This window comes from Aquarana catesbeiana, linkage group LG03 (assembly GCF_042186555.1).
Source record: "Aquarana catesbeiana isolate 2022-GZ linkage group LG03, ASM4218655v1, whole genome shotgun sequence".
Taxonomy (NCBI): Eukaryota; Metazoa; Chordata; class Amphibia; order Anura; family Ranidae; genus Aquarana; species Aquarana catesbeiana.
Genome location: NC_133326.1, coordinates 705,873,653 through 706,162,010, shown reverse-complemented (window position 1 = coordinate 706,162,010; position 288,358 = coordinate 705,873,653). Strand labels below are relative to the sequence as shown.

Here is a 288,358-nt window from a genome sequence, read left to right as displayed (position 1 = left end):
GGCTGTGACTATGGTCACAGAGAAGCGGCATTGATGGGCACAGTGAGGCTGCGATTATGGGCACAGAGAGGCTGCAATTATGGGCACAGAGAGGCTGCTATTATGGGCACAGAGAGGCTGTGATTATGGTCACAGAGAAGCGGCATTGATGGGCACAGTGAGGCTGCGATTATGGGCACAGAGAGGCTGCGATTATGGGCACAGAGAGGCTGCGATTATGGGCACAGAGAGGCTGCTATTATGGGCACAGAGAGGCTGTGATTATGGGCACAGAGAGGCTGTGATTATGGTCACAGAGAAGCGGCATTGATGGGCACAGAGAGGCTGCGATTATGGGCACAGAGAGGCTGCGATTATGGGCACAGAGAGGCTGCGATTATGGGCACAGAGAGGCTGCGATTATGGGCACAGAGAGGCTGCGATTATGGGCACAGAGAGGCTGTGATTATGGTCACAGAGAAGCGGCATTGATGGGCACAGTGAGGCTGCGATTATGGGCACAGAGAGGCTGCGATTATGGGCACAGAGAGGCTGCGATTATGGGCACAGAGAGGCTGTGATTATGGGCACAGAGACACTGCAATTATGGTCACATGGAGGCTGCGATTATGGTCACAGTGAGGTGGCATTGATGGGCACAGTGAGGCTGTGATTATGGGCACAGAGAGGCTGCGATTATGGGCACAGAGAGGCTGCGATTATGGGCACAGAGAGGCTGCGATTATGGGCACAGAGAGGCTGCTATTATGGGCACAGAGAGGCTGTGATTATGCTCACAGAGAAGCGACATTGATGGGCACAGTGAGGCTGCGATTATGGGCACAGAGAGGCTGCGATTATGGGCACAGAGAGGCTGCGATTATGGGCACAGAGAGGCTGTGATTATGGGCACAGAGACACTGCAATTATGGTCACATGGAGGCTGCGATTATGGTCACAGTGAGGTTGCATTGATGGGCACAGTGAGGCTGTGATTATGGGCACAGAGAGGCTGTGATTATGGGCACTGAGAGGCTGCGATTATGGGTACAAAGAGGCTGAAATTATGGTCATAGAGAGGCTGTGATTATGGTCACAGTGAGGCTGCATTGATGGGCACAGAGAGGTGGCATTGATGGGCACAGTGAGGCTGCGATTATGGGCACAGAGAGGCTGCGATTATGGGCACAGAGAGACTGCAATTATAGGCACAGATAGGCTGAAATTATGGTCACAGAGAGGCTGCGATTATGGTCACAGTGAGGCGGCATTGATGGGCACAGTGAGGCAGCATTGATGGGCACAGTGAGGCAGCATTGATGGGCACAGAGAGACTGCGATTATGGGCACAGAGAGGCTGTGACTATGGTCACAGAGAAGCGGCATTGATGGGCACAGTGAGGCTGCGATTATGGGCACAGAGAGGCTGCAATTATGGGCACAGAGAGGCTGCTATTATGGGCACAGAGAGGCTGTGATTATGGTCACAGAGAAGTGGCATTGATGGGCACAGTGAGGCTGCGATTATAGGCACAGAGAGGCTGCGATTATGGGCACAGAGAGGCTGCGATTATGGGCACAGAGAGGCTGCTATTATGGGCACAGAGAGGCTGTGATTATGGTCACAGAGAAGCGGCATTGATGGGCACAGAGAGGCTGCGATTATGGGCACAGAGAGGCTGCGATTATGGGCACAGAGATGCTGTGACTATGGTCACAGAGAAGCGGCATTGATGGGCACAGTGAGGCTGCGATTATGGGCACAGAGAGGCTGTGATTATGGTCACAGAGAAGCGGCATTGATGGGCACAGTGAGGCTGCAATTATGGGCACAGAGAGGCTGCGATTATGGGCACAGAGAGGCTGCGATTATGGGCACAGAGAGGCTGTGATTATGGTCACAGAGAAGCGGCATTGATGGGCACAGTGAGGCTGCGATTATGGGCACAGAGAGGCTGCGATTATGGGCACAGAGAGGCTGCGATTATGGGCACAGAGAGGCTGTGATTATGGGCACAGAGACACTGCAATTATGGTCACATGGAGGCTGCGATTATGGTCACAGTGAGGTGGCATTGATGGGCATAGTGAGGCTGTGATTATGGGCACAGAGAGGCTGTGATTATGGGCACCGAGAGGCTGCGATTATGGGTACAGAGAGGCTGCGATTATGGGCACAGAGAGGCTGCGATTATGGGCACCGTGAGGCTGTGATTATGGGCACAGAGAGGCTGCAATTATGGGCACAGAGAGGCTGCAATTATGGTCACAGAGAGGCAGCGATTATGGTCACAGTGAGGCTGCATTGATGGGCACAGAGAGGTGGCATTGATGGGCACAGTGAGGCTGCGATTATGGGCACAGAGAGGCTGCGATTATGGGCACAGAGAGGATGCGATTATGGGCACAGAGAGGCTGCAATTATAGGCTCAGAGTGGCTGCAATTATAGTCACAGAGAGGCTGCGATTATGTTCACAGTGAGGCGGCACTGATGGGCACAGTGAGGCAGCATTGATGGGCACAGTGAGGCAGCATTGATGGGCACAGAGAGACTGCAATTATGGGCACAGAGAGGCTGTGACTATGGTCACAGAGAAGCGGCATTGATGGGCACAGTGAGGCTGTGATTATGAGCACAAAGAGGCTGCGATTATGGGCACAGACAGGCTGCTATTATGGGCACAGAGAGGCTGCTATTATGGGCACAGAGAGGCTGTGATTATGGTCACAGAGAAGCGGCATTGATAGGCACAGTGAGGCTGCGATTATGGGCACAGAGAGGTTGTGATTATGGGCACAGAGAGGCTGCAATTATGGGCACAGAGAGGCTGTGATTATGGGCACAGAGACACTGCAATTATGGTTACATGGAGGCTGCGATTATGGTCACAGTGAGGTGGCATTGATGGGCACAGTGAGGCTGTGATTATGGGCACAGAGAGGCTGTGATTATGGGTACAGAGAGGCTGAAATTATGGTCATAGAGAGGCTGTGATGATGGTAACAGTGAAGCGGCATTGATGGGCACAGTGAGGCTGCGATTATGGGCACAGTGAGGCTGCGATTATGGGCACCGAGAGGCTGTGATTATGGGCACTAGGAGGCTGCAATTATGGGCACAGAGAGGCTGCAATTATGGTCACAGAGAGGCAGTGATTATGGTCACAGTGAGGCTGCATTGATGGGCACAGAGAGGTGGCATTGATGGGCACAGTGAGGCTGTGATTATGGGCACAGAGAGGCTGTGATTATGGGCACCGAGAGGCTGCGATTATGGGTACAGAGATGCTGCGATTATGGGTACAGAGAGGCTGCGATTATGGGCACAGAGAGGCTGCGATTATGGGCACAGAGACACTGCAATTATGGTCACATGGAGGCTGCGATTATGGTCACAGTGAGGTGGCATTGATGGGCACAGTGAGGCTGTGATTATGGGCACCGAGAGGCTGTGATTATGGGTACAGAGAGGCTGAAATTATGGTCATAGAGAGGCTGTGATTATGGTAACAGTGAGGTGGCATTGATGGGCACAGTGAGGTGGCATTGATGGGCACAGTGAGGCTGCAATTATGGGCACAGAGAGGCTGCGATTATGGGCACCGAGAGGCTGTGATTATGGGCACCGAGAGGCTGCAATTATGGGCACAGAGAGGCTGCAATTATGGTCACAGAGAGGCAGTGATTATGGTCACAGTGAGGCTGCATTGATGGGCACAGAGAGGTGGCATTGATGGGCACAGAGAGGCTGTGATTATGGGCACAGAGACACTGTGATTATGGGCACCGAGAGGCTGCGATTATGGGTACAGAGATGCTGCGATTATGGGTATAGAAAGGCTGTGATTATGGTCACAGTTAGGTGGCATTGATGGGCACAGTGAGGTGGCATTGATGGGCACAGTGAGGCTGCGATTATGGGCACAGAGAGGCTGTGATTATGGGCACCGAGAGGCTGCGATTATGGGCACAGAGAGGCTGTAATTATGAGCACAGAGAGGCTGCTATTATGGGCACAGAGAGGCTGTGATTATGCTCACAGAGAAGCGGCATTGATGGGCACAGAGAGGCTGCGATTATGGGCACAGAGAGGATGCGATTATGGGCACAGAGAGGCTGCAATTATAGGCACAGAGAGGCTGCAATTATGGTCACAGTGAGGCTGCGATTATGGTCACAGTGAGGCGGCATTGATGGGCTCAATGAGGCAGCATTGATGGGCACAGTGAGGCAGCATTGATGGGTACAGAGAGACTGCAATTATGGGCACAGAGAGGCTGTGACTATGGTCACAGAGAAGCGGCATTGATGGGCACAGTGAGGCTGTGATTATGAGCACAGAGAGGCTGCGATTATGGGCACAGACAGGCTACTATTATGGGCACAGAGAGGCTGCTATTATGGGCACAGAGAGGCTGTGATTATGGTCACAGAGAAGCGGCATTGATAGGCACAGTGAGGCTGCAATTATGGGCACAGAGAGGTTGCGATTATGGGCACAGAGAGGCTGCAATTATGGGCACAGAGAGGCTGTGATTTTGGGCACAGAGACACTGCAATTATGGTCACATGGAGGCTGCGATTATGGTCACAGTGAGGTGGCATTGATGGGCACAGTGAGGCTGTGATTATGGGCACCGAGAGGCTGTGATTATGGGTACAGAGAGGCTGAAATTATGGTCATAGAGAGGCTGTGATTATGGTAACAGTGAAGCGGCATTGATGGGCACAGTGAGGTGGCATTGATGGGCACAGTGAGGCTGCGATTATGGGCACCGGGAGGCTGCGATTATGGGCACCGGGAGGCTGCAATTATGGGCACAGAGAGGCTGCAATTATGGTCACAGAGAGGCAGTGATTATGGTCACAGTGAGGCTGCATTGATGGGCACAGAGAGGTGGCATTGATGGGCACAGTGAGGCTGTGATTATGGGCACAGAGAGGCTGTGATTATGGGCACCGAGAGGCTGCGATTATGGGTACAGAGATGCTGCGATTATGGGTACAGAGAGGCTGAAATTATGGTCATAGAAAGGCTGTGATTATGGTCACAGTTAGGTGGCATTGATGGGCACAGTGAGGTGGTATTGATGGGCACAGTGAGGCTGCGATTATGGGCACAGAGAGGCTGTGATTATGGGCACCGAGAGGCTGCGATTATGGGCACAGAGAGGCTGTAATTATGAGCACAGAGAGGCTGCGATTATGGTCACAGTGAGGCGGCATTGATGGGCACAGTGAGGCAGCATTGATGGGCACAGTGAGGCAGCATTGATGGGCACAGAGAGACTGCAATTATGGACACAGAGAGGCTGTGACTATGGTCAAAGAGAAGCGGCATTGATGGGCACAGTGAGGCTGCGATTATGAGCACAGAGAGGCTGCGATTATGGGCACAGAGAGGCTGCTATTTTGGGCACAGAGAGGCTGCTATTATGGGCACAGAGAGGCTGTGATTATGGTCACAGAGAAGCGGCATTGATAGGCACAGTGAGGCTGCGTTTATGGGCACAGAGAGGATGCGATTATTTGCACAGAGAGGCTGCGATTTTGGGCACAGAGAGGCTGCGATTATGGGCACAGAGACACTGCAATTATGGTCACATGGAGGCTGCGATTATGGTCACAGTGAGGTGGCATTGATGGGCACAGTGAGGCTGTGATTATGGGCACTGAGAGGCTGCGATTATGGGTACAAAGAGGCTGAAATTATGGTCATAGAGAGACTGTGATTATGGTAACAGTGAAGCGGCATTGATGGGCACAGTGAGGTGGCATTGATGGGCACAGTGAGGCTGCAATTATGGGCACAGAGAGGCTGCGATTATGGGCACCGAGAGGCTGTGATTATGGGCACTGGGAGGCTGCAATTATGGGCACAGAGAGGCTGCAATTATGGTCACAGAGAGGCAGTGATTATGGTCACAGTGAGGCTGCATTGATGGGCACAGAGAGGTGGCATTGATGGGCACAGTGAGGCTGTGATTATGGGCACAGAGAGGCTGTGATTATGGGCACCGAGAGGCTGCGATTATGGGTACAGAGATGCTGCGATTATGGGTACAGAGAGGCTGAAATTATGGTCATAGAAAGGCTGTGATTATGGTCACAGTTAGGTGGCATTGATGGGCACAGTGAGGTGGCATTGATGGGCACAGTGAGGCTGCGATTATGGGCACAGAGAGGCTGTGATTATGGGCACCGAGAGGCTGCGATTATGGGCACAGAGAGGCTGTAATTATGAGCACAGGGAGGCTGCTATTATGGGCACAGAGAGGTTGTGATTATGCTCACAGAGAAGCGGCATTGATGGGCACAGAGAGGATGCGATTATGGGCACAGAGAGGCTGCGATTATGGGCACAGAGAGGCTGCAATTATAGGCACAGAGAGGCTGCAATTATGGTCACAGAGAGGCTGCGATTATGGTCACAGAGAGGCGGCATTGATGGGCACAGTGAGGCAGCATTGATGGGCACAGAGAGACTGCAATTATGGGCACAGAGAGGCTGTGACTATGGTCAGAGAGAATCGACATTGATGGGCACAGTGAGGCTGTGATTATGGGCACAGAGAGGCTGCGATTATGGGCACAGAGAGGCTGCTATTATTGGCACAGAGAGGCTGCTATTATTGGCACAGAGAGGCTGCTTTTATTGGCACAGAGAGGCTGTGATTATGGTCACAGAGAAGCGGGATTGATAGGCACAGTGAGGCTGTGATTATGGGCACAGAGAGGCTGCGATTATGGGCACAGAGAGGCTGCTATTATTGGCACAGAGAGGCTGCTATTATGGGCACAGAGAGGCTGTGATTATGGTCACAGAGAAGCGGCATTGATAGGCACAGTGAGGCTGCGATTATGGGCACAGGGAGGCGGCGATTATGGGCACAGAGAGACTGTGATTATGGGCACAGAGACACTGCAATTATGGTCACATGGAGGCTGCAATTATGGTCACAGTGAGGAGGCATTGATGGGCACAGTGAGGCTGTGATTATGTGCACAGAGAGGCTGTGATTATGGGCACCGAGAGGCTGCGATTATGGGTACGGAGAAGCTGAAATTATGGTCATAGAGAGGCTGTGATTATGGTAACAGTGAAGCCTCATTGATGGGCACAGTGAGGTGGCATTGATGGGCACAGTGAGGCTGCGATTATGGGCACAGTGAGGCTGCGATTATGGGCACAGAGAGGCTGCGATTATGGGCACTGAGAGGCTGCAATTATGGGCACAGAGAGGCTGCTATTATGGTCACAGAGAGGCAGTGATTATGGTCACAGTGAGGCTGCATTGATGGGCACGGAGAGGTGGCATTGATGGGAACAGTGAGGCTGCGATTATGGGCACAGAGAGGCTGCGATTATGGGCACAGAGACACTGCAATTATGGTCACATGGAGGCTGCGATTATGGTCACAGTGAGTTGGCATTGATGGGCACAGTGAGGGTGTAATTATGGGCACAGAGAGGCTGCGATTATGGGCACCAAGAGGCTGTGATTATGGGCACAGAGAGGCTGCAATTATGGGCACAGAGAGGCTGCAATTATGGTCACAGAGAGGCAGTGATTATGGTCCCAGTGGGGCTGCATTGATGGGCACAGAGAGGTGGCATTGATCTGCACAGTGAGGCTGTGATTATGGGCACAGAGAGGCTGCGATTATGGGCACAGAGAGGCTGCAATTATAGGCACAGAGAGGCTGCAATTGTGGTCACAGAGAGGCTGCGATTATAGTCACAGTGAGGCGGCATTGATGGGCACAGTGAGGCAGCATTGATGGGCACAGTGAGGCAGCATTGATGGGCACAGAGAGACTGTGATTATGGGCACAGGGAGGCTGCGATTATGGGCACAGAGAGGCTTTGATTATGGGCAAAGAGACACTGCAATTATGGTCATAAGGAGGCTGTGATTATGGTCACAGTGAGGTGGCATTGATGTGCACCGAGAGGCTGTGATTATGGGCACCGAGAGGCTGCGATTATGGGTACAGAGAGGCTGCGATTATGGGCACAGAGAGGCTGAAATTATGGTCATAGAAAGGCTGTGATTATGGTCACAGTGAGGTGGCATTGATGTGCACAGTGAGGTGGCATTGATGGGCACAATGAGGCTGCGATTATGGGCACCGAGAGGCTGCGATTATGGGCACAGATTCTGTAATCATGAGCACAGAGACTGCTATTATGGGCACAGAGAGGCTGTGATTATGCTCACAGAGAAGCGGCATTGATGGGCACAGTGAGGCTGCGATTATGGGCACAGAGAGGCTGCGATTATGGGCACAGAGAGGCTGCGATTATGGGCACAGAGAGGCTGCGATTATGGGCACAGAGACACTGCAATTATGGTCACATGGAGGCTGCGATTATGGTCACAGTGAGGTGGCATTGATGGGCACAGTGAGGCTGTGATTATGGGCACAGAGAGGCTGTGATTTTGGGCACCGAGAGGCTGCGATTATGAGCATAGAAAGGCTGCAATTATGGGCACAGAGAGGCTGCAATTATGGGCACAGAGAGGCAGTGATTATGGTCATAGTGAGGCTGCATTGATGGGCACAGTGAGGCTGCGATTATGGGCACAGAGAGGCTGCAATTATGGGAGCCGAGAGGCTGCGATTATGGGCACAGAGAGGCTGCAATTATAGGCACAGAGAGGCTGCAATTATGGTCACAGAGAGGCTGCGATTATGGTCACAGTGAGACAGCATTGATGGGCACAATGAGGCAGTATTGATGGGCACAGTGAGGCGGCATTGATGGGCACAGTGAGGCTGCGATTATGGGCACAAAGAGGCTGCAATTATGGGCACAGAGAGGCTGCGATTATGGGCACAGAGAGGCTGCGATTATGGGCACAGGGACACTGCAATTATGGTCACATGGAGGCTGCGATTATGGTCACAGTGAGGTGGCATTGATGGATACAGTGAAGCTGTGTTTATGGGCACGGAGAGGCTGTGATTATGGGCACAGAGAGGCTGTGATTATGGGCACAGAGAGGCTGTGATTATGGGCACCGAGAGGCTGTGATTATGGGCACCGAGAGGCTGTGATTATGGGCACCGAGAGGCTGCGATTATGGGTACAGGGAGGCTGCGATTATGGGCACAGAGAGGCTGAAATTATGGTCATAGAAAGGCTGTGATTATGGTCACAGTGAGGTGTCATTGATGGGCACAGTAAGGCGGCATTGATGGGCACAATGAGGCTGCGATTATGGGCACAAAGAGGCTGCAATTATGGGCACAGAGAGGCTGCGATTATGGGCACAGGGACACTGCAATTATGGTCACAGAGAGGCTGCGATTATGGTCACAGTGAGGCGGCATTGATGGGCACAGTGAGGCAGCATTGATGGGCACAGAGAGACTGCAATTATGGGCACAGAGAGGCTGTGACTATGGTCACAGAGAATCGGAATTGATGGGCACAGTGAGGCTGTGATTATGGGCACAGAGAGGCTACAATTATGGGCACAGAGAGGCTGCTATTATTGGCACAGAGAGGCTGCTATTATGGGCACAGAGAGGCTGTGATTATGGTCACAGAGAAGCGGCATTGATAGGCACAGTGAGGCTGTGATTATGGGCACAGGGAGGCTGTGATTATGGGCACAGAGAGACTGTGATTATGGGCACAGAGACACTGTGATTATGGGCACAGAGACACTGCAATTATGGTCACATGGAGGCTGCGATTATGGTCACAGTGAGGTGGCATTGATGGGCACAGTGAGGCTGTGATTATGGTCACAGAGAGGCTGTGATTATGGGCACCGAGAGGCTGCGATTATGGGTATGGAGAGGCTGAAATTATGGTCATAGAGAGGCTGTGATTATGGTAACAGTGAAGCAGCATTGATGGGCACAGTGAGGTGGTATTGATGGGCACAGTGAGGCTGCGATTATGGGCACAGAGAGGCTGTGATTATGGGCACAGAGAGGCTGCAATTATGGGCACAGAGAGGCTGCAATTATGGGCACAGAGAGGCAGTGATTATGGTCACAGTGAGGCTGCATTGATAGGCACAGTGAGGCTGCGATTATGGGCACAGAGAGGCTGAAATTATGGGCGCCGAGAGGCTGCGATTATGGGCAAAGAGAGGCTGCAATTATAGGCACAGAGAGGCTGCAATTATGGTCACAGAGAGGCTGCGATTATGGTCACAGTGAGACAGCATTGATGGGCACAATGAGGCAGCATTGATGGGCACAGTGAGGCGGCATTGATGGGCACAGTGAGGCTGCGATTATGGGCACAAAGAGGCTGCAATTATGGGCACATAGAGGCTGCGATTATGGGCACAGAGAGGCTGCGATTATGGGCACAGGGACACTGCAATTATGGTCACATGGAGGCTGCGATTATGGTCACAGTGAGGTGGCATTGATGGGTACAGTGAAGCTGTGATTATGGACACAGAGAGGCTGTGATTATGGGCACCGAGAGGCTGCAATTATGGGTACAGAGATGCTGTGATTATGGGTACAGAGAGGCTGAAATTATGGTTATAGAAAGATTGTGATTATGGTCACAGTGAGGCTGCATTGATGGGCACAGAAAGGTGGCATTGATGGGCACAGTGAGGCTGCGATTATGGGCACAGAGAGGCTGCGATTATGGGCACAGAGAGGCTGTGATTATTGGCATTGAGAGGCTGTGATTATGGGCACCGAGAGGCTGCGATTATGGGCACCGAGAGGCTGCGATTATGGGCACAGAGAGGCTGAAATTATGGTCATAGAAAGGCTGTGATTATGGTCACAGTGAGGTGGCATTGATGGGCACAGTGAGGTGGCATTGATGGGCACAGTGAGGCTGCGATTATGGGCACAGAGAGGCTGTAATCATGAGCACGGAGACTGCTATTATGGGCACAGAGAGGCTGTGATTATGCTCACAGAGAAGCGGCACTGATGGGCACAGTTAGGCTGCGATTATTGGCACAGAGAGGCTGTGATTATGGGCACAGAGAGGCTGCGATTATGGGCACAGAGAGGCTGTGATTATGGGCACAGATACACTGCAATTATGGTCACATGAAGGCTGCGATTATCGTCTCAGTGAGGTGGCATTGATGGGCACAGTGAGGCTGTGATTATTGGCACAGAGAGGCTGTGATTATGGGCACCGAAAGGCTGCGATTATGGGTACAAAGAGGCTGAAATTATGGTCATAGAGAGGCTGTGATTATGGTAACAGTGAAGCGTCATTGATGGGCACAGTGATTTGGCATTGATGGGCACAGTGAGGCTGCAATTATGGGCACAGAGAGGCTGCGATTATCGGCACCAAGAGGCTGTGATTATGGGCACAGAGAGGCTGCAATTATGGGCACAGAGAGGCTGCAATTATGGGCACAGAGAGGCAGTGATCATGGTCCCAGTGAGGCTGCATTGATGGGCACAGAGAGGTGGCATTGATGGGCACAGTGAGGCTATGATTATGGGCACAGAGAGGCTGCGATTATGGGCACAGAGAGGCTGCAATTATAGGCACAGAGAGGCTGAAATTATGGTCACAGAGAGGCTCCGATTATAGTCACAGTGAGGCGGCATTAATGGGCACAGTGAGGCAGCATTGATGGGCACAGTGAGGCAGCATTGATGGGCACAGAGAGACTGCGATTATGGGCACAGAGAGGCTGTGACTATGGTCACAGAGAAGCGGCATTGATGGGCACAGTGAGGCTGTGATTATGGGCACAGAGAGGCTGCGATTATGGGCACAGAGAGGCTGCTATTATGGGCACAGAGAGGCTGCTATTATGGGCACAGAGAGGCTGTGATTATGGTCACAGAGAAGCGGCATTGATGGGCACAGTGAGGCTGCGATTATGGGTACAGAGAGGCTGCGATTATGGGCACAGAGAGGCTGCGATTATGGGCACCGAGAGGCTGTGATTATGGGCACAGAGAGGCTGCAATTATGGGCATAGAGAGGCTGCAATTATGGTCACAGGGAGTCAGTGATTATGGTCACAGTGAGGCTGCATTGATGGGCACAGAGAGGTGGCATTGATGGGCACAGTGAGGCTGCGATTATAGGCACAGAGAGGCTGCGATTATGGGCACAGAGAGGCTGTGATTATGGGCACAGAGAGGCTGCGATTATGGGCACAGAGACACTGCAATTATGGTCACATGGAGGCTGCGATTATGGTCACAGTGAGGTGGCATTGATGGGCACAGTGAGGCTGTGATTATGGGCACAGAGAGGCTGCGATTATGGGCACAGAGAGGCTGCGATTATGGGCACCGAGAGGCTGTGATTATGGGCACAGAGAGGCTGCAATTATGGTCACAGAGAGTCAGTGATTATGGTCACAGTGAGGCAGCATTGATGGGCACAGAGAGGTGGCATTGATGGGCACAGTGAGGCTGCGATTATTGGCACATAGAGGCTGCGATTATGGGCACAGAGAGGCTGCAATTATAGGCACAGAGAGGCTGCAATTATAGGCACAGTGAGGCGGCATTGATGGGCACAATGAGGCAGTATTGATGGGCACAGTGAGGCGGCATTGATGGGCACAGTGAGGCTGCGATTATGGGCACAAAGAGGCTGCAATTATGGGCACAGAGAGGCTGTGATTATGGGCACAGAGAGGCTGCGATTATGGGCACAGAGACACTGCAATTATGGTCACATGGAGGCTGCGATTATGGTCACAGTGAGGTGGCATTGCTGGGCACAGTGAGGCTGTGATTATGGGCACAGAGAGGCTGTGATTATGGGCACCGAGAGGCTGCGATTATGGGTACAGAGAGGCTGAAAGAGAGGCTGTGTTTATGGTAACAGTGAAGCGGCACTGATGGGCACAGTGAGGTGGCATTGATGGGCACAGTGAGGCTGCGATTATGGGCACAGAGAGGCTGCGATTATGGGCACAGAGAGGCTGTGATTATGGGCACAGAGAGGCTGCAATTATGGGCACAGAGAGGCTGCAATTTTGGTCACAGAGAGGCAGTGATTATGGTCACAGTGAGGCTGCATTGATGGGCACAGAGAGGTGGCATTAATGGGCACAGTGAGGCTGCGATTATGGGCACAGAGAGGCTGTGATTATGGGCACAGAGTGGCTGCGATTATGGGCACAGAGAGGCTGTGATTTTGGGCACAGAGACACTGCAATTATGGTCACATGGAGGCTGCAATTATGGTCACAGTGAGGTCACATTGATGGGCACAGTGAGGCTGTGATTATGGGCACAGAGAGGCTTTGATTATGGGCACCGAGAGGCTGCGATTATGGGTACAGAGAGGCTGAAAGAGAGGCTGTGATTATGGTAACAGTGAAGCGGCATTGATGGGCACAGTGAGGTTGCATTGATGGGCACAGTGAGGCTGCGATTATGGGCACAGAGAGGCTGCGATTATGGGCACAGAGAGGCTGTGATTATGGGCACAGAGAGGCTGCAATTATGGGCACAGAGAGGCTGCAATTTTGGTCACAGAGAGGCAGTGATTATGGTCACAGTGAGGCTGCATTGATGGGCACAGAGAGGTGGCATTGATGGGCACAGTGAGGATGATTATGGGCACAGAGAGGCTGCGATTATGGGCACAGAGAGGCTACAATTATAGGCACAGAGAGGCTGCAATTATGGTCACAGTGAGGAGGCATTGATGGGCACAGTGAGGCAGCATTGATGGGCACAGAGAGACTGCGATTATGGGCACAGAGAGGCTGTGACTATGGTCACAGAGAAGCAACATTGATTTACACAGTGAAGCTGTGATTATGGGCACAGAGAGGCTGCGATTATGGGCACAGAGAGGCTGCTATTATGGGCACAGAGAGGCTGTGATTATGGTCACAGAGAAGCGGCATTGATGGGCACAGTGAGGCTGCGATTATGGGCACAGAAAGGCTGCGATTATGGGCACAGAGAGGCTGCGATTATGGGCTCAGAGAGGCTGTGATTATGGGCACAGAGACACTGCAATTATGGTCACATGGAGGCTGCGATTATGGTCACAGTGAGGTGGCATTGATGGGCACAGTGAGGCTGTGATTATGGGCCCAGAGAGGCTGTGATTATGGGCACAGAGAGGCTACAATTATAGGCACAGAGAGGCTGCAATTATGGTCACAGTGAGGAGGCATTGATGGGCACAGTGAGGCAGCATTGATGGGCATAGAGAGACTGTGATTATGGGCACAGAGAGGCTGTGACTATGGTCACAGAGAAGCGACATTGATGGACACAGTGAGGCTGTGATTATGGGCACAGAGAGGCTGCGATTATGGGCACAGAGAGGCTGCTATTATGGGCACAGAGAGGCTGTGATTATGGTCACAGAGAAGCGGCATTGATGGGCACAGTGAGGCTGCGATTATGGGCACAGAAAGGCTGCGATTATGGGCACAGAGAGGCTGCAATTATGGGCACAGAGAGGCTGCGATTATGGGCTCAGAGAGGCTGTGATTATGGGCACAGAGACACTGCAATTATGGTCACATGGAGGCTGGGATTATGGTCACAGTGAGGTGGCATTGATGGGCACAGTGAGGCTGTGATTATGGGCCCAGAGAGACTGTGATTATGGGCACCGAGAGGCTGCGATTATGGGTACAGTGAGGCTGCGATTATGGGCACAGAGAGGCTGCGATTATGGGAACCGAGAGGCTGCGATTATGGGCACAGAGAGGCTGCAATTATGGGCACAGAGAGGCTGCAATTATGGTCACAGAGAGGCAGTGATTATGGTCACAGTGAGGCTGCGATTATGGTCACAGTGAGGTGGCATTGATGGGCACAGTGAGGCTGTGATTATGGTCACAGAGAGGCAATGACTATGGTCACAGTGATGCTGCATTGATGGGCACAGAGAGGTGGCATTGATGGGCACAGTGAGGCTGCGATTATGGGCACAGAGAGGCTGCTATTATGGGCACAGAGAGGCTGCAATTATAGGCACAGAGAGTCTGCAATTATGGTCAGAGAGGCTGCAATTATGGTCACAGTGAGGCGGCATTGATGGGCACAGCGAGACAGCATTGATGGGCACAATGAGGCGGCATTGATGGGCACAGTGAGGCGGCATTGATGGGCACAGTGAGGCTGCGATTATGGGCACAGAGAGGCTGTGATTATGGGCACAGAGTAGCTGTGATTATGGGCACAGAGACACTACAATTATGGTCACATGGAGGCTGCGATTATGGTCACAGTGAGGTGGCATTGATGGGCCCAGTGAGGCTGTGATTATGGGCACAGAGAGGCTGTGATTATGGGCACCGAGAGGCTGCGATTCTGGGTACAGAGAGGCTGCGATTATGGGTACAGAGAGGCTGAAATTATGGTCATAGAAAGGCTGTGATTATGGTCACAGTGAGGTTTCATTGATGGGCACAGTGAGGTGACATTGATGGGCACAGTGAGGCTGCGATTATGGGCACAGAGAGACTGCGATTGTGGGCACCGAGAGGCTGCAATTATGGGCACAGAGAGGCTGTAATTATGAGCACAGAGAGGCTGCTATTATGGGCACAGAGAGGCTGTGATTATGCTCACAGAGAAGCGGCATTGATGGGCACAGTGAGGCTGCGATTATGGGCACAGAGAGGCTGCGATTATGGGCACAGAGAGGCTGTGATTATGGGCACAGAGACACTGCAATTATGGTCACATGGAGGCTGCGATTATGGTCACAGTGAGGTCGCATTGATGGGCACAGTGAGGCTGTGATTATGGGCACAGAGAGGCTGTGATTATGGGCACCGAGAGGCTGCGATTATGGGTACAGAGAGGCTGAAATTATGGTCATAGAGAGGCTGTGATTATGGTAACAGTGAAGCGGCATTGATGGGCACAGTGAGGTGGCATTGATGGGCACAGTGAGGCTGCGATTATGGGCACAGAGAGGCTGTGATTATGGGCACAGAGAGGCTGCAATTATGGGCACAGAGAGGCTGCAATTATGGTAACAGAGAGGCAGTGATTATGGTCACAGTGAGGCTGCATTGGTGGGCACAGAGAGGTGGCATTGATGGGCACAGTGAGGCTGCGATTATGGGCACAGAGAGGCTGCGATTATGGGCACAGAGAGACTGCAATTATAGGCACAGAGAGGCTGCAATTATGGTCACAGAGAGGCTGCGATTATGGTCACAGTGACGTGGCATTGATGGGCACAGTGAGGCAGCATTGATGGGCACAGTGAGGCAGCATTGATGGGCACAGAGAGACTGCGATTATCGGCACAGAGAGGCTGTGACTATGGTCACAGAGAAGTGGCATTGATGGGCACAGTGAGGCTGTGATTATGGGCACAGAGAGGCTGCGATTATGGGCACAGAGAGGCTGCTATTATGGGCACAGAGAGGCTGTGATTATGGTCACAGAGAAGCGGCATTGATGGGCACAGTGAGGCTGCGATTATGGGCACAGAGAGGCTGCGATTATGGGCACAGAGACACTGCAATTATGGTCACATGGAGGCTGCGATTATGGTCACAGTGAGGTGGCATTGATGGGCACAGTGAGGCTGTGATTATGGGCCCAGAGAACCTGCGATTATGGGCACCGAGAGGCTGCCATTATGGGTACAGAGAGGCTGCGATTATGGGCACAGAGAGGCTGCGATTATGGGAACCAAGAGGCTGTGATTATGGGCACAGAGAGGCTGCAATTAAGGGCACAGAGAGGTTGCAATTATGGTCACAGAGAGGCAGTGATTATGGTCACAGTGAGGCTGCGATTATGGTCACAGTTAGGTGGCATTGATGGGCACAGTGAGGCTGTGATTATGGTCACAGAGAGGCAGTGACTATGGTCACAGTGAGGCTGCATTGATGGGCACAGAGAGGTGGCATTGATGGGCACAGTGAGGCTGCGATTATGGGCACAGAGAGGCTGCTATTATGGGCACAGAGAGGCTGCAATTATAGGCACAGAGAGGCTGCAATTATGGTCACAGAGAGGCTGCAATTATGGTCACAGTGAGGCGGCATTGATGGGCACAGTGAGACAGCATTGATGGGCACAATGAGGCAGCATTGATGGGCACAGTGAGGCGGCATTGATGGGCACAGTGAGGCTGCGATTATGGGCACAAAAAGGCTGCAATTATGGGCACAGAGAGGCTGTGATTATGGGCACAGAGAGGCTGCGATTATGGGCACAGAGACACTGCAATTATGGTCACATGGAGGCTGCGATTATGGTCACAGTGAGGTGGCATTGATGGGCACAGTTAGGCTGTGATTATGGGCACAGAGAGGCTGTGATTATGGGCACTGAGAGGCTGCGATTATGGGTTCAGAGAGGCTGCGATTATGGGCACCGAGAGGCTGCGATTATGGGCACCGAGAGGCTGCGATTATGAGCACAGAGAGGCTGCAATTATGGGCACAGAGAGTCTGCAAATATGGTCACAGAGAGGCAGTGATTATGGTCACAGTGAGGCTGCATTGATGGGCACAGAGAGGCTGCAATTATGGGCACAGAGAGGCTGCGATTATGGGCACAGAGAGGCTGCAATTATGGTCACAGAGAGGCTGCGATTATGGTCACAGTGAGGCAGCACTGATGGGCACAGTGAGGCAGCATTGATGGGCACAGTGAGGCAGCATTGATGGGCACAGAGAGACTGCGATTATGGGCACAGAGAGGCTGTGACTATGGTCACAGAGAAGCGGCATTGATGGGCACAGTGAGGCTGTGATTATGGGCACAGAGAGGCTGCGATTATGGGCACAGAGAGGCTGCTATTATGGGCACAGAGAGGCTGTGATTATGGTCACAGAGAAGCGGCATTGATGGGCACAGTGAGGCTGCGATTATGGGCACAGAGAGGCTGCAATTATGGGCACAGAGAGGCTGCGATTATGGGCACAGAGAGGCTGCGATTATGGGCTCAGAAAGGCTGTGATTATGGGCACAGAGACACTGCAATTATGGTCACATGGAGGCTGCGATTATGGTCACAGTGAGGTGACATTGATGGGCACAGTGAGGCTGTGATTATGGGCACAGAGAGGCTGTGATTATGGGCACCGAGAGGCTGCGATTATGGGTACAGAGAGGCTGAAATTATGGTCATAGAGAGGCTGTGATTATAGTAACAGTGAAGCGGCATTGATGGGCACAGTGAGGTGGCATTGATTTGCTCAGTGAGGCTGTGATTATGGGCACAGAGAGGCTGCGATTATGGGCACCGAGAGGCTGTGATTATGGGAACCGAGAGGCTGCAATTATGGGCACAGAGAGGCTGCAATTATGGTCACAGAGAGGCAGTGATTATGGTCACAGTGAGGCTGCATTGATGGGCACAGAGAGGTGGCATTGATGGGCACAGTGAGGCTGCGATTATGGGCACAGAGAGGCTGCGATTATGGGCACAGAGAGGCTGCAATTATAGGCACAGAGAGGCTGCAATTATGGTCACAGAGAGGCTGCGATTATGGTCACAGTGAGGCGGCATTGATGGGCACAGTGAGGCAGCATTGATGGCCACAGTGAGGCAGCCTTGATGGGCACAGAGAGACTGCGATTATGGGCACAGAGAGGCTGCTATTATGGGCACAGAGAGGCTGCTATTATGGGCACAGAGAGGCTGTGATTATGGTCACAGAGAGGCGGCATTGATTGGCACAGTAAGGCTGCGATTATGGGCACAGAGAGGCTGCGATTATGGGCACAGAGAGGCTGCGATTATGGGCACAGAGAGGCTGTGATTATGGGCACAGAGACACTGCAATTATGGTCACATGGAGGCTGCGATTATGGTCACAGTGAGGTGGCATTGATGGGCACAGAGAGGCTGTGATTATGGGCACCGAGAGGCTGCGATTATGGGTACAGAGAACCTGAAATTATGGTCATAGAGAGGCTGTGATTATGGTCACAGTGAGGCGGCATTAATGGGCACAGTGAGGTGGCATTGATGGGCACAATGAGGCTGCGATTATGGGCACAGAGAGGCTGCGATTATGGGCACCGAGAGGCTGTGATTATGGACACAGAGAGGCTGCAATTATGGGCACAGAGAGGCTGCAATTATGGTCACAGTGAGGCTCCATTGATGGGCACAGAGAGGCTGCGATTATGGTCACAGTGAGGCGGCATTGATGGGCACAGAGAGGTTGCATTGATGGGCACAGTGAGGCTGCGATTATGGGCACAGAGAGGCTGCAATTATAGGCACAGAGAGGCTGCGATTATGGTCACAGAGAGGCTGTGATTATGGTCACAGTGAGGCGGTATTGATGGGCACAGTGAGGCAGCATTGATGGGCACAGTGAGGCAGCATTGATGGGCACAGTTAGGCAGCATTGATGGGCACAGAGAGACTGCAATTATGGGCACAGAAAGGCTGTGATTATGGTCACAGAAAAGCGGCATTGAAGGGCACAGTGAGGCTGTGATTATGGTCACAGAGAGGCTGCGATAATGGGCACAGTAAGGCGGCATTGATGAGCACAGCGGTAGGCTGCATTTGATGGGCACAGTGAGATTGCATTGATCTCTTGTATCATGTCTGCAGTGTCTGACCATCTTTAGTATGATGTCTTCAGTCTCTAATAGGGATGAGCTGCCAGTTCGAGTCGAACTCAAGTTCGACTCGAACATCGGCTGTCCGCTAGTTCTCCGAACAGCGAACAATTTGGGGTGTTCGCGGCAAATTCGAAAGCTGCGGAACACAATTTAAAAATCTATGGGAGAAATCAAAAGTGCTAATTTTAAAGGCTCATATGCATGGTATTGTCATAAAAAGTGTTTGGGGACCTGGGTCCTGCCCCAGGGGACATGAATCAATGCAAAAAAAGTTTTAAAAACTGCATTTTTTTCGGGAGCAGTCAATACCCGCCTATAGTAAAATGACGTCCTCTACTTTGTGGGGTGATATCTGAATGATGCCTGCAGCTAGATGCATCATTCAGATATCATTTTTTTCAGCCGTCGATTCTGTGCACGATAAGAATGATCATAGTGGCAGTGCTGCCGCTTGATCATTCTTATAGGCGACGGGAGGGGACATCCCCCCTCCCGCTGCCATCCGGTGCTTCTCCGGGCTCTCCCGTGCCATCGGGGGCCCGGGGAATGAATCGGCTGGCGCTGGATGTTGACGATAGAGATGACTGGTAAACAGATGGTCACCAGTCATCTCTATGACCGTGGTAGGCCCAGGCGCGTCGTTATGAAGTCACGCCCGGGTACCCGGAAATAACCGAAGCTGCGATCGCGGCTGTCAGCATGAGATCGGTGAATTTTTTTTTCGATCTCTTGCTTTCCAGCCTAGAGGAGAGATGTGTGGTCTTATTGACCCCACATCTCTCCATAAAGAGGACCTGCCACATAGATTCCTATTACAAGGGATGTTTGCATTCCTTGTAATAGGAATAAAAGTAATCAAAAAAAATGTTAAAAAAAGTGTAAAAAAAAAAAAAAAAATTAAAACACCCCTGTCCCTGGTAGCTCGCGCTCAGAAGCGAACGCACACCTAAGTCCCACCCACATATGTAAACGCCGCTCAAACCACACATGTGAGGTATCGTCGCGTGCGTTCGGGCATGTGCAACAATTTTAGCACTAGACCTCCTCTGTAACTCTAAACTGGTAATCTGTAAAAAATGTTAAAGCGTCGCCTATGGAGATTTTTAAGTAATGAAGTTTGGCGCCATTCCATGATTGTGCGCAATTTTAAAGCGTGACATGTTAGGTATCTATTTACTCGGTGTAACATCGTCTTTCACATTATACAAAAAAATTGGGTTGACTTTACTGTTTTGTTATTTTTTAATTCATGAAACCGTTTTTTTTCCAAAAAGAAGGCGTTTTAAAAATTATTGTGCAAATACTGTGTGAGATAAAAAGTTGCAATGACCGCCATTTTATTCCCTAGGTTGTCTGCTAAAAAAAACATATATAATGTTTGGGGGTTCTGAGTAATTTTCTAGCAAAAAAAATGATGATTTTTACATGAAGTAGAGAAGTGCCAGAATATGCCTGGTATTGAAGCGGTTAATAATGCTTAAAGTGAAACAATAAAAGGGTAATATTCCTTTAAATTTCATACCTGGGGGGTGTCTATAGTATGCCTGTAAAGGGACACATGTTTCCCGTGTTTAGAACAGTCTGACAGCAAAATGACATTTCAAAGGAAAAAAGTCATTTAAAACTACTCGTGGCTATTAATGAATTGCCGGTCCGACAATACACATAAAAGTTCATTGATAAAAACAGCATGGGTTCCCCTACCATTTCACAAAAAAAGTGTCAAAAATGTTAAAAATGACAAGAGACAGTTTTTGACAATTCCTTTATTTAAATGCTTCTTCTTTCTTCTTATCTTCTATCTTCTATCTTCATTTGGTTTCTTCCTCCATCTTCTTCTTCTTCTGGTTCTTCCTCCTGTTCTCGTCTGGCATCTTCCTCTGCGGCGTCTTCTTCCCTTCCTCTTCTCGGGCCGATCCGCATCCACCATGATGGGAGGCTCCCGCTGTCTCTTGCCATTTTTAACATTTTTGACACTTTTTTGTGAAATGGTAGGGGTACAGGTAGGGTAGTTGTACCCCCTTACCATTTCACACAGAGGGGGGCCGGGATCTGGGGGTCCCCTTGTTAAAGGGGGCTTCCAGATTCCGATAAGCCCCCTGCCCGCAGACCCCCACAACCACCGGGCAAAGGTTGTGGGGATGAAGCCCTTGTCCCCATCAACATGGGGACAAGGTGTTTTGGGGGGCTACCCCAAAGCACCCTCCCAATGTTGAGGGCATGTGGCCTGGTACAGTTCAGGAGGGGGGGCGCTCTCTCGTCCCCCCCTCTTTTCCTGCGGCCTGCCCTGAAGGGTCTGGTATAGATTTTGAGGAGGACCCCCGCGCCATTTTTTTTTTTTTAATTTTGGCCGGGTTTCCTTTTAGTATCCATACCAGTCCTGAAAAGCCTGGTATGGAATTTAGGGGGACCCCCCACGTCATTTTTTTTTTTAAATTTTGGTTCGGGGTTCCCCTGTGGGGAATTCCCATGCCATTTTTATCAATGAACTTTTATGTGTATTGTCGGACCGGCAGTTCATTAATAACCGCAAGTAGTTTTAAATGACTTTTTTTTCCTTTGAAATGTCCTTTTGCTGTCAGACTGTTCTAAACACGGGAAACATGCGCCCCTTTACAGGCATACTATAGACACCCCCCAGGTATGAAATTTAAAGGAATATTACACTTTTATTGTTTCACTTTAAGCATTATTAAAATCACTGCTCCCGAAAAAACGGCAGTTTTTAAAACTTTTTTTTGCATTGATCCATGTCCCCTGGGGCAGGACCCAGGTCCCCAACCACTTTTTATGACAATAACTTGCATATAAGCCTTTAAAATTAGCACTTTTGATTATTCATGTTTGTGTCCCATAGACTTTAACAGTGTTCGCGTGTTCGAACAAATTGTTTGCCTTTTCGCATGTTCTGGTATGAACCAAACAGGGGAGTGTTCAGCTCATACCTAGTCTCTAACCATTGCCTGCATCATGTCCTCAGTCTCTAACCATCTCTTGTCTTATATTATGTCTGCAGTCTCTGAGGGGAGTTGACTTAATTAGCAATGGTATTGGTAATATGCAGCAGGAAGGGGGGTTAATGCACTGTCACTGATCCATTAATATAGATCCCATCGTCTGTAAGCGCTGTAGCTTTTCACAGCGGGGGGACGCAGTTTTTCATCTTTGCCCTGGGCACCGAATGACCTTGTCCCGAAACTGGGTGGAGGATATTATAATATTATTGTTTATTGTTATATTGTGATGTAATGTTTCGGGGGATGATGTTGTTAGGAATTCCCACACTTTTGGGTGAACGGTATAAAGAGGTTGGGAGATTCCTTTAAGGCAATGCTTCACACGGGTATATGTGAAAAGATCCGTAGAAGGTAGTTTAAATTCACACTGTATGAGGGGGAAGGGTTTTGGTTGGGATCCCTGGAGTAGGTTTTGAATGGAATTGATGCCCTTTTGAGCCCATTGGGTCAGGGACAAATCTGGTGATAAATGGTGGAGAGTTTGAATTGGGATTGGGATCATCGGGACTTTGGGGGTGGTGGTACCATTTTGGATCAACTTTTTCAATGCGGCCGAAGCTTTTATGGCAGGGGATAGTGCAGACGGAATGTTAGAGCCTAAGAGGATGCTCATCAGCCACCATTGTAAATTTGGGTGTAAGATTAATGCACTTTCTATTTTACTCCACTCCTTTTTAGGATGTGGATGGAACCATTCGGTTAGTTGGTCCAGCACAGATGCTAAGTAATAGTCTTCAAAGTCTATCGTCCCTGATCCTCCCACTGATTTGTGTATAATGAGCTTTGAGTGTGCGCATCTGGGTTTAGTGTCTTTCCATATACATTTGTTGAATAGAGTTTGGAGAGATTTGAAGAATGATCTGGGTAAGGGGATTGGGAGTGTTCTGAATAGGTAAAGTATTTGAGGCAAGTAAATCATTTTAAATGCTACGAGCCTCCCTGACCATCATAGTTATTGTTTCGATATGGATTGGGTGTCTATGTGCAGTCTGGTAAGGAGAGGTTTAACGTTAACTGAGAAGAGGCTTTTTACAGATCTCGTTAAGTGAACTCAGAGGTGCGAAATGCTTTTGTTAGGCCAAGCAAAAAGGTATTTGTGACAGACCTAGCCGGGAGAGAGACTTTTGGAGGGGACTGTATGCTAGCCTCTTGCTGATCGATCGTGGGCCCTGGCATTTGGGGGAAGGGTGTCCTTTGTGAGCTGTATGCCTGGGGACCCTTGAGGTGGTATTACTGCGGATTCAGGTCCTAGTCCCCCAGGACACACAGACTCTGGGGACCCTGGATTTGCCATATTGGAATAGTGACTGATTCATACCGTTGGGACTCCTGTTAAATGCTAATGTCATCAATTCCAGCTACCTGTCTGTTGTCTGCTAAAATGTGTATTGTAAATAAGTCTCTAGTATGGGATCTAAGAGTCATTAGATCCCCATTGTTGTTTGTGTTTAATTAACTCTGCTATTGTGATAATGTTGATTGGGGATTCTAAGCTACAAGACGGCCAGTCTGGCCTAAAGGTCATGTCTGAGTCATCTAGGCTGTCTAAAGGGATTAGTTAATTAGCCCATGTTAATTAGGTTAATTAGGTTACAGGTGTGTTGTTAAAGTAACATGAGCAGGAGGTATGCACCTCCACTGTTAGTGTATAAAAGAGCCTGTATTTTTGAATAAAGGAGATTCCTGGTTGAACCTACATACAGCCTGCCTGGTGTTTGTTCTGAGCTATCACAACTGGGTTAGAACGGCACATAGCTGTAGTTCTAATCCCGGAGCATTGGATGACCGAACAATCAGATGTTGCGATCTGCAATCTGATTCTATAGCTGCAGAGGAGTGTCGGGAGAGTGGAACCAAGCGAGCAAGGGGCTTGTTACAGTATTGTACCTGCAATAGGTTTTTTTTGTTGTGGCATCTAACTTAAGATCTAGAATATGTGATTTGGTTGTGTTTAGTTTGTAGTAAGAGACCTTACTGAACCAATTGAGCATTTTTTGAACCTCTGCCAGGGAAAAAGCCAGGTTAGTAAGAATCAATATCACATGCCTATTATCAGTCCTGTGATTAAAGGGTTTGATTGAACATGTTCCGCCAGGGGTTCCATAAGGGGTTCCATAAGTAGGTTGAATATTATTGGGGATAGTGGGCACCCCTGGCAAATGTCGTTTGTTATGGAGAATGGTTGAGATAACATGTCTGCTGAATATACTTGTGCTGATGGAGTGGTGTATAGTGCCATGATGGCCCTAAATATATGGCCTTTGAAGCCAAATTTTTGAAGTACCCTCTGTAAATAAGACCAGTGAACTCTGTCTAAAGCCTTCTCTGCATCCAGAGATAACAGCAGAGAAGGTGTTCTGCTGACTTCAGCATGGTGCATCCGTATAGTGGTGTCTGGTGCTTGTCTCCCTTTAGTGAATCCTGACGGGTCTATGTGGATAAGATGTGGCATTATGTCTATTAAGCATCTGGCTATAGTTTTGGCATAAATGTTTAGATCGAGATTCAGTAGAGAAATTCTGCGGCTCCTTCCCTGGTTTCGGAAGTGTAATAATAAAGATATGTACACACAATAGGATTTCCGACAACAAAACCGTGGATTTTTTTCCGAAGGATGTTGGCTCAAACTTGTCTTGCATACACACGGTCACACAAATGTTGTCAGAAATTCCAAACGTCAAGAACGTGCTGACGTACAACGTGTACGACAAGCCGAGAAAAATGAAGATCAATGGCCAGTTCGGCTCTTCTGCTTGATTCCGAACATGCGTTGAATTTTGTGCATCGGAATTGTGTACACACGCTCGGAATTTCCGACAACAAGTCTTGTTGTCAAAAAATTTGAGAACCTGCTCTCAAACATTTGTTGGCGTAAATTCCGACAACAAATGGAGCATACACACAGTCGGACTTTCCGACAACAAGCTCACATCCAACATTTGTTGTCGGAAAATTCTATCGCCCATAAGGGCATTCAACGACTCAGTTGGGGTATATTTACTAAATCTGGTGCACTGAGAATCTGGTGCAACTGTGCATGATAGCCAATCAGCTTCTAACCTCAGCTTGTTCAATTAAGCTTTGGCAATAAACCCCAGAAGCTGATTGGTTTCTGTGCAAAAGTGAGCCTGATTTTGCACTCTCCAGCTTTAGTAAATAAACCCCAGTTGTGTACTGAGAGGAGAGGCACCATTGTTGAAGAGTTGTGTTAGGTGTGGAGTTAATTGGCTGCAGAATTGCCTATAGTACTCTCCAATCAGTCCATCGTGCCTGGTGCTTTCCCTGTGGGTAGTGTGACGGACCTAGCCAGGACAGAGGCTTTTGGAGGGGACTGAATGCAAGCCTCTTGCCCACCGATTATGGGCCCTGGCATTTGGAGGGACGGTGCTCTCTGTGAGCTGTATGCCTGGGGACCCTGGAGGTGGTATTACTTTGGATTCAGGTCCATGTCCCCCAAAGACACACAGACTCTGGAAACATATTAGAATAGTGACTGATTCATACTGTTGGGACTCATACTGTTAGATGCTAATGTCATCAATTCCAGCTACCTGTCTGTTATCTGCTATAATGTGTTTATAGTAAATAAGTCTAGTGTGGGCTCTAAGAGTCTTTTCACCCATTGTTGTTTGTGTTAATTAATTCTGCTACTGTGTGAAGCTCGGCGACCACAAGTCTGGCCAAAAAGTCATATCTCGGTCACCTAGGCTGGATAAAGGATTAAATAATTAGCTCATGTTAATTAGGTTAGGTTTTAGTCACCCTGCTGTATATATTTGTGTAAGATCTCAAATAAAAGATTATTCCTGATGTACTCCAAGACTGGTGTTGTCTAGTTCTTGGGGCTTCCTATTGCCAGATTCATTGGACTTGTGTTCCAGGACTTAGGAAGCAGTATACTGACAGAAGCACTCAAGCGGAGTGTGGGACGTTCTGGCACAAGTGAGGTTATTGTTGAGAGGTTTTTCAGTTCCGTAAAGGGTTCATTCAAGAAAGACAGTTGTGCATCTGTCAATGTGGGGAGTTTAATTTGTTGCAGAAATGTGTTGATGTCTTTGCTTGAAGGTTGGAATGTGGAGGGGTCCTTTCGAATGTTGTAGAGGTCGCTATAGTAATCACGGAATGTGTTTGCTATGTCTTGTGGGTTAGTGAGGTTCTCTCTAGTGTGGGGATAGAATAAATGTGTTATTTTAGTTTTGATTCTTCTCCCTTTGATGCATTTTGCTAGCTTTTTTCCTGCCTTGTTTGAGGTAGAGTATGAGGTGGCTTTTATTTTACGTTGGATATGCTCGAAGGAGTGTAAGAGCAGTGATCTCAGTTCCTGTCTCATTAACATTAACTGTGCTAGTTGTGTTGGTTGTGGATCTGCCTTGTGTTTGCTCTCTATGTTAGCAATTTGTGAAGTAAGGGTATCAATATGCTGCGTCCTTTTCTTGTTACAGAAGGAATTCAATTTAATTAGCATACCACGAATAAAAGCTTTGTGCACGTTCCACACCACATTGGGGTCATCCACTGAGCCACTATTGTGGTCAAAGAATTTGTTTAAGTGGTCTATAATTTCATTTACAATTACATAATTGTTTGCACGCCAGAGGAATGTATTCCGTTGATGCTTAGTGTCATTTATACAGATTGTGATCTGAGTGTGATCTGACCAGGTCGTGGTGTGGATTACAGATGCGCAGATTTTTTGTATAAGCCACTTATCTGTAAGGAACATATCTATTCTCGAATAAGACTTGTGATTTGGGGAGAAGTAAGTATAGTCCTTTTCAGAACCATGGTAACATCTCCAGACATCAAAAAAGTCCTGTGCTGCGAGGTATTGCTTCAGGGGGGACGATCTTTTGCTGCTGATGTGGAATCCAAATGTATGTCAGATAATTAATTAAAGTCTCCACATATGAGTAGATGGCTCTTTCGAGCTGATTGGGCTTTGCGTATGACTTTCCTGAGGAATCACACCTGGTGGGCGTTGGGAGCATAGACATTAAACAGTTTGTATTTGGTTTTGTTAACTGTACACACAAGAATTACATAGTGACCATTGTGGTCTAATATTTCTTGTAGTAGGTGGAAGTCTACAGTGTTTCTTATTGATATTATAACACCTCTTTTTCTTGATGTGTATGAGGCATTGTAGACGTGAGGGTATTGGCTGTTGGAGCATAGTGGTACCGATGCGGGTAGGAAGTGCGTCTCTTGGACACAGATGATGTCACTTTTTAGATCTTTGGCCGTTTTCCATAATCAGTGTCTCTTGGCTGGATGGTTTAATCCATTAATGTTAATTGAGAAAATGTTAATTGGCATGGCTTCAGAATGTGGGTGGGAGGGGGGGTGTTAAACACTTACAGTCAGTTGAGATACAATGCGTACAATGAGGTAGGTTGACTGAGCCTGAAGTTGTGCGTCCGTTGAAAGCTGTATGCCGTGGCACTGCGGGCTTGGATCTAGAGCTGCGAGAAAAAGCAATAAGTCAGTTTATTTATGACAACAGGTATAACTGGTGGAACTTTTTGGTTAGGTGATTGTATCATTCAGGAAAGGTTAGAGGTGGCGTGTGGGAAATATGCTGTGTTGAGCTAAGATGAATTTCGGGTACAAACAGTTAAGCTCACAGTTCCTCTCAGTAACTAACAAAAAGAGGGGGGTGAGAGGCTAACCTAGGTTATTAAGACAGTGCCACATCCAATATGAAGGATAAATATGAAAAAAGGTTCCCCTAGGCAGACTTTAAAGGCACTTAGTATCTGTCTTAGGTAGGAATATACAACAGTGTAATAATAAACAAATTTTATTTAGAAACAACATTAAAAACAACATAACGAAACATTGATATAGCTAGGTAGTTCATTTATATCACCATACAAAATGAATACATGAGAAAATGAAAAAAAGGGAACTCTTCTCACACCCAACGCGTTTCAGGATATAGTATAGTTCTTCTTCAGGGCTGTAGAGAAAGAAAAGAGAGGGGTTTATCTTAGATATAATTAAGATATATGGTTAATGAATTTACCATAGCATCTAAAAGCATAATGCTGCATGTTTAAGATGTAATCATAGCACTTACATAGTCTAGGATGGTGAAGTAGTTGTTACAGTGTTTCGTTAAATCACATTAAAAGCTTAGAATCATCATCGTACCGGGTATTGATACTGGTGAAATTGCTGTCTAGCAACAACGTGGGCATCAGAGAGGTCTGTGAGTATAGACCAAATAGTATTGTCCTCAGGTGAAGGAGGTTCCCCCCACATTCTGCGGCAAGATGGCGGTCAGAGCCATATACTGAGGCAAATGGAGTCCCTGGATGTAGGAAAAGTATACCAAAAATATAAATCCAGAACCTTGCTGGACATATAATCTAAACATTTAAATGAATGAATAAAATGTGTATATACCTGTAAATGTTGGTAAGATGGTAAAAATGGTGTTGGATCAAAAAGAGGAGGGGCAAGTTTGGTAACTGAAAATAAAACATACACATAATACTGCCATGAGAAGTCTATTTAGTTGAGGTTCAAAGCATGATTGTAACATGCTTAGAGGTATATTCAGGTATAAAGGTAACCAACAAAGTATTAGAGTATTGTTGGATGAATTATATTGTATAATTGCAAGAAACAGGAGAAAAATAATTAAACATTACAGCCAGCTGATAAAAATCGGTAAGTGTTGTGTTGGAAACTTTTTTGGATAAGTATCAAATTTTGTGTGTGTAGGTTATCTGATCAGTCTATGGTGTAGTGGAGAATGTAATAAAGAGTAACATTTAGTTTTAACTAGTTTACACTTTTTAAAAGTTTTTTTCTTTAAGCAAGAGTATAAGCAAAGGACTAGTCAATGGTTACATAGATTAGTATAATAGTTTAAATTCACATACAGGAAGGGGTATATTGAAATAAGATTACCTTAACCACTTGAGGTCCGGGCCACAGCCGAATGATGGCCACAGTGCAGACCTCAATTTCAGCGTGAGGAGAAAAAAAGCCGATCACCGGCTTATGTTAAAGGGACATCGGTCCCAAAGATGAAGGAGGCACATATGCCTCATCTGAGCCTGCCAATGCCATCTGTCATTGCCACCTGCCAGTGCCCAGCAGTGCCACCTATGAATGCCCACAAGTGCCACCTATCAATGCCCACAAGTGCCACCTATTAATGCCCATCAGTGGTGCCAATCAGTGCCACCTAGCAGTGCTGCCATAAGTGTAAGCAATCTGGGTCCATTATTGTCACCCATCAGTGCCCATGTCTGCCACCCATCAATGCCCATCACTGCTACCTATCGGTGAACATCAGTGCCGCCTCATAAGCGTACATAAATGAAGGAGAAAAATTACCTGTTTGCAAAATTTTATAACAAAATATAAAATATATATATATATATATATATATATATATATATATATATATATATATATATATATATATATATATATATATATATATATATATATATATATATATATATATATATATATATATATATATATATATTATTTTTTTTTTTTAATTCAGTCTTTTTAAATGTTTTTAATAAAAAATAAAAACCACAGAGGTGATCAAATATCACTAAAAGAAAGCTCTATTTGTGGGGAAAAATTGATAAAAATTTCATTTGAGTACAGTTGTGAATGACCGCGCAATTGTCATTCAAATTGTGATAGCGCTGAAAGCTGAAAATTGGTCTGGACAGGAGGGGGGTTTAAGTGCCCAGTAAGCCAGTGGTTAAACAAGAGAAGTTGAAAAGACCTGCCACATGTCCCAGCATCAAGCTGTCCAGTGCCTGATCTGGGAGTGAGCTGGTCTGATTTTAAAAGCAGGAAACTCCAGTCAGCTAGTGCAATAGATTGCACTCAGCTGAAGCTGGAGTTGGTTGCCAGGGAGACCTTGGACTGCCCCCTGGGCCGAGTGTGCGTGGCGCATCCCCTGCCATGCATGCGCGAACATCAGCATGTAGGAGAGGCTTAATGCACACCCAGCCCACCGACACTGGATGCCTCGCTGGCGGACTGCGCATGTCCACCGGAGTGGCAAGATGGAGGCTGTGGGCGGTGTTGTTAGACGTCCAAGCAGCCTCCATGGACGCCGCCCAGATTGTAACTCTGGGCGGCTTTTTGTGCCAGGTAATCACTACGGGTGGTCACAGCACCAGAAGGCTAAAGGGGAAGGCAAATTTCTCAGAAGGGAAACAATATTAAAATGTGGATGGAGCAAAGGGTAATCCACCATATTATATGGTGAATATATTATCTGATGCCCAACTAAATATTGGCGTGAGAACAGAAAAGTTAGTTTACAATAAGCAGCAATATAATTACAAAAAACATAAGATAACATATTATATAAATAACAGTTTCAATCAAAAAGGAATAATATACAGCATAGCAGACATGCATCAATAGTAAAAAAAAGGTACCAAAGCAGGGAGATAAGCAGGCATAAAAAGACAGTTAGTTTGCAGCTTCTCTATTTAGATTAGTGGCTATGTATATGTATCTATAGTACAATATATTTATCATCGACTAGCATTTGATAATAGGGATGTGTATCCATGTGTGCACGAACCTAGTCATGCAAACACGGACACACAGACCAGCCCATAGGCAGGTGTTGAGAATACCGAAGAGAGAGTATAGGTCTTTTGAGGGGGATATACAAAGCAAAGAGTACGAGAAAGCTGGCAATAAAATGCAGTGTCATTAAACATGTTTCTAGATATACTGAGAAAATATGACAGTACCCTGTATGCTGGATGGAAAACTGGAGAGAGTAACAACAATGGTACAGCATAATTTGACAGAAAAAGATTGAGTAAATGAGTAGAAAGAAAGCATCCTTAAGGTGTAACGGGAGGGATGAGAGTTTATTTTTCCATTCCACCAGAACTAAATCCCTCAAGGAATGGTTTGAAGCACATAGCTTTGTTTAGGCCTGGGGGCAGAGTGGCTTTCAATAAATAGATCCATCTCAATTCCCTTTGAAGGAGGGTCTTGTTCCAGTCCCCCCCCAGGATTGGGATGTACTCGGTCGAGAATAAGGAATTTAACTTTGGGAAAAATCCCGCCATGTACTAGAGATACGTGGCATCCCAGGGGTAAATCAGGGTCACAAGTTTGCATACTAAGAATATGTCTGTACGCTTTCCTCCAAAATTTCAATTGAGTCTTTCCGATGTAAAAACAATTGCAGCTGCATTGTAACATGTATACCACCCCTGGGGTTCTGCAATTAGCAAAATGTCTAGGGTAGAATGTTTTGCCATATATATAAGTGCCTTTATATTTGCAGTGTGTTTTAGTTGTTTCACTCCTAAATTCGCTATTGACGATTTTGTCACTGATCGAGGTAGCTCTCCTGAACGTAAAGAGAGGTCTTTCTGGGACAAATTGACCCAAAGATGGATCTAACATGTGCCAGTACCTCTCAATGATCTTTTTGACTTGATATTGTTGTTGATTGAATTTAGTAATGATACGTAATTCATTTGTATCATTGCGTTTGGTGGCCAGGAATAAAGTATTTCTAGGTTTCATCAAAACTTGTTTGAAAGACCTTTTCAGGTAGGTGTGTGAGTAGCCTCTTTCGAGGAGTCTATAAAGCAGATTTCCTGCTTCTTCTATAAAGTGGTTCTCGTCTTTGCAATTGCGTTTAATTCTTAGGTATTGGGAATAGGGAATAGAGTTGATTAGGGGTTGCGGATGGAAGCTTGTAGCGTGAAGTATTGTATTTCCTGCGGTACGTTTTCTATATAGTTTGCTACAAAGGTTTCCCTGTTTACCCTTATAGATTTCTATGTCCAAGAATGTTATCTGGTTCCTATTGAAAGACATGGTAAAGTTTAAATTGAAATCATTTTTATTCATTCTTAGAAGGCACTGCTCGAGTGTGTGGCAGGGGCCATCCCAGATGACAAGAATGTCATCTATATAGCGATACCACCCCATGATGTGGTCGGTGTACATGGTCAGATTATCATCAGCCAAAAACATCTTCTCCCACTCCCCCATGTACAGATTGACATACGATGGGGCACAACATGTCCCCATCGCAACCCCCTGCACCTGGAGGTAGTGGGAGCCATTAAAGGTAAACACATTATGTGTAAGGACGAACTCGAGCAGTGCTAGAATGAATTAGTTGTAGACATGGTCGGTAGCAGTATTTTGTTGTAGGATATGTTTATTGGCTGCTAGGCCTCTCTCGTGTGGAATTGAACGGTACAACGTTTCCACGTCTATTATTACTAGTAGAGCTTGATCCGAGACATTACATTAAGTTCATCTGCTTTTAAAATCAGACCAGCTCACTCCCAGATCAGGCACTGGACAGCTTGATGCTGGGACGTGTGGCAGGTCTTTTCAACTTCTCTTGTTTAAGGTAATCTTATTTCAATATACCCCTTACTGTATGTGAATTTACACTATAATACTAATCTATGTAACCATTGACTAGTCCTTTGCTTATACTCTTGCTTAAAGAAAAAAACTTTTTAAAAAGTGTAAACTAGTCAAAACTAAATGTTACTCTTTATTACATTCTCCACTACACCATAGACTGATCAGATAACCTACACACACAAAATTTGATACTTATCCAAAAAAGTTTCCAACGCAACACTTACCGATTTTTATTAGCTGGTGGTAATGTTTAATTATTTTTCTCCTGTTTCTTGCAATTATACAATATAATTCATCCAACAATACTCTAATACTTTGTTGGTTACCTTTATACCTGAATATACCTCTAAGCATGTTACAATCATGCTTTGAACCTCAACTAAATAGACTTCTCATGGCAGTATTATGTATATGTTTTATTTTCAGTTACCAAACTTACCCCTCCTCTTTTTGATCCAACACCATTTTTACCATCTTACCAACAGTTACAGGTATATACACATTTTATTAATTATTTAAATGTTCAGATTATATGTTCAACAAGGTTCTGGATTTATATTTTTGGTATACTTTTCCTACGTCCAGGGACTCCATTTGCCTCAGTATATCACTCTGACCGCCATCTTGCCATGGAACGCAGGGGGAACCTCCTCCACCTGAGGACAATACTATTTGGTCTATACTCACAGACCTCTCTGATGCCCATGTGATGCCCATCCCGCAGAATGTGGGGGGAACCTCCTTCACCTGAGGACAATACTATTTGGTCTATACTCACAGACCTCTCTGATGCCCATGTTGTCGCTAGACAGCAATTTCACCAGTATCAATACCCGGTGCTATGTTGATTCTAAGCTTTTAATGTGATTTAACAAAACACTGTAACAACTACTTCACCATCCTAGACTATGTAAGTGCTATGATTACACTATCTTAAACATGTAGCATTATGCTTTTAGATGCTATGGTAAATTCATTAAACATATATCTTAATTATATCTTAGATAAACCCCTCTCTTCTCTTTCTCTGCACCCCTGAAGAAGGACTATACTATATCCCGAAACGCGTTGGGTGTGAGAAGAGTCTTTTTTCATTTTCTCATGTATTCGTTTTGTATGGTGATATAAATGAACTACCTAGATATGTCAATGTTTCGTTATATTATTTTTAATATTGTTTCTAAATAAAATTTGTTTATTATTACACTGTTGTATATTCCGATATATTCCTACCTAAGACAAATACTAAGTGCCTTTAAAGTCCGCCTAGGGGAACCTTTTTTCATATTTATCCTCAGTAACTAACAGTATGCAGTGGAGGAGAGATTTTGATCTGTGATGTTGGCCCATCTGGGTTAAGTGCCAAGCCATAGTTATGTGTTTTTTTCCCCTGGTTGCGGCATGATTGTGATGAGCTACGTTGTTGTAGAGGTCGATCAGCATCCATGGGAGGCTCTAGGATGATATCCCAAATGTGTAGTAGACGCATGCCTTTCTGGAGTTTGCTGATGACATGTGTGGTGCCATTCCTGGTAATGAGGAGCATCGCAGGGTAGCGCCACTTGTAAAGGATTTTGTGATTGTGGAGGCCTTTGGTGATAGGGTTCAGATGTCTTCTGAGTTGGAGCATGTATTTGGAGAGGTCTGGGAAGAATTGTACTCCTTCATATGGTTGGGGCAGCGGTATTTTGGTTCTGGCTCCTGTCAGTAACTTTTCTTTGATGTGAAAGAAATGCACCAAATGCACCCGCATGAGCACATCGGGGGGTACAGACGCTGCCAAGTGGGGAGGTATTTCTATTCTGTGTATCCTGTCAACAATGATATCTCTAGGAGAGGCATCAGGTAGGATGGTGTGCATGAGTTCTTTGGCCTATCTGGCTAGATCTGCCGGCAGGATAGATTCGGGGACCCCTCTCATCTTGACGATCTTCCAGGTCCACCAGCTTGGCCCGGCCCCAGTTTTGTTCCTCCTCATAGATATCAATGATGTAATTCACCATTGTGGTGCATCCAGAGACTATGTAGCGCTGGGATTTTTGTCATCTAATGTCATGCAATGTTAATGTTGTTAGATTGGTATTTGGCTCCCTCTAGTGGTATACAATGTGAATAAGACTTGTTTATTTATTTATTTATAGCCTAAGCAGGAAGTGACTTGATTTTTTTATTAAAAAGGGCTCAATAACCCACAGTGCTCACTCACCTGCCCATGAACACTAAGTGACTGAACTGCATGCTGGGTAGGTAATAAAAGGCCCAGCGTGGCAATCTTTGCTCTCTTTGGCCTAGGATGCATGACCTGCCTGCAGGGACCTGTGGGTGCATGCCTGGAGGAGCCGCGGCCTGCATCACGTGGAACGGAACAGCCACCACTGGAGAGACACTCACTACAGAGTGCTGGAGCGATGGGGTAATCTAACCAGAGGATCCAGGACATTTGACGGATCCATCCGAAGGTTCCCGGTCACCGTGTGGAGCGGCACGGTGTGATGGCGTGACCGGAACGAGACTGAGATCGCTGGAGCAGAGATATCCAACTGTCCAGGCCTGGTGTAGTGAGAGGGCTGTTGCCCAGAATTTATATAAAGCACTTAACACACTATAGACTAGTTTCACAGTACTGCTGAGATCTGCAGTCCCACGGAACAGTTTCTTCCAATTAGACTGTGCTCATTCAGGCCTCAAAGCCTGTACTTCACTAGAAACTAACTGACGGTCGAGGTGCATTCTCACATAAGGAAACTAAAAGTGCATCTCATAACTGGAGTTGCTGTTATTCACTATTTTACGTTACATTACCATCCGCAAACCCTATGGAATACAAATACTGCAGTATAATGGCTAGCTGAAGAAAGAAGACAAGAGACTATACCACTCACTGTAAGGCCTTGTGTTTCTGCTGCGCGCAAAGGACTGCATTACACTGCAGGGGGAGCTATTGAGTAATTATACTGTGTTGTATTGTTCTAATAGCATTGCATAGTGTGCTGCGGGTTTACTGTGCCTGCACGGCCATGCTGAGAGTGGGAAGGTGCTCAGTGTAAAGGCATTACCACCCTGAGCATTAGTCCCACTTGGAGACGTGTCTGCGTGCACCATTTATTCATACTATCATACTGAATAAGTGTTAGAGTGAACATTTGATAATGCCTTTATTGCAACTGTTTGTTTTGTATAAGTGAATTTGAGAGGTGTCTCTCCATTTAACTAAGTCTCTTTTCAGTAAACTAATCATATTATTCAATTACAATTGTGTGTGTGACCCTTTACTGAAAGCAACGGATACCCAGGTAATAATAGAGGAACAATATATGTATACAAGCTGTAAGCTCCCTACTTTACATTGTAGCAAAATTTAATTTCTTCAGTGTTGTCGCATGAAAAGATATAATAAAATATTTACAAAATTGTAAGGGGTGTACTCACTTTTGTGAGATACTGTATCTGCGGAGAATTTATTAAACAGTGAGGAGAGGTCTGTCATCAGCAATGTTTGCAAAGTCATTAACATATCTTTCAGGAAGGTGTCCATCACTGGCTGACCTGTGGTAGGGAAACATGCCATGGATGTATGCAGGGCCTGATTGGATTCCAGAGTATTGAAAGCCTGGGCCTCGATTAGAGCCTGAGGCGGCCGTGGAAGCATTGCATCCATCTGCATCCGGGATTTATTAGCAGGGCTGCTTGTGAGGGAATCTGTACCCAAGTCTTGCGTGGGGGTGGCAGGTAAGTCTGAGGAGCCTATGCCATCCTTGATCTCGTCAGGGAGATCCGTGTAGGCCTTGTGCGGTTCCCGCCGGGCTGTCACCATCTTGGACATAACTGACTTTGTCAAAGAAAGTTGTCAGCTTTTTCGGCTTGTATTCACCCATCCATTTTCGGGACATAATCAGCGGAGGTGTCCTGCTTCCCTGGGGTGAGTATGGCATTGGATTTTGGTGGCTGGTGGGCCTGAGTCGCTCCGGTTCTCTCCTTTACTGATAATCTGTGGCTCTAAGTGTCCATCTTTAGCACTGGCTAGCCACGCCCCCTCCCCATGGTGAGCTTTTTGAAGTTGTCTTTTTTTCTCACATTTTTTTTTTTTACACTTTGTTTGCTGTTACCATAAAGATCATAGTAACAGCAAAGTTTTCAACTGTTATAAATGGGTGAACCATTTATGACAGCTGTGATCACTAGTGATCTGTTATTGTCTACAGCTTATCACATGGTACAGGGTGATATGATTGGCCCAGGTACCATGTGATAGCTGTGGACCAATCACAACATAGGAAACACAGCTGCTGTTATGAATCAATTCATTCATAACAGCTTTGTTGACATTGTGATCACATGATCCCTGACCCCGAGTACCGGGATACGCAATCCACCAGACATAGTGGTGGTGGGGGGGGCGCTGAGCATGCTCCTTAATCCGGAGAAGGCCCCTGACGTACATGTACATTACGGTGCCTGTACATGCCACCCAGCCGACGTAATTATTTACTATTGTCATTTTCTTTTTGCAACTTAGTATTTTATATACCACTTACCGTATATACTCGAGTATAAGTCGTTCGAGTATAAGTCGAGGCCCTAATTTAACACAAAAAAAATGGGAAAAACGTATTGACCCGAGTATAAGATGAGGGTGAGAAATGCAGCAGCTACTGCAAGTGGAAAAAGAGGGTCAACAATGCCCATCTGCAGCTGTATACCTCCCTGTGTCCTGTGCATATATCATGTGTCCTGTGCATATGTGTCATGTGTCCTGTGTCCTGTGTGTCATGTGTATATGTACCTGTGTCATGTACCTGTGTATATGTGCATGTGTATATGTACCTGTGTCCTGTGTATGTGTATATGTACCTGTGTGCATGTGTCTGTGTGTGTGCATCCTACCTGTGTCCTGTGCACCCTCCGTGCGTCGCTCTGTACTGATCAGCGTGTAGTATTCGGCGGCCATTCACTGTTCAAAAGCCGCGCCTCCTCCTCATCCAAAAAACTCCATTTCTCAGCAGTCAGCGGTCAGCCTATCACGGACATTCTCTCATCCTCATACCATGGACAAGGATGAGAGAATGTCTGTGATAGGCTGTACACTGACTGCCTATCACAGACGAGGAGGCGCGGCATTTGAACAGTGAGAGCCGCTGCCGAGTCTATGCAGCACACGCTGGCTGCCGACCTGCCTGCATGACACGCTGATCATGTAGGCAGACGGCAGTGACTCATGTATAAGTCAAAGGGGGCACTTTCAGCCCCAAAAAAAGGGGCTGAAAAATTCGACTTATACACAAGTATATACGGTAATCATTAGAATAATGGATGGAGGGAATGATAAAAGTCACCACATCAAATTAACTAACCAATTCAGCCCCGGGAAGGATTTGCCCCCTTAATGACCAGGCCACTTTTTGCGATACAGCACTGCGTCGCTAATAATAATTGCGACGTTGCACCCAAACAAAATTTATGTCCTTTTTTTTTCCACAAATAGAGATTTCTTTTGGTGGTATTTTGGTGGTATTTGGTCATCGCTGCGGTTTTTATTCTTTGCGCTCTAAACAAAGACCAACAATTTTGAAAAAAAAACATTTTTTTTTACTTTTTTGCTATAATACATATCCCCAAAAAAATATAATAAAAGAAATGTATTCATCAGTTTAGGCCAAAATATTGTCTTCTACATATTTTTGGTAAAAAAAAAAATTGCAATAGGTGTATGTTGATTAGTTTGCGCAAAAGTTATAACGTCTACAAAATAGGGGATAGATTTATGGCATTTTTATTTTTAATTTTTTTTACTAGTAATGGTGGTGATCTGCGATTTTTTGTGGGACTGCAACTTTGTGGCAGACAGATCGGACAATTTGGATGCTTTCTTGGGACCATTAACATTTATACAACGATCAGTGCTATATATAGCAAATGATAGGCATTCTGTCAGATGAGAGGCTGTGAAGCCCTGAAGAAGCGTATCAGATCACAAAACATGTAAGGAAGACCCTTTGACCATGGTCTTGCATTTTTTATTTGATGTGGGGTGGGAACCTTTCCCCCATTGCTTGTACAAATTGTAATGCTTTGTAATAAAGATGTGATTTTTTTTTATATTACATATGTTGTTTGTTGAAACTGATATGCTGAGCGGTCATCCTTGAACACCCATATTCTTTATACTTTTTACTTTAGGACTTATAGAGGGACAACAGAACCCAACAGAAGTAACTTAAACCAGCCCATTTTAGGAGAAGGTGGAAGGTGTGTAGCTGCTCTTAATATTTTTCTTGTAATCTTATGCTATATTATTATTGTATTAATTTTGAATTTTCACACAAAAATTGGAAGGACTTTCTATTGTCTCACCAATATAAGTTTACAGAATATCATAAGAATAATTCATATTCTTCAACAAGAAAACATATATCTTTTATAATAAATTACATTTATATTATACAAAAAAATACAAAATAAGGATGATGGTTTAAAACAGTGAAAAATAATCACAAAAAAAAATTACACTTGTTTGTATACAGATTTAAGGTGTCTTCAACATATTTAGCAAGTGTTACTCGGAATTGGTGGTTTCAACATGTTTCACACTTAATACTTAACACTAGGGATGAGCTTCGAGTTCGAGTTGAACTCATGTTCAACACGCAAGTTCGCCGAACAGCGAACAATTTGGGGTGTTCTCGGCAAATTCGAATGCCGCGAACACCTTTTAAAAGTCTATGGGAGAAATCAAAAGTGCTAATTTTAAAGGCTTATATTCATGGTGTTGTCATAAAAAGTGTTTGGGGACCTGGGTCCTGCCCCAGGGGACATGGATCAATGCAAAAAAAAGTTTTAAAAAGGGCCATTTTTTTGGGAGCAGTGATTTTAATAATGCTTAAAGTGAAACAATAAAAGTGTAATATCCCTTTAAATTTCATACCTGGTGGGTGTCTATAGTATGCCTGTAAAGGGGTGCATGTTTCCCGTGTTTAGAACAGTCTGACAGCAAAATGACATTTCAAAGGAAAAAAAGTTATTTAACCACTTCAGCCCCGGAAGGATTTACCCCCTTCCTGACCAGAGCACTTTTTACAATTTGGCACTGCGTCGCTTTAACTGCTAATTGCGCGGTCATGCAATGCTGTACCCAAACGAAATTTGCGTCCTTTTCTTCCCACAAATAGAGCTTTCTTTTGATGGTATTTGATCACCTCTGCCGTTTTTATTTTTTGCGCTATACATGGAAAAAGACCGAAAATTTTGAAAAAAAATGATATTTTCTACTTTTTGTTCTAAAAAAAATCCAATAAACTCAATTTTAGTCATACATTTAGGCCAAAATGTATTCGGCCACATGTCTTTGGTAAAAAAAAGTCAATAAGTGTATATTTATTGGTTTGCGCAAAAGTTATAGCGCCTACAAACTAGGGTACATTTTCTGGAATTTACACAGCCTTTAATTTATGACTGCCTATGTCATTTCTTGAGGTGCTAAAATGGCAGGGCAGTACAAAACCCCCACAAATGACCCCATTTTGGAAAGTAGACACCCCAAGGAAATTGCTGAGAGGCATGTTGAGCCCATTGAATATTCATTTTTTTTGTCCCAAGTGATTGAATAATGACAAAAAAAAAAAATTACAAAAAATTGTCACTAAATGATATATTGCTCACACAGGCCATGGGCATATGTGGAATTGCACCCCAAAATACATTTAGCTGCTTCTCCTGAGTACGGGGATACCACATGTGTGGGACTTTTTGGGAGCCTAACCGCGTACGGGGCCCCGAAAACCAATCACTGCCTTCAGGATTTCTAAGGGCGTACATTTTTGATTTTACTCCTCACTACCTATCACAGTTTTGAAGGCCATAAAATGCCCAGATGGCATAAAACCCCCACAAATGACCCCATTTTGGAAAGTAGACACCCCAAGCTATTTGCTTTGAGGCATGTTGAGTCCATGGAATGTTTTATATTTTGACAGAAGTTGCGGGAAAGTGACAAATTTTTTTTTTTTGCACAAAGTTGTCACTAAATGATATATTGCTCACACAGGCCATGGACATATGTGGAATTGCACCCCAAAATACATTTAGCTACTTCTCCTGAGTATGGGGATACCACATGTGTGGGACTTTTTGGGAGCCTAGCCGCGTACGGGGCCCCGAAAACCAATCACCGCCTTCAGGATTTCTAAGGGTGTAAATTTTTGATTTCACTCTTCACTGCCTATCACAGTTTCGGAGGCCATGGAATGCCCAGGTGGCACAAACCCCCCCCCAAATGACCCCATTTTGGAAAGTAGACACCCCAAGCTATTTGCTGAGAGGCATGGTGAGTATTTTGCAGCTCTCATTTGTTTTCGAAAATAAAGAAAGACAAGAAAAAAATTTTTTTTTTCTTTTTTCAATTTTCAATACTTTGTGACAAAAAGTGAGGTCTGCAAAACACTCACTATACCGCTCAGCAAATAGCTTGGGGTGTCTACTTTCCAAAATGGGGTAATTTGGGGGGGTTTTGTGCCACCTGGGCATTCCATGGCCTCCGAAACTGTGATAGGCAGTGAAGAGTGAAATCAAAAATTCACGCCCTTAGAAAGCCCGAAGGCGGTGCTTGGTTTTCGGGGTCCCGTGCGCGGCTAGGCTCCCAAAAAGTCCCACACATGTGGTATCCCCGTACTCAGGAGAAGCAACAGAATTTATTTTGGGGTGTAATTTCACATATTCCCATGGCATGTTTGAGCAATATATCATTTAGTGACAACTTTGTGCAAAAAAAAAAAAATTGTCTCTTTCCCGCAACTTGTGTCACAATATAAAATATTCCATGGACTCGACATGCCTCTCAGCAAATAGCTTGGGGTGTCTACTTTCTAAAATGGGGTCATTTGGGGGGGTTTTGAACTGTCCTGGCATTTTATGCACAACATTTAGAAGCTTATGTCACACATCACCCACTCTTCTAACCACTTGAAGACAAAGCCCTTTCTGACACTTTTTGATTACATGAAAACATTTTTTTTTTTTGCAAGAAAATTACTTTGAACCCCCAAACATTATATATATATTTTTAAACCAAATGCCCTACAGATTAAAATGGTGGGTGTTTCATTTTTTTTTTTCACACAGTATTTGCGCAGCGATTTTTCAAACGCATTTTTTGGGGAAAAAACACACTTTTTTAAATTTTAATGCACTAAAACACACTATATTGCCCAAATGTTTGATGAAATTAAAAAGATGATCTTAGGCCGAGTACATGGATACCAAACATGACATGCTTTAAAATTGGGCACAAACGTGCAGTGGCGACAAACTAAATACATTTTTTTTTTTTTTTATTAAATCTTTATTTTGGGAGTGCAGATTATACATAGAGTTCAACAATACAGTATAACAGTTATCTGTTTCTGTAAATATTTTTCACACATAGCAAAGAAAAGAAAATCAAATATGTATTAGTTTAACAGCAGGTATGGCGACATGACATTGTAGCTAACTATGTGACTCTCAAGGGGTCACTCCAGTCTATCCCTGTTGTCTGAGTAGTGCTCTGCCATCTTTTGGTGAATTAAGTCTATGCATTGCGTTATACAATTTATGGTGTTCAATCCTACGGGCATAGGGGTGGCACCAATGTGGGATACTGCAATCCGGGGTTTTTTTTGTTTTTATTTGTTTTGTTTTTCCCCTACCCCCTTCTCCCCCCACTGCTGGGGAAAGGAGGCGAGGAACACTATTAGTGTCAAGAAAGGGAAAAAGGAATAGAAAAGGGGGGAAACAGAAGTGGAAAAGTAAGAAGGAGGGAGGGGTAGGCATAGGGTTCTGGCGAGGCCGGCGGCCCACAGTCCCGAAGCTTCCGGGAACAAATTTCTATATGTACGAGTTATAGTCATCTGAGAAGCGGAACATATTCCAATGTGTCCAACGGGTGCCATGTTCCTCCTCCTTATTCCTGAGAGCAGCTGTGAGGCTCTCCATCTGCTGAATATCACAGACCCTGTTAAACCATTGTGTCACTGTTGGAGCGGACTGCTGCTTCCACATGCTGGGAATACACGCCCTAGCCGCATTCAGGAGGTGTTTCAGCAAAGATTTGCGGTACCGTTTACTAGACATTGGAGTCAGGTTCAGGAGTACTGCCGCTGGATTGTTCTGGAGAGCCACATCGGTGAGTTTGTGGATGATTTCCAGTACCTGCCTCCAGAAAGGAGTCAAGACCGGACATTCCCAGAAGATGTGGATTAACGTGCCATTTTGTGTGCTACATCTCCAGCACAGAGGACTGTGCCCCGGGAAAATGGATGCCAACACCGAGGGAGTCCTATACCATCGTGTCAGAATTTTGAAGGTAATTTCTTGGTATTTGCTACATAGAGAGGATTTATGTGCGAAGAAGAGGATTCGGGTCTTTTGGTCTTCTGTAAACGTGGTGTTCAAATCTCTCTCCCACTTTCCCAAGTATGGGGGATCCTGTTGGGACAGATGGGTTAGTAAGATGTTGTAAGATTGAGAAAGAGATTTCCGAATTGGTTCTTCACCCATGCACAGCTCCTCAAAAGGTGTGGGTTGTCTCCAAAAACCCTGAGCTTCTGGAAGAGATCTGAGAAAGTGTGACAATTGTAAGATCTTCCATCTGCCCAATATGGAGGCGCTAAAACTAGGGTATATGGTAGAAGGGTCGTTCCAACCCGAAGGCCCACAAAAGGAGGAGGCTCTAACTATACTCCGATTCAAGTGGAGCCGAAAGGACCGATCGGAAAGGCCTGGGTGGAAATCCGGGTGTCCAATTATGGGTGTCATTGGGGAAGGAAAATTAGGTTTCTCCACCATTCTGGAGTATCTGCGGAGTTCCTCCAAAGTGGCATCCCGCAGTGGGTGTGTCGGTAAAAATCTGGAAGAGCGAGTTCCACTCCAGGGTAGACCCTCAATGGGAAACGGGATCGTCTCCTGTTCTAATCCAATCCACAGTTTGTGTGATGAGTGTCTGCACCAGTCTACAATTCTGTTCATGTGTACTGCTGTGTAGTATAGAGCTGGGTCAGGTAGGCCCACGCCTCCTCTCAGTTTTGGTCTTTGTAGTAGGGATCTCTTGATCCTCGGTGGTTTGCCCCGCCAGACATATCTGACAAATAACGAGTGTAACTTGCGGAAGAAGTCCCGCGGTATCCCAACAGGCAGTGCCTGGAGGAGGTAAAGCAGTCTCGGCATGATGTTCATTTTTAAAACATTGCACCTGCCGAGCCAGGAGACCGCCAAGTCCCTCCATCTGTCTAGGTCTGAGGAAAACACGCTCAAAAGTGGTTGAAAGTTGTGTTGGTAAATGAGGTGTAGATCAGAAGGGATCTTTGTGCCTAGGTATTTGATGGCCTGGGGGGACCACCGGAAGGGGAAATTGCTACTAATGGAAGCCCGGGATCTAGGGGTAAGAGTGATGTTCAGCGCCTCTGACTTTTGGAAGTTAATTTTGAAATCCGATAACTCCCCGTATTTACGTATGGCCGATAGTAAGTTTGGTAGGGACGTATGAGGATCCGAGATGTAAAATAATAGGTCGTCCGCGTATGCGGCAATTTTATGGTGATAAGTGCTTGTCTCGAGTCCTTTGATATTTGGGTTAAGCCTTATATGTTGTAATAAGGGCTCTAGTGAAATTATGAAAAGGAGCAGGGAAAGTGGGCATCCCTGTCTCGTACCATTGCTTATCTTGAATGGGCTAGAGGTACTCCCATTTACCCTAACTGTCGCTGTGGGAGAGGAATATATGGCAGAGATCCAGGACAACATAGGAACCGGCATGCCAAGGCGTCGCAGGGTGGCCAAGAGGAAAGTCCAATTTACCCTGTCAAACGCCTTTTCGGCGTCTGTAGATAACAACATGAATGGTATGTTGAGTTGTTTAGCCCTAGCCACTACGTTTATCGTTCTGATAGTATTATCTCGAGCCTCTCTGTTACGGATAAAACCTGCTTGGTCCAGAGGGATTATGCGTTGGAGAACTGGGCCTATTCGCCCAGCCAGGATTTTTGTGAATAGCTTCAGATCACAGTTAAGAAGGGAGATAGGCCTGTAACTCGCGCACATCAGTGGGTCTTTTTCAGGCTTAGGGATGACAGATATACTGGCTTGTAGAATATTTGTAGGTATGGCATGGTTATCCTGTATAGCATTGAAAGCGGTGACGAAGTGAGCTGCCAGTTGAGTTTGGAAGGTTTTATAATAAGTGATGGTGAAACCATCGGGGCCGGGTGCTTTCCCCGTCGGGGTGTTGGTTAAGGCCTTTGTGAACTCATCTGGGGTAATAGGCTGTGAGAGCAAATCTACCTCCTCCTCATTGAGGGAAGGCAGCTTTGCAGCAGCAAGATATGCCTCAATAGAGTCTAAACTATTTGGGTTCCAGAGGGAGAGGAGTGTAGATTGTACAGGGCTTCATAGAACACCCTGAAGGACTCAGCCATTTCTGCGGAGTCGTAAATTTTGGCTCCTGTGGAAGAAGATAAGGCAGTAATGTAAGAAAGATTGCGCTGTGTCCGTATGGCGTTTGCTAGTGTTCTACTGCACTTATCTCCAAACTCGTAGAAGGTTCTACGTATCCTCAAAAGGTTATTCTTAGCATGAAACAGGGAGTGCTCTCTGATTTGCTCTCGGAGCTTGGTTACTTCTGCCTCTATGGCCCTATCTGGATGGTGTTTGTGACGCTTTTCGCAATCGTGTAATTTTACAAGTAGTTCAGATAGTGTTTTTTCTCTGGCTATTTTGAGTCTGTGGCCATGTTTAATAAGTATTCCTCTTATGTAACATTTATGTGCTGACCATATAGTTAGCGGGTTTGGGACCGATTGTTTGTTGCTCTCGAAAAAGAGATTCAGTTCTCGCAAAATATCTGCTCTCACCTCCGGGTCTTGGATAAGGGATTCGTTTAGACGCCAGGTGGCTCCCTTGGGAGCCGGCCATTTCAAATTTAAGGTCAAAGAGATCGGAGCGTGGTCAGAGAGCGCTATATGTCCGATCTGAGCCCCCGTGACAAGTGGGATCGTGGCGTGGGAGACCAGAAAAAGGTCAATTCTGGAATATGAGTTGTGGACAGCTGAGAAGAAGGTGTAATCTTTCTCTTGCGGATGAAGAATCCGCCATATGTCGACTAAACGATGAGAATGCAGTAGGTCTTTGATTCGGTTCCGGTATCTCAAAGACAGGGCCGAGGATCCCGATGATGTATCCCTACGAGGATCAATGGTAAGATTAAGGTCTCCCCCTATTACTAATGTTCCCTCTGTGAAGGAAGCCAGGGCGTCCAAGCATGATTCAAGTACCTGCAGTTGGTCCACGTTTGGCAAGTACAGGTTTGCGAATGTGAATGTCTGTGACTGAATGGTACCTTTGACAAAGAGGTATCTACCTTCAGGATCAGCATGGAGGTCTCTCAGCTGCCAGGACAATGTCCTAGCCAGAAGGATACTTGTCCCTTTAGATTTTGAGGAGGGTGAAGCACTGTGGTACACTATTGGGAAATGTTTACTGTGGAGTTTAGGGATACAATCCGCCCGAAAGTGGGTCTCTTGTAAGAACACGATCTGGGGTCTTTGCCTCCAGAGATCCGAAAGGCAACTAGAACGCTTCTCTGGAGCATTTAGGCCCTTTACATTCCAGGATATCAACTTCAGAGACATGTCTGCTAGAACAGGGTCGGGTGGCCAGACCTCGCCAGAAACCAACACCGTTAGCGATGCGGGGGAGAGGAAGGGGAGGGGGAAAACGGTATAGAATACAAGAGTTACAGTGAGAGGGTGGGGAGGAACAAAGATTGGGGCAAGAAGAGATAAAGAGAAGAAAGGGAGGACAAATAGGAAAAAGTAGGAGCAATCTAAATCTCCAATCGGAGAGTTACTGCCTAATTGGGCAGCTAGGGCCTAGTGGGGGAAGAGGTAGGGCACTTCAGAGGTCGGGGCTCCCGGAACGCGAGCCCCCCCCCAGTCCATTTCTCATTAGGAGCCGTCCTGTCAGGGACTGCATTGGTTCTTTTAGGCTTCTTTGCAAAGAGATAGCCCCTTAGTAACACATAACATAAAACCTTGTGACGTTAAATTCAACATAACACGTCTTAACATTATGACCATCAAAACTAAGACAGTAAGTAAAACCGTAATTGAAAGAACTGTGTCAAATTCTGGTCTCTTGTTGTTAGCTCTGTTTACTAGATGGATCGCTAAACCCACCGGGTCTAGGCCAAATAAGAGCGATCCACAACCCTCTACTCTAGTCTCCATATCTGGGAGAGATAATTCCGTCTGGAACATTCTCAGTTTCCTGGGATAGGGTAGTTGGCAAAAAGGAGGGGTGGGTATGGGAAGGGGCGAGGAGAGGGAAGAGGAGGGTAAATGTAGGGGATGGTGGGGAGAGTGGAGGGATGGGGAAGGGGGGGGAAGGTGGGGGACCATTGGTAGGATAATAACATCTCCTAGCAGGTATTCATCTTTGGTTGATGTAAGAATTTCCCATCTTGATACTAAGTAGTCTCTCTGTATCTCATCTTAGAGGTTAAATTCACTTTAGTGATATGCATCAAAATTGTTAAGCATTGCGAATTACTTGTACTCCTTTCTGTGTTTTGTATTGTGGTACAGAAGCACATTTATATTTTGACAATGTTCTGTATCTTGGTAAAATGCAATACAGACATCCTTAGTGATTTCCAGAATGGCACAATCAACAACCACAAAATATTTAAGGACATTACTGTGATATTTTGTAAAATGTTAATTCAACACTGCTATTACCACTTGCATTAAAGCAAATTAAGCAATAAGATTGCTAGCGGTCCCAGAGGAGATAATTTCACAAACTTTCATTGTACAAGTTCGCGAACCTTTTGACAAAATCAATTATGCCAGTCAGGAAACACCAACTCTCTAAGGGCATACAATAAACATCTACCAGGTGCCAATACATTTATCTGAGGGGATGTTTATCCTCAGAAAAAAAAAAAAAAAAAAAAAAAAAAAAGGGGGGGGGGGTAAAGAGGGCCTTAACAAGTTTTGTAATTGTGTTCACTTGAAATTTATTGGCCCGGAGTTTGAGATTTTTGCTCAATGCTCAGCTCCAGGATATTGCGCCATTGGACAACAAACCTGAGGCTTTCGCCTTTATAGTTAGGTCAGCAGTGCTGGTCACTATATCTCAAAACTCGTAGGCCAAATTTCAGTAAAAGGAGATAGGCTCTCTCAAAAGGACCCAGAGGAAATAGGCAACGAGGGCTGTCTCACAGAATGTTAATTTGCATGCAGTAATGTTCCAACTACTGTTAAGCTACTTTCAATAGAGTCTGTTATCTCTAACGTATGGTAATAAAGGCAAACATGTCGGTGACTGTGGGACTCGCTTACTTGTCCGTGTACTTTCCTTCTGTTCCTGGATGGAAAAAAAAAAAAAAAAAGGAAGGGGAGAAAATGTGTTTCTCTCTCCTCACCCCCTCTCCCAACCAGGGTACAGGAAGCTTCACTTGCCTCCATGGAGCCAGTAGGTCAGAAAGGTGCGAGGAGGTCAATCCGGATGAACAAACAAAGGGGGACCACAAGAGAAAAGTAGGTAGCCAAGCTCAGGCTAAACAATGTTGTTTTTAAGCAGATGTAAAAATGAAAAAAAATATAGCCGCGGGGCAATCGTTGACAATGTCGTTACTCCGGTGAGAGGGGACAACAAATATTTGAACAGTCCCTGCGCCCAAGAGACTTTCTGCTGTAAGGGGCTCATGGTTCGTTGTCTTGAGGGGCCTGTGGCCTTCTGCGTTGATTTTGGCGATTGCGCCTGGACCTTTGGGGTCTGCCATTAGGGTACACCGATGGGTTGTTATTGCCAGCCGGCAATGCGAATGCTAGCCAATTGGGAAGCGACATTATCGGCAGACCAAGAGAGTTGAGGAAGGTAGGTACTTCTGAGGGGTGTTGAAGGGTGTATGTACGCCCACCTTTCCTTGCAATCAAGTGGAAGGGGTGGCCCCATTTGTAGGTGATTCCTTGTTCGCCGAATTTCTCCAGCAAAGGTTTCATGCAGCGGCGCATCTGTAGCGTCCTTCGGGACACATCCGGCAGAAGATTGATCTGTGCTCCATCAAAGTCAACTTGTCCTCTGCGCCAGGCCCTCTGAAGGATGTCCTCTTTAACAGAATAGTTGTGCAGGCAGCAAAGAACATCTCTGGGTCTGCCATCTGTTGAACCTCTAGGGCCGAGGGTTCTGTGTACTCTGTCGATGATGATGGGGGTCTCTGTCGGGCGGTCCAGACAATCGTTGAATATGGCAGTAACTGTCGTCTTGAGATCCGCCTGGTGGGTAGCCTCTGGTAAGCCACGGATCCTAATGTTTCGCCTGCGGTTACGATTTTCCAAATCGTCCATTAGTAGGTGCAGCTGCGCTATTTGGTCAGTTACTTCTTCATGTGTGCCCTGCAATGCTTGGACATCATTGCGAAGGGTAGAAGTGTCTGTTTCTAATGTAGAGACTCTTGCGGCCACTTCTGTTATTTCCTGCTTAATGCCTGCAATTTCCCCACGAAGTGCTGTCTCCATTCTGGTTGCCACAGAATCTAGATCTTCTCTGGTGGGTAGTTTTTGCAAGAGTTCCCATATTGCTCTATCACTACTAAGCAGAGCTGTGTGCTCTTGTGAGGGCATGGCTAGAGAACTAGATTCTCTCGTTACCTGCAGCTGCTGTGATACATGTACAGATGCACTGAGGAATGGGGGCTGGTGCTGGGATGACTGCATGTGCTGTGAAGCCCATGGTATGGAGCTGCTATTCTCACCTCCTGGACTGCCCAGGGGTGTAAGGGACAGAGAGCGGGGGAAGCAGGGGGAGAGATCGCTAGTGGGAGAAAACGGTAGCATATCATTACCGTGATCTTGTTTCTCCTCTCTTGCTGCAGGCGATCCGGACTCTGTCTGTGTGGCCGAGCTCGGCGCCATCTTGGCTGGATCAGGTGTGGACGCCGTTTGCTGTTTCGGCTTCAGGAACCGATCCATCAGTGCTCCGGAACCCACAGAGCGGTAGGGTCTCTCCTCTGGCAGGGAAGTTAGGGACTGAGAAGCTGTAATGCTGGGTATGGCTGTGCTGGTGGCCTGTGAAGGAGCCGAGGCCCGGGAGCCCTGGGAAAGTCCGTCTTCACTCTTCCATGCCGAGACCACGCCCCCTAAATACATTTTTAAAAGCCTTTACAGGTTACCACTTTAGATTTACAGAGGCGGTCTACTGCTAAAATTACTGCCCTCGATCTGACCTTCGCGGTGATACCTCACATGCATGGTGCAATTGCTGATTACATTTGACGCCAGACCAACGCTTGCGTTCGCCTTAGCGCGAGAGCAGGGGGGACAGGGGGTGCTTTTTTTTTTTTTTTTTTTTTTCTTTATTATTTTTTTGCTTTTTTATCTTATTTTTAAACTGTTCCTTTCATTTTTTTTTTTTAAATCATTTTTATTGTTATCTCAGGGAATGTAAATATCCCCTATCATAGCAATAGGTAGTGACAGGTACTCTTTTTTGAAAAAAATTGGGGTCTATTAGACCCTAGATCTCTCCTCTGCCCTCAAAGCATCTGACCACACCAAGGTCGGTGTAATAAAATGCTTTCCCAATTTCCCAATGGCGCTGTTTACATCCGGCGAAATCTAAGTCATAAAATGCTCGTAGCTTCCGGTTTCTTAGGCCATAGAGATGTTTGGAGCCACTCTGGTCTCTGATCAGCTCTATGGTCAGCTGGCTGAATCACCGGCTGCATTCTCAGGTTCCCTGTTGAGACAGGAGAGCCAGAGAAAAACACGGAAGACGGTGGGGGGGGCATTCCCTCCTACTGCTTGTAAAAGCAGTCTAGAGGCTAATTAGCCGCTAGGATTGCTTTTACATGAAAGCCGACCGCTGGCTGAAAAGAATGATACCAAGATGATACCTAAACCTGCAGGCATCATTCTGGTATAACCATTCAAAGTCGTGAATGGTGTACCTGAAGACAAAAAAATGGTTAACAATAAAGCACAGTAAACGGTAAAGTATAAAAAATTGCATACCTGAAAAGCAAACATGATAAAACATAATAACAATAAAACATTGCAGAATAGAATACAGTAAAAAAGAGCAGAACAATAAAGAGAGAATAGAGAGAGAGAGAACAATAAAACGACAACTATTTTTTTTATTTTATAGTTTTGTATGTGTTTTTTTTTTTTTTTACACTTTTTTTGTAACTGTAACTTTTATAACTTTAACCGATTCCAGGTTCGGGTCTCTCAAAATGCGATGGCATCTTGGGAGACCCTGTGGAAGTGTGTCCTAGTAGGTGCAATGCTGTACCCTACACTAATACTCAACTAGTGAATGGTAGCGTTCAAAACATTCACCAATGCAAAGACCAGGATTGTCAGGACAGGAGGGACAATAATAGCGGGTGTCACGCCTATATCCGCGCTTGCTGCAGACATGACATCTTTTTTGGGGGGGTTCGTTGGGTAGGGGTACTCGGGAGGACATAAAGAAAATGCCTCTCATGCAGCCGACTGCATTTGGTTGGGGATGTGAATGGGGGAAGTACGGGCGCTGCAGAAGCGGTGGGTTCCCAATTAGGATTGGCGAATGCAGCAGGAAGGGCATTATGGGCACGACGGGCCTGTTTGTCTTTTTGGTGGCAGCGGGACACTACTTGTGCTTGCCACCTCACCAGCTTGAACTGCACTTATGGGTCTCGCCACGTCACCAAGTGTTACTGCAGTGCTGGTTTGACTATGACCGGGGTGTACTAGGGCGCTGGTGCTTGCCAGTTCACCAAAACGCTACAAAAAAAACTGTTAGCGATCGCAGGGATCAGGCCTGACTCTGCGAACGCTGCAGTTATGCGTTTAGTGTTTTGTAAGTGACAGTGATCGATCGATACTGCACTTGGGTGGGCTGGGCTGGGCCGGGCGGAGGGGCAAAATGCAGGTGCTAGCAGGTATCTGAGCTGATCCCACTAACACTGCGTTTTTGGGAACCCTAAACTGCTGGGGACGCTAGTACAGATCTGATCGGATCAGATATTGATCCGTTCAGATACTATACCACTAAGGGAGGTGTACGGTGCGTGCGTGGGTGTTAGCGGTACTGGCGCTAACCTGACGCTGCCTGGGGCAGGTGCTTGCCAGTTCACCAAAACTCTACCAAAAAATCTGTTAGCGATCGCAGGGATCAGGCCTGATTCTGCGAACGCTGCAGTTATGCGTTTAGTGTTCTGTGTCAGTGATCGATCGATACTGCACTTGGGTGGGCTGGGTCGGGCGGAGGGGCAAAACGCAGGTGCTAGCCGGTATCTGGGCTGATCCCGCTAACACTGCGTTTTTGGGAACCCTAAACTGCTGGTGACACTAGTATAGATCTGATCGGATCAGATATTGATGCGTTCAGATACTATACCACTAAGGGAGGCATATGCTGCGTGAGTGGGTGTTAGCGGTACTGGCGCTAATCTGACGCTGCCTGGGGCGACGCATATCACCGCCGGGCGATCAGGGGGCTAAACCTTTATTCGGTAATAAACGGCGGGTGCCCTGACACTATAAAAAATAAACAAACTAACCAGCGTCAACCGTAACGGTTATACGGTGATCAGTGGTGAAAGGGTTAACTAGGGGGCAATCAAGGGGTTAAAACCTTTATTAGGTAGTATATGTGGGTCCCTGTCGCTATAAAACGCTGACGGCGAACCTAAATATTTACCTCACTAACTAGCGTCACCAGCGACACTAATACAGCGATCAGAAAAATGATTGCTTAGTGACACTGGTAACAGGGGGTAATCAAGGGGTTAAAACTTTATTAGGGGGGGTTAGGGGTGTATCCTAGACCTACAGGGGGCTAACACTCACTGCCCTACCACTTCTAACTGTCACAAACTGACACCATGCAGTAATCAGAAAAAAAAAAAATACTACTTGATGTCAGTGTAAGAGGGAGGGGGGAGGGGTGATTGGGGGGATCTGAGGGCGATCGGGGGGGGGGTCGGGGGTGTAATGTGTGCCTGGCATGTTCTAATGTGTGCCTGGCATGTTCTACTGTGTGTGTGTGTATGTGTTGTGCACTCACATGTCTTCTCTCCTCGGCGCCGGAACGGAAACTGCCGAGCCGAGAAGAGATGACATCACATCCTCTGCCTGTGTGTACTATACACAGGCAGGGGATGTTTCTCATTGGCTGGGAGCGATCGCGAGGGGGGCCACGATCGGATGGCCTCCCCCTCGCCTCTCAACGCTCCCAGACAAATGCCGACTGCTGCTGGCACCGGGGGGGGGTCCGATCGGACCCCCCGCCCGCGGGAAGGCAATCACGTATAGGTACGTGATTTTTGCCTGCCTGTGCCATTCTGCTCACGTATATATGCGTGAGGCGGTCGGCAAGTGGTTAAACTACTCGTGAATTGTCGGTCCGACACTACACATAAAAGTTCATTGATAAAAACGGCATGGGAATTCCCCACAGGGGAACCCCGAACCAAAATTTAAAAAAAAATGACGTGGGGCTCCCCCTAAATTCCATACCAGGCCTTTCAGGTCTGGTATGGATATTAAGGGGAACCCTGGCCAAAAAAAATGGCGTGGGGTCCCCTCCAAAATCTATACCAGACCCTTCAGGTCTGGTATGGATTTTAAGGGGAACCCCGCAACAAATTAAAAAAAAAACGGCGTGGGGTCCCCCCAGAAATCCATACCAGACCCCTATCCGAGCAGACCCCTATCCGAGCATGCAACCTGGCAGGCCACAGGAAAAGAGAGGGGGACGAGAGTGCGCCCCCCTCCTGAACCGTACCAGGCCACATGCCCTCAACATTGGGAGGGTGCTTTGGGGTAGCCCCCCAAATCACCTTGTCCCCATGTTGATGAGGACAAGGGCCTCATCCCCACAACCCTGGCCGGTTATTGTGGGGGTCTGTGGGTGGGGGGCTTATGGGAATCTGGAAGCCCCCTTTAACAAGGGGACCCCCAGATCCCGGCCCTCCCTCCTGTGTGAAATGGTAAGGGTACCCCCTACCATTTCACTAAAAAAGTGTCAAAAATTCTAAAAATGACAAGAGACAGTTTTTGACAATTGCTTTATTTAAATGCTTCTTCTTTCTTCTTTCTTCTTTCTTCTATCTTCTTTCTTCTATCTTCCTTCGGTTTCTTCCTCCATCTTCTTCTTCTTCTGGTTCTTCTGGTCCTTCTGATTCTTCCTCCAGTGTTCTCAATTGGCATCCTTCTCCGCGGCATCGGCGTCTTCTTCCCTACTTCTCCGGGCCGCTCCGCATCCATGATGGCATGGAGGAAGGCTCCCGCTGTGTGACGCTTCTCTCTTCATCTTCTTCTCTTCATCTTCTTCTCTTCATCTTCTTTTTGGGCTGCTCTGCATCCAGGATGGCATGGAGGGAGGCTCCTGTTGTGTGACGCTTCTCCTCTTCTGACGGTTCTTAAATAATGGGGGGCGGGGCCACCCGGTGGCCTCGCCCCCCCAATGCACGGGGACTTGATGGGACTTCCCTGTGGCATTCCCCATGATGCCACAGGGAAGTCCCTTCAAGTCACCATGCGACAGAGGGGGGCGAGGTCACCGGGTGACCCCGCCCCCCATTATTTAAGAACCGTCAGAAGAGGAGAAGCATCACACAGTGGGAGCCTCCCTCCATGCCATCATGGATGCAGAGCGGCCCAAAAAGAAGATGACGAGAAGAAGATGAAGAGAAGAAAATGAAGAGAGAAGCGTCACACAGCGGGAGCCTCCCTCCATGCCATCATGGATGCGGAGCGGCCCGGAGAAGAAGGGAAGAAGACGCCGATGCCGCAGAGAAGGATGCCGGACGAGAACACCGGAGGAAGAACCAGAAGGACCAGAAGAACCAGCAGAAGAAGAAGATGGAGGAAGAAACTGAAGGAAGATAGAAGAAAGAAGAAAGAAGAAGCATTTAAATAAAGGAATTGTCAAAAACTGTCTTTTGTCATTTTTAACATTTTTGACCGTTTTTTTTGTGAAATGGTAGGGGTACTTTTGTACCCCCTTACCATTTCACACAGGGGGGAGGGCCGGGATCTAGGGGTCCCCTTGTTAAAGGGGGCTTCCAGATTCCGATAAGGCCTCTGCCCGCAGACCCCCACAACCACCGACCAGGGTTGGGGAAGAGGCACTTGTCCTCATCAACATGGGGACAAGGTGTTTTGGGGGGCTACCCCAAAGCACCCTCCCAATTTTGAGGGCATGTGGCCTGGTACGGTTCAGGAGGGGGGGCGCTCTCTCATTCCCCCCTCTTTTCCTGCGGCCTGCCAGGTTGCATGCTCAGATAAGGGTCTGGTATGGATTGTTAGGGGGACCCCACGCCATTTTTTTTAAAAATTTGGCACGGGGTTCCCCTTAAAATCCATACCAGACCTTAAGGGTCTGGTATAGATTTTGAGGGGGACCCCACGCCATTTTTTTTTAAATTTTGGCTGGGGTTTCCCTTAATATCCATACCAGACCTGAAGGGCCTGGTATGGAATTTAGGAGGACCCCCCACGTAATTTTTTTTTAAATTTTGGTTTGGGGATCCCCTGTGGGGAATTCCCATGCCATTTTTATCAATGAGTCTTTATATGTATTGTCGGACCGGCAATTCATTAATAGCCGCAAGTAGTTTAAATTACTTTTTTTCCTTTGAAATGTCGTTTTGCTGTCAGACTGTTCTAAACACGGGAAACATGCTCCCCTTTACAGGCATACTATAGACACCCCCCAGGTATGAAATTTAAAGGGATATTACACTTTTATTGTTTCACTTTAAGCATTATTAAAATCACTGCTCCTGAAAAAACGGCCGTTTTTAAAACTTTTTTTTGCATTGATCCTTGTCCCCTGGGGCAGGACCCAGGTCCCCAAACACTTTTGATGACAATAACTTGCATATATGCCTTTAAAATTAGCACTTTTGATTATTCATGTTCGTGTCCCATAGACTTTAACGGTGTTCGCATTTTCGAACAAATTTTTTGCTGTTCGCAAGTTCTGGTGCGAACCGCACAGGGGGGTGTTCGGCTCATCCCTACTCAACACCTACAATCACTAAAGACTATAAATATCAAAAAGTAAAGAATCCAAATTTCTGACTGAGCTCTAATTAAGACCAACAAGTGCAAAATTGAATCATATATAAGTCACAATGTGCAAAATAAATAAACATCAGAAATCATGTATAAGGTATGCAAATGATCAAATTCATCCAAACACTATAAAAAATATAAAAGTTCAAGTATTTAATAAATATATACTGTTACTCTATCTATCTATCTATCTATCTATCTATCTATCTATCTATCTATCTATCTATCTATCTATCTATCTATCTATCTATCTATCTATCTATCTATCTATCTATCTATCTATCTATCTTCATATAAAGCTCTCAAAAATATTCAATGTGAAAAACGTATACTGTATGTCCTAATCCTAAAGTGTTGTAGTGCAATGTACAATACATATATACATGGGATTATGGGACTTAAAATGAGGTCAGTATGGTTAGCCAAGAAACATATCATGATTATTTAAAAAGTAGATTTATTGCAATTAGTTGCACATTTAAAACACAACAGCAACGAGTGCGGGCCGATAGAATATACACCTTGTGAAAAGAAAACAATCCACATACATGGTAAATAGTATATAAACAATATACAAACATCAGAGAAATGTACAAGCATCGGTAGGAACTGACGCGTTTTGCTAGACCACGCTCGCTCTTCAGGGGTAGATGCTTTCCTATATCTGCAATACAAGTAGTAGACTAAATAAATGTATGTTGCACAAGATTGGCAGGGAGGTGAGTGATCATAGGGGTCCGGGTATAGTACCCCATATTCACCAATAGGCTGGGCCAGGTCATCAGTTACTGATTCCAAAGGAGGTGGCAGTGACAGAATCCCACGTATATATATGTATTGAATTGGGGATGGAGGTGATGTTGGGGTGACACCAGACCTTTTTATTATGTCTATAGTGCAATGTACAATGTTCACAGATCACACCTCGTGTCCGTCACCTTAAAGCACGCTGGCTACTCACTCACACAAATAGTTAAAATCTATAAGGACAAAAAGAATTGGAAACACTTATGTGCTAACCCGGTACTGACTGATAATTAGAGCTAAAGCTGCCAACACTAGACAGGGCCATCTTTAATATAGATTGTACCCTGGGCAAAAATTTTCTTGCCCCCCCCATGCAGTTTCGCTCTCCACCTGCTCTGAGGCATACAATAAATAGCAGCTAGACTCAAAATCCATTTACTGAATCAGATCAGGCAGCAATGATTGCGATTGGTACAGGATGATGGTTGGCTTAATGACCACAGTTGTAGGCAGGACTTTTAAGCATCTCCCCAGTGGGTAGCATTCAGTATAGGTGATGGTGGATATGACCTCAGGGGTATCATAATATACATTTGAATATTGCATCTATTTACATTTGAGTGCTGCTGGTCCGTCGCTATTTACATATGAATGCCACCGATATTTACATATCAATGTCGGTATTTACATGTAAACACAGGGTCTGCAGGTGAGACATCTGTACACAACAATAGGGCAGAGCTGGGTAGCATTAGTAACAGAACTTCACACTGAGATATAAGAACACAGGACTAAAACCTCAATGGACAAGGGCATTTAAACAGGGAAAGTTGGCAAGTATGAGGCAGCTGCTTTGGGTCCTACAACAATGACAGAGCCCAGGGCAGCTGCCCCTTTTGCCCTGCCTTAAAGACGGCCATGATACTAGATGTGTCCCCACATATACAAATTGGTAATTGACATAAAGTGTGGTGCTACATCCAATAATTATGAGATATCATAAAATGAATATATGTTTTGTTTAGTTAGGATTAGATGCTTTATATTAGTATAGATGTTATTCATTTTATGATATCTCACAATTATTGGATGTAGTGCCACACTTTATATCAATTACCAAAATATATGGACAAAAATCCCACTATCTACAGCATCAAAAAAATAATAATTTATTTCCCAGTACTCCAGCAAGTTCCTTTTAATTAATCAGTCCCAATTCATTTTCCAGTATACACTAGGTAAAAATATCCTCCAGCATCTCAGTAGTTAATCCCATATGCTCTTCAGTTCATGATCATAGATAAGAAACAAAGAAAAGCTCCAAGAGTGTAAAATAGCTTCAGTTTATCTCCCCATTATAAATACAAAGCACACTTCCATTCTGCTGGTGTCAGCCCGACAATAAGGAAATATGGCATGTGAATATTTAAAACTGCCGGCTCCGGCCGCAACAGCAAGCTACCTAAAGTTATCCATAATCAACGCTTGAAAAGCCATTACAGGCTATCAGTTTATAGTTTAACATGAGCTCTGGTGCTAGAATTATTGTTCTCACTCTGATGTCCATGGCATGTATGGTGCATTCATCATTTACATATGCAAGCTGCAAGAGGACAGGCTGCGTGAGATGACTTCACTCTAATGCCCTGTACACACGGTCGGATTTTCCGACGGAAAATGTGCAATCGGAGCTTGTTGTCAGAAATTCCGACCGTGTGTGGGCTCCATCGAACATTTTCCATCGGAATTTCCGACACACAAAGTTTGAGAGCAGGCTATAAAATTTTCTGACAACAAAATCCGATCGTGTCAATTCCGACCGTGTGTGGCCAATTCCGACGCACAAAGTGCCATGCATGCTCAGAATAAATTCCAAGACGGAACAGCTCGGCCTGGTAAAATTAGCGTTCGGAATGAATATAGCACTTTCGTCAGGCTGCAATCTTTTAAATGGTTTAATGCAGTGCACTCTCTTCTTCTTTATAATGCTAGAAGAATGAAATAGTTTTGCTGCTGATATTCACACAGACTTCTCACAAACTTCTTTCTTTATTATTTATCATGATTTCATCAACATATTTTGATTTGTCACATCTGACCAAAAAGATATAATTTTTTTTTTTGGTTTGTATTTTTGTCAAGCCTGATCTGTTTTTTTTTTGTTTTTTTTTACTCCAGAATATTTTTGTGTGTGTTTTGTGTGTCAAGTTACCCCAACACCATTATTATCTTGTATTATTTAATCTCAAGAAGGTTGCTTGGTGTTGGCGTCTCTTGTTAATTTCACATTGTATTTTATAAATATACCTGCCTCCTCACAAACAAACTGTCCTTTTTGAAGGAAAACATACATAGGCAAGTATAATAAAGGATTTTTTGTTTTATTAAGGGCTCGGAACCAAACAAAGAGGGAGGCAACGCTGGATAAACATCAGAAATTGGCGAAGCATTTGACCCCCAAGGCACACATCAATTATTTTACAGCAAAATTGGTGGCCTGAGGAGTCCATATCTAAGGGAGTACAGTCTGGTCCAGAAGTCCAAGATATCCTGAACAGCTGCAGATGACATGTATGTTCCCAGGCTGTGGTGATACAAGAGCCTGCATCTTTTGCCAGACCAGACTGAACCCAGGCCATCACTCTCTGGTCTTCCTTACACGCTTCCTGCCCGGCTGTGGCTCTGGTGTTGGAGGTGTGGCAGGAGGAGGAGGAGGACCTGGAGGAGGAGGAGGAAGATCTGGAGGAGGAGGAGGATCATGGGTGAGCTCACAAATGTGGCTTTGGCATGTTGGCCCCTCAACCCCTTATTTAGAGCTTCTAAAATTACAAACTCGCATAAGAGGCGTTGGCCCTCTTTCCTTTGCATCATTTTGCATGCAGTTAGCTCACCAAAATCCTCTTCCACACTGTGGGGTGTTCTGAGGGCCTCAGTAGCCTTCCAAAATAAGCCAATTGCAGCCTCCTCCAGGTTACTCCTCTTCCTGACACTTTGTCTTTGGAGGCGGAGGGGAGGGACCTGGGTATCGGGCAGCCTGCTTGGCCCGGCCACCTCCTGGCTGAGACTTTCCTGTGTATGAAAAAGGGACATGGTTTTAGTTTTTGGTACCTAAATCACAATCATAAATTAGTACTCCAAACTAACATCTATTTAACATCATTGATTGGACAACCAGAAATATTTAGAAGAATGCTATACCTGACTCAAGCTGGGCTCCTCCACATGTTGCTGCCTGGAAGGCCCAGGTTGGGCGTCAGAAGCCTCAGCTGAGGGGGAAGGAAGCGTGGAAGGAAGACTGGAGAGTGATGGCCTGGGTTCAGTCTGACCTGCCAGAAAATGCAGCCTGTCATAGTACCACAGCCTGGGGGGATAAATGTCATCTGCTGCTCCTGATCTTTGGGAATCCTGGATCTTCTTGTGCTCCCTTAGATAAGTGCTCCTCATGGCACCAATTAGGGCCTTCAAATAGGTGATGTCTGCCCTGGGGATCACCGGCTTCACAAATTGCAGCAAATTATCCAGCACTGCCTTCCTCTTTGTTTGGTTCTTATAATCAGGGTGGTTCACCTGCCACAGACAGGGCAGCTCCCTGAACATATCTATGAAGATTGGCATAAAGTCCTGATCATTGACTAGATCCATTTTCACTGCAAGACACAACACCAGACAAACCCTAATGTCAGCCTAAAGTCTTCTAAACTTGTCCAAATACAGGCCTCAATCTAGAAGCAGTACAGGCCCAATTTAAAATCTTACCTTCGTTATCACGATCGGCGCCTCCAACACTCTTTCCTCCGCTCACAGATCGTACATACTACGCATGCGTGTTGCGCTTTATATACACTGCACATGCATGAAACTCTACCTGCCCCTGATGTTCTTTCTAGTCTATTCCCCGCCCCTTTTCGTTCGGCGCAGTGGGGGAAGAGCACATGGTGGAGACACAGCAGGTGCGTGCTAATTACAGCAATGAGGAGGAGGAGGAGGAAATCCCGGAGCCAAAAACATCCCGATCCCAGAGGAGACGATTTAAGGCCTCAAATATGTCCTTTGGGGAGATGTTGGAGATGGTGGATATCCTGAAGTGGGCCGACTATGACGGCAAGTATTGACCTTACCCCAACCCCAATGTCAGAAAGACCAAGTGTCAGAAAGGCCAAGATCATGGTGAAAGTAGTCAAGAGTCTGCAGAAGAATTTTGGGGTACGATGATCGAAAGATCAACTCAGAAAGCGGTGGTCAGACCTCAAATTAAGGGAGCGCGAGCAGTACAGAAGCATCAGGAGAGTGCTGCAAAAAAGTAAGTAGTTGTCCTGTGTTCCTATTCTTTATTTTTCAAACGTTCGTGCTGCTCCATATGTTTTTCTTAACTGTTGTACATTTTAAAATGGTTACTTTCATGTTCATGGGCACAATATTCTTTCGTATGAAACATTGTTCATTCGGCATAGAAAACACAATGTTTTGGACATATGCATTTGAATACATTTTTGCTAGCCTACTTCTCGTCAAATAATTTTGTGTCTAGATGGGTTTGTAACTAGAATGAAATGCAAACTAGATTCTGTGTAAGGAGAGGACACTCAGCAGCTGTTTACACATCTGGACACTGGAGAACTAGTGGGGGACACCAGAACACCCTTTTTATTAGGGGGTCCCACACAGGTGCTCCAGTGTATACTATAGGGTTGACTCCATCTGTGAAGCTTGTACAAAACAGGTAAGTATTCAAGCTTGACAAAGGAAAACAATATTTCTTCATCTTGCAACTCTGCCAAACCAGACAATTGTACCCCACTTCCAACCAATGTTTCATGTTCCTATTTCTGTCATAAAATATCTGTGTGTTAAGTATACCTATTTTTTTTTTTACATAGGAGAGAAAAGACTCGGAGGACACCACTCATCCAAGGAGACAACAGACGCCCCACCTAATGAGGAAGTGGAAATCCACCAAAGTCAACAGGAGGAAGAGGAAGGAGACGTGGTGGAAATTGTCACCACAACAGGTGAGTGTCTGCGACCACAGGCTCAGGTAAGAGATGGATGCCGGCATATTTATAATACATGGTGGGGTTTTTTTTATATATTTTTAGGTGATCGTGATGTTGTGGATGAAGGACATTTCACCAATGAGAGTGCACAGATCCTGATCGGGAAGATCATGGGGTGTAATAGGGACTTGGAAAACATCCAGAAAAACATCAATGATGTTAAAAACAAAATGAAGAACATCATTGATGTTTAAGACCCCTTTCACACTGGGGCAGTTTGCAGGCGGTATTGCACTAAAAATACCACCTGCAAACCGCCCCTAAACAGCCTCCGCTGTTTGTTCAGTGTGAAAGCCCGAGGGCTTTCACACTGAAGTGGTGCGCAGGCAGGACAGTGAAAAAAGTCCTGCAAACCGCTTTTTTGGAGCGGTGAAGGAGCAGTGTATTCACCGCTCCTTCACCGCTTCTGCCCATTGAAATCAATGGGACAGCACGGCTATACCGCGGCAATACCGCGGCTATAGCCGCGCTGTACGAGGGATTTTAACCCTTTTTTGGCCGCCAGCGGGGGTTAAAACTGCACCGCTAGCGGCCGAATACCACTGCAAGAACGACGGTACAGCAGCGCTAAAAATAGCGCTGTTGTACCGCCGACGCCCCCACCGCCCCAGTGTGAAAGGGGCCTTATGGAGAGTTTAAAACCTCTTGAAATCCCTAATGTAGTTTGCATTTTTTCCACAAAAAATTGTTGCACCTTTTTTTACATAGTTTAGAAAAGCCAAATTTTGAAGATGCACACAGTGTGTCACATGTGCTATCTGCCATCACAGGAGATCAATGGATGCGTTTTGTGGGTGCAACCCCTTCCTCAATAATAAAGCAGCTGAGAGGAAGGGGTTGCACCCACAAAACACGTCCCTTGATCCCCTCTGATGGCAGCTAGCACATGTTGACATTCGGCAATTTGTGTGCATCTTCAAAATTTGGCTTTTCCAGGGGTGACCTCACCCCATCTGAACGCAATATCAAACACAGTTTATAAATATTCATGTCTGATAATGTCTTCAATTTATAACAAAGTTGAACTTTATAAGTTCCAGATTTGTGTATTTCTTGTTGGTTTTAAACATACCTGTTTTACCTTAAATGGACATTTCTACTTTTATTAATGTGACCCAAAAATTGTTATACAACAAACATGTTGGTTTGTTTTAAAAACCTTTTATAAATGCACATGTGATTGTGCTGGTATTAAAAAGATTGATAATCAAGAATGTGTGGATTATTGTTTCCATGCTCGAAACCTTTTTTTATGGTTAAATTGTGGTTTTCGGTGACAATGGGGGTTATTTCCTAAGGGCAAATCCACTTTGCACTACAAGTGCAGTTTCAGTGCAGTCTCAAGAGCACTTTTAGGGAAAAGTGTCTTTGCCTTTAGTAAATAACACCCAACAATGCTTTCTAATGTTATCCAATCATGCCATTTTCAGGACTACCCACATTTCAGTCAGGGTCAGCTAAAAGAAACACAAGCAGTAATAAATGTCAGCAAATATTTTAGTAGGTAACTAATTTTTTTATTTAAAAAAAGGCTCAGACATTGTCTGGCATATTGATGGCCCCCTTACCCGCAAAGTATTCAAGGTATCTTAGACGGACCTCGCGGGCACTCAGGGGGGCCAAGCCAGGACGGCCAGCCTCAAGCACCGTCAGGTTTGGTTCATTTCCATGAATTCCGGCCTCAGGCCCCACTGAGGCAGCATAGTTGGCAGAATTTTGCCTTAAAAAGTTGTGGAGAACACAGCACGCCAGGATGATATGATTCAGTTTATACTCCGTCAGGTGTATGGGTGTAAGAAATAGGCAGAACCGGCTGGCCATGGTAATTAAAAACCCTCTGGTCTGGGGTGAGGGTCCTCATTGGGAATGGCCGCATAAGATGGTCCCCCAGTGCAAATGCTTCATCCGCAACAAAGACGAATGGGAGTCCTTCCACATTGTCTTCTGGAGGTGGCAAGTCCAAGCTGCCATTCTGGAGACGCCTGTAGAACTCTGTCTGGGCGATGACTCCACCATCTAACATCCGGCCATTCTTCCCCACGTCCACATACAGGAACACATAGGTAGCCGACATCACCGCCAACATCACAATACTATTGAACCCCTTATAGTTGTAATAGTATGACCCCGAGTTGGGTGGTGGGACGATGTGGACATGTTTCCCATCAATTGCCCCTCTGCAGTTAGGAAAGTCCCACCGCTGGGCAAAGTGGGAGGTCACAGTCTGCCATTCCTGTAGGTTGGAAGGAAACTGTGGAGTCAAACAAGAAGAATAAATTAATCATTTTGCACATAAACATGGAAAGCAGATTAGACACAAACATTCTTGGCCAACATCAGTATAACATTTAGTTTAGGGAGTATTTAAAGACAAAGGTATAAGGTCCACCTATCAGATCCCCCCCCCCCCTCATGGGCCATTTCTAAAATTTTATGGGGGGGATATGTTTTGGTATCAGGTAACCCTCTCCACTTCATTGAGAGATGAATGCCTAAATAATGTGTATTACTTTGGCCAGCACCTCCTTACTTACACTATTGGCAGCCCACTGGACAGGCAAGGAGTGTCATAATACAAAGAGATAAATACACACTGTACACATTTAGGCACATTTTGACATTCTGCTATTACCCATCAAGATAATAATAGGATACAAAACTTTAAACAGTACCATTTGAAAGTATTCAGGCAGGCCCTTGCACTACATGCTTTGGGGAATTCATCCATAAATCTGACCACTAAAGAGGTGGGTATAGTGTGTATGGGTTTGGCAAAGTCAGCAGATAGATGATTGGTATCAGCTGAGTTAGCAGTTGGGGGGAGGGAGGGTTCCAAATGATTTTGGGACACACAAAAAAAGCCTCTGGCACTCTGCCTGAATTTAAAGCAAAAATCATAATTTAGCAAATTTTAGGGGGTATTTAGGGTAAAGCAGTACTATGGAGCTGACAAAATACATTGTTAAGTGACTACACAAGGTGAATATAGGTCCAGGAGAGCATGCTGGGGAGGTAAGTGAAGGCAAAAATGTATGAAGGGCCAAAAAAAATTACCTAAAAAAACAGCATGCATGAGGACAAAGGGGACATTCACAGTATATTACAATCATGGTAATTAGGGAATGAGGAAAGAAATACAATACATTATCAAACATTAAATACAATAAACTTTGATATTAAAGGATACAAATCTTACCTTAATATACTCCTTCTGCAGGACATGAATGATGGCAGAACAGGTCTCCAGGATAATGATCCCCAGAGCCTGGGGGGAGATGCCTGTCAAGAACTTAAGGTCCTGCAGGCTTCTCCCCATCGCCAAGTACCACAGGTTGGCAACAAGCCTCTGCTCTGGAGTGATGGCTTGCCTCATGCAGGTATCCTGCCTGCTGATATAAAGGGTCAGCAAAGCCAACAAACGGTGAAATACGGGGTCCGTCATCCGGAGAAAGTTCCTGAAATCATCAGGATTATTCTCACGGATCTCACGGAGCAAAAGGCACGTGACAGAATTGGTCACACTGGCGCAACCAATTCTTGGTCCATGAACTCCTCCCCACCCTGTTCATGGACTGGGCTTGTGTCAAGGTAAGGATAGAACACCTTTGGGATGAATTAGAGTGGAGGCCTTCTCATCCAACATCAGTGCCTGACCTCACAAATGTGCTTCTGGAAGAATGGTCAAACATTTCCATACCCACACTCCTAAACCTTGTGGACAGCCTTCCCTGAAGAGTTGAAGCTTTTATAGCTGCAAAGGGTGGGCCAACTCAATATTGAACCCTACGGACTAAGATTGGGATGCCATTAAAGTTCATGTGCGTGTAAAGGACGGTGTCCCAATACTTTTGAAAATACAGTGTATATAACAAGATTCAGCTTATTGAGGCCGGGTTCACATGTGTGTGGCCACAGGTTCGTACCTGGGGTCTGGTGCTTGTCTATTTACCGGTTCAGGTGTCAATTAAGTCAGAATTTTTGCCTGAATTCGCACTTGAATCATACCCAAACACGCACAGGACCCTTTTTCAATTGTGGGCCACGGCTGCCCCAGACATGTGGGAGGAGGCTCCATAGAGAGCCGGTCACATTCGCATGTCATGCGAATTGGATGCTGGGAAACCCGCATACAATATGTATATGTGTGAACCCAGCCTTAGACTTCAATGGGGTTTGGCATCATATTTAGATTTTGTGTCATCGAACCCCCTGCTAACAAAATTAAGCCTTCTCTCATCCCTACACAGATACATGGCCTTAATGGAGTTGTACAAGCAGAAGGTGCATTCTATGCACTAAGATAATAAAACCTTCTGTGTGTAGAAGCCTCTCCAGCACCCTCTAATTACTTACCTGAGCCCCATCTCTGTCTAGCAATGTCTATGAATGTCTAACCCAGGGATATGCAATTAGTGGACCTCCAGCTGTTGCAGAACTACAAGTCCCATGATGCATAGCAAGATTTTGACAGCCACAAGCATGACACCCAGAGGCATGATGGGACTTGTAGTTTTGCAACAGCTGGAGGTCCGCTAATTGCATAACCCTGGTCTAAGCTGTCCGGGACACTCCTCCTGATTGGCTGAGACACAGCAGCGGCGCCAAAGGCTCCCACGGCTGTTGATCAAAGTCAGTCAATCAATCAGGGGAGAGCGGGGGCAGGGCCCGGCCAGGGTTCTGTGTCTGAATGGACACACAGAGCTGTGACTCGGCTCCAGTGCCCCCATAGGAAGTTGCTGACTGTGGGGGCACTCGATAGGAGGGAGGGTTCAGGAGCAGCAAAGAGGGACCGGAGAAGAGGAGGATCCAGGCTGCTCTGTGCAAAACCAACTGCACAGAGGAGGTAAGTATAACATGTTTGTTATTTTTTTTTTTAAAACAAAACTTTACAATCACTTTAATATGCCAATGCTGCTAAGGATAACCTGTATATTTGGTTGTAGTTAATTTCAGCATAGTGTGCAGGTTACATTTAGCTGTTAATATTTAATTACAAGGAATTGCATTTTTTGATTTATTTAGAGACCTGACAGGGCCTCTTTAAATATTGTTGACTTATTTTAACCACTTGCCGAATGGCTCATGCCGATATATGTTGGCAAAGTGGCACAACAGCGCAAAACGACATACCCGTGCATCACTCCGTCATCAGCGGCTAGCGGGTCACGCAGATTCAATGTCTGCCGGTGGCCCACAATCATGACACAGAGAGGCAGAACAGGGAGATGCCTATGTAAACAAGGTATTTCCCTGTTCTGCCTAGCAACATGACATGCATATACTGCTCCCAGTGATCGGGAGCAGTGATCTCTGTCATGTTCTAGTGAGCCCATCCCCCCTAAAGTTAGAACATGCTAAGGGAACACATTTAACCCCTTGATCGCCCCCCCCCCCCAGTGTTAACCCCTTCCTTGCCAGTGTCATTTACATAGTAATCAGTGTAGAAGAATATGTAGAAGAATATATATTGGACTAAACTGAGGAAGAAATTAGTTTTTTTTATATATTTTTTGGGGATATTTATTATAGCAAAAAGTAAAAAATATTGTTTTTTTCAAAACTGTTGCTCTTTTTTTTGTTTATAGAGCAAAAAATAAAAACTGCAGAGGTGATCAAATACCACCAAAAAAAGCTCTATTTGTGGGAGAAAAAGGACGTCAATTTTGTTTGGGTACAACGTCGCACGACCGCGCAATTGTCAGTTAAATCGATGCAGTGCCACATCACAAAAAGGGGCTTGGTCAGGAAGGGGGTAAATCCTCCTGGGGCTGAAGTGGTTAAGAAGATATTTTTTTTAAAGATATTTATTAAGTACTTTGATTCCCTGAGATGTCACCATTTTATCCATCAGCTTATTACAGATGGCACTTGGAGCAATTCCAGCTGTAAATTTCTGAAGAACATGTTTTGACATTATTACAAAATAATAATATCTGTGAAATCTGTTCATCAGAATTTAACCACATCCTTCTACATATAAAAAATCTTCCATCTTCAGTTTCATCAGTTGATGCTTCTTTCATTGCTCGGTGCTCAGCCTGCAGGATGGAAGTCCGTCTACTTTTACCTCTCCTCCTTCTACATGGGGTCACCTTGTTCTGTGCAATGAATGGAGACAATATGACGGAGGGTGAGTACCCAACAGTCACATATCTATTCTTACTTCCATAAGTTGGGTCATATGGCAGGTCAACAGAATTTACTAACAGCTATGCAAAATAAAAAGCCATCTAGAAAATATTCTCCAGACAGATAGGCTAACACATTACACAGGTGCTGGTTGCCATTGGGCTACCAGGTCATGCATATGACCAAATCTACTTGTATGTGGCCAGACTGAGTATATGAGAAGACAGGAGAAGGTGGGTAGAAGATCAGATCTTCCTTAGAAGACTCCAAACTAAAAGTTCAATTAAAATCCACAGCCAATCAGATTTTTTTTTACTTGTGTAGTGTTAGTATCAATCGAACTTGACTCAGAATTTCGTGACTAATTTGTTCAGCTTAGGATAATATCATCTGGCCTGATTCTTTAGCATGGTAGCACATTATAATGGCAGAGGAGCTTCAGGGTGGAATTGGCTCTTTAATTAGATGGCTCTCAGGCATTACATTTATACCCAATAATGACATACAAACATGGTACACAGTTCTTATTATGCTAAATAATCAGTGATCTAAATTTATTGGAGCTATCCTTGCTTCTCTCTATATGGTATGAAACCTATATTAGACAAGAACCACTCCTTCTGATCTGGGAACTTCTTTTTCCACTGATATCAGTGGAACTATAACTCAACATATAGGATGAATATAAGAAGCTTGACCTTTGATTATCAAAACAGATAGGGAGAGGGACTTTCAGACATACAGGTAACTATAGCTAAGAGATAAGGTAAAATGGAGTTTACAGTTTACAAGATAATAAGTGTAGAAGAGTAGAGATTAATTACAAAATTAAAACTCAAAGTTTTTAAAAAATGACAAGCAGCGGTAATCTGTAACACACAACACTAAAATTTGATTGGTCACTCTTGGACAAAAATTTATCAAAATTGGCTAATATTTATCAAGATGTAGAATTCGGCTGGCTCCCCAAATGCCCCCATTCATGTCAATGTAAATGATCTTCAAACTCTCAAAAAACAACATCCCTATATCAAATGTATGTCAAAGAAAAAATTCCTAAAACATTAGCAGCGCTAGTGCAAAAATAGCAGGCATTTAAAATAGCAATAGATTTGCTTAAGAGTCCGTTTAAAAAGGTACGAAATGGTGATCCACTCAGTGAAAGTCCATTAAGAAAAAAAGGTGAGTGTAACATAGACCATCATGGAGGAAAGTATTAACAACGATCCCAATATGGTACGATCTCCTTCACCACACCACTTGTGTCACAGATCATTTTTAAATCAATAAGTGTTGTACTGGATTATGCTATGTGGAATTCTTTTATCTATTGCTTGTGATGAGCAAAATACAGATGTAAAGTGTCCAGTGAACATCGATTATCTGTCAGATTGATAAGCGTGCAAACCAGCATGATCTGGTAAGTGGATTACCTACAGGGCTGTGACACAAGTGGTGTGGTGAAGGAGATCGTACCATATTGGGATCGTTGTTAATGCTTTCCTCCACGATGGTCTATGTTACACTCACCTTTTTTTCTTAATGGACTTTCACTGAGTGGATCACCATTTCGTACCTTTTTTTGGGGAGCCAGCCGAATTCTACATGTTGATAAATATTAGCCAATTTTGATAAATTTTTGTCCAAGAGTAACCAATAGGGATGAGCTTCGAGTTCGAGTCGAACTCATGTTCGACTCGAACATTGGCTGTTCGCAAGTTCACCGAACAGCGAACAATTTGGGGTGTTCGCGGCAAATTCGAATGCCGCGGAACACCCTTTAAAAGTCTATGGGAGAAATCAAAAGTGCTAATTTTAAAGGCTAATATGCAAGTTATTGTCATAAAAAGTGTTTGGGGACCTGGGTCCTGCCCCAGGGGACATGGATCAATGCAAAAAAAAGTTTTAAAAACGGCCGTTTTTTCAGGAGCAGTGATTTTAATAATACTTAGTCAATCAATAAAAGTGTAATATCCCTTTAAATTTCGTACCTGGGGGGTGTCTATAGTGTGCCTGTAAAGGGGCGCATGTTTCCTGTGTTTAGAACAGTCTGACAGCAAAATGACATTTTGAAGGAAAAAACTCATTTAAAACTACCCGCGGCTATTGCATTGCCGACAATACACATAGAAGTTCATTGATAAAAACGGCATGGGAATTCCCCAAAGGGGAACCCCGAACCAAAATTTAAAAAAAAAAATGACGTGGGGGTCCCCCTAAATTCCATACCAGGCCCTTCAGGTCTGGTATGGATATTAAGGGGAACCCCGGCCAAAATTAAAAAAAAAAAAATGACGTGTGGTTCCCCCTAAATTTCATACCAGACCCTTCAGGTCTGGTATGGATTTTAAGGGGAACCCCGCGCCAAAAAAAAAAAAAAAAACGGCGTGGGGTCCCCCCAAAAATCCATACCAGACCCTTATCCGAGCACGCAACCTGGCAGGCCGCAGGAAAAGAGGGGGGGACAAGAGTGCGGCCCCCCCTCCCTCCTGAACCGTACCAGGCCACATGCCCTCAACATTGGGAGGGTGCTTTGGGGTAGCCCCCCAAAACACCTTGTCCCCATGTTGATGAGGACAAGGGCCTCATCCCCACAACCCTGGCCGGTGGTTGTGGGGGTCTGCGGGCGGGGGGCTTATCGGAATCTGGAAGCCCCCTTTAACAAGGTGACCCCCAGATCCCGGCCCCCCCCCTGTGTGAAATGGTAAGGGGGTACATAAGTACCCCTACCATTTCACGAAAAAAGTGTCAAAAATGTTAAAAATGACAAGAGACAGTTTTTGACAATTCCTTTATTTAAATGCTTCTTCTTTCTTCTATCTTGCTTCATCTTCTGGTTCTTCTGGCTCTTCTGGTTCTTCTGGTTCTTCCTCCGGCGTTCTCGTCCAGCATCTCCTCCGCGGCGTCTTCTGTCTTCTTCTCCTCGGGCCGCTCCGCACCCATGGCATGGGGGGGAGGCTCCCGCTCTTCTCTTCTTCTCTTCTTCTCTTCTTCTCTTCTTCTCTTCTTCTCTTCTTCTCTTCTTCTCTTCTTCTCTTCTTCTCTTCTTCTCTTCTTCTCTTCTTCTCTTCTTCTTCATTTTCTTCTCCGGGCCGCTCCGCAATCCATGCTGACATGGAGGGAGGCTCCCGCTGTGTGACGGCGCTCCTCGTCTGACAGTTCTTAAATAACGGGGGGGGCGGGGCCACCCGGTGACCCCGCCCCCCTCTGACGCACGGTGACTTGACGGGACTTCCCTGTGACGTCACGGGGAATGCCACAGGGAAGTCCCGTCAAGTCACCGTGCGTCAGAGGGGGGCGGGGTCACCGGGTGGCCCCGCCCCCCGTTATTTAAGAACTGTCAGACGAGGAGCGCCGTCACACAGCGGGAGCCTCCCTCCATGTCAGCATGGATTGCGGAGCGGCCCGGAGAAGAAAATGAAGAAGAAGAGAAGAAGAGAAGAAAAGAAGAAAAGAAGAAAAGAAGAAGAGAAGAAGAGAAGAGCGGGAGCCTCCCCCCCATGCCATGGGTGCGGAGCGGCCCGAGGAGAAGAAGGCAGAAGACGCCGCGGAGGAGATGCTGGACGAGAACGCCGGAGGAAGAACCAGAAGAACCAGAAGAGCCAGAAGAACCAGAAGATGAAGCAAGATAGAAGAAAGAAGAAGCATTTAAATAAAGGAATTGTCAAAAACTGTCTCTTGTCATTTTTAACATTTTTGACACTTTTTTCGTGAAATGGTAGGGGTACTTATGTACCCCCTTACCATTTCACACAGGGGGGGGGCCGGGATCTGGGGGTCACCTTGTTAAAGGGGGCTTCCAGATTCCGATAAGCCCCCCGCCCGCAGACCCCCACAACCACCGGCCAGGGTTGTGGGGATGAGGCCCTTGTCCTCATCAACATGGGGACAAGGTGTTTTGGGGGGCTACCCCAAAGCACCCTCCCAATGTTGAGGGCATGTGGCCTGGTACGGTTCAGGAGGGAGGGGGGGCCGCACTCTTGTCCCCCCCTCTTTTCCTGCGGCCTGCCAGGTTGCGTGCTCGGATAAGGGTCTGGTATGGATTTTTGGGGGGACCCCACGCCGTTTTTTTTTTTTTTTTTTGGCGCGGGGTTCCCCTTAAAATCCATACCAGACCTGAAGGGTCTGGTATGGAATTTAGGGGGAACCCCACGTCATTTTTTTTTTTAAATTTTGGCCGGGGTTCCCCTTAATATCCATACCAGACCTGAAGGGCCTGGTATGGAATTTAGGGGGACCCCCACGTCATTTTTTTTTTTTAATTTTGGTTCGGGGTTCCCCTTTGGGGAATTCCCATGCCGTTTTTATCAATGAACTTCTATGTGTATTGTCGGCAATGCAATAGCCGCGGGTAGTTTTAAATGAGTTTTTTCCTTCAAAATGTCATTTTGCTGTCAGACTGTTCTAAACACAGGAAACATGCGCCCCTTTACAGGCACACTATAGACACCCCCCAGGTACGAAATTTAAAGGGATATTACACTTTTATTGTTTGACTTTAAGCATTATTAAAATCACTGCTCCTGAAAAAACGGCCGTTTTTAAAACTTTTTTTTGCATTGATCCATGTCCCCTGGGGCAGGACCCAGGTCCCCAAACACTTTTTATGACAATAACTTGCATATAAGCCTTGAAAATTAGCACTTTTGATTATTCATGTTCGTGTCCCATAGACTTTAACGGTGTTCGCATGTTCGAACGAACTTTTTTCCTGTTCGCATGTTCTGGTGCGAACCGAACAGGGGGGTGTTCGGCTCATCCCTAGTAACCAATCAAATTTTAGTACAAAAGTATATAATAGTATACAAAGTAGTATATAGTATATACAAAAGTGCCACATCCCAATATGATTGGAAGACTAAATACAGAAATTGATGATAGACTTTGTTGACACCACAATAGCAACGTTGATAAAATTAATGATCTTTATTACATATTGTAAAAATTAACAATGCTAAAAACATTTTTCATTCACAATAAAGCAATTATTGCCTACTTGGCACATAGCACACCACCTAATACACCAACAATAATAGACTATATATTCATCAAGAAACCATTTGACTAGACATATTTGATATTTTTACATCAGACTTGGTGTTGGATGGTTGGAGATGTGCTGTAGCTCAGCTCTACATATTACACGTGAGAACGCTTCTTCAGGAGCTTAGGCATATATTTATCATTTTAATCATAGTGGAAATTTGCTGATTAAAAGCTATGTACAAAGACACAAATGTCCAGGGTGCAGTGGAGATTGTGAGGATGTATTGCCAAAAAATAATCTACATATGGCAACGATTACACAGCATACCCAGCTCAATATTTTCATGTGTTGTATAGTATGACAAACACAGATTAAAGATAGGTAAATCTAGCTTGGGTGCTGCATGGTGGCCGTGGTTATAAGGAGTTTCTCAAACCATCCAATATGTTCCTTTCACCATGGAGTAGTTACATGTGGTCTCTGCATTGAGAGGGGCATCTGCTTCACAGCTCCGCTACTCCTGGACTACCAGTTTATCAACGCTGTTATTGAGGTGCCTACAAAGTCTATCATCAATACCTCTACCATAGTGTCACAGTTCTGAAGCTTTGCATGCTGGTACATGTATTTCCATGGCTATAGATTGAAAAATTCTGTTATTACCTGTTATCCCACAAGGCTTGTGTTCAAGGCCGATACTCATCTGTTGTCAATTCAATTAGCTACATGCCCAGCTCAGCCCAGCCAGACCATTTCCCTTTCTATTTAAGCCAGAACCATTCCCTCAGCAACAGCCAATGTTCCTAAAACCAGATCCTCCAATGTTTCCTACTGCCCCTAGTGCCTAGTGACCCCAGGATTCTGAGTTTCCTGGTGTTTCCGACCTTCTGAGAGATTCAGAGTGACCCCACGAGTCATAGCAATCCTGTAGTTGTTCCTACTGACATTGCAAGTGTCATACAGAGCCTTCCAGTATTATCTCTGTGCCCCCAGTGTTCTCAGTGTCATACAGAACCTTCAAGTGTTAGCTCTGTACCCCCAGTGTTCTCAGTATCATATAGAGCCTTCAAGTGTTATCTCTGTACCCCCAATGTTCTCAGTATCATACAGAGCCTTCAAGTGTTATATTTGTACCCCCAGTGTTCTCAGTGTCATCCAGAGCCTTCAAGTGTTATCTCTGTGCCCCCCAGTGTTCTCAGTGTCATCCAGAGCCTTCAATTGTTATCTCTGTACCCCAAGTGTTCTTAGTGTCATCCAGAGCTTTCAATTGTTATCTCTGTGCCCCCAGTGTTCTCAATGTCATACAGAACCTTCAAGTGTTATCTCTGTACCCCCAGTGTTCTCAGTGTCATACAGAACCTTCAAGTGTTAGCTCTGTACCCCCAGTGTTCTCAGTGACATACAGAGCCTTCCAGTGTTATCTCTGTGCCCCCAGTATCCTTAGTATCATACAGAGCCTTCAAGTGTTATCTCTGTGCCCCCAGTGTTCTCAGTGTCATCCAGAGCCATCAAGTGTTATCTCTGTACCCCCAGTGTTCTCAGTATCATCCAGAGCCTTCCAGTGTTATCTCTGTACCCCCAGTGTTCTCAGTGTCATCCAGATCCTTCCAGTGTTATCTCTGTGCCCCCAGTGTTCTCAGTGTCATACAGAGCCTTCCAGTGTTATCTCTGTACCCCCATTGTTTTTTAGTGTCACCCAGAGCCTTCCAGTATTATCTCTGTATCCCCAGTGTTTTCAGTGTCATACAGAGCCTTCAAATGTTATATTTGTACCCCCAGAGTTATCAGTCTCATCCAGAGCCTTCCAGTGTTATTTCTGTACCCCCAGTGTTCTCAGTGTCATACAGAGCCTTCCAATGTGATCGCTGTACCTGTCACCAGATTGTCACTTGCCATGTCATCTGCCACATATTTCGGATTGTAACTTGCCACGTCACCTTCCACACGTTGCGGATTGTCACTTGCCTGCTACAATTGTCACTTGCTGTGTCACTTCCTGCTAAGGTGGTCTCTTTCTGTGTCTCTCTAAGGTCTCTTTGCTGTGTCTCAGAGTCAGGCAGCAGGTTACCAGTCAGGCAGCAGAGGGATGCAGGGCGGGTGGCAGGTGGTGAGAGATAATGTAATCTCTCTGCTCCCCCACCCGCCGGCTCCCTGATTGGCCAGCCACCCGCTCACCCACCGAGCCTCCCAGCTGCTCGCCCGCTCTCTCACTCGCCTGCTGAGCCTCCCGCCCGCTAACCAACTGAGTTGCCCTGCAGTCTGGCCCACCCGCGGAGCCGCCCGCTCTCTCAGCCACCCGCCCACTCACTCACCCATAACTAATTTCTCAGGGGGAGCAATTGCCCCCTGGTCTATGGTATGATGTGTCTTTGCATGAAATACCTGGGGATCCTACCAGTCCTTCTGCTTTCCTATTTCAAACTGACCACACCAGGAAATGGAAGCACATCCATCCCAGCATGGTCAGTTTTCTTTTTTGCATTCTACTTGAGAGCACAGCCTGTCTGTACTCCAAAGGTCAGACTTTTGCTGACACGTCTTCTGCTCAGCTCTTTACTGGGAAGATCAGTGTGCTGCTGTTTCTCTACCTCTTGCTGATATGCCCCCCCTGTACAGCTCTTCACTGATAAGGTCAGCACTGCTGTTTCTCTGCTTTCCCCTGTACAACTTCTCACTGGGAAGATGAGTGTACTGCTGTTTCCCCGCCTCTTGCTGACATGCGCCCCTGCTCAGCCTTTCACTCTGAAGATAAGTGGACTGCTGTTTTTCTGCCTCCTGCTTGCATGTCCTCTTGCATAGATCTTCACTGAAAAGATCAATGTACTGCTGTTTCTCTGCCTTTTGCTGATACCCCCGTGCACTTCTTCACCGGGAAGATCAGTGTGGGGCTGTTTCTCTGCCCTCTGCTGACATGTCCTGCTGAACAGCTATTTATTGGGAAGATCAGTGTACTGCTGTTACTCTGCCTCCCGCTGGCACACCCACCCGCACAGCTTCTTACAGTGTATTTCTGTCTGGATTTTACATGGGACTGTGTCTGTGCTTTGTTTATTCGGTTGCCACACTCCCCCCCCATCATCACAAGGAGTCTGAACCCCCACCTCTCTAAACCCCTTATGCAGCTGAGAACAGAGGTCATGTGATCACTTAAAAAATAAAAACATATATATAGAATGTGTGTGTGCATATACTGTATGTATACACCGATCAGCCATAACATTATGACCACTGACAGGTAAAGGGGATATCTTGTTACAATGGCATCTAAAAATTGGTGTGAAATATTAGGCAGCAAGTGAACATGTTGTCAATGAAGTTGATGTGGTGAAAGCAGAAAATAATGGGCATCGCAGTTTGTTGTGTATGGGGCTGTGAAGCCCATGGTGACTCATGTCCACAGCCAAAAGCTTCTTCAATGGTCACATGAACATCAGAACTGTACAACGGAGCAATGAAAGAAGGTGGTGGCCTGGTCTGATGAATCACGTTTTCTTTTCCATCATGTGGATGGCCAGGTGGGTGTGTGCGTCACTTACCTGGGGAAGAAATGGCAAAAGGATGCGGTATAAAAGGGCAAGTTGGCAGAGGCGGTGTAATGCTTTGGGCAATGTTCTGCTGGGAAACCTTGGGTCATGCCATTCATGTGAATGTTATTTTGGAGTCCACGCCTCAATGGGCCAGGGCTGTTTTATCAAAAGGGGGCCATACTCAATAGTAAGTGGGTGGTCATAATGTTATGACTGAATGGTGTATATTGCACAGGAATTTGTCCTGGATGGCAGGTACATCTCCCCAATATTTGAGTTGTGGTGCCTTTAATGGGGAGAGTTTTGGAGACACTGCTGATCCCGAAGGGGGTTAAGCCTCAGCTGGGGAAGTTTCAAATTACGAATTTCTGAATTTTTGAATTCTGAATTTCTGAATTTTGAATGTTCGAATTTCCGAATTTCAAATTTTTGGATTTCCGAACTTTAAAATTTCCAAATTTTCGGAATTTGTAAATTCGGAAATTCAAAAATTCGAAAATCCAAAAATCTGAAAAAAAAGAAAGAAAATCAGTAAAAATTAGAAATAATAACTAATAATAACTAACTATTAAATTATAGGTATTGGAATTTCCTTTCAAATTTGGCTGTCTGTGAACGTAACGAATACAAATTCATCTGAATGAATTACGAATGCCGCATCTAAACAAATGGAATGGAACAAATTAATAATAAATAATAGTAATAAAAAGGTTTTATTATTATTTATTATTATTAGATCGTTACGTTCCATTAGTTTAGATACGGCATTTGTTATTTCAGATAATTCATAACTTTGGATAAATTCAAACTCATTTCATTCACAGACAGCCAAATTTGAAAGGAAATTCCAATACCTATAATTTAATATTTATTATTAGTTAGTTATTATTTCAGATTTTTGGGTTTTCGAATTTTCAGATTTTCATTCTAATGCCACGTACACACAATCTGAATCTTGGTCGGAAAAAGCTCTGATGGTTTCTCCGATGGAATTCCGACGGGATTCCGCTCAAGCTGTCTTGCATACACACGGTCACACAAAAGTTCTCTGAACTTTCGACCGCCAAGAACGCGGTGACGTACAACACTGCGACGAGCCGAGAAAATGAAGTCCAATGCTTCCGAGCATGCGTTGAATTGTTTCCGAGCATGCCTTTGGAATTTTGTGCGTCGGAATTTGTACAGACGATCGGACTTTCCAATCGGAACTTTTTCAGACTGAAAAATTGAGAACATGCTCCCAATCTTTTGCTGGCCGAAATTCCTCTAGCAAAAGTCAGATGGAGCATACACATGATCGCATTTTCCGACCAAAAGCTCTCATCGGACTTTTGCTGGCGGAATTTCCAATCATGTGTACGGGGCATTATTTTTGGATTTTCAAATTTCCAAATTTTTGAATTTTTAAAATTTCTGAATTTCCTAATTTTGAATGTTTGAATTTTTGCATTTTCAAATTTCCGAATTTCCGAATTTCCCAAATGTCGAATTTCTGAAATCAAATTTTCACATTTTTGAATTTCCTAAATTTTCCAATTTCCAAAATTTCCAATTTCTGAATTTCCAAAATTTTGAATTTATGAAATTTTCTAATTTCTGACATTTCGAATATCTGAAATTTCGAATTTTCAGTATTCCGAAATTTCGAATTTTCAAATTTCCGAATTTCCGAATTTCCCAAATGTCGAATTTATGAAATCAAATTTTCACACTTTTGAATTTCCTAAATTTTCCAATTTCCAAAATTTCCAATTTCTGAATTTCCAAAATTTTAAATTTATGAAATTTTCTAATTTCTGACATTTCGAATATCTGAAATTTCGAATTTTCAGTATTCTGAAATTTAGAATGTTCGAATTCCGAATTTCTGAAATTCTGAATTTCCGAATTTCCGAATTTCCAATTTCAGAAATTTCCAATTTCCAAAATTTTGAATTTATGAAATTTAGAATATCTGAAATCTAGAATTTTCCAAATTCAGAAACTTCAAATTTCGGAATTTCTGAAATTCAGAATTTCCGAATTTCCGAAATTTAGAATTTTCGGAAATTCGAAGAATTCAGAAATTTGAAAGTTCAGAAATTCGAAATTCGGAAATTCCGAAGTTCGGAAATTGAAAAATTAGGAAATTCTGAAATTTTGGAATTAACGAATTTGTCAAAATTTGTTAAAAATTAATTCAGAATTAAATGAATTGCACATGTCTAGTTCATTTCATCTTCCTGTTAGTGTGAAACTACCTGGTCATACAATATACGGGGCAGGCAGCTCACACTGACAGTCTGCAGGAGACCTGTATTCCATCAGTGATCTGCTGATCACTGGTGCAATGCTTTCCAGGTTCCTAAAAAAAAAAATTGTAAATGCACATTTTTACCTGCAAAAAAAAAATGTGCATTTATTTTTTTAATCAACTTATCCTTTGTACCTAAAATTTCTGTTCTACTGCACCACAATCACATTCAATATATAGCAATTATAGGTTTAAAATAGGCAGTGAGGAGACATTTTGTCCCCTCACCACCTGTCAAACACGCTTGGATCCCTTTTCAGAGGAGAAGTGCCTGCTGCACTTGTGAATAAGATGATTTGGTGGCGGTACCCTTAGGGCTCGTTTACACGTCAGATTGGGTGATCGCGAAACCCTGGTTTTCCCACCCCAAATCTCTACTTCCCCTTTAGCTGCAGAGGCAGCAGCCAAAGATGTGTACATCAGGGACGTGCGGTGATGTAAGTGGCTGGTGAGTAGGGATGAGCCCAATGTTCGAGTCGAACATAAGTTCGATCCGAACATCGGGTGTTCGCCTGTTCGCCGAATAGTGAACAATTTGGGGTGTTTGCGGCAAATTCAAAAGCCGCGGAACATCCTTTAAAAGTCTATAGGAGAAATCAAAGTGCTAATTTTAAAGGCTTATATGCAAGTTATTGAAATTAAAAATGTTTGGGGACCTGGGTCCTGCCCCAGGGGACATGCATCAATGCAAAAAAAGGTTTAAAAACATCAGTTTTTTTGGGAGCAGTGATTTTAATAATGCTTAAAGTGAAACAATAAAAGTGAAATATTCCTTTAACCAGTTGCTGACCGCCACACGACGATGTACGTCAGCAGAATGGCACGGGCAGGCAAAAGGACTTACAGGTACGTCCTTGCCTGCCCGCGGGTGGGGGGTCCAATCGGACCCTCCCCGGTGCCTGCGGCAGTCGGAAAATCCTCCCCAGCGATCGGAGGTGAGGGGGAGGCCATCTATTCGTGGCCCCCCCCTCGTGATTGCTCCTGGCCAATAGGATCATTTCCCTGCCTCTGTATTGTACACAGAGGCAAAGGAAATGATGTCATCTCTCCTCGGCTCGGTATTTTCCGTTCCGGCGCCGAGGAGAGAAGACTGGAATGTGAGTGCACAACACACACACACACAGTAGAACATGCCAGGCATACATTACACCCCCGACCCCCCCGATTACCCCCCGATCACCCCTCCCCCCTGTCACACTGACACTAAGCGTTTTTTTTTTTTTTTGATTACTGCATGGTGTCAGTTTGTGACAGTTAGTGTGGTAGGGCAGTTAGTGGTAGCCCCCTTTAGGTCTAGGATACCCCCCTAACCCCCCCCAATAAAGTTTTAACCCCTTGATCACCCCCCGTCGCCAGTGTCACTAAGCGATTATTTTTCTGATCGCTGTATTAGTGTCGCTGGTGATGCTAGTTAGGGAGGTAAATATTTAGGTAATACACCCACGCTAACACCCACGCATGCACCGTACACCTCCCTTAGTGATGTAGTATCTGAATGGATCAATATCTGATCCGATCAGATCTATACTAGCGTCCCCAGCAGTTTAGGGTTCCCAAAAACGCAGTGTTAGCAGGATCAGCCCAGATACCTGATAGCACCTGCGTTTTGCCCCTCCGCCCGGCCCAGCCCAGCCCACCCAAGTGCAGTATCAATCGATCACTGTCACTTACAAAACACTAAACACATAACTGCAGCATTCGCAGAGTCAGGCCTGATCCCTGCGATCGCTAACAGTTTTTTTGGTAGCATTTTGGTGAACTGGCAAGCACCAGCGGCCTAGTACACCCCGGTTGTAGTCAAACCAGCACTGCAGTAACACTTGGTGAAGTGGTGAGTCCCATAAGTGCAGTTCAAGCTGGTGAGGTGGCAAGCACAAGTAGTGTCCTGCTGCCACCAAGAAGACAAACACAGGCCCGTCGTGCCCATAGTGCCCTTCCTGCAGCATTCGCCAATCCTAATTGGGAACCCACCACTTCTGCAGTGCCCGTACTTCCCCCATTCACATCCCCAACCAAATGCAGTCGGCTGCATGAGAGGCATTTTCTTTATGTCCTCCCGAGTACCCCTACCCAGCGAACCCCCCCAAAAAAGATGTTGTGTCTGCAGCAAGAGCGGATATAGGCGTGACATCCGCTATTATTGTCCCTCCTGTCCTGACAATCCTGGTCTTTGCGTTGGTGAATGTTTTGAACGCTACCATGCACTAGTTGAGTATTAGCGTAGGGTACAGCATTGCACAGACTAGGCACACTTTCACAGGGTCTCCCAAGATGCCATTGCATTTTGAGAGACCTGAACCTGGAACTGGTTACAGTTATAAAAGTTAGTTACAAAAAAAAGTGTAAAAAATATATATATATATATATATATATATATATAAAATTAAAAAAAATAGTTGTCTTTTTATTGTTCTCTCTCTCTCTATTCTCTCTCTATTGTTCTGCTCTTTTTTACTGTATTCTATTCTGCAATGTTTTATTGTTATTATGTTTTATCATGTTTGTTTTTCAGGTCTGCAATTTTTTATACTTTACCGTTTACTGTGTTTTATTGTTAACCATTTTTATGTCTTCAGGTACGCCATTTACGACTTTGAGTGGTTATACCAGAATAATGCCTGCAGGTTTAGGTATCATCTTGGTATCATTCTTTTCAGCCAGTGGTCGGCTTTCATGTAAAAGCAATCCTAGTGGCTAATTAGCCTCTAGACTGCTTTTACAAGCAGTGGGAGGAAATGCCCCCCCCACCGTCTTCCGTGTTTTTCTATGGCTCTTCTGTCTCAACAGGGAACCTGAGAATGCAGCCGGTGATTCAGCCAGCTGACCATAGAGCTGATCAGAGACCAGAGTGGCTCCAAACATCTCTATGGCCTAAGAAACCGGAAGCTACGAGCATTTCATGACTTAGATTTTGCCGGATGTAAACAGCGTCATTGGGAAATTGGGAAAGCATTTTATCACACCAATCTTGGTGTGGTTAGATGCTTTGAGGACAGAGGAGAGATCTAAGGTCTAATAGACCCCAATTTTTTTAAAAAGAGTACCTGTCACTACCTATTGCTATCATAGGGGATATTTACATTCCCTGAGATAACAATAAAAATGATAAAAAAAAATGAAAGGAACAGTTTAAAAATAAGATAAAAAAGCAAAAAAAAATAAATAAAAAAAAAAAAAAAGCACCCCTGTCCCCCCCTGCTCTCGCGCTAAGGCGAACGCAAGCGTTGGTTTGGCATCAAATGTAAACAGCAATTGCACCATGCATGTGAGGTATCACCACGAAGGTCAGATTGAGGGCAGTAATTTTAGCAGTAGACCTCCTCTGTAAATCTAAAGTGGTAACCTGTAAAGGCTTTAAAGGCTTTTAAAAATGTATTTATTTTGTTGCCACTGCACGTTTGTGCGCAATTTTAAAGCATGTCATGTTTGGTATCCATGTACTCGGCCTAAGATCATCTTTTTTATTTCATCAAACATTTGGGCAATATAGTGTGTTTTAGTGCATTAAAATAGTGTGTTTTTTCCCCAAAAAATGCGTTTGAAAAATCGCTGCGCAAATACTGTGTGAAAAAAAAAAACGAAACACCCACCATTTTAATCTGTAGGACATTTGCTTTAAAAAAATATATAATGTTTGGGGGTTCAAAGTAATTTTCTTGCAAAAAAAAATAATTTTTTCATGTAAACAAAAAGTGTCAGAAAGGGCTTTGTCTTCAAGTGGTTAGAAGAGTTGGTGATGTGTGACATAAGCTTCTAAATGTTGTGCATAAAATGCCAGGACAGTTCAAAACCCCCCCAAATGACCCCATTTTGGAAAGTAGACACCCCAAGCTATTTGCTGAGAGGCATGTCGAGTCCATGGAATATTTTATAATGTGACACAAGTTGCGGGAAAGAGACACATTTTTTTTTTTTGCACAAAGTTGTCACTAAATGATATATTGCTCAAACATGCCATGGGAATATGTGAAATTACACCCCAAAATACATTCTGTTGCTTCTCCTGAGTACAGGGATACCACATGTGTGAGATGTTTTGGGAGCCTAGCCGCGTACGGGACCCCGAAAACCAAGCACCGCCTTCAGGCTTTCTAAGGCCGTACATTTTTGATTTCACTCTTCACTGCCTATCACAGTTTCGGAGGCAATGGAATGCCCAGGTGGCACAACCCCCCCCCTCAAATTACCTGATTTTGGAAAGTAGACACCCCAAGCTATTTGTTGAGAGGTATAGTGAGTATTTTGCAAACCTCACTTTTTGTCAAAATTGAAAATTTTTCAAAAACAAATGAGAGCTGCAAAATACTCACCATGCCTCTCAGCAAATAGCTTGGGGTGTCTACTTTCCAAAATGGGGTCATTTGGGGGGGGGTTTGTGCCACCTGGGCATTCCATGGCCTCCGAAACTGTGATAGGCAGTGAAGAGTGAAATCAAAAATTTACACCCTTAGAAATCCTGAAGGCAGAGATTGGTTTTCGGGGCCCCATACGCGGCTAGGCTCCCAAAAAGTCCCACACATGTGGTATCCCCATACTCAGGAGAAGCAGAAAAATGTATTTTGGGATGCAAGTCCACATATGCCCATGGCCTGTGTGAGCAATATATCATTTAGTGACAACTTTGTGCCAAAAAAAAAAAAGTGTCAATTTCCCGCAACTTGTCTCAAAATATAAAATATTCCATGGACACAACATGCCTCTCAGCAAATAGCTTGGGGTGTCTACTTTCCAAAATGGGGTCATTTGGGGGGGGGTTGTGCCATCTGGGCATTTTATGGCCTTCAAACTGTGATAGGTAGTGAGGAGTGAAATAAAAAATTTACGCCCTTAGAAATCCTGAAGGCGGTGATTGGTTTTCGGGGCCCCGTACGCGACTAGGCTCCCAAAAAGTCCCACACATGTGGTATCCTCGTACTCAGGAGAAGCAGTTGAATGTATTTTGGGGTGCAATTCCACATATGCCCATGGCCTGTGTGAGCAATATATCATTTAGTGACAACTTTTTGTAATTTTTTTTTTTTTTTTTTGTCATTATTCAATCACTTGGGACAAAAAAAATTAATATTCAATGAGCTCAACATGCCTCTCAGCAATTTCATTGGGGTGTCTACTTTCCAAAATGGGGTCATTTGGGGGGGGGGGGGGTTGTACTGCCCTGCCATTTTAGCACCTCAAGAAATGACATAGACAGTCATAAACTAAAAGCTGTGTAAATTCCAGAAAATGTACCCTAGCTTGTAGACGCTATAACTTTTGCGCAAACCAATAAATATACACTTATTGACATTTTTTTTTACCAAAGACATGTGGCCGAATACATTTTGGCCTAAATGTATGACTAAAATTGAGATTATTGGATTTTTTTTATAACAAAAAGTAGAACATATCAGTTTTTTTCAAAATTTTCGGTCTTTTTCCGTTTATAGCGCAAAAAATAAAAATGGCAGAGGTGATCAAATACCATAAAAAGAAAGCTCTATTTGTGGGAAGAAAAGGACGCAAATTTCGTTTGGGTACAGCATTGCATGACCGTGCAATTAGCAGTTAAAGCGACGCAGTGCCAAATTGTAAAAAGTGCTCTGGTTAGGAAGGGGGTAAATCCTTCCGGGGCTGAAGTGGTTAAATTTCGTACCTGGGGGGTGTCTATAGTATGCCTGTAAAGTGGCGCATGTTTCCCATGTTTAGAACAGTCCGAGAGTAAAATAACATTTCTAAATGAAAAAAAGTAATTTAAAAGTACTCACGGCTATAATGAATTGTTGGTCCTGGCAATACACATAAAAGTCATTGAAAAAAATGGCAAGGGATCCCCCATTGGGTCTGGTATGAATATTAAGGGGAACCCCAAACCAAAAATTTTGAAAAAAATATTGCGTGGGGGTCCCCCCAAAAATCCATACCAGATCCTTATCTGAGCACGCAACCTGGCAGGCCGCATGAAAAGAGATGGGGACGAGAGAGCACCCCTCTCCTGATCCGTACCAGACCACATGCCCTCAACATGGGGAGCGTGCTTTGAGGTAGCCACCCAAAGCACCGTGTCCCCATTTTGATGGGGACAAGGTCCTCATCCCCACGACCCTTGACCGGTGGTTGTGGGGGGTCTGTGGCGGGGGGCTTATTGGAATCTGGAAGCCCCCTTTAACAAGGGGACCCCCAGATCCAGGCCCCCCCCTATGTGAAATGGTAACGGGGTACAAATGTACCCCTACCATTTCATAAAAAAAGTGAGAAAATGGTAATAATGACAAGACATGGCTTGGGGACAAGTCCTTTATTAAAAAATAAAAATGTCCCACAAAGTCCATTCATCTTCTTTTTCTCTCGCTCTGATGGACCAAAAAAAAGCCGCACGCCCCACCGATCTGCCTCCATGGGAGGCACCCGCCGTAATGACCATCCTCTCAGGTGACAGTTCTTTTATAACTGAGGGCGGGGCCACACGGTGATGTCCCCGGGTGACCCCGCCCCCCTCTGCCGCATGGGGACATCCCTATGGCTTTCCCGTAGCATCAGAGGGGGACGGGACCACCTCTGAATTCTAGCACTAGACCTCCTCTGTAACTCTAAACATTTAACCTGTAAAAAAAAAAGTTAAAGTGTCACCTATAGAGATTTTTTAGTAATGAAGTTTGTCACCATTCCACAAGTGTGCGCAATTTTAAAGCGTGACATGTTCGGTATCTAATTACTCGGTGAAACATCATCTTTCACATTATACAAAAAAAATCAGGCTAGCTTTAGAGTTTTTTTTATATTCATAAAATTTTTTTCCCCCAAAAAAATTGCTGCGCAAATACCGTGTAACATAAAAAGGCTACCATTTTATTCCCTAGGGTGTCTGCTAAAACAATATATATAATACTTAGGGGTTCTGAGTAATTTTCGAGCAAAAAAAATTATGATTATTACATGTAGGAGAGAAGTGTCAGAATTGGCCTGGGTGGCAAGGGATTAATTACCATAAGTTATATACAAATAATTATTATATATTATTTTTAAGGTAATTTACTATATTTTCAAAATCTGTACTCAAGCAGTTGGCTTAATGGACAAAAGTTATCCAACCAGTAATTTCACAGTAAATAGATAAATAATAAATTATTATTGTAACGAGCCCCTTGCTCGCTCGATTCCACTCTGCCGACACTCCTCTGCGGCTATAGAATCAGATTGCAGATCGCAACATCTGATTGTTCGGTCATCTGATGCTCCGGGATTAGAACTACAGCTATGTGCCGTTCTAATCCAGTTGTGATAGCTCAGAACAAACACCAGGCAGGCTGTAAGTTCAACCAGGAATCTCTCTTTATTGACTGGAATACAGTCTCTTTTTCACAAAAAACACTTGCCGACTGCCTCACGACGATATACGTCGGCAGAATGGCACGGGCAGGCAGAATCACATACCCGTACATGATCTGCCTCCCGCGGGCGGGGGGTCCTATCGGACTCCCCAGGTGCCCGAGGCGGTCGGCTTTTGTCCAGCGGCGATCAGAGGTGAGGGGGAGGCCATCCATTCCTGGCCCTGTACAACACACACACAGTAGAACATGCCAGGCACACAAAACACCCCGATCTCCCCCCGATCACCCCCCAATTACCTCCCCCCTGTCACACTGACACCAAGCAGTTTTTTTTTTTTCTGATTACTGCATGGTGTCAGTTTGTGACAGTTAGTGTGGTAGGGCAGTTATTGTTAGCCCCCTTTAGGTCTAGGGTACCCCACTAACCCCCCCTAAATAAAGTTTTAACCCCTTGATCACCCCCTGTCGCCAGTGTCGCTAAGCGATCATTTTTCTGATCGCTGTATTAGTGTCGCTGGTGATGCTAGTTAGGGAGGTAAATATTAAGGCTCGCCGTCAGCGTTTTATAGCAACAGGGACCCCCATATACTATCTAATAAATGTTTTAACCCCTTGATTGCCCCCTAGTTAACCCTTTCACCACTGATCACCGTATAACTGTTACGGGTGACGCTGGTTAGTTTGTTTATTTTTTATAGTGTCAGGGCACCAGTACCGCTAACACCCACGCACGCAGCATACGCCTCCCTTAGTGGTATAGTATCTGAACGGATCAATATCTGATCCGATCAGATCTATACTAGCGTCCCCAGCAGTTTAGGGTTCCCAAAAACGCAGTGTTAGCGGGATCAGCCCAGATACCTGCTAGCACCTGCATTTTGCCCCTCCGCCCGGCCCAGCCCAGCCCAGCCCAGCCCACCTGAGTGCAGTATCGATCGATCACTTTCACTTACAAAACATTAAACGCATAACTGCAGCGTTCGCAGAGTCAGGCTTGATCCCTGCAATCGCTAACAGTTTTTTTGGTAGCATTTTGGTGAACTGGTAAGCACCTGCCCCAAGCAGCATCAGGTTAGCGCCAGTACCGCTAACACCCACGCACGCAGCGTACACCTCCCTTAGTGGTATAGTATCTGAACGGATCAATATCTGATCTGATCAGATCTATACTAGCGTCCCCAGCAGTTTAGGGTTCCCAAAAACGCAGTGTTAGCGGGATCAGCCCAGATACCCGCTAGCACCTGCGTTTTGCCCCTCCGCCCGACCCAGCCCAGCCCACCCAAGTGCAGTATCGATCGATCACTGACACTTACAAAACACTAAACACATAACTGCAGCATTCGCAGAGTCAGGCGTGATCCCTGCGATCGCTAACAGTTTTCTTGGTAGCGTTTTGGTGAACTGGCAAACACCAGCGGCCTAGTACACCCCGGTCATAGTCAAACCAGCTCTGCAGTAACACTTGGTGAAGTGGCGAGTCCCATAAGTGCAGTTCAAGCTGGTGAGGTGGCAAACACAAGTAGTGTCCCGCTGCCACCAAGAAGAAGACAAACAGGCCCGTCTTGCCCATAATGCCCTTCCTGCTGCATTCGCCAATCCTAATTGGGAACCACCACTTCTGCAGCGCCCGTAATTCCCCCATTCACATCCCCAACCAAATGCAGTCAGCTGCATGAGAGGCATTTTCTTTATGTCCTCCCCCAAAAAAAGATGTCGTGTCTGCAGCAAGCGCGGATATAGGCGTGACACCCGCTCTTATTGTCCCTCCTGTCCTGACAATCTGGTCTTTGCATTGGTGAATGTTTTGAATGCTACCATGCACTAGTTGAGTATTAGTGTAGGATACAGCATTGCACAGACTAGGCACACTTTCACAGGGTCTCCCAAGATGCCATCGCATTTTGAGAGACCCGAACCTGGAACCGGTTACAGTTATAAAAGTTAGTTACAAAAAAAAGTGTAAGAAAAAAAATATATATATATAAGATTTAAAAAAATAGTTGTCGTTTCATTGTTCTCTCTCTCTCTCTATTCTCTCTCTCTATTGTTCTGCTCTTTTTTACTGTATTCTATTCTGCAATGTTTTATTGTTATTATGTTTTACCATGTTTGCTTTTCAGGTATGCAATTTTTTATACTTTACCGTTTACTGTGTTTTATTGTTAACCATTTTTTTGTCTTCAGGTACGCCATTCACGACTTTGAGTGGTTATACCAGAATGATGCCTGCAGGTTTAGGTATCATCTTGGTATCATTCTTTTCAGCCAGCGGTCGGCTTTCATGTAAAAGCAATCCTAGTGGCTAATTAGCCTCTAGACTGCTTTTACAAGCAGTGGGAGGGAATCCCCCCCACCGTCTTCCGTGTTTTTCTCTGGCTCTCCTGTCTCAACAGGGAACCTGAGAATGCAGCCGGTGATTCAGCCAGCTGACCATAGAGTTGATCAGAGACCAGAGTGGCTCCAAACATCTCTATGGCCTAAGAAACCGGAAGCTACGAGCATTTCATGACTTAGATTTCGCCAGATGTAAACAGCGCCATTGGGAAATTAGGAAAGCATTTTATCACACAGATCTTGGTGTCGTCAGATGCTTTGAGGGCAGAGGAGAGATCTAGGGTCTAATAGAACCCAATTTTTTCAAAAAAAGAGTACCTGTCACTACCTATTGCTATCATAAAGGGATATTTACATTCCCTGAGATAACAATAAAAATGATTTAAAACAAATGAAAGGAACAATTTAAAAATAAGATAAAAAAGCAAAAAAAAATTAAAAAAAAAAAAAAGCACCCCTGTCGCCCCCTGCTCTTGCGCTAAGGCGAACGCAAGCGTCGGTCTGGCGTCAAATGTAAACAGCAATTGCACCATGCATGTGAGGTATCACCGCAAAGGTCAGATCGAGGGCAGTAATTTTAGCAGTAGACCTTCTCTGTAAATCTAAAGTGGTAACCTGTAAAGGCTTTTAAAGGCTTTTAAAAATGTATTTATTTTGTTGCCACTGCACGTTTGTGCGCAATTGTAAAGTATGTCATGTTTGGTATCCATGTACTCGGCCTAAGATCATCTTTTTTATTTCATCAAACATTTGGGCAATATAGTGTGTTTTAGTGCATTACAATTTAAAAAAGTGTGTTTTTTCCCCAAAAAATGCGTTTGAAAAATCGCTGCGCAAATACTGTGTGAAAAAAAAACGAAACACCCACCATTTTAATCTGTAGGACATTTGCTTTAAAAAAATATATAATGTTTGGGGGTTCAAAGTAATTTTCTTGCAAAAAAAAATAATTTTTTCATGTAAACAAAAAGTGTCAGAAAGGGCTTTGTCTTCAAGTGGTTAGAAGAGTGGGTGATGTGTGACATAAGCTTCTAAATGTTGTGCATAAAATGCCAGGACAGTTCAAAACCCCCCCAAATGACCCCATTTTGGAAAGTAGACACCCCAAGCTATTTGCTGAGAGGCATGTTGAGTCCATGGAATATTTTATATTGTGACACAAGTTGCGGGAAAGAGACAATTTTTTTTTTTATTGCACAAAGTTGTCCCTAAATGATATATTGCTCAAACATGTCATGGGAATATGTGAAATTACACCCCAACATACATTGTTGCTTCTCCTGAGTACAGGGATACCACATGTGTGAGACTTTTTGGGAGCCTAGCCGCGTACGGGACCCCGAAAACCAAGCACTGCCTTCAGGCTTTCTAAGGGCGTAAGTTTTTGATTTCACTTTTCACTGCCTATCACAGTTTCGGAGGCCATGGAATGCCCAGGTGGCACAAAACCCCCCAAATGGGGGGCGTGGTTTGCCTTTTAGAGAAGATGGCTGCTTGATCCCTAAGCTCCCGCTCACCACTGCCTTTTCATTAGCTTATACAGGGGAAAACCGACATTTCTCGACCACCCACTATGGGAACTTCTTCCCGCGGAAGCTCGCAGTCACGATCCCGCTCCCCGAGAGAATTTACCGGCCGCACGAACCATACTATACCGGAGATATTCCGCTCCCAGAGACCTAATATGGCGGCTCCCCTTCCCGCCTCACCTCCCCCTCAGGAACTGCCAGGGATTGTCCTCACCCCATCCGAACCCCGCACATCGCAAATGGAGACCGACGGCACATCTCTCCGTCAACCGAGCTTACGGGATCTCCAAGCTGTGGCAGCTGACATTAAAGACACCCTGTTCTTGGCCATCACAGACTTGCGCCATGAGCTACAAGCCATCTCAGGGAGAATGCAGCGTGTCGAGGATGATGTGGCACTACAAGGCTTAGCAATGCAAACCATTCACTATAAAGTGGACTCCCACACCATGCAACTTAGAGATCTTCAACGCCATGTTGAAGATCTCGACAACAGGGGCCGCAGACACAATCTCAGGGTGAGAGGCCTACCCAAATCCATGGACCAAGACCAACTCCTCCAAGTTGTCACAGGCCTCTTCAACCAACTCCTCGACAGGCCTCGGCACACTCCACTGGCTATGGAACGTATCCACAGAGCGCTCCGTCCCAGAGGCAGAGACACAGACCCCCCGAGGGATATTATCTGACTATGCAACCAAAGAAGAACTCCTCAAGAAAACACGCGAAAAATCGCACTTGGAATACGATGGCTGCCGCATCCATATTTACCAAGACCTGTTAGCAATTACACTGAGACACCGCAAAGATCTCCGACCGCTCCTGGAAGTTCTGCGGAACAATGGAATCAGCTATCGCTGGAAGTTCCTGTTCGGCCTATCCGCTTCTCACCAAGGCCGCTCTGCACTACTGAGAGTCCCAGAAGACCTCGAAGTATTCTGCCGTACCCTGGATATACCATACGTGGCGGTCCCAAACTGGTATGCGGAGTTCAACATCTCACCCCGTACCCGACACCCACCAGAAGAGGAACCGATGGATGCACACAACACCAGCTTTCGTAGACGCAGATCGCCGTCACCCATCAGACCCAATTCTTCAATGGGGCCCCGACATCCGCCTCCCAGCCCCATGACAGCGCCCCTGCCTCGCAGAGCTCGCCGAGACCGCTGATCTCCTTCCATGCACCTGAATACGCTGTCCTCACGAGTCGCTCTTGCTGACAGCTCCTACTCCACCTCTCCCACCTTCTCCTCTCCACCTGTATCGGGAAATCTATCTCCCACCTCTCCCACACTCATCAACATCCTACGGAAGAAACAACGCTCCACCCGGACGCCTTGCAACATCACCCAAGACCCGGTCCTCATGTTCGCAATTTTCTTTCCCGCTTGCACATTGACTCTGCTACCTTCCCCTGCAACAAAACTCGGATACCTTAACTGTTCATTCCTGACGATCCTTCAATTAACGGACTACCAAAATGAAACAACCACGGAATCTATGATGTAGTCACCATTCCCCACTGCAGAACATTCTGTCCCCAGGGGCCGCTCCATCTGCTTCCTATACAGACATTTGTATGTACGGAAGCTCTATACTGACACCGGGACCCGCACTATATACGTCGGACTTAATACCTGCAGACCCTTTGTATCCTGAGAAAAGTCCGAAGGGTAAATTGTTAAAAGTTATAATTTACTGTTATAAGTTAATGATTTAAGCGGTTACTGCCTCCTGTATCCGGAAGACACTAGTACAATGCACCACACACTGACAACACTTGAGAAAACGATCTCTTTAACAACCCTGTTACCAGTTTAATCTCCCTCAAACTGACTAGCTACACGAACAGTGTTCTGAAATTTAGCTCTTTGCTACCATCTGCTGGCTTTTGACCCACCTTACTCACATTCCTACACACTATATGCTCTCATTTAATTTAATACAATACAACGAACACGGTTAACACTACATATACCACGCACCACCGACACTTGTCATTACACTGACTACATTAGGTTACTACACTTATTACTACACTCATTACAATCCGTTAATCACTTACGAATCTACACAGGCATAAAATTGGAGGATTAAATCCTCCTTGTTGTGCTGTCTATACCTGGGTTGACTACACATACCTACACTCCCACCCCACTCAGGTTAAGATCAATTTATTTTCTAACAAATGACCATTCTATACAAGCATAGATGTATTACTATAGATGATTGTTACCACATATGATATGCTACCCTGATTACTCAGCCTTAGGCTCGTTTATTGTATGGACCGGTTGTTTAGCTATAACTATTAATATCCTTGCGTAGAAACGATTGTTACTGTTATCCTTCTTTATGCCTTTCCCCCCCTCGTTGATATGACCTTACCTGTAACCATCCCCCAAACAACTGCTCCCTCCCACACGGTCTAAGGCATAAATAACTACTGATATTATTACTCAACTAAACATCTCATCATCACAAATTACTGGCCACCCTACCAATTATGTGACCTCATTCCACCATGTATCCCAACATGAGTATTACATACCTGTCCCCCTTTTTCCACCAAATATATAAAATAAGGCTGCTGGTGAGCCAGACCTCACTGACAGATTCTCCCACCTACTGTATACATCTCTCGATTGATAGACCAACCCCCACACAGTGGTTCAGCAAATATCCCAATTATACTAACCTACACACACCACTGACCTCATCCGGCTAGTAAATTACTGTGATCCTAGTCACCGAATTAGGTGATTGAGATCACATTCATCGCCGGCTTTGATAACCCTGCCTTTCCCTTGTCCCCCGATCTACCTCGCCTATACGCATACACCCTTCAGCCCACCCCACCACCTCCACTACCGCAACACCTACTCTCCTTTCAAACACATTCAAACACCTATACAATGACAAATTCATCCAGCACCACACACAGCTCCATGCTCAAAATAATCTCACTCAATGTAAAAGGCCTTAACACGCCAGAGAAACGCTCTAAACTACTCCTTACCATGTACCGCAATAAGGCTGATATTATCTTCCTTCAAGAAACCCACTTTCGATCCAATGCCACGCCAAAACTACAAAACCACCGGTATCCCACGGTGTATCACGCTACCAACCCATTGCAAAAATCAAAAGGAGTCTCAATACTCATTGCTAAATTCTGCCCCATTCAAATCACCGACTCGCTAATGGATGTGGAAGGCAGATACCTATTTTTAAAAGGATCTCTTCTCAATAGGAAATTCACATTGGCTAATATATATGCCCCCAATAGCCGTCAGGTACCTTTCTTTAGAACTATCACGAATACACTCATGACCTTCCAAGAAGGAACCCTCATCTTGGGAGGAGACTTCAAAGTTCCACTTAACCCCATCCAAGACACATCCACCGGCTCAACCTCACTCCCGTATTCGGCCCTTAAGAAAATTAAATCGTTACTCAAACAGCTACTGCTCCATGACTCCTGGCGCACCCTAAACCCAAACGTTAAAAACTTCACCTTTTATTCCGCTCCCCACGAAAGATATTCAAGGATTGATTACATTTTTCTGACACAACAAGATCTATCTCTAATCCACCAAACCTCCATTTACCCCATGCTTATCTCAGATCATCACCCCACCTCTTTAACACTTAAAATCCCAAATACGACACCCCGTTCGCAAACATGGAAATTAGATCCATCATTACTGAATGACCCTTCCATCGCGGCAGAAGTCGAATCCAATCTCAAACATTTCTTCCAAGAGAATGTTTCAGCAGATATGTCCCCACTTACCATCTGGGAAGCACATAAATGTGTAATCAGAGGAGTCCTACTCGCGGCAGCTGCTAAACGCAATCGCGCACGCAGAAAACAATACTCAGACCTCATCAACAAAATCCATAGGCTAGAAGGCGCTCATAAACAAACCCAAGCCCTCTCCACTATGACAGAACTGATTCAAACTAGAAAAGACCTACTAGATATATTAGACACCCAAATTCGACGCAAATATATCCTTTCCAAAAGAACGTTTTGTGAATACGGCAACAAAGCCAGTAAAATGCTTGCTCGGGCTTTACAAGTGACAAGAGCTCACACAACGATTCATTCCATCACTGACCCATCGGGATGCAAATTTACCAAAACTCCAGACATCGCACGACAGTTTGTCCAATATTATAGTAAACTATATAACCTTCACACATCTAATTCCTCCACAGATAAAAACAAAAGAACAGAAATGATAGTCGATTTTTTGCAACAATATGGCCCTACCCCTATCTCTGATTCAATGGCCCAAGATCTGGCCTCCCCCCTAACCAGAGAAGAAATAGACCTAGCTCTGAAACAACTAAAATCAGGTAAAAGCCCCGACCCCGATGGCTTGACAGTCGGCTACTATAAAACTTACGCAGAAATACTCACCCCCTTCTTCTTAAACGCCTTTAACTCCTTCGCAACCCCCACGACACCACCTCGAGACCTTCTAACTGCCCATATAGCTGTAATTCCAAAACCAGACAAAGACCCATCCCTAGTTACCAATTACAGGCCCATCTCGCTTCTTAATGTTGACTTGAAATGGTATGCGAAGACTTTAGCGAACCGTCTCCTACCACTATTGCCCCAACTTATAGATCTGGACCAAGTTGGCTTTGTTCCGGGAAGAGAGGCGAGAGATAACACTCTGAAAGCTCTTAATATACACCATTGGCTTACATCCAACCACTCTAGCGGATTTATGCTTTCTCTCGACGCGGAGAAGGCGTTTGACAGAGTGGCATGGGACTATATGTTAGAAACTCTACGGATGATAGGTCTTCCCCCAACAATGCTGAATTTCATATCAGCCCTTTACTCTAACCCTACTGCCAAAGTCCACATAAACGGCCACCTGTCGGACGCCTTGTCGAATGGAACCTGTCAGGGATGCCCGCTCTCCCCTTTAATTTTTATTTTATCCCTGGAACCCTTCCTGCGACGCTTAAGAGCCAATCAAGACATTAAGGGAATTACTATCAAACAACTCACATATAAAATAGCTGCCTTCGCGGACGACATACTCCTCTTTCTCACAGACCCGCTCACGATGATACCCAACCTCCTTAAAGACCTTCAAAATTTTGATACCCTTTCTAACCTCCAAATAAATTACTCGAAATCGACAGCCCTTAATATCTCCCTCGCCCCTGAAATTTGTCAACAATGCCAACTCAACTATCCATTTTGGTGGAATAATAGAGCAATCCCATATCTAGGTATTTTCTTACCGACCTCCTTAAAAGACTTATACACCCTAAACCACGCTGCAATTTTACAGAAAATACAATTAGACTTAAAAAAAATGGTCCACAGGACTTTTTTCTTGGTTCGGCAGAGCCGCGATCATCAAAATGAATATCCTGCCCAGAATCTTGTATATTTTGCAAACTATTCCCATTAAACTCCCAAAAACATTCTTCTTAACTTATCAAAAAGCCTGTACAACATTCATATGGGCTAAACTACGCCCGAGACTGAGCTTCCTGAGATTGACCACCCCTAAACTCTTAGGTGGCATAGGTCTTCCTGATATACGCAAATACCAACAGGCGTGCCATCTTACAAGAATTGCGGATTGGAACATACACTCCAAACATAAAGACTGGATCCACATAGAACAATCATTCTCAGAACTCCCATTATCTCATCTCCCCTCATCTCCCCTGGATCACTAAACCTAATATCCCCCCTGAATCCAAACATCACCCACTAATCAACCCAACATTGGCCTCCTTCCACACAACGTATAATCTCCCATTACGGCTGAACCCAGATTTTTTGCCAGGAATGCATCCCACCTTTTTAGCTGACCATTGGCCCCACCCTACTGTATGAGCAGAGCACTTTTTCGAAGGAAATAATTTCTTATCCCAACCCGCGCTGGCGTCAAACATGAACATAGAATCCTTTCCATTCTGGACATATGTCCAACTGAGACACTTTTTTCAGCAAACCTAAACCCAAACCAGACTGGTCCAGACAGACCACCACATTTGAAAACCTATGCTCCAGTGGGGAACCCCAAAAACACCTGATATCCCAAACATATGCACTCCTATTCACCGCCCGCACACCAACGAAACATTGGACCACCAGACAATGGGAACTCGATCTCTCGGTAAACCTCACTGACGTAGAATGGGAGAAAATATATACCCTGACCCACAAAGGATCAATCAATGTGCAAGTACAGGAAAACGCCTTTAAAGTACTGTCAAGATGGTACAGAACACCACTGACGTTGCATCATATTGACCCGTCAATTACCCAAACCTGTTGGAGATGTAAAACTGAGATTGGATCGTTCTTACATGTCTGGTAGTCATGTACAAAAATTCAACCCTTCTGAAAAGAAGTACACAAACTAATCAGCCAAATAACTACATACACATTAGACTTCAACCTTGCATTATTCCTACTCCATCATTCCACATCACCATTGTTGACCTACTTCCGATCTCTGGCCATGCACATGGTGAACGCTGCCAAGATGTGTATCCCCCTCAAATGGCGCTCAACTGACCAGCCTTCTATAGCAGAATGGTTTACACGCATACAAAAAACAATGGTCATGGAGGACCTCATACATCAGGCCAAAGAAACACAGTCTAAGTTCACCAAAACATGGACATGCTGGATACACTTTACTACCACCGATGAATACAAAAAATACCTCAAATGAAAGCAGTATGGATGCTGTGACGATAACTATGATATTGTATACTTACTTCACTCTTGATACACACTGTTCCTTTCCTTTCCCTCTCCACTAATGATGAAGCCTAAAGCCCCCCAAACCCAAGATGATACTCACAAAATGTATACCTTTTACTGAGAGAACTCACAACAGCCCACACACTAATACTCTCCCGAATTATCCCCTACAACCCCTTCTACCAACACCTACCCACATTTATAACCACCGGAACCAAGCTTAAAACAAGCTCTACCAGATGAAACTCATGATTAGATGACTCTCACCCCTACCCACCCTATATCTACCATTATCCATGATAGAATGTAAAGCTGGATTATTATGACTCAGTAACAAAATCACTAATGTATTAATTCTTTACTGCATAACAGAATATTTACCCTTACTATATTATCTACTATTACAGTTTATATATAACAACTTAAATTTTTTCTCACATCACTAGCGGCTGCGTCCGCAAATGCATACTTTAATGTATTTAAAGTGCCCTTATGCTTTGTTCTCCCTTTTCCTTCCTTGTTACCTTTGTTTAAAAACCAATAAAAAATATTTAACAAAACCCCCCAAATGACCCCATTTTGGAAAGTAGACACCCCAAGCTATTTGCTGAGAGGTATAGTGAGTATTTTGCAGACTTCACTTTTTGTCACAAAGTTTTGAAAATTGAAAAAAGAAAAAAAAATGTTTTTTCTTGTCTTTCTTCATTTTCTAAAACAAATGAGAGCTGCAAAATACTCACCATGCCTCTCAGCAAATAGCTTGGGGTGTCTACTTTCCAAAATGGGGTCATTTGGGGGGGTTTTGTGCCACCTGGGCATTCCATGGCCTCCGAAACTGTGATAGGCAGTGAAGAGTGAAATCAAAAATTTACACCCTTAGAAATCCTGAAGGCAGAGATTGGTTTACGGGGCCCCATACGCGGCTAGGCTCCCAAAAAGTCCCACAAATGTGGTATCCCCATACTCAGGAGAAGCAGCTAAATGTATTTTGGGGTGCAATTCCACATATGCCCATGGCCTGTGTGAGCAATATATCATTTAGTGACAACTTTGTGCAAAAAAAAAAAAAAAAAATTGTCACTTTCCCGCAAATTGTGTCAAAATATAAAATATTCCATGGACTCAACATGCCTCTCAGCAAATAGCTTGGGGTGTCTACTTTCCAAAATGGGGTCATTTGGGGGGTTTTGTGCCATCTGGGCATTTTATGGCCTTCAAAACTGTGATAGGTAGTGAGGAGTGAAATCAAAAATTTACGCCCTTAGAATTCCTGAAGGCGGTGATTGGTTTTCGGGGCCCCGTACGCGGCTAGGCCCCCAAAAAGTCCCACAGATGTGGTATCCCCATACTCAGGAGAAGCAGCTGAATGTATTTTGGGGTGCAATTCCACATATGCCCATGGCCTGTGTGAGCAATATATCATTTAGTGACAACTTTATGTAATTTTTTTTTGTCATTATTCAATCACTTGGGACAAAAAAAATGAATATTCAATGGGCTCAACATGCCTCTCAGCAATTTCCTTGGGGTGTCTACTTTCCAAAATGGGGTCATTTGGGGGGTTTTGTACTGCCCTGCCATTTTAGCACTTCAAGAAATGACATAGGCAGTCATAAACCAAAAACTGTGTAAATTCCAGAAAATGTACCCTAGTTTGTAGACGCTATAACTTTTGCGCATACCAATAAATATACGCTTACTGACATTTTTTTTACCAAAGACATGTGGCCGAATACATTTTGGCCTAAATGTATGACTAAAATTGAGTTTATTGGATTTTTTTATAACAAAAAGTAGAAAATATCATTTTTTTTCAAAATTTTCGGTCTTTTTCCGTTTATAGCACAAAAAATAAAAACCGCAGAGGTGATCAAATACCATCAAAAGAAAGCAAAAGAAATTTGTGGGAAGAAAAGGATGCAAATTTTGTTTGGGTACAGCATTGCATGACCGCGCAATTAGCAGTTAAAGCGACGCAGTGCCAAATTGTAAAACGTGCTCTGGTCAGGAAGGGGGTAAATCCTTCCGGGGCTGAAGTGGATAAACCTGCTTCTGAATTCCTCTTCCATGGTGGCTGGTATCTGTACCTCTCCTCCCCTGCTATCTGGACCTTGAATCCAGGTGATGGTTTGGATGTGCTCACGGCAAGGAAGCACGATCCCACCATTCCCTCCACGGCTCTCAAGTAAGTCTTTCAGCGTGGCTCTCCTGCAGGCTGGTTTGGAGTGTCCCAGTAACTGGAGAGCAAATCCCACGGCTGCCAACCAATGTAACGAGCCCCTTGCTCTCTCGATTCCACTCTCCCGACACTCCTCTGCGGCTATAGAATCAGATTGCAGATCGCAACATCTGATTGTTCGGTCATCCAATGCTCCGAGATTAGAACTACAGCTATGTGCAGTTCTAAACCAGTTGTGATAGCTCAGAACAAACACCAGGCAGGCTGTATGTAAATTCAACCAGGAATCTCTCTTTATTCACAGGAATACAGTCTCTTTTATACAATAAAAGAGGAGGTGCAGACCTCCTGCTCATATTACTCTAACAATACAGCTGTATCCTAATTAACCTAATTAACATGAGCTAATTAACTAATCCCTTTAGACAGCCTAGATGACTCATGACATGATCTTTAGGCCAGACTGGCCATCTTGTAGCTCAGAAAACCCAATCAACATTATCACAATAGCAGAGTTAATTAACACAAACAACAATGGGGATCTAATGACTCTTAGATCCCATAGTAGAGACTTATTTATCAGGGTATGTTGATATATTGTTATAGTAATTAATTTGTATTAAATTGGATAGAGTATGTATATGTTGTTCTGACAATGGTATGGTGCTGTGTGATAGGAAAAAGGGATAGAGTGAGGTAGTGTATGAAGGGAAGGAAGGGCCAAATAAGACAGTAGTGAGAGTGATCTAGTGAAAGGGTTGCTAGCGCACAACCCATAATTATGGTATGACAACATGAGCCTGGTATATGTAAATGCTATAAAGCATCAGTTGACTAGAATGGGATGCCTGGCTTCAAATATATAATGAGCCGGAGACTCAATAAACAGAAGCACAGATGCAGAGTTTAAGTATATTTTAAAGATGGTAACCTGAAAGGCAATGTAGGAATCAACCATGGTTTTATGGAGTACTTACATGGAGCCATTCGTGTGGAATGACTGTAGGTTCAGGGATGTATGGGATTCTATCTTGATCCACATGCAGCCTAAAGTTATTTATAGGGCTTCCTGGACTCCACTAATAGGCTGCAGGTGCTGACCACTCCCTGCACCTCCAGCCGAGGACACCCTCAGAGGGTGAGGGAGGCCAACACCTGCGGCAAATTCCCAATGATGTCAATGCATCAAAAGGGGATTTCAAAAAAGCCTAACATATTACAAAGTGTCAAACGGATTCCAATTGTATATTATCAGTATATGTTTCCTTTATGGAGATCTTATTAAGTTTACAGCATTAAATGCCAAACCGATTCCATATGTTTATTGGGTATTAAGATGTTCATATATTATTGTAGTAATTAATATATGTCGATTTGATAGAGAATGTATATGTTCTGACAATAATATGGTGTTGTGTGGAAGGAAAGGAGTGATGTAATGGGTATGAGTTGAGTGGATGTGTTGTGTAAAGCTGGAAGGGGAAGAAAGATGGAGTAAGTGCAAAGAGAAATTTACAATGAGACAAGAACATGTGAAGTCATGAGTAATGGTGTGAGAAGTGAAGGAGTGCTGGAATCTGCAAAATATGAGAAAAAAGGCGTATGACATGCTGATATATGTAGAATAGAATAAGAAATAAATAGCAAAACATGTGAAAGAAAATGCAGGTGCTAATGGGGAAGTTGTATGTGGGGAGGAAAGGACAAAAAAAAAGACAGTCGAAGTATGCTGGGGTAAAGATGATCAACTAGTGAAAGGGGTGCAAACGCACAACCCATGTGTATGGTCTGACAACAAAAACCTAAGTGTATATATGAATGCTATAAAACATCAGTTGACTGAAATTAGGGTGCCTAGCTTCAACTATATAATGAGCCGAGGCAAAAATGCAATGTTGAGGTATATTTTAACAATGGTAACCTGAAAGGGCAAATTGGGAATCGACCACAATTAAAAGAAGTACTTACATAGAGCCATTCATATGGAATGACCATATGTTCAGGGATGCATGGGATCCTGTCTTGATCAACATGCAGCCTAGGGTTATTTCTAGGGCTTCCTGAAATCCACTAATAGGCCGCAGGTGCCGACCACTCCCCCCCCACCTCCAAAATGTAGCATCCTGGCCGCTGGAAAAGCGGCCACAGCGTGACTGCCTCAGCGTGCCGGAAGGCAAAAACCCCCGACCGCTGTCGCCACTTCCACTGTAATTACATGACATCATGGCGCGGCGCACACACACGGGATACCCGCGCATGCACGTCCCGCATGTCGGAAAGTGATCCAGGGACGCCGCCGGCAAAGTGTTGCTCCCCCCAGCGGCCTAAAAAAGCTTTCCTCGGCCGCCTGAAGGAACACAGTCGGGGGACGCAGAGCCTCTGCATCCCACCACACTGCCAGGAAGCCACAAGGGGCCGGGCCCCCACCCAAAGAGACGCAAAAAGGGGCAATGGACCATCGGAATCTACAGTGGATATAATAAACAAGTTAGAATGCATAAAGTACAATGGTAATAAATGAGAAACAGCAACATGCAAAATTGACCAAAGTTAAACAATGTTGAATGGGACCCACCAGGGGTGCCCCCTCTCGCCCCTCTTGTTTGCCCTGATGTTGGAGCCCTTGTTAAATAGAATTTGACAGAACACCGATATCAGGGGTATATGTTTGAGAGAACAAGAGTATAAAGTCTCTGCGTATGCAGATGACTTACTTTTCTCGCTTACTAGTCCACAAACATCATTACCAAACCTTATGAAGGAAATGGAACGATATGGAGCTCCGTCGAATTTTAAAATATTCTATAGCAAATCAGAGGCGATGGGGGTGTCACTGTCGGACCCCATGCAAATTAGCTTAGAGAACAACTTCAAGTTCAGGTGGACAACAACCGCACTAAAATATTTAGGAACACAGATCTCCCCTAAAGTTAACAGACATTTATACCCTGAATTTCCCACCATTACTCAGGGAAGTTAGAATTTTATTAGATAGATGGAAAAAAACCACACACTCTTGGTTCGGGAGATGTAATATTCTAAAAATGAACATAGTACAAAAATTCTTGTATCTTTTCCAGGCTTTAGCTATTTTTACCCAAATGGTCTTCTTTAGTCAAATTTGAGCCGAGTTCACAAAATTTATCTGGGCAAGTAGACGCCCAAGGATTAATAGAAGTCTGCTGACGCTGTCTAAAGAGGCAGGAGGAATAGCGGCACCAGACTTATATAAATATTATCAGGCCACCCTGCTCAGTAGAATAATTGACTGGTGTAGACATGGGATTATAAATTGTGGACCACCATTGAACAACAAATAAGCCCAATTCCATTAAATAGAGCCATATGGTGCTATGCAGCCTTACCCACCATTTTAAAAACACATCCAACGATAGGCCCTACACTCCGTATAGGTTCTAGGATAATTCAGAACCCTAAATTTTCCATTCCAAAGTCACCTCTGTTTCCCATTTTGGGAAATCCAGATTTCTCGCCCGGCCTAGAGCCAGGAGTTTTTGGGAAAAAGAGAGAAAGGATGCTTTCAAGCCCAGGGCCGTCTTTTCCATTGGGCACGCTGGACAGTTGCCCGGTGGCCCCACTTGCCCGGGGGGCCCCACCTGCCCGGCGACCCCAGCCAAGCATCTAATGTGTCACCCTCGCTCCAATTTTCTGTGACCCCGCGCTCCGCCCGCCATGTCCAGTCTCAGGCCTGCCCCTGGCGCCCTGTGGGTGAAAGGGGTCATGTGCAGCAGGTGGGGCTGGCCTGTCCTCAATCGCGGGAAAGCGGGGCTGGCCTTCACTGTGAGCTGTGGCCTCTGTCTTCTTCTCCTCCTCTCCGGGTCACCGATCATGCCTCCGCCAGGGCAGGCAGTCTGGCAGTGTGACGGGCGGCGGCGCAGAGGCAGAGCAGATCGTAAAAATAAAAAAAGGTAAGAGACTCACTCGTGAGTTTTGTTGCTGGCCTGGGGGGGAAGTAGATATGGTCTGGGGAGAGGAAGCAGCCATAAAGTCAGTGTATAGTGTAATGTGTTGTGTATAGTGTATTGTGTGTGTGGTGTATAGTGTGTGTGGTGTATAGTGTATTGTGTGTAGTGTATTGGTCTGTGGGTAGAGTATTGTGTAGCGGTCAGTATGTAGTGTATTGTGTAGTGGTCTGTAGGTAGTGTAGTTTGTGTAGTAGTGGTCAGTATAGAAATCAGGTAGGGTGGTGTGGTGTGTGGAGGTCAGTGTTTAGTGCAGTGGTCTGTATAGGAATCAGGTAGGTTAGTGTGGTGTGTAGTGTAGTGTAGTGTCAGTGGATATAGTGTAGTGTAGACAGGGCCCCAGATACTGTATTGCCCGGAGGCCTATAATGCTCTTAAGATAGCCCTGTTCAAGCCTCGCATTTTTCGATATCTAATAAATGGCCAACAATAGAAATCTTAATGCAAAAGGGAGGACAATATGAAATACCTTTCTGGCAGGCACGACAGATAAGACACTTTCTGGAAACACTGGGACCGACGGAAAGTTATGGACGACCATGCACAAAATTTGAGATATATTGCGAGGAGAAGGAGCCCCTCCCCCATACTATATCTGAGTTGCATACTTTGTTGACAGCACCTCCAGAGGATTTTATAATGACAAGTCTGGGTAAGTGGGAGAAAGATTTGGATCAAACTTTCACACCACAACAACGTCAGAAAATAATACATATGACACTAGAATCGTCCAGGTGTACTAAGATACAGGAGCCGAATTATAAACTTTTAACACGCTGGTATTATACTCACTCGTCAATACTGAACAAACTCTTCCTAGACACCTCAGATGGTTGCTGGAGAGGCTGCCAAGAACGAGGTACTATATCTCATATTTTTTGGTCGTGTCCAGTAATTAGACAGTTCTGGCAAGAAGTACAGAGAATTGCTCAATTATTTACTGAATATCATATCCCTGAGGACCTGGCTTTTTTCCTATTACAATGTTCACAAATCCCAATTGAGAAATATAAGAATTCGGTGGTAAGCCACTTGGTGAATGCAGCAAAAAAATCTGCATTCCAGTGTGTTGGAAGGAGCCAAGAGCACCCCAAATTTCTATGTGGCTTAATAAAGTTAAAAGAATTGGAATAATGGAAAATCTGATACCTTTGTCCCCGCAAAGAATGGAACATACTTCCCAAATATGGGCTCCCTGGGAGATATTCTTACAAATGGAGGAGGGGAAAAGGTTGATTGGTGAGGAGCAAGGGGAGCAGGACATGTAGGAAGGCTAACTTGAGGGATATAGTTAAATGATCCTGAACCCCTTTCAAACTGGGAGGCCATTAGGGGGGGAGGGTTCCTTTTTTTTTTTTTTCTCTCTGTTGCTCTTTTCTGAGGCCCTTTTAGGGCTCCGGGCCACAGAATAGGGAGAGATAAAGGGGAATTTGTCTTTGTCCTGTATGTATAAAAATATAAAAATAACAGGAAAGCAGACCCTAGATTAGGATATTATGCTTTGGTTTGACATTTGTTTGTAAAATGAAGAATCAAGGAAGTGGTACACCATTGTAAATTTATTTCTGTATTCCTGCAAAAAAATAAAGAATTAAAAAAAAAAAAAGGAATCTGCAAAATATGAGATGAAAAGAGGCGTATGACATGCTGATACATGTAGAATAGAATAAGAAATAAATAGCAAAACATGTGAAAGAAAACGCAGGTGCTAATGGGGAAGTTGTATGTGGGGAGGAAAGGACAAACAAAAAAAAAAAAGACAGTCGAAGTATGCTGAGGTAAAGATGATCAACTAGTGAAAGGGGTACAAATGCACAACCCATGTGTATGGTTTGACAACAAAAACCTAAGTGTATATATGAATGCTATAAAACATCAGTTGACTGAAATTAGGGTGCCTAGCTTCAACTATATAATGAGCCGAAGCAAAAATGCAATGTTGAGGTATATTTTAACAATGGTAACTTGAAAGGGCAAATTGGAAATCGACCATAATTAAAAGAAGTACTTACATAGAGCCATTTATATGGAATGACCATAGGTTCAGGGATGCATGGGATCCTGTCTTGATCAACATGCAGCCTAGGGTTATTTGTAGGGCTTCCTGAAATCCACTAATAGGCCGCAGGTGCCGACCCCACCCCCCACCTCCAAGATGTAGCATTCTGGCCGCTGGAAAAGCGGCCACAGCATGACTGCCTCGGCGTCCCAGGAAGGCAAAAAGCCCTGCCCGGCATTGCCACTTCTGCTGTAATTACGTGACATTGCGGCGCGGCGCACACACACGGGATACCCACGCATGCACGTCCCACATGTCCGAAAGTGATCCAGGGATGCCGCCGGCAAAGTGTTGCTCCCTCCAACGGCTAAAAAAAGCTTTCCTTGGCCACCTGTAGGAACATAGTCGGGGAACGCAGAGCCTCTGCATCCCCCCACCCTGCTGGGAAGCCACAAGGGGCCGGGCCCCCCGCCTAAAGAGAAACGAAAAAGGGCAATGGACCATTGGAATCTACAGTGGATATAATAAACAAGTTAGAGTACAATGGCAATAAATGAGAAACAACAACATGCAAAATGGACCAAAGTTAAACAATGTTTCAATCTTTTCATTTTTATTCTCTATGGTCATATCTTGTGCATTACTAGAGACCTAACTAATTTTACCTAGCTCTCATGTGTCAGGGGGGAAGGGTCTTTAACCACCCAAAAGAAATGTAGCAAATGGAAAGACACATACAGGAGAGACAGCTGCACACCCCAAAACAATTTGTGTATCATGGGAAGGTTCCCCCAGGGGGCTTTGAAACAGCAATATAGGCAATTCAGAAAGGATTTATATTAAATATTTTATTGGAAACATGTAAGATCAATAACATGTTGCCATATCAAGCAGTATAAACTGGTCAAGGGATAAAACAAACATTTCACATTTACAGAAAGCAAACACAGAATTACAGCATCACATGATCATTAATCTGTTGTGATGGTGCACCGACGCGTTTTTTGGTTTGCTATAAAGAGATATATTTAGTATCTCAAAAGAAGGAAATATTCCAACATGTATTCATTTTCATATATGCAAGGTATAGTTACCACTGAAAGGTGAAAATAGATCTCTTAATGGCTCCATGTAAGTACTCCATACAAACATGGTTGATTCCTACTTTGCCTTTTCAGGTTACCATCTTTAAAATATACTTTAACACTGCATCTTTGCTTCTGTTTATTGAGTCTCTGGCTCATTATATATTTGAAGCCAGGCATCCCATTCTAGTCAACTGATGCTTTGTAGCATTTACATATACCAGGCTCATGTTGTCAGACCATATTCATGGGTTGTGCGCTTGCAACCCTTTCACTAGATCACTCTCACCACTGTCGTATTTGGCCCTTCCTTCCCTTCATACACTACCTCACTCTATACCTTTTTCCTATCACACAACACCATACTATTGTCAGAACAACATATACATACTCTATCTAATTTAATACAAATTAATTACTATAACAATATATGAACATACCTAATGAACATATGGAATCTGTTTGGCATTTAATGTTCTAGATCTTCATAAAGGAGACTTATACAAATGAACAATTGGAATCTGTCTGACATTTTGTAATATGTTAGGACTTTTTGGAATCCCCTTTTGTTGCACTGATATCATTGGGAATTTGCTGCAGGAGTTGGCTTCCCTTACCCTCTGAGGTTGTCCTCAGCGTGACTGCTTGCAAGTCGCATCGGATCGATCCTTCACGATTTTGGGACACGAATGAGTATGGACCCTTATGGGGATTATGCAATGGTTTTAAACTTCTGGTCAAGAGATCTCTTTTTGCCTTTCAGTCTTTCAGTGGTAACTATACCTTGCATATATAAAAATGAATACATGTTGGAATATTTACTTCTTTTGAGATACTAAATATATCTCTTTATAGCAAACCAAATCCCTGAAGAAGACCATATGGGTCTAAATGAGTCAGAGCACTGTGACAACAGATTAATGATCATGTGATGCTGTAATTTTGTGTTTGCTTTCTGTAAATGTGAAATGTTTGTGTTATCCCTTGACCAGTTTATACTGCTTGATACGGCAACATGTTATTGATCTTACATGTTTCCAATAAAATATTTTATATAAATCCTTTCTGAATTGCCTATATTGCTGTTTCCAAGCCCCCTGGGGGAACCTTCCCATGATACACAAATTGTTTTGGGGTGTGCAGCTGTCTCTCCTGTATGTGTCTTTCCCTTTGCTACTTTAAAATCCTTTACTCAAAAAATGGAATATGAAATCCTGAAGAATAGGTTTTTTGCAATACCTTCAAATCAGACATGCTATAAAAACACAGACCTGCTCCTATAAATTAAAATTAAATAAGTCAATAATAATTTCTTTATTAGATTCTAAGATACATAAAATAAGGACTTGTATCACAACTATATGGGGTATTCTGTAATAGATTTCAAGATTAAGTAGTTATCACACTCCTGAGAAATTATTCAAATGGAAATGAAGGGACTCCCCTCTCTGTCCTCGATGTTAGGGGCGGACCCGCAAATCTCATTCATATGTTATGGAAATGTCCCAAACTTCACCGGTACTGGTGCGGGGGTAATTGAGACTATTAACAGCTTGTTAGGAATAAAATTGCCGCTAGATCCAGGTTTATGCCTGCTAAACATGATGGAAGAATTTTGGATCCCAGATGGTGATTACCGTATTTATCGGCATATAACACGCACAGGCGTATAACACGCATCTTCATTTTAGGAGGGAGGTTTCAGGAAAAAAACTCAAATTTGAAATAAAGAGCTTTGAAGCAATATAAGGATAAGTGCCCATCAATGCAGCCTCACCATTGCCCATCTGCAGCCTGATCAATGCTGTCTACAGCCTCACAATTGCCCATCAATGCAGCTTGATCATTGCCATTGCCCATCTGCAGCCTGATCAATGCCCATATGCAGCCTCACCATTGCCATGAATGAAGCCTGATCAATGCCCATTTGCAGCCTCACCTCAGATTACTGCTGCCTCGGAGGGGACAGGGAGGAGGGCGGGGCGAGCGCTATCAGATTATATACAGTGAGAATCTCCTGTTTACTCGGCGGCCTCTTTAATACAAAGCACCGCCTCCTGGACCGGCTTCTATGATAGACAGAACACTGGTTCAATGCCGGCCCAGGAGACGGGACTTCCTATTTAAGAGGCCACTGAGTAAACAGGAGATTCTTGCTGTATGTAATCTGACAGCGCTTGTCCCACCCCTCTCCCGGTTCCCTCCTAGGCAGCCCAAATTGCAGTATCGTCGTATAAAACGCACACACTATTTTTACCCGATTTTCAGGGTGAAAAAAGTGCGTGTTATACGCCAATAAATACAGTATATTACAATATTAAGAAGCTTGTTTCAGGCATGTAAGTTAATAGCTCTAAAATGGATCTCAATATACCCCCCAACAAAGGAGGAGTGGGAGACACAAATTAGGGAAAGTTTGTTAAAAGAGAAATATGTGTTTTTGCATCGAGGCTGTTCAGGGAAGTTCGAGATCATATGGAGAAGGTGGCTGGTCGATTTTGGCCTGAATATGGAAGGAGGATTATAGCTAGTGAGGGGCTAGAGAGGAGAGGGAGAGACTTGAATTTGAATATTTTGTTTGTCTTTTTTTTTTTTTTCTTGTTCTAATCAATTTTATCTGTATCTGGATTGTATGTATGCAATGTATTGTTTATTTGAGTATGTAAAAAAACAATAAAAAAAGTTATTGGATTTAAAATAAATAAAAAAAATCATTCAGCTGCATCTCTCATTGAGATGTCACTCATCTCATCTTTTATTGCAGAGAACATCGGAGACACTCAAGCTGTCACACCAAGACCGACTACTATGCAGAAAATAACAACTCCGCAGTGTGATCATTGTCCAAAAAAGACCAAACACCCCACCACACATCATACCACTGTCCTATACACCGATCATACCACACAAGGACCGTCTCCTCCACCCAAACCCATAGAATACATTGTGGTTGGCGAATCAGGAGTCTGTCTAAGAATGAAGGCTATCTTCATAGTAATGCTGAACATCACCAAGATCAGAAATGTAAGTTGGTTCCCATAGATTAGCAATTTAATGGAAGCCTTGAGCATGATCTAGAAGTTGTGGGGGCTGAAGAGCCAATGTCAATGAGGAACATCCATTTCAATTGTGCAAGTTATGATTGGTCTAGATTATCCAATCAAATCCCATGATTATCAGATGAATGATTATATGACATCCTATTATGAGGTCACAGACAGAGCTGCCAGCAAAGGGCAATGGCCATAAATTTTACAACAGTGGGCTTTATTAATTGGTTGTATCAGTAGCAATTCTCAAACTCTTATCAGATAATAGCAACAGTTTCTCACAAAAGTAAGTACACCCCTCACATTTTTGTAAATATTTTATTCAATCTTTTCATGTGACAACACAGAAGAAATGACACTTGTCTACAATGAAAAGTAGTGAGTGTACAGCTTGTATAACAGTGTAAATTTGCTGTCCCCTCAAAATAACTCAACACACAGCCATTAGTGTCTAAACCGCTGGCAACAGTGAGTACACCCCTAAGTGAAAATGTCCAAACTGGGCCCAATTAGCCATTTTCCCTCCCCTGTGTCATGTGACTCGTTAGTGTTACAAGGTCTCAGGTGTGAATAGGGAGCAGGTGTGTTAAATTTGGTGTTATCACTATCACTCTCTCTCATACTGGTCACTGGAAGTTCAACATGGCACCTCATGGCAAAGAACTGTCTGAGGATCTCAAATATAAGAATTTTTGCTCTACATAAAGATGTCCTGGGCTATAAGAAGATTGCCAAGACCCTGAAACTGAGCCGCAGCACGGTGGCCAAGACCATACAGCGGTTTAGACATTAATGGTTGTGTGTTGAGTTATTTTGAGGGGACAGCAAATTTACACTGTTATACAAGCTGTACACTCACTACTTTACATTGTAGACAAGTGTCATTTCTTCAGTGTTGTCACATGAAAAGATAGAATAGAATATTTACATAAATGTGAAGGGTGTACTCACTTTTGTGAGATACTATATAATGCAACAGCTAAAGGAAGGGACATATGAAATCTGGAATCATTGCAGCAATTGGACATCACACTGTTGTTGAGTCTTTTCTTAGGTATTACAATTCATTTAGCTCTGTCATTTCTCTTTTGTTGTCAGGTTGCAGTAACAATCCCCGGCTCTTCTCAGATCATAGTTATAATTATACAAAAGCTATTAGAGGTCATAAGGAATTTGGAAACATTCCAATAAATGGACATCACACTGTTGCTGGATGTATGAATTAGGTGACAGGTCACTCCAGTTATCTCTGAGAATTAACCACTTGCCGATCACCTTCCACATATGTACTGTGGCAGGTCGGCGCTATTGCGCAAAACGATGTATCTGTACATCATTTTGTGCAATAGACACTGGGAGCGCTTGTGCATTGATTGGACAGAGGGGGAGCCAATCAGCAGGTCCGGCAGGCCTGATGTCCGCCCGCCTCCCACGATCATTCCCCAGAGAGGTAGAACAGCGATCTGCCTAGGTAAACATGGCAGATCGCCGTTCTGACAGGTGAGATGATAAGCAGGAACAACAATCTCTGTCTTCATGCAGTCAGACCATCCCCCACAAAGTTAGCAAACACCCCCTAGGGACACACTTAACCCTTTTATTGCCCCTGATGTTAACCCCCTTCCCTGCCATGGTCATTAGTACAGTGACAGTGCATATTTTTAGCACTGATCACTGTATTAGTATCACTGGTTCTCAAAAAAGTGTCACAAGTGTCAGGTGTCTGGTTTGTCCACCACAATGTCACAGCCCCTCTAGAAATCACTGACTGCCACCATTACTAGTAAAAAAAATAAAAAAACATAAAAATGCCATAAATATATCCCATATTTTGTAGACAATATAACTTTTGCACAAAACAATCAATATACACTTATTGGGATTTTTTTTTTACCAAAAATATATAGCAGAATACATATTGGTGTAAACTGACGAAGAAATTTGATTTTTGGCATTTTTTTATTGGATGTGTTTTATAGCAAAAAGTAAAATATTTTTATTTATTTTTTTTCAAAATTGTCGCTCTTTTTTTGTTTATAGTGTAAACAAATAAAAACCGCAGAGGTGATCAAATACCACCAAAAGAAAGCTCTATTTGTGGGAAAAAAAGGACGTCAATTTTGTTTGGGTACAATGTTGCAATTGTCAGTTAAAATAACGCAGTGCAAAAAATGACCTGGTAATTGAGGGGGTAAAACCTGCTGGGGCTGAAGTGGTTACACATCACAGGGAGATGGTATTACTCCTGGTTGGTCCTAGATACACTCACCAGTCACTGGAGATGTATCCAGCAATGGGGTCTATCTATTGGCCAGAAATTCTCCAACAATTCATACAAAGGCTGCACAACCACTAATCCCACTTTTCACTCAACTTTATTATACAATGTTCATTCCATCTTTCCAATCTCTGCATCTTCTGATGCATTTCACCCTCTAATTCAGGGCTTAGTTATGGAGACAAAGGAGCCTTTTCTGTCTCTTTCTTGTTCAGAGGGAAAAGTAGAGTACTATAATTTTGGCTGAAAGGTGGCTGAAATGGTAAAAAGGTACTAAATAGTGATTTAAATCTTCCAGTATTAATTTTGAATATGAATTGTGTTCTTTTTTTTAACAAGAAAAGAAATGTTTATTTGATTTTTACAATACAAGCGATGTAAATGCACAGTTGTGAAATACTGTTACATAGATTGTCACAGAACCAATGAGCGAAATCTTAAAACAGGAGAAAGAAGTACAGAGTAATTGAATTACATCACATTAGGAGATGAGATCTGAGGTAGTAATTTCCAGCAGTATTATTTGAGGAGATCTTAAAGGCGGGGGGGAGGGGAGGGCGGGGACTTGGAGGGAAAGGAAGGGGAGGAAAGGAAAGGGGGGGGAGAGGGGGGAGGGGGAGAGGGGGAGGGGGGGCCGGAGGGAGGATCTCATCCATCCTATTAAGTTCATAGAGCTCAAACAATGATTAGGCATTCAAAAGGTAAAAAATGGTGGCAAACTATTGTGGGGCGGGTCCAACATCAATATCTCGGTGATCATCCTCCACCTCTGTGCCCCATGCATCTATCCATCCCGACCATATATTATCAAATTTGGCAGGACAGTTTCGATTGGCATATGTAAGTTTATATATTGGTAACACCGAGTTCAATTTAAGGCACCATGAGGATACCCTGGGTGGGGCATTGTCCTTCCAGTGGAAGAATATCTCTCTAAAAGCATGAAATGTGGCATAGTTCAAAAAATAGTCTAGTATATTTGCCTCTTACCCTAGAGTCAAAAACATTGAGCAGCATCATTTTGGGGTCTATTCCCAGCTCCAGAGAGGTAACCTGACTAAAGTTGTCAGCTATCTCCAACCAATAGTCTCTGAGGCAGGGACAGGACCATATCATATGAAAGAAGGTGGCGGAACTCTGACCACATCTAGGACAGGCCACCCGGACATTAGGATTCATAATAGTTAACCGCTTTGGAGTGTAGGCTCTGTGGAGGAACTTGACCTGCATGTCCGAATATGCCCGAAATCATATTAGTGACAAAGGATGACACACATGACTACCACTCCTCCTCTGACAGATCTGGGATGTCCAGTCTCCATCTATCGTGGGTTTTTTCAAAGGAGCTATGGACAGATGGAAATATAAGGAGGAGAGGGGTTTATCTATGACCTTGGCTGTGAGTAGCCCCTCCACAGAGTCTGATTTTAATATGATTTACGCTGGGAATTGTCTCCTATACGCGTGTCGAAGCTGGTAGTAATGAAACAACATCCATCCCAGCAGTGAATAGGCATGTTTAGGATCAGAAAAGGGTCTCAGTTTACCCCCCTGAACTATATGTTTCATTTTAACTATACCTTTCTTTGCCCAAACCTGGGGGTCAGGTACGGTATTCATGTGTGGTAGATTAGGATTACCCCAAAGAGGAATGTGGGGAGAAAACATCTCGGGGGAGGCAAAGTGGGCCCTGGCTTTATTCCAAATATTAATGGTGGTACGCATCAGATCCATGATGCCAGGGTGAGATCTCGCCCCCCTGAACACCACGTTACTGAGAGAAGAGTATGAACCCATTATGGCTGCTTCCAATGTTACCGCTGGGTTGTCCTGCAGCTGGGGATACCACCATCTGACCGTCACCAGGACGGCCGCCCAGAAATAGATATAAAAATCTAGTGGGGACAGACCACCCTGGGTAACGGGCAGCTGAAGGGTAGTAATGGCCAGTCGCGAGGACCTACCGTTCCAAACAAAAGAAGAAATTATACTTTTTAGTTTTGCGAAGAATGAGGCCGGAGGAATTAAGGGGACATTATGAAAAAAGTATAAGAATTTCGGGAGATAAACCATTTTAATTAAATTTACCCTACTCACTGGTGATAGGGGAAGGGTCCTCCATGCTATACACTTTTGTGAAAATTTTTTTAAAAGTGGTTGAAGGTTCAGCTCATAATATGAGGACAATGGAGTCCCAATCCTTACTCCCAGATATTTGAATTCAGATGTCCAGTTTAGGGGGGTGACCCGACGCATTCAGTGAGAAAAGGAGAGATTTCCCCCAGTTAACTCTAATTCCCAAGAATGATCCGAATTCATCTATTATTTGCAGCGCCGGTGGGAGGGAGGAAATGTCTTTAAGGAAAAGGAGGGTATCATCGGCGTATAATGATATTTTGTCAGTGATCACACCGACTTGGATTCCCTTTACTGAAGAGGTGGATCTAATACGAGCTGCAATGGGTTCCATGGCTAACGCGAATAAACCCGGGGATAGTGGACAGCCCTGTCTAGTGCCTCTGGACAGGGGAAACGGCATGGACAGTGAGTTATTCGAACGTATACGGACCGTAGGATTGTGATATAGCATCTGGACCCAGCTAATGAAACGAGGGCCAAATCAGAATTTGCGGAGAACCACCCAGAGGTAGTGCCACTCAATCGAATCAAAAGCCTTTTCGGCGTCTATAGAGGTGACTACCTCTGGACCGTCCCCGCTCGCCCTAGACAAATGTGTGAGGAGACGCCGGATGTTAATGTCGGTCCAGACTGATCCGCGTGCACCAACACCATAATCACAGTGTTCAGTCGACCAGCTAACACCTTGGCCATCAGTTTGGCACCCACATTAAGGAGAGAGATAGGGTGATATGAAGAGCACTGTTCAGGAGGCTTGCCCGGTTTAAGGATGACTACTATAACTGCCTCAACAAATTCCCCTCCATGGCGTGTCGTAACACTTTTCTAAACGATGGTAATATTTCCTCTACATAAGTTTTAAAGAATTCAACAGGTATCCCATCCGGGCCTGGCGTTTTGCCATTTTGCAAGGAGGTCACAGCCCTCTGTAATTCCTCTAGTAGGATAGGATTGTCTAAAGCTTCTCTAAATGTGGATATCAGGCAAGGGAGCTCCACCCCGTCGAGATATGTTGTTAGTTCGGCATCTGTGCAAGTTATTTGAGAAGCATAGAGCTCCCGGTAGAATGACGCAAATATGTCATTAATGGAAGAGGGATCTGTTAGAATCGTCCCGTCTAAGTCATGAATGGTCGAAATAGTCACCGGGGAGGAGTTTTCCCTCGCCAGCCATGCCAGCATACTACTGGTTTTCTCCCCGTGCTCGAAAATTCTTTGAGACTGATGCAGAAATGTGGTCTTAGTAGCTGACGTTCATAGCACGAGAACACCCCGCAATGCTGCCTGAAAGTCAGAGTATGCTCTCGGAGTCCAGGACTCTGAGTACTCCTTCCCAAGCACCGCCACCTTCTCCTCAGCCCTTCGGGTCTCCTCTCTCAGATTCTTACGGATCCTACGGATATGTGACTGTAGGTTGTCCCTAGTGAAGGCTTTAAATGCGTCCCAAGGCGTGGTCAGAGATACCAATTGGTCCAAATCTTGCCAATTCTGCGCCGCCTCCGACCTATATGGTTCCAATATTCTGGAATCATACAGCCAAAATCTAGACAATCTCCAGAGATTCTCGCCCGGTGAATAAGACACGCACAGCTTCATAGCAAGTGGAGCGTGATCGGATATGCCACGGGGGAGAATGGCGATATCCCTAACCTTGGTAAAACAGCCCCCCCCCCGCGTAGGCAAGATCTATGCGTGATAGGGTCTTGTGAAAAGCCGAGTGACATGTATAGGCCCTTCGAGAGGGATTGCGCCATCTCCACACATTAGTCAGGTTAGAGGATTCTGCCCAGGAGAGCAGCTCTGAAGATGAGCCCGCTCCGGGTGAGAGTCTGTCCACCCCAGGGTCAAGGTTAAAATCTCCCAGCATCACCACATTGTCTGTAGCGTAAGTGGCAATTTTAGAGACAAGCTGATTAATTAATCTCGTGGAGGCCGGGGGGGGCAGGTACAACCCCACCACCACTAGTTCTAATCTATCTACCATAGCATGAAGGATAACAAAACGACCCTCCGGGTCTAGTACCAGCGCTAGTAGCTTGAACGGTAGACTTTTGAACTAGAATGCTGACTCCCTTAGAGTAATTGGTGTAAGTAGAGTGATATTGATGCCCCACCCAGGGCCGTCTAAGGCTCAGGAGCTTTCTGCCTGTCAAATGAGTTTCTTGTAATATACATATTTGGGGATGATAGGTTTTGAGAAATTGAAATACTAAGGACCGTTTTACAGAAGAGTTCAAGCCCCTAGTGTTCCATGAGACAATAGTACAGTCAGCCATAATCATATATTGGTACATTTTCAAGCCATGGGTCTCCACCCAAAATAAGATGCAAGGCTCGGACCACCACACAGATCAGAACGTGGCATCTCAAACATCTAGTGGAATATATGTTTACATCGCTTGTGAAAAAACAGCGTAGGAACCAAACATAACAAAATAAACCCAACCAACTCCCCCACCCCGCCAACCCCAGCCCCAACTTTGGGGTGGCTCAGGATCCCAATTTCGAACCAAGGCGGTAACGCCTGTAAAGGAGGAACATGTGCAAAATGGCATCCGCAGTTCAGCAGTTAGATCTTACATCTAGTCTCTTGCTGGAGACCAGACTAGTAAAAAAGCAGGTGCAGGCTCCCGGCAGCCGCCAGGGGTACAAACGTAAACATGAACGTTGCAAATTTAAACCAAATGCTTCGGCCATTTCAAAGGATATAAACAGAGTGGCAGTGTACAGTGTAGGTCAGGAGGCCCTGTTAGGCTCAATGTAAAAGAGAGATACATCTGTAAGGCCACTCATGGTTAAGGCAGTTAAAGGCCAGATTCCCAACCATATGGATAAGGCTGGATTCCCAATCGTATGGATAATAGTGACTGAGTATCTGTTTTCCATTCAAAGTCAATAATGGGCCTGGGTCCAAAATGTGCAAAGCTGGGGGAGGGGGAGAGGGAGAAGCAGGATACAGCCCTGAAGCCACCTTTGCAGTAGTGAGGTCTCAAAAAACCTTCTCGAGGCCTATTCGTCTGACCCTCAAGAGTTCAGAAGTAAAAAACACAACATGTAGAGGGTGCCAAAATCCAGTAGGAAGACCCAGTCCAACAGATAGGAAAAGGCACGGTACAGGAAAAACAGCAGAAATATCAGTCCGCTTAAGCGGACGGTCAAGTAGGTTACTTATCTGGGCGGGAGTGTGTCGATCCAGTCGGAGGCCTCTTCCGGGGATACAAAAAACCTCACAGACTCCCCGTCCTCCACTCTCAGCCTAGCCGGGAACAACATGCTGTATTTAATATGATGAGAACGAAGCCTCGCTCTAACAGCGTCAAAGGATTTCCTTTGCTTTTGGGTTTCCAGCAAATAATCCGGGAAAATTAGAAGCTTAGCATTTTCGAAGCGGAGTTCGCCTTGGGCTCTGGCCTCTCTCATCACAATATCTCTGTCCCGAAAATGAAGAAGTTTGAAGATGAAGGTACGGGGCGGTGCCCCCTGGGGCCTCCTGGTAGTGGGTATGTGGTGGGCCCTTTCCACAGTAAAGAATGGGGAAAATGTGCTGTAGAGAGTAGTTGTTGTAATAAATGTTCAGTGAAGGCCGTAGGATTCGTGCCCTCCGCCCCCTCAGGGAGTACCAATATGCGCAAGTTATTTCTTCTGTTGCGGTTCTCTGCATCTTCTGCGCAGGACTCGAGCATCTTTACCCTGGCTTTAAGTGTATGAATGTCGGCCCAATGGTCACGCACCATATCCTCTGCCTGGGAGACCCATTGCTCCACCTCAGATACTGTTCCCCGAAAGGCATCAAAATCCTTCCTAATAAATTCTACATTCGCCTGTATATGATTCACCTTACCGGTCAAAGTGGTTATGGCCTGTAGAACTGCTTTAAAATTGGCCGCCATGGCAGGCAGCCTGTCAGGGTCTTTGGCCTGGTTCTCCATCCTGTCAGGAGTCTTAGGCGAGGCCCCGGCTGTGGCCTTGTCTGTGATGGAGGATAACCTGAAATCTCACAGAACAGGTGTAAAGGTTTATGGAGGTATAGCAAACCTAGCATGGCCTATCAAGGTGAAGATTCAACTGGAGTTGCCCACTTTTTTGCCTACTACCCCTGTAGGGGTATCTACCTCTGGTGAGTGGGGACCCATTGGGGGAGCATTACAGTCACCATATCTGTCTTGCACCGAAGTCACCTGGTTTTGGACATTTGGGATCATATATATATATATATATATATATATATATATATATATATATATATATTTTTTTTTTTTTTTTTTTTTCTTCCTTCTTTTTACATTTTTTAATTCTTTGTTCGAGTGACATTTTTGCACATTTCTATGGTCATTTATGGTCAGTTTTTTTTTTGGCCTATTTACTGAACACTCACTATTACTAAGTATTAACTGTGGATTGCTTTTGCACATTTTTTAGGGTGCGTTTATATAATTCAGCTTCTGCATATATTAGATGTGGGGATATTTGTATATTTAATCACTCTCATTTAATGGTTTATTGATTATGTTTGCAACGGTTTTAGGTTGGTTGGATGAGGGTGGACATGCATCCCATTAACCTCTTTCTTAGGTTGCTTATCAGTCTTATTTAGACACATCTAATACACTTTCTCCACGTAATTAGGGATATATGTAATTTAATATTTTCTTTTCCATCTGTTTCGGAATTTTTCTACACGTCCACTTTCACATCACATATTTGTGATACACGATTAGTACCTTTTATAAATTTTATGGTATGGTTAAAGAATTTGGTTTATTACACACTATTTTCTTACAACCACTTAGTGCCTATATGGTAGCGCCATCACCCCATTTTTTCTTATTTATACATGCAAGTTCCCTTGGGAACCTAACAGGGGAGGCTGCAACCTTCTATCCTAAGCACGGAATCTAATATTTACCAGCCTCCTTCTTAGACTCCGGGCCACTGAGTCCATACTGCCATGAAGGTGGATTTTAGAATATTGGCCCTTGAGTGATTGGTGGCTGGACAGGTGGATACGGAGCAGGTCTGTACTACTACTTTCCTTTCCCTGACCCCCCCCCCCCTTTTTGACCTTGGAATGTCATATTGAGCTTTGGTATAGATGGGTAAAGTCCAGAGAAGTGAGCACCATTAGGAGATCCCGGTGGAGCCACCCACACAGCTGGGAAGGTGATGAGACCTCTTTTGGTTGGACACCTGTCACATGTACCGGGCTGCCAATGCTGTCACAAATTACTGGAATAAAATGTATTTTTTCTCTTCTTATGAATGTATGTCTGCTAGAGCTGCACGATTAATCGTTAAGAATCATTATTACAATTTTTTCCCCGTTGTGATCTTGACAAAGCATTTCCCAATTCTTTCTATGCAGAGAATTCTCTGCACTGCTGAAGACAACAGCTGTCAAAAGAATGGAAAAAAAAAAAGCAGGCAGTCTGCCAAGAAACACAACATTCTTTAGCAGTGGAACTTAATTATAAACATTGTAATGATTTGTCCTTTAAATCAAAAGAATAGACTTCAGTGTGTAAATGAGGGAAGTTTAACCACTTAAACACTAAACCTTATTTTGACATTCAATGGTTTCAAGTTAAAATCTTTTTTTTTGCTTTAAAATTACTTAGAACCCCCAAACATTATGTATCATTTTTTTTTAGTAGAGACCCTAGAGAGTAAAATGGTGGTTGTTGCAATATTTTATGTCACATTGTATTTGCGCAGCAGTCGTTCAAATGCAATTTTTTGGGAATAAATGACACTTTAATGAATTAAAAAAAAAAAAAAAACGAAACAATAAAGTTAGCCCAATTTTTTTTGTAAAAGGTGAAAGATTTTACGCCGTGAAAATCGTTATCTTTTTATTTAGAACAAAAAAATTGTGATTCTCATTTTGGTCATAATTGTGCGCTAAAGTCCAAAGAGTCAATGAGAGCAATTAGGATAAATGATGAGATCATGATAAAAGTTCCACAAAAGCTGCTGCTATTTTCCACACACACTTTTAGGGAGGTCTATACTGTATTTTGATTTTGAGAATTTTTCCCTTTAACCGAATTGTAAAACTTTCGTAAAAACTTTTTGTTTTGAAAAATAAAGAATACATAAAAAATATGTTTTTATTGAATATACTACTAAAGATTGCTACTATAGAAGGTTTCTCATAAAGGGGAGGTATGATAATGGAGGAGTTGGAGGAAGACGGGTGATCATTATTTTCCAATCTTTCCATCTATTAAATCTTCTGCCCTTGTTGTTGTTTTAACTTTGGATAGTAAAACATTTTTTTTCTGCCAGTAAATCCCTTATACAGCCCACTTTCAGTTTCCTGTCTGGTCATTAGCCTAGGCTTATGACATCATGCACAGCTCTCTCTCTCACTCTTGTTTTAGTTTGCCAGGAAGGGAGGATGAGTCATAAGAGGGCCAATGAGAGCTGCAGAGCTGGAGGTATGTGTCTGTGTAAATCTAGGAAGTGAACAGGCAGCAGCTTCAGCTGCCCACAGTTATAATGGTTGCAGCCAGACTCAGTGGAGGGAGATTTCTGTAGCATATTTGGCAAGTACAGAATATATAAAATAATATGCAAAGTGGTTGGAGGGAAGCTTCAGAATGGCAAAGATGTTTTTATTACAAATTATGTGAGCAGACTGCAGTTCCTTTTTAAGACAGAAAAAGGAACAATGTAACATGGATGTGTTGTACCTCTGGGATTGTAAATTGTGGGAATTCTGTACAAATTGTTGCCCCCCCTCCCCCCCCACTCCTCTCTAAATCCTGACAGAGGATAAAACACGTCAGTAAGGAGCAGAGTTTGGGGGAAGATAAAATATATATTTACACTACAAATGTTAGACAGTAAAAAATAAAAACATTTTATACTATTGTCCTGGTCATCCTCACACTGATCCTTGTGTTCTTCAGATCACAATCCCATCACCTCCAATCACAAAGGTCAATGGTGGATGTAATGACGGCAGAGCATGGCTGGACCTGAGATTTCCAGGAGGATATCTTAGACTGATATTCAGAGAGGTATGGAGGGCACAGACTGGGGGAGGGGTGTGATGGGTAGATGGGACATGGAGGGCAAAGACTGGGGGAGGGGTGTAATGTGTAGATTGGACATGGAGGGCACAGACTGGGGGAGGGGTGTGATGGGTAGATGGGACATGGAGGGCACAGACTGGGGGAGGGGTGTGATGGGTAGATGGGACATGGAGGGCACAGACTGGGGGAGGGGTGTAAAGGGTAGATGGGACAGGGAGGGCACAGACTGGGGGATGAGTGTAATGGGTAGATGTGACATGGAGGACACAGACTGGGGGAGGGGAGTAATGAGTAGATGTGACATGGAGGGCACAGACGGGGGAAGGGTGTGATAGTTAGATGGGAAATGGAGGGCACAGACGGGGGAAGGGTGTGATAGTTAGATGGGACATGGAGGGCACAGACTGATGGAGGGATGTAATGAGTAGATGGGACATGGAGGGCACAGACTGGGGGAGGGGTGCAATGGGACATGGAGGGCACAGACTGGTGGGTGGTGTAATATGTAGATGGGAAATGGAAGGCACAGACTGGGGGAGGGGTGTAATGGGTGGATGAGACATAGAGGGCACAGACTAGGGGAAAGTTGTAATGAGTGGATGTGATATGGAGGGCACAGACTGGGGGAGGGGTGTAATGGGTAGATGGGACATGGAGGGCACAGACTGGGGGAGCGGTGTAAAGGGTAGATGGGACATGGAGGGCAAAGACTGGGGGAGGGGTGTAATGAGTAGATGGGACATACAGGGCACAGACGGGGGGAAGGGTGTGATGGTTAGATAGGAATGGAGGGCACAGACTGATGGAGGGATATAATGAGTAGATGGGACAATGGAGGGCACAGACTGGGGGAGGGGTGCGATGGGTAGATGGAACATGGAGGGCACAGACTGGTGGGTGGTGTAATATGTAGATGGGACATGGAAGGCACAGACTGGGGGAGGGGTGTAATGGGTAGATGAGACATAGAGGGCACAGACTAGGGGAGAATTGTAATGAGTGGATGGGACATGGAGGGCACAGACTGGGGGAGGGGTGTAATGGGTAGATGGGACATAGAGGGCACAGACTGGGGGAGGGGTGTAATGAGTAGATGGGACATGGAGGGCACAGACTGGGGGAGGGGTGCGATGGGTAGATGGGGCATGGAGGACACAGACTGGTGGGGGGTGTAATATGTAGATGGGACATAGAGGGCACAGACTGGGGTAGGGGTGTAATGGGTAGATGGGACATGGAGGGCACAGACTGAGGGAGGGGTGTAATTAGTAGATGGGACATTCAGAGCACAGACGGGGGGAGGGGTGCCATGGGACATGGAGGGCACAGACTGGTGGGTGGTGTAATATGTAGATGGGACATGGAGGGCACAGACTGGGGGAGGGGTGCGATGGGACATGGAGGGCACAGACTGGTGGGTGGTGTAATATGTAGATGGGACATGGAGGGCACAGACTAGGGGAAAGCTGTAATGAGTGGATGGGGCATGGAGGGCACAGACTGGGGGAGGGGTGTAATGAGTAGATGGGACATGGAGGGCACAGACTGGGGGAGGGGTGTAATGGGTAGATGGGACATGGAGGGCACAGACTGGGGGAGGGATGTAATGGTTAGATGGGACATGGAGGGCACAGACTGGGGAGGGGTGTAATGGGTAGATGGGACATGGAGGGCACAGACTGGGGGAGGGGGTGTAATATGTAGATGGGACATGGAGGGCACAGACTGGGGGAGTGGTATGATGGTTAGATGGGACATGGAGGGTAAAATATGTCTAATAATCTCTGGATGCCCAGCGGGTACAGAGGTGAGGACAGGTCGGTATCATGGGAAGCGGTTTCTAATAAGAGGAGATATTTGATCTCCAGATATCAGACAATATGAGGACAGGTTGGAATTTTGCATTATAAAGTAATGATCTATTTCAGATATCACTTTATGCAGTGGTCCGTTCTGTATAGACAGTATGGTAACAGCAGCATCCAAAGACCGCTTTAACCACTTCAGCCCCGGAAGGATTTACCCCCTTCCTGGCCAGAGCACTTTTTGCGATTCGGCACTGCGTCACTTTAACTGACAATTGCGCGGTCGTGCGATGTGGCTCCGAAACAAAATTGACGTCCTTTTTTTCCCATAAATATAGCTTTCATTTGGTGGTATTTGATCATCTCTGCGATTTTTATTTTTTGCGCTATAAACAAAATAAGAGCGACAATTTTTAAAAAAACGCATTATTTTTTACAATTTGATATAATAAATATCCCCCAAAAATGTATAAAAAAACATTTTTTTTCCTCAGTTTAGGCCGATCGTATTCTTCTACATATTTTTGGTAAAAAAAAAAATCGCAATAAGCTTTTATTGATTTGTTTGCGCAAAAGTTATAGCGTTTACAAAATAGGGGATAGTTTTATGGCATTTTTATTAATATTTTTTTTTACCAGTAATGGCGGGGATCAGCGATTTTTATTGTGACTGCGACATTATGGCGGACATGTCGGACAATTTTGACACATTTTTGATACCATTGTCATTTATACAGCAATCAGTGCTATACAAATGCACTGATTCCTGTGTAAATGACACTGGCAGTGAAGGGGTTAACCACTAGGTGGCAGGGAGGGGTTATTCAGTACTAGTACTATGTGTTTCTAACTGTAGGGGGGGTTGGGCTGTGTGTTACACTACACTGATCTCTGCTCCGATGGGAGATCAGTGACACTGTCACTAGGCAGAATGGTAAGATGCTGTTTACATCAGCATCTCCCCGTTCATCCTCTCCATGAGGCGATCGCGGGTATTCCCGCAGCGATCGAGTCCACGGGACCCGCGACTCGACTCATGGAGCTCGCGGCATGCACCGGCGCACACCCACACCGCAGCAAATTCAAAGTAACGTACGGGTACGTTACTTTGCACAGCCATGCCATTCTGCCGACGTATATCTACAGGAGCCGGTCGGGAAGCTGCTAGACAAACCTTCAAACTCCGAACCCACTTTATCTCATTCCCCTTTTATCACCCACCTCTCACATAATCACAAAATGTTTTAAATAAATATTTTGGAGAAAACATCCCTGCACGTCCTAGTTTCTTGCCCCAGTGATAATGAGGTATTCATACCTCACTGCCTTCTAGGATACCAAAACTGTGCAACCTGGGAGTCTTTGGGGTGCTATATCATTCGTGGGGGGGGGGGGGGGTTGTCTGCTTTTTCCTAGTTGTTGACGTGGTGCGGTGTATGCATGTCATCACGGGGCTACCTGACAGAATTTGGAGGAGAAAGGCATCCCTGATGATGTCAGAAGAAGATGGCAGCATAGGAATGGGTGTCACATACCTGTTAGTGGAGCCTGAGATGATGAGGGTGGCCTCTTGCACAATTTCTGTCCAAGCACCCCTAGTGGTGGGGACGGGGACTGCTAGGACAGTGGAAGGGCACAGGTGCCAGGTAGGTATTTTAGCAAACTTGAACATGGAGATTCTGAGGTTGGATGAGCAGAAGTGAGGCGTCAGATCACAAGCTGAGTTTGGTATCAGCAAAGCAGATAGGTACATAATCCTGATCAGAGTCAAGGTCAGGGAATGGCAGGGGTTGGCAATGTGCTGGAAGCAAGGTACAAAATCAGCAGGCAGAATCTTAATCAAAAGGCCAGGTCAGGGTCGCTAACATGGATAAGTAGCAGATATAAGCAGACAATGGAATCCAAAGAATAGTCAGATGGAGCTGGGTCAGTAACAGGATCAAGCAGGCTTTCAGGAACGCAAGTCACAAGGATAAAGCTGAAGACCATCCAGAAATGATGCTAGACAGGCCTCAGGTTTAAATAGGCTGCCAGGCATCAGGATCTGTGGGCATGCCAGTGCGTCCACATTTACACCGTGTGCATGCGTGTGCTTACGCATTTTCATTCTCTCATGTCCAGATACACACAGCCACGTAGCATTATGTCTTTCCTCATGGTATCATTGATTGATATGGTGTTGGAGGCCAGCTCCACTGAAATGCATGATTCTAATTCATAGCAGGAGGCATTGTCAATTTTAGAAGCTCTCAGCTCCTGAAAATATGGTACAGCTGTGCATGGTAGCTAATCAGCTTCTATCTTCAGCTTGTTCAATTAAGCTTTGACAAAAAACCAAGAAGCTGATTGGTTTCTATGTAGAGCTGCACCAGATTTTGCACTCTCCAGTTTTAGTAAATCAACCCCAGTGCATTGCAACAGCAGTAAAACATATGTGTGGAAAAATCTAGTAACAATTGTATTGATGGTATATTGTGTACTATTCTTTTTGTAGGACAAGACAGACAGTTCGTTTTCCCTGGGGTACATTTTTATTTCCATAAAGGAAGAAGGTAATACAACAAATACAACTTCATACTGCCAGGATATTTTAGCAGCAAAGTAAACCCTTGCTATCTCTGTATCCAAATGTACTAATCCAAGTTACTCCGTCAGTTTACCCAAATCTGATAATTCAGTGCTTGGTGGATGCTGGAGAGTTACACCCCATGACAGTCTTTTTTATCTCTGAAGGATTCTATTGTGTTCTCGAGTTAATACATCTGCTGTACCTATTATGAGGGGCTCTCACCATCCATGAGCTGAGTTCCTGGGCCTGAACACCAGCTGTGCCCATCATGAGGGGTTTTCTCTATCTCTGGCCTGAGTTTCTGGTATCTGAACAACTGCTGTGTCCATCATGAGGGGTTTCCAGCATCTCCGCACTGATTTCCTAGGTCTGCACACCTGTTGTGCCCATTTTAAAGGGAGCTTCCAACATCCCTGCTAGAGTTTAGATTTATGCTATGTTATGGAGATTGTGACAGGAGGACACACAAAGGTGGGCAGGAACACCCTGTGAGGGGCAAGAACATAAAAGATAGAAGGAACACCAAAAACTCCCTTGTGGATAGGAACAGAGCTGGTATTATGGCAAGACGATCTTACTATTAAATGATCCATACTATCACAGATTAGCAACATATCTTATCTGCATTGCTCAAACCAGGGGTCACCAATCTTTTCAGTATGAAGGCCATGTTGTATTTTTTACAAATAGCAAAAAATAAAATTAGTTTTATTCAATGAATAAAATGTAAACAAAATATTAGGTTTTACTTGGAGGTTTTTGGAATCAACATGATATGATTCAGAACAACTGAGAAAGAACATCAGTGAAACAAAGCGATAAAAAAGCCAAATACACTTGAGCCCCTCAGAACCTTACACAGCAGTCCACATCAGAGTCTCCCCTTACAACAGGGTCTCCATCAGAGTCCCTTACTTGCATCAGAGCCCACCCTACACACTTATCACATGGCTGGGAGCCAGATGGGTACTGGAACACCTGAAAGAGAAGAAAATAGACAGCATAGAAACACATCTTATTCCTATAGTAACGGTGCAATATGTACATAAGTTTAGTTTTGTTTACTCCCAGCCAAGAGTAAGTAGTAAGTAAGTAAGTAGTGCAAAATGAACAGCGATATATCTCAATCTACATATATATACTTTAGCAATGACTATAATTAAACATATCCAAAAATCTATATTAATAATGCGCCAACCAAAAAGTGAAAAAAGCAGCCAACACAACAATCAGACAAATTGTAGCGAAGATATAGTGTGGATAAGTGTGGCGCTAAAAACAAATAATCTATATGTGCGTTATTGGGGAAAGCCTGACAGAATGGACATCTGAAAGACGATATGCGCAATAAAGTGTAATAATGAAACATAAAATTGATCGTGTGTAAGCTATTAGCTAAGCACTAGCAAAGATAGGTAATGCAAAGACAATCTGTGTAATAATAAAACATTGAAAAAAAGGACCATGTATAAACTGATAGCTGACACTAGCAGAAGTGGGTCCCTATAAAATAGTGATAAAAGAAATTTGTGAGAGGATAAATGTGAATCCTGAATAAATCACTACAGATCCCAAATTATGGGGATGGGTAGTTAAAAAACGTGAACAGATAGTGAACTAATTGGGAAGGACATCTTGGGAGATGCAGTGACGCAAATACATTATGTAAACATAAAATGAAAAGGTAAATAGTACAACACATTAAACAACATGAACTGCTGTCAAAACTAAAAGTTCAACATAACTAGTAAATAGTTAACATGACTAGAAGTCCAACATGGATGAATGAGTGGGCCTCTGGGGATGTGGCTAGGACGATCAACAACAACCGGAAACGGTAGTGTGGGGTCCTTGAATCTGGGGATGGCATCCACAGGATAAGGTATCCAACTTATATGTGAAAGGGATAGGCAAAAATACCCTTACCAGCAGTGGTGGACTCCCCAGCCAGCGGCCTGGGAGTCAGACAAGCTTGTAATGGAGCAGGGGAGGTAATTCCACAACAGCTGGAGACGATGAAGGAAACTGCGGCACTCACCGACCGAACCTCTCTGGTCCCAATGGCTCCCGGTATCCAAGATGTAAGTAAGGAACTGCTCACAAAAGTACTGGCTCCATAGAATAGGTATAGGTCCTCAAATGAGATAGGGATCAAAAAGAAGAAGACTTCCCCATAGTGTTAATCAGCTTAATTGGAAAAGCTTTATTTAAGAACAAAGCAGTAAAAACACACCCTGGCTTAAAGATAGAAGTCAGGTATAGAGCAATATAAAAAAGCGCTTAGATCAAATAGTGGCAAGACAGGCATAACAACCCGACGCGTTTCATCCTATAGGACTTCAACTGGGGTATATGACTGTCTGCCACTCATGCCTGTATATATATAAAACCTATAATTACCAAATATTAGCAGCTGTTCGCGCCATGTGTACCGCCACTTCCGGGTCGCCGGAGAATGGCGTCAGCTTATACGATGAGCCAATTACAATGGCACTAACGCTGGTTCATAACCAAGCCTCTATATGGTGGCTCCAATCACATTGTGTTGTGGACGGCGTCACCTCTCGCGCGACAATGTCTAGGAGCAGGTGACATCCGTCCACCAACAAGATCTCGGGCCGGGGAACGCCACACCCAGCAGGACGCGTCACTCCCTATAGCTAATCACGACCAGAATGGAAAAAATGTACAACATCCAATCCGAAACCGCGCTAAGTGCGTGTGACGTCACTCCGGCAGCAACCGTAAATTACGAGAGAGCTATGGAGCGCATATGCGAGCCACGCCTCACAATGACGAGAGAGCTATGGAACGCATATGTGAACCACGCCTCACAATGGTAAAGCTAATAGACATAAAAACAACACGGACTGAGGCCTGGAGCGCAAATGCGGTCCACCCCTCTAGATGGAGGGAAAGCACTATAAACAGTGATGAAAACAACTGACATGGCGCGAACATTGCCAAACAGAGAGATTTCAAAAAGGAAGGTGTTTATAACGTACTACAATCCCAATATAACAGAAAAAATGACGAAAACATTTTTTTTTTAACACACCATAAGGTGTTAATATACACATGATGGGTGGTAATACAACAATACCCCTATATAAGGACATAATAAGGCAGAGGCATTTGGACAAATAATGAAGATATGTAAAAATACCCACAACCCTTAATCACATGTGATATAGTAACCAATCAAAAATCTAAATTGACTGGATCATATAACAAGTAAACTAATAACAGCAATCTAAGATAAAAATATCAGAGAATCTCAATTAATGACCGATGGGACATTATAAACCAGGTTGGAGTCTGGAAACTATGTAAATTATATACTAAGATTAGGTATGTGAATGGGACATAAATACTAAATAAACAAGAAAACATCAAACAGCTGATCGTCATGAACACTGGGCAGCTAATCGCGGGGCACAAAGGAGGGTAATGAAAAGAGAAGAAGTATTAATATCAAGACTGGTTGATAAAAGCATTTATATCCCAATTAACATTGAGACCAAATGGCATTTTAATTGGTGTATCCAAAAGGTCTCTAATCTTGCGCCACCCCTCTTCAAAGATGCAACCCTCCAATGCGGAATAAATTTATCGATAACTTGGAACTGAGTTCCATTTGGATTTTGATTATGGCAATGCAGAAAGTGCTTAGGGACACTGTGGTTTGTGAGGCCCTTTTTAATATTAGCTATATGTTCATTGCCTCTCACAGAGAATGTGCGTATGGTCCGGCCCACATACTTTTTTTGCAAGGACACATGATCAAATAGACCACGTATCTAGTCTCACATGTCAGAAAATGTTTAATCCGATATTCCTTCCCTGTGGAGGAGGAGACAAATGTCTCAGTTCTCTTCCGTACACAGACATTATGTAAACAAACGTTACACCGTTTGCAAGGGAAAAAACCTTTCATGTTATGAAAGAAAGAGCGAATCGCAGGGGGGGTCAATGGTGTTAGGAGCAATCTGACTTCTGATTGATGGGGCCCCTCTATAAATTACACCACCTCGTTCAGGGAGAACGGGGCCCAATACTGGGTCATTTTTGAGGACCCTCCAGTGTCTCACTAGAATCTCCTTAATCTGTTTATGTTGTACAGAGAAATTTGTCAGGAGGGACCACTTATGTTTATTGTCAGAACCACCTTTGGGTTGTCCAACTAACAAAGATTCTCTGCTGATCTGGGCAATATTTTTGATTTCATTGTCAATATCTACAGAGTCATAACCTTTGTCGACAAACCTAGACTTTAGAATCTGTGTCTGATGAAAGTAATCTGCAAGATTACTACAGTTACGTCTAATCCGCGTAAACTGGCTACGTGGTACCGATTTCAGCCAGGTAGTGTGATGACAACTATCGACCGGAATGTATCCATTCCGGTCGGTAGATTTGAAAAATGTTTTAGTTTCCAAACGGTTGCCAACTACTAAAATCTCTAGATCTAAAAAATGAATGGCGGAAGGGCTGACCTCATACTTCAGCTCTATTCCAATCTCATTATCATTAAGCCTACCTAAAAAAGCATGTAAAGACTCGACACCTCCTCTCCATAGGAGGAGGATGTCGTCTATGTACCTCGCCCAAAGAACTAGCTCTGGGGGATCAAGGGCATAGACGACATCCTCCTCCCAATGGGCCATAAAAATATTGGCCAGGCTAGGGGCAAACTTGGCGCCCATAGCCACTCCCTTTTGTTGGATAAAGAAATCTCCGTTATACCAAAAATAATTATGTTTGATCGCGAACCTCAACAGGTCCATGATGAATCTCTGTTGGGTTCTGGGAATGGACTCTTCCCTCGATAAGAAGAGTTCAAGCGCCGCAAGACCCGCATTGTGGGGTATGGAAGTGTATAGCGACGTTACGTCAGCTGTAACCAAAAGGAGATCACTACTGTAAGTGATGTTATTAAGTTTGGAGATGGTGTCTTTGGTGTCCCTAAGATAAGATGGTATAGATTGCACAATGGGTTGCAGGAAAATATCTATATATTTCCCTATGCGGGAAGTAATGGAGTCGATGTCACTGATGATAGGGCGGCCGGGGGGCTGGGTAACACTTTTATGTACTTTTGGTAAATAATATATTACCGGGATTCTCTGGGCAACTGGAACCAGGAAACTTTTTTCTTTGTTATTTAAAACGCCTAGCTGGAACCCAGTATCGACTAAGTCAGTAAGTAATCTCTTGTAGGGGACTGTGGGATTAGGTTAGATCCTAGAATAGGTGTCCGTATTGCTTAAGATTCTAGTCATTTCTAAATGGTAGTCGTTTTTATAAAAAACGATTATTCCACCTCCCTTATACGCGGGCTGGATAACTAGATCTTTCCGTTCGCAAAGTTTCTTAAGTCCAGTTTTTAAAGTGGGGTTACTAAAGGACCTTTTAATAGGTAATTTGTCTAGATCCTGTAAAACAAGATCTCGAAAGACTTTAATGGACGGGGCAGTGGGGCCAGGGGGATTAAAAAGTGAAGGGTTTGAGAGTCCTGAATGGACTATATGTGAGTTCATTTCGACTTTTGGTCTCATGGGGTTGGAAATAATATATCTCTGTACATTTAATTTACGTACATATTTTTGGATGTACTGAATTTATTCAGTTTATTAGGAGGAGCGAACTTTAAGCCCTTTTCCAGGACCAAAAGTTCCGCTTCTGATAAATCTGCTTTACTAAGATTGAATATCCCACTTTCTTTTAAACCCTTTTTCTTTTGTCTGGCGCGCCTCCCCCCTCTGGTCCCCCGTTTCCGTCTATAGCTCGTTTGAATCTCCCTGGTTCTTTGGGAAAATCCCCTTGGTAAGAGGGGCCCGGTTGTTGTTGGTTGTAGTTAAAAGGTGATCTGTTATAATAACTGGAATCGGTCTCTCTATAGGGGTGGTAGGAATTATGGTTCTCACGTGGTCTTTCATCCCTTAAAGGGGAATATCTATTAAACGCGTGTATAGGTGTTCTCTGTGGATAAAAGTGCTCATAATGTTCGTTATATCTGTCATAACTGTTTTCTCTTCTTGGTGTGGAACTCTGGTGATCATAATTGAAGGATTTGCCTCTCTGACCCCTCCCTCTACCTCTCCCTCCTCTCTCTCTCTACCTCTAGAATTCGCTGGAGGTCCCCTCTGATGGTTTTTAGGAGTGTTGGGGGGGGGCAGATTGGTGGTAGTCAACAGCCCTATAGTCTGTTATACCACCCCTTTTGAGTGGGGGTGGTTGAGATTGGAAATACTGCTGTTCAGAGACGTCCATTTGACATGAACTGTTCTCAGGAACAGCAGGTCCCTCATCCTTAGTTTGCCAGGAGTAGGGATGAGCTTCGAGTTCGAGTCGAACTTACAGTACCTGACCGCGAGATTGTGTTTCCAGCGCGATACCATCGCGCTGGTTCTCGGCGACAGGGTACTGTGAATGTCGCGCTGGCTCGCTCATCGGGAAAGGAAAACTTTGTTTTCCTTCCGCGATGAGTGACAGGCAGTGCTGACAGCTGTCTGGTATGAATCCTGAGGCGGGAACACCGCGCCAAATTTTAAATGAAAAAACCGGCGTGGGTTCCCCCCTCGGAGGCATACCAGGCCCTTAGGTCTGGCATGGATTGTAAGGGGAACCCCCTATGCCAAAAAATCGGCGTGGGGGTCCCCCCCAAATCCATACCAGACCCTTATCCGAGCATGCAGCCCGGCCGGCCAGGAAAGGGGGTGGGGACGAGCGAGCGCCCCCCCCTCCTGAGCCGTACCAGGCCGCATGCCCTCAACATGGGGGGTGGGTGCCTTGGGGGAGGGGGGCGCCCTGCGGCCCCCCCACCCCAAAGCACCTTGTCCCCATGTTGATGAGGACAAGGGCCTCTTCCCGACAACCCTGGCCGTTGGTTGTCGGGGTCTGCGGGCGGGGGGCTTATCGGAATCCGGGAGCCCCCCTTAATAAGGGGGCCCCCAGATCCCGGCCCCCCACCCTGTGTGAATGAGTTTGGGGTACATGGTACCCCTACCCATTCACCTAGGGAAAAGTGTCAATGTAAAAAAAAACACACTACACAGGTTTTAAGAATAATTTATTAGTCAGCTCCGGGGGTCTTCTTCCGACTTCGGGGGGTCCCCTTCCGATTTCTCCCGGTGTTCGGCCTCTTCTCCCGGTGTTCGGCCTCTTCTCCCGGGCCCCACCGCTATCTTCTTCCAGCTCTATTGCCAGCGAGGGGCCCGGTCTGCTGCCGCTGTCTTGTTGCCGCTGTCTTGTCGCCGCTGTCTCGCCGCCGCTGTCTTGCCGCTTCTTCTCTTCTTTTCTTCTTCCCCGATGTTGACACGACGCTCTCTCCGACTCGAATGCTGTGTGCGAGCTGCGGAGCCATTTATATAGGCGGTAACCCCGCCCCCTTACGACGTCATGGTCCCAGCATGCGCAGGGACCATTCTTAAAACCTGTGTAGTGTGTTTTTTTTTACATTGACACTTTTCCCTAGGTGAATGGGTAGGGGTACCATGTACCCCAAACTCATTCACACAGGGTGGGGGGCCGGGATCTGGGGGCCCCCTTATTAAGGGGGGCTCCCGGATTCCGATAAGCCCCCCGCCCGCAGACCCTGACAACCAACGGCCAGGGTTGTCGGGAAGAGGCCCTTGTCCTCATCAACATGGGGACAAGGTGCTTTGGGGTGGGGGGGCCGCAGGGCGCCCCCCTCCCCCAAGGCACCCACCCCCCCATGTTGAGGGCATGCGGCCTGGTACGGCTCAGGAGGGGGGGGGGGGGCGCTCGCTCGTCCCCACCCCCTTTCCTGGCCGGCCGGGCTGCATGCTCGGATAAGGGTCTGGTATGGATTTGGGGGGGACCCCCACGCCGATTTTTCGGCATAGGGGGTTCCCCTTACAATCCATGCCAGACCTAAGGGCCTGGTATGCCTCCGAGGGGGGAACCCACGCCGGTTTTTCCATTTAAAATTTGGCGCGGTGTTCCCGCCTCAGGATTCATACCAGACAGCTGTCAGCACTGCCTGTCACTCATCGCGGAAGGAAAACAAAGTTTTCCTTTCGCGATGAGTGAGCCATCTCGGCGCTGGCCCCTGCGACGGGGCTCGTAGGTGTCAAATCTCGCCGAGAAGTGCGGCGAGATTGACACAATATCGCGGTCACCTACTGTATGTTCGACTCGAACATTGGCTGTTCGCAAGTTCGCCGAACAGCGAACAATTTGGGGTGTTCGCGGCAAATTCGAATGCCGCAGAACATCCTTTAAAAGTCTATGGGAGAAATCAAAAGTGCTAATTTTAAAAGCTAATATGCAAGTTATTGTCATAAAAATTGTTTGGGGACCTGGGTCCTGCCCCAGGGGACATGGATCAATGCAAAAGAAAGTTTTAAAAACGGCTGTTTTTTCAGGAGCAGTGATTTTAATAATGCTTAAAGTCAAACAATAAAAGTGTAATATCCCTTTAAATTTTGTACCTGGGGGGTGTCTATAGTATGCCTGTAAAGGGGCGCATGTTTCCTGTGTTTAGAACAGTCTGACAGCAAAATGACATTTTGAAGGAAAAAACTCATTTAAAACTATCCGCGGCTATTGCATTGCCGACAATACTCATAGAAGTTCATTGATAAAAACGGCATGGGAATTCCCCAAAGGGGAACCCCGAACCAAAATTAAAAAAAAAAAATGACGTGGGAGTCACCCTAAATTCCATACCAGGCCCTTCAGGTCTGATATGGATATTACGGGGAACCGCGGCCAAAATAAAAAAAAAAAAATGACGTGGGGTTCCCCCTAAATTCCATACCAGACCCTTCAGGTCTGGTATGGATTTTAAGGGGAACCCTGCGCCAAAAAAAAAAAAAAAAAACGGCGTGGGGTCCCCCCAAAAATCCATACCAGACCCTTATCCGAGCACGCAACCTGGCAGGCCGCAGGAAAAGAGGGGGGGACGAGAGTGCGCCCCCCCTCCTGAACCGTACCAGGCCACATGCCCTCAACATTGGGAGGGTGCTTTGGGGTAGCCCCCCAAAACACCTTGTCCCCATGTTGATGAGGACAAGGGCCTCATCCCCACAACCCTGGCCGGTGGTTGTGGGGGTCTGCGGGCGGGGGGCTTATCGGAATCTGGAAGCCCCCTTTAACAAGGGGACCCCCAGATCCCGGCCCCCCCCCTGTGTGAAATGGTAAGGGGGTACAAAAGTATCCCTACCATTTCACTAAAAAACTGTCAAAAATGTTAAAAATGACAAGAGACAGTTTTTGACAATTCCTTTATTTAAATACTTCTTTTTTCTTCTATCTTCCTTCATCTTCTGGTTCTTCTGGTTCTTCTGGCTCTTCTGGTTCTTCCTCCGGCGTTCTCGTCCAGCATCTCCTCCGCGGCGTCTTCTATCTTCTTCTCCTCGGGCCGCTCCGCACCCATGGCTCCCGCTCTTCTCTTCTTCTTCATCTTCTTCTGTTCTTCTCTTCTTCTTTTCTTCTCTTCTTCATTTTCTTCTCCAGGCCGCTCCGCACCCATGCTGGCATGGAGGGAGGCTCCCGCTGTGTGACGGCGCTCCTCGTCTGACAGTTCTTAAATAACGGGGGGCGGGGTCACTGGGTGGCCCCGCCCCCCGTTATTTAAGAACTGTCAGACGAGGAGCGCCGTCACACAGCGGGAGCCTCCCTCCATGCCAGCATGGGTGCGGAGCGTCCCGGAGAAGAAAATGAAGAAGAGAAGAAGAGAAGAAGAGAAGAAAAGAAGAAGAGAAGAAGATGAAGAAGATGAAGAGAAGAGCGGGAGCCTCCCTCCATGCCATGGGTGCGGAGCGGCCCGAGGAGAAGAAGATAGAAGACGCCGCGGAGGAGATGCTGGACGAGAACGCCGGAGGAAGAACCAGAAGAGCCAGAAGAACCAGAAGAACCAGAAGATGAAGGAAGATAGAAGAAAGAAGAAGTATTTAAATAAAGGAATTGTCAAAAACTGTCTCTTGTCATTTTTAAAATTTTTGACAGTTTTTTAGTGAAATGGTAGGCCCTTACCATTTCACACAGGGGGGGGGCCGGGATCTGGGGGTCCCCCGCTCGCAGACCCCCACAACCACCGGCCAGGGTTGTGGGGATGAGGCCCTTGTCCTCATCAACATGGGAACAAGGTGTTTTGGGGGGCTACCCCAAAGCACCCTCCCAATGTTGAGGGCATGTGGCCTGGTACGGTTCAGGAGGGGGGGGGGCCGCACTCTCGTCCCCCCCTCTTTTCCTGCGGCCTGCCAGGTTGCGTGCTCGGATAAGGGTCTGGTATGGATTTTTGGGGGGGACCCCACGCCGTTTTTTTTTTTGGTGCGGGGTTCCCCTTACAATCCATACCAGACCTGAAGGGTCTGGTATGGAATTTAGGGGGAACCCCACGTCATTTTTTTTTTAAATTTTGGCCGGGGTTCGCCTTAATATCCATACCAGACCTGAAGGGCCTGGTATGGAATTTAGGGGGACTCCCACGTCATTTTTTTTTTAAATTTTGGTTCGGGGTTCCCCTTTGGGGAATTCCCATGCCGTTTTTATCAATGAACTTCTATGTGTATTGTCGGCAATGCAATAGCCGCGGGTAGTTTTAAATGAGTTTTTTCCTTCAAAATATCATTTTGCTGTCAGACTGTTCTAAACACAGGAAACATGCGCCCCTTTACAGGCATACTATAGATACCCCCCAGGTACGAAATTTAAAGGGATATTACACTTTTATTGTTTGACTTTAAGCATTATTAAAATCACTGCTCCTGAAAAAACGGCCGTTTTTAAAACTTTTTTTGAATTGATCCATGTCCCCTGGGGCATGACCCAGGTCCCCAAACACTTTTTATGACAATAACTTGCATATTAGCCTTTAAAATTAGCACTTTTGATTATTCATGTTCGTGTCCCATAGACTTTAATGGTGTTCGCGTGTTCGAACGAACTTTTTTCCTGTTCGCATGTTCTGGTGCGAACCGAACAGGGGGGTGTTCGGCTCATCCCTAGCCAGGAGAAAACACAACCATTCTTATAATTATTAACGTCCCTGGTATACTTTTTTTGTTTTTTGATCTTTTGACCTTTCTCTTCCTTTTCTAAGAGGTTTCTAAGGGAAGTGGAATGTGTGGCATACTCAGAAGAAGACCTAAAGAAAACCAATTTCTCTTTGATCTCCTTTATCTCTCTATCCATAGCCACCATTCTAGCTCTTTTTTTATCTACCAGAAATTTCAAGAGGGAGATCCCCACCTCATTGAAATATCGGAACCAGGACTCTAATTCCAGGTCCCCTTTTTGTGGGTATACATTCCACCTTAGTCCTCTGGGGACCATATGCTCCTTGAAGTACTGCCCCAAGAAGACAATATCCCAGTCAAGATGAAGCTCGGATACCATAAGCTTCTTCAATCTAAAGAACAGACCCCCCATCTCAGTGTCTGTTTTTAAAAGAGTAAATACGCCCTCAGTATTCACTGAACGGTTGGTACGGTAGTCAAATACGTCCATGATTTGAATATAAATGACACCAAGATGATATATGGAGGCGGCACTATATATGTCTAAAAATCACAACCAAAAATCTATATTAATAATGCGCCAACCAAAAAGTGAAAAGAGCAGCCAACACAACAATCAGACAAATTGTAGCAAAGATATAGTGTGGATAAGTGTGGCGCTAAAAACAAATAATCTATATGTGCGTTATTGGGCAAAGCCTGACAGAATGGACATCTGAAAGACGATATGCGCAATAAAGTGTAATAATGAAACATAAAATTGATCGTGTGTAAGCTGTTAGCTAAGCACTAGCAAAGATAGGTAATGCAAAGACAATCTGTGTAATAATAAAACATTGAAAAAAAGGACCATGTATAAACTGATAGCTGACACTAGCAGAAGTGGGTCCCTATAAAATAGTGATAAAAGAAATTTGTGAGAGGATAAATGTGAATCCTGAATAAATCACTACAGATCCCAAATTATGGGGATGGGTAGTTAAAAAACGTGAACAGATAGTGAACTAATTGGGAAGGACATCTTGGGAGATGCAGTGACGCAAATACATTATGTAAACATAAAATGAAAAGGTAAATAGTACAACACATTAAACAACATGAACTGCTGTCAAAACTAAAAGTTCAACATAACTAGTAAATAGTTAACATGACTAGAAGTCCAACATGGATGAATGAGTGGGCCTCTGGGGATGTGGCTAGGGCTATCAACAACAACCGGAAACAGTAGTGTGGGGTCCTTGAATCCGGGGATAGCAAGATGTCCTTCCTACTTAGTTCACTATCTGTTCACGTTTTTTAACAAATTTCTTTTATCGTCTTTCAGATGTCCATTCTGTCAGGCTTTGCCCAATAACGCACATATAGATTATTTGTTTTTAGCGCCACACTTATCCACACTATATCTTCGCTACAATTTGTCTGATTGTTGTGTTGGCTGCTCTTTTCACTTTTTGGTTGGCGCATTATTAATATAGATTTTTGGTTGTGATTTTTAGACATATATAGTGCCGCCTCCATATATCATCTTGGTGTAATTTATATTCAAATCATGGACGTATTTGACTACTGTACCAACCGTTCAGTGAATACTGAGGGCGTATTTACTCTTTTAAAAACAGACACTGAGATAGGGGGTCTGTTCCTTAGATTGAAGAAGCTTATGGTATCCGAGCTTCATCTTGACTGGGATATTGTCTTTTTGGAGCATTACTCCAAGGAGCATATGGTCCCCAGAGGACTAAGGTGGAATGTATACCCACAACAAGGGGACCTGGAATTAGAGTCCTGGTTCTGATATTTCAATGAGGTGGGGATCTCCCTCTTGAAATTTCTGGTAGATAAAAAAAGAGCTAGAATGGTGGCTATAGATAGAGAGATAAAGGAGATCAAAGAGAAATTGGTTTCCTTCAGGTCTTCTTCTGAGTAGGCCACACATTCCACTTCCCTTAGAAACCTCTTAGAAAAGGAAGAGAAAGATCAAAAGATCAAAAAACAAAAAAGTATACCAGGGACGTTAATGATTATAAGAATGGTTGTGTTTTCTCCTGGCAAACTAAGGATGAGGGACCTGCTGTTCCTGAGAACAGTTCATGTCAAATGGACGTCTCTGAACAGCAGTATTTCCAATCTCAACCACCCCCACTCAAAAGGGGTGGTATAACAGACTATAGGGCTGTTGACCACCACCAATCTGCCCCCCCCCAACACTCCTAAAAACCATCAGAGGGGACCTCCAGAGAATTCTAGAAGTAGAGGGAGGGGTCAGAGAGACAAGTCCTTCAATTATGATCACCAGAGTTCCACACCAAGAAGAGAAAACCGTTATGACGGATATAACGAACATTATGAGCACTTTTATCCACAGAGAACACCTATACGCACGTTTAATAGATATTCCCCTTTAAGGGACGAAAGACCACGTGAGAACCATAATTCCTACCACCCCTATAGAGAGACCGATTCCAGTTATTATAACAGATCACCTTTTAACTACAACCAACAACAACCGGGCCCCTCTTACCAAGGGGATTTTCCCAAAGAACCAGGGAGATTCAAACGAGCTATAGACGGAAATGGGGGACCAGAGGGGGGAGGCGCGCCCGACAAAAGAAAAAGGGTTTAAAAGAAAGTGGAATATTCAATCTTAGTAAAGAAGATTTATCAGAAGCGGAACTTTTGGTCCTGGAAAAGGGCTTAAAGTTCGCTCCTCCTAATAAACTGAATAAATTCAGTACTTTCATAGACATCCAAAAATATGTACGTAAATTAAATGTATAGAGATATATTATTTCTAACCCCATGAGACCAAAAGTCGAAATGAACTCACATATAGTCCATTCAGGATTCTCAAACCCTTCACTTTTTAATCCCCCTGGCCCCACTGCCCCGTCCATTAAAGTCTTTCGAGATCTTGTTTTACAGGATCTAGACAAATTACCTATTAAAAGGTCCTTTAGTAACCCCACTTTAAAAACTGGACTTAAGAAACTTTGCGAACGGAAAGATCTAGTTATCCGGCCCGCGTATAAGGGAGGTGGAATAGTCGTTTTTTATAAAAACGACTACCATTTAGAAATGACTAGAATCTTAAGCGATACGGACACCTATTCTAGGATCTACACTAATCCCACAGTCCCCTACAAGAGATTACTTACTGACTTAGTTGATACTGGGTTCCAGCTAGGCGTTTTAAATAACAAAGAAAAAAGTTTCCTGGTTCCAGTTGCCCCGAGAATCCCGGTAATATATTATTTACCAAAAGTACATAAAAGTGTCACCCAGCCCCCCGGCCACCCTATCATCAGTGGCATCGACTCCATTACTTCCCGCATAGGGAAATATATAGATTTTTTCCTGCAACCCATTGTGCAATCTATACCATCTTATCTTAGGGACACCCAAGACACCATCTCCAAACTTAATAACATCACTTACAGTAGTGATCTCCTTTTGGTTACAGCTGACGTAACGTCGCTATATACTTCCATACCCCACAATGCGGGTCTTGCAGCGGTTGAACTCTTCTTATTGAGGGAAGAGTCCATCCCCAGAACCCAACAGAGATTCATCATGGACTTGTTGAGGTTCGCGACCAAACATAATTTTTTTGGGTATAACGGAGATTTCTTTATCCAACAAAAGGGAGTGGCTATGGGCGCTAAGTTTGCCCCTAGCCTGGCCAATATTTTTATGGCCCGTTGGGAGGAGGATGTCGTCTATGCCCTTGATCCCCCAGAGCTAGTTCTTTGGGCGAGGTACATAGATGACATCCTCCTCCTATGGAGAGGAGGTGTTGAGTCTTTACATGCTTTTTTAGGTAGGCTTAATGATAATGAGATTGGGATAGAGCTGAAGTATGAGGTCAGCCCTTTCCGCCATTCATTTTTTAGATCTAGAGATTTTAGTAGTTGGCAACCGTTTGGAAACTAAAACGTTTTTCAAATCTACCGACCGGAATGGATACATTCCGGTCGATAGTTGCCATCACGCTACCTGGCTGAAATCGGTACCACGTAGCCAGTTTACGCGGATTAGACGTAACTGTAGTAATCTTGCAGATTACTTTCATCAGACACAGATTCTAAAGTCTAGGTTTGTCGACAAAGGTTATGACTCTGTAAATATTGACAATGAAATCAAAAATATTGCCCAGATCAGCAGAGAATCTTTGTTAGTTGGACAACCCAAAGGTGGTTCTGACAATAAACATAAGTGGTCCTTCCTGACAAATTTCTCTGTACAACATAAACAGATTAAGGAGATTCTAGTGAGACACTGGAGGGTCCTTAACCACTTCAGCCCCGGAAGGTTTTACCCCCTTCCTGACCAGAGCACTTTTTACAATTCGGCACTGCGTCGCTTTAACTGCTAATTGCGCGGTCATGCAATGCTGTACCCAAACGAAATTTGCGTCCTTTTCTTCCCACAAATAGAGCTTTCTTTTGATGGTATTTGATCACCTCTGCCGTTTTTATTTTTTGCGCTATACACGGAAAAAGACAGAAAATTTTGAAAAAAAATGATATTTTCTACTTTTTGTTCTAAAAAAAATCCAATAAACTCAATTTTAGTCATACATTTAGGCCAAAATGTATTTGGCCACATGTCTTTGGTAAAAAAAATGTCAATAAGTGTATATTTATTGGTTTGTGCAAAAGTTATAGCGCCTACAAACTAGGGTACATTTTCTGGAATTTACACAGCCTTTAATTTATGACTGCCTATGTCGTTTCTTGAGGTGCTAAAATGGCAGGGCAGTACAAAACCCCCACAAATGACCCCATTTTGGAAAGTAGACACCCCAAGGAAATTGCTGAGAGGCATGTTGAGCCCATTGAATATTCATTTTTTTGTCCCAAGTGATTGAATAATGACAAAAAAAAAAAAAAAATTACAAAAAGTTGTCACCAAATGATATATTGCTCACACAGGCCATGGGCATATGTGGAATTGCACCCCAAAATACATTTAGCTGCTTCTCCTGAGTATGGGGATACCACATGTGTGGGACTTTTTGGGAGCCTAGCCGCGTACGGGGCCCCGAAAACCAATCACTGCCTTCAGGATTTCTAAGGGCGTACATTTTTGATTTTACTCCTCACTACCTATCACAGTTTTGAAGGCCATAAAATGCCCAGATGGCATAAAACCCCCCCAAATGACCCCATTTTGGAAAGTAGACACCCCAAGCTATTTGCTTTGAGGCATATTGAGTCCATGGAATGTTTTATATTTTGACACAAGTTGCGGGAAAGTGACAAATTTTTTTTTTTTTTGCACAAAGTTGTCACTAAATGATATATTGCTCACACAGGCCATGGACATATGTGGAATTGCACCCCAAAATACATTTAGCTACTTCTCCTGAGTACGGGGATACCACATGTGTGGGACTTTTTGGGAGCCTAGCCGTGTACGGGGCCCCGAAAACCAATCACCGCCTTCAGGATTTCTAAGGGTGTAAATTTTTGATTTCACTCTTCACTGCCTATCACAGTTTCGGAGGCCATGGAATGCCCAGGTGGCACAAACCCCCCCCAAATGACCCCATTTTGGAAAGTAGACACCCCAAGCTATTTGCTGAGAGACATGGTGAGTATTTTGCAGCTCTCATTTGTTTTTGAAAATAAAGAAAGACGAGAAAAAACATTTTTTTTTTTCTTTTTTCAATTTTCAAAACTTTGTGACAAAAAGTGAGGTCTGCAAAATACTCACTATACCTCTCATCAAATAGCTAGGGGTGTCTACTTTCCAAAATGGGGTCATTTGGGGGGGTTTTTTTGCCACCTGGGCATTCCATGGCCTCCGAAACTGTGATAGGCAGTGAAGAGTGAAATCAAAAATTTACGGCCTTAGAAAGCCTGAAGGCGGTGCTTGGTTTTCGGGGCCCCGTACGCGGCTAGGCTCCCAAAAAGTCCCACACATGTGGTATCCCCGTACTCAGGAGAAGCAGCAGAATGTATTTTGGGGTGTAATTTCACATATTCCCATGGCATGTTTGAGCAATATATCATTTAGTGACAACTTTGCGCAAAAAAAAATAAAAAATTGTCTCTTTCCCGCAACTTGTGTCACAATATAAAATATTCCATGGACTCGACATGCCTCTCAGCAAATAGCTTGGGGTGTCTACTTTCCAAAATGGGGTCATTTGGGGGGGTTTTGAACTGTCCTGGCATTTTATGCACAACATTTAGAAGCTTATGTCACACATCACCCACTCTTCTAACCACTTGAAGACAAAGCCCTTTCTGACACTTTTTGATTACATAAAAAAATAATTTTTTTTGCAAGAAAATTACTTTGAACCCCCAAACATTATATATTTTTTTAAAGCAAATGCCCTACAGATTAAAATGGTGGGTGTTTCATTTTTTTTTTCACACAGTATTTGCGCAGCGATTTTTCAAACGCATTTTTTGGGGAAAAAACACACTTTTTTAAATTTTAATGCACTAAAACACACTATATTGCCCAAATGTTTGATGAAATAAAAAAGATGATCTTAGGCCGAGTACATGGATACCAAACATGACATGCTTTAAAATTGCGCACAAACGTGCAGTGGCGACAAACTAAATACATTTTTAAAAGCCTTTAAAAGCCTTTACAGGTTACCACTTTAGATTTACACAGGAGGTCTACTGCTAAAATTACTGCCCTCGATCTGACGTTCGCGGTGATACCTCACATGCATGGTGCAATTGCTGTTTACATTTGACGCCAGACCAACGCTTGCGTTCGCCTTAGCGCGAGAGCAGGGGGACAGGGGTGCTTTTTTTTTTTTTTTTTTTTTTTTTTTTTTTTTTCTTTATTATTATTATTTTTTTTATCTTATTTTAAAACTGTTCCTTTCATTTTTTTTTTTTTTTAAATCATTTTTATTGTTATCTCAGGGAATGTAAATATCCCCTATCATAGCAATAGGTAGTGACAGGTACTCTTTTTTGAAAAAATTGGGGTCTATTAGACCTTAGATTTCTCCTCTGCCCTCAAAGCATCTGACCACACCAAGATCGGTGTGATAAAATGCTTTCCCAATTTCCCAATGGCGCTGTTTACGTCCGGCGAAATCTAAGTCATAAAATGCTCGTAGCTTCCGGTTTCTTAGGCCATAGAGATGATTGGAGCCACTCTGGTCTCTGATCAGCTCTATGGTCAGCTGGCTGAATCACCGGCTGCATTCTCAGGTTCCCTGTTGAGACAGGAGAGCCAGAGAAAAACACGGAAGACGTTGGGGGGGGCATTCCCTCCCACTGCATGTAAAAGCAGTCTAGAGGCTAATTAGCCACTAGGATTGCTTTTACATGAAAGCCGACCGCTGGCTGAAAAGAATGATACCAAGATGATACCTAAACCTGCAGGCATCATTCTGGTATAACCACTCAAAGTCGTGAATGGCGTACCTGAAGACAAAAAAATGGTTAACAATAAAGCACAGTAAACGGTAAAGTATAAAAAATTGCATACCTGAAAAGCAAACATGATAAAACATAATAACAATAAAACATTGCAGAATAGAATACAGTAAAAAAGAGCAGAACAATAGAGAGAGAATAGAGAGAGAAAGAACAATAAAACGACAGCTATTATTTTTTATTTTATATTTTTGTTTGTGTTTTTTTTTTTTTTTTACACTTTTTTTTGTAACTAACTTTTATAACTGTAACCGGTTCCAGGTTCGGGTCTCTCAAAATGCGATGGCATCTTGGGAGACCCTGTGAAAGTGTGCCTAGTCTGTGCAATGCTGTACCCTACGCTAATACTCAACTAGTGAATGGTAGCGTTCAAAACATTCACCAATGCAAAGACCAGGATTGTCAGGACAGGAGAGACAATAATAGCGGGTGTCACGCCTATATCAGCGCTTGCTGCAGACACGACATCTTTTTTGGGGGGGTTCGTTGGGTAGGGGTACTCGGGAGGACATAAAAATGCCTCTCATGCAGCCGACTGCATTTGGTTGGGGATGTGAATGGGGGAAGTACGGGCGCTGCAGAAGTGGTGGGTTCCCAATTAGGATTGGCGAATGCAGCAGGAAGGGCATTATGGGCACGACGGGCCTGTGTTTGTCTTTTTGGTGGCAGCGGGACACTACTTGTGCTTGCCACCTCACCAGCTTGAACTGCACTTATGGGACTCGCCACGTCACCAAGTGTTACTGCAGTGCGGGTTTGACTACGACCGGGGTGTACTAGGCCGCTGGTGCTTGCCAGTTCACCAAAACGCTACAAAAAAAACTGTTAGCGATCGCAGGGATCAGGCCTGACTCTGCGAACGCTGCAGTTATGCGTTTAGTGTTTTGTAAGTGTCAGTGATCGATCGATACTGCACTTGGGTGGGCTGGGCTGGGCCGGGTGGAGGGGCAAAACGCAGGTGCTAGCAGGTATCTGGGCTGATCCCACTAACACTGCGTTTGTGGGAACCCTAAACTGCTGGGGACGCTAGTATAGATCTGATCGGATCAGATATTGATCCATTCAGATACTATACCACTAAGGGAGGTGTACGGTGCGTGGGTGTTAGCGGTACTGGCGCTAACCTGACGCTGCCTGGGGCTGGTGCTTGCCAGTTCACCAAAACGCTACCAAGAAAACTGTTAGCGATCGCAGGGATCAGGCCTGACTCTGCGAACGCTGCAGTTATTTGTTTAGTGTTTTGTAAGTGACAGTGATCGATCGATACTGCAATTGGGTGGGCTGGACTGGGCCGGGCGGAGGGGAAAAACGCAGGTGCTAGCAGGTATCTGGGCTGATCCCGCTAACACTGCGTTTGTGGGAACCCTAAACTGCTGGGGACGCTAGTATAGATCTGATCAGATCAGATATTGATCCGATCAGATACTATACCACCAAGGGAGGTGTACGGTGCGTGCGTGGGTGTTAGCGGTACTGGCGCTAACCTGACGCTGCCTGGGGCTGGTGCTTGTCAGTTCACCAAAGCGCTACCAAAAAAACTGTTAGCGATCGCAGGGATCAGGCCTGACTCTGCGAACGCTGCAGTTATGCGTTTAGTGTTTAGTAAGTGACAGTGATCGATTGATACTGCACTTGGGTGGGCTGGGCTGGGCCGGGCGGAGGGGCAAAACGCAGGTGCTAGCAGGTATCTGGGCTGATCCCGCTAACACTGCGTGTTTGGGAACCCTAAACTGCTGGGGACGCTAGTATAGATCTGATCGGATCAGATATTGATCCATTCAGATACTATACCACTAAGGGAGGTGTATGCTGCGTGCGTGGGTGTTAGCGGTACTGGCGCTAACCTGACGTTGCCTGGGGCTGGTGCTTGCCAGTTCACCAAAACGCTACCAAGAAAACTGTTAGCGATCGCAGGGATCAGGCCTGACTCTGCGAACGCTGCAGTTATTTGTTTAGTGTTTTGTAAGTGACAGTGATCGATCGATACTGCACTTGGGTGGGCTGGGCTGGGCCGGGCGGAGGGGAAAACGCAGGTGCTAGCAGGTAACTGGGCTGATCCCGCTAACACTGCGTTTTTGGGAACCCTAAACTGCTGGGTACGCTAGTATAGATCTGATCGGATCAGATATTGATCCGTACAGATACTATACCACTAAGGGAGGCGTATGCTGCGTGCGTGGGTGTTAGCGGTACTGGCGCTAATCTGACGCTGCCTGGGGCGACGCATATCACCGCCGGGCGATCAGGGGGCTAAACCTTTATTCGGTAATAAACGGCGGGTGCCCTGACACTATAAAAAATAAACGAACTAACCAGCGTCACCCGTAACACTTATACGGTGATCAGTGGTGAAAGGGTTAACTAGGGGGCAATCAAGGGGTTAAAACCTTTATTAGGTAGTATATGAGGGTCCCTGACGCTTTAAAACGCTGACGGCGAACCCTAAATATTTACCTCCCTAACTAGCGTCACCAGCGACACTAATACAGCGATCAGAAAAATGATCGCTTAGTGACACTGGTGACAGGGGGTGATCAAGGGGTTAAAACTTTATTAGGGGGGGTTAGGGGGGTACCCTAGACCTAAAGGGGGCTACCACTCACTGCCCTAACACTGTAACTGTCACAAACTGACACCATGCAGTAATCAGAAAAAAAAAAAAAAAAATACTGCTTGGTGTCAGTTTGTGACAGGGGGGGTGATTGGGGGGGGGGTCGGGGGGCGATCGGGGGGGGGGATCAGGGGTGTAAAGTATGCCTGGCATGTTCTACTGTGTTGTGTGTAGTGTTGTGCACTTACATGTCTTCTCTCCTCGGCGCTGGAACGGAAACTGCTGAGCCGAGGAGAGATGACATCACATCCTCTGCCTGTGTGAAACTACACACAGGCAGGGGAGGATTCCGATTGGCTGGGAGCGATCGCGAGGGGGGGGCCATGATCGGATGATCTCCCCCTCGCCTCCCAACGCTCCCAGTCAAATGCCGACCGCCGCTGGCACCGGGGGTGGGTCCGATCGGACCCCCCGCCCGCGGGAGGCAGATCACGTACAGGTACGTGATTCTGCCTGCCCGTGCCATTCCATTCTGCCGACGTATATCTACGTTAGGCGGTCGGCAAGTGGTTAAAAATGACCCAGTATTGGGCCCCGTTCTCCCTGAACGAGGTGGTGTAATTTATAGAGGGGCCCCATCTATCAGAAGTCAGATTGCTTCTAACACCATTGACCCCCCTGCGATTCGCTCTTTCTTTCATAACATGAAAGGTTTTTTCCCTTGCAAACGGTGTAACGTTTGTTTACATAATGTCTGTGAACGGAAGAGAACTGAGACATATGTCTCCACCTCCACAGGGAAGGAATATCGGATTAAACATTTTCTGACATGTGAGACTAGATACGTGGTCTATTTGATCACGTGTCCTTGCAAAAAACAGTATGTGGGCCGGACTATACGCACATTCTCTGTGAGAGGCAATGAACATATAGCTAATATTAAAAAGGGCCTCACAAACCACAGTGTCCCTAAGCACTTTCTGCATTGCCATAATCAAAATCCAAATGGAACTTAGTTCCAAGTTATCGATAAATTTATTCCGCATTGGAGGGGTGCATCTTTGAAGAGGGGTGTGTCAAGATTAGAGACCTTTTGGATACACCAATTAAAATGTCATTTGGTCTCAATGTTAATTGGGATATAAATGCTTTTATCAACCAGTCTTGATATTAATACTTCCTCTCTTTTCATTACCCTCCTTTGTGCCCCGCGATTAGCTGCCCAGTGTTCACGATGATCAGCTGTTTGATGTTTTCTTGTTTATTTAGTATTTATGTCCCATTCACCTACCTAATCTTAGTATATAATTTACATAGTTTACAGACTCCAACCTGGTTTATAATGACCCATCGGTCATTAATTGAGATTCTCTGATATTTTTATCTTAGATTGCTGTTATTAGTTTACTTGTTATATGATCCAGTCGATTTAGATTTTTGATTGGTTACTATATCACATGTGATTAAGGGTTGTGGGTATTTTTACATATCTTCATTATTTGTCCAAATACCCCTGCCTTATTATGTCCTTATATAGGGGTATTGTTGTATTACCACCCATCATGTGTATATTAACACCTTATGATGTGTTAAATTTTTTTTTTTCGTCATTTTTTCTGTTATATTGGGATTGTAGTACGTTATAAACACCTTCCTTTTTGAAATCTCTCTGTTTGGCAATGTTCGCGCCATGTCAGTTGTTTTCATCACTGTTTATAGTGCTTTCCCTCCATCTAGAGGGGTGGACCGCATTTGCGCTCCAGGCCTCAGTCCATGTTGTTTTTATGTCTATTAGCTTTACCATTGTGAGGCGTGGTTCACATATGCGTTCCATAGCTCTCTCGTCATTGTGAGGCGTGGCTCGCATATGTGCTCCATAGCTCTCTCGTCATTTCCGGTTGCTGCCGGAGTGACGTCACACGCACTTAGCGCGGTTTTAGATTGGATGTTGTACATTTTTCCCATTGTGGCCATGATTAGCTATAGGTAATGACGTGTGGGTGTGGCGTTCCCCGGCCCGAGATCTTGTTGGTGGACGGATGTCACCTGCTCCTAGACATTGTTCGCCGAGAGGTGACGCTGTCCACAACACAATGTGATTGGATCCACCATATAGAGGCTTGGTTATGAACCAGCGTTAGTGCCATTGTAATTGGCTCACCGTATATGCTGACGCCATTCTCCGGTGACCCGGAAGTGGCGGTACACATGGCGCGAACAGCTGCTAATATTTGGTAATTATAGGTTTTATATATATACAGGCATGAGTGGCAGACAGTCATATACCCCAGTTGAAGTCCTATAGGACGAAACGCGTCGGGTTGTTATGCCTGTCTTGCCACTATTTGATCTAAGCGCTTTTTTATATTGCTCTATACCTGACTTCTATCTTTAAGCCAGGGTGTGTTTTTACTGCTTTGTTTTTAAATAAAGCTTTTCCAATTAAGCTGATTTACACTATGGGGAAGTCTTCTTCTTTTTGATCCCTATCTCATTTGAGGACCTATACCTATTCTATGGAGCCAGTACTTTTGTGAGCAGTTCCTTACTTACATCTTGGATACCGGGAGCCATTGAGACCAGAGAGGTTCGGTCGGTGAGTGCCGCAGTTTCCTTCATCGTCTCCAGCTGTTGTGGAATTACCTCCCCTGCTCCATTACAAGCTTGTCTGACTCCCAGGCCGCTGGCTGGGGAGTCCACCACTGCTGGTAAGGGTATTTTTGCCTATACCTTTCACATATAAGTTGGATACCTTATCCTGTGGATGCCATCCCCGGATTCAATGACCCCACACTACCGTTTCTGGTTGTTGTTGATCGTCCTAGCCACATCCCCAGAGGCCCACTCATTCATCCATGTTGGACTTCTAGTCATGTTAACTATTTACTAGTTATGTTGAACTTTTAGTTTTGACAGCAGTTCATGTTGTTAAACGTGTTGTACTATTTACCTTTTCACTTTATGTTTACATAATGTATTTGCGTCACTGCATCTCCCAAGATGTCCTTCCTAATTAGTTCACTATCTGTTCACGTTTTTTAACTACCCATCCCCATAATTTGGGATCTGTATAGATTTATTCAGGATTCACATTTATCCTCTCACAAATTTCTTTTATCACTATTTTATAGGGACCCACTTCTGCTAGTGTCAGCTATCAGTTTATACATGGTCCTTTTATTCAATGTTTTATTATTACACAGATTGTCTTTGCATTACCTATCTTTGCTAATGCTTAGCTAATAGTTTACACACAATCAATTTTATGTTTCATTATTACACTTTATTGCGCATATCGTCTTTCAGATGTCCATTCTGTCAGGCTTTGCCCAATAACGCACATATAGATTATTTGTTTTTAGCGCCACACTTATCCACACTATAATTAAACATATGTATAGTTAAAAATAGGCAACAACCTCTTGAGGGTGCCACCCCTTTTCCATAGCAAGCCTGAAAACTTTTACTTATCAATCTATATTGAAACATTAGCAAATTGCAACCGAGACTCTCTCAGGTTGGCACTCTCATGCCACCTGGTGGTCAGTATCAGAGAACAGTCCTTGTGTGACTTTAATCCAGTAATCCAAGTTTCAAGGTGAGAACTTGCCCTTTTTGCCACAGCATATCCTACCTAACTAAATAGACACCTCAGTGTCCTTCCCCAGCGATTCCGGGGCAATCCAGTTCAATGCAGAGGGTTTCTCAACCAGGTTGAGATATACTTTGAGATGCTGCCCCGGGCGTTTTCCACGGACAGAAGCAAAGTAGGCCTCGTGATATCTTTGCTTTCTGAGAGAGCCTTGGCCTGGGCAAACCCTCTATGGGAGATGCAAAAATCCATTGTCCTGAGTTACCCAGAGTTTGCAGCTTCCTTTAAAAGGGCATTTGACATATACACTCCACTTCTGCTGCCAAAAGCCTCATGTCCATCAAACAGGACACAAGAACTGTTGCCAATTACGCCATTGACTTCCATATTCTGGCAGCACAGATTGCTTGGATCAATGAGGCCCTCGTGGCTGCTTTTTCTCATGGTCTCTTGGATAACATCAAAGATGAGATAGCAGCCTGAGATATACCCACTGAGCTGGAGAAGTTGATCACGTTTGTTATTGTTATTGACTCCAGACTCCGAGACTCCAAGCCATAAAGCCATAAACAGAGACAATCGGGAAGACCTTCCTTTAAGGAGCGCTTGCGGAAGCCTCCTGTATTGGCTCCGAGCTTTGTAGTCCCACCCTTGCATCCCTCACCTCCCATGCCTCTTGGTACCTAGTCTGCCAGTGAGGTAAAACCCATGCAGTTGGACTTCACACCTCTCTCTGCGGATGAGAGGGCCTTTAGGAGGAGGGAAAGATTGTGACCAGGTAGGTCACTTTTTGAAGTCTTGTCCTACCTATTCGGGAAACGTTAGGTGGCGTTTTTATGCCCCCAGTTATCCAGAAGCATAAGCCCCTGGTTCCGGTTACCATTTCTTGGTTTGAGCTGTCCATCAAGATACAGGCTCTAATCGACTCTGGGGCTGCAGGTTTGTTCAAAGATGGTGCCTTTGTGTCTAAACGCTCGATTCCGCTGCAGCTTCATGCCACTTTACTTGCTGTTGAGGCTATTGATGGGAGACCTCTGCAGCCTGCCCATGTGACTCATAAGACTGCTCCATTGACCATGGCCATAGGGACTCTTCACCATGAGATAATCCAATTCCAGGTCATTTCCTCACCTCAGTTTCTGGTGTTTTTTGCTTATCCTTGGTTCCAGAGGCACGACAACTCTTTTGATTGGCTTTGTTCTGAGGTTCTTTCCTGGCCCCCTTAATGCAGTAATACATGTTTTCAGAAAGTGACTAAGCAGGGAGGAGTCTTCTCTCCTCCCTGCCAGAGGAGTACCGTGATTTTAGCAATGTCTTTGACAAAGGTCAAGCCGGTAGTTTGCCTCCACACAGGTCATATGATTGCGCACTTGTCCTTCAACCTGGTTTACCCTTTGTCTGTCTCGGAGGACAAAGCCTTGGAGGAGTATGTTGGCATCTCACTTTCTCAAAGATTCATCCTCAAATCCTTGTTTCCTGCTGGTTCTGGTTTCTTCTTTGTGAAGAAGAAGAGTGGTGATCTGAGAGACCTTGTACTGATTATAAGGGTCTTAATCATTTCACGATTAGAAATGCTTATTTGATTCTGTTGATTATGGAGTTATTTGACTGCCTCAAGGGAGCAACAGATTTTTAGGAAGCTCGATTTGAGAGTGGAATGGAAAACTGCGTTTAATACAGAACAGGTCATTACAAGTACCTCGTAATGCCATTTGGCCTTTGCAATGCTCCGGCAGTTTTTTAGAAATTCATCAACAATGTCCTCCGAGATTTGTTGCAGCTATGTGTGCTGGTTTATCTCGACAATATCCTCATACTTTCCAATTCCCTAGAGAGCCACCACACAGATGTCTCCCGTGTGCTTCCGCAGCTGAGAGGAAATAACCTGTATTGTAAATTGGAGAAGTACGAGTTTCATCTTGAACAGGTTAAATTCCGGGGTTATGTAATTTCCACTGCTGGTTTTTCGATGGACCCAGAGAAACTTTCGGCAGTCCTACAGTGGCCCCAACCTGTGTGTTTACGTCCACTGCAACATTTTCTTGGCTTTGCCAATTATTATCGGATGTTTATTCGTAACTTTTCCTCTCTGGTCAAGCCCCTGACTGATATGACCATAAAGGACGGTAACCCACAGAATTGGTCTCCAGATTCTATTACGGCCTTTAAGAGTCCTTGAGGTTGATGCATCTGAGACTGGAGTTGGCGTCCTTCTGTCTCAACGTCCTACCTCTGAGAGCGCGATGCATACTTGCAATTACGAGATTGGGGACAGAGAGTTGTTAGTAATCATTTTAGCCTTTAAAGAATGGAGGCATCTCCTCAAAGGTACCACTGTGCCAGTTCTCATTCTGACTGACCATAAGAACCTCACACTATTGTCTGAGGCTAAACACCTCTCTCCCAGAAGGGTGCGATGGGCTCTTTACTTGTCAAGCTTCAATTATATAGTCTCATTCTTACGGTACTAAGAATGTAAGGGCTGATGCATTGTCACAGCAGTTTTTCTCCGCTTTCAGGATGGAGTCGGTTCCTATTCCTATGATACCACCCGATCGTATGCTGGCTATGGTTCATACCAGTCTTACTTCACCTTTGGGTGACAGAATTCTTGCCGCTCAGATACATTCTCCTCCAGAGAAACCGTGTGACCGCTGTTTTGTCCCTGAGAGTAATCGAACCGCTGTGTTCCAGACTTACCATTCTCCACTGCTGGCCACCCAGGGAAAAATCAACTCATATGGACTACTTCCCAACAATTCTGGAGGCCTAGTCTCAGCGCCGATCTAGTCGCCTTTGTAGCTGCCTGTTCCCTGTGTGCTATGAGTAAGACCTTCCAGTGGGCCTCCTACAACCCATACTCAATTGAGAGAGGCCTTGGACCCACCTGTCTATGGATTTTATTGTGGAGTTACCCAACTCCCAGGGCAACACAGTTATCCTTATGGTGGTAGACTGGTTCTCGAAAATGTCACATTGCATTCCACTTAAGAAGTTGCCCACATCCAAAGAACTGGCATCCATTTTTGCTCAGGAGATCTTTCGATTACATAGGCTACCCAACATTATCATCTCGGACAGGGGTTGTCACTTTGTATCCAGTTGGGAATTCAGCTTTCCTTCTCTTTTGCGTATTGCATATCACCCACAGTCTAATGGGGCCACAGAACAAGCTAACCAGTCCTTGGAGCAGTTTCTACATTGTTATATTCCTGACCACCATAACAACTGGTCAGACCTCTTACCTTGGGTGGAGTTTGCTCACAATAGTGCCATTAATACTGCTTCCTGATTGTCTCAGTTTATGGCAAATTATGGGTTCCAACCATCCATGTTGCCTGACTTATTTGTTCCTCAGAGCATTCCTGCATTAGAGGAGCATCTCCGTGGTCTTCGTTCCACTTCGGTACAGGTCCAAGAATCCTTGCACCGTGCCAATGATAGGTACAGACTCAATGCTGACCACAGTCGCCTACCTTTGCCTTCCTACCAAGTTGGGGAGAGGGTCTGGCTGTCACCTCGCAACCTCTGACTCCATGTTCCCTCACTGAAATCGGCACCTTGGTTTATTGGGCTTTTCCGTATTTTTTCCGCAGGATTAACCCAGTGGCTTAATCTTTAGACCTTCCTTCTAATATGCGTATCTCTAATGTTTTCCATGTCTCCTTATTAAAACCTTTGGTGTGCAACGGCTTCACCAGCTCTGTGCCACGTCCTCACCCAGTACAGGTTGAGAACCATGAGGAGTATGAAGTACAATCCATCATTGACTCCCATAGGTTCCGTGGGCACTTACAGTACCTGGTTCATTGGAAAGGGTACGGTCCGGGGGAGCACTCTTGGGTCTCATCCTTGGACGTACATGCCCCTGTCCTCCTTCATGCTTTCCATAGACGTTTTCTCCTCAAACCTGGTGGTCCTCCGAGGGTGGGTGGTTGAGGAGGGGGATACTGTCAGGGCTGGGCTCAGCGCTCCCTTCTCATAGTTCAGGCTGCTCAGCTGTCGGTTAATTGCTTACACTCATCATTCCACAGTGACTCAGCTTGTGATCGTATCCTGCTCGTCATTCAGCCTACTGGCTATTTAAGTTGCTTGGATCAGATCTCCTGTACCTTTGCCTTGGTCAACATATCCGGATATTCTCTGCGGTGGTTTCCTGTTAAAAACTTTTGCCTGGCTGACTTCCCTTATGGTTCCTGATCCTGTTTGCTGCCTCTGACTATGCTGATCTCTGGATTCCTGTTTTACTGGCTTGTTCTGACTACCTGCTCTGGTTACCAAACCCTGGCTATGTTTTGACTACGTTTGCACTGTTTGTACCAATTTACTGTTTTAATAAATAGTATGATTTTTTTTTTAACATTAGTCTAGTCTTTTATTGATTTTTGCAGATTTGAAAAACATGAGGTTTGATCATTCAATGCAATTAATAGAAATGCTAAATGATAGATGTTGTTTGTCGCTTTTAACCAGTGTTAACATAGATTATCTACTGTATAGAAACAGACTGGTAACACCTAAAAATTAACATTGTAACATTTTTTCGAGCTTTGCATAGCAGTTTAATTTACTAGGTCCTTAAATGGAGTAGTGCTTAGTGTGCAGTATCTCTCTCTCTATGGGCACCCCAACTGGGAGCAATCTGTGTCCAGGAGGAGTCCGATTCCACATTTTTGTAGGGTGAGCTAAAGAAAAATTACTATAAAATAACAACAAAGGAGTGAAGACATTTGAATGGTATACTTATTGTGTTGACACTTTTGTGCTTTCTTAATGAGAGGGACCTATGGTACTTCTAGGTCATATCATTGAAAATATTGTAGTCAGGTTTCATAGCCATTTTCTGTATATGTCTGGTGGTTGTGGTGGTTTAGCTATTCTTAAGCCAGTTTACCCATGGTTGCCAGAGAGCTATCGTCTTGGTATGTGTACCTCTGCTAAAGGACAGCAATATTTCATATGAGGAGTAAGGATTAGCCGAACACCCCCCGTTCGGTTCGCACCAGAACTTGCAAACCAGAACTTGTGGGGTCACCCGTTACGTAACGGGTGATCCCGCCCCCTGCGACATCATGGGGAATGCCACAGGGAAGTCCCCGTCAAGTCCCCGTCAAGTCCCAGTGCGTCAGAGGAGGGCAGGGTCACCGGGTGGCCCCGCCCTCCGTTATTTAAGAACCGTCAGAAGAAGAAAAGTGTCACACAGTGGGAGCCTCCCATGGATGCGGAGTGGCCCGAGAACAAAGAAGAGAAGAAGACGCCGCGGAGGAAGATGCTGGACGAGAACACCGGAGGAAGAACCAGAAGAACCAGAAGAACCAGAAGAAGAAGAACATGGAGGAAGAAACCGAAGGAAGATAGAAGAAAGAAGATGGAAAGAAGAAGCATTTAAATAAAGGAATTGTCAAAAACTGTCTCTTGTCATTTTTAAATTTTTTGACTGTTTATTTGTGAAATGCCCTTACCATTTCACACGGAGGGGGTGGGATCTGGGGATCCCCTTGTTAAAGGGGGCTTCCAGATTCCGATAAGTCCCCCCGCCCGCAGACCCCCACAACCACTGGCCAAGGGTTGTGGGAATGAGGCCCTTGTCCTCATCAACATGGGGACAAGGTGCTTTGGGGGGGACCCCAAAGCACCCTCCCAATGTTGAGGGTATGTGGCCTGGTACAGTTCAGGAGGGGGGATACTCCATCGTCCCCCCTCTTTTCCTGCGGCCTGCCAGGTTGCATGCTCGTATAAGGGTCTGGTATGGATTTTTGGGGGGACCCCAAGCCAATTTTTTTTTTAATTTTGGCACGGGTTCCCCTTAAAATCCATACCAGACCTGAAGGGTCTGGTATGGAATTTAGGGGGACCCCATGTCATTTTTTTTTTTAAATTTGGCCGGGGTTCCCCTTAATATCCATACCACACCTGAAGGGCCTGGTATGGAATTTAGGGGGACCCCCACGTCATTTTTTTTTTAAAATTTGGCCGGGGTTCCCCTTAATATCCATACCAGACCTGAAGGGCCTGGTATGGAATTTAGGGGGACCCCCACGTCATTTTTTTTTTTAATTTTGGTTCGGGGTTCCCCTGTGGGGAAATCCCATGCAGTTTTTATCAATGAACTTTTATGTGTATTGTCGGACCGGCAATTAATTATAGCCGCGAGTAGTTTTAAATGACTTTTTTCCTTTGAAATGTCATTTTGCTGTCAGACTGTTCTAAAAACGGGAAATATGAGCCCCTTTACAGGCATACTATAGACACCCCCCAGGTACGAAATTTAAAGGAATATTACACTTTTATTGTTTGTCTTTATGCATTATTAAAATCACTGCTCCCGAAAAAACAGCCATTTTTAAAACTTTTTTTTGCATTGATACATGTCCCCTGGAACAGGACCCAGGTCCCCAAACACTTTTTATGACAATACCATGCATATAAGCCTTTAAAATTAGCACTTTTGATTTCTCCCATAGACTTTTAAAGGGTGTTCCGCGGCTTTCAAATTTGCCACGAACACCCCAAATTGTTCGCTGTTCGGCGAACTGGCGAACAGCCGATGTTTGAGTCGAACATGAGTTCGACTCGAACTCGAAGCTCATCCCTAATGAGGAGTGTGTGTTTACTATTTCTAATGTATCTTTGATAGTAGGGGCTTTGTTGGATTTCCACAGTTTTGTTAGGTTTATTTTGCTGCTAGGAGAACATGAGTTGTTATAATTCTAAATTGAAGTGGCATAGTGCCTATTGTAAGGTTTAGTAGGGCGAGTGCTAGGGCCTGCGGTATATTTGTTTTTGTGATATCTCCCAATTAGGGATGAGCTTCGTGTTCGAGTCGAACCCATGTTCGACTCGAACATCGGCTGTTCGGTCGGTCGCCGAATTGCGAACGATATGGGCCGTTCACGACAAATTCGTGTGGTGCGTCATGGCCCATAATTCACTGCGGCATTGCAGTGCATTGCTGGCTGATGATTGGCCAAGCATGCACTATGACCCGCATGCTTGGCCAATCACAGCGCCGCCTGAACAGAGAGCCGTAATTGGCCAAAGCCAAGGAGGCTTTGGCCAATTATGGCTCAGGGGATTTAGTACACGCCCCACACTGTATAAGGCCGCCTGCACGGCGGCCCTGTGCAGTGTGTTCCAGTGTGCTGAGAGATAGAGAGAGACAGTGTCATTTCATTTGAGTTAGCTAGATTAGGCAGGACAGTCAGTCAGTTAGCTTCACTTACATTGTATTGTGTATATATATGCATCCCAGGTGTTGCATATATATATATACACTGTATTCAGTTTAGCTAGATCCGTTCCTGTTAGTCAGGCAGCTAGACTATTTACAGTTAGTGCAGTGCGTCCTGCTCACAGTGTTCAGCTAGATCCGTTCCTGTTATCTTCTTACTGACAGGCAGGCTTGTCTTGTTACAGTATTTACAGCTACCTGAAGAAAATTACTGGTGTTCTTTTGACCCTATTAGTACCACAGTCAGGCAGCTAGACTATTTACAGTTAGTGCAGTGCGTCCTGCTCACAGTGTTCAGCTAGATCCGTTCCTGTTATCTTCCTACTGACAGGCAGGCTTGTCTTGTTACAGTATTTACAGCTACCTGAAGAAAATTACTGGTGTTCTTTTGATCCTATTAGTACCACAGTCAGGCAGCTAGACTATTTACAGTTAGTGCAGTGCGTCCTGCTCACAGTGTTCAGCTAGATCCGTTCCTGTTATCTTCTTAATGACAGGCAGGCTTGTCTTATTACAGTATATAAAGCTACCTGAAGAAAATTGCTGGTGTTCTTTTGATCCTATTAGTACTACAGTCAGGCAGCTAGACTATTTACAGTTAGTGCAGTGCGTCCTGCTCACAGTGTTCAGCTAGATCCGTTCCTGTTATCTTCCTACTGACAGGCAGGCTTGTCTTGTTACAGTAAATACAGCTACCTGAAGAAAATTGCTGGTGTTCTTTTGATCCTATTAGTACCACAGTCAGGCAGCTAGACTATTTACAGTTAGTGCAGTGCGTCCTGCTCACAGTGTTCTGCAGTATTGTGGCACCAGCACCAGTGCCTAAGGCCCAATTTTTCTGCCCCTGTTTAACAGGGGCGTGTAATTACAATTTTTGATGCAATACTTTGCAGCAGGGCTCGTTCCTGCGTTCCAACTAGAGTGTCTGTGAGGGGTTGCAGTGTTGTGGCACCAGCACCAGTGCCTAAGGCCTAATTTTTCAGCTCCTGTTCAACAGGGGCATGTAATTACAATTCTTGATCTAATATTTCACAGCAGGGCCCTGTGAGGGCTTACAGTGTTGTGGCCACAACAACACCTAAGGCCCAAATTTCTGCTGAGTATATAGGGCAGGACCCTACTTTCAAACATCTAACTTACAAATGACTCCTACTTGCAAACGGAAGGAGACAACAGGAAGTGAGATGAAATCTACCCCTAGGAAGGGAAATTCTCTCCTGTAAGAGTTAATATGGAAAAAACATTTCTCCTTTCCACTGATGCTTTCCAATCCTTGTTCCACAAAAAAACCCCAAATTTTCAAAAAACATTTTTCATTGGGATAAAAAGTGAGGTGAAATCTTCTGAAGAGGAGGAAAGACAGCAAAACAAATGTCACAGGGGTGATAACCCTTCCCTATGTTTTCCAAAAAGCTTAAAAAAGATTTTTTGGCTGGAGCTAAACACGTTAAAAATGTACCCGTTCAAAATTACAAACAGATTCTACTTAACAACAAACCTACAGTCCCTGTCTTGTTTGCACTGCCTGTATACTGCTGTTCAGAGTATATAGGGCCTGGTGGCCCCACACCTTTCCTTATTTTAATTTGGGTGCGGGGTTCCCCTTAATATTCATACAAGACCCAAAGGGCCTGGTAATGGACTGGGGGGTACCCATGCCGTTTGTCTCACTGATTTTCATCCATATTGCCAGGACCCGACATTACATTAAACCCGCAAGCAGTTTTAAATGAGATTTTTTCCTTTAAAAATTACATTTGGTGCAGGGACTGTTCTAAACACGGGAAACACGCGTCACTTTACAGGCATACTATAGACACCCCCCAGGTACGATATTTAAAGGAATATTTCACTTTTTTTTTTTTTTACTTTAAGCATCATTAAAATCACTGCTCCCGAAAAAATGGCCGTTTTTAAAAGTTTTTTTGCATTGATACATGTCCCCTAGGGTAGGACCCGGGTCCCCAAACCCTTTTTTGGACAATACCATGCAAATTAGCCTTTAAAATGAGCACTTTTGATTTCGAACGTTCGAGTCCCATAGACGTCAATGGGGTTCTAACGTTCGTGCGAACTTTCGGTCCGTTCGCAGGTTCTGGTGCGAACCGAACCGGGGGGTGTTCGGCTCATCCCTACTCCCAATATTTTGAAAATGTGTGGAGTTGTAGTACAGGGCAAGTCCAAAATAAATGGAACACATCTCCCCTTGCTCCATGGCACCTCCAACATGAGCCAGAATGTTGGGGTCCAAAAGTGGCTAGCTTGTCAGGGGTCAGGTACCATCTCAATGAGATTTTTTGATACATCTCCCATAGAGTAGTGCAGTGAGAATATTTGAATATTGACCCAATTGCATCTTTCCATTGTTGGTCTGAATAGGTTTTGCCCAGGTCTGATCCTGTATGTGTTTAATGCCCTTTTTTTGCCAGTGTGTTATTCCAAGATCTGGTGTTAGTGTTTTCATGGTCTCTATTGGGATAGGCGGGGAAATAGAATCGCTTGCGGGTATTGTAGATTTGGCCAACCTAAGCCATGCATTAGCTGATGCTCTCATTGTTGGAGGGTATGCTAAGGGGAGCAGGGATTCAAGTGGTATTTCTAGGATCCATGATGTTAAATCAGATCGGGATACGATTGAGGATTCAATGTGACCCCAAAGAGTTTTAGGGATAGGTTGAAACCAGTAGCGTATTTGGGCTCAAATCGAGGCAATGTAATAGTCTTCAAAGTCGATAAACCCCGTGCCTCCCTCCAACTAACCTATTTTTTTGTAAGGTATGAGCGTGCGCAGCAAGGTTTTTTCCCCTGCCATAAGTATTTGTTCAATGTAGTCTGGAGATTTTTCAAGTACTGTTTAGGAATAACTATGGGGATGGTTCTGAACAGGTAAAGTAGTTGGGGAAGGTGAAGCATTTTAAATGCAGCTAATCTCCCTGACCATGATAGTTTGTGTTTGGTTAAGGATTGTAGGTTGGAGTGGAGCTTTTCAGCGAATGGTTTAAAGTTGTAAAGAGATTTCTCACTGATTTGGTAAGTTGAGTACCTAAGTATGATATACTACTGTCTGCCCATATATAAGGAAATTTACCTTGTAGTAGGATTTTGGTTGTGGCATCTAGGCCTAGATCTAGTACAAAAGACTTATGCCGCGTACACACGAGCGGACTTTACGGCAGACTTGGCCCGGTGGACCGGAGTCCGTTGGATAATTCGATCGTGTGCGGGTTCCAGCGGACTTTTTTTTCCCAAAAGTTTGACGGACCTAGAAATTAAACATGTTTCAAATCTTTCCGACGGACTCGAGTCCGGTCGAAAAGTCAGTTCGTCTGTATGCTAGTCCGACGGACAAAAAAACGACGCTAGGGCAGCTATTGGCTACTGGCTATGAACTTCCTTGTTTTAGTCTGGTCGTACGTCATCACGTACGAATCCGTTGGACTTTGGTTGATCATGTGTAGGCAAGTCCATTAATTCGGAAAGTTCATCAGAAAGTCCGTCGAAAAGTCCGCCAGACCTAGTCCGTCGAAAAGTCCGCCCGTGTGTACGCGGCATTAGTTTCATTTACCTTATAATATGACATCCTGCTGAACCAATGTAAAGTATTTTGTATTTCCACCAGGGAAGAAGCCGGATTTGTGATCATGAGAATTACATCATCTGCAAATAAGCTAATTTTGTGGCATATTTGGCCTAGTTGGAAACCAGAGATTAGAGGGTTATATCTGATGTGGGCTGCTAGGGGTTCCATGAGTAGGTTGAAAATAAGAGGTGAAATTGGGCATCCCTGTCTGGTTCCATTGCTAATTTTAAACGGTTGCAAGAGCATGTCAGAGGAGTATACTCTCACTGAAGGGGTGGTATATAGGGCTAGTATCGCCGTTAATATTTTGCCTTGGAATCCAAATTTATGAAGGACCTGGTGCAAGTTGGTCCAGTGAATCCTGTCGAACGCCTTCTCTGCATCCAGTGATAGTAGAGGAGAAGGCGTTCTGGTGGATTCTGCATGGTGCATAATATCAGTGAGTCTTCTAGTGGCGTCAGATGCCTGGCGTCCTTTTGTGAATCCTGTTTGATCATCGTGGATAAGGGATGGTAGTATATCATGTAGGCGTGTTGCTATAATTTTTGCATAAATTTTTATGTCTAGATTGAAAAGTGAAATGGGCCTAAAATTTTTTGGGGGTCGGCTCCTTCCCTGGTTTTGGGAGTGTTATTATTGTTGCTTGGAGCATTTCAGATGGGAAATAGGAAGAGGAAGCAGTGTTGTTGAAAATTGTGCTCGTATGCGGATCTAAGATGTGTGATAATTGCTTATAGTATTCTCCGATCAAGCCATCAGATCCAGGAGATTTGCCTGCAGGTATTTGTGTTATACTAGATTGTATTTCTTGGGTTGTGAAGGGTGCGTTTAAGTATTTTTCCTGTTCGGTAGTTATTTTTGGAAGGTTAACATGGTTAAGAAAGGTATTGATATCTTCTAAGGAAGGTTGATGTGTGGATTGGTCATGACTGAGGTTATATAGATCACTGTAGTATGCCCTGAATGCTATGTGTTGTGGGTCTATTACTTTATCTTTTGTGTGGGGGTGGTATAGGTAAGCTAGCCTGGTCTTAGTGCGGTAACCTTTAATGCGGCATGCTAATGCTATCCCTGCTTTGTTGGATATGGCGTATGATACTGCTTTTATTTTACTTTGCAGTTTGTCAAATGTTTCTAAGAGAAGTATCCATAATTCCTGTCTAAGGCTCAAGATTTTTATCGAGCGGGAATCTTGGGGTTTAACCTTGTTCTGTTTTTCCAGATCAGTGATTTGGGACATAAGTGAGTCTATACGCTGTGTCCTCTCCCTCTTTTTATGTGTTCCCAATTGTATCAGAACCCCTCTGATGTAGGCTTTGTGCGCATTCCACACCGTGGCGGGGTCGGACACAGATCCCATGTTACATAGTTACATAGTTACATAGTAGGTGAGGTTGAAAAAAGACACAAGTCCATCAAGTCCAACCTATGTGTGTGATTATGTGTCAGAATTACATTATATATCCCTGTATGTTGCGGTCATTCAGGTGCTTATCTAATAGTTTCTTGAACCTATCAATGCTCCCCGCTGAGACCGCCGCCTTTGGAAGGGAATTCCACATCCTTGCCACTCTTACAGTAAAGAACCCTCTACGTAGTTTAAGGTTAAACTTCTTTTCTTCTAATTTTAATGAGTGGCCATGAGTCTTGTTAAACTCTCTTCTGCGAAAAAGTTTTATCCCTATTGTGGGGTCACCAGTACGGTATTTGTAAATTGAAATCATATCCCCTCTCAAGCGTCTTTTCTCCAGAGAGAATAAGTTCAGTGCTCGCAACCTTTCCTCATAACTAAGATCCTCCAGACCCTTTATTAGCTTTGTTGCCCTTCTTTGTACTCGCTCCATTTCCAGTACATCCTTCCTGAGGACTGGTGCCCAGAACTGGACAGCATACTCCAGGTGCGGCCAGACCAGAGCCTTGTAGAGTGGGAGAATTATTGTTTTATCTCCGGAGTTGATCCCCCTTTTAATTCATGCCAATATTCTGTTTGCTTTGTTAGCAGCAGCTTGGCATTGCATGCCATTGCTGAGCCTATCATCTACTAGGACCCCCAGGTCCTTTTCCATCCTAGATTCCCCCAGAGGTTCTCCCCCCAGTGTATAGATTGAATTCATATTTTTGCCACCCAAATGCATTATTTTACATTTTTCTACATTGAACCTCATTTGCCATGTAGTCGCCCACCCCATTAATTTGTTCAGGTCTTTTTGCAAGGTTTCCACATCCTGCGGAGAAGTTATTGCCCTGCTTAGCTTAGTATCGTCTGCAAATACAGAGATTGAACTGTTTATCCCATCCTTCAGGTCGTTTATGAACAAATTAAATAGGATTGGTCCCAGCAGAGAACCCTGGGGGACCCCACTACCCACCCCTGACCATTCCGAGTACTCCCCATTTATTACCACCCTCTGAACTCGCCCTTGTAGCCAGTTTTCAATCCATGTACTCACCCTATGGTCCATGCCAACGGACCTTATTTTGTACAGTAAAAGTTTATGGGGAACTGTGTCAAATGCTTTTGCAAAATCCAGATACACCATGTCTACAGGCCTTCCTTTATCTAGATGGCAACTCACCTCCTCATAGAAGGTTAATAGATTGGTCTGGCAAGAACGATTCTTCATGAATCCATGCTGATTACTGCTAATGATACCGTTCTTATTACTAAAATCTTGTATATAGTCCCTTATCATCCCCTCCAAGAGTTTACAAACTATTGATCTTAGGCTAACTGGTCTGTAATTCCTAGGGATGTATTTTGGTCCCTTTTTAAATATAGGTGCTACATTGGCTTTTTCTCCAATCAGCTGGTACCATTCCAGTCAGTAGACTATCTGTAAAAATTAGGAACAACGGTCTGGCAATCACTTGCCTGAGTTCCCTAAGTACCCTCGGATGCAAGCCATCCGGTCCTGGTGATTTATTAATGTTAAGTTTCTCAAGTCTAATTTTAATTCTGTCCTGTTAACCGTGCTTCCTGTGTTGTGTCACGAGGATAAACACTGCAGTTTTGGTTACTGAAGCCCCCTGATTCACTCGTGAAGACTGAGGAGAAGAATAAATTCAATACCTTTGCCATCTCCCCATCCTTTGTAACCAGATGTCCTTCCTCATTCTTTATGGGGCCAATATGGTCTGTCCTCCCTTTTTTACTGTTTACATACTTAAAGAATTTCTTGGGATTTTTTTTGCTCTCCTCTGCTATGTGTCTTTCATGTTCTATCTTAGCTGTCCTAATTGCACCCTTACATTTCTTGTTGCATTCTTTATAAAGTCTGAATGCTGAGGATGATCCCTCATCCTTGTATTTTTTGAAGGCCTTCTCCTTTGCTTTTATATGCATTTTTACATTGGAGTTAAGCCATCCAGGACTTTTGTTTGCTCTTTTAAATTTATTACCCAATGGGATACATTGGCTAATGCCCTTATTTAATATGCTCTTAAAGCAAACCCATCTCTCCTCCGTATTCTTTGTTCCTAATATTTTATCTCAATTTATGCCTTTTAGCAAGGTTTGTAGTTTAGGGAAGTTGGCTCTTTTGAAATTCAGTGTCTTTGTATTCCCTTTATGTTTCCTATTTGTGTGATTTATACTGAAACTAATTGACCTGTGATCGCTGTTACCTAAATTGCCCCGTATTTCCACATCCATGATCAGGTCTGTATTGTTGGTAATCAGTAGATCCAGTAATGTTTTATTTCTAGTTGGTGCATCTACCATCTGTCCCATAAAATTGTCCTGCAAGACATTAAGGAACTGGCGAGCCTTAAATGAATGCGCGGTTCCCTCCGCCCAGTCTATGTCTGGATAATTAAAATCCCCCATTATGATAACACTTCCCATCCTTGCTGCTAATCTTATTTGCGATAGGAGATCTGTCTCCACTTCCTCCCTCAGGTTAGGGGGCCTATAGCATACTCCCAGTATTATTTTCCCCTTAGCTTCATCCCTTTGGAGCTCTACCCATAAGGATTCCACCTCCTCCCTAGCTCCCTCAGCGATGTCATCTCTCACATTTACTTGTACATTATTCTTTATATATAGGCATACCCCTCCCCCTTTCTACCCTCTCTATCCTTGCGGTATAGGGTATACCCTTGAATGTTTGCCAGCCAATCATGAGAGCTGTTGAACCAGGTCTCTGAAATCCAAATCCTCCTCGTACAATAGTATCTCTAGTTCACCCATCTTGTCCGCCATGCTCCTGGCATTGGTGAACATGCCACATAGTTTATATTCCGTGCTGGCTATCTCTGCCTCTGGACCCTCCCCCCATCGCCTAGTTTAAATACCCCTCTAACTTTTTGGCCATTTTCATTCCCAGCAGATCTGCACTCTCCTCATTTAGGTGCAGTCCGTCCCTTCTATAGTACCGGTTACCGACTGAGAAGTCGGCCCAGTCCTCCAGGAACCCAAACCCCTCCTTACTACACCAGCTCTTCAGCCACTTGTTTACTTCCCTAATCTCCCTCTGCCTTTCTGGTGTGGCTCGATGTACTGGTAGTATTCCTGAGAATACTACCTTGGAGGTCCTTTTCCTCAATTTAGCTCCTAAGTCCCTAAAATCGTTCTTTAGGACACCTCATCTGCCTCTGACTTTGTCATTGGTGCCAACGTGCACCATGACAGCTGGGTCTTCCCCAGCCCCTCCCAGTAATCTGTCCACAAGATCCGTGATGTGCCAAACCCAAGCGCCCGGCAGACAACATACTGTTCGGCGCTTCAGGTCTTGGTTACAGATTGCCCTCTCTGTCCTTCTAAGAATTGAGTCCCCTACCACCAGAATCTGTCTTTCCTTTCCCTTTGCTGCCCCCCCACTCTCACTGGAGGAATTCTTCCCCCGGCAGCTAGGAGAGTCCCTCAGCTCCAGCAGTGCTGGTCCCTGACTGGTTTCACCAATGTCACTCAATGGAGCGTACTTATTGGGATGCTCCAGTCCTGGATCGGCCTCCCTGGCACTTCCCCCTCTACCCCTCCTGACTGTCACCCATCTACTCTTTGCTAGTGCCTGCACCTCTTTGTCTCCACCCGTGTCAGGTCTCTCACTTACCAGACCGGTGAGTCCACTTGGGCAGAGGGTAGGCTCTCTTACGTATCCGACTCATGGCCCCTGGTAGAGCAGACAGGAGGCCCACGAGTGCGGAGTGGTATGAGAGCCTGTGCAGGAGTCAGTGTTCCGGAGGTTAGCAGTCTTCAAACAGCAGATGATAGTCAGCGGCACAGACAACAGATGCTGAACAGGAGCTGGAGACAGGTTAGTGCACAAGCTGGGTTTTGGCAACAGGCAGGCAGCAGAGGTACAGAAGGAGCGGGCAGAAGCGAAGTCAAACAGGCCGGGGTCAAATGCAGGCGGAGGTCAGGAGAGTCCAAAAGGCAAGCCGGGTCGTCAACAGATCAGGAACACAGGAATCACAGGAACTAGGAACAGGAAACAGGAAACAGGAACTAGGCATGGAGCTGTTGATCAGGCAGCACTGATCAGAGGGAGAAGCAAGCCTAAATAGGCTGATTGGCGCCAAACGCCGCGTTCGTGCACGCACCGTTACGCACAGGCACCCGCACACCCGCACGCGCCCGAGCGCGCCCCCGGACAGCGGCATGCACACCAGCACCACCAGGCGAACGCATAGCAGCGCCCATAGGCATACGTGCCCGTGAACCACCGCGTCCACCACGGCCAGCCGGCATGCCAACACCAGTGCCCACAGAAGCAGGCGCCCGAGCACCCGCAGGAAAGCGTGCACCAATGCGCCCCGGCGCGTGACGACGCCCAATCAGGTAAGCTCTCTGACAACCCGCCTCTGTGCTGGCCCCTGCTGGCACCTGCCGTGTACTATCCTGGCTCTCCTTTAGCATGGAGGGACTTCTCAGTGCTGACAGTTGCTTCCCCAGATTCAGAACCTGGGCTTCCAGGGAAACAACGTGCTTACATTTTGCACAGCAGTATTCGCCCTTGATCGGATGATCAAGGAACGCATACATGCAGCAAGATGTACAAAGAGTCGCCTCTCCACACCCGCCGGGCATCGTACCTATTAAATTTAGTGAGGATTGGGGATTTTACCCTGTCCAAATTACCTAACAGCTAGCTTCCTGGCACTAATATTCAAGATAATACACAGGTACACAGGTACACAACAAGACAATACACAGGTACACAACAAGACAATACACAGGTACTCACAGACCTACGTGCAATCGCAGAACAGTCGCAGACCTACGTGCACTCGCAATACTCAAGTATACAGTACACAATACACAAGTACTAACGATCCACACACACTAATCAGACAACACTCAGATACTCACACTACACAGGTACTATGACCCCTGTTATAACCTCCTGTTTTAAACTCTGGTTTTAACTCACCACTTAGACCAGTTCCACTTGGACTAAGTTCCCACAGCCTCACAATGAGCAGGCTCAGGATGAGTCCTACACACAGTTATATAGACTGCAAGCCCCTGTGCGCAATTAACCACTCCCCTATATTGATAGCCTGAAGGAACCAAAGAAGAGAAAAAAAAAAAAGCTATTTAAAAAGTGACAGAAAAAGGTGATTGAAAAACTAAAAGGAAAAGCCCCAAAAATGCAACCCAGCAAACAAAAAGCAAGACTTGTTCACTCTCCCACTGGTTTTAACTCACCACTTAGACCAGTTCCACTTGGACTAAGTTCCCACAGCCTCACAATGTTGTGTCAGAAAAAGTCTGTCAGGTGTTTTGCAAGATCTGTAGCGTGAGGCGATTGTTACAGAAGGTAACTATTTACTCGCCACATGAAATTTGGGGGATTTGTTGATACATCTGCAATGGAGATGCTGATAGGTTTGTGGTCCAACCATGTCACGGTGTGGATATCAGAGGATTGGGTTTTTTGTAAGAGCCATTTGTCAACCAGAAAGACGTCTATGCAAGAGTACGATTTATGCACTGGTGAGAAATATGTAAAGTCTCTTTCAGAACCATGGTGGCATCTCCAGACATCATAGAGTTCTTGTGTGAAGAAAATTTTTTGCAGAGGAGAGTCCTTCCTTTTGGCTGTTGATGTCGAATCTAGGTACGTATCGGGTACAAGGTTAAAGTCCCTGCAAATGGTGAGGTGGCCTTGTTGAACGGTGTAGGAATTACAACAGTTTGTATATGTGCCTCCCACTTTTTAAGGGACCAAAAGTAATGGGACAGATTAACAATCATCTATCAAACTTTCACTTTTTAATACTTGGTTGCAAATCCTTTGCAGTCAATTACAGCCTGAAGTCTGGAACGTATAGACGTCACCAGACCCTGGGTTTTATCCCTGGTGATGCTCTGCCCAGCCTCTACTGCAACTGTCTTCAGTTCCTGCTTGTTCTTGGGGCGTTTTCCCTTCAGTTTTGTCTTCAGCAAGTGAAATGCATGCTCAATTGGATTCAGGTCAGGTGATTGACTTGGCCATTGCATAACATTCCACTTCTTTCCCTTAAAAAACTCTTTGGTTGCTTTCGCAGTATGTTTCGGGTCATTGTCCATCTGCACTGTGAAGCATCGTCCAATGAGTTCTGAAGCATTTTGCTGAATATGAGCAGATAATATTGCCCGAAACACTTCAAAATTCATCCTGCTACTTTTGTCAGCAGTCACATCATCAATAAATACAAGAGAACCAGTTCCATTGGCAGCCATACATGCCCACGCCATGACACTACCACCACCATGCTTTACTGATGAGGTGGTATGCTTTGGATTATGAGCAGTTCCATTCTTTCTCCATACTCTTCTCTTCCCATCACTCTGGTGCAAGTTGATCTTGGTCTCATCTGTCCATAGGATGTTGTTCCAGAACTGTGAAGGCTTTTTTAGATGTTGTTTGACAAACTCTAATCTGGCCTTCCTGTTTTTGAGGCTCACCAATGGTTTACATCTTTTGGTGAACCCTCTGCATTCACTCTGGTGAAGTCTTCTCTTGATTTTTGACTTTGACACACATACACCTACCTCCTGGAGAGTGTTCTTGATCTGGCCAACTGTTGTGAAGGGTATTTTCTTCACCAGGGAAAGAATTCTTTTGTCATCCACCACAGTTGTTTTCCGTGGTCTTCCAGGTCTTTTGGTGTTGCTGCGCTCACCAGTGCATTCTTTCTTTTTTTTTTTTTTTCCCACAAAAAAGGTTTTATTGAAAAAGAGCACAATTACATGTACAAACAGTTAAACAGGTTTTGAAAGATGCATCCATGACATTATTATACATTAGTAATACAGAAACTGTTATTACAATCTGAATCATGGGAAACGAAGATATATGGTAGGATAAGTGAAGTGCATCCAAAAGAATGTAGTCACTATATAAGGAGGGAAAAGAAGATCAGTCTGAACATTCTACTACGAGACATTTTGCTGTATACAAGTGTTGTTATGATTAAAAATCCTCCAAGTGGGCCATTGTCACCAGGTCCAGTCACGAAGTAAAGAAGAGTATTAGACTTGTATGGAACTATATAAGAATGACCTGTCTCTGGTGAGTTATTAATACGTGTTACACTGATTGTCTCGGTCAGATATTGTAGGGAGGGTATGGATCGGTATGAATAAATGGGAGAGGGATCTTAGATGAATTGGAGATATTAGAGGGATACAGAAGAGGGGGGAAAAGTGTAAAAAGAAACAGCGGGGAAAGAGGGGTGAGAGAAGAGGAAAGAAAAGGGAGGTAGGGGGCGCTGGGGTAGAGAGGGTAGAGGACCACTCCTCCTGTCAGGTCAAACAGTCCCAAACAGAAAGAGTGACCGGGTAATTCCCTTGTCACTCGGGGTGGGTGGGGGGGGAGTATCATATCGGGAAGTAAGACTTATAACAATCAGTACTTTTAAAATGTGTCCAACATGCCCCGACAGTGGTAAATTTTTGTATGCGATCTTGTGAGATATAGATCAATTCTTCCATCTCCTCTATCTTAGCAATCTTCGTCAGCCATTCCCTGATAGTCGGGGGGTTGGTTGAACGCCAGTGTACAGGTATGCATAATCTGGCCGCATTTACCATGTGCATGGCCAGTGATTTATGGTAGGATCGTTTTGGTAAGGTTGCATGATGGAGGAGATATTGCGCTGGATTAAAATCCAGAGTGTAAGTAGTGACCCGTTGTATTATGTCATGAACCTCTTTCCAGAATGACTGAAGTACTAGGCACTCCCACCAGATGTGGATCATGGAACCTTCCTCTTTATTACACCTCCAGCAGGTGTTTGGGATTGAGGGTGAGAATTTATGTAGGCGAGTCAGTGTTCTGTACCATTTTGTGAGTATTTTATAGCCGTTTTCTTGTATAGCTACGTTTAATGAACCTTTGTGTGCATGCACATGAATGGTTTCCCAATCCTCATCAGTAAGGGCTATGCGTAGATCTTTCCCCCAGGATAATCGTAGGGTTTCTGTCTGTGAGGAATGAGATTTTTCTTGAAGAAGAGAGTAAATGATAGATATTAGATGTCTTTGTGGTATGTTTTAAAAAGCATAAAGTTTCAAATGGTGTTAGTTGTCTTGACCATAGATCATTTGAGTCTGAGTAGGTGAAAAAGTGTCTCAGCTGTCTATATGTCCAGAAAGGAAAATCCTTTGTGTGGGATGTAGATCTTAGGTTTTCATAGGATCGTAACCGGCCTCGTGGAAAAAGTGGCGTGTTTGGATATCATCGTGTGGCCATTCTTGTTTTAAAAATGCATCTGACTCCCCCGGGGGGAAATCTGGGTTCCCCCTCAGGGAAGTCAAAGGCCCTGGTTGTGAGGATATATGAAAGGAGGTTACAGCCAAAGTAAAAGCAAGTAATGATGGGTAGATAAGTGGATGTGTCTTAATGAGTTGGGGCCAGTGTTTTGATGGGAGCCAGGGAAGGTTGTGTAGTGGCTTATGTATAAAGGAGCTTTCTAATACGACCCAGGGCTTCCCTATTTTATTGGTTCTCCAGTCAACTACTCTAGTTAAATGGCAGGCCAGATTGTACTTATGAAGGTCTGGGAGAGCAATCCCACCCTTGGTCTTGTCACATGTCAATCGTGTGTATTTAACTCGTGGGGGACTGCCCTTCCAAATGAAGGTTGTACAGGTTTTTTTATACGAAAGAAAAAAGGAAGGGGGCAAGTGGATTGGGATGGTCTGCATTAGGTAAAGAAGGCGGGGAAGGATAATCATTTTTATCAGGGCCGAGCGCCCAAACCATGAGACATTGAGAGTGGCCCAGTCTTTTAAATCTGTCTGAATTTTTGATAAGGTGTAAAGGAAATTATGGTCATACAGGTCTGCGAGTCGCCTAGTAATTCGGATGCCTAGATAAATAATGGCGTCTCCCTTCCATTGAAAAGGAAAGGAGTCTTGGCAGTGTGTAACCTCTTGTGGGGAAAGGGAGATATTCAAGACATGGGATTTGGGGTAATTGATTTTGAGATTTAATAACACACCAAAATGGTTACTGTCCTTCAACAAGTTAGGCAGGGATATACGAGGTGATTGGAATGTCAACAGAATATCGTCTGCGAAAGCAGCTACCTTAAATTCCCTCCGGTTGATAGTTATTCCTTGAATATCTGTATTGGCGCGTAGTCTATTTAGAAGGGGTTCTAGGGTCAAGACGAAGATTAGAGGGGACAATGGGCATCCTTGGCGAGTTCCGTTACTTATTGGGAAGGCGTTTGACAGGAGGCCGTTTGCTTTAACCCTTGCTGAGGGATTGTCACATAGGGCGTTGATGTGTGCACACATGTGTGGTAGTAGGCCAATGTCCTTTAGCACTTCCCGCATATAGTCCCAGGCCACCCTGTCAAATGCCTTTTCAGCATCGAATGACAACAGGAATCCCTTAGTGTCCGAGGAAGTGAGCCAATGGTGGATGTTTAAGGTGCGTATGGTATTATCCCTGGCCTCCCTACCCGGGATAAAGCCCACTTGGTCAGCTGAAACAAGGCCAGGGATTAAGGGCAATAGTCTGTTTGCTATCATCTTTGCATATAATTTAATGTCTACTTTAAGTAGTGAGATGGGTCTATAGTTGGACGCTTGGGAAGGATCTTTGTCTGTTTTCGGTATGACTGCTATATGAGCCTCTAGCATGTTGCCCAATGGGGTGAGTGGGTTCGATAGGGAGTTAAAGGCTGTGAGCATTTGAGGTGAGAGTGTTTCTAAGAAACTTTTGTAATAGATTAGTGGTAGTCCATCCGGGCCTGGGCTCTTGCCCACTTTCATTTGTTTTATAGCTAGACTCAGCTCCTCAGTGGTCAATGGGCATTCTAAGGCTGCAGCTTGTTGTGAAGTGATTGGTTTAGGGCAATATTGAGCTAGGAAGTCGTGTATTTGGGATTGGCAATCTGATGTGTTAGGTGAACCTGTGTTGTGGCATGGCAGATTGTAAAGTTTAGAGTAGAATTTTTCGAAGTGGGCAGCTATGTCTTCATTTTTAGAGAGAAGTATGCCTTTATCAGTACGTAAATGGTGAATTATCGATGAAGTTTTGGCTGCCTGTATCGTGCGAGCAAGCAATCTCCCACTCTTGTTGCCATGTTCATAGAACACTTTCTGTCTAAGAACATATTGTCGTCTTGTGCGTGTCTCTAGTTCCTCCATTAGGGTGGATCGTGCATGTAGGAGGCCCTGTAGTGTGGATTGAGAGGTAGATTGCTTGTGTGTCGTTTCAAGTCTATTAATGGTTTTGATAAGTGATGCAATCTGGGCCTGATGTCTTTTTTTTTTTCCTTCGTTGCTAGGGCTATGAGTTTCCCCCTAATGACGCACTTGTGGGCTTCCCAAAGTGTGATAGGAGTTATGGCTGGGGAAGTATTTTCTTAAAAGTACAGTTGAAGTCGGGTGTTTATTTGTCTTAATGTGTCAGGATCTTTAAGGATGGAAGGGTTCAACCTCCAAGTTCTGTTGTATTCTGGAAATGTTAGAGTTATCGTGATGGGGTGGTGGTCTGATAAAAACATAGGTTCTATTGTGGCTTGTGAGAGAAATGATAGGTCTGTCTGGGATAGAAATATATAATCAATTCTTGAGTACTTTTGATGCGGGGAGGAAAAGAATGTGTAGTCTTTGTCCGTCGGGAACATGGTACGTCATGTGTTGTGGAGAGTCAAACTTTGTAGTTGGAGTTTAATTTGCCGTAGTGCGCGATAGGGGAGTGCAGAGGTTCCTGTAGAAAAGTCCAATGTTGGGTTTAGTGGGACATTAAAGTCTCCGCCGAGTATTACTATGCCCTCTTGAAAGGTAGAGAGAAGATCACAAATTTGCCTAAAGAAGGTTACTTGGTGTTCATTTGGGCAGTACACATTTACTATCGTGATTGGTTTAGATGCGTATGTGCCTTTAACAAAGATGTATCTACCTTCGTGATCAACCAGGGAGTCCGTTAGTTGAAAATCAGCATGTTTGTAGATAAGTATGGAGACTCCTTTTGTTTTAGCGGTTGGGTTCGTAGAGTGGAGTGTATGCTTATAGATGTGATTTGTTAATTTGGGGGTATGCTTTGTGCAAAAATGTGTTTCCTGTAACAAGAGGAAGTGGGCTTTGTATTTAGTTAATGCTGAAAGAACTTGCAACCTTTTTTCTGGAATATTTAAGCCTTTTACATTAAGTGACAGGCATTTTAGTGAGAGTTGTTGAGTAGTGGTTACTTCTTTCGGCATTGTGAGTATTTCTAGGGTTGCGGGGACTGTTAAGAATATTTAGCTAGTTCTGTGTCCCTTATGTGTTTTACAGGATGATTTCATGGGTATGTGGAGACTGGGGAAGAGGAGAGAGGAGCGGCCCCCACCTGCAAAAGGGATTCGATATGGAAGAGATGTGAGAAGAGAAAGAGAAGTTAGATAAAATAAAGAGGGTATAAAACAAGGGGGGTGGGAAGATTAAAAAAGAAAAAAGGGGTGGGAGAAGGGGGGTAGATAAGATTAGCTTAGTGGGGATTGGGGAGAGTACCTCAGAAATTCAGCTGGATACGTATGTAAATCGTTACCGGAGGTGGCCGTAGGTTTGCCTATCCATCTATAGAAAAATGTCCGGATTATTAGCTCTAGTCCGTATGGACAGCTGTTTGGGGTTTGCGGACTGTGGTGGGAATGAGTGCTGTAGCACTGCGGAGGACGAACTAAGATAAATATTAGCAGTTAAGGGTATGAAGAGGTGTGCCAAAAACTGCATTTTGGGAAATCTAGATGTGTGTCGTGTGGGGTCATATTAATGCTAGTTCGGTCATGTGCATTGAAAAATTGCGACAAATCATACACCATTTCTAATGTTAATGACAATACACTAGAACACCTTTCGGCGACATATGACCATGAACATTGAAGTATTTAACAAGTAACGGTTAAAAGATAAAAAGAAGACTTAAACAACAACCTATGCCAGTCGAACACCTTGAGCATGTTGTTATTTATAAAGACAATGAACTTTTAGAAGCATATTTCTCTATATGTTACTTTGTCTTACTTTCCTGCCTCTTCACACTAAGGTCAGGTTGGCTAGTATGGGAGTCTGGACCATCATTCATGGCTCATAAGTAAGTATGAGTGTTAAAGTACTGAAGGATTGGTTAGCGTTGGGAAGTCTTTACTGCTGATGAGGTGTAGTGGTTCTGGTTCCTCATCCTTTTTGTGGGTAAAAGTGGCGATGTAGGAAGCTTGTTGATGGCATATAAGCTATGAGCGGTGTGTGAGATATTGTTAGAGGGTAGAGGTATCTGCAAATTTAGATGGTTCGGACAGAAAAGGGGGCCCCCCATGTGAGAGGGGAAGATGGGAGCAGAACAGACCAGCCTCCATTGGTGAATTGAATGTATAAACACTAGATTGACTTGTAGCTAGAGTTTGAACAATCCAGACTCCCATAGTTTTACCCGTAAAATAAAAACAAAAAAAACCAAAAAAAAACAGACAAATCACAGCTAAAGTGGTTCAGGAAAGAGACGATTTTTAGCCTTATGCTCTTGATAAGAGAAATCGTCTTGTTCGGGTAGGTATGATTCTTTCACAAATAGGTGTGTAATTGGCAACAGTGCCTGAGACGGGAGTGGGTGAGTTAGCAGACCATCTATTTTACGTTTGAACTTTACTCACAAAGTCCCTGTGGGGTGTTGAAATTTCTTCAAGATTCCAGAGCATAAGACTCATATCTGGACATGGAGCCTCCATTAGGGATTCTTGTGAAGTGTGCAATCTTTCGAGGTCTGATGTTTCTCCGTCAACTAAAAAAAGGGGGAAACAAAGAGAAAAAGAAAACAGAAAATCCGGGGGAAAGGGAGATGCGGTAGGCTAGAAGGGAGTAAAAGTTAGTGTTTGCTGCGTGGAGGCAGTATGAGAAGATCCAGGGAAAGTTATGCCATCGGGTAATTCCGACGAGGAGTGTCTGCCGGTCCTGGGCTGCGAGCAGGCAAGTCTCGGCGAGAAGGGCGCTCTCCGGGTGAAGTGGGGTCCAATCTGCGACGTCTGGATCGTTGTCATTGAGCTTTGGGAGAGGAGTTGTGTGAGACTGGTTTCCATGGTTCCGTAGGAAAGTAGAAAGAGTACCACTCTGGAAGATCCATCAGGGGTATGTCCAGTTGTTCACAGAAAGTGGGTAAATCTTCTGGGGTTCAGAGCTGTGCGACCCCTGATGGACGCTGAGAGACAGAATGGAAACTTCCATCTATATTGGATGTTATGTGTACGCAAGACTTCCAGCAGGGGGCGCAGGGTGCGTCTGTTCTGTAAAGTAATTTGGGATAAGTCCTGAAACAGTTTCACTTGAGTGCTATTAAACAATATGCGGCCTCTGTCTCTTGCTTTCTTGAGAATCTCCTCTTTAAGGGGAAAGTTGATGATGCAACAGACAATGTCCCTGGGTAGTTCAGAATCGCGGGGAGGGGGCCTTAATGCACGGTGCATGCGTTCCATTTCTATGGGGGAGTCTGCTGGTCGGCCCAGTAAATCATTAAAGATGGAGCATACTGTGTGCTGCAGTGCGGCCTGGTCAACTCCCTCCGGGACTCCCCTCACCCTCACGTTGTGCCTGCGGCCCCTGTTATCTAGGTCGTCTACTTGCCTATGTAGTTCAAACAAATGTGGCAGATGCATATCGTATGTTTTCTGTACTTGCCTAATTGCTGTAGCTTGTGTTCGCGCGTTTTCCTCCACATCCGAGATTCGGTTGTTCATCGAGTAAATGTCTGCCTTTAGATCTGAGATCGCCGACATCATAGTGTGTTTAATGTCCAGGGCGACCCTCTGAAGGTCTCTTTGGAGATCAAGTAGGCTTGGGAGAGGAGCAACGGATTCGTTGTCGTCCATGAGCGGATCCGCGCTGCTCCTAATTGAGTCCGGGGATGAGGCCTGGGGTCTGTGAGGCCTGCGATGCCTCGAGTTGCGCAGCTTGTCGGGTCCGGAAGATCTCCGGGATATTACCGCTGATCTGCGTACTGGGCTCCTTTTGTGTGCGGGGTGTAGAGGTGCTCCTGTTGGGCTTTCCCATCATGGGTATGTGCCTCTAAAGACCCAAATTAGGCATTTGTCGTCCTCTTTGTGCGGGAGCTATCTGTTCAGGCAGACATCTCGATTCCCGTCCAGGCCACGCCCCCGCATTCTTTCTTTTTAAGGATGTTACAAACAGTTGATTCGGCCACACCTAATGTTTTTGCTATATCTCTGATGGGTTTGTTTTGTTTTTTCAGCATAAAATGGCTAATGGCTTGCTTCACTGATAGTGACAGTTCTTTGGATCTCATATTGAGAGTTGACAGCAACAGATTCCAAATGCAAATAGCACACTTGAAATGAACTCTGGACCTTTCATCTGCTCCTTGTAAATGAGATAATGAGGGAATAACACACACCTGGCCATGGAACAGCTGAACAGCCAATTGTCCCATTACATATGGTCCCTTAAAAAGTGGGAGGCACATATACAAACTGTTGTAATTCCTACACCGTTCACCTGATTTGGATGTAAATACCAAATACCAATATCAAATTAAAGCTGAAAGCCTACAGTTAAAGCACATCTTGTTCGTTTCATTTCAAATCCATTGTGGTGGTGTATAGAGCCAAAAAGATTAGAATTGTGTCGATGTCGCTATTTATGGACCTTACTGTAGCTTAGAGGGATAATGACATAGTCTATGAGGAACAGAGATGTTACTTGCCACCTTCCCATGGAGCCAGATGAAATCCTGGGATAGTTGCAGTCCGTTGCTACGGATGACCCCTGTAGGAATAACGCTTTTGCTCCACGTTGGGCGCCAAATGTAGCGGTGTCCAACAAAAGAGAACAAAAGAGATTTATTGTCTCTTAACAAGAACTGGGGGAACTGGGGGAGAGAGGGTTAGGGCCAGGACACCCTTGGGCAGATGCAATAGCAATTAGCAGACTCCGATACAAAATAGGCAGACAGCTATACAGGTTGAGGGCCTTTAAGCTGGTTGCAGCACTGTATTTGTATAACTGCTGTCTCATATGGCAACTGAACTCTCCAACTTTAATGTAGATCTGCACACTTAAAAGAGAAGTATGGGAATTTTTTTTATCCTATAATCATACTTACCTAGATGGATTCAGCATTGGACTGATACTGCATCTGTCCCCCGGCATCTCTGCACTGAGAACTGAGCGGTCGAAAATCGCGGATGGCTCGGTTCTCACAGATCCCCGAGCAGAGAGCTGCTGCCTGTCAGTCAGCAGCTCTCCTGCTCTGCTCCTCGTTCACTGGAGAGCTGAGCTGTGGAGGGGCAGGGAGTAGCCATCTTAGCGGCTCGCTGAGAGGCTGAGACGGCCCTCAGTCCAGGCACACGGCGGATCCAGACTTCTAAGATCGGGATGACGCGGTGCCTGGACTGATTACAGTGACATCAGCAGAGAGCTGAGTCAGCAGAGGACTTCAGACCACTCTCGGGTCACAAGAGTGCAAAACGAGTTGCACTCCTGTGACCCAGAGGAGAAGCCCAGCCAAACGAGCCCAGCCAAGGACTTCTCCTTTAACTCAGTGTCCCCGGTTGTAGATCTTCACTCACATCTCACAGACTCTTGCTGTAGATTTTCTCACTGAGCTCCCTGTCAGAGAACTCACACAGCAAGCACCCGTCTCCATGCAGCAGCTGCCAATCCTCGTTCTGCTAATGCCAAGGTGCATGCACGGAACCAACCATAGCCAGAGACAAATGAGATCCAGGGTGGGCATGCACAATGGCATCTCTATGCGAACGCGCACGCGAAGCCAACGCACGCCCGCGAGTGCCAAGGTGCTAATGTGCTAAGGTGCTAATGTGCTAACGCGCATGTGCCAATGTGCTAAGTTGCTAATGCGCATGCACGTACGCATGTACGCTGGCACGAATCCTGGCACACAGCACCCTATATAAACAGAGAGTCTGCCTAGCATCAGTGCTGGATTGTCTTCAGCTTGTTCCTGTGTTCCTGTTGTTACTCTGCCTGATTGACCTTGTTCCTGAAAACCCGGCTATCTTCTGACCATTCTCTTGGATCTCCCCTGCCCGCTGAATCTGCCTCTACCTGCAATACTGACCTTGGCTTGAACTTATGATTACGTCTCTGCCTCCTGATTCTGTACCCTGCTGCCCGTCTGTTGCCAACCCCTGCCTGTTTCTGACCACAGTTTTGCCTTCTGACTTGGTACCCTGCTGCCAGCCTGTTGCCGACTCCTGCCTGTTCCTGATTCTGCAGTTGATCCTGATCTGGCTGCCGCTGAACAAGTTTGGTGATCAGTTTCCACATCTCCTCAGCAGAGGTTCCTATATCTCCAAGTTCCAGCCTCCTGCCTGCAGGCACCTGCACCCTTTCGTTGCCCTCGCACTCCCTGTACCCACCACCAGGGGTGCTTGAACCGGAACCGTGCAAGAGGCCACCCTCATCATTTCGGGCTCCACTGTAAGGTACGTGACACTCCCAGTCTTCTCACCAGACCTTCAGATCTCAGCCGACCGCTGGATCCCCTGAACTCTTCCACAGCTAACCCGCTGTACACTCCAAGCGTCACTTACGCTACCTGCTGGGTCCCTGGCTTGGCTCTCAGCTAACTCACTGAATCATTTTCAAGTGTCACCCACGCTCACCCACTGAGTCCCTGACTTAAACGCTGAAGCTTTCCCAACTTGTTCAATGTCCCCAGTTAGTGAAAAAGGCTGCTCTGGTAGTTCTTCAGACTTCACAAACCTGGTCTCTGATAACAGAAGTTGTCCCTTACTGGCGACTGTGTCCCCTTTATCTCTGACCTCTGGTTCTTACTTGCCTCTGGTAACAGGAGTGGTCGTCCCATGTGGCAACTGCTTCTCCTTCACCTCTGGTAATACTCGGTTCCCCATCCGCCTGAACCTTTGCAACGATCAGGCTCCCCTCAGGCTGAGCCTTTACAGACGTGGCTAGGCCTCAGGCTTCAGGACTAACCTTCAGCTGCTGCTTCACATACGGCCCCCAGGCCTTAGCCTGGGGCTAAAAGAACACTGATCACCTGGCTCCTTTCCCTCAAATAGACTATCCCAGCATGCAAAGTAGCTACTCTGATTGGCTGAGAAATGATGTCTATTCATAACCTGAACTCAAAATGATCTTGTTATTCTAATGCCAAAGGCAGCAGTGCCACCTATTGACAGAAGAGAGAGAGTGATGCACCAAATCCAGATTTAGGGAAAAAATATGTGAATCCCCTAACAATCAGCCAAGCTAGTTACCACCTAGTAAACTAGATTTGTTAGCAACCCTGCCTAACACCAGGGTGCTACACCTACAAGAAAAAGTGTTCAATAAATCTAAACTTTTAGGGACTGGGAGGCAGATTTCCAGGTACAATTTACTGAACAACAATAGCAGACAGCCTGGAGCTCAATCTATAAGTCCACTAGTCGCACTTCATTATAGGAACTAACACAAAAAATATCAATGAGATGGTACCTGACACCGCAGGTGCATACACATTTTTTTGTTCTTGTTCTGTCAGGAGGGGTTATAACCTGCTAACAGAAACAATAGGGGAAAAAACTTTTATACACCATGGACAGTTCTCTTCTGGAGTTCCTGGTGGGAGGGACAAACAGTCTCAATAAAAGAGTTAAATGCTGAAATGAACCTCACCTTTGTGACAGGAAAGTTCTTCCATCAGACACAGGGTGGCAGGCTGGTCCATTCCTGCAAATCAGGAAAAAAAAAAAGAGAAAGAACACATGCTGCAACTTCCTAGCAGTCTATGTGGCTCATTCCATGCATTCTGCGACTCCTCACAGTCCTCTTTAGGCATAGAAACGAGGATCGGGCAACCTCATGGTTCCCTCCTTCTTCCCTGGAGACCGAATAACACTGCTTTGGCCAACCCACCCTAAACACAAGTACCCGGTCTCTATAAATCGATCTCCCAAGCCTCCATTCCTCCCGAATGCCTCAGTCTTGCACCCACAATGGCTTGGGAATGTGTAGGTTGTCCCAGACTAGGTTGTCCTTCCATTCCTCCCGGAAGCTCTCTATGACGTCCATAGTCTGGGGAGGGACATATGGGAAGTCCAGGCCCAACTCCAGAGCCACCCTGCTCTGCTCTTTGAAAACAGGAGAATCTTGGTAACCCTTTAGGATTCCCTGTTCCCTAATGAACGCAGGCATCTGAAGACCTCACAACCCACTGATGTTAGGTGGGCGCTCTGGTCTGGGTAGTAGAAGGCCTGTTTAGAAAGAGCTGCCGGTTACTTGTCAGGGTTCCTGCGGCTTGCTCAGTCCTCACTGCTGGCTCTGGCCCTTCTCCACTGTCAAGGACTTGGGATTCACTGGTTTCCCACTCCTCTTCAGAGTCTTCGTTAGGGGACGACCACTCCACCAACCATTCAAGAGACCCAAATTTGGCCTGCACTCTGGGGGAACCACAGTCAATGACCTGGCCCCGGCTTTCCCGGTCCAGCTCCCCTGAAGGCGCACCTTCCTCTGGCAAAGGCTCCCTCCAGACAGGGATGGCAAGGGGCTTAGAGCTGGCCGGCTCTTCAGGGGTTGCATCTGGCTCCTGCATGGCAGTACTTACAGTCACTAGGCCCCTGGCCAGGCCACAGGTCACAGCAGTCTCTCCTCCATCGATGTCCTCATTATTCATGGAGGGGTCGCCAGGCCACAACTCCACTCAGCCTTTAGGGGCTGATGCCAGGCCCTCTCCGGCCCTCCGGTTCTTCCATGGCTGTAGACTACAGAGTCCTGATAGCAGGTCTACAGTGTAGTACTGCGGCTCTTGCTGGATGGGTCCCAGCCGGATGAGTGGCTCCCCACAATGGCTACACTGGTCTCCGCTACATCAATCACTCCCGGGGTGAACCCTCCACAGGGCTCCAGCTGGATACCGGTGTCCACCAGTGCCCACTCCTACGTATCAGGCAACCATCGTAAGGTAGGTAGCAGCCGACTACCCTCCGCCATCTTCCTCTGCCCCGTGGTGTCTGCTGCTAGCTGGAAACTTTTGGTCTTCTCCAGGGCGTGGCACTGCCCCTCGCTTCCAGATAGGCTGGTGCCTGTGGAACTGATAGGCAGGCTCCTCCCTGGGCACACTGCTGTAAACCCCTTGTTGAACATACTGAAGCTGGCAGGCATGCTGACGCTAGCAGGACTTGTCCAGGCATGTCGCTCGGCACCGACTGTGGCCAAGCAACTAAGGGCAGATGACCTCTGACTAGTCCGGTGGTTGCCGGTAGCAACAGTAAAGATTGTAGCCAATGCCTCCCTGTGAGACCTGGTATAATATAGGCACCCGCAAGCTGCTTCTGATCACCCCGGGCAACAGTGGACATTTTCAGGCTTACTTTACTGTCTTTATCAGGGGTTTGGAGCAAAGTTTAAGATGTCGAGCATTAGCAAAATGCTGGACATATTTGTAATCCACAATGAAACATCCAGTAATAGCAGAACGCTGGACGTATTTGTAATCCATAGGTGCGGTAACCCGGCATGGTTGTCACGGGTAAAAGCACATAGTGAACAGTTCCTAAATTGCAGGATTGGTACAAGTGTCCGTCTCAGCACTGGTTCTAGCAGGAACAATAAGTAGAGACAGTCCTTGCTGGTTGCAATGGATATTGGCACTTGCTACAGCACTGAAACAGTATGCAGAGCACACAAGTCCTTCCCTTGAGTTCAACCCTTAATGATGGCGGAGCAAAAAAATCCTCGGCTCAGTCAACCTCAGTTGCTAAGGGCAATGACTGGCAAGTTACCTGTGAACAGGTGGTCCCGAAACGAGCCCCCAAATGTAGCTGTACCCCCATAGGGGCTGCTGAGTGATGTGACCCACCTGTCACCCTGCCCAGCCAGGCATTCACTTCCAGACACTCCAAGACAATGAACAAGTCCATCAGCTTTTTGTTTTTGTATTTTATTGGGGGATTAGAACTTGGATGGGGTTAAGGAATTCATGGGATGCCCAGAAAAAGATTCTTGCATGGTTTGGAACAATTTAGAACTTTCCTCCTGCACAACACTTGCTGCAGACTATTTCTCCTTCTCCCTCTAGCACAATTCTTCAGGTTCAGCTAACACATGGTTAGGCATGATAGTGGTTTCATCCAGGCCTTAGCAAAAGTGCCTTATTACAGGCAGGGTCCGCGGGCCCCTATTGTTTAGCAAAGTTCTAATGCTAGCTGCCCTCTTTGGTGGACTACTGCTCCTAGGCAGTCCTCTTCAGACTCTGACCTCCCTCCTGGCTGCAGTTGCCTGCTTTCACCGCCCTTGACACCACAGTCCTTACTGGCTCTACATCCATCTCAGATTGCATCCTCACAGTGTTCCTGGCTGTGTATCACTCACCAACACCTGGTGGATCCCTCCTGGAGACTTGCCCAGCAAAATTCCCCACTGTCCTCTCCTGTTCAGGACACCCCTTGGGTTGCGTGGGGTTCCTGTTCAGCTGCGAGCCTCTGGCCCAAGGTCACCCCCCAGACTGGGGGACTTCCTCAAAGGCCCAGACAGCCTAACACTCCATCTCCAGTTCTTGCACCTCGAACAACTCCTCCCCAGCTGGGCTGACCCTAGGTATTTAAGAAGGCCTGCCCCCTGCCAATCCAGGTTGGGGATTGGTCAGTGCTCCTTAGAACACCCCAGATAGCCACACCCTTCTTCCACTCCTTCCTTCTAGAAGCCTCTAGAATTAGAAGGGAGGAAACCAAAAGATGAAGCCAGCTTTCAGTCACCAGCCTACTCTAGACCACTCCCACCCCTACAGATCAAAACAATCAGGCCTAGCTTTTGGCTAGGCCTGCTTAAAGTTACCTGCTCTCACTCAAGCACCTATACTAGATAGAGGGTGCTACACTACCAATAGTTTAATGTTCATGTAACACTGCTTGTACTACTAAAAAGTGTATGGAGACCCAGGTACTGCCCCAGGGGACATGTATCAATGCAAAAAAAAAGTTTTTAAAACTTTTTCAGGAATAGTGATTTTAAGAATGCTTAAAGTGAAACAATAAATATGAAATATTCCTTTAAATATTGTGCCTGGGGGTCTCCTTAGTCTGCCTGTAAAGTAGCACATTTTTAAATTTTTCCCATGTTTATAAAAGTACTGCAGCAAAATTACATTTCCAGAGGAAAAAATGTACATAAAAAATCATTTAAAAAACTGCGTGGGTCCCCCCCCCCCCCCAGTCCATACCAGGCCCTTTGGGTCTGGTATGGATATTAAGGTGAACTCCACGCCAACATTTAAAAAAACATTGGCGTGGGGGTCCCCCCCAAAATTCATACCATACCATACAAAAAAACATCATGGGTTTCTTAATTCTCTCACAGGGCTCCCCTTAACCACTTCAATACACTATATTATATATTGTACACTACACTATATACCCTGCACTGTATTATATATACTACACTGAGTGCACTATATACTCTGAACTGCAGTACATACAGTGCCTTGCAAAAGTATTCACCCCCTTGTCATTTTTCGTGTTTTATTCCCTCACACAACCTGGAATTAACATGGATTGTTTGAGGATTTGCTTCATTTAATTTACAAAACATGCCCACAACTTTGAATATTTTTTTATTGTGAAGCAAACAACAAATAGGACAAGATAACAGAAAAAATCAATATGCGTAACTATTCACACTCCCCTAAAGTCAATACTTTGTAGAGCCACCTTTTTGCGGCTATCACAGCTCCAAGTCGCTTTGGATAAGTCTCTATGAGCTTGCCACATCTTACCACTGGGATTTTTGCCCATTCCTCCTTACAAAACTGCTCCAGCTCCTTCAAGTTGGATGGCTTGCGCTTGTGAACACAATTTTAAGTCTGACCACAGATTTTCGAATGGATTGAGGTCTAGGCTTTGACTAGGCCATTCCAACACATTTACATGTTTCCCCTTAAACCACTCGTTGTCCTGCTGGAAGGTGAACTTCCGTCCTAGCCTCAAATCACACACAGAGTGGTACAGGTTTTGCGCAAGAATATCCCTGTATTTAGATAAAAACCAAATTTCTGCGCTTAGGAAAAAGGAACTGCAGCTCCCCCCAGGAAAAGAACATCACCTCAGTGAGGTTCAAAAGACAAAAAAATACTATTACAGGGGAATTGGCGCTGTTCAAAAGTGGTAAAATTATGTTAAATAGGAAATAAATGATAAATAATTAAATGAAAAATATTCTCTGTGTTATAAATCTGAGCCATACACAATAGAGTGCAAAGTGCCAAAAATTAGATCTGAAATATATAAAAATAAAAATAGAAATTCATGAACAATAAATAACAGTGATGCTAATAACATCAAATGACGTGCTAAATAGCTAAAGGAGCTAATTTAATAAACAATATCCCAGGTGAGTACAGAGCAAATCACTTCAAGTGAATAAATAGCAAGAATGGATATGTAAAAAATATATTAAATTGGAAAAAATAATCCACAGTGAAACATGGTGGTGGCATCATCATGCTGTGGGGATGTTTTTAAGAAGTCGGGACTGGGAAACTATTACAGGGGAACTGGCGCTGTTCAAAAGTGGTAAAATTATGTTAAATAGGAAATAAATGATGAATAATTAAATGGATGGTGTTCTTTGGGTGATGTGATGTGTTGGGTTTGCGCCAGACATAGCCTTTTCTTTGATGGCCAAAAAGTTCAATTTTAGTCTTATCAGACCAGAGCACCTTCCTCCATACATTTTGGGAGTTTCCCACATGCCTTTTCGCAAATTCAAAACGTGCCATTTTGTTTTTTGCTGAAAGTAATGGCTTTCTTCTGGCCATTCTGCCATGAAGCCCAACTCTATAGAGCGTACGGCTTATTGTCGTCCTATGTACAGATACTCCAGTCTCTGCTGTGGAACTCTGCAGCTCCTCCAGGGTTACCTTAGGTCCCTGTGCTGCCTCTCTGATTAATGCCCTCCTTGCCTGGTCCGTGAGTTTTGGTGTGCGGCCGTCTCTTGGCAGGTTTGCTGTTGTGCCATGTTCTTTCCATTTGGTTATCATAGAATTGATGGTGCTCGTAGGGATCATCAAAAATTTGGATATTTTGTTATAGCCTAACCCTGACTTGTACTTCTCAAAAACATTGTCCCTTACTTGTTTGGAGATTTCCTTGATCTTCATGGCAGTGTTTGGTTAGTGGTGCCCCTTGCTTCAGTTTTGCAGACTCTGGGGCCTTTCAAAAAGGTGTGTATATGTAATGACAGATCATGTGACACTTAGATTGCACACAGGTGGACATCATTTCACTAATTATGTGACTTCTGAAGGTAATTGGTTGCACCAGAGCTTTTTATGGGCTTCATAACAAAGGGGGTGAATACATACGCACATGCCAATTATAAGTTTTTTTATTTCTGAAAAATAGTTTTATGTATATATTTTTCTAATTTTACTTCACCAACTTAGACTATTGTGTTCTGATCCATCACACATAATTCAGATTAAAAAAACATTGAACTAAAGGCTGTAATGTAACAAAATAGGTAAAAAGCCGTGGGCATGAATACTTTTACAAGGCACTGTGTATATATATATATATATATACATATATATATATATATATATATATATATATATATATATATATATATATATATATATATATTGTAAGATTGGGGTATCAGACTCAAATAGTAGGTGCGTTATCAGTGAGTACTCCAGTACAAAACTGTATTTTTAAGGGCCTGGTAGCCCACTTTTATTTAAAAGCACGGAAAAGTTCACAAAGACATCAGTAGCCCACGCAGGGGGTTCCACCATTACTGTATCTTGCACACTCAATACTTTAGCCTCCTGGCGTACATTCTTGCCATATGGCTGATTCCGGCCTTTAGCCTAGGCCTTAGGTCTGCTCCTCAGACCCCAAGAGTTTCCTAGAGTGAAGCTCTCTCCTAGCTTACTCCTGCTGCTTACTACTTGCTGCTCTGTCACCAAGTACGTCTGCCTCCTGCAGACCTGCATACCCTGGCTGCCTCCTACAGCCTCTGAATCCTCTCAGAAGAATGGGAGTCCACCTGACTCCCATGCACAGACTTCCTGTCTCTTGGGTGGAACCCTGAGCCATAGCCAGGTCACAATTAAATAGCCCAGCACACAGCTGTGCAATCAGCGTGCCTCTCCCTCCAAAATCTGGCGTAAACCAGCAATCTTCCAGGTAGCACAGGGTCCTACTGCCACAATATATATATATATATATATATATACACACACACACACACACACACACACACACACACACACACACACACACACACACACACACTAGTCTGACTGTATATATATATATATATATATATGTATATGTGTATATATATATTTAACCCTTTCATGACTAATCCTATTTTTGAAATTTGGTGTTTACAAGTTAAAATCCGTATTTTTTGCTAGAAAATTACTTAGAACCCCCAAACATTATATATATTTTTTTAGAAGAGAGTCTAGAGAATAAAATGGCGATTGTTGCAATATTTTTTATCACACAGTATTTGTGCAGCGGTGTTTTAAACGCAAATTTTTGGAAAAGTGACACTTTCATGAATTTTAAAAAATCCAAACAGTAAAGTTACCCCAATTTTTTTGTATAATGTGAAAGATGATGTTACGCCGAGTAAATAGATACCAAACATGTCACCCTTTATAATTGCACGCACTCATGGAATGGCGACGAACTACGGTACCTATGAATTTCCATAGGCGACGCTTTAAAAAATTTTTACGGTTACCAGGTTTGAGCTACAGAGGAGGTCTAGGGCTATAATTATTGCTCTCGCTCTGACAATCGCAGCGATACCTCACATGTATGGTTTGAACACCGTTTACATATGCGGGCGCGACTTCCGTATGCGTTTTCTTCGCTGCGCGAGCTCGCGGGGACGGGGGCGCTTTAAAAATTTTTTTTTTTTAATTTATTTATTTTATTTATTTTTGTACTTTTATAAATTGTGTTTAAATTTTTTTTTTTTTTTTTTACTTTTATTGCTGTCACAAGCAATGTAAACATCCCTTGTGACAGTAATAGGTGGTGACAGGTACTCTTTATGGAGGGATGGGGGGTCTAAAAGACCCCCCATCCCTCCTTTGCACTTCAAAGTATTCAGATCGCCGAAAACGGCGATTCTGAATACAGTATACTTTTTTAAATTCGTCGGCATTGGCAGCTGAGTAAACGGGAAGTGACGTCATGACGTCGCTTCCGTGTTTACAATTGGAAGGCTGGAACGAAGCCGCTCACAGCTTCGTTCCAGCCCGCCCCCAGCCGCCGGAGATTCCCGAATGGACACCGGGCCTCCCGATTGCACGGGAGGCCCGGTAACAGCGGCGGGAGGCGGCGGGAGGGGGGGATGTCCCCTCCAGCTCCTCCGGTATAACAACCGAGCGGCTTTTAGCCGCATCGGTTGTTATACTCGGGTAGCCGATCGCCCGCTGAAAACAACGGTACCGGGATGATGCCTGCAGCTCCGGGCATCATCCCGGTATAACCCTGGAAAGCCGAGTACGCATATGTGCGTTCGGTCGGCGGGTAGGGGATAATGTCACTCTTTGTTATATTGCAGCCATTTACTTTACCATATTGACAGAAAAACACAGAATTGTTGACATTTTTGCAGATTTATTAAAAAAGAAAAACTGAAATATCACATGGTCCTAAGTATTCAGACCCTTTGCTGTGACACTCATATATTTAACTCAGGTGCTGTCCATTTCTTCTGATCATCCTTGAGATGGTTCTACACCTTCATTTGAGTCCAGCTGTGTTTGACTATACTGATTGGACTTGATTAGGAAAGCCACACACCTGTCTATATAAGACCTTACAGCTCACAGTGCATGTCAGAGCAAATGAGAATCATGAGGTCAAAGGAACTGCCTGAAGAGCTCAGAGACAGAATTGTGGCAAGGCACAGATCTGGCCAAGGTTACAAAAAAATTTCTGCTGCACTTAAGGTTCCTAAGAGCACAGTGGCCTCCATAATCCTTAAATGAAAGACGGTTGGGACAACCAGAACCCTTCCTAGAGCTGGCCGTCCGGCCAAACAGCTATCGGGGGAGAAAAGCCTTGGTGAGAGAGGTAAAGAAGAACCCAAAGATCACTGTGGCTGAGCTCCAGAGATGCAGTCAGGAGATGGGAGAAAGTTGTAGAAAGTCAACCATTACTGCAGCCCTCCACCAGTCGGCCTTTATGGCAGAATGTCCCAACGGAAGCCTCTCCTCAAAGCAAGACACATGAAAGCCCGCATGGAGTTTTCTAAAAAAACACCTGAAGGACTCCAAGATGATGAGAAATAAGATTCTCTGGTCTAATGAGACCAAGATAGAACTTTTTGGCCTTAATTTTAAGCGGTATGTATGGAGAAAACCAGTCTCTGCTCATCACCTGTCCAATACACTCCCAACAGTGAAGCATGGTGGTGGCAGCATCATGCTGTGGGGGTGTTTTTCAGCTGCAGGGACAGGATGACTGGTTGCAATAGAGGGAAAGATGAATGAGGCCAAGTACAGGGATATCCTGGACGAAAACCTTCTCCAGAGTGCTCAGGACCTCAGACTGGGCCGAAGGTTTACCTTCCAACAAGACAATGACCCTCAGCACACAGCTAAAATAACAAAGGAGTGGCTTCACAACAACTCCATGACTGTTCTTGAATGGTCCAGCCAGAGCCCTGATTTAAACCCAATTAAGCATCTCTGCAGAGACCTAAAAATGGCTGTCCACCAACGTTTACCATCCAACCTGACAGAACTGGAGAGGATCTGCAAGGAGGAATAGCAGAGGATCCCCAAATCCAGGGGTGAAAAACTTGTTGCATCTTTCCCACAAAGACTCATGGCTGTATTAGATCAAAAGGGTACTTCTACTAAATACTGAGCAAAGGGTCTGAATACTTAGGACCATGTAATATTTCAGTGTTTCTTTTTTAATAAATCTGCAAAAATGTCAACAATTCTGTGTTTTTCTGTCAATATGGGGTGCTGTGTGTACATTAATGAGGAAAAAAAAAAGAAAATGTAAGGAGGTCTGAATACTTTCCGTCCCCACTGTATATATAAAATACACTGCCTGTACTGATTGAATATAGAGTTTACACTGTATATATAAGCTACGCTGAATGCAGAGTATATATATATATATATATATATATATATATACACTAGTCTGACTGTATATATATATTAAATAAACTGTCACTAACTAACTAACCTGCCTGCCTAATCTAACTCAATCTCTCTATCTCCGTTCACTATAACACACTATACCGGCACTGTGTAAGCAGCCTTATATAGTGTGGGGCGTGGACTTAGTCCCCCTGAGCCACGATTGGCCAAAGCCACCCTGCCTTTGGCCAATTATGGCTCTCGCTGAAGAGCGCGCTGTGATTGCCCAAAGCATGCAGGTAAGGTGTATGCTTTGGCCAATCATCATACAGCAATGCACTGCGGTCTTGCAGTGCATTATGGGGCGCTCAAATTTGCTGCGAATGCCCCATAAAATTTGCTGTTCGGCGAACGGGCGAACACCCGATGTTTGAGTCGAACTTGAAGCTCATCCCTATTGATTGATAATAAATGGCTTCAGCCAAATACTAACCATGAGTGAAAGAAATGTTTTTGTGTTATCATTAACCACTTCAATACCAGGCACTTAGACACCTTCCCGCCCAGGCCAATTTTCAGCTTTCAGCGCTGTCGCAATTTGAATGACAATTGCACGGTCATGCTACACTGTACCCAAACTAAATTTTTATCATTTTGTTCCCACAAATAGAGCTTTCTTTTGGTGGTATTTGATCACCTCTGCGGTTTTTATTTTTTGCGCAACAAATAAAAAAAGACCGAAAATTTTGAAAAAAAACAAGTTTTTTTTTGTTTCTGTTAAAACTTTTTGTAAATAAGTACGTTTTCTTCTTCAATGACGGGCACTGATATGGCTGCACTGACGGGCACTGATACGGCGCCACTGATGGGCACCGATGAGGCGGCACCAATGAGGTGGCACTGATGAGGTGGCACTGACGGGCACTGATGATGGGCACTGATAGGCGGCATTGATGGGCACTGATAGGTGGCACTGATGGGCACTGATAGGTGTCACTGGTATGCGGCACTGATGGGCACTCATAGGTGGCACGGATGGGCACTCATAGGTGGCATTGATGGTTACTTATGGGTAACACTGATAGTTGGCACAAATGGGCACGGATGGGCACTGATAGATGGGCAGTGATGGGCACGGATGGGCACTGACAGGTGGCACGAATGGACACTGATGGGTGGCACTGATGAAACTGCTTGTTTGCAGTGATGCCCCTAAGGGTGGCATTGCTGGGCATCACTGCAACATAATGGTGCCAATCAGTGCCCATTTGTGGGCACTGATTGGCACAGATTTGGCACACTGGGCACATGTGGATGGCCATGGGGTACATACCTGGCCATCCACATGTTGCCCCTTCCCTGGTGGTCCTAGTGGCGATCCCTGGTGGTCCAGTTTGGTGATCTGCGGGGGGGCTGCGCTGATAAACAATCAGCGCAGACCCCCCCTGCCAGGAGAGCCGCCGATCGGCTCTCCTCTACTCGCGTCTGTCAGACGCGAGTGAGGAAGAGCCAAACAACGGCTCTTCCTATTGACAGCGTGATCAGCCGTGATTGGACACGGCTGATCACGTGGTAAAGAGCCTCCGCTGGAGGCTCTTTACCAAGATCGGTGTAGTGGTGTGTCAGACTGACACACCGATCCACCGATCGCTGCGATGCGCGCCCCCGGGGGCGTGCTGCGGCATGTTATCCTGCTGGACGTCATATGATGCCCAGTCAGGATAACAGAACCACTTCCCGGATGTCAATCCGCCATAGGGTGGGCGGAAAGTGGTTAATATTCTCTGAAAAATGGCCAAGAAATCATAAATTCTTCCAGGGTATGTAAACTTATGAGCACAACTGTATACTTATAACATATTCATATAGGATTCACTACATACCTCATGTATATTGTTATGGGACACATTACCCCCTTACTAGTCAGCCTTTAAAGAGTAATGACCTCTATCTGGAGGCCTGCACAAAGGTAACTTCATTCTCAATTTTGGATTAGAGCCTTTTCTTTTTTGACATATAGTATGTCATTATCTTCATTTCATAAACTTCATTACTTTACATGTGGACTCATTATTGGCTATTTAACCTTTCAGGTCTGATCAGGCCATTTTATGTCTACATACCTTTGACCAAGTAGGACATTTTCCATTCTCCCTTTATATTGTAAAATATGTGGTTTCCAAACCTTTGGCATAAATAACAGTATTCAACTTATACAATATATAAAGGGTAAGTCTGGGCTTGATAATGTTTTATTTTCTTTGGCCTTATGTTTACCACCCACATATGGCTTATGCATATCTTATTTTTTTTAATTAATCCAGCTTTATGACAATTGCCATTACATCTTATGCACTGCAATACTGTATGTCTAGATTGTATCCTTGAATATATCTTCAGTCTATATGTTGAAGGGTAAGCTGGCCTTGTTAGACTCTATTCCATTTTTTGAATTATGCCCCAACCCTTACCATCTATTGCTATTAGTATTAGCTTACATCTATATTTTTCTATTCTGCTGATACAGTTTAATCTACTGATTTACATATCTGAGGGGATTTCCTCCCATACGCCGACAGACTATAGATGACCTCTGATCTCTTCCTTCACTTTACTCTGTATGTTAGTTTTTTGCCTATTGGGGTAAGTAATGACCTCTTATACATGTCTTTGTTGGGGCTAATTACTCTTTAAAGGCTGACTAGTAGGGGGGTCATGTGCCCCATAACAATATACATGAGGAAAGTAGTGAATCCTATATGGATATGTTATAAGTATTTATGATGTTTGGATCTGTACCAATATATTTTGAAGATGTAATATCTAATTGTATATCTTGTGTTGATTATCCCCCCCCCCCCTTTGTTGTAGATCTGTTCTTATTCTGTAAATAGGCTTTTCCAATATACAAAATTTTGCTGGTCCTGAAGAAGTGGACTTTCCGCAAATCCCTGCTAAATTATTTAGTATGACTAATATTGTAATATTTTATGTGGACAATAATATATATATATGTTTGTTGTATTTTTTTTTTTGTACTGTGTGAATGAAGTAATCGGTGCAATATTATACAATCTAATATCTATCCTATATAACTAATGCATACATGTATTAATTTGTCTAATCCCTATAGTTGATATTCTGTAAGAGTCTGATGAGCACAATGATATAACAAACACCTCTGCTTAGTAAACAAGTTACATTTATTTCCCAATAAAATAGGAATGTACTAAAACAGCAGAATTAGGAATGAAACTAACATAAAGGTACTACAAGAAATTGCAATATTACAAGGCTTACAATCAGAACACAATACAAGACTGATACTTAGCACATCCTCTCGGCTGGTCCTCAGGTGTTTAAGAAACTGTTTTTCTGGCAAACATTTCTTTTTCACAAACATACCTCATCCAGACCCCCCCCCTTTTGTCTGCCCAACTTTGCCTTTGGACGAATCACAGTGTCTCTGGGACGTTCCCTCAACAGGCTATCATATGGACCGTCTTGCCATAACTGGCCTCTGAGGGGCATTGCTTGTCCATGAATTGCCATCATCCGACCAGTCAAATTCCGCAAATACCTGGGCCCTTGATTTCCTGTATCTCACCTCATCCATCATCCCTGTCAGTTTAGCTGTCTTTGAAGCCTGCGTGCCTAGTAGCTAATCAGGAAATTCCCATAGACAGATCGGAGCCAGCATTGTCATGCGCAATGGAAGCTTAACAGGTTACATTCCAACCTGGGTGGCAACCTGGGTGGCAACATCCTGTCCTCCTTCATTCTTTCAAAGTCTAGCTTCTCTTGGAAGTAAAGAAATATGTGTACAACATCCAGAAATATGATATTCATGTTAAATTCCAACATATGCCGCTTTGCGCCTAAAAGGTGCATACCAGCCTTCTTCAGACACGACTCCTATTGAACAGCCATAACTGTCTTAACGCGTGTTGCTCCCCAACATGTGTTTCCGAATCAGTACCTATGGAACAGTCCTTAACTGTATTAATGTATTGCGTTTTTCAACAGGAACTTCTATGGAACAGTCCATAAGGGTCTTACTGCGTGTTGCGCCTCTTAACATAGGCCTCAGAACCAGCTCCTGTGGAACAGTCCATAACAGTCCTAACGTGCTGTGTTTCCCAACACGTGCCACTTTGCTACTGGGTGACACACCAACATCATTCTTCCGTGACAGCTTCCATGTCACCACACTGTGTCTTCTTCTTTCCGATATCTTCAGGACGGGGTGCAGTACAGGCAAGGGGTGTCCATTCACTCACCATTCACCAACACACATTCAGAGCAACCTATCAACCAGCTTTCCGATATAGAGTCTCGAGGAGGGCCTTTGGCCATGTTATTAGCCTAAAATACACCTTTATCACACTATACCATAACATGAAATCAACCCATTACCATAATATATACATATATACCTATGATCCATCAGACTACACATCCCATTCCCAACCTCCTATACCTCCTCACTGTAGATACGGGCCGGGATTAGGCAGGTTCGCTCACAATGGCCTTTCCTACCGCAATTCTGGCACGTCAGTGGTATTTCAGGGTTCTGAACTGGCAGCAAAGCCTCTACCATGTATGAAGAGACCTTACCATCAATTCGTCCCTCCACTTGTATAGATAAATGCGAGACCTTCCTATATAAATGTCGAGTCCAACAACACATACCAACTGGAACCAATGATGAAACTGCAGCAATAATGAGTAATATTACCACGGGATGTATCAAATAATTCAACATACTGTTGGCCTTACTGGAATGTCCGAATATTACCTCCCAACAAGACCCTCCCACATCATTTTCTAGTTGATGTACTACCTCCTTTATTACATTCTGGTCATGGTAGATGGCTATAGTAGCATTAGCTCTCTCTTGCTGCAGCATCCTCATCAGGCTCTCATCTCCATCCCAATCTGTTAACCATTCCTGTATCTTCCTTCCCATACCAAGGTTCAGGGCTCTCAGATTAACAGGGCGGTTCTGGTTGACATCCACAGACAAATTGGCAATATGCGGTACCACATAATTCCATTCCTGTGTCTGAATTTCAGAGACACCGCCCAGGGTACACCATACTCCTCTAGCTATTGTCAGGTTCACAGAACATCCTAGTTCCATGACTAACATTACGTTAGTATCCTTTAGGACAAAGAAACAAACTTGTCTATGTCCCAAATAATACCCAGGGGCTTCCTTCCCAGCAATGATCCCTCCATCCTGAACAGAATGAAATATCTAACCAACATTTTCGTTCACCACCATGTATTGACCTGGCATACAAAGGACATCATGGTCATGCTTCTGACTGCGGGAAGTATCAACCTACCTCCAGGTTCCATCCTCTCTGATCATATGTGGGCAACAGCCTCAAATACAACAAGATAGAATCCCCAGTCAGTAAGTCCATTGATGCCACCAAATATACCGACCGAGTCTGCACTTCTGTACAGCATAACACCTTTCACAATCCAAACTGGTATAGCCCATCCAGGCATTCGACCACCACTTTGGATTAATGTAAGCGACGTGTTTTGGCAAAGTCTTACTGAGCGGTGATGCTAACTCATCAGGCCTCTGTCCCTCATATGGAGACTGTACAATCCGCTCAATGCTGGTTGATACTTCCACCTGCCACTGCGTGCATGCCAGAGCCAATGACAGATTTCTGTACTATACCATCACATTCTCTACCACCCTCTCAACATGGTTGACAACATCTTGAGCCAGTTTAACCTGGGTATTTATGTGACTTTGTTGAATGCTATCATTGATGTCAGCAATCTCTCTGAGCAACAAAGCCCCGCTTATTCTCTGAAGCTATGGCTGCGAGTTTGTTCCTCAGGAGGCCGATGTCCACTCCATGAACAACACCCATCCCAACTCCTATTCCCCCAATATAATGCTCAATACATCCCTCCTCTTCAAGTTACTCCTCAGACATACGCGCCCTGCATGAACCTCATTTTGTGTCCGCACATCTCTGGGAGTAAGTCACTGGTACAATGATCGCACATGATTCAGTGTATATTCAGCACATATAGGGTAATAGGTTTTTATCAACCACTGTGAGATGTTGCCGCGCCATGTGGTGAAGGCATATTGTACCCTGGTAGCCAGCGTTTGTTCCCTTTATCTAATGGAGCATACTCCTGTGTGTATTCACTGGCCTTCCCTGTGCCAGGTTTCAACCTCTAAGGTGAGACATCAACCAGGCATATCTCCCCATACAAGGAAATTTTCACCCCATTGATGTGTCACTTGGCCAACCTCTAGTCTGGCCAACCGACACCTTATTATGTATAAATGCCAGTCTCCTGGGTATCTGCGCCATATTACTTCTGTTACGTCAATACATGTCATACATTAGAAACCTTTTCCTTTTTCAATTCCTCCCTTCAACAAAAAAAAAACATATTTTACATTTCAGGTTCTGACAGATTGGATGTGTATATTCCTTCCCCAACCTCCAACTCATCGCACATGTATTAATAGCACGTTTGCATTCATCAGGAGAGACTCCGGCAAAAATGTCTCACAAGTCTTGTTGATAGGCACAGTCCTTCAGATTTAGGATTAGCACTAAATTGTCCATAAGAAAAAAACAAGTATTAAACTGAATGTTTTCGTTTGTCCCTTCTCTCCTGATGTTTATCAGAACAAATTTGCGGTGTAGTATGGCACAGACAAACTGCCAACCAGATGAACATCTGTCATCCATGTTCCAGAGACCTCTCCAATCACGCTTCACCAGAACTCTGGAAGTGAAAAAAACAAGAGCAGAATCAAATTCTTATCCATAATATCTGCTCGCTTACTACGTTTACTTATAGTTCCTTCCTTGGAACCCAGGAACCTAGTATTCCTGGTTTCTGCAACTCTGACCAACCTATCAAAACAACCATGACCTCTTTAGGCTGAACCCACTCTAAAATGGATCCCCATGGTATAATAAACATTTTTAAAAACATGAACTTGAACGTTGTGTCTCAAAAATTCAAAATTTTAAGCATTAAAAAGACAATGCATTATCTGTACTTTCAGACCTATGCACTAACCCCCCTTTCAGGTGGACAAAGGCTAAACCTTTTGGAACTTTTTCTACCTGAATGAACATAAGACAAAGAGAAAAAAAATGAACTCCAGAGGCAAGAATGGCTTCCTACCAACAACTCTTGTCTTAAATAAACAAAATGTATTCAGCTGGAGGACATATTCCCATGACCATCTATTCAGCTGCTAATTGACGGAATAGCTAATTACCCCCCTTTCAGGTGGACTAAACAATAATTTTTCCACCTGAACAAAAAAAATAAAATAAAATAGATGACTAAACAAATACTAAAAAAAAAAAAAAAATTAAAAATTATTAACAACAAAAAAAAAAAAGTTTAAATTCTGGCCATTATCACATAAAAACAACATGACAAGACAACCACCATAAGACAATGACAAACACTCAACTTTTAACTAAAGACATCCATGGATTTTCCTCCTGAGAAGAGTAAATGCTCATTTCCATCTGAAAGACAATTAGTTAATGGGATAAACAAACAACAAAACATCTGTACCTCATCACAACATTTGTAACTTCACTTGTAACTCTTGAATTCATTAATGCCTGGCTATTGTTTATCTTATTTTTTCATTGTTTGCAAACAATTACTAGTTAATGAGCTCATGGTACCATTTGATAATCGATTATGCCTTTACAATAACCTAACCCCTTGTTCTGCTAAATGTGCGCACTGTTCTCACTTTTAAGGACCTGCAAACAAACACAGACATTCTTCGAAGGTCTCTGGAAAAAGGAACACAAAGACAAAGATTACACACAATTATCATGACAATTGACTTTTTGAGTCCCCCAAGCCTTTTCCCATTAATTGCAATGCCAGGGGAACAATTGCTATGAATAAGGTTTAGATGTGAGCGTCATATTTAAATAAAAAATGACAAGGAAACACTGACAATAAAATTCTTAGCATCCATGCAGCTCACTAAGTGCTGCTAACATTGCTTCCCCCAGTGCTACAGTTGAATAACCATGCGGCTACCTCCATTTTGACTGTACATAACTGTTCTACATACTGATGATTTTCAGTTTGTAGTCTCCGCATTTGGGTCTTTAAAGGGAAATGGATTTGACTACTATGGCCTCCATGCTTTGGGTTGCTACCCTATCGGGCAGAATACACTTCATAATGCCTTGGGGTCGTTTTGGGGTACTGCGATCTTCTTTTGATATCATTATTCGCCGCCCAACAATACTTAGCGATGTGACCCCCCCTTTACACAAAAAACATTTGAGGGCTGGTCTCACTGTATAGGCCCTTCTTTGAGCATATGGCATTGGAAACTCACATTGCTGGACATTATTACTACGATTACTATGCTTGGAATAACCAGACTTTACACTTTCATTGTCTGAGGAGTCATCAGAAATTTCAACTCCTGAATCACTTTCAAGCACAGTTATCGCACTTTTATTTACATCTCCACCATTGATTTCTGTCATAGCAACATCACTTGCAGCAATAAGAGCGTCTGTTTTTTCTGCATGTTTCACTTTTATCTTTGCTGAGCACTGCACATGTGCAGAGGGTACCTCCACCATTGCACATTCAGCTTTTGCATGTTTGGAGGATAACTCCATTATGGCTGCCTGTGCACCCTGTAATTCCTCCCTAAGCAGTGTAATAACACGCCAATTTTCAGCTTCTTTTTGATTCAAAGAGGTAATGCAACTTTCTCTTACTTTTTGCGTTTGTTCTAATTCATCTAATCTCTGTTCTAATACACACTTCTCAGTTACTAATTGTTGAATGTGATCAGCAACATTTGCATCTGCTTTTGCAACCATTGCCAATATATTCTCTGTTATACTTTGTACCTGTTCAAATAATTGTTTCCTCTCACTATACCATTCTAATTCTTTTTGTTCCGCAATGTCTTTCATCTTCACCAACATGCATATGGCATTGGCAATTCTCTGTTTCTTGCCTTTTTTGGAAGACTTTTTATACTCTATGGCATCATTATAAGTACTGCATTGTTTTAATAGATCATTGTATTGGTGTGTTAATGCATTCTCTTGTATAGACTCAAATCTAACACAACCATACTTGTTAACAAAACCTTCAATGGCTTCCATTGCTATGCTAATTTGCACCAACTACACTGAAGTTGCTTACACAATGCGCACAGCTAGACAACAAAACACCCACAGATAACAGCTGTTTGAAAGCAAACTCTCACTTGTAGTTCCACAACCAAGAGCAAAAAAAAAAAAATAACAAATACAAAGCCGTCTAACAAGGAATTTTTCCCTTGCAGCTCTACAGCCTACAAGACACAAGGCACACTCTTAGTCAATGCCTTACTATATTACCACTGATTTCTAAACCCCTTAGATCGCAGGCCACATTGAACTTCTGTTGGAACAGAGCGCTATTACACACTCACGTGGGGACCAAATGAAAAATACACTAGTAATAAAATAATAAATAAAAAAAATAAAAATGAGAAAAAAAAATGAAAATTAATAATAAAAAAAATTAAAACAAAAAAAAATAAATAAAAATCTATATTTCTCCCACTTTTTCCTCAAAAATGTATGGTATATCCTGTCAATCTGCAGTCGGCTATATCAGTACTAGGAATGATCAACCCCTTTACTCACCAGTACCATTTACTGGTTACAGACCTAAAACAAATTAACGATACAAACGTTTAACATATATACATATATCAGCCGAAGATCTCACCAGGTTCTACGTGTCCGTCTCCCTGATGAAATATTTCACATAATCTTCATGACCATCCAAGTGTGGTTTCACAATTCACGAGCCAGCGCCAATCTTGTCCACACTAGAGATGATTTTCAGTTTTGGGTGTACTTGAGGATTTATGCTTCCAGGGACTCAAGACAAAAAAATACATTAGGTTTTTGTGGATTCTGTGTAAAAAATAAAATTCACACGCTCTCTGGGTGCCAAATGAAGTAATTGGTGCAATGTTATACAATCTAATATATCCTATATAACTATTGCACACATGTATTAATTTGTCTAATCCCTATAGTTGATATTCTGTATGAGTCTGATAAGCACAATGATATAACAAACACCTCTGCTTAGTAAACAAGTTACATTTATTTCCCAATAAAATAGGAATGTACTAAAACAGCAGAATTAGGAATGAAACTAACATAAAGGTACTACAAGAAATTGCAATATTACAAGGCTTACAATCAGAACACAATACAAGACTGATACTTAGCACATCCTCTTGGCTGGTCCTCAGGTGTTTAGGAGACTGTTTTTTCTGGCAAACATTTCTTCTTCACAAACATACCTCATCCAGACCCCCCCCCCCCCCTTTTGCCTGCCCAAATTTGCCTTTGGACGAATCACAGTGTCTCTGGGGTGTTCCCTCAACAGGCTATCATATGGACCATCTTGCCATAACTGGCCTCTGGGGGGCAGTGTTTGTCCATGAATTGCCATCATCCGACCGATGTCAAATTCCACAAATACCTGGGCCTTTGATTTCCTGTATCTCACCTCATCCATCATCCCTGTCAGTTTAGCTGTCTTTGAAGCCTGCGTGCCTAGTAGCTAATCAGGAAATTCCCATAGACAGATCGGAGCCAGCATTGTCATGTGCAATGGAAGCTTAACAGGTTACATTCCAACCTGGGTGGCAGCATCCTGTCCTCCCGGGGGTGTGAAACCTTCATTCTTTCAAAGTCTAGCTTCTCTTGGAAGTAAAGAAATATGTGTACAACATCCAGAAATATGATATTCATGTTAAATTCCAACAGTGAAATAAAAGACAAAGCTTTTAGATCATTTTTTCTATTCCTGTTTGTTATTATAGAGGTATGTTTAAAGTCCCAATATCAATTTACATTTGCCCTTCTTAAACGCATCGGGGTGATGCCTCTATATCACTATTATTATAAGAGATACACCCCATTCCACAAACAAATACCTGTAGTCCCTATTCCTTTATTTGTATTTGTTTTAGTCATGCCCATTGTAGAATATTCTTCTAACCCCCATGGTCATATTCATCGCTGTTGACTCCTGTACTCACCTTAGCTAATGCTAATAATTTCTCTACAAGTATCATTTTTACCCTTGTGCAGCATTAGTCTTTGTGTGCTGACCCCATTCTCCAACTCACCATTGTGTCCTTGTGTGCTGACCCCATCCTCCAACTCACCATTGTATCCTTGTGTGCCGACTTCATCCCCAACTCACCATTGTGTCCTTGTGCCCTAGTCCATCTCCTGCTCAGCATTGTATACTAGCATCCCGGTTCTTACCTAAAACCATCTTTGTATGCTAAAGTTGGCTTCACCCAGTACTCACTCTGGACACAGTAACCCTATAAAGATTTTATTTTGCCTAACATTTTTTTCTTCAATACTAGTCCTAGTCTTTTAACTTGTTTTTACTTTTAATAGCCCCTACTATAAATAGTTTTGGTTCCTGGTATAATGGTCCTAGCTGAGCTCAGTCTTGTGTCCATATAATCATCTAGGCAGGATTTCACCTGTTTTCCTTCTTCATCTTTCTTGTCATTTTTCATTGTTGGTTTGGGTAATGGCCCTCGTGATGCTCAGCTGGGTTTCCTGGTATATTAGTCTAGGCAGGTATAGCACTCCTCTACCTGTATACTAGCCATGCCCAACCTTGTTTTTTTTGTATACAACCTCTAACAACACTTTGTCTTTTTACACTTGGCAGTCATGCTCAGATATAAGCTATCTATATCTCTTTTTGCTTTACAGAGGATTCCCTCATAGGCGAACGTATGTCTCTAGAAGCTTTGGTTACTTTAGTTGGACATTCATTTACCTCTGAAGAAGTGATATTGAGGATTACTCCCAATGTGAGTCTTGTGCTTATGAATGTCAGTATTCAGGCCTTTACACTGGAGTTTGGAAGAGGTAAGCCACATTAGGGTGACCATATTGACATTCGTTATGTAGTATTTTATCTACACCTTTAGCTCATGGTGATCTGATCTCACTGTTGTAGAAGGGATTATCAAACTGCAGAATCCTCTCATTAAGTTGTTTGTTACATTTTCTTTTTATTCATAACAAATGTGCTACTTTTCATTAATATTTCAATGTCAGGGGCACAGCATTTTCTGATGTAGGGCTTGTGTCCCGACTCTCTCACCTTAACATAACCTTCTCCCACACACTGTCTACACCACCCAGAGGAAACCTGGAGCAAGAGTCATTAATGACCTTTCTTTTGAATATACTGTTTGCCTGGCTGACCAGCTAACTTCAGTATTTCAAGTACACAGACCCTGAACAGTTTACAGATCAGTAGTTTTATCTTTGATCTATCTTTCCTTGCTGCATGCTAGTGCTAAGTCAGTCACCAAGGAAGACCAAAACCCAGAAATAACTAACATTTTCATAACTCAGCTGCAGCATTTAAAGTATTTCCATTTTTAGGAGAGCTGCACTCTCCTCCAGGGAATTCTCTGACATATAAACCCTTCTTGTAAGAAAAAGCATAGAGGTTGCTGGGATAGCTAATCAGTGGACAGCACAGTTCCCAGGTGCCTAATGGAAAGCTCCAGATCGCTACTTGTGATTTAGAGCTTTCCAATCATGTAACCACTGCAATAGTGAATCACGGGGGTAACATGATCATAAAGCCTGCCCTACCTCCTGGCATCAGAACCCCCTTAAAGGGCAATGAAAAATGGAAAAATAGTTTTATCTGATTGGTATTGCTGTCTTAAAGCATTCATGTTGAGCTAACGAATCGAATCTGGTATCAGGGCAGATCAGCAGACTAGAGGATCTCCACAGTCTCCTTGGCTTGTAGTGTAATGTGGCAAAAATTCAAATTGAAACACCACTCCACTGCTAGGTGGTGGATGCCAAGCCAGCTACTGACAAGCTCTGTGCTTGTAATCACATTGGAAAAAATAACATCTTCTTGTCTTTCACATTGTTGTCAATCAAGCCATGATAAAAGGGATGTTTTTGGGCCCCCAAAACAGGTTGGCTACTTTTTGGATTGTCCCCTGGCTTTTATTGCAATAAAGTTGTATCTGGACCTCTTAGCAGTGGTGTGGTTTGGAGCATTTGTGAGGTCAGGTATTGATGTTGGATGAAAAGAGCTGGTTCATTATCAGGGTTCCAACCCATCCCAAAGGCATTCAGTAGGGTTGAGGTCAGGGCTCTGTACAGGACACTCTATGGATCTGGCTTAGTGCAGTCATGCTGGAAGAGAAAAGAGCTATCCTCAAATTGTTGTCATAGGTTTGGAAGAGTGCAATTGGCTAAAGAGTCAGGATAGATAGATAGATAGATAGATAGATAGATAGATAGATAGATAGATAGATAGATAGATAGATAGATAGATAGATAGATAGATAGATAGACGTCACGGGGAATGCCACAGGGAAGTCCCCGTCAAGTCCCCGTGCGTCAGAGGGGGTGGAGTACAAACTGTAAACAAAATTAACAAAAAAAAAGTTTGTCTTTAACTAAATTGTATTTTCTTTTGTATTATCCAACACATTTTGCAGGGTGCAGATGGAACTCAGACTTCACTGGTAAGTAGCTCATCATACAATTCAATTTACATTTTAGTATATTGCATTTTTCACTCAAAGTTTGTAAGATTATGTAATTGTCAGGGACAAGAATATACCTGGATAAGATTTATGCCCAGTATGTTGAAATGTCCTCAAAATTCAGAAAATACAAACTTTTCTCCAAAAGTGTATTGTGGTGTATCTTGGTATTCAATGCATTATTTTTGAGGGGCAAATATACAAACTATTGTCAAAAAAGATGCATAGGAAGCCAGACACTGCCATTGGGGGTGCTGTATGCACCAAAGAAAAGCAAAACAAAACCTCACCCTGTGCACTCAGGAAAGCATTTAGTTTGTATGCCAAACCCAAACTCCATTAAAATCAGTGGGAGACAAATCTGTCATTTTAAAAATGCCCGTTTTCTGGGCTAACATGCAAGGGGCATGTTGAAAAATTTCAAGGATGTGGGCACTGCCCTGTGAACAGTGGTGTATTTCGGTTTTGTGCTGCCCTAGGCAAGACTAAAAATGGGCATTCCTCCATCTAAATTTGTTCCACCCCAGCCACGTTATATCATTCTTGTCTCAGGGTCTGATGAGGAAGCTGCAGCCATTCACAGTGAACAGCTGTGGCTTCCTCATCAGACCCTGAGACATGATTCCTCCTAGTGCCACATATGTGGTCAATGGAGCAGAGGATGGGGTCAGTGGGACATAGGAGGTACTGCACTGGTGGGTACTGATGAGGATACACTGATGAAGCTGTACTAATATGCAGCACCGATAGACACTGATAGGCGACACTGATGGGCACTGAAAGGCATCACTTATGGGCACTGATAGGCAGCACTGAAGGGTACTGATAGGTGGCACTGATGGGCACTGGTAGGCAGCACTGATGGGCAATAATAGGAGGCACTGATGGGCAATAATATGTGGCAGTAAATGACACTGATAGGCGGCACTGAAGGGCACTGATAGGTGGCACTCATGGGCTCTAATTGGAGGCACTGGTGGCACTGATGAGCACCAATTGGAGGCACTGATGGGCACTTATAGGTCGCACTGATGAGGAGGCACCAATTGGCAGCACTGATTGGCAGCTCTGATGGCTAGCACTGATATGAACTGATTGGCATCACTGATGGGCAGCACAAATTGGCAGCACTGATGGGTGATGTTGGGGCTGCACTGATAATTAGCACACTGATTATACACACAGTGCCCTATTTATCAGTGCAGATGTCCCCTTTTATACTTGCCAGTTCCCGGCTCTCCTCTCCTTGCACTGTGACAGCACGAGGAAAGGAATGCTGATAACTGGCAGGGTTTTTTTTAGATCGTGATCAGCTGTGGTTGAACACAGCTGATTACGTAGTAAAGAGCCTCTGTGATTAGCTCTTTACCCCAATCTGTGATCAGCTCTGTCCGTAGAACAGAACTGATCACAGATCGCGCCAGGTGTGAGCCTCAGCAGACGCTCGGTTCTGGAAGGGTGTCAATAGACGACCACCCCGAACTGGACGACTGAGCTATTGCTGTCTTTCGGCTATAGTAGAGCCGCTGGGGGGGGCTTCCCCCTGAGGATGCACCACAAAGCAAACGCCTTGTTTGCCTTGTGGCAGATGTGCCCCTGCCTGGGGAACATGTACAATGCAAAATTTTTTTTTTTAAATTCCATTTGAACAGGAGTAATGATTTTTAAATGCTTAAAGAGAAACATAAAAAATGTCCAATTCCTTTAAATGACATGCCTGGTGGGTGTTCTAATCCTGCCTGTGAAGGGGCATCTCTGTGTTGTACAGAAAGTGCTGCAGCAGTGCTGACATTCACAAGGGAAAAATGTTTTAAATTTGTCTGCAAATTACTTTGACAGCTGTCATTGACAGCTTTGTTTGTTTTAAAAAAAAAAAAAAACACACAGACCTCTCCAAGGATCTGCTATGTATTATGGGGGACCTCTGGAGGGATCTGTGTACTTTTTTAGAAGCTGACAATGAATGTCATTTGCTTACAATTTTAACTGTGTAATTTTTCTTCCCCTGTAAATTTTTGCTTAGGGCCGAACAACCCCCTGTTCGGTTTGCAACAGAATATCACAAAAGTTCGGAACCGAATAATGATCCCCATTGAAGCTTATGGGACCCGAACTGTAAAAATCAAAAGTGCCCATTTTAAAAACTTATATGCAAGTAATTGGACATACAATGGTTATGGGGGTCCGGGCACTTCCCTGGGGGACATGTATCAAGAGATTTCATCTTCTGCAGCCTCTGTGGGGATGAGTTCTGAGAGTTTCCCCTTGTAATGGTGGTCAAGGAGGGTTGCCAACCAATAGTGATCCTTCTTGATACCACATATTTTTGGGTCCTTTCGCAGGCTTTTAAACATGAGGGAGCCCATGCACAGCAAGTTTGCGGAGGCTTGAGAAGCAGACTCCTCGGGGTCACTAAGGATTATGGTATCTGGAACTACCTTATCCCAGCCACGTGCAACTTTCAAGGGGATGGAAAACCATCTCTTAAGGTTTGACGTATGTCTTCCTCTGCTTCAGTGCATCCAAAACTGCCAGAATCCTCCTCCCTCTCCTCCTGTGTGTTCTGTGGCATAGGAACAAAGTAAAGTGGGTCTTGAGAGGAAAGGAAGTCCTCCTCTTCCTCCCACTCCTCTGCCTCGAGTGACCTATCCATAATGCCACGCAGAGTTTGCTCCAGCTGGAACACACCAGGAATTGTGTCACTGATGCATGCATTGTCATGACTTACCATATTTGTGGCCTCCTCAAATGGTGACAGTACAGTGCATGCATCCTTTATCAGCAGCCATTGGCGTGGGTAAAAAAAGTTGAGCCGGCCTGAGCCTGTCGTGCCATACTCACATAGGTACTCAGTGACGGCCCTCTGCTGCATGGGCAGCCACTGTAGCATTGCCAAAGTAGAGTTCCACCTGGTGGGCATGTCAGAAATCAGGCTGTTTATGGGCAGATGGAATTCCCACTGAATTTCAGCCAACCGAGAACTGGCACTATATGACTGCCTGAAATGGCTACAGACTCTTCTGGCCTGCTTTAGCAAATCTTCCAACCCTGGGTACCTATTTAAGAAATGCTGCACCACCAAATTGAGGACATGTGCCAGGCATAGTACATGTGTAAATTTTCCTTGTCTAAGGGCAGACAGGAGGTTTGTGCCATTATTGCACACCACCATTCCTGGCTCCAGCTGGCATGGCGTGAGCCACCTTTGGGCCTGCCCCTGCAGAGCTGCAATAATCTCTGCTCCAGTGTGGTTCCTGACCCCTAGACACACAAGCTGAAGCACTGCATGGCACCTTTTAGCCTGACTCATTGAATAGCCCCTTGAACTTTTAGGGGGTACTTATGGTTCATAGGACAATTCAGCAGAGGAGGCCATGGAGGAGGAGGAGGAGCAGGAGGAGGGGGTAGAGCTGACAAATCTCGCATCATCACCACTAGTTGCATGGAAGCGTGGGGGCACAATAAGCTACAGCACTGAGCCCTGTCCTGCATCCTTCTGAGTTGCAAGCAGAGTTATCCAGTGTGCTGTGAATGAACTATATTGTCCCTGACCATACTTGCTTTACCATGTGTCAGCAGTAATGTGGACTTTGCGGCTGACTGCCTTGCCCAATGATGCCACAACATTGCCTTGCACGTGATGGTACAGAGCTGGAATGGCCTTACATGAAAAGAAATAGGGACTGGGAACCTGCCATTGTGGTACAGCACATTCTGCAAATTCACAGAAGGGGATAGAATCCACCGGATGGAAAGGAAGAAGTTGTAAAGGCAGCAGCTATGACAAGCTTTCATTTAGATGCTGGGCGTGTGGGTGGCAGTGACTGTATTTGTTTTTCGCTGCAGTAGATGCGGCACAGAAATTTGCTGGCTATAGTCTACAGATGGTGGTGTGCTACTGGCAGATGTGCTGCAAGGACCTGGGACACCCTGCGCTATACCATCATCCCTGTTAGTGGAGGCTGCTGAGAGGTCATGAGGTATAGCACGGACAGACTGAGGTGAGTAAGAAGGAGGAACAAGTTTGCACCCTTTTAGTGTGGCTTTCAGGTGCTCTTGCCAACAGGCTGAGTGGTGGAAGATTAAATGCCTTGTCAAGCATGTGGTACCCAAATGGTTGGTGTTTTTGCCACGCTTGATGTGTTTGAGTCTAAGTTTGAAAATTGCAACAGTGCGATCGGCTGTACATGTATTAAAAAAGGCCCAGACAGCTGAGCTGTGGGAAATGGGCTGGAAGATAACAGTTCCACAATGTGATGGAATAGGGTGGCTGCTCTCTACTCTTCCATGATGGCTGCATCGCTGGAGTTGGGTCTCAACCTCACTTTCACCCTCTGCTCTATCTGATACCCAAGTTGTGTCAGTGACCTCATCATCATCAACATCATCATCATCGTCATTTCCTCCATCCTCATTACCACTGGAGGCAACATAGCAATACACTGTGGCAGGGTGAACATGACTGCCAATTTGTGTACCAGTGTTCTCCCCTCTCTGTAGGCTCATGTTCCTGCCTTCCTCAACCTCAGAACCAACATCTGAATTGAGTAATGGCTGTGCATCATCAAGGAGCAAGTGGCTGATGCTGTGTTCAAATAACTCAGCTGACTCCTCCATGCCTGATGCTGGGGCTATGGCTGGAATAGCTGTGGACAAGGAGGCAGATTAAGCTGCTCTGGCAGCTGCAGTGGACTGTGCACTAGTCTCTGCTTGGGTGATGGAGGATGAGGAGTATGAGGATGGTTTAGTAAGCCAGTCCACCACCTTCTCTGCATGCTCTGACTGAATAGCATGGGCAACATCAATAAACAGAGGAAATGATGCCCTGCCTGAGGACTGACCACGTCCACCTTTGCCTGTGGACACATATGCTGCTGGCCCCCTCAGTGCTATGGGAACGTCTGCCTCTCCTTGTTGGCCTCCCAGACATGATGGGGGTTACTTATTAACAAAATATAATAAAGATGTGGAAATATGTATTTGGATGCACTTTAACCAATAGAAAGTGGCGTTTGGTGGCATTTGGTGGCATACTCACTACACAGACACACTCCACTGACACACTATAATATACTGCAGTAAAACTGCACTGACGCACTGCAATATACTGTGTTAAACGTGCAGTAATGCACTGAAATATGCTGCGTTAAACGGCACGTAACACACAGAAATATACTGTGTTAAACGCGCAGTAATGCACAGAGATGTTCTCAGGGCTGGGCTCAGCCCTTCCTTCTCTGAGGTGGCCGCTCAGCTGTCAGCTAATTTCCAGCTCCTATCTCTTCACAGTGACTCACCTGTTGATGATATCCTGCTTGTCAGTCCTGCCTACTTAAACTACTACTACTGTCCAGCTCAGATGATCTCTGCCTTCGCCTTGGTCACATCTCTAGAGACGCTCTCCTGCGTTCCTGTTAAAGACTTGCTTGGCTGACATTCCTTCTGGCTCCAGATCCTGCTTGCTGTTCTACTATGCTCATCTCTGGCACCCTGACGCTTTGGCTGGTCTGACTATCTGTTGCGGTTCCTGAACTCTGGCTATGTTTTGACTACGTTTACTCTGTTTACCTTTTTTTATTATTATTAAACAAGTGAGATTTAACTGTACTTCTCTCTCTGATTCAAGGTTTCTGATAGTAGATGTAGGCCATGAATTCAGAATATGCAGTCAATCCACTTGTTGGTAATATCTTTTCCAGATTGGATGAGCAGGATCACCGCATGGATCAGTTTGCCATGTTGTTACAAATGCTCCTGAGTTGCACGGCTCACCTGGAATCTCCCACTGTGGCTGCTCCGGTACAACATGTGTTGCAGGCTGTCCCTGCTGCTGCTCCAGTCTCTATGCAGGCACCCACCTCGAGTATTACCTCTATAAGAGGTATGTCTGGTTCTGCTCTGCTTCCCCAGCAATTTGGGGGCAATCCAGTCCAATGCAGAGGGTTTTTCCACCAGGTTGAGATTTATTTTGAGATGCTGCCCCAGGCGTTTCCCACAGACAGAAGCAAAGTAGGTTTTGTGATATCTTTGCTTTCTGAGAGAGCCTTGGCCTGGGCAAACCCTCTATGGGGGACTCAAAAACCTGTTATCTTGAGTTACACTGAGTTTGTGGCTTCCTTTAAAAGGGTATTTGATGTTCCTGTACGCTCTGCTTCTGCTGCCAGTATGAGAACTGTTGCCGATTACGCCACTGAATTCCGTACTCTGGTAGCAGAGGTTGCTTAGAACAACGAGGTCCTTGTGGCTGCTTTTTCTCATGGTCTCTCAGATACCATCAAGGATGAGATAGCAGCGCAAGATATACCCAGTGAGCTGGAGAAGTTGATCACATTTGCCATCCTCATTGACTCCAGACTCAAAGAAAGACTCTCTTTTAAGGAGCGCTTGTGGAAGCCTCCTGTATATTTGTCTCCAAGCTTTGCCTCCCTCACCTTCCATGCCTCCTTGTAGTCAGTCAGTCTGTGAAGATAAACCAATGCACTCGGGCTTCACGTGTCTCTCTGCGGATGAGAGAACCCTTAGGAGGAGGGAGAGATTGTGCCTTTATTGTGGCCAGGCAGGTCACTTTTTGAAGTCTTGTCCTACCCGTCCAGGGAACGCCCGAACCTTGAGGTCCTGTCATGGAAAGACCTTAAGTGGCGTTGTTTCATCCCTAGTTATCCAGAAGGATAAGCCCCTGGTTTTGTTTACCCTTTCTTGGGGTGAGTCGTCCATCTAGATACAGGCTCTAATCGACTCTGGGGCTGCAGGCCTGTCCATTGATGCTACCTTTGTATGGAAGCACTCGATTCCGCTGCAGCTGCGTGACACTCCACTTGCCATTGAGGCTCTTGATGGGAGACCTCTACAGCCTGCCCGTGTGACTCATGAGACGTTTCCGTTGTCCATGGCTGTAGGGGCTCTTCACCATGAGATAATCCAATTCCAAGTTATTTCCTCACCTAAGTTTCCCCTGGTTATTGGTTATCCTTGGTTACAGAGGCACAACCCCTCTTTTGATTAGCTTCATGCTGAGGTTCTCTCCTGGTTGCCACAATGCAGTAAGACATGCTTCCAGAAGGTAGCCAAGGTCCTGTGCACTTCTCTCTTCTCCCTGCCAGAGGAGTACTGTGAATTTAGCGATGTCTTTGACAGAGGTCAAGCCGCTAGTTTGCCTCCACACCAGTCGTATGATTGCACAATTGACCTTCAACCTGGTGCAATACCCCCTCGTGGCCGGGTTTACCCTTTGTCGGTCTTGGAGAATAAGGCCATGGAGGAGTATGTTGCAGACACACTTTCTCGAGGTTTCATCCGCAAATCCTCATCTCCTGCTGGTGCTGGTTTCTTCTTTGTGAAGAAGAGTGGTGAACTGAGACCCTGTATCGATAATAGGGGTCTCAATCGTTTCACGATTAAGAATGCCTATCCAATTCTGTTGATTACAGAGTTATTTGACCGCCTCAAGGGAGCAACGGTTTTTACAAAGCTTGATTTGAGAGGGGCATACAATCTCGTGAGGATTAAGGAGGGCGACGAGTGGAAAACTGCGTTTAATACCAGAACAGGCCATTATGAGTACCTCGTAATGCCTTTTGGCCTTTGCAACACCCCGGCAGTTTTCCAGGAATTTATTAACGATGTCCTCCGAGATTTGTTGCAGTTATGTGTGGTGGTTTATCGCGACGATATCCTCATATTTTCCAAGTCCCTGGAGAGCCACCACACAGATGTCTGTCATGTGCTTAAGAAACTAAGAGAGAATAAACTCTATTGTAAATGGGAGAAGTACGAATTCCATCATGAACAGGTTAAATTCCTGGGTTATGTAATTTCCACTGCTGGTTTTTCGATGGACCCAGAAAAACTTTCAGCAGTCCTACAGTCCTACCCAGAGAAACTTTCAGCAGTCCGACCCATGGGTTTATGCCTCCTGCAGCGTTTTCTTGGCTTTGCCAACTACTATCAGAAGTTTATTCATAGCTTCTAGTCCCTGGTCAAGCCTCTGACTGATATGACCAGAAAGGGCGGTAACCCACAGAGTTGGTGTCCGGAGTCCATTAAGGCCTTTGAGAGTCTCAAGGCTGCCTTTGTTTCTGCTCCTGTGTTGACACATCCTGACTAGGGATGAGCTTCGTGTTCGAGTCGAACCCATGTTCGACTCGAACATCGGCTGTTCGATCGTTCGCCGAATTGCGAACGTTATGGGCCGTTCGCGCTAAATTCGTGTGGCGCGTCACGGCCCATAATTCACTGCGGCATCGCAGTGCATTGCTGGCTGATGATTGGCCAAGCATGCACTATGACCCGCATGCTTGGCCAATCACAGCGCCGTCAGTAGAGAGAGCTGTAATTGGCCAAAGCCAGGGTGGTTTTGGCCAATTATGGCTCAGGGGATTTAGTACACACCCCACACTATATAAGGCCGCCTGCACGGCGGCCCTGTGTAGTGTGTGTTCCGGTGTGCTGAGAGATAGAGAGAGAGAGAGACAGTGTCATTTGATTTGAGTTAGATAGATTAGGCAGAACAGTCAGTCAGTTAGCTGCACTTACAGTGTATTGTGTATATATATGCATCCCAGGTGTTGCATATATATATATACACCGTATTCAGTTTAGCTAGATCCGTTCCTGTTATCTTCTATCTAGACTATTTACATTTAATGCAGTGCGTCCTGCTCACAGTGTTCAGCTAGATCCGTTCCTGCTATTTACATTTAGTGCAGTGCGTCCTGCTCACAGTGTTCAGCTAGATCCGTTCCTGTTATCTTCTAGACTATTTACATTTAGTGCAGTGCGTCCTGCTCACAGTGTTCAGCTAGATCCGTTCCTGTTAAATTCCTACTGACAGGCAGGCTTGTCTGGTTACAGTATATAAAGCTACCTGAAGAAAATTACAGGTGTTCTATTTGATCCTATTAGTACCACGGTCAGGCAGCTAGACTATTTACATTTAGTACAGTGCGTCCTGCTCACAGTGTTCAGCTAGATCCGTTCCTGTTATCTTCCTACTGACAGGCAGGCTTGTCTGGTTACAGTATATAAAGCTACCTGAAGAAAATTACAGGTGTTCTATTTGATCCTATTAGTACCACGGTCAGGCAGCTAGACTATTTACATTTAGTACAGTGCGTCCTGCTCACAGTGTTCAGCTAGATCCGTTCCTGTTATCTTCCTACTGACAGGCAGGCTTGTCTGGTTACAGTATATAAAGCTACCTGAAGAAAATTACAGGTGTTCTATTTGATCCTATTAGTACCACGGTCAGGCAGCTAGACTATTTACATTTAGTACAGTGCGTCCTGCTCACAGTGTACAGCTAGATCCGTTCCTGTTATCTTCCTACTGACAGGCAGGCTTGTCTGGTTACAGTATATAAAGCTACCTGAAGAAAATTACAGGTGTTCTATTTGATCCTATTAGTACCACGGTCAGGCAGCTAGACTATTTACATTTAGTACAGTGCGTCCTGCTCACAGTGTTCAGCTAGATCCGTTCCTGTTATCTTCCTACTGACAGGCAGGCTTGTCTGGTTACAGTATATAAAGCTACCTGAAGAAAATTACAGGTGTTCTATTTGATCCTATTAGTACCACGGTCAGGCAGCTAGACTATTTACATTTAGTACAGTGCGTCCTGCTCACAGTGTTCAGCTAGATCCGTTCCTGTTATCTTCCTACTGACAGGCAGGCTTGTCTGGTTACAGTATATAAAGCTACCTGAAGAAAACTACAGGTGTTCTATTTGATCCTATTAGTACCACGGTCAGGCAGCTAGACTATTTACATTTAGTACAGTGCGTCCTGCTCACAGTGTACAGCTAGATCCGTTCCTGTTATCTTCCTACTGACAGGCAGGCTTGTCTGGTTACAGTATATAAAGCTACCTGAAGAAAATTACAGGTGTTCTATTTGATCCTATTAGTACCACGGTCAGGCAGCTAGACTATTTACATTTAGTACAGTGCGCCCTGCTCACAGTGTTCAGCTAGATCCGTTCCTGTTATCTTCCTACTGACAGGCAGGCTTGTCTGGTTACAGTATATAAAGCTACTTGAAGAAAATTACAGGTGTTCTATCCCAGCTTAGTGCAGCTACAGGCCATTAGTATGTCTGGAAGGCCAAGAAGGAGAGGCAGACAGTCACAAGCCAATAAGAGAGGGCAAGCAGGCTCTGTGTCTAGTGCTGGTCGTGGAGACGGTGCATCCTCATCAGCACGTGGCCATGGGACACGCTTGGCCTTTTTTTCGGCAGCTGGCCGTGTTGAGCCGCAACATGCGGAAGACTTGGTCGAGTGGATGACCAAGCCGTCCTCATCCTCCTCATCCTCTCTCACCCATGCCCAGGGTGCTTTGTCTGGCAAAGCAGCGGCCTCTTCCCTCAGCTCAATGTCATCAGTGACTCCTTCCCTAGCTCCACCATGTCCTCATGAGGATTCCCTCGAACTGTTTGACCACAGTGTTGGGTACATGCTCCAGGAGGATGCCCAGCGTTTGGAAGGCTCTGATGACGATACTGAGCTCGATGAAGGCAGTAACATGAGCACGGACAGAGGGGGTGCCCAAGAAGGACAGCAATCTGGCAGTCATGCTCCCCCTGCTGCAGCATACTGCCAGGTTTGCTCCAGTGATGAGGAGGGAGGGGATGATGAGGTCACTGACTCAACGTGGGTGCCTGATAGGAGAGAGGAGGAGGAGGAGGAGGAGGAGGAGGAGGAGGAGGCGGCGGCACATCACCAACGAGGCAGGATGCCCTCCAGGGGCCAGCCTAAGGGCAGCACATTGACTGCATCACACCCCAAAGCTCCACATGTGCAGGGCGCTGCAGTCTCTGCGCGTTATTCAAAAAGTTCTTTGGTGTGGGCCTTTTTTGAGACGAGTGCATCAGATCGCACCGCTGCTATTTGCAACATATGTCTCAAGCGTATCTCGCGTGGCCAAAACATCTCCCGCTTGGGTACCACATGCTTGACCAGACATATGTTGACCTACCATGCAGTTCGTTGGCAAGCGTATCTAAAAGACCCACACCAAAGAACAAAGAGGATCTCTCCTTGCTCCTCATCAGCTGAGATTTCCAACCCCACTAGACCTTCAGTCCTCTCTGAGACCTGCACTGAGAGGAATGAAGGTGTAGAATTAGGTGTGTCACAGCCAAGTACTTGTGGGCAATCTGCTTTTGGTACACCGACGTCAGATTGTACCAGGCAAATTTCCCTGCCCCAGCTGCTGCACCGCCGAAAGAAGTTTGCTCCCAGCCATCCACATGCCCAGCGGTTGAATGCTAGCTTGGCAAAATTGCTAGCACTTCAACTGCTGCCTTTTCAGTTGGTAGACTCTGCCCCCTTCCGTGAGTTTGTGGAATGTGCGGTTCCTCAGTGGCAGGTACCCAAACGCCACTTTTTCTCACGGAAGGCGATTCCGGCTCTCTACCGGCATGTGGAAGGCAATGTCCATGCCTCGCTGGACAGGGCGGTCAGCGGTAAGGTGCATATTACCGCTGACTCATGGTCCAGCAGGCATGGACAGGGACGTTACCTAAGTTTCACGGCGCATTGGGTGACTCTGCTGGCAGCTGGGAAGGATGCAGGACAAGGTGCAGTAGTGTTGGAGGTTGTTCCGCCACCACGCCTCCAAAATGCTGATTGTGACACACCTCTCTCCTCCACCCCCTCCTCTTCTTCTTCCTCCATGGCCTCTTCCTCGGAACCAGCGGTGCTCCGTAGGCGTTCAAGGGGCTACGCAAGTACGCAGGCCAAAAGATGCCATGCGGTGCTTGAGCTGGTGTGCTTGGGGGACAGGAGCCACACTGGGGCAGAGGTTTTGTCAGCTCTGCAGGGGCAGGTTCAGAGGTGGTTGACGCCACGCCAACTTAAGGCAGGAATGGTGGTTTGCGACAATGGCACCAACCTCCTCTCTGCCCTCCGACAGGGACAAATGACCCATGTGCCCTGTTTGGCTCACGTCCTTAACTTGGTGGTGCAGCGGTTCTTGGGCAGGTACCCGGGCTTACAGGATGTCCTGAGGCAGGCCAGGAAAGTCTGTGTGCATTTCCGCCGGTCATATAATGCCAGTGCTCGGCTGACGGACCTCCAAAAGGAGTTTAACCTGCCCAAGAACCGCCTAATCTGTGACATGCCCACCAGGTGGAACTCAACGTTGGCCATGCTGCAGCGGCTGCACACGCAGCAGAGGGCCATCAATGAGTACCTGTGCGACTATGGCACCAGGACAGGGTCAGGGGAGCTTGGTTTTTTTTCCCCACGCCAGTGGGCCATGATCAGGGATGCATGCACTGTCCTGTCACCATTTGAGGAGGCCACGAGGATGGTGAGCAGTGACAGTGCATGCATCAGTGACACTGTCCCCCTTGTCCACCTGTTGGAGCACACGCTGCGTGGAATAATGGACAGGGCACTTGAGGCAGAACAGAGGCAGGAAGAGGAGGACTTCCTTAGCTCTCAAGGCCCCCTTTATCCAGACAGTGTTCCTGCGTGCCCGCCGATCACACAGGAAGAGGACGAGGAGGAAGAGGAGGAGGAGGAAGATTGTGTCAGTATGGAGGTGGAGCCTGGCACTCAGCATCAGCAGCAGTCTTTAAGGGATCAGTCCCAAGAAACACATGGACTTGTACGTGGCTGGGAGGAGGTGGCTGCGGACCATGTCGTTCTTAGTGACCCAGAGGACTCCGGACCGAATGCCTCAGCAAACCTACGCTGCATGGCCTCCCTGATCCTGCAAAGCCTGCGTAAGGATCCTCGTATTCGTGGTATCAAGGAGAAGGACCAATACTGGCTGGCAACCCTCCTTGATCCACGTTACAAGGGTAAGGTTGCGGACCTTATCTTGCCATCGCAGAGGGAGCAGAGGATGAAACATCTTCGGGAGGCCTTGCAGAAAGGTCTGTGCAACGCGTTCCCAGAGACTGGGAGGTTACAAACTCCTGTTTCTGGACAACGTGTTGCTGAGGCTTCGGTCAGTCAAAGAAGGAGCGGTGGAGAAGGTGGCCGTCTGACCGATGCGTTCAGACAATTTTTTGGTCCGCAGCCCCAAGGTATGATCGGTTCCAGCAACCATCGCCAGCGTCTGTTTTACATGGTGCAGGAATACCTAGGGGCAAGATCAGACTTGGACACCTTTCCCACCGAAAATCCTCTGGGTTACTGGGTCTTGAGGATGGATCACTGGCCAGAGCTTGCACAGTATGCAATTGAGCTACTGGCCTGTCCTGCATCCAGCGTTCTTTCGGAACGCACATTCAGTGCTGCTGGAGGCGTGGTAACCGATCACAGGGTGCGTTTGTCCACCGACTCGGTCGATCGGCTGACCTTCATAAAAATGAATGAGTCTTGGATCACCACCAGCTACCAAGCACCTGATGCTGATGTAACCGAATAATTTTTTTTGAAATCTCAGATCCCTTCAAAGACTGCCTATGCTGATGCTGAGTGACTATCCCTGAGTAATTATCCTCTTCCTCCTCAATCATCACGCTGATAGCTTGTAAGAACATTTTTGGTTCTGGGCGCCACCACCAGTGCCTAAGGCACAATTTTTCAGCCCCTGTGTAACAGGGGCGTGTAATTACAATTTTTGATGTAATACTTTGCAGCAGGGCTCGTTCCTGCATTCCAACTAGAGTGTCTGTGAGGGGTTGCAGTGTTGTGGCACCAGCACCAGTGCCTAAGGCCCAATTTTTCTGCCCCTGTCTAACAGGGGCGTGTAATTACAATTTTTGATGCAATACTTTGCAGCAGGGCTCGTTCCTGCGTTCCAACTAGAGTGTCTGTGAGGGGTTGCAGTGTTGTGGCACCAGCACCAGTGCCTAAGGCCCAATTTTTCTGCCCCTGTCTAACAGGGGCGTGTAATTACAATTTTTGATGCAATACTTTGCAGCAGGGCTCGTTCCTGCGTTCCAACTAGAGTGTCTGTGAGGGGTTGCAGTGTTGTGGCACCAGCACCAGTGCCTAAGGCCCAATTTTTCTGCCCCTGTCTAACAGGGGCGTGTAATTACAATTTTTGATGCAATACTTTGCAGCAGGGCTCGTTCCTGCGTTCCAACTAGAGTGTCTGTGAGGGGTTGCAGTGTTGTGGCACCAGCACCAGTGCCTAAGGCCCAATTTTTCTGCCCCTGTCTAACAGGGGCGTGTAATTACAATTTTTGAAGCAATACTTTGCAGCAGGGCTCGTTCCTGCGTTCCAACTAGAGTGTCTGTGAGGGGTTGCAGTGTTGTGGCACCAGCACCAGTGCCTAAGGCCTAATTTTTCAGCTCGTGTTCAACAGGGGCATGTAATTACAATTCTTGATCTAATATTTCACAGCAGGGCCCTGTGAGGGCTTACAGTGTTGTGGCCACAGCAACACCTAAGGCCCAAATTTCTGCTGAGTATATAGGGCAGGACCCTACTTTCAAACATCTAACTTACAAACGACTCCTACTTGCAAACGGAAGGAGACAACAGGAAGTGAGATGAAATCTACCCCTAGGAAGGGAAATTCTTTCCTGTAAGAGTTAATATGGGAAAACAATTTCTCCTTTCCACTGATGCTTTCCAATCCTTGTTCCACAAAAAAACCCAAATTTTCAAAAAACATTTTTCATTGGGACAAAAAAGTGAGGTGAAATCTTCTGAAGAGGAGGAAAGACAGCAAAACAAATGTCACAGGGGTGATAACCCTTCCCTATGTTTTCCAAAAAGCTTAGAAAAGATTTTTTGGCTGGAGCTAAACACGTTAAAAATGTTCAAAATTACAAACAGATTCTACTTAACAACAAACCTACAGTCCCTGTCTTGTTTGCACCGCCTGTATACTGCTGTTCAGAGTATATAGGGCCTGGTGGCCCCACACCTTTCCTTATTTTAATTTGGGTGCGGGGTTCCCCTTAATATCCATACAAGACCCAAAGGGCCTGGTAATGGACTGGGGGGTACCCATGCCGTTTGTCTCACTGATTTTCATCCATATTGCCATGACCCGACATGACATTAAACCCGCAAGCAGTTTTAAATGAGATTTTTTCCTTTAAAAATGACATTTGGTGCAGGGACTGTTCTAAACATGGGAAACACGCGTCACTTTACAGGCATACTATAGACACCCCCCAGGTACGATATTTAAAGGAATATTTCACTTTTTTTTTTTTTACTTTAAGCATCATTAAAATCACTGCTCCCGAAAAAACGGCCGTTTTTAAAAATTTTTTTTGCATTGATACATGTCCCCTGGGGTAGGACCCGGGTCCCCAAACCCTTTTTAGGACAATACCATGCAAATTAGCCTTTAAAATGAGCACTTTTGATTTCGAACGTTCGAGTCCCATAGACGTCAATGGGGTTCTAACGTTCGTGCGAACTTTCGGTCCGTTCGCGGGTTCTGGTGCGAACCGAACCGGGGGGTGTTCGGCTCATCCCTAATCCTGACCCTATGTTACCTTTTATCCTTGAGATTGATGTTTCGGAGACTGGAGTTGGCGCCCTTCTGTCTCATAGTTACATAGTTTCATAGTTACATAGTTAGTCAGGTTGAAAAAAGACACAAGTCCATCCAGTTCAACCATAAAAAAAAAAAAAAAAATCGTACAATCCAATATACCCAATACTATACCCACAGTTGATCCAGAGGAAGGCAAAAAACCCCAGCAGAGCATGCTCCAATTTGCTACAGCAGGGGAAAAAATTCCTTCCTGATCCCAGAGAGGCGATCGGATTTTCCCTGGATCAACTTTACCTATAAATGTCAGTACCCAGTTATATTATGTACATTTAGGAAAGTATCCAGGCCTTTCTTAAAGCAATCTACTGAGCTGGCCAGAACCACCTCTGGAGGGAGTCTATTCCACATTTTCACAGCTCTTACTGTGAAGAAACCTTTCCGTATTTGGAGATGAAATCTCTTTTCCTCCAGTCGTAAAGAGTGCCCCCTTGTCCTCTGTGTTGACCGTAAAGTGAATAACTCAACACCAAGTTCACTATATGGACCCCTTATATATTTGAACATGTTGATCATATCCCCCCTTTTTCTCCTCTTCTCAAGAGTGAACAAATTCAGTTCCTCTAATCTTTCCTCATAGCTGAGCTCCCCCATGCCTCTTATCAGTTTGGTTGCCCTTCTCTGCACTTTCTCCAGTTCCCCGATATCCTTTTTGAGAACTGGTGCCCAAAACTGAACTGCATCTGTCTCAATGTCATACCTCTGAGAGCGCTATGCATCCTTGTAGTTACTTTTCCAAGAAATTGTCACCTGTGTAGTGCAATTACGGGATTGATGACAGAGAGCTGTTAGCGATCATTTTAGCCCTGAAAGTATGGAGACATCTCCTCGAAGGTACCACTGTGTCGGTTCTTATTCTTATTGACCATAAAAATCTCACATTCTTGTCTGAGGCTAAATGCCTCTCTCCCAGAGGGCGCAATGGGCTCTTTTCTTGTCTAGTTTCAATTACATTGTCTCATTCTTACCCAGTACTAAGAAAGGAAGGGCTGACGGTTTGTCACAACAATTTTCCTCCACATCCAAGATGGAGTCAGTTCTGGTTCCTGTGATTCCTCCTGATCGTATTCTGGCTATGGCTCGCACCGTCTCACTTCTTTGGGTGACAAAAGTCTTGCTGCTCAGGTTCATGCTCCTACTGAGAAACCTTGTGACCGCTGCTTTGTCCGAGAGAGTCTCTGTACACATTGTCTAAATTTTGAAATAATTTATTTGCAAATTATGGTGGAAAATAAGTATTTGGTCAATATCAAAAGTTCATCTCAATACTTTGTTATATATCCTTTATTGGCAATGACAGAGGTCAAACGTTTTCTGTAAGTCTTCACAAGGTTGTCACACACTGTTGCTGGTATGTTGGCCCATTCCTCCATGCAGATCTCCTCTAGAGCAGTGATGTTTTGGGGTTGTCGCTGGGCAACACGGACTTTCAACTCCCTCCAAAGGTTTTCTATGGGGGTTGAGATCTGGAGACTGGCTAGGCCACTCCAGGACCTTGAAATGCTTGTTACGAAGCCACTCCTTCGTTGCCCGGGTGGTGTGTGTTTGGGATCATTGTCATGCTGAAAGACCCAGCTATGTTTCAGCTTCAATGCCCTTGCTGATGGGAGGAGGTTTGCACTCAAAATCTCACGATACATGGCTCCATTCTTTCTTTCATGTACACGGATCAGTCGTCCAATTCCCTTTGCAGAGAAACAGCTCCAAAGCATTATGTTGCCACCCCCGTGCTTCACAGTAGGTATGGTGTTCTTTGGTTGCAACTCAGCATTCTCTCTCCTCCAAACACGATGAGTTTCTACCAAACAGTTCTACTTTGGTTTCATCTGACCATATGACATTCTCCCAATCCTCTTCTGGATCATCCAAATGCTCTCTAGCAAACCTCAGACAGGCCCGGACATGTACTGGCTTAAGCAGGGGGACACGTCTGGCACTGCAGGATCTGAGTCCCTGGCGGCATAGTGTGTTACTGATGGTAGCCTTTGTTTGGTCCCAGCTCTCTGCAGGTCATTCACTAGGTCCCCCCGTGTGGTTCTGGAATTTTTGCTCACCGTTCTTGTGATCATTTTGACCCCAGATCGAGGGGTCTTGTAGGTGCATTCAATTACTTGTTTAGAAAGAGGTGTAGGTTGTCGTCTCCTACTGCAAGCACCCCATATTGGGAACACACTGTGTCTAGCAGCGGAGACCACTCCCCCAACCCCTATTGATTTATTCAAAGGACAGGATACTGGGAGGAAAGGAGGGAGAACAGGACAGTATCAGCAATTGTAGTAACATTGCAGGAGTTCAATAATGTGGTGTAAATGAGTCATAGGTCTAACGTTTTCCATTTAGTCCACGGTTGCCACTTGTGAGTGAATTGTTTTAGTTTGTCTGAGTGAAATGCAGTGATTTGTTCATGGGCGTAGTGTAGTTGGGTTAATTCTATCACATCTCGTATGGTGGGAGGTCTGGATTTTTCCATCGTTTTGTCATGGTAAGTTTGGCTGCTAGGAGGATATGGGTCATTATGTGTTGTATGTGGTAAGGGAGGGTTTGGATTTCCAGAGATAGAAGTGCTAGGGCAGGAGAGGGAGGGATGCTGAGTTGAGCGACTTGGGATATGAGTTTGATTGTGGATGTCCAGAATGCCGTCAGTTTAGGGCATACCCAGAAGGTATGGAGGAGGTCACCTTTGTGGTCACAGTGTCTTTAATTGGTGACTTTAAATGTGGCGTTACAGGCTGTAGTCCATTGTATGTCGGTATAAGTGCATTTTAGGTCTTCTTCCCATTTGAGTAGGAGGCGGTTTTAGTAAAGGTGCGATTTTGCTGTAGAATGTTATAGAAGATCGAGATTCCTTTAGTATGTAGTGTACTGATGGTGTAATATATCCAAGCTGATAAGGGGATTTTGTATGGCCATAGAGGGAATGTTGATATGCAATGTTTTCTATAAATGTATTTGTAGAGGTCCGAGTTTGGGAGATGAAATTCATGTTGGATTGTAGGAAAGGGTTTGATGTTGTCATTGCTGAAGAGGTCATTAATGTAATTTATCCCTTTTGATTGCCATGCTGTAAAGGTTATTGAATCCATGAGGTGGTGAAGCACTGAGATTGGGATCTTTAGGGTGGTGGAATGGGGGTGAGAGTGGGCTGATTGGATTAGTATATTCCAAGCTTTAATCGAGGCTTTCATGGTAGGAGGAATATACGTAGGTATTCTAGCTCTCAGCACTGTGCTAGTGAGCCAGGGGTAGAGGGAGTGACCTGGTACATAGGATGCTTCTATGGCTCCCCAGATTGTGGTAGGGGAAGGTAGGAGCCATTCCTTAAGTTGTGTTAGTAAAGAGGCTAGGTAGTAGTCAGTAAAATCAATATAACCTGCTCCTCCTACTGAGCGATGTTTGATGAGCTTTGCGTGGGTGCAGCAAGATTTTTTACCATGCCATATAAATTTGGTGAGTATAGATTGAAGGGACTTAAAGTAGGTAGTTGGGAGTGGGATTGCTAGGGTTCTGAATAAATAGAGAATCTGGGGTAAGTGAAGCATTTTGAATGCTGCTAGTCTTCCTATCCATGAAAATTCAAATTTCGCTAAGTTAGTAAGGTCTTGCTGCAACTTGGTATGATATGGAATATAGTTTGTTTGGAATAGAGTTTTAGTGGATTTGGTCAGCTGAATTCCTAGATAGGGTATATTATTGTCCGCCCATACGTAGGGGTAAAGGTTTTGGAGGAGGTTGCTGGAAGTTGCGTCTATTTCTAGGTTAAGGATAGAAGATTTCATAGATGAAGTTGAAAAAATCGCGCTTAGGACAAGTATATGGCCAAGAGTATACAGGTTGCTGCCTCCCTTAAACAAAGACACTCCCTAAGGAATGTCCTGCAGAAATAAGAAGTATTAGGGGATAAATAGGGAAAAACGGCGCTACCAGAGAGACCTGTTTGGCTCAGCCTATACAGGGAACGTTGTATAAACGTAATTTTATATATATCACAGGGTTTCAAACCAATATGGGTGAAAGGATGCCGTAATTAAATAGAAAATAAAAAATAAATAAAAGATATACTGCAGAGTCGCACTCAATTGGCTAAAGTGCATATGTATGGATCAGTATATAATCGCATGCAGGGATAATCAGAACAAATTTTGTATGTGCTGAAATATCATATGCTCTTCATAGGCCAGTGTAGTTTTACCCATCACAGCACACATTCAGCACTTAGTATAAAATAAAGACATATTATTTATAGCGACAAAAATGCATGAAACATGCGTGGATCTACTTATGTTGGTTCCTATGGGGAAAAAAGATTCCATATACAATATCGCAACAGTATCTCTATGTCTCAGTGCACGTATAGTTCATATATTGTAGCAGTTGCACAACTGTGTAATAGTTTCATGTATTTCATGCGGCAATCAGGCTTGGTATTTTCCCCAAAGTGACTTGGTGTGTACAGGGTAGGATAGTGACTTCTGTGATCCCCCTCAGATTGCTCACTCACCGGATGTCGGAACCCCTGCAGGGGTATCAGGCCTGTAATGCTGCACGGAAGGCTGCTGCTGCTGCTGCGATGTTTCAGATGACTCCAATGTTCATGTTGCAATTAACCCTCATATCAAGGAAAGAAAAAGGCTTCCATAGTATAATATAGTCAGAGCAACCAAACACCAACGAAACCCACACTCGAGTGATATCCCTCCCCAGTGGCCAAGGGGGGTGAAATACATGAAACTATTACACAGTTGTGCAACTGCTACAATATATGAACTATACGTGCACTGAGACATAGAGATACTGTTGCAATATTGTATATGGAATCTTTTTTCCCCATAGGAACCAACATAAGTAGATCCACGCATGTTTCATGCATTTTTGTCGCTATAAATAATATGTCTTTATTTTATACTAAGTGCTGAATGTGTGCTGTGATGGGTAAAACTACACTGGCCTATGAAGAGCATATGATATTTTAGCACATACAAAGTTTGTTCTGATTATCCCTGCATGCGATTATATACTGATCCATACATATGCACTTTAGCCAATTGAGTGCGACTCTGCAGTATATCTTTTATTTATTTTTTATTTTCTATTTAATTACGGCATCCTTTCACCCATATTGGTTTGAAACCCTGTGATATATATAAAATTACGTTTATACAACGTTCCCTGTATAGGCTGAGCCAAACAGGTCTCTCTGGTAGCGCAGTTTTTCCCTATTTATCCCCTAATACTTCTTATAGAAGATTTCATGTCATTGACCTTAGAGTAAGAGACTTTGCTGAACCAGGAAAGTGTTTCTTGTACTGCGGGTAGTGATGTCATGAGATTGGTTAACATTAAAATTACATCATCAGCAAATAGGCTAATCTTGTGGTCGTGTGTGTTAATGGGGAACCTGGATATTTGGGTGTTCATTCTAATATGTTCCGCTAAGGGTTCCATTAGTAGGTTGAAGATTAGGGGTGACAGGGGGCACCCTTGTCTAGTTTCATTAGTTATTTGGAAGGGAGAGGAAAGGATATTGGGCGTGTATACGCGTGCTGATGGTGTTGTATATAGGGCTATGATTGCTTTGAGAATTTGGCCATTGAAACCGAATTTAGTGAGAACTGAGGCTAGGTAGTTCCAGTGGACTCTGTCCAGTGGACTCCACATTGAAGCTCATTTGGCTGGGTGGTTGAGACCCTTTACGTTGAGTGAGAGAACAGTGAGAGTCACGATCTGGAGTTGGAGGGCAGTGTGTAGTCGAGGAAGGACTTACGGTTGCAGAGCTTACGGAGGGCAGGCTTCCAGGTGGAGGGCAGATGGTTGCAGGACTATCCGTGTTGAAGGAGTTCCAGAAGAGATGTGGAGGGGATGATCAGAAGGAAGACCGTAGTATGGAGGATGGAGATTGCGTTGAGTTAGCACTACGGAGAGTAGTAGCGTGCAGTGATGATATATGTTAAAGGCTGGGTCTTGATGCTCTTGTTTTTTTTTTTGTAACCTTGGCCAGATCTGTACCTTGCCACAATTCTGTCTCTGAGCTCTTGAGTTCCTTCGACCTCATGATTCTCATTTGCTCTGACATGCACTGTGAGCTGTAAGGTCTTATATAGACAGGTGTGTGGCTTTCCTAATCAAGTCCAATCAGTATAATCAAACACAGCTGGACTCAAATGAAGGTGTAGAACCATCTCAAGGATGATCAGAAGAAATGGACAGCACCTGAGTTAAATATATGAGTGTCACAGCAAAGGGTCTGAATACTTAGGACCATGTGATATTTCAGTTTTTCTTTTTTAATAAATCTGCAAAAATGTCAACAATTCTGTGTTTTTCTGTCAATATGGGGTGCTGTGTGTACATTAATGAAGAAAAAAATTAACTTATGATTTTAGAAAATGGCTGCAATATAACAAAGAGTGAAAAATTTAAGGGGGTCTGAATACTTTCCGTCCCCACTGTGTGTGTGTGTGTGTGTGTGTGTATATATATATATATATATATATATTCCAAAATTTGAAACTGCGCTTGGAAAAACATTAAAACCACCAGCGACTCTGCTGTGAGATAATTAACTCAGAATAAATTAAAATATGTAACAAAAGAGCTGAGCTAAAATAAAGTGATATTATTAATAATGTTCATATAATAATCCCGTTTTTAGGGATAACCATACAAAATAATGTCCAAATACAGAAAGGAATATATAGTGACAAATTGATGTGCAGAAGTGATAATCCTCTTCACAAGTATTCAAAAACAGCCATATGAAAAGTGAACCTCCATCACCACCATTAAAACATCCAAGCCGTGACACTGCCACCTTAATAAAGAGTGCAGGCTTACCAACTTTAATGGACCTTCTAATTAAAGAGACCTGCAGAACAAATGGCCAAACCACCCGGCCAGGGTTCTCCCAAGATGTTACTAAGGGGCTTCCTCAAGAAAGGACAGATATATTAAACTCATTACACAGTTGTGCAACTGCTACAATATATGAACTATACGTGCACTGAGACATAGAGATACTGTTGCGATATTGTATATGGAATCTTTTTTCCCCATAGGAACCAACATAAGTAGATCCACGCATGTTTCATGCATTTTTGTCGCTATAAATAATATGTCTTTATTTTATACTAAGTGCTGAATGTGTGCTGTGATGGGTAAAACTACACTGGCCTATGAAGAGCATATGATATTTTAGCACATACAAAGTTTGTTCTGATTATCCCTGCATGCGATTATATACTGATCCATACATATGCACTTTAGCCAATTGAGTGCGACTCTGCAGTATATCTTTTATTTATTTTTTATTTTCTATTTAATTACGGCATCCTTTCACCCATATTGGTTTGAAACCCTGTGATATATATAAAATTACGTTTATACAACGTTCCCTGTATAGGCTGAGCCAAACAGGTCTCTCTGGTAGCGCCGTTTTTCCCTATTTATCCCCTAATACTTCTTATAGAAGATTTCATGTCATTGACCTTAGAGTAAGAGACTTTGCTGAACCAGGAAAGTGTTTCTTGTACTGCGGGTAGTGATGTCATGAGATTGGTTAACATTAAAATTACATCATCAGCAAATAGGCTAATCTTGTGGTCGTGTGTGTTAATGGGGAACCTGGATATTTGGGTGTTCATTCTAATATGTTCCGCTAAGGGTTCCATTAGTAGGTTGAAGATTAGGGGTGACAGGGGGCACCCTTGTCTAGTTTCATTAGTTATTTGGAAGGGAGAGGAAAGGATATTGGGCGTGTATACGCGTGCTGATGGTGTTGTATATAGGGCTATGATTGCTTTGAGAATTTGGCCATTGAAACCGAATTTAGTGAGAACTGAGGCTAGGTAGTTCCAGTGGACTCTGTCAAACGCCTTCTCTGCATCCAAAGATAGGAGCAAAGAAGGCGTTCCAGAGGACTCAGCGTGGTGGATGTTATTGATTATGCGACGTGTTGCATCAGAGGTTTGTCGCCCCTTAGTGAATTCTGATTGGTCTGGGTGGATTAGGGTTGGGAGGATTTCTATCAATCTTTCTGCTATGAGTTTTGCATAGATTTTCAAATCAATGTTAAGTAGGGATATTGGTCGGAAGTTTTTTGGTGTTGTAGGGTCTTTGCCTGGTTTAGGTATCGTCACTACAAGTGCACTCAGCATTTCGGAGGGGAAAGAGGAAGAGGAGGCAACGTTATTATAAATTTTACATAAGAGTGGCGCTAGAAGGTGCTGGAATCTTTTGTAGTGCTCGCCAGTAAATCCATCTGGGCCAGGTGATTTGGAGTTTGGTAATTTGTGGATAACTTGCAGGATTTCTTGGATAGTGAATGGTTCATTGAGAATAGAGAGTTGTTGCTGGGATAGGGATGGGAGTTTGATATGATTGAGGAAAGATTGGATGTCCTCTTGGGAGGGTTGATGGGTATCATGGTCATCTTGGATGTTGTATAGACTACTGTAGTACAGGCTAAACGTTTCAGCGATAGCTTGGGGTTTGAGGATTTTTTCGTTGGTAGTCAGGTGATAGAGGAAGTGATTTTTAGATTTAAGGCGTTGCCCTTTAATTTTTGAGGCCATAACTTTCCCCGCTTTATTGCCCGTGGAATACATTTTAGCTTTAAGCTTCCTTTGGGATTTCTCGAATGACGCTAGTAATAGGGATCTGAGTTCCTGGCGTAGGGAGAAAATTTTATTTTGGAGAGCCAAGGAAGGATTTGTTTTGTTAAGGGATTCTGAGACTGCTATATCAGCCATCACTTCGTCTAAGGGTTGCGTCCTCTCTTTCTTTGCTAGAGATCCTATTTGAATAAAGGTACCTCTGATTACTGCCTTGTGTGCATTCCACACTGTTGCTGGGTCTGTCACAGAATCAGCATTAAGGGAAAGAAAATCTTCCAGGTTTTTGAGGAGCGTAGAGGTGTGCATGGGGTCTTGTAGAAGGAAGTTATTGGCTCACCATAGGTATGTGTTAGGATGGGAAGGTTTGCTAGATAGGGTAATGCTGATAGGGGCGTGGTCTGACCAAGTGACAGTGTGGATGGCGGAGGCTGATACTTTTTGCAATAACCATTTATCTGTTACAAAAAGATCTATTCGTGAGTAGGTGTTGTAACGCGGGGATAGATATGTATAATCTTGTTTGTCAGCATGACAACACCTCTACAGATCGTTTGTAGCCATATAGTTGCTCCAGGGTGATTAGTGTCTCTTAGGGCCTGAGGTTGTGTCCATTTTGTTATCTGGTACTAGATTAAAGTCTCAACAGAGTAGGAGATGGCCCTGTTGGTGACTTTTTGCCTTCTTAATGGTCTGTCTTAAGAATGGCATCTAGCGGTGGTTAGGAGCGTATAGGGATACCAACATGTATTGAGAATTGTCAATAGAGCATATTAAAATAATAAATCAACCTTCTTGGTCTGCAATACATTTGTGTAGTTGGAATGAAACAGAGTCTCGAATAGCGATAAGGACTTTTCTTTGTTTCTTCGTGTACGAGGATTTGAATATGTGGAGAAAGTTTTTGTGGGTGCAAGAAGGTGTCGCTGCTTGGTCAAAGTGAGTTTCTTGAATGCAAAGGATGTCGCATTTAAGCGATAAGGCTGTTTTCCACATTGAAGCTCATTTGGCTGGGTGGTTGAGACCCTTTGCGTTGAGTGAGAGAACAGTGAGAGTCACGATCTGGAGTTGGAGGGCAGTGTGTAGTCGAGGAAGGACTTACGGTTGCAGAGCTTACGGAGGGCAGGCTTCCAGGTGGAGGGCAGATGGTCGCAGGACTATCCGTGTTGAAGGAGTTCCAGAAGAGATGTGGAGGGGATGATCAGACGGAAGACCGTAGTATGGAGGATGGAGATTGCGTTGAGTTAGCACTACGGAGAGTAGTAGCGTGCAGTGATGATATATGTTAAAGGCTGGGTCTTGATGCTCTTGTTTTTTTTTTTTGTAACCTTGGCCAGATCTGTACCTTGCCACAATTCTGTCTCTGAGCTCTTGAGTTCCTTCGACCTCATGATTCTCATTTGCTCTGACATGCACTGTGAGCTGTAAGGTCTTATATAGACAGGTGTGTGGCTTTCCTAATCAAGTCCAATCAGTATAATCAAACACAGCTGGACTCAAATGAAGGTGTAGAACCATCTCAAGGATGATCAGAAGAAATGGACAGCACCTGAGTTAAATATATGAGTGTCACAGCAAAGGGTCTGAATACTTAGGACCATGTGATATTTCAGTTTTTCTTTTTTAATAAATCTGCAAAAATGTCAACAATTCTGTGTTTTTCTGTCAATATGGGGTGCTGTGTGTACATTAATGAAGAAAAAAATTAACTTATGATTTTAGAAAATGGCTGCAATATAACAAAGAGTGAAAAATTTAAGGGGGTCTGAATACTTTCCGTCCCCACTGTGTGTGTGTGTGTGTGTGTATATATATATATATATATATATATATTCCAAAATTTGAAACTGCGCTTGGAAAAACATTAAAACCACCAGCGACTCTGCTGTGAGATAATTAACTCAGAATAAATTAAAATATGTAACAAAAGAGCTGAGCTAAAATAAAGTGATATTATTAATAATGTTCATATAATAATCCCGTTTTTAGGGATAACCATACAAAATAATGTCCAAATACAGAAAGGAATATATAGTGACAAATTGATGTGCAGAAGTGATAATCCTCTTCACAAGTATTCAAAAACAGCCATATGAAAAGTGAACCTCCATCACCACCATTAAAACATCCAAGCCGTGACACTGCCACCTTAATAAAGAGTGCAGGCTTACCAACTTTAATGGACCTTCTAATTAAAGAGGCCTGCAGAACAAATGGCCAAACCACCCGGCCAGGGTTCTCCCAAGATGTTACTAAGGGGCTTCCTCAAGAAAGGACAGATATATTAAACTCATTAATCATCGTCTCCATTGGATAATCATAGGCATAAAACAAAGCTTTGCAGTGTAAAAACCTTGAAGTGGTAGTAAAGGTGTTTTTGTGACGTATTCCTGCAGATAAGCCTATAAGGCTTACCTGTAGGTACAGTAAATATCTCCTAAATGTGTACTGTTTAGAAGATATTTGCTTAAGCAGCACCAGCGAGGTCACCAGTGAATGCACTCTGTGCTCTCAATGGATGGTTTGCATTCCATTGAGAGAGCTGTGCCATAGCTGTGACTCCCCCATGCATGGAGTCAGGACATCGCATCTCGGCCAATCAGATGCCCACAGCCTGTGAACCCGAAAAGACTAGGTGAAGATAGAAGCCCTGTCAGCAGCTGCTGAAGGGCTTCCTTTTCAGGTAAGTCTTTCATAATGTGCTAGTATGCAATGCATACTAGCACACACTAACAAAAAAGAGGGTTTCACTATGTTAGATCAGTGTGATTGCCACATCCCTGATAAACAATTAGAGAAAAAAAATCCCCCTTCGTTGGGACTATGTAGACAATACACACGTATATATAAGCAAAAAGTAATATTTATTGAATATACATAAAAACATACGATCATGAGGTGATCGATATTAAAAGGACACCAAAATATTGCAAAAGTGTGCAAACATAAAACATAACAAAAACAAAAGATAACAAGTTACATGAAAAATATGACAGCAAAATAAGTACTCTCCGGTATATAGTAATCCCCAGTACCAGAGATTACTAGCACACACTATGCCATTAACTTTCAGGGAGATTTTATTTTGCTGTTTACTACCACTTTAGCCATTTCAGCCCCGGAAGGATTTTACCCCCTTTCCGACCAGAGCACTTTTTGCAATTCGGCACTGCATCACTTTAACTGACAATTGCACGGTCATGTGACGCTGTACCCAAACAAAATTGATGTCCTCTTTTCCCCAACAATAGAGATTTCTTTTGGTGGTATTTGATTGCCTTTTATTTGTATTTTTTTTAATTAGTAATGGCGGAGATCTGTGATTTTTATTGGGACTGCGACATTATGATGGACACATCGGACACTTTTGACACTATTTTGGGAACATTGTCATTTATACAGCGATCGATGCTATAAAAATGCACTGATTACTGTGTAAATGAAACTCGCAGGGGAGGGGTTAACCACTAGGGGGCAGTGAAGGGGTTAAGTGTGTCCTAGGGAGTGATTCTAATTGTGGGGGGGTGGGCTTCAGCACACAGGACAGTGATCACAGCTCCCGATGACAGAGAGCAGTGATCTCTGTCCTGTCACTAGGCAGAACGGGGAAATGCATTGTTTACAAAAACATATCCCTGTTCTTCCTCTCCGTGGCACGATCGTGGGCACCTGGCAGACATCGAGTCTGCGGGACCTGCGGCCACGGAGACCGCGGCGGGCGCACGCCCGCAACACCGCTTCTTAAAAGGGACGTACCTGTACGCCCTTATGCCTACCAGTGCCATTCTGCTGACGTAAATCGGTGTGCGCTGGTCGGCAAGCGGTTAAGCTAAGACCAGTAGGCCTAGCATTGCTTGGAAAGGGTCATCAACTTTCTCAGCAAGACTCCAATGTAGCAGCATACATTAAAATAGGGATTACCGGTAATAACCTCCAGGGCAGCATTCAAATATAACAGCACAGCACTCCATACAGCTAAGGGTAAATCTCAGAATGTTTCCACTGTTATGTGAATGTGCAAAGATATGATAGCACACACATGGGGAATGAGGGCCTGTTCATTTGTGCCAATCTTTGTCTTCAAATAATAGACAACAAATTTTCTGAAAACTACAGGTCAGAGGAAAATTAAATTAAAACTGTATTGTTAAAATATGAAACAGAGCTTTGCATGCACACTGTTGGTCTTATGAAAAACTGGGGTACAGATGTCTCCACTTTTATTTTAAAACTGATGTTAAACCTACTAGAATTAAAGCTTTATACTGCACAGTACACAGAGTGAACACTGCAGGACCTAAGTGATTTTATAAAATCCTTATCCTTGCATACAGAAAATATTGTCAACTCTGGAGGTAAGAGTGAATCCATTATACATTCTATTAGAGTTTAATTTTAGGACAGCAAGAGCAAAAAAAAAGTCCAACCTGCCCTCTGTACTTATATTTAGAATGGCACAGGATTGGCTTTTATAAGAGATCATCAACATTACATCAATTTTACACTCTGCTCTGGTGATATGCAAGCAGCATCATGCATGAAAGCATCACATGAGTCCTGAGATAATATGAAAGAGTTAAGTGGACTCCAGAACAGAAGAAAAAAAACTGAACTCCTAACTGTTCTGGGCTGACAGCCCTAACTTGGTCCTTGGTTGAAGACAGTTTAGATCTAGAATAGAACACAGAAACACACACACACATACACATACACACACATACAGAAACACACATACAGACAGACACACACACACACACACACATACACATACATAGCCGGACACACACACACATACAGACAGACAGACACACATACAGACAGACAGACAGACAGACACACACACACACATACAGACAGACATACAGACACACACACATACAGACATACAGACACACACACATACAGACACACATACATACAGACAGACAGACAGACACACACACACACACACACATACAGAGACAGACACACATACATAGACAGACAGACACAGACAGACAGACACACACACATAGACAGACACTCACACACACAGACAGACACACACACATAGACAGACACACACACATAGACAGACACACACACACATAGACAGACAGACACAGACACAGACAGACACACACACATACAGAAACCTGGAGGTTGGTGACCTGACCTGTGTGTGTGGAAGTCTGGAACTGCCAGCACAGCAGCACTTCACAATTCAGATGATGATCCACATTCCACAATGATGACCTCGGGGGTTGGTCTGGGAGGCACACCGACAGCTTAGCAGCAGCACCCAGGCTCTGCTCCTTCCCCCACGCAGCCAAAGGCGGGAAGCAGCAGAACTGTAAAGAGGCGGAGCCAATATAGATCAGACCAGTCGGTGGGTGGAATTAGGTGCCTGCCACTCCCTCCCGCTCTGCTCTCAGTGGTGCTGTGACAGTCTGACCTGGAAGCTTCTGCTCTGTTAACTTGCCTGGACAAGTCAAGACATGTCTCTGGAGTCACTGTGGAAAGAAGTGGAGGCGGAGCAGAGAGACCAGACTAGAGGACTGTCAGACAGACTCACCTCCCTTATCCCAAGCCAAGCCTACAGTGCGCCAAGTGGTCAGATGGAGTAACAGCAGGAAGCAGCATTAAAATAACAGTGTATTAGTGCCGAGTGCATGCAGCCAGCCGTCGGCGCACCAAATTAATCGCAATAGCCTGGCACAACAATTTAAAGCTATACTGATGCTATGGGGGGGTTTAACCCCCAAACCCTGCCTTATCTACGTCCCTGGTAGGCTTAGGAAACACCCCCTGCAACACCCCCTCAAAAATAATTAGTTAAACCCACAAGTACTTTTTTTACCACTACTATTCCTTTATGTTGGCTTTTCTGATTTAGAAATTGGATGAAAGGTTTAGCACTGGGAAACACTTTTTGATAGATAAGTAGTGCATTTTATATACATCTTTATAGATCAAACCAAAATAAGGGACAAATGAGGGAGAAAGAGGGACAGAGGGACCTTGTTCCAAATCAGGGACAGTCCCCCAAAATCAGGGACAGTTGGGAACTATGTTCTCAGTCTGCTGGGTAAGAGGACCTGTAATGTTGTTATGGACAGGATTGCAGCAAAAAATTCAAAATTAATTATAAAAAAGTGTATTTTATTATAAAAAAGTATTCTATAAAATGGCACATGTCAGTCAAAGCATGAGCTTTAAAATCAAAACTGGAAAACATATATAGCATACATTGGGTACAGTGTTGAATCCATACAGTATTACATCAATACAATGAACCTTCAAAAATAACACAGTATCTGTAGAACATCATGTAAAGAGAGCCCCACTCTGTTTTGACCACATGTAGTATAGGTCTTCTTCAGGGGGAAAAAGATACAGATTTCTAAAAAATATATAGTATTTGAAGAAATATATTAAAAACAAGCCAATAAAGTTGTCATGGACGTACTGCGCATGGCTCTGCAACTGGCCGCGGGCGCATGGGTCCATCGGGATGTGTTCCAGCCCACAGGCATTCAGCAGTGAATAGACGTGCGCCAATGCACATGCGCTTGCGCAAATCTCGGACGTGCGCACAGTGACGCAGCTTGGCGCCCAGTGATCTTTAAAAGGGGCCCCTTCCGAATGCATCCTTGCTGTCTGATCTGCAGCTCATCCTGTACCTGATCTGCTCCAGTGTTACCCGGCTCTCCTGACCTTGCTGCTGTCTCCAGTCCTGACCCCTTGGCTTGCCTTTGACCTGCTCTGTGTTCCTGTTTGTCTGATCTCCTGATTGATCCGCTGTTGTGACCCGGCTTGTCTGACCTTGCTCCTGCCTGCTGTCCTGCGCTGGTCCGGACCTGCCTACAAGTCCTGCATCCATGCGCAACTGTCTACAAGTCCTGCATCCATGCGCACCTGCCCACAAGTCCTGTATCTGTGCGCACCTGCCTGCTGCTTCTCAGCGTTCCTGCATCCGCAGCAATCAAGACTGTTCCTGTCTCTTCCAGACATCATCTTCAGCCAAGCAAACCTTGCAGGCTCTCCTACCCCACCATGCTCCGAGGGTTACTGTTCCCACTCCAGTGATCCCGGAACCAGAGCCGTATGAGAGGTCTCCCTCTGCACGTCAGGCTCACCTCCAAGGTACGTGTCAAAAGTATATTGGTTCCCAAAAGAGGTTATATTTCAACGTTTCTTTTATATTTACCATTGACGTCTGTACATTGTAGCTTCCAGATTTTATGCCCTCGCCTGGTGCCCATTAATCTGGACCACGCTGCAAGGCCAGAGGCATCCACCCCATGGGAAAACAATTGCCCACCTGGCTAAAATGAAGACCTACAAGGGGCCACGTTTGTTTCAGACACCAGGGTGCAGATGGGAAGGGGGAAAAGAGAGAAGGGGGGACAAAAAGAGGGAGCCCAACAGGAAAGGGGCACCAAACGGACGTCACCACCAGGTCCCTGGATTCCCAAGAGGCAGTCCCAAAGCGCTGTCAAAAATTAAGAGTTGAGTTCTATTAGTGATTTAATTGATCATAGAAAACCTATAACCTAACAAACTAATGGTATCAAACCAGTGCAAAAAAAAAAAAAACAAGATGATGAGAGTGAGTGAGTCCCATTGCTTTGGGACTGCATCTTGGGAATCCAGGGACCTGGTGGTGACGCCTGTTTGGTGCGCCTTTCCTGTTGGGTTCGCCCTTTTTGTTCCCCTTTCTCTCTTTTCCCCCTTCCCATCTGCACCCTGGTCTCTGAAACAAATGCGACCTCTTGTAGGTCTTCAGTTTAGCCAGGATGGCAATTGTTTTCCCATGGGGTGGATGTCTCTGACCTTGACCCCTGAAGAAGACCTATAGTACATGTGGTCGAAACGCGTTGGGATTCTCTTTACATGCTGTTCTACAGATACTGTGTTATTTTTGAAGGTTCATTGTATTGATGTAATGTCATGTGCTGACATGTGCTATGTTGTAGAATACTTTTTTGTAATATATTTTTTTATAATTCATTTTGAATTTTTTGCTGCAATACAAAAACCCACAGGGAAATTCCTTATACTTTTTTCTATATCTTTATCGGGGTGTGCAGCTAACCATTTGCTCACCTAGAGTATCATCACTCTGTTTTTTAAAAACATTTAAAAAATGTGTAACAAAAACTGAAATGTAGGTTCGGATTTTATGATTATCTAACACTTACTCCCATACTTTTGCAGATGGTGAATCTACATTTCTCAACTATGGTAAGATACTTATCATACAATGCAATTTAATTTTAAAAAACATTACTATCTTGACTTCAAATATGTCCACCCGTTTTGTTTGTTTTTTTTGCTCACAACTGTCCTCTATTAATAGACAGAATTAAGATGCATTTTTCAAAGTTAACAAAAGTTTCAAAGATAATGAAACCAAATAGATAGCTAGATTATAACTAGGGAGATAGACAGACAGATGGACAGACAGACAATATATAGAAATACAATGAAAGAGAGAGATATGGGCACTACCCATCAACCCAAAGAAAACCAAACACTAAATGAGTTCTTCCTTTACATTAACTACTTCCCACCCGCCCATAGTACCCGTACCATGATGTACCAGTATGTCACTTAGTACATGCGCACTGGGGTAAAATAAAAACATGTGAAAAATGAATACCTGATCACCCCCCCCACCAGAGAAGTACAGTGACACTATGGTGACACTGAACTACTCTGATGACAGGATGTAAAAAAAAAGTTGTTTAAGAAAATGGAATAAAAAATATTTTATTTTAAACATACTGTCACCAGTCAATATCCCTGATCACATCCCCACCAGTCATATGATGACGCTGTACTGCACTGGTGACAGCATATAAAAAAAAAGAGGAAAAAAATTATTAAATTTCTTTGCTTTCCAAAAAATGATGAAAAATTACAACTTCAAAAAAAACTCGCCATGCCTCTTACTAAATGCCCCAGACTGTTTACTTTGCAAAAAGGTCATTTGGGGTATATTTGTACCGTCCTGGCATTTTAAGGGCCTATAGAAATGAGATCCATCAGTATATCAGGATTGATCAATTTTCAGATATTTACCATATGGCAGTTTGTAGACACTATAACTTTCACACAAACCAATTATTCACTTATTGGGATTTTTTTACCAAAGACATGTAGCCAGGGCCGGACTTATCATTGGGCTTGACTGGGCTCAAGCCCATGGGCCCCGCCCAATAGGGGGCCCCGTGGGCCCCAGCCAAGTGTACTCGGCTATACTCGGCTAGTTCCGCTCACAGTCACGCCTAGTCCCGCCCTATGATGGACATAACACAGGGACTGGGCGTGACTCTGAGCGGTGCTAGCCGAGTACACTCGGCTATGTATGTTGGCGCTTGGCTCCGCTCACAGTCACACCCAGTCCCGCCATTGGACCTGTGTTATGTCCATCATAGGGCAGGACTGGGTGGGACTGCGAGAGGAGCCGAGAAAAGCCGACTGGCTCTGTGTATCTTGTCGGCGCTATATTTAACCTGCAGTGACACTGACATGTCACTGCAGTTTAACTGCAGCCTGGGCAAGGCTACAAATGATACAGACAAGGCTGCAGATGGACACTGACAAGGCTGCAGATGGAGGCTGCAAGGCTGCAAATGACACTGACAAGGCTGCAACTGACACTGATAAGGCTGCAAGGCTGCAAATGACATTGACAAGGCTGCAAGGCTGCAAATGACACTGACAAGGCTGCAATGTCACTGGACAAGGCTGAAAATGACACTGACAAGGCTTCAAAATGACACTGGACAAGCATGCAGATGGACGCTGTGCAAGGCTGCATTGATGAGCATTTAAATGTAAGTTTTTTTCCTTAAATAGTTTTTTTCCTTAAAATTCCTTAAACTCTTATCTTGAGGTTTGCTGATTGGTTATTGGCAGTTACATTGTGCCTTGTTTACTGCCGTTGAGAAAACCTGCCTGCATTACAGTGATGTAATGGCGGACAAACGGTATCAGAGTGGCGTGCTTAAAAGAAAACTAAAGGTTTAAGGTAATGTATAGAAGGTAGGGAATGAAAGTGACTCAAGTCCAGGGGCCCCCACCACCCTAAGTCCTGCACTGCATGTAGAAGAATACCTTTTGGCCTAAACGTATGAAGAAATTGGGTTTTATTGGATAAGTTTCATAACAGAAAGTAGAAAATATTTTCAAAATCTTCAGTCTTTTTTCGTTTATAAATTAAAAAATAAAAAAACTCAGTGAAAATCAAATAACACCAAAAGAAAGCTCCATTTGTGTGAAAAAAATTATATCAATTTAATTTGGGCACAGTGTTGAATGATTGCACAATTGCCAGTTAAAGTGTGGCAGGGCTGAATAGAAAGAAATGGCCTGGGGTCTCACCAAGAGCCTCAGGCCCCGTACTTTCGATTGGGACCCGGATCTCCTGATTCCAGGTCACCTGATCGCTGTAATAGCCTCTGATTGGCTACCACAGGGATCAGTCACTGTGAAGCCCGCCCCTGTGTTTTTTTCTTTCTGTGAATGGAGAGGATTTTTTTGGGAATTGTTTTTTTTTTGGGGTGGCGGGGCAAATGCGATTATCTTAAGGTAAGGGGCCTGTAGCTGCAGCTCCAATAGCCCCTATGTTAATCCGGCCCTGCATGAGAGGCTCCCAGAATCCTGTGATAATAATCTCTCTCTCATCCTCCCTTTCTCTATTTAATTTAATTTGTTATAACAAAAAATTGTTTGCATTTTTATTTATTTATTTATTTTTTCCAAAGAACATTTTATTATTATTATTTGCATTTGCAGTACAAAAATAATACGTGGATTGAAGGATACAGATCATATTATGCATCAATTCTTTTAGACATTTACTCAAAACTTCTTGCAATATGCTCAAAGACAATAGTAGTCACATATCTGATATTGTTGTATATGCGTTATGGTGTCATTTAATAACATGTAGCAACTTATGTAAGGTAGTGAGAGTCACAAGAATACTCAAAGTAGAGGGAAAGGAAAGGAATAGCGAAAGAAGAAGAAAGGGGTCATCTTAGTAGCTCTTTTACCTGATCATGGTGGGTCCTCCCGAACGTGCCACAGCTCCCAAACTTTGTCATGGGCTTCCAGCCTGTCCTGCATCCTTTTTTTATCTTTAAAATATTTGTTTATTGATTTTATTTAAAAAGTTGTTCTACAGGCACACATAAACGGGTACAACTCGTAAGTAACGTACAGTACATAAACAGTAGCCAAACAGGGCTAACTAGTAATACTTAAGTATTGTGAACCCCGATTCCTCAACGGAGGAAAACTTTGAGCAAAAGGTTTAGCAGGGTTAATATATGTGGACCTAGTAGGGCCCAGCTACAGTAAGTCATAGAGTAATAAGCAGTAGAGAAACATTCATTCTGCAATCACACCCATACACACACACACACACCCATTTACAGCAAGTGAGACAACCATTCGAGCCTCACCACCGCCACTCCCTCCAACAAGGCTAAAGGAGCACAAAGCCAACAACAGGGCACACAGTAACCTACAGACACAGCAATCCAAACTGAGGACAGAAGCCCACTATTGTTGGGAGAGCGGAGTGTCGTTCCAGAAGGAGTCAGCAATATCGAGCCAGGGTTGCCAAATCTTAGTAAACTTTTTAGGACAGGCCCTACCATTATAAATGAGTTTAAAGATGGGTATATCCTTATTTACCATGCGATAAAACATTTGAATATCCAGAGCAGAAGCATTCTTCCATTGCTACAGAATTAATTTGCTAGCATAAAACAATAATATGCACACAAGAGTTTGAGTATGTCCTATGTAGGAAGTCGTTTAACACTCCCAGCAGTCTGACTTCTGGAGTGTGAGGTACAGGTAAGTGTAAGGTGTCCTCAAAAAAAGAGAATAAGTCCTTCCAGTATACTGACAAAGCTGGACAAAACCAAAACATATACATGTATCCAGCATCACTGAAGCCACACCTGGAACATGAAGCAGCGGAAACATAACCCATTCGAGCCAGCCTGGCAGGAGTATAGTGCAACTGATGTATAAATTTAAACTGTACATATTGATCGTTTGACCCAATAAGATCCTGAAAGTAGACCTCCGAGGCCTCCTCCCACCCCTCCTCGGACAGCCCAGGAATTTCCACTTCCCATTTCCGCTGAGCAATCTGGAAGGTTTTGATCCCAGCAGACTGCAGGCAAGAATAAATAGTCGTAACCAGCTTTTCAATGTCCGAATATGACAGTAGCACCTCCAGAGGTGATTTAGTGAGCTCCTGGGTCAGACCTGTAAATTGTGCCCAGATAGCATGACGTAATAAAAGATATCTGAAAAAGAATTTATTCGTCACTCCACACAGTAACTTCAATTCCTTGAAGGAAATGAATGTATCGTTAACAAAAATGTGGGAGGCATGGGTGACACCAAGTCATGTTCACCACGGGGAATCTGGGTGACCCAGGAGCTCTAAGAAGTTAGGATTGTGCCACAGGGGGGCCTTGGGAGACACCCCACCCGAGTTTGTGATCGCCTTATTACCCTCATGCCAGGCTAACCAGCTAACTTCTATGGGAGAGCCATGAGAACAGCGTTTGGGTACAGACCTGTGTAGTGCGTCAACAAGTGAGGCCCTAGAGCCAACCAGTGCAGTCAATAGAGTGGTGAAACAGGACGAGGAGGCCTCCAGAAACCAGTCATAGACATAAGCGAGCTGTGACACTATAAAATAATGTTGTAGATTAGGGCAGGCTAACCCCCATCAAGCTTAGCAGCCTGGAGAGAGGCCTTTGCAATACGTGGGCTTGACCCCTGCCATAGGAAGGTGGATAAAAGCGAATAATTTTGTTAAAACGTTTTTTAAACAAAAACACTCGGGATGCCCGGAAAACATATAGAAAGTTGGGTAAGTATATCATTTTAAAAATGTTCACACGGCCAATTAGATTTAGTGGTAAGGAGGTCCAAGTATGTAGCCTGGCCTCCATGTGGGTTACAATCAGGGTGATATTAAGGGTTTCAAAAATAGATAGGTCAGTGTTGATATAGATCCCCAAATATTTAAATGTGGGTTGAATGATCAATTTGGATTGAGATAGGTAGGCATAGTCCAGTTTGGGGCCTATAGGAAATGCCACAGATTTTTCCCAGCCAACAGATAGCTGGAGACCTTCCCAAACTCCTCCACAACTCCCAATAGGGAAAGAAAGGACTGCTCTGAGCCATCTAGGTAAATTAGAGCATCGTCCGCATAGAGGGAGATCTTTTCAGACAGCTCCCCATAGCAGATGCCACCTACCGTCGCCGTCTGCCGCACTGCCAGAGCAAGGGGCTCTATAGCCTGTGCAAACAGAAGCGGCAAGAGTGGGCAGCCCTGCCTAGTTCCCCTCTGTAAAGTAAAAACATCAGAAACATCCTTATTAGTACATATCCTGGCCCTAGGGTTGGAGTAGAGCAAACGGACCCACTTAATAAATTGGGAGCTGAAGCCCATGCAATGCATAGTTTCTCAAATAAAGGACCAATTATCTATATCAAAGGCTTTCAGCACATCCAATGATAACACCAGTCCACTTTTTTGGTCAGTGGCAGCCCTGTGAATATGCAGATAAAGACGGCAAATGTTGTCATATGTACTCTTTCCAGGCATGAACCCAGTCTGGTCCTTATGAACAAGGGAGAGAATGACCTTTTACAGTCTTGAAGCTAGAATTTTAGCCAACACCTTAACCTCACTATTCAGTAGTTAGATTGGACGGTATGACCCACACAACAGTTTATCTTTTATCAGGTTTGGGTAGTACAACAATCAGGGCTTCACACATGGAGGAGGGAAGTTCGCCCTCCTCCAGTGCCCGCCCAAAGAGAGAGTGTAATTTCTGTGCCAATTCGTCAGCATAGTTTTTGTACAATTCGGCGGGCAAACTGTTCAACCCTGGAGTTTTATTAGGGGGAGAGAATATATGGCCTCAGTGATTTCTTCAATCGTCAGGGATTTGTCGAAGATAGTGTTATGAGAGTCCTCCAATGCAGGCAACTGGATGGACTAAAAAATCCCCACCGACTCAAGTTCGGCTGGGGGGGCGGGGCCAAATAAAGGCTTTCTGGTTTATGGTCAGGGGATCAGATATGACAGAGCCATCAGGTAGTTGAATTTGCGGTATAATCCTGTCAGTATAATCCGTGCGAGAGAGCTAGGTCAACATCTTACCATTTTTACCACTGTACTCGTGTAGCCTGGCCGACAAATACAACTGTTGCTTTCGCGTTGTGTCCACCCTATGGAGGTCCAGAGCCCTATGCGCCCCCACCAAGACTCCATGGGAGTTAGGGGTGGGAAGCGCAGTGTATTAGGCCCTAGCAGTCTCCAAAGAGGACTCCAAGGCCAGAAGGGCAGCCTAAGAGGACTTCCTATGCTTGGCAATGTTAGAGATGTAGAAGCCCCGCACAGTTGCCTTAAAGGCATCCCATGTGGGGCCAGAGGAAGCGGATCCAACATCCCCCCCCCAATAGTGAGACATATCTTGCCGGATAGGTTCCTGACATTCAGGTGTGGATAACCATAGGGGACTGAGCTTCCACAACCGAAAGGAGGGCCTATGGCCTAGTAGCAATTCAACACACAGGGCAGAATGGTCCGTTATCGTCTGAGGCAGATAAGAAACTGTCTGGAAACAGGAGACCAGATCAGGAGTCCCCAGGGCATAGTTCAACCTAGAAAGAGTACGGTATGTCCGAGATTGGCATGAATATTCCCTGACTATAGGATGTTTTGTCGCCATAGCCAAAGGAAGCACACCACTGACCAAACAACTAAGAGTCATATTGGAAAGGTTTCAATCGGTCAAAGCTAGGGACAAGGACTGAATTGAAGTCCCCGACTATAAGGGTAGCAAGTATTGGCAAAGTGGAAAATTGTACACTCATATCTGTGAAGATTGCAGCCTTGACAGGGGTGGGGAGAGTGTACACCATGCATTAAAGAAAAATATACCAACCCTTAGGGTCCAGAACAACCCGGTCACATGAGAAGGGGAGGCCTTTCCGTATGAGAATGGACACCCCCCGGGCATAATTCGAATAGGTGGAATGATACCCATGCTTAACCCAGTGTTTTTTTAGGGCAAGAACTTTGGATCCCATAAGGTGGGTTTCCTGCAGGCACAGTATATGAGGTTTGTGTACCTTAAGGAAATCAAACAGGGAGGCTTTTTTAAATTTGGAGTTTAATTCCCTCACATTCCAGGAGATACACTTGACCGTAGACATGGTGAGATATTAAAAAATAAACAAAATAAAGGCAAGGTATGGGCAAATAATATTATGAGCAGAGCATAAATCCCTGCACAGCTGCAAACCCAGAGTGGGGGGGAGGCAAGGTGGAAATCAGACACACACATATACACAACATTCAACCCAATAAACAGCAAAACTATGACAAACAGAAACACATATACAACAGGTTGTAGCCCAAATTTAACCCCTGCCATGCCCCAAAAACAAGGAGCTGGCCTAGACCCTGAACTGCATGTGTATACAAGGAAAATGGCCAATACATGCAAGTCAGCGAACAAACTTTGGATCAGTCAGTGATCAGAGAGTAAATGAACAGTAGCAGCATAGTCTCCATTGGAGATCTGCATCCTCATGACAAGGCATTCAACTTAGGATACCTGCCCCTGTCCCAGTGGTTGGGGTGGAAAGGTAAAACACATAACCGAAGAAGAAACCAAATCAGGTATCAGGTGCCCGGTCAGACAAGTGACCAGGCTGGTGCAGGGACTCAAACCAGAAAAGAGCATTTGCAGGGGTTTGGAAAAAGTGCACCTGGCCTTGGTACACAACTCTCAGTGTGGCAGGAAATAACATGGAGTAATGGATGGTCTTCTCCCTAAACTTCTGCTTGATATGTTGGTACTTGGCATGGACAGCTGGGGAATAGTCAGGAAAGAGGGATACCAATGCGTTGTTAATCTTCAGGCTCCCTTTTATGCGAACAGTGTGCAGGATAGAGTCCCTGTCCCTGTAGTTGAGGAGACGGATTACAATAGTGCGGGGAGGGTTGCCTGCAAGAAGCGGTCTGCCAGGTACTCTGTGAGCACGCTCCAGGACAAAACAGGGGGATAGACTGTCCTTCCAAAATTCTTGGGTAAACCAGCTCTCCAGGAAGGAAACTGGGTCAGCACCCTCGACCCTCTCAGGCAGGCCCACCAAGCGCAGGTTGTTCCTGCGTAGACGGTTCTCTAAATCGTCAATTTTGTCCTCCAGGGATTGGATGTTTATACAGTTGGTTTTAAGAGCAGGAAGGAACGGTCCGACAGTGTCCTCCAGATCACTGATGCGGCGTTCTGTGTCAGAGACCCGGTCCCACTTTTGTTGCATGTCATGGCGCATTATAGTTATGTCCAGCTTGAGCTCCTCCACTTTACCCATGAGATCTGAATGGTTTACCTTCATAGTTTTAAGGACATCCAGCAGAGTAGGCTCCGGGTCGTCCTCCAGACCGTCATCGATAGGAGATGCATGGGCCAGCAGCACCAGAGGAGCGGAGGCCCTGGGAGAAGTTGGCAGAGAGGGATCAGGCTCCTCTCCAAACAGATCCAGCATGGATGCCAAGGATGAGTGTGGCACGGTGGAGCGGCACCCATCTTGGCAGGAGCGCGTGGTGATACTCATCCTGGCTGGGGCTGCTTTTTCCCCTTACACTTTCCCACCCACCAGAGTCTCAAAAAGAATGGCACAGGGTCTTCCCCAAGAGATCAGGAGAGATATTAGCCGTAATAGAGAGTCAGGTAAGGAGGATTACACAGGATTGTGCAGAGGGATCTCGGAGCTGCTAGAAAACATGTCCGCTCACATGCTGCGTCAGGCCACGCCGTGCCTGTCCTGCATCCTAGCAGTAATTTTCTCCATCAGCTCCACATCTTTAATTCTAGCGTATAAGGATTCGGGAGTAGGGGAGCAGCATTTTTTCCAATTAAGGGCTACAAGACAGCGTGCAGCTGTGAGGATGTGGCAAATTAGTTTTTTGTAGGATGTGGGAATCTTCAGTGGCGATAGGCCCAGTAGAAAAAATTTGGGGGTCATAGGGACCGGTATTTCAAGAAGACGGGCCAGCAACTGCTGGACTGTGTTCCAGAAGGGGGTGATTAATGGGCAGCTCCAGTAATTATGGAGGAGGGTACCTCTATCTCCCTGACATTGCCAACAGCGATCGGAACTAGTGGGATAGATGACATGGAGCACATCCGGGGTCATGCACCAGAAAAGGAGGATTTTATACGCATTCTCTTTATATAGTGTGCAGGGATGAGCCCGATGTTCGAGTCGAACGTAAGTTCGACTTGAATATCGGGTGTTCGCCTGTTGAAAGCCGCGGAACACTCTTTAAAAGTCTATGGGAGAAATCAAAAGTGCTAATTTTAAAGCCTTATATGCTTGGTATTGTCATAAAAAGTGTTTGGGGACCTGGGTCCTGCCCCAGGGGACATGTATCAATGCAAAAAAAAGTTTTAAAAACGGTCGTTTTTTTCTGGAGCAGTGATTTTAATAATGCTTAAAGTGAAACAAAAAAAGTGAAACATTCCTTTAAATTTCATACCTGGGGGGTTTCTATAGTATGCCTGTAAAGTGGCGCATTTTTTCCGTGTTTAGAATAGTCCCTGCACAAAATGACATTTCTAAAGGAAAAAAAGTCATTTAAAACTACTCACGGCTATAATTGTTGGGTCTTGGGGTCCCAACAAAAATCCATACCTGGCCCTTTGGGTCTGGTATAAATATTAAGGGGAACCCCAAACCAAACGGCCATTTTTAAAACTTTTTTTTGCATTGATACATGTTCCCCCGGGCAGGACCCAGGTCCCCAAACACTTTTTATGGCAATACCATGCATATAAGCCTTTAAAATTAGCACTTTTGATTTCTCCCATAGACAATTCATTATAGCCGCGAGTAGTTTTAAATTCCTTTTTTTCCTTTAGAAATGTCATTTTGTGCAGGGACTGTTCTAAACACGGAAAAAATGCACCACTTTACAGGCATACTATAGACACTCCCCAGGTACGAAATTTAAAGGAATGTTTCACTTTTATTGTTTCACTTTAAGCATTATTAAAATCACTGCTCCCGAAAAAACGTCTGTTTTTAAAACTTTTGATTTCTCCCATAGACTTTTAAAGAGTGTTCCGTGTTTGTGTCCCATAGACTTTAACGGTGTTCTCGTGTTCGAACAAATTTTTTGCCTGTTCGCATGTTCTGCTGCGAACCGAACCGGGGGGGGGTGTTCAGCTCATCCCTACCTGGGACCAGATCACCTGCCACTGTTCTATAGGAGTTTCCTCATTGAGGGCTTTCTCTCATCTAGTCATATAGGTGTGTTTGCCTTGTGTTTCTAAGGGGTAGGTATTTAGTATTTTGTAAATGTCGGAGATTAGGCCCTTCTGGGCAGAGCCTGCTAGAATTAGGTTTTCAAAAGTTGTTAGGGGGGAAAATTGCAGGTTAGGAGCTATGGATAGGGCGTAGTGGCGTATTTGCAAGTACCCGTGAAACACCCGGCGAGGCAGATCGAATTTGGTCTGAAATTTGGCAAAGGGCAATAATTTGCGTGATCTAGGGTCCACTAGGTTCCCAAAGTGAAATAGATTCCGTGATGTCCACGGGTATAACATTTGGTGGGTGAGGCTATCTGGCACGGGAGAATATAACCCATGCGGGTTCGACAGTTTGCTCCAAAGCCGCCGAAGCTGAGACATGGATCCCAGCAAATGTTCCGGGGCTGCCTCCGCATTCGCATTCCAAAGTAAATTATTCGGATGTGTCAGGGCAAGCCAAATTTTTTTTGATTTCCGTCCACTTGTAGGATCGTTGGGTGAACCACGAAGCTATTGCACAAAGCTGGGTCACCTGGTAATATTTAATGTGGTTGGGAAATTCGAGGCCTCCGTCCAAGCGTGCCACCATTAAGGGAAGGGGGGGGAATTTTCTTGGTATAGGGTGGTGAATTTTGGGGTGATGTGTATCCCCAGGTATTTTAGGGTGGTAAGTTTCCAACGGTAGGAGAAGTTGGTCTTCAGGGGAGCAATTTCCGTTTCGGAGATGTTAATTGGAAGGGCCTCCGATTTAGAGGTCCTTCCAATTAATTTTATATCCAGAGAGTGCTCCATAGCGGTCCAATTCTGCATGGAGGTTAGGGAGAGAGATTCTAGGTTGAGCTAGGGTGAGGATGATGTCGTCAGCGAATAGCGAAATTTTAAACTCTCTACTCCTGACCGAGACACCCGAATATCAGGATTACCTCGGATAGAGGCAGCTAAGGGTTCAACACAGAGTGCAAATAGCAGGGGTGAAAGTGGGCACACCTGCCAGGTGCTGTTAGCTACGGAGAATGAGGACGAAAGGGCAAAGTGGTCCTAACCTGGGAGGAAGGGTTGGAGTAGAGGTGTCGGATCGCTCTCAAGAATGGTCCCCTAAACCCAACATGATTTAGCGTGGCAAACAGGAAGGGCCACCCAAGATGGTCAAAGGCCTTTTTGGCATCCAAGCTAAGTAGCAAGGATGCAGAGTTCTCCCTGTTCGCCACGTCCACAAGGTCTATCACTTTTCTGGTGTTGTCACCCGCCTGTCTGAGTGGGACAAAGCCCACTTGATCCTTGTGGATGAGAGAGGGGAGGACTACATTCAGGTGGATTGAGATAGCTTCGTAAAAATGTTTAGGTCTGAGTTCAGCAGAGCGATGGGCCTATAGTTCGCACACAGGATGGGATCTTTGTCTGGTTTGGGGATCAGAGTGATAAAGGATCACTGCATGTCCGATGAAATGGGGGTGTCTTGGAGAAAGGCATTGAAAAGTTTGCACATGTGGGGAAGTAGGAGGGGAAGAAAAGATTTGTAATATTCATAAGGAAGGCCTGGGGATTTGTGGGATGGTAGAGATTTATTAGTCTGTTCTATTTCTTCTTCAGTAATCTGTGCATTTAGGGATGATAAGTCAGAGGGTTGGAGTTGGGGAACTCCACTCTGCTTGAGGTATTGTTGCAAGAAAGAAGAAAGAAAGGTCGGGGGGGGTTACTAGGAATGTCAGGATTATTATAGAGGTCCGTGTAGAATTCTACAAAGGTATGGGCTATATCTTTGGGGTGGGATAGTAGGCAGCCTAATCTACTCTTAATCTGGTGGGGTGTCGTCATGTGGGAGTTGTCACATAGCTTCTTCGCCAGTAGGGAGTGGGCCTTGTTACCTTTGTCATAGTACACTTGTTTTAATCTGAGCAGAGCTTTTTCTACGTGGCCCAGCGCCAAATCGCATACGGTCGCTTGCAAGTTCGTGATCTTTTTGAGGAGGGATAGGGTAGGGGACAGTTGTAGCCGACGTTCTAGGCCCTGGAGCTCCTTCTTGGTCTGCAGCTTTGTAGCCAATGTGTTTTTTTTCATGGCAGAGGATAACGGCATACATCTACCTCGGAGGACTGCCTTATGGACTTCCCAAAGTGTGAGGAGGGATATGTCAGTAGTGTTATTCTCCGCAAAATAGAATTTTAGGGTGGAGATTAGTTCCATTTTTGATGGGAGGTGTTGGAGAAGGAATGTGTTTAGTCTCCAGTTGTAAGGCCTATGGTTGGGGGAGCCTAGGTCTAACGTGAGCAAAATAGGGGCGTGGTCGAACCATGAGATCGGGATCATCCATGCTTTGCGTTTTATTCTAAGTGCGAGGTTGTTGATAAGAAAGTAATCAATGCGGGAGTGTGTACGGTGGGGGGAAAAGGTAAAAGGTATACTGCCGATCCCCTGGGTGGAGAGCCCTCCAGGCACCAAGGAGAGCATAAATTCTGGAGAGTTGTCGAAAGAGCTTCGAGTCCCTAAGGGCTCGAGCCGGTGATGCCCGGGGGTTCACCATGTGGCGATCCGCAGTTGCAGATTGGGTTAGGTTAAAGTTGCCCCCCACCACCAAAAACCCATAGTCAGAACGAAAGAGGCGGGTGAACACTTTAGTCGAGAATCTATGTTTAATGTACGGTGCATATAGGGCACAAAAAGTGACCTCTTGTGTTTGCCACAGACCTCGGAGGACGATGAAGTGGCCCTGTGGGTCTCTATAGTGTTCGGAGCAAGTGAAAGGGGACCCGTGTTTAATAAGTATGGTAACCCCAGCTCGCTTATGAGGTCCCGAGGAGAGGTAAATCTGGGGAAATTGTTTAGAGGCGAATGTGAAGGAACCCCCTTTATCGAAGTGTGTCTCCTGGACAAAGATAATGTCGGTGCCTGACTGTCTAAATTCCCTTAGTGCCAGATGCTTTTTCTGTTGGAGTTTAGGCTGTGGACATTCAGAGATAAGATCTTAGCCATGATGTCGGGTAAAGGCAAGTGGGAGGGTGCTTACCTGATGTGGTGAGGAGTTTCCGCAAACTAGAGACCAGGAGTGGGCACCCTTCAGGAGGAGATCCAGGCAGAACCCGCGAACCACGCAGTGAGTCACACGATGACGGAAGAGAAGGGAGTTAGAGGGCAGGGATCTCCAGGGTGTCACAAAAGGTGGCTAGGTCCTCTGGGTAGACAGACAGGGCCACTGATAGGGCAGTAAAACCAGCCCTGCTGTACTGGGCCCAGCCAGCGGGGGGGCCCGAGCAGATTTCTAGCTAAAAAAACGAATTAGCTAAATAACTTTATTAAAGTGGTTGTAAACCCTAGATTAAGGCTTACCTGTAGGTGCAAGAAATATCACCTAAACCTACACGGTTTAGGAGATATTTGCAAAAGACAGGCACCAATGTCTACGGCGCATGCGCCGTACATAACGGCGCGCAGGTGCACTGAGCATGCCGTTTCTAACGGTGATCATGCCGTTAGTGGCGGCTCCTGCGCGCATGCACGGGAGTGACGTAATCGCGGCTCAGGTCAATCACAGCGCCGGAGCCGCGATACCCGGAAGGAAGATGGACTCTTTGTGGAAGAGGGGACAGCGGTGACATTGCAGGCTCCTGTGTCAGGTAAGTGACATATAATGGGCTACTATGCGATGCATAGTAGCCCATTATGCTTTACCTTTGCAGGGAAACAAAGAGGAAGTAAAACCCATCAGGGTTTACTTCCTCTTTAACCTGCACCTACTTGATTAGCAAGGTATATAGTACCTTCCTGGGCCCTATCAGGTTAATAGAGGGGCCCAGGAGGTGAGAACAGAAGAGGGACTTTTTCTCCATTTTCGGGTGGAGGCATACAATTCCTGCTCTGCATCAGTGTACCTTGTGCTCACTGTATGCTTTCCTCGGCGGATGGATTCAATTGTAATGCGGCTCCCTTCCCTCAGTAAGTGCCGTGCTGCAGCCTGAGGGAGAGACTGAAAGAAAGAGCAATTCCCCTACACACACACTGACACATCACACAGGCTGAGGCTCAGTCCTCACACTCCCCATAGTGTGCTCATGGTCATTATGATGATCAGAGCACAGCAGGTTCTCTATGGCTCTTTCAGTGTAACATGCTGTTGTATGGCTAGGGTTGCCACCTGTCTGGGATTCCCCAGGACAGTCCAGATTTTGAGTCATGTGTCCGGGGTTCAGGTAGACTGAAACCCGGACACATTATTCAGACCAGGCTGTGGCTCCCCAAGTAACCAAGACAGTCACACACAAACATGTTGCTGTCCGGGAGCTGTGGGCAGCTGTCTGGGGGCAGGTTCAGCATCACTGGGGAGCAGGGCAATGATGTCAGCAAGAGCAATTTGGCCACACCCACTGTTCGCTGTGGCATACTATGCGCATCGCATTACTATTCTCCTTGGTACACTCAAAGGTGTCCCAGGCCTCCAAAGCGTTCGGGTTTGGCTTAAAGAAAAGGTGGCAACCCTATGTATGGCTCTGTCAGTGTAACATGCTGTTGTATGTCTCTGTCAGTGTAACATGCTGTTGGGTGCTGACTTTCAGCACCCAACAGCATGTTACAATGACAGAGCCATTGCTGACTTTCTTATGGCTGTGCTGTGTTATAGTCTGTAACACACAGTGCAGCCATATATTAAGAAAGTCAGCACCCAACAGCATGTTACACTGACAGAGCCATACAACAGCATGTTACACTAACAGAGCCATACCAGCACCTGCTGTGCTCTGATCATCATAATGATAATGACCATGAGCAGAATTTTTCAGTTTGTTTGCGCCCCCCATAAATTTTGAGCACCAGCTGCCACTGATGTGGACCTGATTGAAAGCTCCATGTAGGTCTACAGGAGTCCAGATATGAACTGACTTGTGTCCATTCAGGTCAAAAAAAGGAAAAGAACATCCTTTTCTATTTTTCCAGACCTAAATGTGACAGATCGGAGGTAGCCTGATATAAATGGACACAAGTCTGTGGTGTATGCAGACACAAACTGAATGGGCACGGATGTCAAAACACTGACATATCTCTCATTCAGATCCAGTTATGATTGGTGGGGTGCTGTAAAGCTTCCTGGTGGTAAAGCTAAGGTGGGTTTAGACTACGGTCCGAACACGCCTGAGCTCATCCCTGCTAATTAGTTGTTGTCAAAAAAGTTCTAAAATAAGACATCTCTGCTGCTTTTTAATAGTGTAAAAAGTTTAGAATAATAATGGTTATTAAAGCGGAGTTCCACCCAAAAGTGGAACTTTTGCTCATCTTATTCCTCCCCTCTGGTGCCACAATTGGCACCTTTTGGGGGAGGAAGGGGGGGACAAGGGATCAGGTATCCTTTTCCACTTCCGGGAGTCCTTGCCGCGGAGCTGTGACATCACCATGGGGCTCCCTCCTTCTCCCCCGGCCGTCGGGCCAATAGGACAGAGGAATGGGGCCATCCCGGCGTGAAGCCAAAAGGCTACACTGCCGGTTTCCCGTACCCGCAATGGTGGCAGAGCACCCGACAGCTGATGGAAACATCAGCTGCATGTGCCGACAACGCTGGACTCCAGGACAGGTAAGTGTCCTTTTATTAAAAGTCAGCAGCTGCAGTATGTGTAGCTGCTGGCTTTTAATGTTTATTTTTTTGGGCGAAACACCGCTTTAAAGGTTCACCTTTTGGAACATGTTTCAGCTCCTGCCACCATTCCCCCAGATATCGTGAAAGCATGAGGTCAGGGGTGGAGCCAGCGGGGGGGTTTTGGGCGGTGCCAAGGGGCCCTGTCAGGTACGCTGTACGGGGCCCCATGATTTCTAACAGCGGCCCTGATTGCAGAGCTGCAGATTTGCCCCGGTGTTTAGCTGTGAGGCTGAAGGGGAATCCACAGGGATAGGGAATGTTTTCATCTTGCAGAGTGTGCAATAAGGGTTGGAAAAGTCTGCATTTTTGTAGGGTGATCCATGAAAGGTCTGGGTACAGTTGTATTTGGACATCCGCGAATGTCACTTTGCGTGCCAGGCGAGCCTGCCAGATGCTCTCCTCTTTCAGGGGGTAGGAGCTGATCCTACAGATGATATCCCTCGGTTTGGAGGTGACGCTCTTAGGACGTAGGGCTCGGTGGGCTCTGTATATGTTTAGTGGGAGGCTCACCTAGTAGGTTGTTGAACACGGTCTGTAATGTAGTCTATAGATCCTCGGGGCCTTCAGATTCTGGGACACCTCTCACTCAGATGTGGTTTCTGTGCCCCCTGTTGTCCAGGTCCTCTACGTGTCGTTGCATGTCTCTCAGCAGGGTGAGGTGGTCTGCTCCCTGAAGTTGGGCTCTGTAGACTCCTAGCTTTGTTTCCTGAATTTCTTCTTTGGCCATTTTCACTCTGTCTGCCAGATGCTTAAGGTCTGAATGGAGCACCTGTCCTCAGCAATCGTGAGAAGGCGTCTGAGCATTGAGTATATTGGTTTAAGTAAGTGGTGCTGCGCTAATCCCTAACTCAAGTGAAAGAATAAAAAATAAAAATATATTCTATTGGATAGCGTACACTGAAGTGCAACAAGAAATCTTTAAAATAGAATGATTGCTCACTAAACCGTGAAGAGCTAATCATTCAAACAGCAAGAAAGAACATAATATAAGTGCACTCATAAATTGTGGAATAATTAATGAATATCAGTGACTCTACATATCAACAAATTACTATAAAATAATAGCAGCAAATGTGGCAGTGCCAACTCCTAATAAAGTGCAAAAAATACAGTATATGGGTGAATTGCAACGTGTGTCAAGCACGCAACACATAAAGTGACTATGTGCAACGGTGAAATAATGCAGCAAAAATGCAGCAAAAAAAGTCCAAACAGTCAAAGTGCTTCAGCATATAAAATCTTCCTTCATAAAGTGACACCAGTGTCCTAACATGCATCAGTTGCAGTGTAGTGCTCAGATGAAAATATAATGCGCCTCTTCGTGTTCACACACACACAGGTAGATAATGGCCCCTTACCTTAAGGTAATAGGGTAAACGCATATGACCAGAATTGGGGGTACCATCCTTAAGATTCCACAGCTATCCTCACGGTCCTAGTCCCAGGGCATAGTTCCCTCAGATGTTTAGGGGGCACGGAAATGACAAGAAGGAAGGTCCCAAATAGTTCCCCTGATGAAGTCACGTGAGGTGTGACGTCACGCGTAGGGACGGGACAGGCATCTATGCTGATTGAGGCTTACGAGCTCGCCGCTCGTCGGAGATAAGTCACTGTGTTATCATTTTTTGTGAGTACCCTTACTTTTATCAATAAAAGCCGTTTTTAGCCATACTGTATTACACTATTTGGGACCTTCCTTCTTGTCATTTCCGTGCCCCCCTAAACATCTGAGGGAACTATGCCCTGGGACTATTGTAGTGTGTGCCGACCCCCCCCGCTAATCCCTCTACTACTGCCAGACACAGGCAGAACCACAGATGCTGAGGATTTCCTCTCCCTCTCTCTTCTCTTCACACAGACCCAGAGAGCAGGGCGGATTGGGACTGCCGCCCGCTCTCTCATGCCGCTTACACATGATCACACATTCCGACAACAATATCCATAGTTTTTTTTCCGACTGATGTTGGCTCAAACTTGTCATACACACTGTCACACAAAGTTGGTCAGAATTTGCAAAAGTCAAGAACGCGGTGACATACAACACGTACAATGGCACTAGAAAGAGGAAGTTCAATACCAACTGTGCCACCCTTTGGGCTCCTTCTGCTAATCTCATGTTATTAGAGGTTTGGTGACAGACGATTCACGCTTTTAAGCCTCATGCTTTTCCAGTCGTTACTGCTCTTCAGTTTGTGCTTGTGGGTTTGTATTTATATTACGTATTTGATTCACATTGCGTTCTTGTCCGCTCGTTTCTGATTTTCAGCTCCAGCCTTTCTGTTTTTCAGTGCTTTCTGTTAGTTCGTTCTGACCAGCCGACTGTTTTGAAGCCATGAGGACTCTCAACCCGGACCAGAGGGTTTATAAATACCATCTGGCCAGGGCCAGAAGAGAGGTGGAGAACGCTTTCAGGATAATGGTCAGCCTGTTCTGCCTATTCCTTACGCCAATCAACATGGCGGAATATAAACTTAAACATATAATCCTTACATGCTGCATTCAACACAACTATTTAAGGAGAAATTCAATGAACTATGTGGCCTCAGTTGGGCCTGAGGCCGGACTTCAAGAAAAAACCCTAACGGCGCTTGAAGCTGGCACTCCTGGCTTGCCCTCCCAAAGTGCCCACAAAGTAAGACAGAAGTATGTCGAGTACTTTGCGGGTAGGGGGGCCATTGATATGCCAGAAACTGTTTAAGAAACATTTTATCCAAAATTTTTGAATTGAAAGATTTGTTTTGATTTGCTGCCTGGTTTGCTTTTAGCTGTCTCCTAGGTTCCCCAATGGGCTTTTCTTTTTGGCCATTTTCTTCAATAGTGCAAATGTAATTTATTTGATACATGAGGTGACAATCTCTTCTTCAGCAAAATATTATTATGTTGTGGGTCTGCTACAAACACCTTGTTTTTGTTGTTAATGTATGTATTGCATTACTGAGAAAAATATTCATCATTTTCAGCATCATGAATTAATTTTGGGGAGTCACGAAAATGGCCTGATTGTGGCAAATTATAAAGCAATGTGGGTGTTATTTACTAAAGGAAATTTCACTTTGCACTCCAAGTGCACCGAAAAAGTACATTTGAAACTGCACTGAAACTGCACTTGTAGTGCAAAGTGAATTTGCCTTTAGTAAATAACCCCCATTGCCACTGTAAACACCAACTTACTACAAAAATTGCTATTGAGCATTGAAAGAAGAAGCTACACATTGTTGAGTAGAAAACATTTTACTCAAAGCACATTCACATGTGCGTTAGAAAGGGTTTTTGAACAAACCAACATCTTTGGTGTATAACTATTTTTTACATTGTAAATATACTTTTTTTGGTTAAACAGGCATGTTTCAGACTATGACATACACAACTTAGGAACTTATAAAGTTCTACTTTGATAAATGAAGGCAACATCAGACTTGAGTATGTCCAAACTGTGCTGATATTGCCTTCATCAGATGGGGTGATGTCACCCCTGTAAAAGCCAAATTTTAAAGATGCACACAAATTGTGATTCAAACTGGGGATTTCCCTCCTGATCCTATGCCTAATGTCAACATGTGCTAGCTCCCATCATGGGGGATCAATGGACGTGTTTTGGGTGTGCAACCCCTTCCTCTCACCTACTTGGTTGCGAGGAGGGGGTTGCACCCACAAATTGCATACATTGATATCTCGTGATGGCAGATAGCACATGTTGACACGTGTACATCTTCAAAATTTGACTATTAAAATACTTTAAAACTTTTTTTTAAAAGCAAAAATACACGATAAAACAGTAAAATTTTTGTGTGTTTTATATTCTGCCTAAAACTTCAATGATGTTCTTCATTTTTTGTTGAACATCATCGATATAAAGAAATGATTGGACTGCATTTCACAACACAAGTCTCTGTACGGTCGTATTATGGCGTCTGATTGGAATTCTTGTATTGTATATTTTATATATTTTCAATAAAATTTATATTTTTATATCAACTACTGTGGTACTAGCTCACTTTAACAGATACACTATCTCCCTTTAAAATCCCATTATCCATTAGAGCGAGCTTTGTCTCCCTCTCCACATTTTCTTGAACATCATTGATGTTTTTCTTTATATTTTCTAAATCACGATTGCACCCCATTATCTCCCCAATGAGGATCTGGGCACTTTCACTTGTGAAATGAGATTCTTCTTCCACAACATCCACATCACTTAAAATAAAAAAAACACACCATGTATTATAAATATGCAGACATCCATCTATTATCTGAAGCTGTGGTCTCACCTGTTGTGGTGACAATTTCGCCCACTTCATAAATGTATCCCTCCTCATCCTCTGCTTGTGGTTTTGGGATTTCCCCTTCTTTAGGAGGTGGGGGGTTTGTGGTGTCCTCAGATATCCCAAATCTTTTCTCCCCTATGTGAATAAAAAATAAGTATACTTAGCACACAGATATTTGAGGGCAGAAATAGGTATATGAAACATAGCTTGGAAGTGTCGTACAATTGTCTGTTTTGGTAGAGTTCCAAGCTGAAGAAAATTGTATTTCCTTTCTAAAGCTGGAATACTTCTCCTTTTGTTAAAGTATCACACATGCAGAGACCCTTGTCTTGTGTCACTCTTCTAATTCCCCCTCAGCACTACATGTATATTTGTAGATGTGTGTGTATGTATGTTACTCTTGCCCCTAATCCTGTACAATCACAACTGCATATGATCCGTTGTGCTGTTTTCACCACACGAGACAGGCACTGCTTATCCTCTGCCCTACAGCTGGCATACCACACTACAGTGCAGTGGAGAAGAAGACTCTCAATGGTACAATGATAGAAATTGACCAGAAGCCTTAAGGGCAATCCAGCCTGCTTCAGTTTCCGAAGGAAAAACAGTCTCTGCTGCGCTTTTTTCACTAGAAAAAAAGTATTTTGAGACCATGACAACTCCCTTGTAATATGTACTCCCAAAAATGTAATAGTGTCCACCCTTTCCACCTCCTCACCACCTATATGAACCAGGCAATGATTGATCTTTCTTGATCTCCTATAATCCACTATTATTTCTTTAGATTTTGCCGTATTGAGTATTAAATCATTTTCTCTACACAACTCAACAAAATGTTGAATTTCCTGCCTATAAGCTGTCTCATCATTATCTTGTATGAGTCCCACTAAAGTGGTGTCATCAGAAAACTTCACTATAGTGTTAGACGCATGTATGGGAGTACAGTCGTGCGTGAACAATGTAAACAAGGCCGGACTTAGCACACATCTCTGTGGTACCCCTGTATTCAAAATAATAGTGTTAGACATCTGATCTCCTATTCTCACCATTTGTGAAAATCCATAATCCATGAGCACAGCAATGGACATAGGCCCAAAGCTTTTAACTTTTCCACTAATTTTTCAGGAACTACTGTATTAAATGCAGAGCTAAAATCACTGAATAACATCCTAACATATGTGTTTGGGTGCTCAAGATGTGTCAATAGCAATTGCATCATCTGTGCATCTATTTGCACGATAGGCAAACTGATACTTATCCAGATCAACAGGAATGCTTGCCTTAAGATGTGATAATACGAGCCTCTCAAAACATTTCATGATGATAGGAGTTAGGGCAACTGGGCGATAATCATTTAAGCATGATACCGCTGATTTTTTAGGTATTGGGATAATAGTAGTAGATTTAAAACAAGAAGGTACTGCAGCCTGCTTTAATGACAAATTAAAAATATCAGTAAAAACACCTGTTAACTGGTTTGCACATTCCCTCAGTATATGGCCTGACACCCCGTCTGGTCCTGCTGCCTTTCTGATGTCAATCTTCCTCAAATTTGACCTGACCTCATGTATTTTTAATACCAATAAATGGTCGTCCTCCACTAGTTCTTTACTATGGGTTTCACATCTCATATTTTGGCCCTCAAAGTGAGCAAAAAATTGGTTTAAGGTGTCAGGGAGCACTTTACAAACCTGTGTATTCCTAGATTTAAAATCTACCATTGTTTTAATCCCCTTCCACATGCTACAAGAATTTTGATTCTCAAAATAAGATTCAATGCGCTGTTTATATCTACGCTTGGCCTCCTTAATGCCTTTCTTTAATTCATTCCGAGTTTTCCTATAAACCATAGGGTCGCCCGATCTAAAGGCCATATGGGGTGGGTCATATTTAAATTAGGGGATGCACGAGTTTAGTCAGGCCTGGGCAGCACAAAACCTAAATACACCACTGAGTGTATATGTGTGTATATATATATATATGTGTGTATATATATATATATATATATATATATATATATATGTATGTGTATGTATATATGTGTATATATATATATATATATATATATATATATATATATATATATATATATATATATATGTATGTATGTGTATGTATATATGTGTGTATGTGTATGTATGTGTATGTATATATGTGTGTATATATATGTGTATATATATATATATATATATATATATATATATATATATATATATATATATATATATATATATATATATATATATATATATATATATAGGTGTCCAAACACCAAAGTGTGTTTTAGGGCTTCCTGTTTATTCATCAGTGTTGCAGCAGGCATGACCAAAGCAAATCAAGAGGTTCCCTCACAGGGGTAAGTAATCAGTTATTTAGCCTCCTGGCTTGTAGTGATGCACCAATGAGTCCCCAAAGACCTTCAGACATGATCCATCATAGCCTGTATATTTGCTAGAGATGTAGCCTGTGGTTACCATCCTGTACTAAGTTTTGTAGATGCTCAACTTGGTGGGGTAGAAAGGAGAGCCAAAAAGAGGGGAATAATTGAAATCAATAAAAATGATATTATAACTATCATGAAAGAAAAAAATATTAATAATAATAAACATCAACTAAAAACTAACACATTAACTAAACCTTCTACAATACAACTGTGTGGTCCACTCGGCACTGTCGGCAGCATGGCTGAACACCACCCTCCAAGAAATGAGCAGTGTCAGCCATGCTGCCAGATAGGCCAACTTAAATATGACAGAAAGGGGAGGCCGATGGCACCACCTATCCGCTGGCCAGACCTCCCCCCCCAAGCGCAACACATCCTTACCGGATGCATTCCAAGAAGGTAGAAGAGACAGACCAGGGCATGGGGGGAAACAAGGACCATGGGAGGAAAACCTGGCATGCAACAAATAACCCGAGCCACCCCACAGTGCTCCCATGCCTGAGAGGCCCACAGGCAAGGGGCTGCCTATGCTGGGTGGAGCCAGGTGGCCCCCAAACAGACCTCCAATGCAAAACCCCACCAACAGGCACCACCATAAAATTTGATAAAGAATAACACTAATAATGACATATCAAATACAGGCCCAGCATGCTCGGTCGATGACATCACAAGGAGGCAGGGTCACATGGTAACATCACCGGGTCGCCCTGCCCCTAAATTTATTTAGTGGTGGGAGGCAGCGGAGCTGCTAGACGGCTGAAGCAGTCTGGGTGCAGTTGGGTGCAGGCCTCTTTTTTTTTTTTCCTGGTTGGCAATGGCAGCGTTCGTTGTGATTGATGATGGATCTACACCAGGGACATTTTTGAGCACTTTTTTGATGAATGAGTGAGGGTATGTACCCAATACTCATTCACATGAGAAGGGGCGGGATCTAGGGGCTCCCTTGTTAAAGGGGGCTTCCAGATTCCAATAAGCCCCCCACAACCACTAGCCAAGGTTGTGGTGAAGAGACCCTTATACTCATCAACATGGAGACAAGGTGCTTGGGGAGGGGGGCACCCTGCCCCAAAGCACCCACCATGTTGAGGGCATGTGGCCCAGTATGGTTCATTAGGGAGGACGCTTGCTTTTCCCCATTTCCTGACCTACCTGGCTCCATGCTCGGATAAGGGTCTGGTATGGATTTCAAGGGGGACCCCACACTGTTTTTAAAAAAACAATTTGCATGGGGTTCCCCTCAAAATCCATACTAGACCCAAAAGTCCTGCTATGAATTGGGGGGAGACCCCCATGCATTTTTTTTCACAATTCTTAACTGCTGGAAATTATTTTGTTTACATTTAGCGGACAGAGGAGAACCCCGCTGACAGCTGATGACTCATCGGTTGTTAAGAACGCAGCCTGCTGCATGTTGTTAACTGGTTGTTAAGGATGCCGGCACCCACCGGTTCCTTAACTATCGCATGCCTGGACCACTAATTATTTACTGCAAGCATTTAATTATTTTTTCCCTTCTGTGAATTGAGTTTAACTCCTTTTCATGTGGTATTCACTGAGCGTTTTCAGCGTTTTGCGGTAAATACCACCAAGCGGTATAGGGAGTTGAAAGTTTCAGGATCGTAAGCGATATTTAGGCAAAATGTGTTCAGACATCTAAATACCACATGCGATCTGCTTCTGTGAATGGAGCCCATTGTGTCTAAACATCCAGTATACAGAATGTCAAAATATCATACAAAAACATATATATATATATATATATATATATATATATATATATATATATATATAAAACAGTACATATATTGTGTAACAAAGATCTGAAAAAGGACACACATGGGTCCCTAAAATAGCAGAAAAACCTTACTCCATCGTGGTAGATTTTTTTAACCTTAGAGAAATAACCTGGGAGAAAAGGTTGGAAAGTAACAGCCTCATTTAACTCAGGGACTGCTGTGGCTCTAAGCTTATGGATCAATCTTAGTTCTCTTTGTAATAGGATTTTGTCTAAATCTCCTCCTCGAAGAACAGGGCGGATGTGGTCGAGAGCAGTAAACGCAAAGCAGGGAAGATTGTATTGGTGGGTAGTAGTGACATGTCTACAGTTATGAAGGTATACAAAATTACCAATCCCTATGACCCTTTCACACTGAGGCAGTTTTTAGGTGTTTTAGAGCTTGAAATAGCCCCTAAAAAGCACCTGAAAACTGCCTCACATTCTGGGCAATGAGTGCTTTCACACGCGGCGGGGCTCTTGCGGGACGTTATAAAAAGTCCTGCAAGCAGCATCTTTGGGGTCTATTCATTGCACTGAATGGGCAGCGCTTCCAAAGCACCTTAAAAGCGATTTGAAAGCGATGCAAAAAGGGACTTTTTACCTTGTTTTTAAGGTAAAAAGCGCACTGCTAGCGGACGAAAAGCGGTGCTAAAACATCACTAAATCGCCGCAAAAACGAGCGGCACTTTAGCGCTAACGACTTGGCACTGCAGTCTATTTATTATTTATTTCAGGTACTTATATAGCGCTGTCAATTTACGCAGCGCTTTACATATTCACTGTACATTCACATCAGTCCCTACTCTCAAGGAGCTTACAATCTAAGGTCCCTAACTCACACTCATACATACTAGGGACAATTTAGACAGGATCCAATTAACCTACCAGCATGTCTTTGGAGTGTGGGAGGAAACCGGAGTACCCGGAGGAAACCCACGCAGGCACAGGGAGAACATGCAAACTCCAGGCAGGTAGTGTCGTGGTTGGGATTCGAACCAGCAACCCTTTTTACTGCTAGGCGAGAGTGCTACTCACTAGACCACTGTGCCGCCCAAGACCACTGTGCCGCCCAAGGGGTCTATGACATAGACATATGATAAATTATTTTCCACCCCTGACGTTTCCTTTTTTCAACATAAAAACAACCACAGTTACATCTAAATAAATAAAAAAACTCAGGCGACAAGCTTGGCTTGTGATGGGAGGAGGGGCACACTGCCTGTAGGACAGTTCAGACTGGGAGTCTCAGACTAGCTGGTCCACCCTTTAAGCGAGCAGGAAGTGCTTGCTTAAATAAGAACTACAGGAATGATGTGACAATACTAGTGGCTTTGGAAATATAAGCAGAAGCGGCCCCTGCATTGTGGGTGCACGGGCGGCGCCCCCCCCCCCCGACACCACCGCCGCCCTCCCTATTCATGTGTCTGGCCCTTTTCAGGATGCCGGACACATGAAATGGCGGGGATAGGCGGGGGTGTGTATTTTGAAGCACGTGATTAGAGCCAGGGGCTCTAATAGGCTTCAAAATAGGGTGGGCTCGGGGCGCAGAGCACTGCGTCCTGATCCCACCCTGTTGTGTGGCATAGCGAATGAATTTTCGCTATTTTCACACCAACCTTCCTCCCTGCCAATCAGCAGGCAGGTCAGTGAAACCTGTCTCCCGATTGGCCTATTCTATGCCTAACACTTTGGCGGAAGAGAACACACGGTGGAGGAACAGAGCCGCCAAGCCTCCAAGGAGAAGAGTTTCTGAGCCGCCGAGCCGCCGAGGAGAAGAGCCGCCCAGCCACCGAGGAGAAGAGCTGCTGAGCAAGGGAGCCACCGAGAAGAGCAGCTGAGCCGCCGAGGAGAGCCCCGTCACTCCAGGAGAGGAGCGGTAAGTGCCGCTGGACCAGGCCAGGGGGGGGGGGGGGAGTATGGTTAGTGGAGTGATGGCTGCATTTACTGGGCACAAGTGGCTGCATATGATGGGCACAAGTAGCTGCATTTGCTGGGCACAAATGGCTGCATATGATGGGCACAAGTGGCTGAATTTACTGGGCACAAGTGGCTGCATTTGATGGGCACAAGTGGCTGCATTTGACGGGCACAAGTGGCTGCATTTGACGGGCACAAGTGGCTGCATTTGAAGGGCACAAGTGGTTGCATTTGAAGGGCACAAGTGGCTGCATTTGACAGGCACAAGTGGTTGCATTTGACAGGCACAAGTGGCTGCATATGATGGGCACAGTGGCTACATTTGACGGGCACAGTGGCTGCATTTGATGGGCACAATGGCTGCATTTGATGGGCACAGTGAGATTGCAATTGATGGGGGGGTTCAGTATTTTTCAGTTTGTTTGCGCCCCCCCCAAAATTTTGAGCACCAGCAGCCACTGAATATAAGGCATAGCAGCTCCCAGTCTTGCAAACAGGGAGCCACGGGAAAGGACCCCCATTATTTAAAAATTGCACATGCTGTTTCTCAGAAACTACAGAGACAACCAGAAGATGGACTACATATTTTAGAAAGGTAGGATAGCAGCAATAGAACTATGCAAAAAAGTTTATGCCCGGGGTTCAGCTTTAAGTATAATTTTTTCTGGTGCCCTTTAAAATTCCTACCACCGATCAGACTTTTTTCTATATACTGTACGTATAGAATGCAGAGTTCAAGATTGTGCTATGTACAAAGTGCAGATTTTAGGAATGTGCTATGTAAATGATGCATGGTTCAAGAGTGTGCTAGGTACAAAGTGCAGAGTTCAGGAGTGTCCTAAATACAATGTTCAGGGTTCAAGAGTGCTCTATGTGCATAATGACATTTTCAGGAGTACTCTACATACAGAGAGCAGGGTTTAAGAGTGCGTTATGCAAAGAGTGCAGATTTCAGGAGTGTACTACATACAGAATACAATTTTCAGAAGTTTGCAACATATAGAGTGCAGTGTTTAGGAGCATGCTATGTACAGAGCGCAGAGTTCAGGAGTACACTACCCAAAAAGTGCAGGGTTCTGGAGTTTCCTACACACAGATTTCAGGTTTCAGGAGTGCGCTATGGACAGAATTAAGGATGTAGAGTGTGCACAGTTAAGGAGCATTAAAGAGTGTGCTACACAGAGTGAGCACAGTAAAGAGAGCACTATGTACAGAAGTAAGGAGTGTAGGACATACAGTGTACAGGGTTCAAGAGTGTGCCATGTACAGAATACAGAGTTTAGAGATTTGCCATGTACAGTGTGCAGTGTTCAGAAGTGTGCTACATACACAGTGCAGGGTTCAGAAGAGTGATATCTATAGAGTGAAGCATTCAGGAGTGTGCTGTGTATATAGTTCAGGGTTCAGGAATGTGCTATGTATATGGGTAGAGCTCCAAAGGGATGAAGCTAAGGGGAAAATAATACTGGGAGTATGCTATAGGCCCCCTAACCTGAAGGAGGAAGTGGAGACGGATCTCCTATCACAAATTGGATTAGCAGCAAGGATGGGAAGTGTTATCATAATGGGGGATTTTAATTATCCAGACATAGACTGGGCGGAGGGAACCGCGCATTCATTTAAGGCTCGCCAGTTCCTTAATGTCTTGCAGGACAATTTTATGGGTCAGATGGTAGACACACCAACTAGAAATAAAACATTACTGGATCTACTGATTACCAACAATACAGACCTGATCACAGATGTGGAAATACGGGGCAATTTAGGTAACAGCGATCACAGGTCAATTAGTTTCAGTATAAATCACACAAATAGGAAACATAAAGGGAATACAAAGACATTGAATTTCAAAAGAGCCAACTTCCCTAAACTACAAACCTTGCTAAAAGGCATAAATTGGGATAAAATATTAGGAACAAAGAATACGGAGGAGAGATGGGTTTGCTTTAAGAGCATATTAAATAAGGGCATTAGCCAATGTATCCCATTGGGTAATAAATTTAAAAAAGCGAACAAAAATCCTGGATGGCTTAACTCCAATGTAAAAATGCATATAAAAGCAAAGGAGAAGGCCTTCAAAAAATACAAGGTTGAGGGATCATCCTCAGCATTCAGACTTTATAAAGAATGCAATAAGAAATGTAAGGGTGCAATTAGGACGGCTAAGATAGAACATGAAAGACACATAGCGGAGGAGAGCAAAAAAAATCCCAAGAAATTCTTTAAGTATGTAAACAGTAAAAAAGGGAGGACAGACCATATTGGCCCCATAAAGAATGAGGAAGGACATCTGGTTACAAAGGATGGGGAGATGGCAAAGGTATTGAATTTATTCTTCTCCTCAGTCTTCACAAGTGAAACGGGGGGCTTCAGTAACCAAAACTGCAGTGTTTATCCTCATGACACAACACAGGAAGCACCTCCATGGTTAACAGAGGACGAAATTAAAATTAGACTTGAGAAACTTAACATTAATAAATCACCGGGACCAGATGGCTTGCATCCGAGGGTACTTAGGGAACTCAGTCAGGTGATTGCCAGACCGTTGTTCCTAATTTTTACAGGCAGTCTATTGACTGGAATGGTACCAGCTGATTGGAGAAAAGCCAATGTAGCACCAATATTTAAAAAGGGCCCAAAAAACATCCCTGGGAATTACAGACCAGTTAGCCTAACATCAATAGTATGTAAAATCTTGGAGGGGATGATAAGGGACTATATATAAGATTTTAGTAATAAGAACAATATCATTAGCAGTAATCAGCATGGATTCATGAAGAATCGTTCTTGCCAATCCAATCTATTAACCTTCTATGAGGAGGTGAGTTGCCATCTAGATAAAGGAAGGCCCGTAGACGTGGTGTATCTGGATTTTGCAAAAGCATTTGACACAGTTCCCCATAAACGTTTACTGTACAAAATAGGGTCCGTTGGCATGGACCATAGGGTGAGTACCTGGATTGAAAACTGGCTACAAGGGCGTGTTCAGAGGGTGGTGATAAATGGGGAGTACTCAGAATGATCAGGGGTGGGTAGTGGGGTTCCCCAGGGTTCTGTGCTGGGACCAATCCTATTTAATTTGTTTATAAACGATCTGGAGGATGGGATAAACAGTTCAATCTCTGTATTTGCAGACGATACTAAGCTAAGCAGGGCAATAACTTCCCCGCAGGATGTGGAAACCTTGCAAAAAGACCTGAACAAATTAATGGGGTGGGCGACTACATGGCAAATGAGGTTCAATGTAGAAAAATGTAAAATAATGCATTTGGGTGGCAAAAATATGAATGCAATCTATACACTGGGGGGAGAACCTCTGGGGGAATCTAGGATGGAAAAGGACCTGGGGGTCCTAGTAGATGATAGGCTCAGCAATGGCATGCAATGCCAAGCTGCTGCTAATAAGGCAAACAGAATATTGGCATGTATTAAAAGGGGGATCAACTCCAGAGATAAAACAATAATTCTCCCGCTCTACAAGACTCTGGTCCGGCCGCACCTGGAGTATGCTGTCCAGTTCTGGGCACCAGTCCTCAGGAGGGATGTACTGGAAATGGAGCGAGTACAAAGAAGGGCAACAAAGCTAATAAAGGGTCTGGAGGATCTTAGATATGAGGAAAGGTTGCGAGCGTTGAACTTATTCTCTCTGGAGAAGAGACGCTTGAGAGGGGATATGATTTCAATTTACAAATACTGTACTGGTGACCCCACAATAGGGATAAAACTTTTTCGCAGAAGAGAGTTTAATAAGACTCGGGGGCCACTCATTACAATTAGAAGAAAAGAGGTTTAACCTTAAACTACCTAGAGGGTTCTTTACTGTAAGAGCGGTAAGGATGTGGAATTCCCTTCCACAGGCGGTGGTCTCAGCGGGGAGCATTGATAGCTTCAAGAAACTATTAGATAATCACCTGAATGACCGCAACATACAGGGATATGTAAGGTAATACTGACACATAATCACACACATAGGTTGGACTTGATGAACGTGTGTCTTTTTTCAACCTCACCTACTATGTAACTATGTAACTATATATAGTTCAGGAGTGTGCTATGTATATAGATCAGGGTTCAGGAGTGTGCTATGTATATAGTTCAGGGTTTAGGAGTGCGATATGTACAGAGTGCAGAGTTCAGGAGAGTGCTATGTACAGAGTGCAGTGTTTAGGAGAGTGCTATGTACAGAGTGCAGAGGTCATGAATGTGCTGTGTACAGCGTGCAGTGTTCTGGAGTTTGCCACGTACAGAGTGCAATGTTCTGGAGTCTGCCACGTACAGAGTATAATGTTCTGGATTTTGCCACGTACAGAGTGCAATGTTCTGGAGTTTGCCACGTACAGAGTGCAGGGTTCCAGAATTTGCCACATAGAGAGAGTGCAAGGTTCTAGAGTTTGCCACATAGAGAGTGTAGGGTTCTGGAGTTTGCCACGTAGAGCAATGGTCATCAACCCTGTCCTGGGGGCTCACTAACAGGCCAGGTTTTATGTATTACCTTGGGGAGATGCAGACTAGAATACTGCAATCACTGAGCAGCAAATGATATCACCTGTGATGTATTTCAGTTATCTTGCAAACCTGGCCTGTTGGTGGGCCCTGAGGACAGGGTTGATGACCACTGACGTAGAGAGTGCAGGGTTCTGGAGTTTGCCACGTAGAGAGTGCAGGGTTCTGGAGTTTGCCATGTACAGAGTGCAGGGTTCAGGAGTGAGCTACAATACATACCGTATGCAAAGTTAAAGAGTGTGCTACATATGGAGTGCAGAGTTCAGTATTTTCTTTAAAGGATACATAACCCCAAATTCGTACATTTCCATTGCTTTTGTATAACAAATATTAGGCTCGGTTCACACTACCGCGACTTGGGATCCGACATGTCAGACCTCAAGTCGCCCCAAGTCGCTTGACATCAGAAATTGCATTGAAGTTAATGAGAGCCGTCTTAATGTACGCTATTGAAGTCGCTCTGACTTCAGAGAAGGTTCCTGTACTACTTCAAGGCGACTTGTACCCATAGATTTCAATGGAAGTTGCCTACAAGTCAGATCGTGGTCTATAGTGAAGCAACTTAACAGGAAGAAGAAAAGATTTTACCCAGGTACTCCCCACTGCAGGCAGCCCTGTCCTGCCCACAGGGTACTTCTTGGATGCCTTTATCTCTGTGTATACTAGTGAACAACCTGTATACACAATGTCGACCAGAGTCCACAGGGAAGTCCATCACAGAGAGCCAGTTGACAATGAGTCCTTAATAAGACTCATGAGGCAGCGTCCCTGTATCTATTACAAGACTGATCTGAACTACAAGGATCAATATAAGAGGGACAGTGCCTGGCTGGAGACCTGTTGACTCACTTTCGAGAATTGGGACAAATTGACGACAACCGAACGTAGTGACAAATGTAAGTTTAACCTTTTATTTAATTTATGTCTGTTATCCATGTGTTGTGCAATTCAGACACTGACATACTTGACTAGGCATGATGGGAATTGTAGTTCTGGAACAACTGGAGGACCAGAGTAAAGCCCCTTTCACACTGGGGCGGTTTGCAGGCGCTATTGCGCTAAAAATAGCGCCTGCAAACCGACCTGAAACTGCCGCTGCTGTTTGTTCAGTGTGAAAGCCCGAGGGCTTTCACACTGGAGGGCTTTCACACTGGAGTGGTGCGCTGGCAGGAGGGAAAAAAACCTCCTGCAAACAGCATCTTTGGAGTGCTCCTACAACGCTCCTGCCCATTGAAAACAATGGGGCAGCGCGGCTATACCGCCTGCATAGCGCCGCTGTAGCGGCACTTTGCGGGCAGTTTTAACCCTTTTTCGGCCACTAGCGGGGGTTAAAACCGCCACGCTAGCTACCGAATACCGCTGCTAAAACGACGGTAAAGCGCCACTAAAAATAGCGGCGTTTTACCGTCGATGCCCCCCAGTGTGAAAGGGGCCTATGGAGAACCCCGGTGCAGTCTTTCACTGATGTATACTTCTATTGTTAATAAATGTAGATAATAAATGATCAATATCAGCCAAAATAATTATTGCTTTATTATCACAGTTTATGTAAAATGTAACCAAAAAATAGTATTTAAAACATTAACGACAGTATAACATAGCATGACAAAATTAGAAACTCAATAAACTGCAGGCTCTAAAACTTTACAGAAAAAGCAACAGCAGCAAAATATATATTTAAGGAAGTAATCAATGCAGTTAGGAAATGGCGTCCATTTAGTACAAAGCAAATTGCTCTTGAACAGTGGCACCATCGCGGGATCCCCTTGTAGCAATGAGGTGTGCACTTTCCATGTCATGCATAAGGGAATGCTTGAAACGGTACCGTCACGTATCCGGACATAATTGTGCAGCACGCAAGCTGCTTTAACAGCAGTAATTGCATTTTCAATGTTTAATGCAATAGGCGTATGTAACAAACATCATTTATTGGCAAGAATTCCAAAACTGCATTCAACCACCCTTCTTGCCTTTGTTAGTCGATAGTAGGGATGAGCCAAACACTCCCCGGTTTGGTTTGCACCAGAACGGACCGAAAATTCGCACGAACGTTATAATCCCATTGAAGTCTATGGGACTCAAACGTTCAAAATCAAAAGTGCTAATTTTAAAGGCTAATTTGCATGGTATTGTCCTAAAAAGGGTTTTGGGGACCCGGGTCCTGCCCCAGGGGACATGTATCAATGCAAAGAAAAGTTTTAAAAACGGACGTTTTTTCGGGAGCAGTGATTTTAATGATACTTAAAGTGAAAAAAAAAAGTTAAATATTCCTTTAAATATCGTACCTGGGGGGTGTCTATAGTATGCCTGTAAAGTGGCGCGTGTTTCCCGTGCTTAGAACAGTCTCTGCACAAAATGACATTTTTAAAGGAATAAAAGTCATTTAAAACTGCTTACGGCTTTAATGTAATGTCCGGTCCCGGTAATATGGATGGTGAGACAAATGGCATGGGTACCCCCCCAGTCCATTGCCAGGCCCTTTGGATCTTGTATGGATATTAAGGGGAACCCCGCACCCAAATTAAAAAAAGGAAAGGTGTGGGGCCCCAGGCCCTCTGAACAGCAGGCGGTGCAAACAAGACAGGGACTGTAGGTTTGTTGTTAAGTAGAATCTGTTTGTAATTTTGAACTGGTACATTTTTAAAGTGTAGCTCCAGCCAAAAAATCTATTTTTAAGCTTTTTGGAAAACATAGGGAAGGGTTTTCACCCCTGTGACATTTGTTTTGCTGTCTGTGCACCTCTTCAGAAGATTTTACCTTTACTTTCTGTCCCAAAGACAAATGTTTTTCGACAATTTTGGGTTTTTAGTGAAACAAGGATTGGTGATAAAGCATCAGTGTAGAGGAGACACGTTTTTCCCATATTAACTCTTACAGGAGAGAATTTCCCTTCCTAGGGGTAGATTTCATCTCACTTCCTGTTGTCTCCTTCCGTTTGCAAGTAGGAGTCGTTTGTAAGTTGGATGTTTGAAAGTAGGGGCCTGCCCTATATACTCTGCAGAAATAGGGGCCTTAGATGTTGGTGTTGCCACAACACTGTAAGCCCTCACAGTTACTCTTGGTGGGCGCAAAAACGGGCCCTGATGCTGAGTGCCAGGCTCCACCAGGAACACTGTCTGGATAAAGGGGGCCTTGAGAGCTAAGGAAGTCCTCCTCTTCCTGCCTCTGTTCTGCCTCAAGTGCCCTGTCCATTATTCCACGCAACGTGTGCTCCAACAGGTGGACAAGGGGGGCAGTGTCACTGATGCATGCACTGTCACTGCTCACCATCCTCGTGGCCTCCTCAAATGGTGACAGGACAGTGCATGCATTACTGATCATGGCCCACTGGCGTGGGGAAAAAAAAACAAGCTCCCCTGACCTTGTCCTGGTGCCATAGTCTCACAGGTACTCATTGATGGCCCTCTGCTGCTTGTGCAGCTGCTGCAGCATGGCCAACACTGAGTTCCACCTGGTGGGCATGTCACAGATTAGGTGGTTATTGGGCAGGTTAAATTCCTTTTGGAGGTCATCCAGCCAAGCACTGGCATTATATGACCTGCGGAAATGCACACAGACTTTCCTGGCCTGCCTCGGGACATCCTGTAAGCCCGGGTACCTGCCCAAGAACCACTGCACCACCAAGTTAAGTACGTGAGCCAAACAGGGCACATGGGTCAGTTGTCCCTGTCGGAGGGCGGAGAGGAGGTTGGTTCCATTGTCACAAACCACCATACCTGCCTTAAGCTGGTGTGGCGTCAACCACCTCTGAACCTGCAGAACTGACAAAATCTCTGCCCCAGTGTGGCTCCTGTCCCCCAAGCACACCAGCTCAAGCACTACATGGCATCTTTTGGCCTGCGTGCTTGCATAGCCCCTTGAACGCCTACGGAGCACCGCTGGTTCCGAAGTCAAATCAGCACAGGAACAGGCCATGGAGGAAGAAGAAGTGGAGGGGTGGAGGAGAGAGGTGTGGCAGAATCACCAATAGTAATATTTTGGAGGCGTGGTGGCAGAACAACCTCCGACACTACTGCACCCTGTCCTGCATCCTTCTCAGTTGCCAGAAGAGTCACCCAGTGCGCAGTGAAAGATAGGTAATATCCCTGTCCATGCTTGCTGGACCATGAGCCAGCGGTAATATGCACCTTACCGCTGACTGCCCTGTCCAGTGAGGCATGGACATTGCCTTCCACATGCCGTAGAGAGCGGGAATCACTTCTTTGAGAAAAAGTGGCGTTTGGGAACCTGCCACTGAGGAACCGCACATTCCACAAACTCACGGAAGGGGAGCAGAGTCTACCAACTGAAATGGCAGCAGTTGAAGTGCTAGCAATTTAGCCAAGCTAGCATTCAACCGCTGGGCATGTGGATGGCTGGGAGCGAACTTCTTTCGGCGGTGCAGCAGCTGGGGCAGGGAAATTTGCCTGGTACAATCTGACGTCGGTGTACCGATAGCAGATTGCCCCCAAGTACTTGGCTGTGACACACCTAATTCTACACCTTCATCCCTTTCAGTGCAGGTCTCAGAGAGGACTGAAGGTATAGTGGGGGGTTGGAGATCCCAGCTGATGAAGAGCAAGGAGAGGTCCTCTTTGTTTTTTGGTGTGGGTCTTTTAGGTACGCTTGCCAACGAACTGCATGGCAGGTCAACATATGTCTGGTCAAACATGTGGTGCCCAAGCGGGAGATGTTTTGGCCACGAGAGATACGCTTGAGACATATGTTGCAAATAGCAGCGGTGGGATCTGATGCACTCATCTCAAAAGAGGCCCACACCAAAGAACTTTTGAAATAACGCGCAGAGACAGCAGCGCCCTGCACATGCGGAGCTCTGCCGGGTGATGCAGTCAGTGTGCTGCCCTTAAGCTCGCCCCTGGAGGGCATCCTGCCTCATAAGTGATGTGCCTCCTCCTCCTCTCTCCTATCAGGCACCCACGTGGAGTCAGTGACCTCATCATCCCCTCCCTCCTCATCACTGGAGCAAAGCTGGCAGTATGCTGCAGCTGGGGGAACATGACTGCCAGATTGCTGTCCTTCTTGGGCGCCCCCTCTCTCTGGGCTCACTGTCTTCCTCTAGCTGGGTACCATCTTTAGAGCCTTCAAAATGCTGGGCATCCTCCTGGAGCATGTACCCAACACTGTGGTCAAACAGTTCGGGGGAATTCTCAGGAGGACATGGTGGGGCTAGGGAAGGAGTGACTGATGCCATTGAGCTGATGGAAGAGGCCGCGTTGGCAACTGCTTTGCCAGACAAAGTACCCTGAGCCTGGGTGAGAGAGGATGAGGACGGCTTGGTCATCCACTCTACCAAGTCTTCCGCATGTTGTGGCTCAATGCGGCCAGCTGCCGAAAAAAAGGCCAAGTGTGTCCCACGGCCACGTGCTGATGAGGATGCACCGTCTCCACAACCAGCACTGTTGCCTCTAGACACAGAGCCTGCTTGCCCTCTTTTATTGGCTTGTGACTGTCTGCCTCTCCTTGTTGGCCTTCCAGACATACTAATGGCCTGCAGTGAGATGTAGCTGCACAAAGCTGGGATGTGTATATATATATTATATATATATATATATATATATATATATATATATATACACACATACTGATACTGCAGCTAGCAGAATCAACTGCCTGCCTGTAGTATTATTAATATGAGAACACAGCATTTGTCTTCAGGTAGCTTTAGGTGCACACTGTGCAGAGGACACAGTGCACTAACTGTAAATACTGTAGCTGCCTGCCTGTGGTATTGATAGGAGCAGAACAACAGCAATTGTCTCCTGGTAGCTTTAGGTGCACACTGTGCAGAGGACGCACTACACTAACGGTAAATACTGTAGCTGCCTGCCTGTGGTATTAATAGGATCAGAAGAACACCACTAATTTTCTTCAGGTAGCTTTAGGTGCAGACTGTGCAGAGGACACAGTGCCCTAACTGTAAATACTGCAGCTGCCTGCCTGTGGTATTGATAGGAGCAGAAGAACAGCAATTGTCTCCTGGTAGCTTTAGGTGCACACTGTGCAGAGGACGCACTACACTAACTGTAAATACTGTAGCTGCCTGCCTGTGGTATTAATAGGATCAGAAGAACACCACTAATTTTCTTCAGGTAGCTTTAGGTGCAGACTGTGCAGAGGACACAGTGCCCTAACTGTAAATACTGCAGCTGCCTGCCTGTGGTATTGATAGGAGCAGAAGAACAGCAATTGTCTCCTGGTAGCTTTAGGTGCACACTGTGCAGAGGACGCACTACACTAACTTGTAAATACTGCAGCTGCCTGTGGAACTGTACTAATAGGATCAGAAGAACACCACTAATTTTCTTCAGGTAGCTTTAGGTGCACACCGGGCAGAGGACGCACTACACTAACTTGTAAATACTGTAGCTGCCTGCGGTACTGTACTAATAGGATCAGAAGAACACTAATTTTCTTCAGGTAGCTGTAAATACTGTAATAACCCTTGCCTGCCTGTCAGTAGTAGGAAGAGAATAACAGGAACGCATCTAGCAAAACTGAATACAGTGTGTATGTATATATATATATATCACACATACATACACACACACACATACACACACACACACACAACACCTAGGATGTATATATATATATATATATATATATATATATATATATATATATATATACACACAATACACTGTAAGTGCAGCTAACTGACTCGCCTGCCTACTCTAACTTAAATCAAATGACACTGTCTCTCTATCTCTCTCTCTCTCAATGCCGGAACACACTACACAGGGCCGCCGTGCAGGCGGCTTTATATAGTGTGGGGCGTGTACTAAACCAAGAGCCATAATTGGCTTTGGCCAATTACGGCTCTCTGTACAGACGGCGCTGTGATTGGCCAAGCATGCGGGTCATAGTGCATGCTTGGCCAATCATCAGCCAGCAATGCACTGCGATGCCGCAGTGAATTATGGGCCGTGACACGCCACTCGAATTTGGCACAAATGGCCCATATCCTTCGGAATTCTGCGAACGCCAGAACAGGCAATGTTCGAGTCAAACATGCCTTCGATTCGAACACGAAGCTCATCCCTAGTCGATAGTTAAAGACTTTCTTAGGAGTAGTCAGGTTCCTATTGGAGTAAGGCCTCATTAGGTGTTCCCTCAATGCAAAAGCTTCATCTGCCATGAACACATAGGGTATTGGGGGTTCATTTGTGCCAGGAAGAGGACAGTTTCAGGAATATCTAATCGATTATCCCGTAGCCTTTCACCAAAGGAGGAATTAGCAAAAATCTGTGAATCGCAGCTACTACCGTAGGATCCCATGTCTATATAGGTGAAGCAGTAGTTTGCATCGGCCACGGCAAGCAGTACAAAAGAGCAATATTTTTTGTAATTGAAGTACAAAATTCCGCTACCAACAGACTTTATAACACGCACATGCTTCCCATCTATAGCTCCAATGCAATTGGGGAAATCGCACCGACTCCAAAATAGTTTTGCAATATCCCACCAATTTTCTGGTGTAGGCCTCTTCATAACTATGGTGTTAAGCACATCCCATAAAATTTGGCAGGTTTCTTTGATGATGTAGCTGATTGTCGACCTGCCCACCATGAACTCATAATCTAGGCTAGTTAGGGAATGACTGGTTGCCAGGTATCTGAAAGACAAAATACATAATTCATTATGTTCCTATTTATGTTTTTGCAGTATCCATATTACAAAATAGATGGAAGGGATTGCGCGACTGCTTCAAGCGGTACCTTCGAAAAATTAATGATGCCAGGAGTGGATCTGGAACAAAAAGGGTGGTACCCTACATACACGCAGATGAACTGGAGTTTCTGAGGCCTTTCATGGATCTGAGAGAGTGAGATAACATCTTTCATATTTGTAAAGTGATACTATAGAATTCTATAAAAAAGGGGTGCCTTAACTGTGCCTTAACTGTATTATATGTTTAATGCAGAACACAATCCAGGTGGGAAGTGCGTGATGAAGGGCAGGATGAATCGCAAGAAGCTGCAACTCAAGAAGCAGCATCCCAAGAAGCAGGAGGGTCGCTGTCGCTGGATCATTCTCTACTGGAATTTTCTGAAGCAGCACAGGAGAACAACCAAGGAGAGGCTTCATCAAATATACAGCAGCCGGCTCAGCCTATCCGGCTCAGAAGCTAGCGTTGGAGCAGACCACCAAGGGGAAGGCACAGTCATAATATGGACAGATTTGCGGACCTTGTAGAATGAATGAACCAAAAATTAGAAGATCTACAGTCAGAAGATCATGGCTTGGTCTAATGGTCACAGGAACGCTTCAAAAAATTCCCCAAGAGAGCAAGCATGATGTCAAGAAGGCAGTGATGGACCTCCTTGAAGCCAGTATGCGCAATGAGCCATCAATTCCCACCTCACCCGTGTTTGGACCACCACCACCATCAGGTCCCTACTATACATACCCTAACCTCTGTCCATACTCTGTCCATACTCTGATGAGTATGGCAATGCTATGAATCCTGCCCATCCACCAATCCCCTATCCATCAACAATTGGCGTACCAAGGTACCAACCAGCAACCTCCAGCTACGGTACCAGCTCTGCAACCTCCAGCTACGAACCAGTTTACGAACAATTGTAAATCTAAAAAAAGTTTCTGTTTTAGATATGTTATCTATATATATATATATATATATATATATATATATATATATATATATATATATATATATACACACACACTATAATAAAAATTTTTGGTTATTCAAAAATTAATGGATGTTTGTGTGCTAAACTTTGCAATATTTATTCAACGGTATGTTTTTTTTGGAATGATCATACTTACCTAGGTGGATGTAGCATCGCACCGATGCTGCATCTGTCCACTGCCGCTTCTTCACACAGAACTGAGTCAACAAACATTGTCAATGGCTCGGTTCTCTACCCTCCCCGAGCTGAGAGCTTCTGACTGTCAGTCAGCTGCTCTCCTGCTCTGCTCCTCCACACTCATTGGAGCGCTGAGATGTGGAGGGGCGGAGAGCAGCTTGCTGAGCGGCTGGCACTGCCATCAGTCCAGGCAGCTGGTGGATAAAGAACTTCGGAAGTGAGGATGATGCTCTGCCTCAACTCATCTTGGTGATGTCTGCACAAAGTGGACTTCTGATCACTCTCCACTGAAAAGGGGGCGCAGGAGTGCAAAAGAATTGCACTCATGTGACCCGTTGGAGAAGCCCAGACAAATGAGCTCAGACTGGACTTTACTATAATGTTGCAAATATAATACTAGTGTGCATCAAAAAATAGATAGTTTACCTTAGTGTAATAATCAGTATTTCAGTAGGTGAGATACTCCTCCTATATGATGTATTCTGTCGCTCCAGATGGATGTAAACCAGACGAAGCAATTCATCAAAACTGTAAAATGAATAAAAAAGCTAATTTACTATATTGAAAATAAGAAATATCAGCCATTTGTAGCTACACGTACACATTACCGCTTTAAGCCTACCATATGCAAATATGAGGCCTCTAATTAAAGGAGTTCTGCCGGGGTGATGCATGCAAGTTCAACCAACCACCCCAATAACATTGATTAGAGTGGATGGTCGGCATTAGGTAGATAACAACCAATTCAGCTAAATAGCAACATTCGCCATTTTATTCTCTAGGGTCAATGATACAAAATTTATATCTAAAATTTGGGGCTGAAAAAGACTTTATGTAGCAAAAGATACTTATAGTTGAAAAACTTGTCCTCAAAAACATGCAAATTCTCATACATGGTCCAGAACTGGCCTCTGCTATCTCTATTAGCAATAATAGGATGGATCCAGTAGCGACGTCTTTTTCTCATCCTCATCCTTCGCTTCCTCTCTTCCTCTTCTTCTTCCATCAATACTGCCACACCAGCTGTTACGACAGCTGTCATTAAATAACACAAAGTGAACATTGTGGTCACAGAACACAGGAACAGGGAACCAGGAAGAGAACAGGAACAAGAATGATTTCACACGAGCTGATTAGCTCTGGTTGGCCACAGGCAAAGTCGCCTGTCCTGGAGGCGACTTTAAGTGACGTTGTAAGTCGCTCAAAGTCACGCTGAAGTCGCCTCCAAGTCGCCTTACTAACTCGCGCTGTAAGTCGTGTTGCCCCCGTGTGAACTGAGCCTTAATGTATAAACTCTTAACAAGCCTGCTTGAAGCTATGAAAGCGTTCCCAACACGCTAAAGACTAGAGTCTTTGTGCACATCCCCCATACCGTAGTCTGTTGTCATAGGTAAGTGCAGGACAGGGAGGGTTCTGTGTGTGCCACTGGGAGAGTGCTGTCCCTTGTAATCATAGAAGCCAGGCTTCTGAGCAACCAGCAAAGGGCCAGCGCTGGAGGTGGCAGAACTTTGTTCTTCCATATTCCGACAGAAAAAAGCCCTGTATATATAGCCCTGTTAAGGGCTCTGGTTCATAGTGATTGTTGTTTTTTTGTTTTTTGTTTTTTCTTATTTTTACCTTATATGAGCTATTCATTTTCTATTTTTTCAAGCACAGTTCTGCTTTAAAGAAAAGTTAAATGTATCAAGTTTATTTACTGTATTAATACTAATCCTGGGTGTTTACTTTCCAGATATTAATTATGAAGTCTTCTGTATTTTAAGACATTGGAGTGCTGCCATTCTTGTCCCATCCATCTATACTGTTGTGTTCCTCGTGGCTCTTCCACTCAATATCATGGCTATCATCATGTTTCTGGTGAAGATGAAGGTCAGGAAGCCAGCAATGGTCTACATGCTGAACCTCGCCATAGCAGATCTCCTCCTTGTTTGCATCCTTCCTTTTTATATTGTCTACAGATTCTTGGGATCTAACTGGATCTTTGGAGATGGAATGTGTCGCTTTGTCACAGCAGCATTTTACTGTAATATGTTTTGCTCCATCCTGCTCATGACAAGTATCAGCGTGGACCGTTTCCTGGCCGTAGTCTACCCGGTGCGGTCTCTTCCCTGGCGTACAGTGACCCGAGCCTGGCTGGTGTGTGGTGTCATCTGGGTCATCTCATTGGCCAGCATTGTGCCTCTTCTCATGAGAGAGCAAACCTTGAATAGCAGCAGATACATAACATTGTGTCATGAAAGTCAGTATTTAGGGTATTATTTTGGGCATTATTTTGGTTATGTTTACTTCTCCACTGTGTTCTCACTTTTTAATTTCTTACCGTTATTCATTACAACTTTTTGTTACATCGGAATCATCCGCAGTCTCAGCAGATCAACATTCGATCGCACACATAAGAGATCACGAGCTATCCGTCTATCTGTGATTGTACTGAGTGTCTTTGTCCTTTGTTTTGGCCCAACCAATGTCATCTGTTTAATTCACTACAAACAGATTCCTAATAATGATAATAATAATTATTTCTCTCTGTATACTTCCTACATCATCTCTTCCAGTATCAGTAGTATAAACTGTTGTCTGGATCCTCTTATCTATTATTTTGCATCCTCCCAGTGTCAGAGATACGTCTACAGCTTGATGTGGTGGAAGAAAAATGATCGCCCTCCAGTACACATAGAGCTGCCACCCTCGAGCACTCATTCCGCTCAGATCACTAAGAGTGAATGATTTATTTTAACCCCTTTATGCCCAGCCCTGGCATCTCTTTAACTGGGTCTATACACCCAGGAAGAACTGCCCAATTACGTGACCCCTGTCATTGGCTGTCACAGTGGTCACATGATCAGAAGCTCATCCCTCCAGCTTCCGATCATTGCTAGAGACTGTGAGCTGTCTATGACAGCTCCATCACTGTGCAAAGGCAGTACAGCCGGCCCTCCTGTACTGGGCCCGGGTCCCATCAGTTCAAAAGGGGGGGCTGAGCAAGAGGGCCGGCTGTACTGTCTTATTGCAGACACTGATCCCCTTCTGCCTCCTCCTGCAGCACTGGCAGCTTCTCCTCCACTCCCTCCCTCCAGCTGGGATTGGTTCTAGCACATGTGCCCCCTCCATCTGCTGTCTGGGCCCCCCTGTGTGCCCCTTTACCCACGCAGTGGTGCCGGCTCCCCTCCTTTCCCACCGGCAGTTGCTGTGGGCACACAGGGGGATTTTTCAGGATAGAGAGTAGGGGAAGGGGCTTGTAAATATTTTATTTACTGGCCCCTTCCTTTCCTGAATGAACACAATGAGTGATCAGTAGCAATCACTCCTGTGTCCATTCATCACCGAAGCATAGTAAACTATGCTTACTATGCTTCAGTTTGTGAATGAGCAGGAAGCCTCACAGCACTTCCTATTCATTCATCTGTACAGTCACTTCCACGTCACAATTATGTGCCACTTTGTGTTGGTCTATCACATTAAATCCCTAAAAATACATTTACGTTTTTGGTTGTAACATGACAAAATGTGGAAGATTTCAAGGGTATGAATACTTTTTCATGGCACTGTATTTACATTTTTTGTATAGTCTTTGTATTTTCTCAAAGTTTTTTTTTTTTTTTTTTGAGGGTGTGGGTGACTGACACTATAAAGAAACAAAGAAACAAACACAGGCGCCTCTAAGTGCAGAAGATTAACAATTTTAATGCCCCAAAAATGGGTTAAAAACACTTACAGAATAGAAGTGGTAATCAGGCACATCATAAGTGAAGCTGCATTGGAAGGGGTCACGGTCAGAGGAAGCCTTCAGAGGGGATGGATGTAGTCACTGAAAGCAGCGGTATGGGACACAGGGAGCCGCTGTGAAGCCGGCGTCGTCAGCATGGAAAGACGGCGAACCCGGAAGTGATGTCATCCGCTGAGCGGCTCTGTAACCAGCCTGAACCGCAAACATTCAGCCTGGGCGAGGATGTGATTTTTATTTACTATTATTTTTATTTATTTGCATTTTCTCATTATTAGTATTTCCAAAAATTTTTTATTTTTTATTGAGAAAATTGAGTACTGTCCGTGATACTTTTTTTATTTGCACTAACATACAATTTTTCAGGACAAGCTTTCGGGGTGTGTCCCCTTCTTCAAGGTCCAAGCAGTACTGATTCACACATTTTTAAGCAGAATGTTAAAGAAAAAAAGGAAAAAAAAAAAAGGAAAAAAAAAAAAAAAAAAAGAAAACGAAACACATACAAATCAATGGTAATAAAGATAGCAGCAGAGTTAGTGAGATAAGACAGAGGGAGAGCTAGGAGGGAATGCAAGGGGGGGGAAAATACTAATCACAGAGCGGTCGTAAAACTTTAGCATAATGTGTAAGGAAACCAATGTCTAAATTCAGGCCATTATTCTTTGTGTCAAAAAGAAGTATCATTCTTAGTTCAAACGTTTTCCTTTCCTGGATAGTTCTGAAATTCCCTTTAAGAACTAAGACATTGAGGTCTTCTATAGTGTGGTCCGATTGTGAGAAATGATGTCCCACAGGTGTGCATAAACTGTCTTCTTTATGTTCTTTGATGGTATGTCTGTGCAAATTCATCCTCACTTGCAACTTCTGTCCTGTTTCACCAACATAAGATCCTTTGCTGCACCTTTTGCATTGGATGAGGTACACAACATTACTTGAGGTACAGCTGTAAGATCCCATGATATAGAAGGTCCCATTTGTGTGTGTAACACTTTTGGATAGATTTATCTGGTTGCATAGTTTGCAGCGTTTTTTATTGCAGGGTTTGCAACCATTATTTTTGACTTCATAATCAGAGTGAAGTTTCCTGCTGATTAGTTTGTGTCTGAGGTTGGGTGGTTGTCTGAAAGCCAATAATGGGGGTTGTTGGAATATTCCTTTCAGAGTTTCATCCTCTGTTATAATGGGTTGTAAATCTTTAATTATCTTTTTGATCCCTTCAAGTGCTGGGTTGTATGTGGTCACTAGAGGTACTCGGTTATTTGTTTTTTTCTCTGTGTATTGGAGGAGATTTTCTCTTCGGGTTTTCAAGGCTGTGTTTATGCTGTTGTTTATGGTTTTGTCTTTGTAACCTTTCTTATGGAAGGAGTCTGCCAGTGTTCTGAGATGTTTATCTCTGTCTTCTGGGTCTGAACAAATTCGGTGGTATCTGATGGCCTGGCTGTGTATGATGGCCCGTTTGGTGTGTTGGGGGTGAAAACTGGAACTATGAAGATAGCTGCATCGGTCAGTCGGTTTTCTGTATATTGACGTGTGTAGCTTGTCATCCCTGATGTATACTGTAGTGTCCAGGAAGTTGACATGTGTGTTCGAATAGTCCATTTTTAGTTTGATAGATGGGTGAAAAGTGTTGATCAATGAAAAGAATTGGTTTAGATTTTCTTCACCTTCAGTCCATATCATGAATATATCATCAATATAGCGATAATATCTGTATGGCTTTTGTTGTATGCTGTTCAGAAATTTGTCCTCCAGGTCAGCCATAAATAAATTTGCATATTGGGGTGCCATTTTGCTTCCCATAGCAGTACCCATACACTGGAGATAGATGTCATTATTGAAAGTGAAGTAGTTGTGTGTAAGAATGAATTCAATGAGCCGTGTCACATCCTCAGCAGTGTGTTTGTGGTCTGGTGAGGATGATAAGAATCTGTGACATGCCGCCAACCCATCCTTGTGAGGGATGTTACTGTACAGAGATTCTACATCCATAGTGACTAGAAGAGTATTAGGTGGTAATTGTTGTATATTGTTAAGCTTGTTCAGAAAATCAGTGGTGTCTTGCAGGAAACTTGCAGTGTTCATGACTAAAGGTTTTAACATGTTTTCTACAAGGCCTGAGATATGTTCAGTAAGTGTATTCATACCTGTTATAATGGGTCTGCCTGGATTTCCTGGCTTGTGGATCTTAGGCAGCATGTAGAAGTCTCCCATTTCTGGATTATCCGGAATTGCATTGATGAGTTCTGAATGTCGGTGGCTTGGCATTGTCGCAATGGGACCTTTTAATTGCTTAGTAAAATCCTGGGTCGGATCATAATCCAGTTTTTTGTAGTAAGTAGTATTTGCCAGCTGCCTCTGGCCCTCTTGTATATATTTGTCTGTGTCCATCACAACGACTGCTCCCCCTTTATCTGCTGGTTTGATGGTTATGGCCTGATTATTGCGCAGATCATGTACAGCTCCTCGCTCCAGTGGTGAAAGGTTGTATAATGTTTTCTTTTGCTGGGTGGATATCAGGGATGTAACTCGCAGCCTGAAGCTGTCAATATAGGTATCCAGTTTGGGGTTGCGTCCTTGTGGAGGTGTGAAGTTGCTGTTCTTTTTCCTTTTGTAACCATCTATTGTCCTAGGATTCCTTTCCTTACTGTCAAAATATTCTTTGAGCCTTAGTCTCCTAAAGAATTCCTCCATATCTGACCATACCTGTAATTTATCCAATTTGGTGGTTGGGCAGAATGTGAGGCCTTTGGAGAGGACTGTTGTTTCTGGTGTAGTAAGTTGATGGTTTGACAAATTTATTATTCCGAGTTCCTCTGTTATATCCACATTTTCTGTAAAGTCAGCATTTACACAAAGGATACCTTGGGATTCTGGATTGGCTTCCAAATTGCTGATAGCAGGAGTTATAGAAGTTGTGTTTGTTTTGTGTTGTTTAGGTTGTATCCAAAAGGTCTGCTCTTGGTGTAGCTTTTGGAGTTTTTTTTGCTTCCTGTTCATGGCAAGTTTTTGCAGTTGTCTTTGTAAGGTTTCAATTTCATTCTTAATTTGGTTGATGCTTGTGGGATCCAATGGTGTTGAGGTTTCAAACACCAACTGCTTTTGTTTCCGGATTGTTTCCCTTTTACCATAGAGTTTATGAATGAGGTTGTTCCTTAACCTCTCGCTGGTACGTCTGCAGAGTCCTTCTGCATAAGGAGAGTTCAGTGTATTTGCACAAGGATTTTTAATCCGGAGACCCTGTGGTATGAGATTCCTCTTTTTGCATCTTGAGAGAAAAAAGATGTCGCTGTTGACCTGTGTTTCCTTTGTGATCAGGTTGGTTAACTGCTTCTTTATGCGGCTATATGCAGTATCTTCCATCATACTTGATTTGTTGTAGCCGTATTAGTGCAATTGTGACAGAGAAAATTGAGTACTGTCCGTGATACTTTTTTTATTTGCACTAACATACAATTTTTCAGGACAAGCTTTCGGGGTGTGTCCCCTTCTTCAAGGTCCAAGCAGTACTGATTCACACATTTTTAAGCAGAATGTTAAAGAAAAAAAGGAAAAAAAAAAAAGGAAAAAAAAAAAAAAAAAAAAAGAAAACGAAACACATACAAATCAATGGTAATAAAGATAGCAGCAGAGTTAGTGAGATAAGACAGAGGGAGAGCTAGGAGGGAATGCAAGGGGGGGGGGAATACTAATCACAGAGCAGTCGTAAAACTTTAGCATAATGTGTAAGGAAACCAATGTCTAAATTCAGGCCATTATTCTTTGTGTCAAAAAGAAGTATCATTCTTAGTTCAAACGTTTTCCTTTCCTGGATAGTTCTGAAATTCCCTTTAAGAACTAAGACATTGAGGTCTTCTATAGTGTGGTCCGATTGTGAGAAATGATGTCCCACAGGTGTGCATAAACTGTCTTCTTTATGTTCTTTGATGGTATGTCTGTGCAAATTCATCCTCACTTGCAACTTCTGTCCTGTTTCACCAACATAAGATCCTTTGCTGCACCTTTTGCATTGGATGAGGTACACAACATTACTTGAGGTACAGCTGTAAGATCCCATGATATAGAAGGTCCCATTTGTGTGTGTAACACTTTTGGATAGATTTATCTGGTTGCATAGTTTGCAGCGTTTTTTATTGCAGGGTTTGCAACCATTATTTTTGACTTCATAATCAGAGTGAAGTTTCCTGCTGATTAGTTTGTGTCTGAGGTTGGGTGGTTGTCTGAAAGCCAATAATGGGGGTTGTTGGAATATTCCTTTCAGAGTTTCATCCTCTGTTATAATGGGTTGTAAATCTTTAATTATCTTTTTGATCCCTTCAAGTGCTGGGTTGTATGTGGTCACTAGAGGTACTCGGTTATTTGTTTTTTTCTCTGTGTATTGGAGGAGATTTTCTCTTCGGGTTTTCAAGGCTGTGTTTATGCTGTTGTTTATGGTTTTGTCTTTGTAACCTTTCTTATGGAAGGAGTCTGCCAGTGTTCTGAGATGTTTATCTCTGTCTTCTGGGTCTGAACAAATTCGGTGGTATCTGATGGCCTGGCTGTGTATGATGGCCCGTTTGGTGTGTTGGGGGTGAAAACTGGAACTATGAAGATAGCTGCATCAGTCAGTCGGTTTTCTGTATATTGACGTGTGTAGCTTGTCATCCCTGATGTATACTGTAGTGTCCAGGAAGTTGACATGTGTGTTCGAATAGTCCATTTTTAGTTTGATAGATGGGTGAAAAGTGTTGATCAATGAAAAGAATTGGTTTAGATTTTCTTCACCTTCAGTCCATATCATGAATATATCATCAATATAGCGATAATATCTGTATGGCTTTTGTTGTATGCTGTTCAGAAATTTGTCCTCCAGGTCAGCCATAAATAAATTTGCATATTGGGGTGCCATTTTGCTTCCCATAGCAGTACCCATACACTGGAGATAGATGTCATTATTGAAAGTGAAGTAGTTGTGTGTAAGAATGAATTCAATGAGCCGTGTCACATCCTCAGCAGTGTGTTTGTGGTCTGGTGAGGATGATAAGAATCTGTGACATGCCGCCAACCCATCCTTGTGAGGGATGTTACTGTACAGAGATTCTACATCCATAGTGACTAGAAGAGTATTAGGTGGTAATTGTTGTATATTGTTAAGCTTGTTCAGAAAATCAGTGGTGTCTTGCAGGAAACTTGCAGTGTTCATGACTAAAGGTTTTAACATGTTTTCTACAAGGCCTGAGATATGTTCAGTAAGTGTATTCATACCTGTTATAATGGGTCTGCCTGGATTTCCTGGCTTGTGGATCTTAGGCAGCATGTAGAAGTCTCCCATTTCTGGATTATCCGGAATTGCATTGATGAGTTCTGAATGTCGGTGGCTTGGCATTGTCGCAATGAGACCTTTTAATTGCTTAGTAAAATCCTGGGTCGGATCATAATCCAGTTTTTTGTAGTAAGTAGTATTTGCCAGCTGCCTCTGGCCCTCTTGTATATATTTGTCTGTGTCCATCACAACGACTGCTCCCCCTTTATCTGCTGGTTTGATGGTTATGGCCTGATTATTGCGCAGATCATGTACAGCTCCTCGCTCCAGTGGTGAAAGGTTGTATAATGTTTTCTTTTGCTGGGTGGATATCAGGGATGTAACTCGCAGCCTGAAGCTGTCAATATAGGTATCCAGTTTGGGGTTGCGTCCTTGTGGAGGTGTGAAGTTGCTGTTCTTTTTCCTTTTGTAACCATCTATTGTCCTAGGATTCCTTTCCTTACTGTCAAAATATTCTTTGAGCCTTAGTCTCCTAAAGAATTCCTCCATATCTGACCATACCTGTAATTTATCCAATTTGGTGGTTGGGCAGAATGTGAGGCCTTTGGAGAGGACTGTTGTTTCTGGTGTAGTAAGTTGATGGTTTGACAAATTTATTATTCCGAGTTCCTCTGTTATATCCACATTTTCTGTAAAGTCAGCATTTACACAAAGGATACCTTGGGATTCTGGATTGGCTTCCAAATTGCTGATAGCAGGAGTTATAGAAGTTGTGTTTGTTTTGTGTTGTTTAGGTTGTATCCAAAAGGTCTGCTCTTGGTGTAGCTTTTGGAGTTTTTTTTGCTTCCTGTTCATGGCAAGTTTTTGCAGTTGTCTTTGTAAGGTTTCAATTTCATTCTTAATTTGGTTGATGCTTGTGGGATCCAATGGTGTTGAGGTTTCAAACACCAACTGCTTTTGTTTCCGGATTGTTTCCCTTTTACCATAGAGTTTATGAATGAGGTTGTTCCTTAACCTCTCGCTGGTACGTCTGCAGAGTCCTTCTGCATAAGGAGAGTTCAGTGTATTTGCACAAGGATTTTTAATCCGGAGACCCTGTGGTATGAGATTCCTCTTTTTGCATCTTGAGAGAAAAAAGATGTCGCTGTTGACCTGTGTTTCCTTTGTGATCAGGTTGGTTAACTGCTTCTTTATGCGGCTATATGCAGTATCTTCCATCATACTTGATTTGTTGTAGCCGTATTAGTGCAATTGTGACAGAGAAAATTGAGTACTGTCCGTGATACTTTTTTTATTTGCACTAACATACAATTTTTCAGGACAAGCTTTCGGGGTGTGTCCCCTTCTTCAAGGTCCAAGCAGTACTGATTCACACATTTTTAAGCAGAATGTTAAAGAAAAAAAGGAAAAAAAAAAAAGGAAAAAAAAAAAAAAAAAAAAAGAAAACGAAACACATACAAATCAATGGTAATAAAGATAGCAGCAGAGTTAGTGAGATAAGACAGAGGGAGAGCTAGGAGGGAATGCAAGGGGGGGGAAAATACTAATCACAGAGCGGTCGTAAAACTTTAGCATAATGTGTAAGGAAACCAATGTCTAAATTCAGGCCATTATTCTTTGTGTCAAAAAGAAGTATCATTCTTAGTTCAAACGTTTTCCTTTCCTGGATAGTTCTGAAATTCCCTTTAAGAACTAAGACATTGAGGTCTTCTATAGTGTGGTCCGATTGTGAGAAATGATGTCCCACAGGTGTGCATAAACTGTCTTCTTTATGTTCTTTGATGGTATGTCTGTGCAAATTCATCCTCACTTGCAACTTCTGTCCTGTTTCACCAACATAAGATCCTTTGCTGCACCTTTTGCATTGGATGAGGTACACAACATTACTTGAGGTACAGCTGTAAGATCCCATGATATAGAAGGTCCCATTTGTGTGTGTAACACTTTTGGATAGATTTATCTGGTTGCATAGTTTGCAGCGTTTTTTATTGCAGGGTTTGCAACCATTATTTTTGACTTCATAATCAGAGTGAAGTTTCCTGCTGATTAGTTTGTGTCTGAGGTTGGGTGGTTGTCTGAAAGCCAATAATGGGGGTTGTTGGAATATTCCTTTCAGAGTTTCATCCTCTGTTATAATGGGTTGTAAATCTTTAATTATCTTTTTGATCCCTTCAAGTGCTGGGTTGTATGTGGTCACTAGAGGTACTCGGTTATTTGTTTTTTTCTCTGTGTATTGGAGGAGATTTTCTCTTCGGGTTTTCAAGGCTGTGTTTATGCTGTTGTTTATGGTTTTGTCTTTGTAACCTTTCTTATGGAAGGAGTCTGCCAGTGTTCTGAGATGTTTATCTCTGTCTTCTGGGTCTGAACAAATTCGGTGGTATCTGATGGCCTGGCTGTGTATGATGGCCCGTTTGGTGTGTTGGGGGTGAAAACTGGAACTATGAAGATAGCTGCATCGGTCAGTCGGTTTTCTGTATATTGACGTGTGTAGCTTGTCATCCCTGATGTATACTGTAGTGTCCAGGAAGTTGACATGTGTGTTCGAATAGTCCATTTTTAGTTTGATAGATGGGTGAAAAGTGTTGATCAATGAAAAGAATTGGTTTAGATTTTCTTCACCTTCAGTCCATATCATGAATATATCATCAATATAGCGATAATATCTGTATGGCTTTTGTTGTATGCTGTTCAGAAATTTGTCCTCCAGGTCAGCCATAAATAAATTTGCATATTGGGGTGCCATTTTGCTTCCCATAGCAGTACCCATACACTGGAGATAGATGTCATTATTGAAAGTGAAGTAGTTGTGTGTAAGAATGAATTCAATGAGCCGTGTCACATCCTCAGCAGTGTGTTTGTGGTCTGGTGAGGATGATAAGAATCTGTGACATGCCGCCAACCCATCCTTGTGAGGGATGTTACTGTACAGAGATTCTACATCCATAGTGACTAGAAGAGTATTAGGTGGTAATTGTTGTATATTGTTAAGCTTGTTCAGAAAATCAGTGGTGTCTTGCAGGAAACTTGCAGTGTTCATGACTAAAGGTTTTAACATGTTTTCTACAAGGCCTGAGATATGTTCAGTAAGTGTATTCATACCTGTTATAATGGGTCTGCCTGGATTTCCTGGCTTGTGGATCTTAGGCAGCATGTAGAAGTCTCCCATTTCTGGATTATCCGGAATTGCATTGATGAGTTCTGAATGTCGGTGGCTTGGCATTGTCGCAATGAGACCTTTTAATTGCTTAGTAAAATCCTGGGTCGGATCATAATCCAGTTTTTTGTAGTAAGTAGTATTTGCCAGCTGCCTCTGGCCCTCTTGTATATATTTGTCTGTGTCCATCACAACGACTGCTCCCCCTTTATCTGCTGGTTTGATGGTTATGGCCTGATTATTGCGCAGATCATGTACAGCTCCTCGCTCCAGTGGTGAAAGGTTGTATAATGTTTTCTTTTGCTGGGTGGATATCAGGGATGTAACTCGCAGCCTGAAGCTGTCAATATAGGTATCCAGTTTGGGGTTGCGTCCTTGTGGAGGTGTGAAGTTGCTGTTCTTTTTCCTTTTGTAACCATCTATTGTCCTAGGATTCCTTTCCTTACTGTCAAAATATTCTTTGAGCCTTAGTCTCCTAAAGAATTCCTCCATATCTGACCATACCTGTAATTTATCCAATTTGGTGGTTGGGCAGAATGTGAGGCCTTTGGAGAGGACTGTTGTTTCTGGTGTAGTAAGTTGATGATTTGACAAATTTATTATTCCGAGTTCCTCTGTTATATCCACATTTTCTGTAAAGTCAGCATTTACACAAAGGATACCTTGGGATTCTGGATTGGCTTCCAAATTGCTGATAGCAGGAGTTATAGAAGTTGTGTTTGTTTTGTGTTGTTTAGGTTGTATCCAAAAGGTCTGCTCTTGGTGTAGCTTTTGGAGTTTTTTTTGCTTCCTGTTCATGGCAAGTTTTTGCAGTTGTCTTTGTAAGGTTTCAATTTCATTCTTAATTTGGTTGATGCTTGTGGGATCCAATGGTGTTGAGGTTTCAAACACCAACTGCTTTTGTTTCCGGATTGTTTCCCTTTTACCATAGAGTTTATGAATGAGGTTGTTCCTTAACCTCTCGCTGGTACGTCTGCAGAGTCCTTCTGCATAAGGAGAGTTCAGTGTATTTGCACAAGGATTTTTAATCCGGAGACCCTGTGGTATGAGATTCCTCTTTTTGCATCTTGAGAGAAAAAAGATGTCGCTGTTGACCTGTGTTTCCTTTGTGATCAGGTTGGTTAACTGCTTCTTTATGCGGCTATATGCAGTATCTTCCATCATACTTGATTTGTTGTAGCCGTATTAGTGCAATTGTGACAGAGAAAATTGAGTACTGTCCGTGATACTTTTTTTATTTGCACTAACATACAATTTTTCAGGACAAGCTTTCGGGGTGTGTCCCCTTCTTCAAGGTCCAAGCAGTACTGATTCACACATTTTTAAGCAGAATGTTAAAGAAAAAAAGGAAAAAAAAAAAAGGAAAAAAAAAAAAAAAAAAAAAGAAAACGAAACACATACAAATCAATGGTAATAAAGATAGCAGCAGAGTTAGTGAGATAAGACAGAGGGAGAGCTAGGAGGGAATGCAAGGGGGGGGAAAATACTAATCACAGAGCGGTCGTAAAACTTTAGCATAATGTGTAAGGAAACCAATGTCTAAATTCAGGCCATTATTCTTTGTGTCAAAAAGAAGTATCATTCTTAGTTCAAACGTTTTCCTTTCCTGGATAGTTCTGAAATTCCCTTTAAGAACTAAGACATTGAGGTCTTCTATAGTGTGGTCCGATTGTGAGAAATGATGTCCCACAGGTGTGCATAAACTGTCTTCTTTATGTTCTTTGATGGTATGTCTGTGCAAATTCATCCTCACTTGCAACTTCTGTCCTGTTTCACCAACATAAGATCCTTTGCTGCACCTTTTGCATTGGATGAGGTACACAACATTACTTGAGGTACAGCTGTAAGATCCCATGATATAGAAGGTCCCATTTGTGTGTGTAACACTTTTGGATAGATTTATCTGGTTGCATAGTTTGCAGCGTTTTTTATTGCAGGGTTTGCAACCATTATTTTTGACTTCATAATCAGAGTGAAGTTTCCTGCTGATTAGTTTGTGTCTGAGGTTGGGTGGTTGTCTGAAAGCCAATAATGGGGGTTGTTGGAATATTCCTTTCAGAGTTTCATCCTCTGTTATAATGGGTTGTAAATCTTTAATTATCTTT

General features: G+C 44.4%; 1 protein-coding gene across 1 annotated transcript; it reads left to right on the top strand.

The window, feature by feature from the left end:
* Window positions 1-67,836: 67,836 nt before the first annotated feature.
* On the top strand, window positions 67,837-276,944 carry LOC141134344 (uncharacterized). The gene is made up of 8 exons (XM_073623915.1): window positions 67,837-67,955; window positions 108,705-108,964; window positions 120,318-120,428; window positions 124,743-124,800; window positions 200,523-200,681; window positions 202,295-202,321; window positions 234,618-234,767; window positions 275,788-276,944. Exons 1-8 carry the CDS (start codon window positions 67,871-67,873, stop codon window positions 276,861-276,863), a joined length of 1,926 nt encoding a protein of 641 aa, XP_073480016.1. The 5' UTR covers window positions 67,837-67,870; the 3' UTR covers window positions 276,864-276,944.
* Window positions 276,945-288,358: the final 11,414 nt, after the last annotated feature.

Excerpts from the sequence above, each read along its gene's own strand:
- LOC141134344 (XM_073623915.1), top strand. The coding sequence starts at position 67,871 with ATGGAAGTCCGTCTACTTTTACCTCTCCTCCTTCTACATGGGGTCACC. Across the intron at positions 67,956-108,704 it reads TGGAGACAATATGACGGAGG|AGAACATCGGAGACACTCAA; the intron begins GTGAGTACCCAA and ends CTTTTATTGCAG. Across the intron at positions 200,682-202,294 it reads TACACTGGAGTTTGGAAGAG|GGTGCAGATGGAACTCAGAC; the intron begins GTAAGCCACATT and ends CACATTTTGCAG.